Here is a 272,039-nt window from a genome sequence, read left to right as displayed (position 1 = left end):
GGACATTAACTCTGAAAAGAGTTTGTCTTAGCAATGTAATGTAAAGTAGTAGCTGATGCTCCAACTTTATGTCCCGATTCGGATTTGGCTGTGCAGCCATCTGGTGGAATATTTGCAATGGCATTGCAATCAGCTTCAGAGCACCAGGGAAGGATCAGATGATCCCTCTCCACCTCTGCTGCTCCATCAAGGTAAGTGGGCCAATGGACATGATTGTTAAACAGACCCAGTAACACTGTCCCCGTAGGAAACTATGGGGGACATTTACTAAGCAGTGATAAGAGCGGAGAAGTGAGCCAGTGGAGAAGTTGCTCCATCAACCAATCAGCAGCTCTGTATCATTTTATAGTATGCAAATTATAGATGTTACTTCAGTGCTGATTGGTTGCCATGGGCAACTTCTCCACTGGCTTACGTCTCCACTCTTATCACTGCTTAGTAAATGTCCCCCTATGGAGAAGGCTATTGGGAGTGCTGTTATATATGTTTGGTATATAGGCAGCCTTTTCCACATGCTCTAATGGCAAAATTCATCATATATGTGTGTTTGTGTATATATATAGATATATATAGATATATATATATATATATATAAAGGCATAGGGCATACATGTTATAGTGATAATTAGTTGTTTATACTTGAATGCGACAGCTGTGCCGCCGTGGACTCCTGTTGCCATGAGAATGATGCCTAATGTACTGACATCAAAGCAAATCCCATCATAATGGAAATGCTTTGTTGATTGCATTTTATTAAAATTCATTTTACCATAATAAAAGAAGTTAAATACATAAATCACTGCATGAATATGTCAAAACAGATACAGTGCATAATTAATGTATTTATTTTGCCATATTCGAGCAGTGATTTCTAAATGATAAGTTTGTCAGAATTTATTAATCCATTAAATCAACAAAGGAAAAGCAATTGTATATCTGTGTGTATATTTTTGTGATATTACAGTAGGTAATGAAGATAATAAAACTCATCTAGAAGTATTTTGCTGCTAGCAGTGCAGTTTATTGTCTGCGGTGGCATTTCTGAATGCATGGCTGTCACTATTTCTCCTGTCTCTATATGCATCATGGAACCCTGCTACAGTATAGCTGAATGCTGTGTCCTGCTTCTGTCAGGATATACCCAGCCCCGGGAATGGATCCCAGTTCACTCTGAGCTTCAGAATAGCCGAGGCCTGCATTGGAGGGAAAGGTTGGAATCAGAACACTGTTTCAGGTGCCACGTCTGTTAGAACACTCATGATCACATGGTTACAAGAAGACGAACATAGCAAAACAATTGTGTTACCATATTATTTTCTTTGTCCTGGGCACATACAGCAGCATTTGCAGATGCGACAGCTGAGGAGACCAGAGGTAAAAGTACCTAGGCAATACCCAGTTTCCCTTCCCACTGAGGCCCACCTTACCCCCCCCCCCCCTCCTCCCATGGCTCCATCTGTGCCCCAAAGACATAGGGGCTTCATGGTACATGTGCAGGACCCACAAATGGTAAGAAAACTCCAAGCAAAGAAGGGGCCTAAAGGCTTGAATAGCATCACCACGCTCTAACCCACATTTTGCTATGAACTCTTCTAGAGCACAATATCCCCCCCATCCCAATTTAGGATAGGTCAACATGGCAGCTTTCTCTCGGCAAAGTAAACTATTTTTGTTATTGAGGTATTTGATTCCACAATAATATGTAACACATTTAACATTATGTACACTATATTAATGTGGTATTCTGCCATGACTGCCAGGGCCATAGACTGGCTGCCTTACACTCCATTTCTTGGGATTGGTAAGTGACAAGTACATTTGCTGTACTGTTTGGTAAATATGAGTGTGGCCGGTATTGCTGTCTCATCCTATTAATCAACAGACTCTTGTTTTAAAATACCCAGTTTAATTTTGAAGCTAAAAAGTCACACCTTTCATTACACCACTGTCAAATCTGGAAGAGTCAGGGTCATAAGTAGATATTTGAAGGCCCCATAGCAAAAGTTTGTTAGGGCCCCCCTGTATCCTTCAGCCTCATAGCAACTGCAGACCCTGCACCAATTAGAGTTACACCAGTGGCATCACTGGGGTCAGTGACGCCTGGTGAGTCAATAGTCCCCCCCCCCCCCCCCCCTTTGAAAAGAGAACTTCATGGGAAGGGGGTCATGGATTTGTGGCACACAACTGTTTTCATCACTCCAAAACGTGCCCAGCATTCCCAGAGATTATGGGCTGCCCCCAAAGTCTCTCCCTCCACCGCCGTATCCTCCTTAATGACAGGAACACGGTGATGTGACTGTGCAGTGCAAAGCTCCCAGTCACTGAGGAGGACCTGGAATTTTGGTGTCACCCCTCGGTGGTGACATCCGTGCGGTCGCACCACCCTACTAAAGCCTCTCAGTTACACCCTTGGTTACACTCTTAAATGTATGTTCGAAAGCTTAATATATTAAATGTATAGTTTTCTTTAATTCATTGGATATACCTATAAATACAAAATATGAAGAAAATAAAACACGTTATTGACATCTGTTGTTTATGCTGCAGAATTTTATATATTCTTCCTTCTTCAAAATTCATCTGTTATCTGATTCCAGATGATGGAAGCCTTTGAGTGCTTTAAATGGGAAGTCAATATCATACTGTATGTGCAGTTTCAAATATCAGTTTTAAATGCACTGAAACTTTGAACCTGATGCTGTAAAATGTTTTGACAAACTCCCCTCATTCTGTCACTTTGAGTATTTTGAGCAGTTCATTGGCAACACCCATGTGAGAGAGAATGTAAGTAGTAGACACAAGAACTATTAGCGATTTATGCAATGCAGTATTACTGAATATCTAATATATGGGTGGGAATATAAATATAACACCCCTATAAATGTGTTGCTTTCAGTGTGATTTACAGGTCTGTAATTTCAGCTACAATCTATAAAGCAAGCTTTTATTAATATGACTCCTGTCCATTTATTTCCAAAGAACCTGTAAAGTGCTGATCTTAAATAAACTGCAATTAAAACCTCAAAAGCAAGAACTACAACTTATTTTATGAATACTGCAAATGATGCAATTGGAGATTTGCACCAGAAGATAAACTAAATACACTTTACTGAATAAATCTGAGGGCAATGGGGGTTATTCAGGTTTGTTAGAACCCAAAAAAGCACACAAATGGACAAAATCATGTTGCAAAGCAGGTGGTGCAAATATAACATGTGCAGAGAGAGTTAGATTTGGGCGGGGTGTGTTCAAACTGAAATCTAAATTGCAGTGTACAAATAAAGCAGCCAGTATTTACCATGCACAGAAACAGTATAACCCACCCAAATCTAACTCTCCCTGCACATGTTATATCCGCCCCACCTGCAGTGCAACATGGTTTTTGGTTTGCTAACAAACCTAAATAAGGCCCAATATGAAATATCCTGCAATGTGCAGACTGTGCAGGAAGTTCCGCAAGTATAGCCATGTTTTTAAAGCCGGCAATTGTTTTCATACTTGCCTACCCTCTCGCATCCAGTGGGAGACTCCCGGTACACTGCAGAGTCCCCGCTGCCCCAAGCAGTTATATAAATCTCCCTAAGTGACGAGGTTGGGACGCGGGTGTCACATGGCCACCCATATTCCCCAACCACCATATTCCCCAATCACCAGCAGCAACCAGGGACACCACAACCTTTTTGTTTTGGTGGGCCAAGATAGAATTTCCTTTTGGCGCTCCTAAACTGATGATGGACTTACCCATCACACCACCTACCTGATGACAGAGATGTGAAACAGATCTCTTTGATATTTGTGGCAGAACCCCTGTAATACTTTCAGGGGATACATTTTAAAGGTATCCCAATAAATATGCCCCAAAAACAACTGTAACATGTGAGTGACTTTATATAGAAGACGAAGACACGGCATCCATTCATAGCTCACACCTTTTCTGAGGCTGTGCATGAAAGGTAATGGGACTGTACAGGGTACATTTTCAGCTGAACCTGGTTGATAATAGAGGGAGGTCAGAGGGTTCCACAGGGGAAGGGGGCTGGGAGGACAAAGGAGATCTTAGGGGGAAGAGGTGAGGAACATATGAAGTGAGAAGGGCACAGGGTTGGCCTCAGGGGAGGGACCAGCCCGCAGTCAGGGCTGCCATCAGAAATTGAGGGGCCCGGGACTGACACAATAGGCATCCCCCACCCCCCTGCCCAAATGTTATATATATATATTTATATATATATATATATATATATATATATAAATTCCTGTGCACATACACTCAGCAACATTATATATATGAGATACAGTACAGGAAATGATAATAACAGTGTGTAATAGAATTCCTGCAGAATCGTCGAATTACAATGAACATCCCAGTAGGGGAAATCAAAAACCTATAAGGGAAGATTCCCGTAAACATATACAGTTATAAACCATTAATCAGTCTCATCAATTTTTAATATAACAGGAAACAGTATAGAAACAGAGAGAAACCAAAGGGGAGAGAGAAGAAAAAGGGAGGATAGGAACATAGTCTAGAAGACGGGGGAAGAGAAGAAGAACAGTAAGATATAGTATAGAGAAATGGAGGGAAAACTCGACCGGTCCTGTCCTTTGGGAAATAAACTGGAGCCCTTTAAGATACTGTAGTTACAATTATATTCACACACAGTCGTACGGCTGGGCCTAAAGATCTTATTACGTCTATGTGTGGATATTAATTCAGGCGCAAATGCTTTTTTAGTACACTTTACTGGTCATCAAAACATAAAATGTAAAACTAGATGCAGCTCCCACTTGGTAGTCTGAAGTAATACCAAATATTAAGCACAAATAATACATATAAAAAGAGAGCGCATAAAGTTTTAAATGGTTTTATTATACTTTAAAAAACTAAAAGATGTCTAGTTTAACATTAATAAATGCATATATTGCTAAAGTGCTGATTGAAACAATGTAGTAAAATACTCACTATAATACTGCTACAAATAAAATATCATTCCATACCAAACCACATTGTATTTAGTAGCAGCTGCCACTTAGTATCCACTCGAGTTCCAGGGTTGATTTTGTTTCCACTTAGGTGGTTAGATTGTAACTAACTGTCCCACACACGAGAGAGCCACTGGTTTAAATGAACAGTGGTATTTATTTTAATTAAAATAGATGGAAGCTGCAGCAGTATTTGTAGTTCATTAGATAAACTGTAGGACCACTTGAGACAAGTCTTTCACATGTGCAGACTAAAGTTGATATAAATGGGATTTCCTCCCGTCCGCTGACAGTGTTATAGCGTATGCTGCAGAAATGGGAACTGCTGTTAGTCTTAATCACTGTATCTCACCTCGTTGCGGCCCGGATTACACTCTCCCCGCTGCCAGAGATCCACTCACAGCCGTGGTGTCCCACCGCTGAGTGCTCTGGTGTCAACGTCTGGCTCGCCCCTCACCAGGGTCAGAAGAACCAGACCGCACTACAGCTCCCAGCCACGGTCACGTACCTCTTGAGCCTCCTCTGCTGCAGACGTCCGACTTCTCCTAGCCGGAACCTGTGTAGCTGCAGTATGGTCGGAAGGGTTTACCTTTGTTTCTAGATTTGGCGGCGTGCCGCTGGACTTTTAACCTGCTGGGCCCGTACCGCTTCTCGCCTCCGGAGCTCGGGCAGACAGTATTGGTGAATATCAGAAATAGCCAGTTCGCAGATCCTGCAACAATGTGATCCGTCTCACAGTCCAATATAGGTTTCAAAGCACAAGAGCAAAACACTCTTAACGCGTTTCTCCGTTGTGAAATTCTAACAGTTTCCTCAGAAGATAGCCACCTGTATTTAGCACCCTTATTTAAACAGAGTCTCCTCCAATCACTTGTTCCTGTTCATTATAGGGAACAGGTGTGCTACAGGTGTATATGCATATGTATTTTCTAAAAATATATGACCAACCAAGTATACTTCAATCAACAGTTTGCAGGAAACATGTCCCACATATTCACACAGAAAGTGTTTTATATATTATACAATCAATCACATAGAAATTATATTTCTATAAATTATATTTAAATTAATAATGACAGCACGTGAGAAATGTAAATTAACACAATTGTATCAATATAAGAGATAAGTGGATAGAAAATGCGCTCCTGTCTATCCACCTAGGGCTTAGCCTAATAAGGAGAGCCTCTGACTTATACTCAGTTGTCCTGGGTTCAAATCCCACTCTATCCTTAATGTAGATTTTTATTTATATTTTCTTATATCTATAATTTATTCCACAGTATCCACCTATCTCTTTTATACAATAGATTACAAATATTACATAAAATGTTATCATATTTTACTCATATAATGCCAAATAATACCAAAGCAACGCTCTTCCTTTATTCTCGATTCCAGATAGACACTTCAACTCAATAGACCCATAGTCTATCTAGCTCCAAGGTTTTTTCAAATACTTTTATAAAAAGACAGTGAAACAATATACCGTACTTAAACTAAAAGGCTTAAAGGAAAATATAAGGAAGTAGGAAAGGGAAAATCGGGGTGCAGGCATGCTATTATTTTTAAAGACTAAGCTCATATGTTATTCATTTCTATATTGTCATTAAGTCCCAAAGGGGATAATGAACCCATGGAAAATATCCAGAACGCCTCTCTCTTACAGAGACGATTGAATCTGTCCCCACCCCTAGCTGTAATGGGTATAAGCTCAATACCCTGTAATTTCAAACCATCCATTTTACCCTGGTGTCTTTGTTGAAGATGCCTAGACAAACTGTGTGTTTTTACTCCTTTCACTATATTTCGCCTATGCTCTAAAAATCTTATATTAAGCTTCCGAGTAGTTCGTCCTACATATTGAATACCACATACTGTATGCAAGTTATCAAATAAATTACATATGTGGCATTATAATCAATGTGACCCTTGATCTCAAAATCAGCATCATAAGTAGTGGAATGAAAACAGGTACTATTGTGCTCTATATGCTTACAGGTCATACATCCTGCCCGTCCGCATCTAAAACAACCCATTTTCCGTGGATTAGAACTAAGCCAAGTTTGTCTTATCTTTTCCGCTGGAGCAGAACCCACGTAGTGACTAGGTGTCAAAAAACTTTGCAGATTCCGCGCCTTCTTGAACACTATCTGAGGCTCTACTTCTAACATCGGTGCTAATATTTTATCTGCTTTCAGAATAGACAGATTCTTTTTCAACAAATAAACTGGAGCCCTTTAAGATACTGGTAATATGTTCCAAAGTATAGATGTGCCATATCTTCCCTACAATTTCTCCCAGAGTGGGAACCTCTGTGGATTTCCAGGACGATGCTATGGCACATCTAGCTGATAGAACCATATGGGTAAATAGTTTAGTCTGACATCGAGAAGCCCCGGGCAACGACACGGCGAGAAGGAAATGCTTGGGGCACAGGGGTATTTTCAGCAACATTATATTATGCCCCCCACGGTAATGCCGACACCATATTACCCCCCTCTTTTATGCCACTGTCACCATATTATGCCCCACACAGTAATGCCCCTGACAACATATTATGTCCCCACAGTAATGACCCTGTCACCATATATCTCCACAGTTTTGCCCCTGTCACCAACATATTATGCCCACATAGTAAAAATGCCCAATGCACAGTACCTGCTCCCAGGGGAGTTCTGCTCGTTGTCAGGGGTTTGTTTATTGTCTGGGGAACCCCTTCCCGGTCGCTGCTGGTCCTCAGTCCCTGCCCTCTTCAACCTTTTGAAAATGTCCCTCCTAAAATGGCCGTTGCCTGCTCTAGCATTTAAAATAACTGTCTCCCCCAAAGCGGTGGCCATTTTGGGAGGGACATTTTCAATACTTCCAGTCGAGGCACCCTCAGCAGCGGCGGGCAGCAGGCCACTCTCCTGGGCCCATGACAGTTGTGCCCCTAGCACCCTCTGATAGCGGCCCTGAGCGCAGTAACTAGCCACACACTGTAGGCAGGGCCGGCAACATAAATCTTGGGGCCTGGTACAGTGCAGGGGCAAACGCAGGATTTAGCGAGGGGGGTCTCCATGAGTGTGTATGTATATATGAATGTGTGCTCCCTCTCTCTCTCTCTCTCTCTCTCTCTCTATATATATATATATAGAGAGAGAGAGAGAGAGAGAGAGAACACACATTCATATATATATATATATATATATATATTTATATAATATAAAAAAAATATATATATTTATTTATATATATACATATATAGCACACATTCATATATACATACACAAACACAGATATACTGTACACAAACACACATACATACATACATACATACATACTTAGTGTACATACACCAGCGCGCAAACACACATGCATTATATACATACAAATACACACATAAACTCAAAGTTCAAACTTACATGATCTAGCAGGCGGTGGGAGCAGATGCCGGGGCGGCAGTGTGAGAGGACGGAGGGAGCTGCTGTGGCTGAGTATGCGCAGTCAGCAGCTCCCCCGGACGTTCTGTAAGCAGAGAGCTCCATAGCTCTCTGTTGCTGCTGCAGCTCCGCGGTCGCGATCGCGCCTTTTGCTGAGACGGAGACAAAGCTGTCTCTGTCTCAAAATTGAAAACTCTACTCATCAGGGGGGTTTTCCAGGTACTCGGAAACCCCTCCTGCGTGCGCCACTGCAATGATATCTCTGGGCCCCCCCCTCCAGATATGTAAATGTATATTTATATAAATACATATATATATATATATATATATATATATATATAGACAGTTCCATAGCACTCTGCAAATAGTGATCAACCAGTCTCCGTGCCTGATCAAAGTTATGCACATCCTCCCAGAAAGAACAGCACTGGAGGCATTTTCATTTGCAATAAAAGCCAATACAAGCTTTTATTGCAAATGAAAATGCCTCCAGTGCCATCCTTTATGGGAGTATATATATATATATATATGATATATATGTGTGTTTGTATATCTCTCCTTCCTCCACCCACAAACCACAATCCCCTCTCTCCTTCATCCTACACATCCCACAGGCTGTCTCTCCCCAACGATTCCATGCTGCATTCCCAACTCCTTCACCCCATCCCAAATCCCCAGCTCAGTGTGCCTATATCCCCTGACCATGCCGCTCTTACCCAGGGCCGTTTCTAGCCAATTTGGCTCCCAGTGTGAGATTTGAAAATGCCCCCCCCCCCCCCATTCACATAAGAAAAAATGCCCCCCCATAGATATAAAGAGGAAAACCATGCGCGCGTCGAAGGCGCGCGCGCTCCCGGCAAGGGGCGTGGTCTCTCTAAGATGGGCGTGGCTTTAAGATGGGCGTGGCCTCATCTGATCTCATCATCACGGCCACCACAGGATAAAAAAAAGAAAAAGTCCTCATTTTACACATTACAGCAGGCACGCAACCCCATTTTACACAGCACGGCAGGCAAGTGTCCCCATTTTACACAGCACGGTAGGCAAGTGTCCCCATTTTACACATTGCGGCAGGAAAGTGTCCCCATTTTACACATTGTGCCAGGCACGTGCCCCCATTTTACACAGTACGGCAGGCAAGTGTCCCCATTTTACACATTGCGGCAGGCACGTGCCCCCATTTTACACATTGCGGCAGGAAACTGTTCCCATTTTGCACATTGCGGCAGGAAAGTGTCCCCATTTTACACATTGCGGCAGGAAAGTGTCCCCATTTTACACATTGCGGCAGGAAAGTGCCCCCATTTTACACAGTATGGCAGGCAAGTGTCCCCATTTTACACATTGTGGCAGGAAAGTGTCCCCATTTTACACATTGTGGCAGGCACGTGCCCCCATTTTACACAGTACGGCAGGCAAGTGTCCCCATTTTACACATTGCGGCAGGCACGTGCCCCCATTTTATACATTGCAGCAGGAAAGTGTCCCCATTTTACACATTGCGGCAGGAAAGTGTCCCCATTTTACACAGTACAACAGGCAAGTGTCCCCATTTTACACATTGCGGCAGGCACGTGCCCCCATTTTACACAGTACGGCAGGCAAGTGTCCTCATTTTACACATTGCGGCAGGCAAGTGCCCCCATTTTACACAGTACGGCAGGCAAGTGTCCCCATTTTACACATTGTGGCAGGCAAGTGTCCTCATTTTACACATTGTGGCAGGCACGTGCCCCCATTTTACACAGTACGGCAGGCAAGTGTCCTCATTTTACACATTGCGGCAGGCAAGTGCCCCCATTTTACACAGTACGGCAGGCAAGTGTCCCCATTTTACACATTGTGGCAGGCAAGTGTCCTCATTTTACACATTGCGGCAGGCAAGTGCCCCCATTTTACACATTGCGGCAGGCAAGTGTCCTCATTTTACACATTGTGGCAGGCACGTGCCCCCATTTTACACAGTACGGCAGGCAAGTGTCCTCATTTTACACATTGCGGCAGGCAAGTGCCCCCATTTTACACAGTACGGCAGGCAAGTGTCCCCATTTTACACATTGTGGCAGGCAAGTGTCCCCATTTTACACATTGTGGCAGGCAAGTGTCCTCATTTTACACATTGCGGCAGGCAAGTGTCCCCATTTTACACATTGTGGCAGGCAAGTGTCCCCATTTTACACATTGCGGCAGGCACGTGCCCCCATTTTACACATTGCGGCAGGCAAGAGTCCCCATTTTACACATTGCGGCATGCACGTGCCCCCATTTTACACAGTATAGCAGTCAAGTGTCCCCATTTTACACATTGCGGCAGGCAAGTGTCCCCATTTTACACATTGCGGCAGGAAAGTGTCCCCATTTTACACAGTACGGCAGGAATGTGTCCCCATTTTACACAGTACGGCAGGCAAGTGTCCCCATTTTACACATTGCGGCAGGAAAGTGTCCCCATTTTACACAGTACGGCAGGAATGTGTCCCCATTTTACACATTGCGGCATGCACGTGCCCCCATTTTACACAGTATAGCAGTCAAGTGTCCCCATTTTACACATTGCGGCAGGCACGTGCCCCCATTTTACACATTGCGGCAGAAGAGTGTCCCCATTTTACACATTGCGGCAGGAAAGTGTCCCCATTTTACACATTGCGGCAGGAAAGTGTCCCCATTTTACACATTGCGGCAGGAAAGTGTCCCCATTTTACACATTCCGGCAGGCAAGAGTCTCCATTTTACACATTCCGGCAGACAGGTGTCCCCATTTTACACAGTACGGTAGGTGGTGGGGGGGGGGAGGGAGGGAGGGAGGGAGAGGGGCTGACTTACATTTGAAGCGGTTCTTCCCACTCTTCAGCCGCCTCTCTCTCGTCTGCGTGGCGCCGGCGGCTTGGCTCCCCCTTTTCCCTCCACCCGAGTGCCCAGCTCGGGGGGCGGGGTTTCGCGGAATGATGCGATTGCGTCATGACGTCACAACGCAAACGCGTCATTCCGCGAAACCCCGCCCCCCGAGCTGGGCACTCGGGAGGAGAGGGGAGGGGGGATTTAGTGCTCAAGAAGTGCCGCGGTGGGCGCCCCGTGCGGTTGCACGGCTCGCCCGCCGCAAGACACGGCACTGCTCTTACCCTGGAAAGAGACTCAGCTGCACTGCATTCCCCAGTACCCAGACCCGAACACCGCACAGCAGGCACCATGCAGCCCTCACACTCCACCAGAACAGGCCGGTGCAGGGCACAGGAATTCTGGCCAGCGGAGCTGCCGGGATGTTCCGTGACTGCCTGCAACAGAGCGGGTCACGGAAGACCAGGGGCACAATCATGCTGCACAGTCATTGTGTGTGAGGCACCTGTCACTCTGAGGCTGTGCCCACACCACCTACAGCTCGCTGCCCTATAAGCCTGCACCACCTTCTCACTCTCATTGGACAAGACAGTTCACATCCCTGCCAAGCACAAAGTGGCATATCCTTGGGGCCTGGTACAGGTGTCCCCTTTGACCCCCCCTGTCACTGGGCCTGACTGTAGGGGTTGGAGCTGGGTGCAGGGTGAGTAGGGCCCTGGAGGCAGGCAGTAAAGGCTGTGAGGAGGGAGGCGGTAGAACAACCGAAAAGGGTATAAACTCCATTTTGACACTGCCTCTATTAAATGTAGATGGTGACTGGCACCTCTCAAATATTTTTTTGTGGTGAGGGGCACCGTCGCAACGGCAGGTATGCTTGTCAGTTTTGGTACAAAATTGTCCCTTGCATAAAACAGGTCCCAACTGGTTCAGTAAGGTAAGAGCCAATCTGCCCTGAGGAAGAGTCACAGACTTGAAACGCATTGGTGGCTATTGGTTACACTTACCTGCATCCAATAACAACACTGGAACATAGCCAGATTAAGGGGGGGGGGATGCAGGGCATACTGTACCCCGGGCCCTTCTTTGTCAGGGGCCCCCCGGCTAGAGCACACTGACATCACTAGCTTTCCCTCTTAAGCAGCAGCAGAACCAGCAGCCAGAATGCAAGCAGAACAGTATGCAGTGCAGGCAGAGACACAAGAAAATCATGTTTTATGAGCTACTGACAAAGCTTTTCGACCAGAGGAGAGATAGGAGGGTGGAGAGAGCTGTAAGTGGCACAGGGATCCCAGCTTCTCCTCCTCCCCGCCTGGGTGTCTGAGTCCTATGTAAACTGTTGTACAACTAAACCATTTGGGTCTAGAGATAGAGACACACACAGAGAATCCTCCTGAGTCCTGTCCCAGTGTGTAAGTGGTACAGAGGCTGATGCTATTCTAGCATGTGACAAGATAAATTATTTTATTTTTCTATGTGTATTTTAAGGTTACATTGTTTTTGTTCCACTACAAGAAAAGTTTACAAAATAGTTGTCTTTCAATTAGGTGGATCTATAAACAGTGCCCAGTTGTTATTAAACTATAAGTTTAATCTAATATACACCATTGGTTTAAATTTAATATACACAATCCATACCTCCCACCATGACCCATTCCAGGAGGGACAGAATGCTATCTATCTGAACTTCCCATTTAATTTATGATTGCAATCACCTGTGTTGAAACACCTTTCTTATCAGTTAAAGGTTCAACACAGGTGACGCCAATCATATATTAAGTGGGAAGTCCAGGTAGAGAGCATTTTGTCCCTCCTGGAATAGGACATGTTGGGAGGTATGCACAATTTAATATACATCCCCCACCTTTCATCGGGGCCCCACTGTCTTAAGTGCCCCGGGCACCCCCAAGGCTTAATCCGGCACTGCACTGGAACAGGACTTCCGCTTCTTGCTGCCTGATGGAAGGTTGCTGAGCAGGAGAGCTCTGTTGTACCGCCCGCCCATCAGCCCTAATTCTCGGCTTTTTAGCCTCCATTCGCGAGCTCCAACCACACGCTCACAACAGGCTCCAGGTCCGCTGCATGGAACGGTATTTTCCAGCCATGCCCAGCGATAAAGTGTGCGCTCAGAAAGAAAAGGAGCGGCACTGTACCCAGACCAAGATGCCGCTGGACACCGTCTCCCGCCACGGCCAGCCAGACTTTGCCCCTCTCCCCAAGGAGGAAGATGCTTGCAGAGCTGACCTGGATGATCTTTCTGATGAGGACTCGCTCCCTGAATCCCTGACTGCCTCAGACAAGGTACTGCTTCCTGATGACATGCAGGTTACACACACAGCAATGATCAGCGCTATTAAAGCTGCTATAAGTCCCATGTTCAAAGAGCAAATGGCTGACATTAACAACCAGCTAGTGCAGCTCACACAGAGAGTGCTGGGAGTGGAACAGAGGCTTGGGGAAACATTTGCAGATGTTGCAAACCTTAAAAACTCCACCTCACAGAATACTAAGGAAATCTTACACCTCCATAATAAAATACAAGATTTAGAAAATCGGTTCAGAAGAGGGAACCTACGGATCATAGGCTAATTTTATACTATGTTTACTGTTGGTATCTTCTATAACGAAATTGACTTTCTATACGCTTTCTCTGAGATATTGCTATGTCTATAAAAATAGGCAGTTGGAATGTGGGGGGTTTCAACTCCCCTAAAAAACGTAAATGTGTTTTAATGTACCTTCGCAAGTTACGCTTCGACGTAATATGTTTGCAAGAGACCCATCTTATACTAGAGACTGTGAAGGGCCAAGCCCTGTTTGATTTCATAAAGATATCCCTGCCTGAATTGTTGCAAGTACAGGATCGGTGCACTGATCTTATAATACAGGGCTGGCCAAACCGGTCCTCGAGATCTACCAACAGTTCATGTTTTCCAGGCCTCCTGGAGATCTGTAGAATTGGCAGTTTGGAATGAATGCAGCACATCTTAATTAGTAATGACTACACCTGTGCACTAGTTAGGTGGTCTGGAAAATGTGAAGTGTTGGTAGATCTCGAGGACCGGTTTGGCCAGCGCTGTTATAATAGAAAGAGCCCACAGATTAGGCCCAGTGCGACCACAAGAGGAAGCTAGACCTCGAGCTGTAATCTTCAAACCACTTAATTTCTTGCATAAAGAACTTCTGTGGTTAGCGTCCCGTAAGTCCAAACAATTATTCTGGGAAGGACACAAGATTTTATTGTTCCAGGACTATTCGGCAGAATTATCTAAAGCCAGAAGAGATTTTGCACCCCTTTGCTCACGTCTCATTCAAGAAAATCGGAAGTTTGCACTCCTGTAACCGGCGTGGCTGCGCTTATACAATGGCTCCTCCTTCAAAGACTTTCTGTCTCCCACTGATGCTGAGGCCTTCCTTAACGAATCATCTGAAGCTGATTATTTACTCTCTAGATTTTGTGATTGTGAATAATACTCAGTTCTCCAGCAGGAGGTCTCTCCTTACATTTGTTACCTACGCTTATCACAGACTGCAGGATTGTATTATATTACTTTGAGATAACTGGCGTTGTGATACTCCTCGGAATCTTGTAGGTTCCTTTTTGCACCACTGATGATCTACTACTAAGTGTGCTTATTTGTTCTGTTAGAGTTATATCACAAACTCATTGCTGTTGCCTTACTACCATCTACTGCTGACGTGTGATATTACACACACTTGCTGGGACAATTTTACTTTTTTCAATTTATATGTCTATAATCTACTGATACCGTTAGCTATAGTTCTGCTGTTTTAGACCTCCGCCACATTTATTCTTTATAATATTCTGAAAATATATTTTGATACTATATGGCTGATATGTGTTCAGATCAATGGGCCTAATTCAGACCTGATCTCTACGATCAGTCACACAGACATGCGGGCGGACGCCCAGCACAGGGCTAGTCCGCCACGCATGTTATGCCGCCCCCCGCTCAAGCACAAAAGCATCGCACGGCAGCGATGCTTTTGTACCTGAGGAGTAGCTACCTACCAGCGTGCTGGCAGGAAGCTACTTGTCGCTGTGAGGGTCGCAGCAGCTGCGTGTGACATCACACAGCTGCCGCGGCGCACCTTCCGCACGGTCCGGGCACTCCTGCGTTGCCCGGACCGCACCCCTAAAATGCCGCCCAAACGCTGCCGGCCCGCTTCCTCCCGCCCAGCGATCGCCTCTGCCTGTCAATCAGGCAGAAGCGATCGCAGGGCTGAGATGGCCGTTGGCTGTCTGGAATGCACCAGCGCACTGCCGGCTGCTGTGCTGATCAGGTCTGAACTAGGCCCAATATGGACTTTTTGCTGATGCTCTGGGAATATGATTGTATTGCTAGACAAGTTTTCGTCTACTCATTCTGCAGTTATATGCGACATCAGTAATGTATATTTCATGTTAGGTTGCGCTTGTTTTTCTGTAGGGCCCTATAGCGATGCAAGGTTCTCTCAGGTTTTTCAAAACTACGCTGTTTCTAATAAATGCTCACTATTCATAGTGACTGGACCTATGAAAAGATGGACGGACGGGCACTGGAGTGATATATGTATTGTTCTTTACGCTAAGCAATATGTTGTTTCTTAATTTTCAAGGAAGTAACCCCGACCTTATGACCTGCTTTGTTTTGGTTATTATCTTTTCTATCCTGATACATCTCTTGTGTCCCCTTCTTTTTCTATTTTATTATTTTTTACACAGATCTTTTCACATGCTCATCTGTGACACAAATTGGGATTCAGAACTCCCCACGTGGATCCGATTTTATACTATGTTTACTATTGGCATCTTCTATAATGACATTGTGTCACAACTGAGGGTTTAAGCTGACGGTAGGAAGCCTCAGTTGTAGGGGCTGGAATGAAGTTAAACTTAGATGGTTTAATCAGACCCCTGGACATGTAAGTGTGGAAGGAAACCCGAAGGTGTGACCATGACAAGCAGGTTAAAAGTCAAATGAAAGTTTATTAAACAGACTCCGTATAATCACAACAGCGTTCACAGTCAGTATTAGCAGTGGCAGATAATACAGTTCCTGGATCACTAAACCATAAAAGGTATAACAGGGCACTGGTAGGTTGCAGAACGGATGTTATAGTCCTTGGGTAGAATAACCTTACCAGGCCAGGCTGTAGTAGTGGAGACAACCGAGGAACACGCCAGTAGGTGTGTGAGATGATGCTGGTAACTGGAATGCACTGTAGGAGTCACTGGACGGAACCAGCCAGATGGTGGAAACACAGAGTTAAAACTGACAGATACTAGGGAGCGTGGAAACAGATGAATTGAAGAGTGGTTACCGGTGGTAGTGAATACTGCTGGAAGTAGAAATCCACTGGGAGAACACCGGCTCTTTAAGGAAGCTGAATTCTGTTGGAAGCAGGTTGCTGGAAACAGATGGGTTAATAGCTGCAAGCTTGGAAGCTGGAAGCAAACGAGGTAATAGCTGAAAGCTGGATCAGTCACAGAGGATTGCAAAGTCAGGCTGCACCGCAGGATGGAAAGCAGGTGCGGGTCTCTTTGTGGATGCTGGAGACAGGAGCTGGAACCTGGAGAAACAAGCCACAGGAGAGAGAGACTGGAACAAGGTATGACATTCAAAGCACTGACATCTATCTGGCCCAGACACAGGATACTTATACCTGCTGCTATGCAGGCATTGGCTGGGCAATTATGCAGATTCCAGAGACGGTGGATTGGAGGAATTGGAGCATGTGATCAAATCCAACATGGCTGCGCCCATGCTGGAACCTGGAGGGAAAACTGGTTTGAAATGAAATGTGCAAACATAATGATAATGGCGGCGCCGGCCGCGGAGGACAGGAGACGCCAGATGACAGCTACATGCTGAGACACCTGGAGGGCAGCAGAGGCCGCGGCAGGCATGATACATGATTCTGAGAACCTGCAGCAATAACACAGTAACGGCGGCGGAGGCCGCGGAGGACGGGAGACGCCATGTTGGATTCAAACATGGCGCCGCTGTGGTAGTGTCTCAGAATGACAGGAGGGATGTGCAGAGTGTTGACACAGATGAGATCCGGATTTGGAACGCTGGGCCAGTCTCAGAAGACACCTAAACGGCAGGTAATGGCGTCCAGATACCCGGATCGTGACAGCACCCCCCCCCTTTAGGAGTGGCCCCAGGACACTTCTTAGGCTTTAAAGGAAACTTTGAGTGGAAATTTCGGACCAAGGCAGGAGCATGGACGTCCGAGGCATTGGTCCAAGAGCGTTCTTCAGGACCATAGCCCTTCCAGTCAATGAGATACTGTAGCTGACCGTAACGAAAACGTGAGTCCAAAATCTTGGCCACCTCGTACTCGACTCCCCGTTGAGTCTGAACTTTGGGAGCTGGAGGAAGTGCGGAATGAAACCGATTTAGGATCAGCGGTTTCAACAAGGAAACATGAAATGTCCTGGGTATTTTCAAGAAGGGTGGTAACTGTAATCTGTAGGCAACAGGATTGATGACTTGTTCAATCTTAAAGGGACCGATGTAGCGAGGTGCAAATTTCATGCTGGGAACTCTCAACCTCAAATTCTTCGTGGACAACCACACACGATCACCCACCTTGAGAGCAGGAACCGCTCTACGCTTCCTATCGGCAAACTTCTTATACCTGGATGAGGCTTTAAGCAGGGCTGCGCGGACGTTCCTCCAGTTATTTGAAAACTGACGCAAGGTGACATCCACTGCTGGAACAGAAGTTGCGGGAAGCGGTTGGAATTCTGGGACTTTAGGGTGGAATCCATAATTAATGAAGAATGGTGTAGAAGATGAGGAATGGTATTGATTGTTGTGGCTGAACTCGGCCCAAGGAAGGAGTTGAACCCAGTCATCTTGAGAGGAAGACACATATATACGGAGGAAGGCCTCCAAGTCCTGATTCACCCTCTCGGTTTGACCATTGGTCTGAGGATGATAAGCCGTGGAAAACTTTAACTTGACTTGGAGGACTTGACACAAACTTCGCCAAAATTTGGCTACAAATTGTACTCCACGATCCGAGATGATCTCTTCAGGAAGACCGTGAAGTCGGAAGATCTCTTGTATAAATACTTGAGCCAACTTGGAAGCTGACGGAAGACCGGTGAGAGGGATGAAATGTGCCATCTTGGTGAACCGGTCAACTACCACCCAGATGGTATTAAACTTGTTGCAGATAGGTAGATCGGAAACAAAGTCCATCGACAAATGGGTCCATGGTCGACGGGGAACAGATAATGGAACCAGTTGCCCCGCAGGCGACTGGCGGGAGACTTTGTGTTGGGCACACTTTGGGCAGGAGGCAATAAATTCCATAACGTCCTTCTTCAGAGTTGGCCACCAGTAGGACCTAGAAATAAATTCAAGGGTTTTCTGAATGCCTGTATGTCCAGCAAAACGGGAAGCATGGGCCCAATGCATGAGCTTCTTCCTTAGAACTGGCTTAACAAAACTTTTCCCTGGTGGAGGCGTAGAGTCCATCCCTACCGTGGAGAATGCCAACGGATTAATAATAGGATGCTTGTCTGCAGACTCGGACTCATTTTCTTGCTCCCATGAGCGGGAAAGGGCATCGGCCTTACGATTCTGAGAACCCGGACAGAACTGGAGTTTAAAGTCAAACCTAGAGAAGAAAAGTGCCCATCTGGCCTGACGAGGATTCAGACATTGTGCGCCTTTGAGATATAAAAGATTTTTGTGGTCGGTAAGTATGGTGATTGAGTGGGAAGCTCCCTCCAACAGGTATCTCCACTCCTCCAGAGCGAGCTTGATGGCCAGCAACTCCTGATCGCCAATGGCATAGTTGCGCTCAGCTGGGGAGAACTTCCGGGAGAAGAAACTGCAAGGATGTCCATCTTTGGCCCTCTGGGATAACACTGCTCCTACTCCAACGGAGGAGGCATCTACCGCTAAGATAAAAGGAGAGTCGGTGTCGGGCTGTTTCAGAACTGGTGCAGAGATGAACCGTTGCTTCAGAAGGTGAAAGGCCTGCGTAGCTTCCTCGGACCACTTGGACGGATTAGCACCTTTCTTGGTTAATGCAGTGATAGGCGCCACAATGGTGGAAAAGTCTCGTATAAATTTTCTATAATAATTGGCGAACCCTAAGAACCTCTGGACCCCTTTGAGGGTTAAGGGTATAGGCCAATTCTGGATTGCTTGGAGTTTCTCAGGATCCATCTCTAGTCCGGAACCGGACACAATGTAACCTAGAAACGGAATGGTTTTAACTTCAAACACACACTTCTCCAATTTACAATAGAGGTGATTGACACGGAGACGGGAAAGAACCTCTTTTACCCAGAAACGATGATCTTTGAGATTATTAGCAAAGATGAGGATGTCATCTAGATAAACCACGACATGGCGGTACAAGATGTCCCTGAAGATCTCATTCACGAAGTGCTGGAAGACTGCTGGAGCATTGCTCAATCCGAAGGGCATGACGAGGTACTCATAATGTCCGTCACGGGTGTTAAAGGCGGTCTTCCACTCGTCACCCTCACGGATTCGGATGAGATTGTAGGCACCCCTCAAGTCCAGCTTTGTGAAAATGGTTGCACCACTAACTCTATCAAAGAGCTCGGTAATCAGGGGTAAAGGGTATCGGTTCTTGACGGTAATGTCGTTCAGACCTCTGTAGTCGATGCACGGACGCAGACCACCGTCTTTCTTCTTAACGAAGAAGAAGCCTGCGCCGGCTGGAGAAGAAGATGGTCGGATGAAACCCTTCGCCAGGTTCTCTTTGATGTACTCTTCCATGGAGTGTGTCTCAGGCAGAGACAACGGATAAGTTCGGCCTCGCGGTGGAACCTTCCCTGGAATGAGGTCGATTGGGCAGTCCCATTCTCTATGAGGAGGAAGGATATCAGCAGAGGCTTTACTGAACACGTTCGTGACGTCTTGATATGGAGGAGGTGGAACATCAGATGACCTGGGGAAGGAAGAACAAACAGGAAGAACTTTGGCTAAACAGGTCTCAGCACAGGAGGGCCCCCATGCCAGTATTTGCGTAGTCGTCCAGTCAATCGATGGGTTGTGGAGACGGAGCCATGGAAGGCCTAAAACCACTGGATGTGTGGCTCTTGGAATCACTAGAAAAGAAATATACTCAGAATGAAGAACTCCCACTCTCAGACGAACTGGAAGAGTCCTTAAGGAAATGACTGCGTCAAAAATCTTGCTGCCATCCACGGCAGTCAAAGAGATGGACGAGGACAGTCTCTCGGTGGGTAGGGACCACCGTTTAACATAGGCTTCGGTTATGAAATTCCCAGCTGCTCCGGAATCAAGGAGGGCAATGACGTTCCTGTAACGTTGAGCAATTTGGAGCGACACTGGGAGGTTACAATCATGAGGAGATGGAGAGGAGATCATTACTCCTAGCCGGCCCTCTCCTTGGCGAGCTAGGATCTGGAGTCCCGAACGTTTGGGACAGGCGTTGATAGTGTGCGACGGAGCTGCACAGTAGAGACATAGAGACTCGGAGAGGCGTCTTCGGCGCTCAGCGGGAGATAGACGGGAACGACCAATTTGCATAGGCTCATCCTTGGATGGAGATGGTTGACGAGGAGGAGGAGCAGAAGATTTAGGAACGGATGATCTTCCTCGCTCGGTTGCTCTCTCTCTGAACCGTAGATCAACCTTCGTGCATAGTGAAATTAGCTCATCCAACTTAGAAGGCAAGTCTCTGGTAGCTAACTCATCTTTAATGCGTTCTGACAAGCCATGCCAGAATGCAGCATACAGGGCCTCGTCGTTCCAGGCCAGTTCAGATGCCAGGATTTTGAACTGTATAAGATACTGTCCCACAGTACGTGTTCCCTGGCGTAGACGGAGAATCTCAGATGAAGCAGAGGAAACCCGGCCCGGCTCGTCGAAGATGCGCCTGAATGATGCTACAAAGTCAGTATAGGAGGACAGCAGGGGATCAGACTTCTCCCATAACGGTGATGCCCAATCAAGGGCTGAGCCACTGAGGAGAGAAATAATATAAGTAACTTTGGTACGGTCACTGGGGAAGTTGCCAGATTGAAGCTCAAAATGGATTTCGCATTGGTTGAGAAATCCCCTGCAGAACCTTGGAGATCCGTCAAATTTTGCTGGCGTTGGAAGATGAAGACGTGGTATGGAAATGGGCAAGGTGGGTGGGGTTACAGCTGGAGTCACTGTGGTGGACGCACCAGACGTGCCAGGTCCACGGAGGGTCGTCTGAATCCCATCCAGCCGAGTGGAGAGATCCTGGAGACAGCGGATGATGTGACCTTGTGCAGCCTCCTGATGTTCGAGTCTGGCTGCCAGTTCTTGCATAGGTCTAGCCGCTTGATCCTGGTCTCCGGCTGGATTCATATGGTCAGTGCTTACTGTCACAACTGAGGGTTTAGGCTGACGGGAGGAAGCCTCAGTTGTAGGGGCTGGAATGAAGTTAAACTTAGATGGTTTAATCAGACCCCTGGACATGTAAGTGTGGAAGGAAACCCGAAGGTGTGACCATGACAAGCAGGTTAAAAGTCAAATGAAAGTTTATTAAACAGACTCCGTATAATCACAACAGCGTTCACAGTCAGTATTAGCAGTGGCAGATAATACAGTTCCTGGATCACTAAACCATAAAAAGGTATAACAGGGCACTGGTAGGTTGCAGAACGGATTTTATAGTCCTTGGGTAGAATAACCTTACCAGGCCAGGCTGTAGTAGTGGAGACAACCGAGGAACATGCCAGTAGGTGTGTGAGATGATGCTGGTAACTGGAATGCACTGTAGGAGTCACTGGACGGAACCAGCCAGATGGTGGAAACACGGAGTTAAAACTGACAGATACTAGGGAGCGTGGAAACAGATGAATTGAAGAGTGGTTACCGGTGGTAGTGAATACTGCTGGAAGTAGAAATCCACTGGGAGAACACCGTCTCTTTAAGGAAGCTGAATTCTGTTGGAAGCAGGTTGCTGGAAACAGATGGGTTAATAGCTGCAAGCTTGGAAGCTGGAAGCAAACGAGGTAATAGCTGAAAGCTGGATCAGTCACAGAGGATTGCAGTCAGGCTGCACCGCAGGATGGAAAGCAGGTGCGGGTCTCTTTGTGGATGCTGGAGACAGGAGCTGGAACCTGGAGAAACAAGCCACAGGAGAGAGAGACTGGAACAAGGTATGACATTCAAAGCACTGACATCTATCTGGCCCAGACACAGGATACTTATACCTGCTGCTATGCAGGCATTGGCTGGGCAATTATGCAGATTCCAGAGACGGTGGATTGGAGGAATTGGAGCATGTGATCAAATCCAACATGGCTGCGCCCATGCTGGAACCTGGAGGGAAAACTGGTTTGAAATGAAATGTGCAAACATAATGATAATGGCGGCGCCGGCCGCGGAGGACAGGAGACGCCAGATGACAGCTACATGCTGAGACACCTGGAGGGCAGCAGAGGCCGCAGCAGGCATGATACATGATTCTGAGAACCTGCAGCAATAACACAGTAACGGCGGCGGAGGACGGGAGACGCCATGTTGGATTCAAACATGGCGCCGCTGTGGTAGTGTCTCAGAATGACAGGAGGGATGTGCAGAGTGTTGACACAGATGAGATCCGGATTTGGAACGCTGGGCCAGACTCAGAAGACACCTAAACGGCAGGTAATGGCGTCCAGATACCCGGATCGTGACACATTGACTTCTCTGAGATATTGATATGTCTATAAAAATAGGCAGTTGGAATATGGGGGGGTTTTCAAATCCCCTAAAAAATGTAATGTGTTTTAATGTACCTTCGCAAGTTACGCTTAGATCAGGGGCGCTTTAAGAGAGGAGGAGGCCCGGGTGCAGCCTCCCCCGTTCGGGCCCTCTCTGCCGGCAGCGCTGAGAGTCTGAGCACTTGAGCGCTCAGACTCTACTGCACATGCTCAGATCTCCAGGAAAATGGTGCGGCAGCCATTTTTCCAGTGACTTTTGTACTGCGTGTGCGCAGAACTCCGTGAAAATGACCACTGCGCCATTTTCACAGGGTTTTAACACCGCCGTGGATGTCGGCGTGGGACTCCGGAGGGGTGAGTATTTAGAAAATGGGTGCAGTGTGTGCGGTGGGGGCCCCTCTGGACTCAGGGGCCCATGTGTACCACACACACTGCACCCATTATAGAAACGTCAGTGGCTTAGACGTAGTATGTTTGCAAGAGACCCATCTTATACAGAGCGAGATCCTCAAGCTAAACATATTGGGATGGAAAGTCCTCACATCCGCTTCATATAATTCAAAGGCTCGAGGGGTGGCGATTATAGCTAGATCACAACTCCAAGTAGAGGTTTCAGAAAAACAGATAGACCCTATGGGGAGATATGTATTCTGCCATCTGTTACTTGAACGGTTGAAATTTGTCTGTGTCTCAATATACGCTCCTAATTATGTATTCTAGGGCTTTTATGTTGAAGATTATTGCTTTAATGCTCCCCCTCATATACATCTACCTATTATTTTATGTGATTTGCATTTAATATGCCTTGTCCAGCTGGATAGACAAAATGTTGCAGTACAGTGCCTAAGCTCCCGAAATTGGGTGTCCCTGAACTAGCAAAAAAACTTGATTTGTTGGACATGTGGCGCATGCTCCACCCGATTGATAGGGAATTTTCCTGCCTATCGGCAGCGAGAGGTAGTGTGTCTAGGATAGACTACATATTAATGTCTACCACGTTGTTGCCAAAAATTATTAAAGCAGAAATTGAGATCATTACGATTTCTGTTCACGCGGTAGTGTGGGTAGAATTTTTGATGGTTCATGACAAAGGAAATTTTATTAGATGGCGATGCCCTTCTTCTTTAATGAATTGAAATACTCTGAAAGGTGTTATTATTCAGGCTTGGGATGATTTTGAAAAGGATAATTTAGACACGAAATTGAGTAACCCGGTGCTTTTTTGGCAAGCATTTAAAGCAATGTGTTATCATTTCTCACACTACGGCACATAAGAAGAAAGAAATACTAGCCTACACAATGGCACAAGATTTACTTACTTCTACTTTCCAAGCATACAAATCCAATCCCACACCGCTCACTCAAGATACTTATTTCCATGCAAGGAAGCAATTTGAAGGTATTTTTATTAAAATGGAAGCCTCACACACTGTTACCAAAAACTTTAAGTTCCACAAATTTGCAAATAAGTCTAGCAAGCTGATGTCCAATTTACTCAGAGGCCAATGTGCCCCTTCTATTATATTCCCTCTGCAAAACGGTGATGGTTCCCTGACCACATCAAATTCTCAGATAGCAAAGATATTGCAGAAGTTTTATGGCACTCTATATTCTACTCCAAAACTACCTACTCCCAGCGACTCTCAATTTTGGGATAATCTACCTTTACCGTAGCTATCACGGACCATGGGTGATACTTTAACTGGTGCCATCGCTATAGATGAAGTATCATCTGCCATCTCCCAGCTGAAACTGGGCAAAGCACCAGTCCCTGATGGCTTTACGACATAATTTTATAGATTGATGGCCCCCAAGATCATACCTATTCTGGTTTTAGTCTTTAATTCTATACTAGAGTCTGGTAAACTCCCATTATATTACAATAATGCCTTTATTAAACTGGGTAGAAACTCCTCGGATCCGATATCACTATTAAATATAGAATACAAACTTCTAAGATTTTAGCAGGATGATTGAAATCAGTCCTACCTTCCCTCATGCATAAAGATCAGACGGGTTTTGTTAATTGCAGGAACCCTGTGGCTAACATCCGTTTCCTTCTCATTGCAGTGTGTAGTTCCCAGTGCGCCATGTCAAACACTCCCAAGGCCATTCTTTCCCTTGATGCTGAGAAAGCATTTGACATGGTGCACTGGGATCATCTTTATGATACCTTGTCTCGTTTCTCTTTCCCACAAGAATATATTTTTTTTCTACAAACTCTTTATACAGATCCGTCTTCCTAAATAATATGTAACAGGCTCCTTTCAGATCCTATCCCGATATTGAGGGGGGCTAAACAGGGTTGCCCTCTTTTCCCTTTATTATTTATATTGGCACTTGAACCTTTAGCAATAGCTCTATGACAGTCACCATTGTTTCAGGGAATTAGTGTAGGTAGATGGGATTTAAGGGTGTCATTATTTGCAGATGATATGCTCTTATTCCTCTCGAACCCAGAGCACTCTATCCCCATAGTTTTGGATATAATTTCTAAATTTGGTAGCATATCCTGATACCAAAATGAATATCAATAAGTCGGAATTACTTATCCTGAGCGGTAGCACACCGGATCTACCATATGCAAATAATATGAGAAATACTAAAATTATGCCTTTCCACATAAAATATCTCGGCATTAATATTCCAAACAAATTGAATAACCTGTATGATTTTAATTTTGTTCCGGCTTAACCAAAATGGAAAAATCGATGGTGAATTGGCATGGTTTACCGTTATCCCTCTTAGGTAGACTCGAAGTGTTCAGGTCGGTTCTCTTATCTAGACTGACTTACCTTATGCAACTGCTTCCTCTTAAAGTAACTGCGAAAGATATTAAACATATTATAACTGTTTGCTCTAAATTTATCTGGAAATCTAAGAAACCTCGAATTGCTTCCTGGAAGTTGAGGTGCCACAAGAAAGATGGAGGATTCAGACTTCCAGATTTAACTCAATATTCAAGAGCACTTCCTTTTCAATTCGCCCTTGACTGGGTAATGGAACGTAGCACTTACACAGACTTTGATTTGGAATGTGAAGTTTTCTCTCCTTATTCCCCGGGAGCTCTCTTACAGACCCCGAGGAAACTAATCCCTAACCATATATATACCAACCTACTGTTTAGAGATGTTTATGAAAAATGGAATGCAGTGAACGCTAAATTACACAAAAACACTCAGGAAAGATTGGTTACCGATTTGGGGAAACCCTGCTTTTATGCCTGGGATTGAAAATCCAATTTACCAAAGGCTCATTACAAAAGGCCTCAGAACTATATCTCAGGTATTCAACTCGAGAGGTACAATAAAGTCATTCCAGACCTTACAACTAGAATTTAATCTCCCCAGCAATTGTTTATTTGCTCTCATGCAGGTCGCCCATTACGCCCTATCACTACCTACTATGCCAGAAACAGATATTTCTCTAGATACCCTACAACCGATAATTTCTTGTTATATCAATAATAAATATAAACCCAGACTTCTCTATGATAAACTAATAAAATAATCTTCTCTGAAAATAAAGGAACAGGTACACGCAGCATGGAAAACAGACATACCGTTCTTATCACGCGACAAAACTTTATTTGAACAATATGATACAATTCTTCGTACTGTCTGTGCATCCGTTTTACAAGAAGTGCATGTGAAAACAGTGGATAGAGCCTATGTCTCACAGAGCCAGAGACGGCATTTTGTAGAGGGGGAATCAGGGAGATGTCCAAAATATGGTGCATCTTTTGCATCTGTTTCAAAATCTTTGGTCCTGTGGACATATTAAAAAATATTGGTATTAAGTTATTAATTATCTTAACACGGTTTTCCTTCTGAATGTATCATTAGATCCTATACCATTGCTCTTTGCCAATTTTGACACTTTGAACTTGGCTGCCTTAAAAAAACGTTAATCTCTTTCTTTATTTTTGTGACAGTTGCAAAAAAGGTGATACTGAATTCGTGGATTGTCAAACACAGTCCGACCTTCAAGAGTGGTCGATGATCTTCTAATGAGATACATGTATTTTGATAGATATGAACTGTCCTCTGACCCTCAAAGGGGCATATCTAAATTTCTTAGGAAATGGGGTGCCTTCATATCATCAAAGCCTATAGAATTACAAAATCAAATACATGCTGTGATAGACATCCCAAGACACTCTAATGGATGACTCATTTTCCAAACAAATGGAATAACCTGTATGATTTTAATTTTGTTCCGGCTATAACCAAAATGGAAAAATCGATGGTGAATTGGCATGATTTACCGTTATCCCTCTTAGGTAGACTCGAAGTGTTCAGGACGGTTCTCTTATCTAGACTGACTTACCTTATGCAACTGCTTCCTCTTAAAGTAACTGCGAAAGATATTAAATAAGAATTTACTTACCGATAATTCTATTTCTCGGAGTCCGTAGTGGATGCTGGGGTTCCTGAAAGGACCATGGGGAATAGCGGCTCCGCAGGAGACAGGGCACAAAAAGTAAAGCTTTAGGATCAGGTGGTGTGCACTGGCTCCTCCCCCTATGACCCTCCTCCAAGCCTCAGTTAGGTACTGTGCCCGGACGAGCGTACACAATAAGGAAGGATTTATGAATCCCGGGTAAGACTCATACCAGCCACACCAATCACACTGTACAACCTGTGATCTGAACCCAGTTAACAGTATGATAACAGCGGAGCCTCTGAAAAGATGGCTCACAACAATAATAACCCGATTTTTGTAACTATGTACAAGTATTGCAGATAATCCGCACTTGGGATGGGCGCCCAGCATCCACTACGGACTCCGAGAAATAGAATTATCGGTAAGTAAATTCTTATTTTCTCTATCGTCCTAGTGGATGCTGGGGTTCCTGAAAGGACCATGGGGATTATACCAAAGCTCCCAAACGGGCGGGAGAGTGCGGATGACTCTGCAGCACCGAATGAGAGAACTCCAGGTCCTCCTTAGCCAGGGTATCAAATTTGTAGGATTTTACAAACGTGTTTGCCCCTGATTAAATAGCCGCTCGGCAAAGTTGTAAAGCCGAGACCCCTCGGGCAGCCGCCCAAGATGAGCCCACCTTCCTTGTGGAATGGGCATTTACATATTTTGGCTGTGGCAGGCCTGCCACAGAATGTGCAAGCTGAATTGTATTACACATCCAACTAGCAAAAGTCTGCTTAAAAGCAAGAGCACCCAGTTTGTTGGGTGCATACAGGATAACAGCAAGTCAGTTCTCCTGACTTCAGCCGTCCTGGAACCTATATTTTCAGGGCCCTGACCACATCTAGCAACTTGGAGTCCTCCAAGTCCCTAGTAGGCGCAAGACACCACAATAAGCTGGTTCAGGTTAAACACTGACACCACCTTAGGGAGAGAACTGGGGACGAGTCCGCAGCTCTGCCCTGTCCGAATGGACAAACAGATATGGGCTTTTTTGAGAAAAAAACCACCAATTTGACACTCGCCTGGTCCAGGCCAGGTCCAAGAGCATGTTCACTTTTCATGTGAGATGCTTCAAATCCACAGATTTGACTGGTTTTAAACCAATGTGTTTTGAGGAATCCCAGAACTACGTTGAGATCCCACAGTGCCACTGGAGGCACAAAAGGGGGTTGTATATGCAATACTCCCTTGACAAACTTCTGGACTTCAGGAACTGAAGCCAATTCTTTCTGGAAGAAAAATCGACAGGGCCGAAATTTGAACCTTAATGGACCCCAATTTGAGGCCCATAGACACTCCTGTTTGCAAGAAATGCAGGAATCGACCGAGTTGAGATTTCTTCGTGGAGCCTTCCTGGCCTCACACCACGCAACATATTTTCGCCACATGTGGTGATAATGTTGTGCGGTCACCTCCTTTCTGGCTTTGACCAGGGTAGGAATGACCTCTTCCTGAATGCCTTTTCCCTTAGGATCCGGCGTTCCACCGCCATGCCGTCAAACGCAGCTGCGGTAAGTCTTGGAACAGACAAGGTACTTGCTGAAACAAGTCCCTTCTTAGCGGCAGAGGCCATAAGTCCTCTGTGAGCATCTCTTGAAGTTCCGGGTACCAAGTCCTTCTTGGCCAATCCGGAGCCATGAGTCTAGTTCTTACTCCTCTACGTCTTATAATTCTCAGTACCTTAGGTATGAAAAGCAGAGGATGGAACACATACACCGACTGGTACACCCACGGTGTTACCAGAAAAGTCCACAGCTATTGCCTGAGGGTCTCTTAACCTGGCGCAATACCTGTCCCGTTTTTTGTTCAGACGGGACGCCATCATGTCCACCTTTGGTAATTCCCAACGGTTTACAATTATGTGGAAAACTTCCCCATGAAGTTCCCACTCTGCCGGGTGGAGGACGTGCCTACTGAGGAAGTCTGCTTCCCAGTTTCCATTCCCGGAATGAAAAACTGCTGACAGTGCTATCACATGATTTTCCGCCCAGCGAAAAGTCCTTGCAGTTTTTGCCACTGCCCTCCTGCTTCTTGTGCCGCCCTGTCTATTTACGTGGGCGACTGCCGTGATGTTCTATCCCACTGGATCAATACCGGCTGACCTTGAAGCAGAGGTCTTGCTAAGCTTAGAGCATTATAAATTTACCCTTAGCTATATTTATGTGGAGAAAAATCTCCAGACTTGATCACACTCCCTGGAAATTTTTTCCTTGTGTGACTGCTCCCCAGCCTCTCGGGCTGGCCTCCGTGGTCACCAACATCCAAAACTGAATGCCGAATCTGCGGCCCTCTAGAAGATGAGCACTCTGTAACCACCACAGGAGAGACACCCTTGTCCTTGGATATAGGGTTATCCGCTGATGCATCTGAAGATGCGATCCGGACCATTTGTCCAGCAGATCCCACTGAAAAGTTCTTGCATGAAATCTGCCGACTGGAATTGCTTCGAAGGAAGTCACCATTTTTTTTACCATGGCCCTTGTGCAATGATGCACTGATTTTAGGAGGTTCCTGACTAGCTCGGATAACTCCCTGGCTTTCTCTTCCGGGAGAAACACCTTTTTCTGGACTGTGTCCAGAATCATCCCTAAGCACAGGAGACTTGTTGTCGGGATCAGCTGCGATTTTGGAATCTTTAGAATCCACCCCTGCTGTTGTAACAGTATCCGAGATAGTGCTACTCCGACCTCCAACTGTTCCCTGGACTTTGCCCTTATCAGGAGATCGTCCAAGTAAGGGATAATTAAGACGCCTTTTCTTCGAAGAAGAACCATCATTTCGGCCATTACCTTGGTAAAGACCCGGGGTGCCGTAGACAATCCAAACGGCAGCGTCTGAAACTGATAGTGACAGTTTTATACCACGAACCTGAGGTACCCTTAGTGATAAGGGCAAATTTGGGACATGGAGGTAAGCATCCCTGATGTCTCGGGACACCAGATAGTCCCCTTCTTCCCGGTTCGTTATCACTGCTCTGAGTGACTCCATCTTGATTTGAACCTTTGTAAGTGTTCAAATTTTTTTAGATTTAGAATAGGTCTCACCTAGCCTTCTGGCTTCAGTACCACAATATAGTGTGGAATAATACCCCTTTTCTTGTTGTAGGAGGGGTAATTTTAATTATCACCTGCTGGGAATACAGCTCGTGAATTTTTTCCCATACTGCCTCCTTGTCGGAGGGAGACCTTGGTAAAGCAGCCTTCAGGAGCCTGCGCAGGGGAAACGTCTCGACATTCCAAACTGTACCCCTGGAATACTACTTGTAGGATCCAGGGGTCCTATACGGTCTCAGCGTCATGCTGAGAGCTTGTCAGAAGCGGTGGAACGCTTCTGTTCCTGGGAATGGGCTGCCTGCTGCAGTCTTCTTCCCTTTCCTCTATCCCTGGGCAGATATGACTCTTATAGGGACGAAAGGACTGAAGCTGAAAAGACGGTGTCTTTTTCTGCAGAGATGTGACTTAGGGTAAAAACGGTGGATTTTCCAGCAGTTGCCGTGGCCACCAGGTCCGATGGACCGACCCCAAATAACTCCTCTTCCTTTATACGGCAATACACCTTTGTGCCGTTTGGAATCTGCATCACCTGACCACTGTCGTGTCCATAAACATCTTCTGGCAGATATGGACATCGCACTTACTCTTGATGCCAGAGTGCAAATATCCCTCTGTGCATCTCGCATATATAGAAATACATCCTTTAAATGCTCTATAGTCAATAAAATACTGTCCCTGTCAAGGGTATCAATATTTTTAGTCAGGGAATCCGACCAAGCCACCCCAGCTCTGCACATCCAGGCTGAGGCGATCGCTGGTCGCAGTATAACACCAGTATGTGTGTATATACTTTTTATGATATTTTTCCAGCCTCCTGTCAGCTGGCTCCTTGAGGACGGCCCTATCTATAGACGGTACCGCCACTTGTTCTGATAAGCGTGTGAGCGCCTTATCCACCCTAAGGGGTGTTTCCCAACGCGCCCTAACTTCTGGCGGGAAAGGGTATACCGCCCATATTTTCTATCGGGGGGAACCCACGCATCATCACACACTTCATTTAATTTTTCTGATTCAGGAAAAACTACGGTAGTTTTTTCACATCCCACATAATACCCTCTTTTGTGGTACTTGTAGTATCAGAAATATGTAACACCTCCTTCATTGCCCTTAACGTGTGGCCCTAATAAGGAATACGTTTGTTTATTCACCGTCGACACTGGATTCAGTGTCCCTGTCTGTGTCTGTGTCGACCGACTAAAGTAAACGGGCATTTTAAAACCCCTGACGGTGTTTTTGAGACGTCTGGACCGGTACTAATTGTTTGTCGGCCGTCTCATGTCGTCAACCGACCTTGGCTCGTGTTGACATTATCACGTAATTCCCTAAATAAGCCATCCATTCTGGTGTCGACTCCCTAGAGAGTGACATCACCATTACAGGCAATTGCTCCGCCTCCTCACCAACATCGTCCTCATACATGTCGACACACACGTACCGACACACAGCACACACACAGGGAATGCTCTGATAGAGGACAGGACCCACTAGCCCTTTGGAGAGACAGAGGGAGAGTTTGCCAGCACACACCAAAAACGCTATAATTATATAGGGACAACCTTATATAAGTGTTTTCCCTTATAGCATCTTTTTTATAGATTTCTAACGCCAAATTAGTGCCCCCCCTCTCTGTTTTAACCCTGTTTCTGTAGTGCAGTGCAGGGGAGAGCCTGGGAGCCTTCCCTCCAGCCTTTCTGTGAGGGAAAATGGCGCTGTGTGCTGAGGAGATAGGCCCCGCCCCTTTTTCGGCGGCCTCGTCTCCCGCTCTTAACGGATTCTGGCAGGGGTTAAATATCTCCATATAGCCCCCGGAGGCTATATGTGAGGTATTTTTAGCCAAAAAAGGTTTTCATTTGCCTCCCAGGGCGCCCCCCTCCCAGCGCCCTGCACCCTCAGTGACTGCCGTGTGAAGTGTGCTGAGAGGAAAATGGCGCACAGCTGTAGTGCTGTGCGCTACCTTAAGAAGACTGAGGAGTCTTCTGCCGCCGATTCTGGACCTCTTCTCGTTTCAGCATCTGCAAGGGGGCCGGCGGCGAGGCTCCGGTGACCATCCAGGCTGTACCTGTGATCGTCCCTCTGGAGCTAATGTCCAGTAGCCAAGAAGCCAATCCATCCTGCACGCAGGTGAGTTCACTTCTTCTCCCCTAAGTCCCTCGTTGCAGTGATCCTGTTGCCAGCAGGACTCACTGTAAAATAAAAAACCTAAGCTAAACTTTTCTAAGCAGCTCTTTAGGAGAGCCACCTAGATTGCACCCTTCTCGGCCGGGCACAAAAATCTAACTGAGGCTTGGAGGAGGGTCATAGGGGGAGGAGCCAGTGCACACCACCTGATCCTAAAGCTTTACTTTTTGTGCCCTGTCTCCTGCGGAGCCGCTATTCCCCATGGTCCTTTCAGGAACCCCAGCATCCACTAGGACGATAGAGAAAACATATTATAACTGTTTGCTCTAAATTTATCTGGAAATCTAAGAAACCTCGAATTGCTTCCTGGAAGTTGAGGTGCCACAAGAAAGATGGAGGATTAAGACTTCCAGATTTAACTCAATATTCAAGAGCACTTCCTTTTCAATTCGCCCTTGACTGGGTAATGGAACGTAGCACTTACACAGACTTTGATTTGGAATGTGAAGTTTTCTCTCCTTATTCCCCGGGAGCTCTCTTACAGACCCCGAGGAAACTAATCCCTAACCATATATATACCAACCTACTGTTTAGAGATGTTTATGAAAAATGGAATGCAGTGAACGCTAAATTACACAAAAACACTCAGGAAAGATTGGTTACCGATTTGGGGAAACCCTGCTTTTATGCCTGGGATTGAAAATCCAACTTACCAAAGGCTCATTACAAAAGGCCTCAGAACTATATCTCAGGTATTCAACTCGAGAGGTACAATAAAGTCATTCCAGACCTTACAACTAGAATTTAATCTCCCCAGCAATTGTTTATTTGCTCTCATGCAGGTCGCCCATTACGCCCTATCACTACCTACTATGCCAGAAACAGATATTTCTCTAGATCCCCTACAACCGATAATTTCTTGTTATATCAATAATAAATATAAACCCAGACTTCTCTATGATAAACTAATAAAATAATCTTCTCTGAAAATAAAGGAACAGGTATTTTGTAGAGGGGGAATCAGGGAGATGTCCAAAATGTGGTGCATCTTTTGCATCTGTTTCACAATCTTTGGTCCTGTGGACATATTAAAAAATATTGGTATTAAGTTATTAATTATCTTAACACGGTTTTCCTTCTGAATGTATCATTAGATCCTATACCATTGCTCTTTGCCAATTTTGACACTTTGAACTTGGCTGCCTTAAAAAAAACGTTAATCTCTTTCTTTATTTTTGTGACAGTTGCAAAAAAGGTGATACTGAATTCGTGGATTGTCAAACACAGTCCGACCTTCAAGAGTGGTCGATGATCTTCTAATGAGATACATGTATTTTGATAGATATGAACTGTCCTCTGACCCTCAAAGGGGCATATCTAAATTTCTTAGGAAATGGGGTGCCTTCATATCATCAAAGCCTATAGAATTACAAAATCAAATACATGCTGTGATAGACATCCCAAGACACTCTAATGGATGACTCATTTTCGTTGTGGAATATGCTATATTGCCTATCCTGGGTATCTTGGATTATCTCTGTTGTACTTACCTCTACTTATGCTTCCTCTCTACTGTTCATTTTGTCACATTTCCATATATTTCTCAGAGACCCTCCTTCAGCTATTGATTTCGTCTAATATTACATTATCTACAAGTAATTTCTGTTACTATAGCTTTAACTATCGGTTTACCTACAACAACTGTACAAATGTGCAGTTATGAGATATACTTAAACTAAACTTATGGAATGTATCTTCTCCACTGAAATGTGTCGGAAAGCTTGTGAAAGATGCAAAAAATTTCTTCTGTATATTATTTTATTTTATCTTATCTTATATGTCCTCTCCTCTCCCCCCCTCCCCCCTCTTAACCCCCTCCTCACTCAATCTCCTTTTATGTCTTCCTGGTTCTTTACTAATTTTGAGCAGTGGACATTGCATTGTTTAGTTTTTTGTATTCAGAATTTCACAAGGTATTTTGGCTACATATTATTTCTCTTACGTCCTAGAGGATGCTGGGGTCATTTTTAGTACCATGGGGTATATGCGGTTCCGCAGGAGCCTTCGGCACTTTAACAGTGTGAACTGGCTCCTCCTTCCATGCCCCTCCTCCAGACCTCAGTTTAGAAAATGTGCCCGGGAGACTGGATGCACACCAGTGGAGCTCCGCAGAGTTCTGTTGGAAAAGACTTTGTTAGGTTTTTTATTTTACAGGAAAGCTGCTGGCAACAGCTTCCCTGCTTTGTGGGACTTAGGGGGGGAAGTAGGAACCAACTTCTCAATTAGTTCAATGGCTCTGCTTCCGCTGACAGGACACCATTAGCTCCTGAAGGGTACTGAACACAGCCCTTGCCTGGCTGCTGCTCACTCCCAGAGCACTGCCGCCACCCCCTAACAGAGCCAGAAGTCAGAAGGCTGGTGATTATTTACGGGAGACCTGCAGAGAGGGGCCCTCCGGTCATCATGGCGGCATTAAGGTACCAGTGCAGGGCGCGCGGGGGGGGGGGGGGGGGGGGACCGTTCTGAGGGACATGGAAAACAAATCCTTACTCTCACTGGCGATAAAGTACACACAAGGGAGCCGCTGGTGTACATACCCCTGCCAGTATACACATGTATTACTGGGGCTGAACCGCGCCATTACAGGGGGCGGGACTTCTCCTCAGACTTGCTAGTAACACTTTGGCGCCGATTTTCTCCTCACAGAGACGCCGGAGCGCTGATCCTGGACACTGCTTCTCCTCACACATCGCTGATACAAGTACCAGGGTGTTATAGAAGGGGAGGGGAGCGCATAGTATATTGAAGTCTGCGGGCTTCATATTGGAAAAAAAAGCGCTGTGTTTGTCTATTTATTGTATGCAATACATATAGGGCGCATGGTGTGGACTGGCAATTCCCTCTGGGTCTCTCTGACAGACTTTAGGTAGATCTGTCCCCAATATCTCCCCTGTGTGTGAGTGGTGTGACTGTACACGTGTGTACCATGTCTAAAGTAAGTTCTTCCCCAGAGGAACCCATTTTGGAAACACAAGAGTGTTCTGAGCCTGTATGGGTGAGAAAGCTGCAGTAATATGTCTAAGCTAGCAAAGAAATTCTCTGAGTCTGAACAACAGACAAAAGCAATGGAGACAGTCTGTGGAGGATGCTCTGTTTGCTGATTCCTCCACGTCACCCACTCGGGACTCCTCCTTTTCCCAGAAAAGGTCTCTGGCCCAAATTATGCAGAGGGACACTGACACAGATTCCGACACTGAAGTTGACACTGGAGATTTGAGGGGGGTAGATCCCAAACTGGCTAAGAGGATTCAATGTATGATAGTCGCTATAAAAGAGGTGTTGGAATTTCCTGACACAACACCTCCACCTCAGGAAAAAGATTATTTTAAATGAAATAAAAAACAAGTGGTGACTTTTCCTCCATCTAAGGACTTAAATACATTCTTTGAGGATTCCTGGGCTAACCCGGAAAAGAAGTTTGTTATCCCTAGAAGGTTGCGGGTAGCATACCCTTTCCCTGAAGAGGATAGGCGTAAGTGGGAGTCACCCCCAATGATAGACACCTCAGTCTCGAGGTTGTCAAAGAAAATCATTTTACCTGCCCCAGGGTCAGCTTCATTAAAAGAACCTGCTGACCGCAAATTAGAGACGACTTTAAAGTCCATCTATGTTGCTACGGGTACGTTACTCAGGCCCACAATTGCTTCTGCGTGGGTAGGTAACGCAGTGGAAAAGTGGGCAGACAATTTAATTGTTAATATTGACACGGTCGATAAAGATGATATGCTGCAAATTCTAGGTCATAGCAAAGATTCTGCAGGTTACTTGGTTGAGGCTATGAAGGATGTTGGCTTACTGGGCTCAAGGGCCTCTGCTATGGCGATTTCAGCCCGCAGGGCCCTATGGATCCGCCAATGGAATGCTGACGCTGAATCTAAAAGAAATATTGAGGCGCTCCCCTATAATGATGAGGCCCTCTTTGGAGAGAAACTAGATGCCATGATATCAACTACTACGTCTGGCAAGTCAGCATTTCTGTCGTCGGCAGCTGCACCGGCTAAAAAAATATATCATTCTCATACTATGCAGTACTTTCGGCCCAACAAATACAAAAAGGCTAAGAGTACCCCTTTTTTCACAGGAAAAGGGAGAGGAAAAGGTAGAAAATCTACAACACCGTCAGGCTCCCAGGAGCAGAAGTCAGCAACTACTTCTGCAAAAGCCACAGCATGACGCTGGGGCTCTTCTGCGGGAGTGCGATCGGGTGGGGTCACGTCTTCTATTTTTCAGCCAGGTCTGGCTTCACTCAGACCTGGATCCTTGGATATTACAGATAGTGTCCCAGGGTTACAGGTTGGAATTTCAAGACCTTCCCCATGCCGATTTTTCAAATCAGCCTTGCCAGTTTCTGCTCAGGACAGCACAAATGTCCTGAACGCAATACACAAATTATGTCAAGACAAAGTCATTTCCTTGGTTCCTTCCGAACAAAGGAACCAAGGCTTTTATTCAAGCCTGTTTGTGGTGCCGAAGCCGGATGGCTCGGTCAGACCGATTTTAAACCTAAAATCTCTGAATCTTTATTTGAAAAGGTTCAAATTCAAGATGGAATTCTTGAAAGCGGTGATTTCCAGCTTGGAAGAAAAGGAATTTCTGGTGTCAGTAGACATCAAGGATGCTTACTTGCATGTCCCCATTTACCCGCCACATCAAGCATACCTGAGGTTTGCCGTTCAGGATTGCCACTACCAATTCCAAACATTACCGTTCGGGCTCTCCACAGCTCCGAGAATATTCACCAAGGTGTTGGCGGAGATGATGGTTCTCCTTCGCAAACAAGGAGTCAACATAATTCCATACTTGGACGATCTCCTCATAAAAGCGAGATCCAGGGACAAGCTACTCCAAAACATAGCGTTATCCCTGAAGGTGCTTCAACAGCACGGTTGGATCATCAACTCCAAAATGAGATTATCATTTTTGGGAATGATACTGGACACCGAGGTACAGAGAGTATTTCTACCGGTGGAAAAGGCTCAGGAGATCCAGAGCATGGTCAAACAACTTTTGAGACCAAGAACAGTATCAATTCATCAGTGCATTCGCCTGTTGGGGAAAATGGTAGCGGCTTACGAGGCACTACAATATGGCCGATTCCATGCCAGGGTCTTCCAGTGGGACCTACTGGACAAGTGGTCCGGGTCGCATCTCCACATGCATCAAAGGATAACCTTGTCAGCGAAAGCCAGAATTTCGCTCCTGTGGAGGCTACAAACTTCTCACCTCCTGGAGGGATGCAGGTTCGAGATTCAGGCCTGGATCCTGGTGACCACGGATGCAAGTCTCCGAGGGTGGGGAGCAGTCACGCAAGGCGAAAGCTTCCAAGGAAGATGGTCAAGTCAAGAAACTCGCCTTCACATAAACATTCTGGAGTTGAGAGCTGTGTACAACAGTCTTCATCAAGCGGCACACCTTCTTCAAGGTCGTGCCATACAGATCCATTCAGACAATGTAACGGCAGTAGCTTATATAAATCGTCAAGGCGGAACAAAAAACAGAGCGGCAATGGCAGAGGTGACAAAGATACTCCTCTGGGCAGAAAGACATGCAAAAGTTCTGTCGGCAATTTTCATTCCGGGAGTGGACAACTGGGAAGCAGACTTCCTCAGCAGACACGATCTGCATCCAGGAGAATGGGGCCTCCACCCAGAAGTCTTTGCAGAGGTGGCAAGTTGTTGGGGCGTTCCTCAAGTGGACATGATGGCATCACGTCTCAACAAGAAGCTTCAGAAATATTGTTCCAGGTCGAGAGACCCACAAGCAAAGTCCGTTTTTGGGGGGGACTTTTGTTACAAACCTTTTGGACTTTCTACATCTTTCTGGAAACATTTATGAACTTTTTATGGTAGAGTCCCCTTACAAGTTTATTTTGATTGTGGTAGCGCCCAAGTTGTTTTCATTGTTAATTTCTATCGGATTTAGACATACCACTTGGGTGGAGAATGACACCCCCTACCACAGGGATGGGGAACCTTCGGTCCTCCAGCTGTTGTTGAACTACACATACCAGCATGCCTTGCTACAGTTTTGCCATTTGGCCATGCTAAAACTGTTGCAGGGCATGCTGGGATGTGTAGTTCAACAACAGCTGGAGGACCGAAGGTTCCCCATCCCTGCCCTACCACCACCACCACCACCGACTCATGGCACATTACACTACCTACTATAATCTCCCAGAAACTAGGTTTGAAAAGTAGACAAGTATGATTTGTTTACAAGCAACACCAGGTCAGTTTTTCCTTGTAAAAGTATGACTGCATTTTTAAAGTAGCAATTGTTTACAAGACAAAACCAGGTCAGATTTACCTTGTACACAATTGCTGCTTTAAAAATACGGGCATACTGGCAGAACTTTCCGCACAACCTGCACATCACAGGCTATTACATATTGCCCTGAGTGTGTTAAAAGATGGCTGATCGCAGTTAAAACTATTATTATTGAGTAGCATTTGTCTGTCCAAATGAAATGTTATATTATAAACTCCCAACTAGTATAATGGCAGGGATCCCGGACATTGCACAGTTGGAAATATTCACACTCCCAGCGCCTGTGTAAAAGCTACTTATAGACCAGCTTATCAACAATATTAACTAGATGGCTGCAGCTGCTGTCCAATCAGTGCTCTAGCCACATAATAAGTCGTGATGTGTCAGGCACAAATTATTTTGCCAATCACTGCAAGAACATTAGTGGCTACTGTGGCATTTAATTTGCTGTTCTCTCTTATGCGTCAGGGGTCCTGGACATTTGTACTATTTAGTAGGCTTTGGCAGAAGTGGCACCACTTCATTAGGTATAAGCCCCAGAGGTGAAGTGGGTCCAGGATGCCCAGTGACTAGTGTTGCCAACTTTCCCGGATTTCCTGGATTCTGCAGGATTTGGTGGCAACCCTCCAGGAGGCTTTTGCTCTCTCCCGGATTCCGGGACCCGCCACGCCCCCCCCCGTGTGTCATTGTACATTGTGCGGCCGTGCATTGTGCTGCGGCCTCCGGACGATAATAACAGGAGCGGAGGTCCCGGCATCCCGCCCCCACGTGACCCCACCCATCCGTCCGGAAGAGGAGGTCTGCGTCGCTGTGCGTCAAACTTCATGGACGTCATCGCGCGGACGCAGACCTGAGGGGATGGTGGGGATAGGGACGGTGCGGCGGCCGGTGGCGGCCATGGCCACGATGGATCGAGCAGCAGCTGGACAGGAGAGGTGAGTATGACACTAACCATTGGAGTAATGTCCACCAGGCATCAACATAGTCATAACCTCAGGCCCTCCCTGTTCAGGCTCGGCATTTAGAGAATTTATGTGGAAAAATAGGGGAGCCGAGCCTGTCTTCACTGCGCGTTCCCGAAAAGGGGTGTGGTCTATTGAAGCGGCATGGCTTCATGGGAGGGACCGCGATTGCGAGCCACGCCCCAATTTTCATTACTTAGGGGGCATGCCCAGCGCTCTGTGAGCTGCTGGCATGCCCCCTCTCTCTCTGTCTCCAGTGAATAGATGCTGTGCGCATTCACCACTGCTCTGCTAAGCAGGTCAGCGATGACAGGAGCCTCCCAACTGCCCCCCCCCCCTCCACCGCGGGACACTGCGGCCCACGGGTGGAACAGCGGGACAGACCCAAAAAAGTGGCACTGTCCCGTGAAAATCGGGACAGTTGGGAGATATGCTGTTACCAAGATTATGTCAGGAATCGGGACTTAGCATCACAGATCTTACCAGTGTGCAGCCTAGTCCGGTGGTCCTGCAGGTATCACGTTGCCCCTTGTTCTGCTTCCCACTGTGCTGGCTGAGCATGTGCGTGTTTCTAATGCATCTGTGTATTTCTAATAAAATACATTTACTATTTTATAAATATGGTACATCATTTTATTTACATGAACATTGCTTGGTGTCGGTTGGTTGGAATAGGCGGGGTGGATCTCCAGGAATTGCTGACGCATGAGGTGCGTGGCAACCCTACCAGTGACTTGGTGCTTCTATAAAAGAGTTTTGAGGCCCAGGTGACTGGTGTGGCATTGTCACTCTCTTCCCCAAGTTTTGTTGATAACCTGTTCTACTCTTTGTAGGGCAAATTCCAGATTTATATAGGTGGAAATCTTCTATAAATCATGCTTGTTTCATTTCCTACATGTTTAACTGGACTTTCATTTATTTTACTGCCTATAGTGCACAATGAACCACATGCAACACAGCTCTAATTTTAAGTGTGGTAAATCCTATCCTAGTGTATTACCATGCTGCCCTCTGCTGGACTTCTTTGAAATGTAAGAGTCTCTCTAAACCAGGCATGTCCAAACTGCGGCCCTCCAGCTGTTGTGAAACTACATATCCCAGCATGCCCTGACACAGTTTTGCTGTCAGAGAATGCTAAAGCTGTGTCAGGGCATGCTGGGATGTGTAGTTTCTCAACAGCTGGAGGGCCGCAGTTTGGACATGCCTGCTCTAAACACTAATCATGGCAATAAAAAATAAAACGGTGTAGTACCGAGACCCTCATTTCCGAAACACACTGGATGCACATTGGAAAATGCCTTGGTTTTACTCTGGTGTCACTAGATCTTAATCATGAGAATGAGTGGATACCTGTCTGGTGCCTTGTACTTCTCGAGCCTGTTAAGGAGATCCTATTATGAAGTACTGTTCTGATACACTTGTGCGATTTGGCCCGATTTCATCGGATCGGGCAGAGAAATCGGGATGAAAAGTGGCAAATCGCAGGTGTTTTACCTCCGATTCCGATCCGGTGCGCGGTATCGTGCTCATCGGATCGGAGATCGCAAGGGTTACACTATACATTTGTCAGATATCGGAGCCTTGGACAGGATCACATACGATACATCATATGCAAAAGGACCGCATATGATGTATCGTATGTGATCCTGCTGTCCGGGAAGCTCCTGGGGAGCTAAAGGGAATCCTATGCAACTTCTTCCCTCGGAGAAGTTGCATAAGTGTATGGGGACCTTTAGTTGTGTTATGTGTGTGTATGTATTTGCACTGCATTTCCAGAGAGAATGGAGAGGAAACAGGTTTTGATTTTAATACACATATGTGCCACCATGCTGAACAAGATGGGCATACTATCACCACCGACCTACATAGGCTCAGTATACTCATGTCATTAAAGTGATGCAGAAAATGTTGATCTTTTATTTATGATTATGGACACCATAATATTAATTTTAAAAACTCCATATGGTGGTGTAATTGTAATAGTACCTATAGTCTACATAAGGCTGAGAGAACTCTACATCACTCTGAGAGAACTGCAAGAAGATTTGTGGGAGGTTGGGTGTTGCATAAAAACAGTAGGGAGACTGGAGTATCTTTATTTTATACATAAATAGATGGTACAGATGATTGGTTACCAAGCTTTTTCCAGTTGCTATACCCTTAAACTCATGCCCAGTGCTCCCACATTGATGAAAATGAAAACACAAAACAGTTACGCTCAATGTAATATTATTCAAAATCCAATCCGTCCCTCCTAAGTAAACCCACTCAGTAGAGACCTCTTTTGGAAACCACTGGTGCCGTGTAGTTGATAGTGTCCTTTTAAATGATTTTTCACGGGAATAGCTTATTTTAGGATCTTCACAAAGGATGGTCTTTACAAATAATCTGTAGCTCAACAGAGTATGATACTTTAATAGGCAACTGTACAATGAAACATAGTTGTTCCATTCATTATAGACATATTACATCATTCAATAGATCATGTTTATTGCAATCTACAGACATATCATGAGACATCTACTCAATGTGCATATTATAAGGTGTAGGATACCAAATCTATAAATTAAAAAGGATAAACAATTGATATTAGCGATAAAAAAGTTAGTTTACGTGCATGCACTAAAAGAGCTGTCAGTTTCTCCATCATACCGACGTGTCCTGATACTTCATAGCTCTATCTCCAATTGAATCACAGTGCTGATGAGCATTAGATAGTATACAGGAACCCTCTGTATCTGAAAGAAACTGAACAATGCTCATTTTGTGCTAGCATTGTAATGTCACTCTATATAAAAGTAAAAGTCCGGAGTTACAAAAGTTTCACAGCTCATCCTGTTTGTAAAGTTGGATTGGCTAAGACATTATACAGCAAGAGATACATAGCAAAAGGGTTTCAGATCACGCAGACTTACTATTGCTGGTGCAAAACCAAATGACAGATGCAACATTTAACAGGGGGTGCACTAGGACATCAGCTTGGAAAAAATCCCACTCACCTCACACTGCAGAGGTTTACTGGCCTATAAAGACATCTGAAAAATAGAAGTTTTGCATGTTCTCATCTGTGTGGGGCAAACATGAGAGGTTCTTATGGTGATATTGGAACAAAGCTCTTCCTCTATGCTGATAAACAGTCTACATTGCATTTAAATAGTAAAAATAGTACAAACACCAAAGAAAATAAACGTAAAAAGGTAATATGCCTGCTTTAATCGTTCTGTAACCTTAGACAACATCTGTATAAATTCTGTCTTTGGTGCTGTCGCCCCAAAATAAAGTCAAAAAGTTGCTCTTCCTGCATTGTGTAATCAGCCAGACATATGGACAACATACATTTATACAAATTGTGTCAAAATAAAGGGCCTAATTCAGACCTAATATCAGCAGCAAATTTGTTAGCTAATGGGCAAAACCATGTGCATTGCAGGGATGGGGGGGGGGGGGGATATAACATGTGCAGAGAGAGTTAGATTTGGGTGGGGTGTATTCAAAATGAAATCTAAATTGCAGTGTAAAAATAAAGCAGCCAGTATTTACCCTGCACAGAAACAAAATAACCCACCCAAATCTAACTCTCTGCAAATGTTATATCTGCCTCCCCTGCAGTGCATGTGGTATTGCCCATTGGCTAACAAATTTACTGCTGCGATCAGATCTAAATTACATTGAAGTTACATTGAAAAAAAAACTAAGAAAATCAGTTTCAGATAATACATTTGCAATATTAGTTGCATGCCAGCAAATCAAACAAATTGTCCAGTGGACATGCAAGTCTAGTTTTGCAATTGCTAAAAGGAACAAGTTAGCAAAAACATGAAAGTTTATAAGTTATGGGGGCAGAGGGACATTTAAGAGCATGTGACTCATTTTAAGATTTTACCCCATAAGGAAGAGATAGGCAACTTGTGGCTATACACTGATTGCTGAACGACAGTTTCTAGTGCACTCTGACCACCAGTAGAGTAAATTGGTGGTTGTTTAAAAGAAAAGTGCTCCGTGACACTCCATAAGGAGATAACCAGCCTATCAATTCCCCATGAATTAATGTCATTGCTGGAGGTACGAGGCATAGCATTCTTCAGTGATGTCACAAGTCCCTACTAAACCGACAGGCTGCATTTACATGAACATTGGTCCAGGCCACAAAGTGGCTTCCTCCATTCTGAATAAGCCATGATAGATACAACTGAACCCATAGTTAGCCTGTCAAATTATGTGGGGATGACTGGTTCACTTTAAGAACTTTATTATTTAACATTACTGATTTTTAGTTGCTAACCTGTGGTCATGTAGGGATTATCTTGAAATAAATGGGTTATTTGTACAATTCTATTGACAATTGATTGTGGGAGCAAAGTAGCAAACAGAGTGACAGCACCATATTAATAGGAAGTGATCGTCTGTGATTTTTCACAGAATGTCACAGTTGTACAGAGAGCACACAAAAGGAAATCTCCACTGCACACACGCAGTCCATGATAGTAAGGAACACTTTGATTGTGCATCTCCCTCCTGTTGTGTGCACTATTTGGCATGTGGAACAAGACTGGAGCTCAGATCCATAGGATCTTTTGGGGATTGGGGATTTAGGCTGTGCTAAGAATCTACTTTAGGAAAAATACAAACTTTATTGTTCCTGCTTATTTTTCGTTCAACTTTACATTTGGGCTGCTTGGTCTGGATAAGTTCCTCAGGTGTATTTCCAAGAGGAGGTAAAAGTCGTTTCTTGCTGTTACGTTTATCAGACAACCACTGTGGTGGCAATTCAAAGGGCCCAAATCCAAACTGCATGGAGTACTTGTCATTGAGCATTTCAGCTTCACCAGGCATCACAGGGGCAACTTGTGCTGCAGATTCGGCACTCTGTGAAATTAACTTTTGTACCAAAGTGTTTTCTACCTCTAGGCTTGTACTTGGCATCGTTTCCGTCAGTTTGTAACTTCGGGCAGCTGCTGACTTAATCTCATTCTCCTCCTCATCCTCAACAGACTTGAAGATCTGTTGTTGTCCAATATGGAACATCTCTAGAAGCTGGCTTCCTGAGCGGACACTGGGTTCCAGATTCACCTCTGCCACTGATCCCAGGTTGACAACGTTCCTTCGACTATAGCGCCGGTGAAGCTGCACTATGGTGCCCACCACACACTTGCGCACAGACTTGTTGACAGTCAAGAAAAGTAAGGGATTGGTGACAAGGGAAACCTTGGGCAACCAGATGGCTGTGAGCATTAGAAAGTCTGAGATATGAGACACATTGAGCACAGTGCGATAAACAACCAATGTTACATAGGGAACACTGCAGAGAATAAATATCAGAACCATGGACAGCAGCATGGCATGTAGTTCAGCCTCCTTTTGGGATACATATGGTATAGATATAGAGTTCTGTGGTGTCCTCAAAGCTGCTATGATCACCTTCTTTTTCTGGCTGGCACTCAGCGCTCTGCGGATGAGTAGCATGAATAGGAAAACCACAGCTACTGGCACTAAAACGGTGGTGACGTTGTACACCAACACATACACCAAGTGACCCAGAGAATAGCCCCAAGACTCGGAGCAGGTTGACATGGCGTAAATGTCAGTCACATTAGTCACAGCAAAAACAGGAACACTGGCAACAACTGCATGAGTCCAGATGTAGATCAGCAAGTCCCTTGCCTTGGAATCTGATATCTTCCTTTCGAGAGGGTACAAGACAGAGTAATACCTGCAGTGAATCAACACAGGTTTAGGTTAGCAAAAAAACAAAAGCAAATCTGTGCTCGATTATCCTTCATATAACTGATAACAAAAAATGGGATGCAGTCAATTTACCTCTAATCAAAATCCTGACGGTCGAAATCCCGACAGCAATTGACCGACGGTCAAAATCCCGACAAGGTCAAAATCCCGACATGGACAAAATACTGACATTTACAATACCGACAAGGTCAAAATACCGACATGTAAAATGCTGACAGATCAAAATGCCGACATGAGTTTTTCGTGATTTTTTAATTGAAACCGACTTGTTCATATTCTACCATCCCAGTGGACCTGGAGGCGGAATATAATAGTGTGCCGAGCGCAGCGAGGCACCGTGCCCAAAGTGCGTTCACCATGCGAGGGGACGCGGTACACTTATATGGTGTCCATGTCGACATACACACACAAAAAACAATGAACAATGCATGTCGGTATTTTGGCCTGTCGGCATTTTACATGTCGGTATTTTGACCTTGTTGGTATTTTAAATGTTGGTATTTTGTCCATGTCGGGATTTTGAACTTGTCGGGACTTTGACCGTCGGTCAATTGCTGTCGGGATTTTGACCGTCGGGATTTTGATTGGAGGTATTTCATACCGATTCCCAAAAAATTAATTTCAGCACAAAAGAATTGGCAGAAGAATTAGCAAAGTACCACAAAGAACTGAATCAAATTCCCCCAAAGAATATTGCAGGTGGTACTTTTGCCCATGAGATTTACTTAAATCTTTCCCAACACTTCCAAGATGCGCAGATGGGTGGGTCCCACATTTGGTGAAAATGCCCAACTCTAACATCTGTATGGAATAATGTTCATGCACACCTAATACCATTTTATATTCCATTCTTCCCTGCCCCCCAGGTTAGGAACCCATAAACATGCACAAACATGTATTGGGCATATTCTTAGTGTGGTAAAATGTATTACAGCCTCCTAATGGAAGGAGACAGAATACCATTATCTATACACATCACCTGCATTATCTATACACATCACCTGCATTATCAACGTTTGCCGCAGGTCCAGCATTTTTCCCCCTGAAATATATGCATCTGCCTTACAGCAAAAGACTACATTTCCTCATTATGTTATGCAGCTTCATCCACTATCCACACAGCCCTTTCTATCTGTATTCATCACACCCAATACTCATTCTGTAATGAAAATATTAAAATAAAGAAATTATGTATTACACTGGACACAACTGTAAGAAGACCAGATAAATCTGCTCTGAATCCACTGCATTAGACCTGTTGCTATACTAAATAAATGTTAAATTACACCTATCATCATAATCCTTATAGTTTGCAAGTCATCCGCACCATGGGGGTCATTCCGAGTTGATCGCTAGCTGAAAATGTTCGCTGCGCAGCGATGATGCAAAAAAAAAAGGAACTTCTGTGCATGCGTATGCGGCGCAATGCGCACGCGCGATGAACTTTCACAATGACCGATGTAGTTTCACACAAGGTCTAGCTAAGCTTTTCAGTCGCACTGCTGGCCGCAGAGTGATTGACAGGAAGTGGATATTTCTGGGTGTCAACTGACTGTTTTCAGGGAGTGATCAAAAAAACGCAGGCGTGACAGGAAAAACACAGGCGTGGCTGGGCGAACGCTGGGCGGGTGTGTGACGTCAAAACATGAACTGAATAGTCTGGAGTGATCGCAAGCGCTGAGTAGGTCTGAAGCTACTCTGAAACTGCACAAAAATATTTTGTAGCCGCTGTGCGATCCTTTCGTTCGCACTTCTGCTAAGCTAAAATACACTCCCAGTGGGAGGCGGCATAGTGTTTGCACGGCTGCTAAAACAGCTAGCGAGCGAACAACTCGGAATGACCCCCTATGGGCCTAATTCAGCTTCAGTTGTAACTTTGCGGAAAAAAACGACAACTCTTTTCATTAACATGCGGGGGTCCGCACAAGACAGGGCAAGACCGCCGTGCATGCCAGACCCTGCCTCTCTGCAAATATGCCAGCGCATTGCTATATGATTAAGGTAGCCCCCTACCTACGCAGCAAGCTGCGTAGGCAGTTGGAGGGCCGCCATGTTTAGGGTCGCAGTGGCTGCCTGTAATGTCACGCAGCTGCCATAGCCCACCCCTCCTTCAACGGTCTGGACACGCCTCCGATGTTGCACCCCTAAAATTGAGCGTTGATGACCACAAAACGCAGCATCGACACCCCATTTTTGCCCCTCTCCAAATCTTAAACTACGTTCTGAAGAGAATGCAGTGTAAGACCACGATACGCGTATGCGCTGATGTGCAGGAATCGCTTCACAGCAATTTTTGCAGATCAGCGTCAGAAGCTGAATTAGGCACCATGTGACTTTCTTACAGTATGCATTTTACTGTGCTTTACTAATCCTAAGTACTTCAGGGGTGTATATTGCCGGTATATTGCCAGGTCCATGGACGTATTCCCGGGTCGTCTGACCTGGTAATTCAACCTGGGTTATAAAAAGGGTTATTCCCTGGTCAGGCGCAGTGTGAACAGGTTACCCGGATGGATGCGACCAGGTACCCGTTCTCTGCATAGTGAGAGGTGCACCCTCCCCCGATGCTGGCTCCATCCCCGGATGGCAACCTGACCCTGCATATTGCCGGGTCGGGATTGTGGTGTGTAGGGTACAAAGCCGGGTCCCACCCGGGAAGGACCCATTTACAATTCCCGGTTGGGACCCAGCATTGCGATCTAAAAGCGGCATCAGTGTGCCTTGAGGACTGTGATTGGGAATGCATGGCCTATTTACTGCAACTTCTACAAGCACATGAAATTCATCACAGTTAAAACAAATGTTTATATCATTTGTCTGACATTCATACATTTTTATTTTGCTTAATATAGTTGCATTGATTCTGTCGTAAGTATCAAGCTGTGTTTTACTATTCTATATAAAGATATCGTCTTCTATAACATAGGGATACATTAAGCAGTGATAAGAGTGGAGAAGTGAGCCAGTGGAGAAATTTCCCCATCAACCAATCAGCACTGAAGTAACATCTATAATTTTCATACTATAAAATAATACAGAGCTGCTGATTGGTTGATGGGGAAATTTCTCCACTGGCTCACTTCGCCACTCTTATCACTGCTTAGTAAATGTACCCCATAGAAACATACAATGTGACGGCAGATAAGAAGCACTCGGCCCATCTAGTCTGCCCATGTACATAAACAAGCTTACACACTAGGATAAAAAATGTTTTGTTGGGAGCCAATTAACCTACTGGTATATTTTTGGACTGTTGGAGGAAACCGGAGTACCCGGAGGAAACCCACACAGGCATGGAGAGAATATACAAACTCCACACAGTTAGGTCCATGGTGGGAATGGAAAGATTACTGTATTTAGTTTTCACATTCTGTACACAATGTTGTATATACAATAAAATGCTAGCTATATGTTAGCTATACGTTTTCATCATTACCGGGAGAGTAAATATGACAGACTGCTGCTACACCTGCCATTAGAGGGGAAAGCCACAGCCATTAGTTGTCCCAAATTTCCAGAAAGTTACAGATTTTTAATGGATATCTCTGGAGGTATTCGTTAGTGTTGCTGTTCTTGTGGCTGACCAATTCAATGCATTGGGGCTGATGCATAGATGAATGTAAAGCAAGCTCAGAAAATGAGCACAAGACTATTCATCAATGCTGAGTTATGAATGTGTGTGCTCACTTAGATGCGGGTCATGCAAACCTGCTATAGGGAGGTGCAAGCGCACATTGATGATGACAATGGTGACTTGTCTGAAAATAGCCACAGACAGTATGCTACCTGAGCAAAGGTGAAGGCAACTCGTATGTTTGTTATATGAGAAAAAAAATCAATTAACAGCAACGGAAGAAAAGTGTTACCTTCTTTGGAATATGTTTAATGTTCAGATCATGTGAGGGAATCTATCTGTTCTCCTCTGCCTAGTACTCTATGCTGTGCTTCCTTTGTTGGTGGTCATTCCGAGTTGATCGCTAGCTGCATTAGTTCGCTGTACAGCGATGAGGTAAAAAAACGGCACTTCTGCGCATGCGTATGCGGCGCAATGCACACGCGCGACGTACTATTGCAACGAACGATGTAGTTTCACACAGGGTCTAGCGAAGCTTTTCAGTCACACTGGTGGCCGCAGAGTGATTGACAGGAAGAGGGCGTTTCTGGGTGTCAACTGACAGTTTTCAGGGAGTGTTCGGAAAAACGCAGGCGTGCCAGGAAAAACGCAGGCGTGGCTGGGCGAACGCAGGGCGTGTTTGTGACGTCAAAACAGGAACTGAATAGTCTGAAGTGATCGCAAGCGCTGAGTAGGTATTGAGCTACTCTAAAACTGCACAAAAAAAGTTTGCCGCCGCTCTGCGATCCTTTCGTTCGCACTTCTGCTAAGCTAAAATACACTCCCAGTGGGAGACGGCATAGCGTTTGCACGGCTGCTAAAAACAGCTAGCGAGCGATCAACTCGGAGTGACCACCGTTATGCACAAAGATACATCTGTCTAGCAGCAACTTCTACATGGAAATGAGGACAGAATGTAAATGAATGTAGGGCTGCTCAAATTCAAGAGCACTATGCTCACCACCAGGTGGTGCTGTAGTAGCCCTTTAACTCTGCTTTCTCTGTGTTTTATTCGGATGTGGATCATCAAATCGACAGACAGTGTCTAGGTCGACAATGTTTAGGTCGACCACTATAGGGTTTGAAGGTCGACAGGCTTTCTAGGTTGACATGTGCTAGGTCAAAAGGTCGACATGAGTTTTTTGTGTGGTTTTTTTTGTGTGGTTTTCTGCGTACAGTGACCGGGAAGCCGAATTAATGCACCGTGTCCCCTCGCACTTCGCTCGGCACAGATAACCGTTCCAATCGCAGTCCACGTGGATCGTTAAGTATGAAAAAGTTTAAAAAAAGAAAAAAAAAATGAAAAATTCATGTCGACCTTTTGACCTGTCGACCTAGCACATGTTGACCTAGAAACCCTGTCGACCTTCAAACCCTGTCGACCTATAGTGGTCGACCTAAACATTGTCGACCTAGACAGTGTCGATCTTCAGACCGGATCCCGTTTTATTCAAAGCCATTGCAGCCAGAGCTTCTCAAACGCAGGCATCCCAATGGTCCAGGTTTTAAGTATATCCATGCCTGGCCACAGGTAACTTAATTAGTACCTCAGTCAATTTGATTTAACGATCTGTGCTGAGCCTTGGATATACTTAAAACCCGGACAGTTGGGGTGCCTTGAGTCCCACGCTTGAGAACCTCTTGAATAAAGTCTCTGTACATTTGTTTAAACACATACTATACTTGTTTTAAACAGAGTTTAATTAAGGATGAGGTTAGTAAAGGCTACCTACCTAGCATTGGGGAATGTGTATCACAACATGGCACAATTTGCTATAGCATGAGACAGAAACAAGTTGCAGAAGACCTAGCAAATTATGGACATCTGTATTTACCTGTCCAAGGCGATGGCAGCAAAGCTAAGGATGGTCACAGAGCAGAAGACTTTGTGCAAGAATTTGATGGTCTTACAGAAGAGGAGAGTGTAAATCCACCAACAACACTGTGGGCTAGCACTGAGCACAATGTCAAAAGGCACACACACCAAGTTGGCACAGATGCCAGAGCAAGCGAGGTTCTTCATGAATCTGTTGGTCACAGATTTGAGGACAGTTGTTCTGCAAGTTGACCAAAGGACAATGATGTTTCCTGCAAACAGAAAATAAGTGACATATATAAAATAGTACTACATGGAAAATAGAATAGGATATTCTTTATTGTCATTGTAAAAGAACAACAATATAGGGAGCCTTACAGAAAATGTATTCACAAATTGAAGAATGAACAGGTTTAAGGCTTCCTTGGAACAGCTGCTGTTTTATCTCTATCACTTAGGGGTATATTTACCAAAGTGTAGGTTTATAGAAGTGGACTATGTTGCCCACAGCAACCAATGAGATTCCAACTATTATCCTTTAGAAGGTGGTAGATAAATAAGGTGAATCTGATCGGCTTCTCTACTTCTAATAAAACTTGCACTTTAGTACATATATCGTCTCTTTTTTTTTTTTTAGTGTGGGGGGGGGGGGGGGGGATTATTTTGAAGGGAGAAAAGCCCACCCCTGGAGAAGAGGGTGTTTTCACCAGAGATAGGGTTTCTTCTCACCTATCAAGGTCCTTGAGGGTGACAGCTGCTTTACTGAAAGCTTGGGGAAGCCTATTTAACAAGAAAGCCGATAGTCCCACAAAATCAATTAATTAACTTTATTATTTAAATAAAGCTTCTTTTTATTACAGAATTATTTTCAAATATGTTATTTTTCATATTTTTCTTTTTTTGTATAGCTTTTATTTTATTTTTTAAATGCAGTTTGGGGATACAATACAAGACAAAGAGCCTGATTCTGTGTCGGATGCAGTCACGGCTGTGACTTTATGCCAATGTTGCTACAAAGCCCTTCCCTGGTGTACTTCCGTGCATCCCAATGTGCAGGGACTGAGTATGGCACATTATATGAGCTGATGAGCATCTCTATATGTAGCAGCTCTCAGCGACACTCCCGCGGCACGGGATCCGGTCTGAAGTTTGACAGTGTCTAGGTCGACAATGTTTAGGTCGACCACTATAGGTCGACAGTCACTAGGTCGACATGGATGGAAGGTCGACAGGGTTTCTAGGTCGACATGTGCTAGGTCGACAGGTCTAAAGGTCGACATGAGTTTTTCACATTATTTTCTTTTTTTGAATTTTTTCATACTTAACGATCCACGTGGACTACGATTGGAACGGTAAAGTGTGCCGAGCGAAGCGGTAGCGGAGCGAAGGCACCATGCCCGAAGCATGGCGAGCGAACGCAGTGCAATAATTTGGGATCCCGGTCACTCTACGAAGAAAACGACACACACAAAAAAAAAAAATCCTCATGTCGACCTTTAGACCTGTCGACCTAGAAACCCTGTCGACCTTCCATCCATGTCGACCTAGTGACTGTCGACCTATATTGGTCGACCTAAACATTGTCGACCTAGACACTGTCGATTTGATGAACCACACCCCCGCGGCACTCCTATTACAACATCTCCATGCATCTGCATAGTCCCCCCCCCTCCGTCTCAGTCCCTGCCCAGGAATGCCCAACACAGTATATTTCAGACACTGTGTATCCAAATCTGTAATGCATCTCTGTACTCCATCGGGATGCATGTACATTACACTGTGACATGTGTGTATCCAAAACAAATTGTTCCACATTATATAAAGACAAGTTAACCAAGTATACATATAATACAAACTCAGGGCCTAATTCAGACCTGATCGTAGCAACAAATTTGTTAGCAGATAGGCAAAACCATGGCCCTCATTCCGAGTTAATCGCTCGCTAGCTACTTTTTGCAGCCGTGCAAACGCATAGTCGCCGCCAACGGAGGAGTGTATTTTCACTTTGCAAGTGTGTGAACGCCTTTGCAGTCGAGCTCTGCAAAAACATTTTGTGCAGTTTCTGAGTAGCTCTGGACTTACTCAGCCCTTGCGATCACTGCAGTCTTTTTGGTCCAGGAATGGACGTCAGACACCCGCCCTGCAAACGCTTGGATATGCCTGCATTTTTCCAAACACTCCCAGAAAACGGTCAGTTGACACCCACAAATGCCCTCTTCCTGTCAATCTCCTTGCGATCGGCTGTGTGAATGGATTCTTCGTTAAATCCATCGCTCAGCAACGATCCGCTTTGTACATGTACGACGCGCATGCGCATTGCGGTGATACACATGCGCAGTAGAGACCTGATCGCTGCGCTGCAAAAAACGGCAGCGAGCGATCAACTCGGAATGACCCCCCCCATGTGCACTGCAGGGGGGGCAGATATATTATGTGCAGAGAGAGTTAGATTTGTGTGGGTTATATTGTTTCTGTGCAGGGTAAATACTGGCTGCTTTATTTTTACACTACACTGCAATGTAGATTTCAGTTTTAACACACCCCACCCAGATCTAACTCTCTCTGCACATGTTATATCTGCATCCCCTGCAGTGCACATGGGGGGTCATTCCGAGTTGTTCGCTCGCAAGCTGCTTTTAGCAGCTTTGCACACGCTAAGCCGCCGCCTACTGGGAGTGAATCTTAGCTTCTTAAAATTGCGAACGAAAGATTCGCAATTTTGCGATAAGACATCTCTGTGCAGTTTCTGAGTAACTCGAGACTTACTCGGCATCTGCGATCAGTTCAGTGCTTGTCGTTCCTGGTTTGACGTCACAAACACACCCAGCGTTCGCCCAGACACTCCTCCGTTTCTCCAGCCACTCCCGCTTTTTTCCCAGAAACGGTAGCGTTTTTTCACACACTCCCATAAAACGGCCAGTTTCCGCCCAGAAACACCCACTTCCTGTCAATCACATTACGATCACCAGAACGAAGAAAAAACCGTGAGTAAAATTCCTAACTGCATAGCAAATTTACTTGGCGCAGTCGCAGTGCGGACATTGCGCATGCGCACTAAGCGGAAAATCGCTGCGATGCAAAGAAATTTACAGAGCGAACAACTCAGAATGACCCCCATGGTTTTGCCCATCTGCTAACAAATTTGCTACTACGATCAGGTCTGAATTAGGCTCTCAGTATTAATTGTTGCCAATCACAGAACTTAGGGGGTCATTCCGAGTTGATCGCTAGCTGCCGTTGTTCGTAGCGCAGCGATCAGGCTAAAAATTGGCATTTCTGCGCATGCGTATGCACCGCATTGCGCACGCGCGACATACGGATACAAAGCCCTTTGTGGTTTTGCACAGGTTCTAGCGACGTTTTTATCCGCACTGGCAGCCGCAAGAAGATTGACAGGAAAGGGGCGTTTCTGGGTGGTAACTGACCGTTTTCAGGGAGTGCTTAGAAAAACGCAGGCGTGGCTGGGCGAACGCTTGGTGGGTGTGTAACGTCAAAAGCCGACCCTCCAACGTTAGAATCAACGCACACGAAGAGTAACTACAGGGCTGGTCTTGTTTTGCACAAAATGTTTTTGCAGGTGCTCTGCTGCACAGGCGTTCACACTCCTGAAAAGCGAAAATACACTCCTCAGTGGGCGGCGACAATGCGTTTGCACGGCTGCTAAAAACTGCTAGCGAGCGATCAACTCGTAATGACCACCGTAACCTCCTATTCCATAATCATATAGAATAAACATTAAAGAGACATGTTCTGATTTGTAATTTGGTGGAATAGGTCAAAGTGTTAATAAAAGTTTCCCTTTCAAACACAGATTGCACCCTGTATCCTTATTAAGAAAGGGTTCCAACCAATCGGTTTTACATATATAAAAGAGCTTTTCTGTGAGTACGGTTTCAGATGTGGGGGATCATGTTATGAATCCATTGCTGAAGTATACATTTTATACAGCTGCTGCTGATATTATCATTTGTAGTGTTTATGGCTAACTGCAGTGACAGAGGTCTATAGGGCCTGATTGACAGACGGACGCTGAAGGCACAGCAGATGCATCACTGGATTCATTGAAAATATGCTAATGCCACAAGAGGCATCTAAAGACAAAAGACGTCCCCCTGCTGGCATTTCAGATCCAAGTGCTGTGTCCAAAGATGCAGCATTGGATCACCATGGAGACCATCAGAATAGCCGTCTCATCTCCGCTGTTAAGGCCAGTAAATCTGTGTTGGAAGATGTAGTCAGTGACTTTGGCATACCTCGAAAACAGGGCCGACGCAGTCGGTGGCCACTTGTCCCCAAATAACCACATCTTGTCAATCAGGCTGCAGTGTATGGGGCACTGCGATCAGATGTTCATCTCCACAGTGACATGTGGTGGGGTGATAGCAGAGCCTTTCCTGTCATACTCCAATATACGGCAGAGTTTTGAATTTAAAAAGTATATGAAAAATACAAAGAATATATTATAAATATCTTGGTATTATTCTGTTCATTTATATAGTCAAAACTCTGGAGTAAAATCACTATGGCGCCTATCTTTTCCGCACATCTCTGATCAACACTTAACAAATTTCCAGCAGTATATAATGCTGTACCTGTGTATAATGCCCAGATGTATATACTGCTGCACCTGTGTATAATGTCCACATGTATATACTGCTGCACTTGTGTATAATGCCCACATGTATATACTGCTGCACCTGTGTATAATGCTGTGACCGGACGGTCCCGTACGTCAGCCCTCACCGCTTTCACGTCTCGTCCCCAGAACACAGAATGGATGTTTAGGTCACACGAGACCTGGACACATAGGGGATTCCCGCTTACCGTCAGTAACCGCCTGTTACTGACTCCACCCACTGCGCCGTGGGCGGGTTTACGCTGCCACCACCAAACTCCTAACCTGCCGTGGCATTTGGAACCACGGTTCTGCTTTGTATGCGTCGACACGCTACCTTACCACACCTGTGTGGTGTTGATGAATCCCCACTAGTCGCTTGACTAGGCCTCTACCGGTAGCTGGCGGAAGGTGGAACTTGGAGACGCTGGTTACACCCTGGACAGCCGAAGAACGGAGCTATATTTGGCATAGCCCTGTAGGTCACAAGATGAAGCGGTCTTTTTGAGGCAGATGATGTTTTAATGCCAACAAATAGTTCTGAAAAGAACTCAGCAATACAGCAGATGTTACAGCAGAATGAAACTGGTATAATACACTTTTCATGGGGCAACTGCCCTCCTTTTATCCTACTCCAATACACAATACCACAGGGGGTAAGTCCGCCCTGTGGTTTACAACCAATCAATGTTTTCCCATGGGCTGTGCATGCCTTGGTCACATGCACAGCTACCATTGTCCTCTATGGACAGTGGGGAGTGGTCACTCTCCTTTGACCGTCCAATCCTGGAGGATCAGGATATGCCCTGGTGCTGTTCAGTCTAGGTTGGGGGAAGTTTTTCCGCCTAAACTGACATCCAGAAACCTGCCCGGGACCTAGCTCACCATCTGCAGCCTGGATTCGGGCTCCCGAGCTGGGCAGCCTAGATCCCCGGTCAGGGTTTCCTGGCCATTACAGGTGATCCCTGTGGAGTTCCAGAAAACCACTCAGCTTGTTTCAAAGCTGAGCTTCTCCTCTCTCTCTTCCAATGCCACTTTCAAGTTTGAGGCTGGAAGAGAAAGCATTCCGTTTTTGGGGAAAAGGTCTGGGAGAATCCATCAGCCTGCACAGCCATGGATTCCCCCCTCCTGGGACACACAACCAAGTAAGTAAATTTTTACCTTAAAATACATTAAAAATACACTGTACACTTCTGTTAAATATATACTAAGCCTGTGCCCTGCACAGGCTCCACATACCCAGGCACTGCAGTGCCTCATAACACAATATATTTTTATATACATACATTTAAAAAACAATGTTTCGTTTTTATTCTGCCCAGCGCTCAGCACTGGGCTACCTTAACCCTGCAGCATGGCTGCTCGGGCTCTCCCAGTGCTGGTGGTATGGGGCTGGCTTCCCCCCATCCTCCAGCCTGCCTGGAATGCCTGCCACTGGTGTCCAGGGAGCTGGCTCTCCCTGTCCCCCCAGTGTGGCACTCACTCATTGGCCTCACTGCAGCCCGCTGGAGGTGATCTGGGCTGCGGCGCACCCCCCTTATGCAGCCTGGCAGCCCAGGACACTCGTCCCGGCCGCTGGGCTCTGTCTTTATGGAGTGCTGAGGCGCCAGTGTCCTACACCCCCCCCCCCACCGCTAGGGAGCTGGCTAGCCCGGTCCCCACTGTGTGCGGCGCTGAACTCTGTGGCCTTGCTGCAGCGTCCGGCGGTGATCTGGGCTGCGGCCCCCCCGCCGCCTAGCAGCCCAGGATGTTCATCCTGGCTGCCGCGGCTGGCCACCTCCGATGGGCTTAGGCGCCGGACAGCAGCAGCACCTCTGATCGCTGCACCGGGAGCTGATCTCCTGGCTGCAGTGGCTCTCCCTTCTCCCTAGCGCTGAGGTGCCGGGAGCGGAGCTCCCGGATCTCAGCACACACACAGCGCCTCTCCCTTCTCCCCCCGGCGTGCACACACAGGTCAGCGTGCTGGGGGGCTCCCTCACTGCCGCGGTCGCCGGAGAGGTCCGGGACCGCGGCACACATTTAAAAATACATTATTAAAACACACGGCGCCTAGCGCCCAATACATTTAAAGATGGCGCCTAGCGCCAGCATACATTTAAAATTGGCGCCTAGCGCCCAGTGTCCTTGAATATGGCGCCGGGCACTGAGGGTTAACCCCTTCAGTGCCGGGGCCGCCATTGTCCACGTGGGCTGGGGGGGCTCTCCGACCACAAATGCCCACATGTATAAACTGCTGCACCTGTGTATAATGCCCACATGAACCCTTGGGCTCATATATTGTGTGTAAATCTGGCTCTGGTACTAGCAGTGAACAAACCAGAATACTTAACCAAGTAACAGTGCAGGAAGAACGAAGCACTGGGTGGACGGGCGCCCAGTATCCTCTACGGACTACGAGAAAATGATTTACCGGCAGGTAATTAAAATCCTATTTTCTCTTACATCCTAGCGAATACTGGGGATCCATTTAGAACCATGGGGAAGCACCAAAGCTCCCAAACTGGGTGGGAGAGTGCTGAGGTTCCTGCAGAACTGATTGACCAAACTGAAAGTCCTCAGAGGCCAAAGTATCGAACTTGTAGAACTTTGCAAACGTGTTCGAACCTGACTAAGTAGCTGCTCGGCAGAGCTGTAAGGCCGAGACACCCCAAGCAGCCGCACAAGAAGAACCCACCGACCTAGTCAAGTGGGCTTGTGCAGATTTGGGAACCAGCAATCCTGCCGTGGAATAAGCATGCTGGATAGTAAGCCTGATCCAGTGCGCGATTGACTGTTTTGAAGCAGGACACCTAATCTTATTGGGATCGTAAAGAACAAACAGCGAGTCAGATTTCCTGAGACGAGCTGTTCTCTTCACATACACCTCCAAAGCACTCACAACATCCAAAGACTTAGAAGTAATAGAGGTGTCGGTAACAACCGGAACCACAATAGGTTGGTTGATGTGAAATGCAGACACCACCTGTCACAACTGAGGGCTGGTGCTGACCAGGGGGAAGCCTCAGTTGTAGGGGCTGAGGTATATGTGTACCTGGGAGGCAGTACAGGGTTCTTGGACATGCAGGGAACCTTTAGAACAAATGCCCGAAGGCGTGACCACGACAACAAGGGAAAGTTCAAAGGTTTTATTAAACACAGTTCAGAGGAATACTGATGACTTGGTACTGGTAATAGGAAACACAGTTCAGAGAAATACTTGGGATCGATGACGGAACACCGATGGTTACTTTGGGATCGTTGGTAAGCTTTGAGTGAAGCTGGGGTTCGCAGATAGAAATGCACTATTGTACTTAGAAGCACAGGTGAAGCATGAAGTGATGCTGGGGATCGCTGGAGAGCTGTAGAAGAATCTGGAGAATGGCTGCTGGAAAGCCGGAGTTCAGACACAGGTGAATCAGGGTAGACTGTAGAGGGTTAATCACTGGAGTGTCGGGTTACACTGCAGAGTGTAATCACCAGGGAGTCAGGCTGTGCTGCAGAGAAAGTCCATGGGAGAACTGCACACAGGAATCACTGAAGACAATTGAAGCACTGACATCTTTCCACCCCAGGAACAGGATATTTATACCTGCTGGGAAGCAGGGATTGGCTGGCTGATTTACCAGAGACCAGAGTGCAGCTGCTGTGTAATCAGGCTGAGAGCAGAGTGCAGCTGATAGGCTGAAAGGTAACATGTGATTAGGAAAACATGGCTGCGCCCATGGTAGCTTTTGGAGGGAAAGGTTGTTTGTAACTTGAATGTGAGCTTTAACCATGAAGCTGCCAGAATCACAGTAAAGAGATTTGAGACAATGAGATGCAGCGTGCTGCACACAGACAGTGCAGATGGAATCCAGGCTTGGAACACTGGGACAGTCTCAGGAGGCATCTGGAAGGTAAATACTGATAAGGAATTACCTAGATCGTGACACCACCTTGCTGCTGACGATTCCTGAGTTCATCTTTGTCCTCATGGAAAATTAAATAGGGGCTCTTGTGAGACAACGCCCCCAGCTCCGACACACGTCTTGCTGAAGCCAAGGCCAACAGTGTGACGGTCTTCCACATAAGATACTTTACGTCTACCTCCCGTAACGGTTCAAACCAGTCCGATTGGAGGAACTTCAGCACCAAATTGAGATCCCAAGGTGCCATCGGAGGAACAAAGGGAGGCTGGATCTGCAGAACCCCTTTCAACAACGTCTGGACCTCAGGGAGAGAAGCCAATTGTTTCTGAAAGAAAATGGACAAGGCCAAAATCTGATCTTTTATGGAGCCCAGACGTAGGCCAACATCCACACCCGACTGCAGAAAAAGCAGGAAACGTCCTAGATGAAATTCCACCGCAAAATATTTTCTGCTCTCACAGTAAGAGACGTATTTCTCCCAAATACGGTGGTAATATTTAGACTTTACCCCCTTCCTGGCTTGGATCATATTCGGGATGACCTTGTCAAGGATCCCTCTCCTGGCTAGAATCAGCCATTCAACTTTCATGCCCGCAAACATAGCCGTGTTAAGTCTTGAGAGACGAACGGGCCCTGTTGCAGAAGATCCTCGTGAACAAGTAGAGGCCACTGATCTTCCAGGAGCATCTCCAGAAGGTCCGCGTACCAGGCCCTTCTTGGCCAGTCCGAAGCAATGAGAATTGCTTGAACCTTTTCCCTTCTTATTCTTTTCAGAATTCTTGGGATCAGCGGAAGTGGAGGGAACACGTACACCATCTGATAGACCAATGGAGTCGTCAGAGCGTCCACTGCCACTGCCTGTGGGTCTCTCGACCTAGAACAATACCGCTTGAGCTTCTTGTTGAGACAAGAGGCCATCATGTCGATTTGTGGATATCCCCATCGATGTGTCAAGCACCTGAACACCTCCGGGTGAAGGCCCTACTCCCCTGGAGCAGGTCGTGTCTGCTGAGGAAGTCTGCTTCCCAGTTGTCTACTCCCGGAATGAAGACCGCCGACAATGCCACAGTGTATTTTTCTGCCCAGAGGAGAATTCTTGACACCTCTGACATTGCTGCTCTGCTTTTCGTTCCACCCTGACGATTTATGTACGTCACTGCCGTCACATTGTGCGACTGAACCTGAATGGCCCGATCTTTAAGAAGATATGAGGCCTGCAGAAGGGCGTTGTATATGGCCCTGAGTTCCAGAACGTTGACTGGAAGGATGACTTCCTGACTTGACCATCTTCCTTGAAACTGCACCCCCTGAGTGACTGCTCCCCAACCACTGAGGCTTGCGTCTGTGGTTAGTAGAATCCAATTCTGAATCCCGAACCGTCGGCACTCGATTAGGTGAGAAGTCTGTAGCCACCACAGAAGGCAGTGCCTGGCCTTTGACGACAGACGGATCCTCTGGTGCATGTGAAGATGTGATCCGGACCATTTGTCCAACAGATCGAGCTGGAAGGGTCTTGCATGAAACCTTCCATACTGAAGAGCCTCGTGAGAGGCCACCATTTTCCCCAGAGGGCGAATGCATAGATGCACCGATATCCGGGTTGGCTTCAGGACATCCCAAACCATCGACTGGATTACCAATGCCTTTTCCAACGGAAGAAAAACTTTCATTAACAGTATCATTCCCAGAGATGGGAGCCTCCGGGTTGGCTCTAAGTGAGATTTTGGAAGATTTAGAATCCACCCATGATCCAGGACTAGTTTGGTTGTGAGACCAATGCTGTCCAACAACCTTTCCCTGGACGGTGCCTTTATCAGAAGATCGTCCAGGTCCGGAATTATGTTCACTCCCTGCTTGCGAAGGAGAAACATCATCTCTGCCATCACCTTGGTGAACACCCTCTGTGCCATGGAGAGACCAAATGGCAGGGCCTGGAACTGGTAGTGACAGTCCTGCAGTGCAAACCGTAGATAATTATTTAAACAGGTAGAGAAGAAGCAAGAATCTTTGTGGTTGCACTCTTAAATGAATATTCAATGAACAAGGCATATAGTGAAGAAATTTAAAACATACACTTTTAATAGATATCATTAAAATAAAGGTATCCAAAATTGAAGACAAACAACATTCAATATAAAAAGCTTTGGTCTGTAATTGCCAACGTATTTGTGTATTTAGCTCAACCACATAATAATCTGATTTGTGGGTACCAAAGTAGCTACACCTGTAAACTGAATCTTTTGTATAAAGACCTAGTGGTCAGTACAACGTAGGCTCATGTAAATGTCACATGTGTTAACAATGCTGAACCAGGTATATATGCTGAAGAGATGAGAGTAAACCAAGATAAAGATTTAGAAGGAAGTCAAGAGCAGTGATTCTGCTGTCAATGTTATTCATGGAGTCTTAGAATGATCGAATGATTCTACTAAACTTGGTATTCCCAGGTGGTCTCCCATCCAGGTACTAGCCAAGCCCAACACTGTTTAGCTTCCAAGATTGGACGGTTTAGGGCGTTATCAGTGTGGTATGACAGTTGAAGATTTATGGACGCAACCACTCCATGGATCACTGATGAGAGATCACTTAGGGAAAACCCACACCAAGGATAGTAGAAAGAAACAAAATAGTGGATCTGCTGCCAATGTTAGGCGGAGGTGATATAACAGCCGGGTGTAAAATACACTTGTGCTGTGTCTCCGGATCACTGGTGAGAGTCCACGAGCAAGAAAAGAAGAATGTGAAGCAGGTATTAAATGACCAATTATGATATCGATCATTTTCAGGCAATCTTAAATAATAATATCAATAAATTTTAAGCAATCTTAAGTAAGCCTGAAAATAAACAGAAACATCTTTTTTTCTATACAGAACACGTGTATTAATATACACTATAAGAAGGACATAGAAATGTTATATACCAGTGCAGTTATCATCATTGGTGGTTGTTACCATACATGTACCCATGATAGAAAGTTGAGTCAATTCAATAATCCGCCTGAGGGATCCCATAATAACAATAACTAGAAAGCAATGGGTACCTGCAAAAGTCTCACAATGAGGCTGAAAATCTGCATATTGAACATAATGAACATTTTGTACCACTACACGGAAGTGATCAAGCCCTTGTGTGGGCGAAACCGGTCTTCCGCTGTCCGCACTGGCCGCACCTGGTCCCAGACTCATGGCACATCTAGGTCCTGAGTAGGCCTTCCTGGCTGGGGGAGCTGCAGAAGGAAGATACGTGGACTTACCCACAGTAACTTTGGAGATCCATTTGTCTAGTTCATCTCCAAATAAGGCCTCTCCTGTGAAGAGTAGGCCTTCCACGCCTTTCCTGGAGTCCGCGTCCACCGTCCACTGGCGTAGTCATAAGCCCCTGTGTGCTGACACTGCCATAGCAGTGATGCGTGCATTACGCAAACCTACTTTTTATGGCTTCCACCATAAAGTTCGCAGAGTCCAGTATATGTTGCAGGAGCAAAACAATATCCCCCCTAGATAAGGATTCTAACCCCTCAATTAGATTACCTGACCATTTAGCAATGGCTTTAGTAATCCACGCACATGCTATAGTGGGTCTCTGGGCCACCCCAGCAGCCGTATACAAGGATTGAGTGTGGTCTCAATTTTACTATCAACCGTGTCTTTCAGGGAGGCTGCACCAGGGACAGGCAACACTATTTTTAGTGACAGCCTGGATACTGATGCATCCACTATCAGTGGATTTTCCCATTTTTTCCTATCCTCAGGAGGAAAAGGAAAGGATGAGAGTAACCTTTTAGGGATCTGAAATTTACTATCAGGATTAACCCACGGTTCTTCAAACAGGGTATTCAGTTACTTTGATACAGGAAACGTGACTGAGGACTTCTTGTTTACATTAAAATAAGATTCCTCACACTCCTCTGTCACCTTATTAGTAATCTGCAGAGCATCTCTGATAGCTTCTATAGGAGCCTCTATTCCCTGTGACAAAGCAGCCTCCCCCCACTCTGAGTCCACCTCCTCCATGTCTGACCCTTGAGTCAGACAGCAGGATATGGGACAGAGTACGTTTTTGCGGACAAATGGTAGGGGTCTGAGACGCTGGTTTGGGGACTGAGTCTCTGTTCATAAACTCATCCACAGACTGTCTTAAGTATTGCGTCTCTTTCTCACTGCGGGACAATTTATTAGAAATATGGGAAATCATTCTTTTAATAGAATCCAGCCATGCTGGTTCAGCCCCGCTAGCCTGGGAAGGTGCACTACACTGAGTACACAGTAGTGAGCCCCCTGGGGAAGAGGAACACTCTGCCGTACATGAAACACACTCTTTGCCTGACATATTCGGCTGTCAGCCATGCGGCGGCGCCAGCGCATGTGCAGTTCTGACCTGATCACTGCACTGCGAAGAATTGCAGCGAGTGTTCAGGTCAGAATGACTCCCTGTGTACTGAGTCTGGAGACGGAGTCCGCCCGATGCATTTCCGTACCCTTATGCCGCCATAATGGCCGGCGACCCGCTAACCGGGACGCCGGCTTAGTACTCAGCACTCTTCATTCTTCTGGCTCTGTTAGGGGTGGCGGCGTGCTGCGGGAATATGTACGCTCGCCGTGGTGGGGCTTGCGAATAGTTCCCTCAGGAGCTAGTGTCCTGACAGCGGGGAACGGGACCATTAACCCTTGACGAGGTTGGGCCGTTCCCCCCCCCACACACACACCGCTCTCCCTAAGTCCCACGAAGCAGGCAGGCTGGTGCCATCCAGTCCTGCCTGAAAATAACAAACAGAAAAATAAATGCAGAAAACTCTTCAGGAGCTTCCATAAGCGTGACCGGCTCCTCTGGGAACATTTTCTAAACTGAGTCTGGTAGGAGGGGCATAGAGGGAGTAGCCAGCCCACACTATCAAATTCTAAAAGTGCTCATGGCTCCTAGTGGAACTGTCTATACCCCATGGTACTAAATGGATCACCAGTATCCTCTAGGATGTAAGAGAAATACAACTGCAACTATTTTATTTTCGGGCAAGTATGGGAGTTGTAATTCTCACTGAGAGATATCACGTTTAATACGACTTACACAATAAGTTGATCACAGCAGCCCATTTAGGGGGTAATTCAGACCTGATCACTAGGGTGCGTTTTTTTGCATCCCTGTGACCAGGTAGTCACCGCCTATAGGGAGAGGGTATTAGCTGTGTGTAGGTGTGCGAATGCTTGTGCAGGAGAGCTACACAAACAGCAGTTTGTGCAGTCTCTGCAAGTAGTAGATAAAGTCAACCTTTCTGTCAAACTTGACAGTTGTTAACGCCCCCTTGCCCTAGGACCCGCCCCCTTTTAATATTAAATGATAGTGTTTTATATCGCTTAATATAAAATTAATATAAATTTATAGTGTTCGATATTAAAACGTATTAAAAATTGTCGCGTAACACCAGTCGCAGAGTGTCGCGCAACACCCCGTCGCAGTATGTCACGCAACGCGGCGCGTCAAATCAGGCGGATGAAAGATGCATATTACACAGTGTTAAAACCAGGTAGTTTTAGCGGTATTGATAAATATTATGAGTCGGTTAAAAATAAATTTAAAAGATCCGACGTAAGAAAGTGGTTACAAGAACAAGACGCCTACACGCTGCACAAGCCAGCAAGAAAAAACTATAAAAGGAACATGATTTGTGTATCGGGTATAAACCAACAGTGGCAATGCGATTTGGTCTCGCTGATAGATTTGTCAAAATACAACGATGGCGTTAAATACATATTAACAATCATCGATATATTCAGTAAGAGGGTGTGGGGTGAAAGTCTGACCGCTAAGAATGCAGCAACAGTCGCTAATGCTTTTGAAAAAATATTCCAGCGCGGTGATGTGCCGATGAAGCTACAAACCGATAATGGTAAAGAGTTTCTAAACAGAAGCCTAAAAAAGGTGTTAGAAAAATACGGTATAAAACATTTCACGACCAATAACGATGTGAAAGCGGCTGTTATAGAGCGCTTCAATAGGACTTTAAAAACACGCATGTGGCGCTATTTCACGGCAAAGAATACCTACAGATATATAGACGTTTTACAAGACTTCATACGCAGCTATAATAACACATACCATAGAACGATTAAGTGCGCTCCAAACGATGTGAATGACTCTAACGCGTTGAGTGTCTTCAAAACGACCTACGGTGATTACTTTAGAAGTAAGAAAGCCCCAGTTTGTTTAGGAATCGGTGACCACGTACGTATTTCTAAATATAAGGACATATTTCAGAAAGGTTACGAACAGAGCTTTTCTGAGGAGATTTTTGTTGTACATAGTGTGAACACTAAAGGGATTAAACCGCTTTATAAGTTGGCAGATCTGTACGGTGAAGTTATAACAGGTAGTTTTTACCCCGAAGAGCTTCAAAGCATACCAAAAAACTATAACAGAGTTTACAAAGTGGAAAAGATTTTAAAAAATAAGACGGTCAGAGGCCGTAAATACGCGTTAGTCAAGTGGCGCGGTTACCCCGCAAAATTTAACAGTTGGGTCGCAGCATCGGTGATAAAAGACATATAAAGATCATCAGTATCTAACAAGACGAGCGATGGATGACAAATCGTTCTACATAACCTTACCCAGCAACGCATCGGCTGTTACCTTCCCGCAAAATAAGATTTCTAACTATACGACAAAGTTGGCTAAACCGATAGACTTAAATGGCGAATGGGAAGTGGCACTTACTGAGATACAATACCCGCATACGTGGAATACATTGGATTTACAAGATTGTAGACTGCAATTATCATGGGATGGAACGGCGGACCAGCCGGTGGCGAGAGTCGCGAGTTTGTGCATTAAACCCGGTTTTTATGAAACAATTGATGCGTTACTGAACGTAATCAACGCTGAAATTGTACAACTGAAACTGGACGTTGGATTAAGACTAACGTATGATCCATTTGCACGCGTTGTAACATGTGACAGCAAGCTGTTGTATCAAATCCACGCCGGTTCTAAGCTGACATGGATACTGGGTTTACAGCCTAAAACTAATATTTCTAAACCATGCGCCGACATCAAAGGCGGCCAATATACAATGTACGTGTACACAGACATTATCGAACACCAACGGGTCGGGGATAGTTATGTACCGCTACTTCGCACTGTTGAAATGAAGGGTTATAACAATGAGGTTGTCACAATACGATACGAGAAACCCGATTACGTACCATTGTGCAAAACACATTTTGACACGATAGCCATAGAGATAAAGAACGACCAAAACGAGAACATGGCATTTAAGTTTGGGAAAGCGATCGTGAAGCTACACTTCAGACGCCGCAAAACTGAATTTTATTAACTAAGCAGAATGGTCGCTGTTAAAAATTATGGCGATCCGGGGCTCTATGCGCAATATTATAAATCTCAAGCCGGTAATGGATTACCAGGTTTTCACGGCAGCGCATACATGTACGGCTGCGGTTTAGGCGGTATTTTTCGAAGTCTTTTCAGAAAAGCTGTTCCTCTTTTCCGGAGAGGTTTAGAGTTGGCTAAACCGCATATGAAGACAGCGGTTCGTAATATAGCGAAAGATGTTATCGGGCAAGCCACAACGGCCGTTGTGAATAAGATACACGAGGCGAACCAAGCAAAGCAAGACGGTTCAGGACTAATATATACAAGAAAAGGCGTGTCTAAAAGAAAACGGAAGCGTATGATAGCGCTTCCGCCTTGGGACATACCCTTTTTAAATAAAAAACAGAGACGACGCAACTCAAAGAAGAAGAGAAAGCCGAAGAGTGCCGTTGGTGATATTTTTTAAACATGTCTTTCATACACCACGAATCCGTTGAATGTGCAAAAACAGAGCTGGATCTTTTTGACGTGCCCCCGACACAAACTAGCATAGAGAAAAGTCTATACGTCGAAGTTCAAAATCAAATCCACGCCGGTTCTAAGCTGACATGGATACTGGGTTTACAGCCTAAAACTAATATTTCTAAACCATGCGCCGACATCAAAGGCGGCCAATATACGATGTACGTGTACACAGACATTATCGAACACCAACGGGTCGGGGATAGTTATGTACCGCTACTTCGCACTGTTGAAATGAAGGGTTATAACAATGAGGTTGTCACAATACGATACGAGAAACCCGATTACGTACCATTGTGCAAAACACATTTTGACACGATAGCCATAGAGATAAAGAACGACCAAAACGAGAACATGGCATTTAAGTTTGGGAAAGCGATCGTGAAGCTACACTTCAGACGCCGCAAAACTGAATTTTATTAACTAAGCAGAATGGTCGCTGTTAAAAATTATGGCGATCCGGGGCTCTATGCGCAATATTATAAATCTCAAGCCGGTAATGGATTACCAGGTTTTCACGGCAGCGCATACATGTACGGCTGCGGTTTAGGCGGTATTTTTCGAAGTCTTTTCAGAAAAGCTGTTCCTCTTTTCCGGAGAGGTTTAGAGTTGGCTAAACCGCATATGAAGACAGCGGTTCGTAATATAGCGAAAGATGTTATCGGGCAAGCCACAACGGCCGTTGTGAATAAGATACACGAGGCGAACCAAGCAAAGCAAGACGGTTCAGGACTAATATATACAAGAAAAGGCGTGTCTAAAAGAAAACGGAAGCGTATGATAGCGCTTCCGCCTTGGGACATACCCTTTTTAAATAAAAAACAGAGACGACGCAACTCAAAGAAGAAGAGAAAGCCGAAGAGTGCCGTTGGTGATATTTTTTAAACATGTCTTTCATACACCACGAATCCGTTGAATGTGCAAAAACAGAGCTGGATCTTTTTGACGTGCCCCCGACACAAACTAGCATAGAGAAAAGTCTATACGTCGAAGTTCAACCTTTAGCGGCGTTATCCGACACAGCTCCGCTTGAATTTTATATAGCAGCCAGCGGTGAACACTACTACGATCTGAACAATACGCTGTTGTACGTGACATGCAAGATCGTACGAACCGATAACACGCCGATACCGCAAGGTGCGCGGGTCGCGCTTATTAATTACCCAATAGCGACCTTATTCAACCAAGTGGATGTAACTCTGGGCGACAGGCTCATATCACAATCCAACAATCTTTACGCATACCGCGCGTACATTGAGACTATATTAAATTACAGCTCGGACGCATTGTCAACAAAACACACAACAGGACTATTTTACAAAGATGTGGATGGTGAATTTAACAACACGGCGCTGGACGGCCCGAATACGGGATTCAAAAAACGAGCAGGCGCAACAGCGCAGAGTCGCACTGTTGAACTGCTAGGCCCGCTTCACTGCGACCTCTTCCATCAACATAAACTAATTTTAAACGCCGTTGATCTGAAGATTAAACTAACCAGAAACAAAGATGCATTCTGCTTAATGTCGTCTGAGGCGGATGCCTTTAAAATACAGATCACAGCTGCATCCCTGTTCGTGAAAAGAGTTCAGGTCTCACCGGCCGTGCGGATTGGGCACGCGCAGGCTCTGTTAAACGGTAACGCGAAATACGCGATTGACCGCGTTGGGATGAAAATCTACAGCGTACCAACAGGCAGTAGAGTATTTAATCTAGAAAATTTATTTTTAGGACAAGTACCGAAAACAGTTATAGCAGGTTTCGTGGATAACGAATCATTTTCAGGAATCCATAACCGGAACCCCCTGTGCTTTGAACATAAAAATGTAAGTTTTGCGTCCCTTTATCTGGATGGAACGCCGCACCCCGCCAAGCCATTTCAACCCGACTTTGAAAGCGGTAATGCTGTAAGAGAGTATATGTCACTCATACAAATCACAAATAAGCAGAAATCTGACAATGGTATACTGATTGACCGCGAAGAGTACCTCAGGGGCTACACGCTATTCGCTTTTGACCTTTCACCAGAACAGGAGTGTGGAGAACACCTTTCCCTGATAAGAACAGGCAATCTACGTGCCGAATTCCGCTTTGCAGAAGCGTTGGACCGGACAGTCAATGTGATAATATACGCACTATTTGATAACATCATCGAGATTAATCAAAGGCGCGATGTGCTGTACGATTATCTATAAATGAAATAAACTAACACTACGCTGCTGAAAAAATGAACACATTACAGATAAACTGTATTCTGTACGCCGTGCAAAGCACAAGGCATGTTTTTAAAGGAACGTATCCGTGCGATATGTTACCGGTCAGTAAACTGTTGCAATATCCCTGCGCGTTTGTAATCAATACGCATAGCAGCGGGCAGCCGGGTGAGCACTGGTTGGCCGCTTATTTTAACGAACAACGTGAATGTTACTTTTTTGATTCTTACGGGTTAGCCCCTGACAGCCCCCTATTCCCAAAGGCAATAATACATTTTTTAAACTTGAATTCAAAAAGTGTTTATCACCAAAATATGCAGTTGCAAAATTTTAACAGTACCGTTTGCGGTCAATATTGCATATACTTTATATTTTACATGTGTAAAAAATACAAATATGTGGATGTACTGGCCCGTTTTAGTGATGACACAAAACGTAATGATTGTTTTGTTTCAAATTTTGTAAGACGACTACCAAGAAGCCATTGTCTGAATCATTATGCATATAGATATATACAGAATTGCGTAACTTGTAACCAGCGCTGTGTGTGAAGCGTGTTACGCACAACGTTGTATTGTTTGTGTAACTTGTAATCAACATTCTGTTTGATACGTTTTATGTACAACGCATCATACCTATGATGTTTTTCTAATAAACAACGTTGTTTATTAAACTTTATATCGTGTGCTTGAAATTTCTTCCGTTTACAGCAATAGAAACAAAGAACAAAACGTTGTTTTATAAAGCATAAGCATATTTTATTGATATATGTATATATATATATATATATATATAACACGGTAAAGATGAGTTTAAAACATTACATAAAATATTATTGACATAAGTTAAACATTGTGGCGCAAAATACCAACACAAAATACAGTGTATAAAAATAATATAAATTAGTTATATGTTATAGTTTCAGCCACTGTGAATCCTGAAATAGATTTACGGATCTTTTCCTAGGCAGTAAGTAACCATGCGGTGTTGTTAAACCTGGGGGACTTAAAACATTTATTCGCCCTTTGTTAAGGGTTTGTAACGACATGGGCGATGTCACAGCGCCATCAGAGTCATCCTGCATCTCAGCTTTTAATCGTTCTAAACACATTCTATTCCCCGCATTGGCTATGACGGTTGAGGGAATATTCAATTCAGACATAGCCCGCATGAATTCAGGCCAACCATTCGGTATATTACGGATCGACACACCGTTACTTTGCGTGATGCTTCTTATTAAATCTAACATGTTGGAACCAGGCACAGTGACGCCTTTGTACAGAAACTCCCCTTTACTGTTCCAGTCTGTGATGTGTTTAGAGCGTGTCATTTTACTCAATAGTATTTCACAGTTTTTCTTATACCGGTCATTAACACCGCTCAAAAGCTCATGATAAACAGCATCGGGGGCAATAGGCTGTGTCGTATTATTTGATTCATCAACAGATTTTGCAACGGGTGATAAAAGAGCTAAAGTTGACATTTCACTATCAGCCTGCTTACTCAACACCAGGTATCTCTGCAACAACATTGTATATCGCTTTGCTTTTTCATATTCTGATAAATCATTATTCTGTAGTATTTTCACGATCTCTACATCTAGACCGTGCGTTGCTGTTTTACGTATGTCGTCGCTGTTCGTTTTATTATGTAAACGTTCTATCTGATTCTGAGGCACCAGATACATTTTCTCAGCGTACTCCATCAGCGATTAGACAATAGTCCTGTAATTAGCGGTATAGCAAAACCAAGCAGCGAGCCGATAAAACCACCCGACTGTTTAACCAGAATCTTCTTTTTTCCAATGGCACATTTCTTATTACAAAGTGATTTTATAAGCGCACGCTTCTTTTTAAGGTAGTTCAGCTGCCGTTGAGACAGCGGTATTTTGCCTTTAAGCGTGTTGAGCGCTATCTCACAAATGGCCGTGACTAAATCGTTTGAAGCGTTGGATAAAATAGCATTTCTTTGGATTGGTGTGGCTTTAATTAACGTTTTTAAAAGCACCCAATTACGTCTTATCCGCCCCGACATGTTCACCGTTGTTAGAATGGCAACAAATGACTAAAGGTTGTACTGTTATAGCTTTATAGAACCACGCTTCTTAATGACAAAAGCGACAGGCTTGTCTGGTGGGAATAAGCCGCTTCGTAAACGATAATCGTCAAGAGCGTTGTTTCTTAAATCAACCAGCAAATACCCATAAGGGGCAGCCGTCGCGGATTCATAGGATTCGAGAAAAAAACGATGTTTCGATGGGTACATTTGTCTAGCCAGAATGCCCACCTGCATTTTATCCCTGGGGTTTTTGAACAGGACCATATATTTTGTGTTTAAATGTATAGTTCTGCTCTTTTTACCTTGACAAAATATGTTTTGGACAAGGTACAGGATACTGAGATTACGATGATGTACATACTTTGTGAAAGCCTTCTCAACCTCAGAATTATTACTTGCCGCGTCCATCAAATCATCAATCACTGTTAAATTAACCTTATCAGGGGGAAAAAGTTGATCATCGCTAAAAGACTCTGGTAACCCCTCTATAAAGCGCGTACAGGGGTAATCACGCAGAAGTTGGTCGTATATAGGTTGCCAACAGGTGTAAAACCAAACAACATTATCAGGTACATGAGTCATATGTGTTGCAGCGTGTTGCAACAGCGTTTTGACAAAATAACTTTTACCCGAATTGGACGGCCCCGCTAAAATACATGAGAAAGGGTGTTGAAATCTGGTGTCCATCTTAATAGCCGAACGGCAGTGTTGTGAAGTTGTCCGTAAGAGACCGTTTAGTATAAACACACCTTTGCGTCTTCTGCAAAGTACGCGTCTCTATCTGCCAGCACTTTTTCACACGTACTATACCGGGTTGACGGATCACAACCTTTTTCTGGTCATCGCCTTCGGGGTTTAAAGGATAATCTAAGACCAGTTCTTTCAGGCTGTCAAAGTTAACGTGCTGCGCATTATCAACATTGAGCGTTATACCTTTAACTTTTAAACAGGTCTTTCCGTTGTTTAGTCGATAGCCGTATGACTTGGGACCGGCTGAGACAAATTCTGTTATATGGGTGCCTGTGGGCAGTTCGCTGGTCAACTCACCTAAATAATCACCCAATGGCGGGCTCCAGTCACCGGGTCTACTGACAAAAATTACAGAATCGGTGTCGTGATAAAGACATCTATCTTGTAATCTATACAGTAGTTTGTACAGTTCAACACGGGCATAAGCCGTTGTAAAGATGGCTATAGTTACATTTGAAATTGCACCCCTGGTGTAATGGTCTTTGGCATACTTCCAATTTACCATAACTGTATCATCGTCAATAAAATCCAAAGCGGACACGTCATAGTACGGTAAGAACGCGTATTCAAAAAGTTTGTCGGGGTCGGTCACTAGACACGTATTGGGCATGTTGCTACGTTGACCAAATTTACCCCATAAGGAATTTAAAAACAATTTTGAAATTTGTCTTTTAGCGGGGTTGATTTCTATGTGTTCGGGTCGTAAAGACAAGCCTTCATTCTTTTGATAGGCGTCTATATACTCTTGGCGTTTCTCGGCGTCTGTACACCATTCGGGATAACCAGAGGCCTCTTGTTTATCCCTGAGGTGCGTTTTAATGTAGCCTGAAAACAATTTGTCAGATCTCTCATCAAAATGCCACACCTCATAGATTTTACATACCTTGTACCCCATTTCTACAGCCAAGTTTAGTTCCACGGTACACCATGTACCGATGAGCGCACGTTTTTCTGAATCATGAACGCACGGCTCAGTCTGTCCAGACTCAGCGCATGTGCGACATAATGGAAACATTAACTTGCCGCCCATTTTAACTGGCAGAACCGGAAAGAATAGGCCACGAGGTGGATAAACTTTAACCCTGGCAAAACCGAAATACTTTGTGACATCACCAAAGTCCTTATAAATAATGCGTGGGTGCTGTATAGGATACGTTTTGGTTTTATTAACATACGGATAGAGACTGGTGAAATCAAAATAGTGTATTTTTTCATCACAGCCTGTTTTGTGATACAGCTTTATGGCGTTTGTGCGCCCACCATAAAGAGCATCACGTGGCTCCAAGGGTTCGGGTAAATCTTTACCCTTCAGAAAAGCCTGTAGATCCGCATCAGAATCTAGCATAGACTTCCATTCACAACCCCAGATTTCACGTATCTGAAATCCACAACGTTTAAGGTAGTGCAACTTTACCTGCGTCTTGTGGTGTAATTGACCGTAGGTCGTTTTAGTCAGTTTGTTTTTATCATCGGCGTTGTAACAAGCACCACAGCCGTGGTAAAAACAACCTTGGAATTCAAATGCAGTTGGTGTGCCGTTAATCACGGCATAACCATCCAGGCTGTATTTACCAACTTTCTTCTCACCCCCTTGTAAAGCGTGTCTTATACTCACCCCTTCTTTGTGTTCTATGTACATTAACCACTGTATGGCGGGCGTTGAGTAACGCTTCTGCGTCTTGTGATAGTTATCACCCGGTACAAGCGCCAGTGTCTTTTCCTGTAAAAATTTACACCGGTACATGGCCATGCATACGCTCGCCAACGTGACTAATTGAAAAGCCTCGATGTGACGTTTAACCACAACCTTTTTTTTTTTCTTTGTTATTAGAAACTCCTGTTCTGTCATGGCTATAACAGCAGATCTGAAAGCATCACAAGCTTTTTGTAATATTTTCACATCGTCTTTACAATATCGCACGAGCTCTTTTTGAAAGTTAAACGGTTTGTGTACACACTGTTTATACCAAGCTGTAAACTCAGATAATTCATCAGGCATCATGTATTGTGGACCAAAATACTCTATTGACGGCATAGTTCCTATGTAATTTTGGTTATCAGCTGTGTTAAAAAAATGTGGGAAATAACCTTTGGTACCGTCAAACCCCATCGCCTTTGGTAACTTGCTAAGCCGCATGGGTAAAAAATTTAAAGAGTCGATAAATCTTATCTTCAAATCTTTTACCGTGATGCACATTATGTTGCCGCCTCTAGATAATAATTCAATCTTTAATTTCTCCTTAATCAGCTGGCGCAGCACAAAATATGCATCATAGCGACCTGCATTATGGGCTATGAATGTGTAATGCTCAAATTTTGGTTTCATGAACGTCTTTACAAAGTCTTCGATACACGCAACACCCTTAAACTCCCAGTCTTTCTCACCCGTTAATGTTAAAGCGTAACAGTAGTTTGGTATGTGCACACCCGTCTCCTGCATACACTCAAAATCATAAAAGATGTATTTCTTTGTGGGCTCTTCCGGCTTGATGGTTTGTATATAGCACAAATGGTTCGAAAACCCATCAACGAACACCTTACAAATGGGGCACTTTAGGCCTCTGCAGTTATGATCTGTTCGCCTGTAGAGACAACACTTGTCACAATATACATGTTCAAGACAGGATATTTTGTGATCAAGAGCTAAAGCTTTGTGTAGCTCTAAACACTCGTTTGATCGACAAAATATCCTGTCTTGAACATGTATATTGTGACAAGTGCGCCTTTTCTTGTATATATTAGTCCTGAACCGTCTTGCTTTGCTTGGTTCGCCTCGTGTATCTTATTCACAACGGCCGTTGTGGCTTGCCCGATAACATCTTTCGCTATATTACGAACCGCTGTCTTCATATGCGGTTTAGCCAACTCTAAACCTCTCCGGAAAAGAGGAACAGCTTTTCTGAAAAGACTTCGAAAAATACCGCCTAAACCGCAGCCGTACATGTATGCGCTGCCGTCAAAACCTGGTAATCCATTACCGGCTTGAGATTTATAATATTGCGCATAGAGCCCCGGATCGCCATAATTTTTAACAGCGACCATTCTGCTTAGTTAATAAAATTCAGTTTTGCGGCGTCTGAAGTGTAGCTTCACGATCGCTTTCCCAAACTTAAATGCCATGTTCTCGTTTTGGTCGTTCTTTATCTCTATGGCTATCGTGTCAAAATGTGTTTTGCACAATGGTACGTAATCGGGTTTCTCGTATCGTATTGTGACAACCTCATTGTTATAACCCTTCATTTCAACAGTGCGAAGTAGCGGTACATAACTATCCCCGACCCGTTGGTGTTCGATAATGTCTGTGTACACGTACATCGTATATTGGCCGCCTTTGATGTCGGCGCATGGTTTAGAAATATTAGTTTTAGGCTGTAAACCCAGTATCCATGTCAGCTTAGAACCGGCGTGGATTTGATACAACAGCTTGCTGTCACATGTTACAACGCGTGCAAATGGATCATACGTTAGTCTTAATCCAACGTCCAGTTTCAGTTGTACAATTTCAGCGTTGATTACGTTCAGTAACGCATCAATTGTTTCATAAAAACCGGGTTTAATGCACAAACTCGCGACTCTCGCCACCGGCTGGTCCGCCGTTCCATCCCATGATAATTGCAGTCTACAATCTTGTAAATCCAATGTATTCCACGTATGCGGGTATTGTATCTCAGTAAGTGCCACTTCCCATTCGCCATTTAAGTCTATCGGTTTAGCCAACTTTGTCGTATAGTTAGAAATCTTATTTTGCGGGAAGGTAACAGCCGATGCGTTGCTGGGTAAGGTTATGTAGAACGATTTGTCATCCATCGCTCGTCTTGTTAGATACTGATGATCTTTATATGTCTTTTATCACCGATGCTGCGACCCAACTGTTAAATTTTGCGGGGTAACCGCGCCACTTGACTAACGCGTATTTACGGCCTCTGACCGTCTTATTTTTTAAAATCTTTTCCACTTTGTAAACTCTGTTATAGTTTTTTGGTATGCTTTGAAGCTCTTCGGGGTAAAAACTACCTGTTATAACTTCACCGTACAGATCTGCCAACTTATAAAGCGGTTTAATCCCTTTAGTGTTCACACTATGTACAACAAAAATCTCCTCAGAAAAGCTCTGTTCGTAACCTTTCTGAAATATGTCCTTATATTTAGAAATACGGACGTGGTCACCGATTCCTAAACAAACTGGGGCTTTCTTACTTCTAAAGTAATCACCGTAGGTCGTTTTGAAGACACTCAACGCGTTAGAGTCATTCACATCGTTTGGAGCGCACTTAATCGTTCTATGGTATGTGTTATTATAGCTGCGTATGAAGTCTTGTAAAACGTCTATATATCTGTAGGTATTCTTTGCCGTGAAATAGCGCCACATGCGTGTTTTTAAAGTCCTATTGAAGCGCTCTATAACAGCCGCTTTCACATCGTTATTGGTCGTGAAATGTTTTATACCGTATTTTTCTAACACCTTTTTTAGGCTTCTGTTTAGAAACTCTTTACCATTATCGGTTTGTAGCTTCATCGGCACATCACCGCGCTGGAATATTTTTTCAAAAGCATTAGCGACTGTTGCTGCATTCTTAGCGGTCAGACTTTCACCCCACACCCTCTTACTGAATATATCGATGATTGTTAATATGTATTTAACGCCATCGTTGTATTTTGACAAATCTATCAGCGAGACCAAATCGCATTGCCACTGTTGGTTTATACCCGATACACAAATCATGTTCCTTTTATAGTTTTTTCTTGCTGGCTTGTGCAGCGTGTAGGCGTCTTGTTCTTGTAACCACTTTCTTACGTCGGATCTTTTAAATTTATTTTTAACCGACTCATAATATTTATCAATACCGCTAAAACTACCTGGTTTTAACACTGTGTAATATGCATCTTTCATCCGCCTGATTTGACGCGCCGCGTTGCGTGACATACTGCGACGGGGTGTTGCGCGACACTCTGCGACTGGTGTTACGCGACAATTTTTAATACGTTTTAATATCGAACACTATAAATTTATATTAATTTTATATTAAGCGATATAAAACACTATCATTTAATATTAAAAGGGGGCGGGTCCTAGGGCAAGGGGGCGTTAACAACTGTCAAGTTTGACAGAAAGGTTGACTTTATCTACTTCTGCACAGCCCAGGACTTACTCACCCACTGCGATGATCGGGACCAGAGTCGACGTCAGGAATCCTCCCACAGAACGCGGGTCCCTCCTGCGTTTTTCTGGACACTCCCTAGAAACGGCAGTTGCCACCCACAAACGCCCTCTTCCTGTCAATCTCCGTGCGTTCGCCGGTGCGAACGGATTTTTCTCACCATCCCATCGCTGACCGGCGCTCCCCGGCGTAGCGGACCGTCACGCCAGCGCATTGCGGTGCATACGCATGCGCAGTTCAGACCTGATCGCCCACTGTGCGAAAATGCACAGCAGCGATCAGGTCTGAATTAGCCCCTTAGTTAGGATATTGCCTTTTGTGAAACCTGTGTGTTTTGCAGTACAAACTCCGGCAGATTGTTCATGTCAGAGCTTGAGAAATATGTCAGCGCCGTGTGTGTAACGCTCTACTTGATATGATGCCAAACTGTCGCCACCAAGAATAGAAATTTAAAACTGGCACCCAAAAAGTTATTGGTTTCTTAGTTAGTATTTACAAATGCTCTTATAGCTATTTAAATTCTATTTGTTTAAAAATGGTATGCCATGTGGTCCAAGTAGTCATTAAAATATGATTATCGTGGGTTTCAGCAGGTATCTCATGTATGCGCCAGTGATATGCGGTGAGGTGAATGGCTGGGGTGGCACACATGAGGATGGGTCTGAATGCTGGGAGCCTTTCTCACCCCTTACTTACTGTAACTCTACCCTCACTACATTAAGCTACATTGGCCCTCATTCCGAGTTGTTCGCTCGCAAGCTGCTTTTAGCAGCATTGCACACGCTAAGCCGCCGCCTACTGGAAGTGAATCTTAGCTTAGCAAAATTGCGAACGAAAGATTCTTAAAATTGCGAATAGAAATTTCTAAGCAGTTTCTGAGTAGCTCGACACTTACTCTGCCGCTGCGATCAGTTCAGTCAGTTTCGTTCCTGGTTTGACGTCACAAACACACCCAGCGTTCGCCCAGACACTCCCCCGTTTCTCCAGCCACTCCCGCGTTTTTTCCCAAAAACGGCAGCGTTTTTTCACACACTCCCATAAAACGGCCAGTTTCCACCCAGAAACACCCACTTCCTGTCAATCACACAACGATCACCAGAACGAAGAAAAAACCTTGTAATGCCGTGAGTAAAATACCAAACTTCTTAGCAAATTTACTTGGCGCAGTGCGAACATTGCGCATGCGCAGTTTGCGGAAAATCGTTGCGATGCGATGAAAAAGAACGAGCGAACAACTCGGAATGAGGGCCATTGTCCATTGAGTCTCCCTGTGTATTCTCTCGCTGCTGCTGACTGAGTTCCGACAATATGGCACTTCCTGGTCACATGACACATCCAAGTGTCCATCAGTGCACTATGCCCGCCCCCACACTCACAGGCATGCCTCTATTAGCACCCTTTCTGTGCAGCTTTACCGCCCCTGATGTGGCCCTGCCCCTAGCTCTGCAAAGCAGTGTCTGACTGTAGAACCGGGGCAGAGCTATTGCTGCCTCATCTCTTGTCTCCACGCAGCTCCACAGATCTCCACAAAGCTGGTGAGTGGTATCTCTAAAAATGATTACAATACACAAAGAAGATGTTTATGTTGTAAATATGTTCTTTAAATTATTCTCATTGTTTTTATATAAAATCTCAGGCATTTGAGACTGGCTGCATGTCCCTGGTATGCTCATAGGTAAGAAACTTATCAGATCAATGGGGCTAATTCAGACCTGATCACTACCAAGCGATTTTTGCACTGCTGTGATCAGATAGTCGCCGCCTACAGGGGGAGTGTGTTTTAGCTGTGTGTGCGAATGCATGTGTAGCAGAGCTGTACAAACAGATATTGGCCCTCATTCCGAGTTGTTCGCTAACTGCTAATTTTAGCAGAATTGCTAATAGGCTAAAATCCGGCAGTTCTGCGCATGCGTATGCACAGCAGGGCGCACGCGCTAAGCAAATTTACTCAAAACTAATCTAGTTTACTCACAGGCGAACAAAGCTTTTCAATCGCTCTGCTGATTGACAGGACGTGGGTGTTTCTGGGCGGAAACTGGCCGTTTTCAGGGAGTGTGCTAAAAAACGCAGGCGTGCCAGGTAAAAACGCAGGAGTGGCTGGAGAAACGGGGGGAGTGGTTGGTCGGACGCTGGGCGTGTTTGTGACGTCAAACCAGGAACTAAACGGACTGAGCTGATCGCAATCTAGGAGTAGGTCTGGAGCTACTCAGAAACTGCAAGGAAATTGCTTTCGTTAGCAATTCTGCTAATATTAGCAGAATTGCTAATCTTTCGTTAGCAATTGCTAATCTTTCGTTAGCAATTCTGCCATGCTAAGATACACTCCCAGAGGGCGGCGGCTTTGTGTTTGCATTTCTGCTAAAAGTAGCTAGCGAGCGAACAACTCGGAATGAGGGCCATTGTGCAGTCTCTGCACAACCCAGGACTTACTCAGCCGCTGCGATCACTTCAGCCTGTCCGGGACCGGAATTGATGTCAGGAACCCTCCCTGCAAACGCTTGGACACGACTGCGTTTTTCCAACCACTCCCTGAAAACGGTCAGTTGACACCCACAAACGCCCTCTTGCTGTCAATCTCCTTGCGTTTGACCGTGCGAATGGATTCTTCGCACAAACCCATCGCTGAGCTGCGATCCGCTTTGTACCCATGTGACGTGCCTGCGCATTGCGGTGCATATGCATGCGCAGTTTAGACCTGATCGCCCGCTGTGCGAAAACGCAGCCTAGCGATCAGGTGTGAATTACCCCCAATGTTAGGTGTAAATTACTGTGCAGAGGGGTATTTGGATTTAAAAATCTGCCAGATTGAGTATAAAGTGTTATAAATGAAAAGTTGATGTTGCCCTTCACTCTGGTCCTTTGTACAATGATTAGGCTAATTTGTTTTTATTTTCCAAATAAATGTCCTAAAAGACGTTTTCCAACCTCAGAACCACTGATTTGTGTATCCAGCTATGCAACATGTAACCCTCTTTCTCTTGTCTGTACTCCCGATGCATCGGGTCAAGAAATCGTATGAAAAGTGGCAAATCGCATGTGAATCCAATCGGATGAGTGGTCCCATGCTCACTGGATCGGAGCCTCTAGATCACAAGGGCTGCACTATAGATTTATCGGAGTCACAGGAAAAATAGTGCACAATTGTTTCTATGTACCTGCGATATATCGCATGCGATTTGTCACGTGTCTCTAGTCACTCAGCCTCCTCCGTTCCTGATCCCTGTCACGTCTCCCCTTCAGAAAGCCATAGGCTAGCAGAAGTTGATAGAGATAGGAATCCATCACAGAATAGTGTATAGCACTTTGTTGTGAGAAGCTAAACAAAGCAGTACATGGCAGCAATGTGGAACGCTCAGCAGGTATAAACCAGCCTTACTAATCACAGAGCAGAAGTGTGCACAGAGTAAGTGGCGTCTGCTTTATATATCCATATTTAGGTCAGTCCCCTAGCACCCTATAGACTAGCCCATCAGATAATTTGAAGGTATAATGTATACGCAGTACGATATATCGCATGCGATTTGTTGCCGCTTGATAAATTTGTTTCTGCTACCAAATTGTAGGCCAGGGCTCAGGGGCGTTTTAAGAGAGGAGGAGGCCCGTGTTCAGCCTCCTCCGTCAGGCCGCCTCCTCTCTGCCCGGAGCGCCGTAGAGTCTGAGCACTAGAGGGCTCAGACTCTACTGCGCATGCGCAGATCTCCGGGAAAATGGTGCGGCGGCCATTTTCCCTGAGATCTCTCTACTGCGCATGCGCAGAACGCAGTGAAAATGGCTGCTGGGCCATTTTCACTGTGTTCTAGCGGCGCTGAGGATGCCGGCACTGGACTTCGGAGGGGTAAGTATTTTACAAATGGGTGCAGTGTGTGCGGTGGGGGCCCCCTCTGGACTCTGGACTCACTGCACCCATTATAGAAACGTCAGTGCCAGGGCTCCCGGGAAGCTACCGGAGAAGATCAAGGGAATCCTATGCGACTTGAAGCCTCGGATAAGTTGCAGTAGCGTATGGGGACCTTAAGATTTTCACAGCTGCACAGACATGCAGGGGATGGGTACTGGGCACTGTAACAAGTCATGTGTGCACCAAACTCATGTAACAAGGCAGGGATAGGCAACGTTTTTCTCTTTGGATGCCAGGTGTTCAACATTACAAGACAAAAAAGTTTCCAGAGTGCCACCACCATTACAACATATACCAACATTTACAACATGAATACAATGTTAGTGGTTTCCCTGCACTTACTTCTTTTACTATCATTTGTAGCTTGGAGACGAAGACTTGCTTCAGAATGTCCTGTTATGTGACTGTGAGCAGGACTAACTGTGACAGGGTTCACTCACCAGAGACCCATCCTTAGTGGGTATGTGGGCCACTTTGGGTTTGCAGAGCATACAGCATGCCAAAATGTTCTCCTCAGTCAGGAAAGAATGTGGAAGAGCAGGGGAGGGGCACAACTAGGAGGAGAAGGACTTACCCTCTGGGCACCACTCAAAAACTCCTCTAGTGTCACCTTGTGGCCCTAGTGCCAAAGGTTGCCTACCACTGTGACAAAGTATGGGGTTCCACATTCAGACCCTTTTGGTGTGTTGTACAAATGTGTCAGCAGTAATACAACGCACAAATTAGATTGCGTTTATGAGGATTTAAACTGACAGTCATTTTTCTACACTAACTAGCATACAATTTGCATTGTAATACATTTAACCATGTACACTATATACAGATACTTATGACTGGTTAATTTCATACATGTTTTTGTTGCTTTCCAAGATGCAGTCTTCATACCTAGAAGTACATCACCTATGTGGTTACCCACTTGGTCTAATTAAATGTTCACAGTAATAATGCAAGCCGCATAAATAGCTTAACGCTTGAAAACAGTAAGTGCCCTCCTGTAATCAAGATTCACCTTCTACAATATATATACATACATACATTCACCTTCTATAATATGTATACATACATACATACATACATACATACATACAGTGACAGAATGTATGATCAGATTGTTTGATCAGATGTTTGATCAGATTCAAGTCTGGGCTCTGGCTGGGCCACTCAAGGACATTCACAGACTTGTCCTGAAGCCACTCCTTTGATATCTTGGCTGTGTGCTAAGGGTCGTTCTCCTGTTGAAAAACGACTCGTCACCCCAATCTGAGGTCAAGAGCGCTCTGGAACAGGTTTTCATCCAGGATGTCTCTTTACATTGCTGCCGTCATCTTTCCCTCTATCCTGTCTGGTCTCCCAGTTCCTGCCACTGAAAAACATCCCCCCAGCATGATGCTTCCACCACCAAGCTTCACTGTAGGGATAGTATTAGCCTGGTGATGAGTGGTGCCTGGTTTCCTCCAAACATAACGCCTGGCATTCACGCCAAAGAGTTCAATCTTTGTCTCATCAGAGCAGAGAATTTTTTTTCTTATGGTCTGAGAGTGCTTCAGGTGCATTTTGGCAAACTCCAGGCGGGCTGCCATACTAAGGAGTGGCTTCTGTCTGGTCACTTAATCATACAGGCCTGATTGGTGGATTGCTGCAGAGATGGTTGTCCTTCTGGAAGGTTCTCCTCTCTCCACAGAGGAATGCTGAAGCTCTGACAGAGTGACCATCAGGTTCTTGGTCACCTCCCTGACTAGGACCCTTCTCCCCCGATCACTCAGTTTAGACGGCCGGCCAGCTCTAGGAACAGTCCTGGTGGTTCTGAACTTCCTCCATTTATGGATGATGGAGGCCACTGTGCTCATTGGGCTCTTCAAAGCAGCAGATATTTTTGTGTACCCTTCCCCAGATTTGTGCCTTCGAGACAATCCTGTCTTGGAGGTCTACAGACAATTCCTTTGACTTCATGCTTGTTTTTTTCTCAGACATGCACTGTCAAGTGTGGGACCTTATATAGACAGGTGTGTGTCTTTCCAAATCATGTCCAATCAACTGAATTTACCACAGGTGAACTCCAATTAAGCTGCAGGAACATCTCAAGGATGATCAGTGGAAACAGGATGCACCTGAGCTCAATTTTGAGCTTCATGGCAAAGGCTGTGAATACTTATGTACATGTGATTTCTTAGTTGTTCTTTTTTTTAGAAATGTGCAAAAATCTAAAAAAAATTTTTTTTCACATTGTCACTATTGGGTAGTGTGTGTAGAATTTTGAGGGAAAAATTAAATTTATGCCATTTTGGAATAGGGCTGTAACATAACAAAGGAGGTCATTCCCAGTTGTTCGCTCGCAAGCTGCTTTTAGCAGCTTTGCACACGCTAAGCCGCCGCCTACTGGGAGTGAATCTTAGCTTATCAAAATTGCGAACGAAAGATTAGCAAAATTGCGAATAGACACTTCTTAGCAGTTTCTGAGTAGCTCCACACTTACTCGGCATCTGCGATCAGTTCAGTGCTTGTCGTTCCTGGTTTGACGTCACAAACACACCCAGCGTTCGCCCAGACACTCCTCCGTTTCTCCAGCCACTCCCGCGTTTTTCCCAGAAACGGTAGCGTTTTATCGAGAACGGCCAGTTTCCGCCCAGAAACACCCACTTCCTGTCAATCACAGTACGATCACCAGAACGAAGAAAAAACCTCGTAATGCCGTGAGTAAAATACCTAACTGCATAGCAAATTTACTTGGCGCAGTCGCACTGCGGCCATTGCGCATGCGCATTAGCGACTAATCGCTCCGTTGCGAGAAAAAAATACAGAGCGAACAACTCGGAATGACCCCCAAAATGTGCACACAGTGAAGCGCTGTGAATACTTTCCGGATGCACTTTATAATAAGATTTTACTCACCGGTAAATCTAGTTCTCGTAGTCCGTAGTGGATGCTGGGACTCCGTAAGGACCATGGGGATTAGCGGCTCCGCAGGAGACTGGGCACAACTAAAGAAAGCTTTAGGACTACCTGGTGTGCACTGGCCCCTCCCACTAAGACCCTCCTCCAGACCTCAGTTAGGATACTGTGCCCGGAAGAGCTGACACAAATAGGAAGGATTTTGAATCCCGGGTAAGACTCATACCAGCCACACCAATCACACCGTATAACTCGTGATACTATACCCAGTTAACAGTATGAAATATAACTGAGCCTCTCAACAGATGGCTCACAATAACCCTTTAGTTAGGCAATAACTATAAACAAGTATTGCAGACAATCCGCACTTGGGATGGGCGCCCAGCATCCACTACGGACTACGAGAAATAGATTTACCGGTGAGTAAAATCTTATTTTCTCTGACGTCCTAAGTGGATGCTGGGACTCCGTAAGGACCATGGGGATTATACCAAAGCTCCCAAACGGGCGGGAGAGTGCGGATGACTCTGCAGCACCGAATGAGCAAACTCTAGGTCCTCCTCAGCCAGGGTATCAAACTTGTAGACTGTTGCAAAAATGTTTGAACCCGACCAAGTAACAGCTCGGCAAAGTTGTAAAGCCGAGACCCCTCTGGCAGCCGACCAAGAAGAGCCCACTTTCCTCGTGGAATGGGCTTTTACAGAGTTAGGGTGCGGCAGTCCAGCCGCAGCATGTGCAAGTTGAATCGTGCTACAGAGCCAGCGAGCAATAGTCTGCTTAGAAGCAGGAGCACCCAGCCTGTTGGGTGCATACAGGATAAATAGCGAGTCAATTTTCCTGACTCCAGCCGTCCTGGAAACATATACTTTTCAGGGCCCTGACTACGTCCAGTAACTTGGAATCCTCCAAGTCCCAAGTAGCCGCAGGCACCACAATAGGTTGGTTCACATGAAAAACTGATACCACCTTAGGAAGGAATTGGGAACGAGTCCTCAATACCACGTTATCCATATAAAATACAGATAAGGGCTTTTGTATGACAAAGCAGCCAATTCTGATACACGCCTGGCCGACGCCACGGCCCACAGCATGACCACTTTCCACGTGAGGTATTGTAGCTCCACGGATTTAAGTGGCTCAACCCAATGCGACTTCAGGAAATCCAACACCACGTTGAGATCCCACGGTGCCACTTGAGGCACAAACGGGGGCTGACTATGCAGCACTCCCTTAACAAAAGTCCGAACGTCAGGCAGTGAAGCCAGTTCTATTTTGGAAGAAAATCGATAGAGCCGAAATCTGGACCTTCATGGAACCCAATTTTAGCCCCATAGTCACCTCTGACTGTAGGAAGTGCAGAAATCGACCTAGCTGAAATTTCTCCTTTGGGGCCTTCCTGGCCTCACAGCACGCAACATATTTCCACCATATGCGGTGATAATGGTTTGCGTTCACTTCTTTCTTAGCTTTAAATAGCGTAGGGATAACTTCCTCCGGAATGCCCTTTTCCTTCAGGATCCGGCGTTCAACCGCCATGCCGTCAAACGCAGCCGTGGTACGTCTTGGAACAGACAGGCCCCCTGCTGCAGCAGGTCCTGTCTGAGCGGCAGAGGCCATGGGTCCTCTGAGATCATTTCTTGGAGTTCTGGTTACCAAGCTCTTCTTGGCCAACCCGGAACAATGAGTATAGTTCTTACTCCTCTCCTTCTTATTATTCTCATTACCCTGGGTAAGAGAGGCAGAGAAGGGAACACATACACCGACTGGTACACCCACGGTGTTACCAGAGCGTCCACAGCTATCGTCTGAGGGTCCCTTGACCTGGCGCAATATCTTTGTAGCTTTTTGTTGAGGCGGGACGCCATCATGTCCACCTGTGGCCTTTCCCAACGGTGTACAATCATTTGGAAAACTTCTGGATGAAGTCCCCACTCTCCCGGGTGGAGGTCGTGTCTTCTGAGAAAGTCTGCTTCTCAGTTGTCCACTCCGGGAATGAACACTGCTGACAGTGCTAACACATGATTTTCCGCCCATCGGAGAATCCTTGTGGCTTCTGCCATCGCCATCCTGCTTCTTGTGCCGCCCTGTCGGTTTACATGAGCGACCGCCATGATGTTGTCTGACTGGATCAGCACCGGCCGGTGTTGAAGCAGGGGTCTAGCCTGACTTAGGGCATTGTAAATGGCCCTTAGTTCCAGAATATTTATGTGTAGGGAAGTCTCCTGACTTTTCCATAGCCTTGGAAGTTTCTTCCCTGTGTGACTTCCCCCCAGCCTCGAAGGCTGGCATCCGTGGTCACCAGGACCCAGTCCTGTATGCCGAATCTGCGGCCTCCTAGAAGATGAGCACTCTGCAGCCACCACAACAGCGACACCCTGGCCCTTGGAGACAGGGTTATCCGCCGATGCATCTGAAGATGGGACCCGGACCACTTGTCCAACAGATCCCACTGGAAAATCCTTGCATGGGACCTGGCGAATGGAATTTCTTCGTAAGAAGCTACCATCCTTCCCAGGGCTCGCGTGCATTGATGCACCGACACCTGTATACGTATTAGGAGGTCTCTGTCTAGAGACGACAACTCCTTGGACTTCTCCTCCGGGAGAAACCCTTTTTATCCTGTTCTGTGTCCAGAACCATACCCAGAAACAGTAGACGCATCGTAGGAACCAGCTGCGACTTTGGAATATTCAGAATCCAGCCGTGCTGTTGTAGCACTTCCCAACTGCTCCCTGGACCTCGCCTTTATAAGGAGATCGTCCAAGTACGGGATAATTATTTCGGCCATTACCTTGGTAAATACCTCGGTGCCGGGGACAGACCAACGGCAACGTCTGGAATTGGTAATGACAATCCTGTACCACAATTTTGAGGTACTCCTGGTGAAGAGGGTAAATAGGGATATGCAGGTAAGCATCCTTGATGTCCAGTGATACCATGAAATTCTCCAGGCTTGCAATAATCGCCCTGAGCGATTCCATTTTGAACTTGAACCTTCGTATATAAGTGTTCAAGGCTTTCAATTTTAGAATGGGTCTCACCGAACCGTCTGGTTTCGGTACCACAACATTTTGGAATAGTAACCCCGGCCTTGTTGAAGGAGGGGTACCTTGATTTCACCTGCTGGAAGTACAGCTTGTGAATTGCCGCCAGTACTACCTTTCTCCGAGGGCAGCAGGCAAGGCTGATGTGAGGTAACGGCGAGGGTGAGTCGCCTCGAACTCCAGCCTGTATCCCTGTGATACTATTTGCAGAACCTAGGGATCCACCTGTGGGCAAGCCCACTGGTCCCTGAAGTTCCCGAGACGCGCCCCTACCGCACCTGTCTCCACCTGTGGAGCCCCAACGTCATGCGGTGGACTCAGAGGAAGCGGGGGAAGATTTTTGATCCTGGGAACTGGCTGCTGTTGCAGCTTTTTCCTTCTTCGCTTGTCTCTGTGCAGAAAGGAAGCGCCTTTGACCCGCTTGCTTTTCTGAAGCCGAAAGGACTGTACCTGAAAATACAGTGCTTTCTTAGGCTGTGAGGAAACCTGAGGTAAAAAAAATTTCTTCCCAGCTGTTGCTGTGGATATGAGGTCCCAGAAACCACCCCCAAACAATTCCTCACCCTTATAAGGCAGAATCTCCATGTGCCTTTTATAGGCAGCATCACCTGTCCACTGCCGGGTTTCTAATACCCTCCTGGCAGAATGGACATTGCATTAATTCTGGATGCCAGCCGGCAAATATCCCTCTGTGCATCCTTTATATCTAAGACGACGTCTTTAATATGCTCTATGTTAGCAAACTATTATCCCTGTCTTAGAGTATTAATATTATCTGACTGGGTATCAGACCACGCTGCAGCAGCACTATTTATGCTGAGGCAATTGCAGGTGTCAGTATATAACCTGAGTGTGTATATACAGACTTCAGGATAGCCTCCTGCTTTTTATCAGCAGGCTCCTTCAAGGTGGCCGTATCCTAAGACGGCAGTGCCACCTTTTTTGACAAACGTGTGAGCGCCTTATCCACCCTAAGGGATATCTCCCAACGTGACCTATCCTCTGGCGGGAAAGGGTACGCCATCAGTAACTTTTTAGAAATTGCCAGTTTCTTATCGGGGGAACCCACGCTACTTTACACACTTCATTCATTCATCTGATGGGGGAACAAAACACTGGCTGCTTTTTCTCCCCAAAAATAAAACCCCTTTTATGTGGTACTTGGGTTCATGTCAGAAATGCGTAACACATTTTTCATTGCCGAGATCATGTAACGGATGTTCCTAGTGGATTGTGTATATGTCTCAACCTCGTCGACACTGGAGTCAGACTCCGTGTCGACATCTGTGTCTGCCATCTGAGGTAACGGGCGCTTTTTTGAGCCCCTGATGGCCTTTGAGACGCATGGGCAGGCGCGCGCTGAGAAGCCGGCTGTCCCACAGCTGTTTTACGTCATCCAGCCTTCTATGTAAGGAGTTGACATTGTCGGTTAATACCTTCCACCTATCCATCCACTCTGGTGTTGGCCCCACAGGGGGCGACATCCCATTTATCGGCCTCTGCTCCACCTCCACGTAACCTTCCTCATCCCACATGTCGACACAGCCGTACCGACACACAGCACACACACAGGGAATGCTCTGACTGAGGACAGGACCCCACAAAGTCCTTTGGGGAGACAGAGAGAGAGTATGCCAGCACACACCAGAGCGCTATATAATGCAGGGATTAACACTATAACTGAGTGATTTTTCCCCCAATAGCTGCTTGTATAAACAATATTGCGCCTAAATTTAGTGCCCCCCCTCTCTTTTTAACCCTTTGAGCCTGAAAACTACAGGGGAGAGCCTGGGGAGCTGTCTTCCAGCTGCACTGTGAAGAGAAAATGGCGCCAGTGTGCTGAGGGAGATAGCTCCGCCCCTTTTTCGCTGACTTTTCTCCCGCTTTTTTATGGATTCTGGCAGGGGTATTTATCACATATATAGCCTCTGGGGCTATATATTGTGATGATTTTGCCAGGCAAGGTGTTTATATTGCTGCTCAGGGCGCCCCCCCCCCAGCGCCCTGCACCCATCAGTGACCGGAGTGTGAGGTGTGCATGAGGAGCAATGGCGCACAGCTGCAGTGCTGTGCGCTACCTTGGTGAAGACTGAAGTCTTCTGCCGCCGGTTTTCCGGAACACTTCTTGCTTCTGGCTCTGTAAGGGGGCCGGCGGCGCGGCTCCGGGACCGAACATCAATGGCCGGTTCCATGCGGTCGATCCCTCTGGAGCTAATGGTGTCCAGTAGCCTAAGAAGCCCAAGCTACCACCAGTTAGGTAGGTTCGCTTCTTCTCCCCTTAGTCCCTCGCTGCAGTGAGTCTGTTGCCAGCAGATCTCACTGTAAAATAAAAAAACTAAAATATACTTTCTTTCTAGGAGCTCAGGAGAGCCCCTAGTGTGCATCCAGCTCAGCCGGGCACAAGAATCTAACTGAGGTCTGGAGGAGGGTCTTAGTGGGAGGGGCCAGTGCACACCAGGTAGTCCTAAAGCTTTCTTTAGTTGTGCCCAGTCTCCTGCGGAGCCGCTAATCCCCATGGTCCTTACGGAGTCCCAGCATCCACTTAGGACGTCAGAGAAATATTTATACACACACAAACTTACATTCAGAGAAAAGAAGCAATGCAGCTGTTCTTGTTGGGGGTCGGGCCAGGTAAACCGCATAATTATGCGCCACTCCCTCGCGGCATAATGCCACGATTCACTGTGTGTATGGGAGTGGGAGGAACCAAAATGATACTCGTGAATCATGTAATTACATTGCGAGGGATCAAGGGGCCGACGCCGATTGTGGTGCAGTTAGTCAGGATGGATCCCTAGGTACTCATACCCCCCCCCCCCCCCCCCCCCCGCATGCATGCACCACTGTAGAGGTACCTTAATAAAACAACTAACACATTGCTTATTTTATTCTGCTTTGTATACTGTCCACCAGAATAGGCTCTACATTTGAATACTTTAAATGTTCGCTATAAGTATTTCTGCATTTTAGTTATAGTAGCTATGTGAAGAACTGATTTACAAAGGTACTAAACAATAACAAACCTGGCCTTAATTTAAAAGCAGTTGTAGAGCTCTCCACTGTAAAAAAAATAAGAATTTACTTACCGATAATTCTATTTCTCGGAGTCCGTAGTGTATGCTGGGGTTCCTGAAAGGACCATGGGGAATAGCGGCTCCGCAGGAGACAGGGCACAAAAGTAAAGCTTTCCGATCAGGTGGTGTGCACTGGCTCCTCCCCCTATGACCCTCCTCCAAGCCAGTTAGGTACTGTGCCCGGACGAGCGTACACAATAAGGGAGGAATTTTGAATCCCGGGTAAGACTCATACCAGCCACACCAATCACACCGTACAACTTGTGATCAAAACCAGTTAACAGTATGATAACAGAGGAGCCTCTGAAAGATGGCTTCTTAACAATAACCCGAATTAGTTAACAATAACTATGTACAATTATTGCAGATAATCCGCACTTGGGATGGGCGCCCAGCATCCACTACGGACTCCGAGAAATAGAATTATCGGTAAGTAAATTCTTATTTTCTCTATCGTCCTAGTGGATGCTGGGGTTCCTGAAAGGACCATGGGGATTATACCAAAGCTCCCAAACGGGCGGGAGAGTGCGGATGACTCTGCAGCACCGAATGAGAGAACTCCAGGTCCTCCTTAGCCAGAGTATCAAATTTGTAAAATTTTACAAACGTGTTCTCCCCTGACCACGTAGCTGCTCGGCAAAGTTGTAATGCCGAGACCCCTCGGGCAGCCGCCCAAGATGAGCCCACCTTCCTTGTGGAGTGGGCCTTTACAGATTTAGGCTGTGGCAGGCCTGCCACAGAATGTGCAAGTTGGATTGTGCTACAGATCCAACGAGCAATCGTCTGCTTAGACGCAGGAGCACCCATCTTGTTGGGTGCATACAATATAAACAACGAGTCAGATTTTCTGACTCCAGCTGTCCTTGCAATATATATTTTTAATGCTCTGACAACGTCCAGTAACTTGGAGTCCTCCAAGTCACTTGTAGCCGCAGGCACTACAATAGGCTGGTTCAGATGAAATGCTGACACCACCTTAGGGAGAAAATGCGGACGAGTCCGCAGTTCTGCCCTGTCCGAATGGAAAATCAGATATGGGCTTTTGTAAGATAAAGCTGCCAGTTCTGACACTCTCCTGGCCGAAGCCAGGGCTAGTAACATGGTCACTTTCCATGTGAGATATTTTAAATCCACCTTTTTTAGTGGTTCAAACCAATGAGATTTTAGAAATTCCAAAACCACATTGAGATCCCACGGTGCCACTGGAGGCACCACAGGAGGCTGTATATGCAGCACTCCCTTAACAAAAGTCTGGACATCAGGAACTGAAGCCAATTCTTTTTGAAAGAAAATCGACAGGGCCGAAATTTGAACCTTAATAGATCCCAATTTGAGACCCATAGACAATCCTGATTGCAGGAAATGTAGGAATCGACCCAGTTGAAATTCCTCCGTCGGAGCACTCCGATCCTCGCACCACGCAACATATCTTCGCCAAATGCGGTGATAGTGTTGCACGGTTACTTCCTTCCTTGCTTTAATCAAAGTAGGAATGACTTCTTCCGGCATGCCTTTTTCCTTTAGGATCCGGCGTTCAACCGCCATGCCGTCAAACGCAGCCGCGGTAAGTCTTGAAACAGACAGGGACCCTGCTGAAGCAAGTCCCTCCTTAGAGGTAGAGGCCACGGATCTTCCGTGATCATCTCTTGAAGTTCCGGGTACCAAGTCCTTCTTGGCCAATCCGGAACCACTAGTATCGTTCTTACGCCTCTTTGCCGTATAATTCTCAATACTTTTGGTATGAGAGGCAGAGGAGGAAACACATACACCGACTGGTACACCCAAGGCGTTACCAGCGCGTCCACAGCTATTGCCTGCGGATCTCTTGACCTGGCGCAATACCTGTCCAGTTTTTTGTTGAGGCGAGACGCCATCATGTCCACCATTGGTCTTTCCCAACGGGTTACCAGCATGTGGAAGACTTCCGGATGAAGTCCCCACTCTCCCGGGTGAAGGTCGTGTCTGCTGAGGAAGTCTGCTTCCCAGTTGTCCACTCCCGGGATGAACACTGCTGACAGTGCTATCACATGATTCTCTGCCCAGCGAAGAATCCTTGCAGCTTCTGCCATTGCACTCCTGCTTCTTGTGCCGCCCTGTCTGTTCACATGGGCGACTGCCGTGATGTTGTCCGACTGGATCAACACCGGTTTTCCTTGAAGCAGAGGTTCTGCCTGGCTTAGAGCATTGTAGATTGCTCTTAGTTCCAGAATGTTTATGTGAAGAGACGTTTCCAGGCTCGTCCACACTCCCTGGAAGTTTCTTCCTTGTGTGACTGCTCCCCAGCCTCTCAGGCTGGCGTCCGTGGTCACCAGGATCCAATCCTGTATGCCGAATCTGCGGCCCTCCAATAGATGAGCACTCTGCAACCACCACAGAAGAGATACCCTTGTCCTTGGAGACAGGGTTATCCGCTGGTGCATCTGAAGATGCGACCCTGACCATTTGTCTAACAGATCCCTCTGGAAAATTCGTGCATGGAATCTGCCGAATGGAATTGCTTCGTAAGAAGCCACCATTTTTCCCAGGACTCTTGTGCATTGATGTACAGACACCTTTCCTGGTTTTAGGAGGTTCCTGACAAGCTCGGACAACTCCTTGGCTTTTTCCTCCGGGAGAAAAACCTTTTTCTGAACCGTGTCCAGAATCATCCCTAGGAACAGCAGACGAGTTGTCGGCATTAACTGGGATTTTGGAATATTCAGAATCCAGCCGTGTTGTTTTAGCACTTCTTGAGACAGTGCTAATCCCCTCTCTAGCTGTTCTCTGGACCTTGCCCTTATTAGGAGATCGTCCAAGTATGGGATAATTAATACGCCTTTTCTTCGAAGAAGAATCATCATCTCGGCCATTACCTTTGTAAAGACCCGAGGTGCCGTGGACAATCCGAACGGCAGCGTCTGAAACTGATAGTGACAGTTTTGTACAACGAACCTGAGGTACCCCTGGTGTGAGGGGTAAATTGGAACGTGGAGGTACGCATCCTTGATGTCCAAGGACACCATAAAGTCCCCTTCTTCCAGGTTCGCTATCACTGCTCTGAGTGACTCCATTTTGAACTTGAACTTCTTTATGTACAGGTTCAAGGACTTCAGATTTAGAATAGGTCTTACCGAGCCGTCCGGCTTCGGTACCACAAATAGAGTGGAATAATACCCCTTTCCCTGTTGTAGAAGAGGTACCTTGACTATCACCTGCTGAGAGTACAGCTTGTGAATGGCTTCCAAAACCGTCTCCCTTTCGGAGGGGGACGTTGGTAAAGCAGACTTCAGGAAACGGCGAGGCGGATCTGTCTCTAGTTCCAACCTGTACCCCTGAGATATTATCTGCAGGATCCAGGGATCTACCTGCGAGTGAGCCCACTGCGCGCTGAAATGCTTGAGACGACCGCCCACCGCCCCCGAGTCCGCTTGAGAAGCCCCAGCGTCATGCTGAGGCTTTTGTAGAAGCGGGGGAGGGCTTCTGTTCCTGGGAAGGAGCTGCCTGTTGGTGTCTCTTCCCCCTTCCTCTGCCTCGTGGCAGATATGAATATCCCTTTGCTCTCTTGTTTTTAAAGGAACGAAAGGACTGCGGTTGAAAAGTCGGTGTCTTTTTCTGTTGGGGAGTAGCTTGAGGTAAAAAGGTGGATTTCCCGGCTGTAGCCGTGGCCACCAAATCTGATAGACCGACTCCAAATAACTCCTCCCCTTTATACGGCAAAACTTCCATATGCCGTTTTGAGTCCGCATCGCCTGACCACTGTCGCGTCCATAAACTTCTTCTGGCCGAAATGGACATAGCACTTACCCGTGATGCCAGTGTGCAGACATCCCTCTGTGCATCACGCATATAAAGAAATGCATCCTTTATTTGCTCTAAAGACAGTAAAACATTGTCCCTATCCAGGGTATCAATATTTTCAATCAGGGACTCTGACCAAACTACTCCAGCACTGCACATCCAGGCTGACGCTATAGCTGGTCGTAGTATAACACCTGTATGTGTGTATATACTTTTTTGGATATTTTCCATCCTCCTATCTGTTGGATCTTTAAGTGCGGCCGTCTCAGGAGAGGGTAACGCCACTTGTTTAGATAAGCGTGTGAGCGCCTTATCCACCCTAGGAGGTGTTTCCCAGCGCGCCCTAACCTCTGACGGGAAAGGGTATAAAGCTAATAACTTCTTTGAAATTAGCATCTTTTTATCGGGGGCAACCCACGCTTCATCACATACATCATTTAGTTCTTCTGATTCAGGAAAAACTATAGGTAGTTTTTTCACACCCCACATAATACCCTGTTTAGTGGTACCAGTAGTATCAGCTAAATGTAACGCCTCCTTCAATTGCCAAAATCATATAACGTGTGGCCCTACTGGAAAATACGGTTGATTCGTCACCGTCGCCACTGGAATCAGTGCCTGTGTCTGGGTCTGTGTCGACCGACTGAGGCAAAGGGCGTTTTACAGCCCCTGACGGTGTTTGAGGCGCCTGGACAGGCACTAACTGATTGTCCGGCCGTCTCATGTCGACAAACGACTGCTTTAGCGTGTTGACACTATCCCGTAATTCCATAAATAAAGGCATCCATTCTGGTGTCGACCCCCTAGGAGGTGACATCCCCATATTTGGCAATTGCTCCGCCTCCACACCAATATCGTCCTCATACATGTCGACACACACGTACCGACACACAGCAGACACACAGGGAATGCTCTTAACGAAGACAGGACCCCACTAGCCCTTTGGGGAGACAGAGGGAGAGTTTGCCAGCACACACCAAAAGCGCTATATATGACAGGGATAGCCTTATAATAAGTGCTCCCTGTATAGCTGCTTTTATAATATAATTTTTGCCACTATTTTGCCCCCCCTCTCTTGTTTTACCCTGTTTCTGTAGTGCAGTGCAGGGGAGAGACCTGGGAGCCGTCCTGACCAGCGGAGCTGTGTAAGGAAAATGGCGCTGTGTGCTGAGGAGATAGGCCCCGCCCCTTTTACGGCGGGCTCGTCTCCCGCTCTTTAGTGTATTCTGGCAGGGGTTAAATATCTCCATATAGCCCCGGAGGCTATATGTGAGGTATTTTTTTTAGCCAAATAGGTTTTCATTTGCCTCCTAGGGCGCTCCCCTCCCAGCGCCCTGCACCCTCAGTGACTGCCGTGTGAAGTGTGCTGAGAGGAAAATGGCGCACAGCTGCAGTGCTGTGCGCTACCTTTAGAAGACTGAGGAGTCTTCTGCCGCCGATTCTGGACCTCTTCATGTTTCAGCATCTGCAAGGGGGCCGGCGGCGAGGCTCCGGTGACCATCCAGGCTGTACCTGTGATCGTCCCTCTGGAGCTGATGTCCAGTAGCCAAGAAGCCAATCCATCCTGCACGCAGGTGAGTTCACTTCTTCTCCCCTAAGTCCCTCGTTGCAGTGATCCTGTTGCCAGCAGGACTCACTGTAAAATAAAAAACCTAAGCTAAACTTTCTCTAAGCAGCTCTTTAGGAGAGCCACCTAGATTGCACCCTTCTCGGCCGGGCACAAAAATCTAACTGGCTTGGAGGAGGGTCATAGGGGGAGGAGCCAGTGCACACCACCTGATCGGAAAGCTTTACTTTTGTGCCCTGTCTCCTGCGGAGCCGCTATTCCCCATGGTCCTTTCAGGAACCCCAGCATCCACTAGGACGATAGAGAAATAAGATTTTTTATTCCGATCTGCAGGTCAGATGAATGTCCATGATCACCAGGAGAAGCTCCAGGTGCGGGCAAGCCGTGCCTGTGCCGGGGCGCTGTGGCCTGTGGGCGCGGCCGCAGTCAACTCGCAGTTGCCAGCTGCCTAGCCGCACCCCGGCCCTCTGCAGTTCGCTGACCCGGCTGTAGAGACGGGAGGAGCTGACACTGAGAAGAGCCCCGCCTCGAGCCCCCGATCTTCATTATCCCTGTTACAGGCAGGACCCGGGTGTGGAGGGGCTGTCTCTGCGGCTGGCGGAAAGCTGGAGGATCTGGAGGGCGGGGAAGCGCAGCGCCGATAGGCCCTGGAGAGACCCGCCACCAGAAAGCAAGGACCTGCACCTGCTGTGGAAGGGTTGATTCTATATCGGAGTGGGAGAAGGGACCTTCTGACGTACCTAGGGGAGGAGACCCGTCACCAGGGGGAGGAGCTACGGCCGAACAAGGTACCCGAATAGTACCCTCGCGGGCTCGTTTCGCTCGCCACGCTTCGGGCACAGTTACTTTAGGTAATAGTTGGTAGCGTGGATACTAGAGCAACTGTCCCGCTGGCGTAGCTCTTCCCCCTTGTGTCGTGGCTCCTCCACCTGACGGAAAAGGTCCCTTAAGCCACTTGGATCTAGCCTCAACCGCTGTGGAAGGCTGGAGATCAGAGGACGCTAGGAGCAGCAGGACCAGAGAAGACCCCGGCTGGTGATAAGGACCCCGGTGCAGGCAGTGAAAGAGGACAGAGCTGCATCGCGGAAGAATCCCCGCACTGAGGACCGGGCAGAGCCAGAGAGTGGGATCTAGTTACCACCGATCCGGGATCCTGTCACCACTGCGGCTCCCTGGCTCAGTGACACAGACGCTGGCCTCCAGACCTCTCCCACCGACCTGTGGCTACATTGCCCCGTCAGTGCCCCACAGGTGTGTTCTCGGCGGTGTGTATCTCCACTTTCCCCTCCGCTTCTCACTCTGGGTGCCCCCACTGCTCAGGACACTGGTGTATGTATCACTGGTCCCGGTCCCCAGGTAACAGCCAGCCCCCGGGCTTCCCTGCTCCACAGTCAGAGCCACCAATCTGCCGGGGAGGGGGGTCTGTAGCCGGATAGGCAGGGGGCACATCTACTGGGGGCAAATCTACAGGGGGCACATATACTGGGGGCAAATCTACAAGGGGAAAAAAATTAACAGGGGGCACAGCTACATGGGGCAAATCTGCAGGGGGCATATCTACAGTGGGCACAACTACTGGGGGCACAGCTGCTGGGGGCATATCTACTGGGGGCACATCTGCAGGGTGCATATCTACTGGTGGCATAACTACTGGGGGCACACCTGGTGGTGTAATGTGACTAACGGACACTGCTGTGCTGTGCAATGTGAATCGGTACTATTCTGTGGCCACTTCCTTCCCTATGAAGCCACGCCCCTATTTGTGCACACAACTTCAGCACGCACTAACCCGATTTTACACGACAAATGGGGGGGCGCCAAAGGAAACTTTCGCCCTGGGCGCCACAAGGTCTAGAACCGTCCCTGATGATCACCATGGTAAACGGGAGCAGCACACATCAGAGGTAGGTGCATCTAGCACATGTGGCACTTACAGGGGTGTTTTTAACTGAAAAGAGTATGAGTTGGGAGCAGCCTAGGAATTCATAAGCGCTAGATATTTTCCAGTGCTTGGTACCATCTACATTGATGTGGACTTGAACCCAATGTGGGGAGGTGTGTCCAAACTTGGGCACTTAAAATGTCAGAAGGCATGCATATAGGCCCTCATTCCGAGTTGTTCGCTCGGTAATTTTCTTTGCATCGCAGCGATTTTCCGCTAATTGCGCATGCGCAATGTTCGCACTGCGACAAGTAAATTTGCTATGAAGATTGGTATTTTACTCACGGCATTACGAGTTTTTTTCTCCGTTCTAGAGATCGGAGTGTGATTGACAGGAAGTGGGTGTTTCTGGGCGGAAACTGGCCGTTTTATGGGAGTGTTTGAAAAAACGCTACCGTTTCTGGGAAAAACGCGGGAGTGGCTGGGGAAACGGAGGTGTGTCTGGGTGAACGCTGGGTGTGTTTGTGACGTCAAACCAGGAACGACAAGCACTGAACTGATCGCACTGGAAGAGTAAGTCTCAAGCTACTCAGAAACTACTCAGAGAAGTCTTTTCGCAATATTGCGAATCTTTCGTTCGCAATTTTGATAAGCTAAGATTCACTCCCAGTAGGCGGCGGCTTAGCGTGTGCAAAGCTGCTAAAAGCAGCTTGCGAGCGAACAACTCGGAATGACCACCATAGTATATAGTATACTGCTTGCTCGTGTAAGGCAAATGCATTTACTACCGCCATGTTAATATTGATCACTTGGCATGATCAAAATTCTCATCAAATTAGATATTGATTGGATAAGGAAATTGGTTTGTATCCCACCTTGCAATAACCAAGTCTCTACTACTACTACAAGGTGTGTATCAGGGGGAGAGTGGTGATACAAAAGAGACCCCTAAACTGAACAAAGTGATATAAACTAACGGTTCGCCTGTAGATTTGTATGTAGGAGACAGAAGAAGCCATCCAATAAAATAAATCTTGTCCTTTATTATGACAAAGCAAATAGCTCTGTAACCAAGAGTAATAAATCGGGTATTGCTAAAGTGCTCTTAACATGTATTTCATTGGTTGCTATTGGTTACAGGTCTGGAGCTATTTATTCTAAGTATTTGGTCTAGGCTTGCACTTGAACGTTTGTACTGTATAAGCACATAATCAGTGTAAATCCTTGTTAACTGCTTCATATTCTGTTCTGTAAAGAACCTCGGCTTATACCACTCTTATACACACAGGGGGACATTTACTAAGCAGTGATAAGAGCGGAGAAGTGAGTCAGTGGAGAAGTTGCTCATGGCAATCAATCAGCACTAAAGTAACATCTATAATTTGCATACTATAAAATGATACAGAGCTGCTGATTGGTTGATGGGGCAATTTCTCCACTGGCTCACTTCTCCGCTCTTATCACTGCTTAGTAAATTATCCCCACAATGTCTTAACCTATAACTAGCCCACTATTTACATGCCCTTTCTGTACCCTTGATTAGCAGCACACTCTATGAACTTATGATTGCCATTGCTGAAGTGGATATTACAGAGAATGGGAACAATCCCATCATTGTAACCCAGTCTGTACCTGAACTAATTACCACATGACATGATGTTCTGTTTCTGATCACAGTCTTAATTCAATGATACTTTAACCGCCAATTGCAGGAATAAATGCAGAACATACAGCGGTGCTCTCCCTCTCCAGACATGTGTCACAATCTACCTGACAATGTATTCAGTCTATTCCTTCATGTATAATCTGGATGATTTCCTTGCCCTGCCATATAATCAATACTAAACACACACACTAGAAGTGTAAAATATATACAGTATTACATAAGTACATTTTTGCATATGCAAATAACTTTAAGGCTGATATACATTGGAGGTCTTTAGTCACTCAACTGTGATTTGTTCACTTTATCTTGATCGCCCCTTTTATACCAGATTATACCTTATGAGGGGCGGGATGTATTAACATACATCGCCGCACCTCGCCGGTTACCGCAGCGATGTTGATCGCGTATGTACTAACATATGCGATCAACATCGCGATGCGGTGACGGAGGCCCCCCGCGATACCTGTTAGGTGGTCTGCAGAGGGTCTCCGTCACCTCCATGGGGTCCCCACACTGCCTTGATGCCGGGTAGCAGCAGCAGGCTGCCCCCGGCGCCTCCTCCTCCCCCCTGCAGCCGGAAGGACGTCCGGCTGCGTTGCTAGGGGGAGGAGGAGATTACCTTCCGGGTCCGGGGCATCATTGAGGAAGGTAAGCTGGGGGGGAGGGGGGTCGGCATCTGCGGCGGTGTCGACGGGTTGCGGCGGTCGGCGAAAAGAAGCCCATAGGCTTCTATAGGGTATCGCCATCCAGAGATGGCGATACCCTGGACGCCGAAAACGCGGCGGTAGGGTGTTAGTAAATATGAAAATGCGGTAAAAACCCCGTTTTCGGGGGTTTTACCGCATTTTTGCTTTAGTACATCCCGCCCGAGGTGAGCTAAATAGATGATTTTTAATGACTAAGCAGCTCAACAATTCTGTTTGATAGTGGAGTTCTGCAACTAATCTCATCAATAACAGAAAATTAGTTGCGCCAAAACATTGGCGGAGGCTATTTTGTTCTCCAAGTCACTTACATTTCAGGATATTTTGCACAAAGGGGGGTATTCAGCATTGGTCGCAGTTTTTGCTAAAATAGTGATCAATAGTGATCACATAGCAAAAACCTTAAATAGAGATTGACACCTGCCTGTACGCAGGCGCACCGCCACCATGTTTCTGATCACAGGAAACGCAGATGGTGTCATCGGTTGGCCACGAAAACAGCTATGACGCAACTGTGTATCCTGCTACACATCCCCCCCCAATGGCCGCCGCCTGTCAATCATAATGCAGTCGCATCCTTTCCGGGGTATGATTGCATAATGAAAGCCCACGCATGCGCACTGTATCTACTGCGTGTGCGCAGAGTTCCAAACATTGGGACACTGCGATCAACTCTGAATAGCCCCCAATGTCATGGGAGAGGGTAGAGTGCTTTTAGTTAAATGTTCACTGAATGGCCAATTATACTCTTTCATTAATATTTATGCTCCAAACCAGAATCAACCATCTTTACTTAGCTAGGGCCCTTCGTGCACAAAGAGCCTCTTTCTGTATTCAGACTATTAGAGATTCCACTGGGGATACTTGTACACTTTCTCGCGATATTGTGTCAGCTTTCCATTCTTATTATACTGAATTGTATAATCTACGTGACCCTAAATCCCTGGAAGAGATCGCCTCCTTCCAGGATCAGGCAGCTAAATATCTGCAAAGTTGGTTTCACTACTCTCTCCAATCACAATAAGTCCTGGTTAGACTTCCCTTTCTTCCTCACCAAGTTGGAGGAGGCCCTTGAATTAACCGCGCCTGGGGTTTCTCTATCACGTATTACAAGTCCTTTCGAGCTGTTTTACTCCCCAAAATGCTTCTGGTCTTTAATGCATTTACAGACGGGCTCAGGTTCTATTCCCAGTCTATGGGTGTCGTGGACACCCACAAGTAGGAATAGTCCCTGTTGGTCAGCATGCCAACCGTCAGGCTGTTCACCGTTCGGCATCCTGGCGTCAGTATAGTGACCGGCGGTCGCCTGACCGCCGGTCACATAACTGCTGATCACATAACCGCATCCCCCTTATGTCCTTTAATTTTTGTTTTCTGTACGGGGGCCCTGGCATGTGCAATTCACTCCAATTCTAATGTGACGGGTCTCCTGGTCAAGGGAGTGGACTATAAATTAGCTTTATTTGCTGATGATCTTTTGGCAGTACTCTCCAACCCAGTCATCTCTGTCCCTAATCTACTGTCCGAATTCCAGAAATTTGGTACTCTATCTAACATTAAAGTTAACTATTCAAAATCTGTTGCAGTGAACTTTACAGCCCACTCTCATTCTGTGGCTTAACTAAAAAAATTGTTTGCATTTGCTTGGCATGCCTCTAGCCTCAAATACCTTGGAGTGGTTCTGGATAAAAACCTCTCCAACTTGTTTGCAGATAATTTTAGGCCCTTACTTTAGACCCTGAGATCTGAACTGGCGGTTTCTACAGCTCAAACATAGTTACATAGTTAGTGAGGTTGAAAAGAGGCAAAATGCCCATCGGGTTCAACCTGTATTCTGTTCAAAGTAAGGACATTTGATTGGCCTGCAGTTGACCGCTGACCATTTTCGAAGGCATGTGTCTTGCACCTGAAGGCCCCCAGCATTTCCTATCTACATGCTATAGTTTGCCGATCGAAAAAATAATGGAGATGAATAAAATTGTGAGAGATAAAGTACCAAGCAATCAGCTCCTGACATTTTTCAAACACAACCTGTAAAATGTAAGACAGAAACTGATTGGGATAAAGTCTCGCCAGCTTCACAGCACTGTTGCTGTGGCTTTATTACTTTGCTGTCACCGTAATCTGCCTGATACCTCCTGCTAATGTTCTTAATGAAGTCTGCTGGTAAACTCTGGTGGTGTGCTAGCCACCATCTTTCCACTGGTCTCCTTCTCAGCTGGTACTTATACCACAATGATGGCCAGCTCTGTACAGCAAATCCTTCAGGCAATTAATGCCTCCACTCAGGAGCTCCTCATTAACCTTGTAGATTTGGTAGCTGTATATTCAAGTTCTGCAACTGCATGTCTTCTATGCAAGCACAACTTTTGGATTTATCCTGCCCAAGGGACGTGTTGACATGACTCCTGACATGGATGTGATTTCAGTCCTTGGTTGTCTCGACTCCATTGAGGGCTTTCTGAAGATCCGTTCTACATTTCTGTTGGCGTTGTTGAAGTTTCAAGATCCTTTATTCAAAAGCTTCATGTACTTTTCTGCACGTCGCTGGATGAATGGGAGGTTTCTGGATTTATAATTCAAGTACTTTATGTCCCTCTCTGTGTGTCCTTGGGTGGAGACGGGTCTGTTTTTTTTTGTAATCTTGTAAGAAGCCTGGCCGAATTAATATGTAATATTTTTGCAGCTATTATTTTGCTTTAATGTTTGCTCATTTTAAATATCTGGCTATTTGAAAATGTTTGAATATTCACCTATCTGTGCTGTATATACAGTACATTGGTATAATACTAACTATTATGCATGGGAGGAATGCTGTATTCTTATAATGTGGCAGAGCTGGGCTTAGCCTAGCTAAAGGTCATTAGTCTATTGCCCTTGTCTGTTATGTGTTTTGTTATCCTTCAATTGGGTGTGTGTGTGTGTGTGGGGGGGGAAGGGGGTTAGTTAATGAGGGTAGTTTACTGGGGGATGGAAATTTAGGGATCCAAGTATACCTAAGTATGGCGCCTTTGGGATCTTGCTATTTTATTGTTAATTGAAGCAGAGCACTATGTTTATCCTGTTTTTTGGTATTATACTATTGTATCTTGTATTTCTGAACGCTGCCCTGTACAATTATTCATTGTATATCGCATATGTTTACTCGTGCATGTCACATATCTTCTGTTTTAATGTGTTTTTTTGGGGGGGATAAAAAAATAAAAATGTAATGAACACTCAATTAAAAATAAAAAGACGGAATCTGATTGGTTGGTACTTTATCTCTCTCCTAGCTTTGATAAATACCCATCATAATTTCAAGATATTGGTGTATATAAAGGGCCACAATGGAACTTAAAAATTGTTGAATAAATTTCACTATTTTGAAGAACCACATCACAGACTGTTAAATAAACTTGAAGGCATGGGACTGGATACTAAGATGTTTGAATGGATAAGATGGTTGCAGGACAGAAAACAGAGAGTTGTAGTAAATGGAGTGCATTCACAGGAGAAGAATATTAACAGTGGAGTACCCCAGGGATCTGTACTTGGACCAGTGCTATTTAATATCTTTATTGGTGACATTGCAAATGGTATTGAAGGGAAAAGTATGCCTTACTGCAGATTACACAAAGGCGTGCAACAGGGTAGATGCACCAGGAGGGGTAAAACAAATGACTGATGATCTAGGTAGACTAGAGGAATGGTCAAGAAAGTAGAAAATACAGTTTAATGCCAAAAAATGCTAAATCATGCAGTTGGGTCTCAAAAATCCAAAGGCTAAATATAGTCTAAATGACACTATACTGGAAACTACTGAGGAGGAAAGGGATCTAGGAGTCACTATTACGGGTGACCTAAAGGCAGGTAAGCAATGTAACAAAGCAATGAGGAAGGCTAGTCAGATGCTTGGTTGCATAGGGAGAGGAATCAGCAGCAGAATGTGATCAATTCTATATCTACAGAAGGATAATAATACATTAGAGACTGTATAAAGAAGGGCAACTAAAATGATGCAAGGCTTATATCACTAAACTTACCTGGAAAGACCAAAAAGATCTAATATAGTTTGGAAAAGGGAAAGGGGGAACATTTCAAATGTGTCAAGGATTTTAACAAAGTACAGAAGGAAAACATTCTTCAAATGTAGAGAAGTAATAGAATACGAGGACATGCACTGAGACTGGAGGGACACAGGTTCAGACGAAACTAGAGGAAAAATTGCTTCACAGAAAGGGTAGAGGACAAGTGGAATAGCTTCCCATCAGAGGTGATAGAGGCTAAGACAGTAGAGCAATTTAAACATGCTTGGGATAGACAAAGATATCCTTACAAAGAAATAAGGATCATTGTTCGACAATAATCCTGCTCACTCTGTCTTCTGTCGCTTCCCAGTTTGTTTGATCTCCTTGCTTCCTATGGCACGATATCTGGTTATAAGATCAATTATCAAAATACAGATATGCCTCATTCGCAATTTGATCTTTTCAAATCTAAATATGACTTTGCATGGAGGATAGATAAAATTAAATATATAGGAATCTATCTCACTCGCACTTATAGTTCTCTTTACCCTAACTACTCTAACTACCCTAAGATCCTCTCCTCTATTAAGGCGGACCTGTTCATATGGTAGACTTATTTTATCTCCTGGTTAGGTAGAATAATTGCTATCCAAATGAATCTCCTATTGCGTTTTCTCTATTTATTTCAGACACTGCCAGTTAGTGTACCGCACAACGCTCTCTCCCAGCTTCACAAATGGTTTGTGCAGTTGTTTGGAAAAATAAGATCCCCAGAACTAGTTTTTTAAATCTGCGAACAGACTTCCAATTGAGGGCGGGCGTTCCCAGACGTTAAATCATATTATTTGGCTGCACACCTTAGCCAGGCCGTAGCTAATGGCTTGCTTGTCCTGCCTCTCTGGGATGGGTGGAATTAGAAACCTCTGCTTGCAAGCTTGTTTCCTTCCCTCTGTACTAGGGATCTCTTTAAGACTCCATCCATTGTCAGTCTCCTCTCATCACATAGACAATTTCACCTGTACTATTTGGGATCAGTGTACACGCAGGTTTAAACTCCTTTCTACTCCTTCCTCTCTTACTCCTCTTTGAGGCAAACTATTATTTACTCCTGGGCTCTTGGACTGCTAGAGGTATCAGATTTGTGGCACCTGTATTAGTCTAGGTGACTTACAGAATAAGTTCTCTTTTCCAGATGTAAATGTTTTTACTGATCTACAGCTACAAAATCTACAGTATTTTGTTACATCCTTACGCTGTTCAGTACATCCTCCCTAAAAGACCTCCTTGGAACGACTTTGTTTGAAAAACTCCCTCACGAAAGGTATGATCTTGTCTATATATGTCCTATTATTGTATTCTACAGAATCCCCCAAGCCAAAATTTGAGCTACAATGTGAATTTGATCTTGGGGCTCCCCTGGAGGAGGACTCTTGGTCCATAATTCGGGAAAGAGTTTCTAAATCATCAATCTCCACACAAATCAAGGAAAATGCCTATAAGGTTTATTTTCGTTGGTATATGGTACCTGCCAGACTGAATAAAATATTTAGCTCTACACCCCCTCTCTGCTGGAGAAGGTGCGGAGAGATGGGCAGTTTCATACATACCTGGTGGACATGCCCAAAGATTGTAGTTTTCTGGGATGAGGTGGAGGCTCTAGTGAGTAAGGTGTATGATTCTACGATCACGAGAGATCCATGGTCCTTGCTTCTGGGACTCCCTATAACATCCTTGTATAAACTTTCGGATAAGCTTGTCTCCCAGATCCTTAATGCAGCCAGTTGCCATATAGCTTCTCGTTGAAAGTGTCTTGTCCTGCCCTCCAAGCAGTTATTAACAAGATTTGCCACTTAGCCACTATAAAAAAGATAACAGCCTGTTTTTGTAATACGTTAACCAGATTTATTCAAATATGGAGCCCTTGGTTTGCCTTTGAGAAGCCTCACTCCACCAGTACTGCTCCTAGGCCTAAGGTGGATCTTTTGTTCTAAATGTATTCTCTCTCTTATAGACCATACTTGCTGTGCACCTCTGTGAATGGTTAGAGCTCTGTTAATCTTCCTCCTCCTATGCAATTACTTTTTTTTTATTTCGACCCCGAGCATGTTTCCCTCCCCTCCCCCACCTCTCCGTTTCCTTTTAATTTTCCTATTACTCTTGTCTATGTGAATATGCTATTCTTGTGCTATTTTTAGTATTTTACATGTTTGCCATTGGTCTTGCCAGCAGAGCGATATATTCTATGTGTTTTCATCTGTTCTTTCATTTATTTATTTTTGTTGTTTTTATTCCTTTGTATTGTTCAATTTAAAATGAATAAAAATATATTGTAAAAATAAGATTTTACTCACCGGTAAATCTATTTCTCGTAGTCCGTAGTGGATGCTGGGGACTCTGTAAGGACCATGGGGAATAGCGGCTCCGCAGGAGACTGGGCACAGCTAAGAAAGATTTAGGACTACCTGGTGTGCACTGGCTCCTCCCACTATGACCCTCCTCCAGACTTCAGTAAGGATACTGTGCCCGGAAGAGCTGACACAATAAGGAAGGATTTTGAATCCCGGGTAAGACTCATACCAGCCACACCAATCACACCGTATAACTCGTGATAATATACCCAGTTAACAGTATGAACACAACAGAGCCTCTCAAAGGATGGCTCAACAATAACCCTTGTTGTTAACAATAACTATATACAAGTATTGCAGACAGTCCGCACTTGGGACGGGCGCCCAGCATCCACTACGGACTACGAGAAATAGATTTACCGGTGAGTAAAATCTTATTTTCTCTGACGTCCTAGTGGATGCTGGGGACTCCGTAAGGACCATGGGGATTATACCAAAGCTCCCAAACGGGCGGGAGAGTGCAGATGACTCTGCAGCACCGAATGAGAGAACTCAAGGTCCTCCTCAGCCAGGGTATCAAATTTGTAGAATTTTGCAAACGTGTTTGCCCCTGACCAAGTAGCAGCTCGGCAAAGTTGTAAAGCCGAGACCCCTCGGGCAGCCGCCCAAGAAGAGCCCACTTTCCTCGTGGAATAGGCTTTTACAGATTTAGGCTGCGGCAGGCCAGCCACCGAATGCGCAAGCTGAATTGTGCTACAAATCCAGCGAGCAATAGTCTGCTTTGAAGCAGGAGCACCCATCTTGTTTGGTGCATACAGGATAAATAGCGAGTCAGTCTTCCTGACTCCAGCCGTCCTGGAAACATAAATTTTCAAGGCCCTGACTACGTCCAGTAACTTGGAGTCCTCCAAGTCCCTAGTAGCCGCAGGCACCACGATAGGTTGGTTCAAGTGAAAAGCTGATACCACCTTAGGAAGAAACTGGGGACGAGTCCTCAATTCTGCCCTATCCATATGGAAAATCAAATAGGGGCTTTTACACGACAAAGCCGCCAATTCTGACACACGCCTTGCCGAAGCCAAGGCCAAAAGCATGACCACTTTCCACGTGAGATATTTTAAATCCATGGTTTTGAGTGGCTCAAACCAATGTGACTTTAGGAAACCCAACACCACGATGAGGTCCCACGGTGCCACTGGAGGCACAAAAGGAGGCTGAATATGCAGCACTCCCTTGACAAATGTCTGAACTTCAGGCAGTGAAGCCAGTTCTTTTTGGAAGAAAATCGACAGAGCCGAAATCTGGACCTTAATGGAACCCAGTTTTAGGCTCATAGTCACCCCTGACTGTAGGAAGTGCAGAAATCGACCTAGCTGGAATTCCTCCGTTGGGGCCTTCCTGGCCTCACACCACGCAACATATTTTCGCCATATGCGGTGATAATGTTGTACGGTTACATCTTTTCTAGCTTTAATAAGCGTAGGAATGTTTTTGTTTAAGCGGGACGCCATCATGTCCACCTGTGGCTTTTCCCAACGGTTTACAATCAGTTGGAAGACTTCTGGATGAAGTCCCCACTCTCCCGGGTGGAGGTCGTGCCTGCTGAGGAAGTCTGCTTCCCAGTTGTCCACTCCCGGAATGAACACTGCTGACAGTGCTAACACGTGATTTTCCGCCCATCGGAGAATCCTTGTGGCTTCTGCCATCGCCGTCCTGCTTCTTGTGCCGCCCTGTCGATTTACATGGGCAACTGCCGTGATGTTGTCTGACTGGATCAGAACCGGCTGGTTTTGAAGCAGGGGCTTTGCTTGACTTAGGGCATTGTAAATGGCCCTCAGTTCCAGAACATTTATGTGTAGGGAAGTCTCCTGACTTGACCAAAGTCCTTGGAAGTTTCTTCCCCGTATGACTGCACCCCAGCCCCGAAGGCTGGCATCCGTGGTCACCAGGACCCAGTCCTGTATGCCGAATCTGCGGCCCTCTCTGAGATGAGCACTCTGCAGCCACCACAGCAGAGACACCCTGGTCCTTGGAGACAGGGTTATCAACCGATGCATTTGAAGATGCGATCCGGACCATTGGTCCAACAGGTCCCACTGAAAGGTTCTGGCATGGAACCTGCCGAATGGAATCGCTTCGTAGGAAGCTACCATCTTTCCCAGGACTCGCGTGCAATGATGCACCGACACCTGTTTTGGTTTCAGGAGGCCTCTCACTAGAGATGACAGCTCCTTGGCTTTCTCCTCTGGGAGAAACACTTTTTTCTGGACTGTGTCCAGAATCATCCCCAGGAACAGTAGACGTGTCGCCGGAACCAGCTGAGACTTTGGAATATTCAGAATCCAACCGTGCTGGTGTAGCACCTCCTGAGATAATGCTACGCCGACCAACAACTGCTCTCTGGACCTCGCCCTTATCAGGAGATCGTCCAAGTATGGGATAATTAAAACTCCCTTTTTCCGAAGGAGTATCATCATTTCGGCCATTACCTTGGTAAATACCCTCGGTGCCTTGGACAGGCCGAACGGCAACGTCTGGAATTGGTAATGACAATCCTGTACCACAAATCTGAGGTACTCCTGGTGAGGATGGTAAATGGGGACATGCAGGTAAGCATCCTTGATGTCCAGAGATACCATGTAATCTCCCTCTTCCAGGCTTGCAATAACCGCCCTGAGCGATTCCATCTTGAACTTGAATTTTCTTAAATATGTGTTCAAGGATTTCAAATTTAAAATGGGTCTCACCGAACCGTCCGGTTTCGGTACCACAAACATTGTGGAATAGTAACCCCGTCCTTGTTGAAGTAGGGGCACCTTGACTATCACCTGCTGGGAATACAGCTTGTGAATTGCCTCTAACACAGCCTCCCTTTCTGAAGGAGTCGTTGGTAAGGCAGATTTGAGGAAACGGCGGGGGGGGGGGGATGTCTCGAATTCCAGCCTGTACCCCTGAGATACCACTTGAAGGATCCAGGGATCTACCTGTGAGCGAGCCCACTGATTGCTGAAGTTTTTGAGACGGCCCCCCACCGTACCTGGCTCCGCCTGCTGAACCCCAGCGTCATGCGGCGGACTTAGCAGAAGAAGCGGGGGAGGACTTTTGTTCCTGGGAAGTGGCTGTATGCTGCAGCTTTTTTCCCCTACCTCTGCCTCTGGGCAGAAAGGACGCGCCTCTACCCCGTCTGCTCTTTTGGGGGCGAAAGGACTGCACCTGATAATACGGTGCTCTCTTTGGTTGTGAGGGGACATGTGGCAAAAATGCTGACTTCCCAGCTGTTGCTGTGGACACTAAGTCTGAAAGACCATCCCCGAACAACTCCTCACCCTTATAAGGCAAAACTTCCATGTGCCCTTTAGAATCTGCATCACCTGTCCACTGCCGGGTCCATAACCCTCTCCTGGCACAAATGGACCGTGCACTTATTTTTGATGCCAGCCGGCAAATATCCCTCTGTGCATCTCTTATGTAAAAGACAGAGTCTTTAATATGCTCTACGTTTAGCAATATAGTGTCCCTGTCTAGGGTGTCAATGTTTTCTGACAGGGAGTCTGTCCATGCAGCTGCAGCACTGCACATCCATGCTGAGGCAATAGCTGGTCTCAGTATAATACCAGTGTGTGTATATATAGCTTTCTGGAGAGCCTCCTGCTTTCTGTCAGCAGGTTCCTTTAGGGCGGCCGTATCCTGGGACGGCAGTGCCACCTTTTTTGATAAGCGCGTAAGTGCTTTATCCACCCTAGGGGGTGTTTCCCAACGTGACCTATCCTCTGGCAGGAAAGGGTACGCCATTAGTAATTTTTTTGAAATTACCAATTTTTTATCGGCTTCATTCAATTCTTCAGAAGGGGGAAAAACTACTGGTAGTTTTTTCTCCCCAAACATAATACCCTTTTTTGTGGTACCTGGGGTCACCTCAGAAATGTGTAAAACATTTTTCATTGCCTCAATCATATAACGAGTGGCCCTATTGGACATTACATTAGTCTCTTCGTCGTCGACACTGGTATCAGTATCCGTGTCGACATCTGTGTCTGCCATCTGAGGTAGTGGGCGTTTTAGAGCCCCTGATGACTTTTGAGACGTCTGGGCAGGCACGGGGCTGAGAAGCTGGCTGCCCCGCATTTGGCATGTCGTCAAATTTTTTATGTAAGGAGTCGACACTTTCGCGTAATTCCTTCCACAAGTCCATCCACTCCGGTGTCTGCCCCGCAGGGGGTGACAACACATTTATAGGCACCTGCTCCTCCTCCACATAAGTCTCCTCATCAAACATGTCGACACAGCCGTACCGACACACCGCACACACACAGGGAATGCTCTGACAGAAGACAGGACCCCACAAAGCCCTTTGGGGAGACAGAGAGAGAGAGTATGCCAGCACACACCAGAGCGCTATATAAATCAGAGATTAACTAAATTATATCCCCTTATAGCTGCTATATGTATATTGCGCCTAAATTTAGTGCCCCCCCTCTCTTTTTTTACCCTTTTCTGTAGTATAGACTGCAGGGGAGAGCCAGGGAGCTTCCTTCCAGCGGAGCTGTGAGGGAGAAATGGCGCCAGTGTGCTGAGGGAGATAGCTCCGCCCCTTTTTTGGCGGACTTTTCTCCCGTTTTTTATGGATTCTGGCAGGGGTATTTATCACATATATAGCCTCTGGGGCTATATATTGTGATATATTTGCCAGCCAAGGTGTATTTATTGCTTCTCAGGGCGCCCCCCCCCCAGCGCCCTGCACCCTCAGTTACCGGAGTGTGAAGTGTGTATGAGGAGCAATGGCGCACAGCTGCAGTGCTGTGCGCTACCTTGGTGAAGACTGATGTCTTCTGCCGCCGATTTTCCGGATTCTTCTTGCTTCTGGCTCTGTAAGGGGGCCGGCGGCGCGGCTCCGGGACCGAACACCAATGGCCGGTTCCATGCGGTCGATCCCTCTGGAGCTAATGGTGTCCAGTAGCCTAAGAAGCCCAAGCTACCACCAGTTAGGTAGGTTCGCTTCTTCTCCCCTTAGTCCCTCGCTGCAGTGAGTCTGTTGCCAGCAGATCTCACTGTAAAATAAAAAACCTAAAATATACTTTCTCTCTAGGAGCTCAGGAGAGCCCCTTGTGTGCATCCAGCTCAGCCGGGCACAGGATTCTAACTGAAGTCTGGAGGAGGGTCATAGTGGGAGGAGCCAGTGCACACCAGGTAGTCCTAAATCTTTCTTAGCTGTGCCCAGTCTCCTGCGGAGCCGCTATTCCCCATGGTCCTTACGGAGTCCCCAGCATCCACTAGGACGTCAGAGAAACAAGAAATAAGGATCAAATAGGGTTTGAGGTAACAATTTGGTTAGAAAAGGAGGCAGACTAGATTGGCCAAGAGGTTCTTAGCTGCCATCAAATTCTAATCTACAGCTTTATAAGCTATGTTTTTAAACTATGTGTAATCTACAGCCTTATAAACTACAGTTAATGTACAGTATAGAAGAGTGGAGTCTGTTTACTGAGTACATGTGGCCATGCAGGTGGGTCCTCAGGAGCAGAAGTGTTTAATGTATGAACCTCTGACTGCAGGGAGTGTGCTGTGGTGTATGGGATAGGAGTGGTAGGGATTGGGTATGTGTGACCGGCGGTGGGATCCTGTCGGTCACCATACTGATGCCGGAAGCCCGGGAATTAGAATGCCATGGTGGTGGTGGTAGTGGTGGGGGATGGCGAGTGCAACGAACCTCGCCACAGGTTCTACTCCCACTCTATGGGTGTCGTGGACACCCATGAGTGGGGATAATCCCTGCTAGTTGGCATGGTGACTGTCGGGATTTTGAGGCAGCAGGATGTAGGTGTCATTATTGTGACCGCCGTTCTCCTGGCCGCCAGTCACATAACTACAGCCCGAGTGGTAGTGGTTCTCTATTATGTAGCAGTTTGTAAGGTCGATATGGAATGTAACACAATTGTATCCTAAAACACAGGAGTCCAATAGTGTAAATTCCCTAATACCCTTTTCAGATAGAAAGTCAAATTATTGGGTGAAGCAGTTCTACCCGGTATTTTGCCGATTAACACGGGTCCTATTTCTGTGTGAAAGGGTCAAATCCAGAATTTACCAGAGTCAGAGTCCCGGGAATTTCGACCCGGGTTGACCCTATCACACAGACGAAATACCCGTGTTGATCTGCAAATTACCACGTAGATATGTTTGACCCAATAATTTGCTTCCCCGCGTGAAAGAGAGGTCAGGCAGGGACTGGCAAATCTACCCGGCACATAAATGTCGGGATTTTCAGACATTTCTGTTGGAAAAGGGTATAACCAAGATACAATTTAGAACAAATGCAGTTTAAATTATAATAAGAAGCGCGCAGGACTGAAGCATATGCACTTGGTGTACACCAAGTATACTTCACACCCATGTTTTTAAACATTTGTTTCCTCTTGTGAAATATGTATTCACTTTTTACTTTCAGGTGGCTAGAGAGGGAGTAGGCTCATTTTAAACTGAGTGTACAATCTTGTGGTTTGCCACATATCTCTTTCCGTGATCAGTATCCACGGTTAGAAGGTCGACAACAGTAACCATCTACACATTCATAAACGACACAACAACGTCGATTATTATGTTTCAAATTAGGGTGTGCAGTGCAGCCCAAACCCCCCCACCCCAAGGTTTAGTGTGACTGAAATAGTGATACCTTTGCTTTCTGATGGTTCTGTGTATACAGTTTACTGCATAATATTATTAAAACTACTGTATAAAATTATACAGGCTATGTATATTAAACATAAATGTATTCTGTGTTTAGACTTATCCCCAGGATATCTCATTATGGTGTGCATATATTCCAAAATATGTAGAAATCTAATATCCAAAATACTGTACTTCTGGTCCCAAGCATTTTGGATATGGGAGACTCAACCTGTACTAGTACGGACACTATTCTAGGTAATAAATTAATATGTTTTAGTATTAGGCATGTTAGTGACCCATCTGATGCGGTTCACCTTGATGTGGTAGATGGGCAAGCATTTTTGGCCAAATATGTACTAAGAACCTAATTTGTACTCAATTAAAATTGACCATAATTGTTTTAAATATCAATATTCTTAGTGCTTAGAATGTGCACTTGAATTTTCTTTTTTTCTGTCAAACCACCATGTTGACATCCTCAGAAGGTCAACATGTTCACTATGTCAGCATTTTACATGCTGACATTCTGAAGATGCCAACGATTAGGGTTGGACGCCGGCAGGAGGGATAGGGTTAGGCACTAAGGGGATAGTTAGGGATAGCGGGGAAATACTGTTATGAACCCCCTTGGGAGCGGTTGCACAGGAAGTAACAGAAAAGTAATATTCATACAATGGTATTTATTCCGGGAGAAGAAATACAGTCTCAACTGATGCAGAATACTGTATTTATAATTGCAGACAATCAGAATATTTGGCAATGCTGAAGATACAATATATTGTAGACCCAAGGCAAATACTGTGAGTCCTAGTATGCTGACATCAGTTAAACACTAGGGGCGATATTCAAATTATGGGTGTAGTATGTTATGCCGGCGGTCAGGATCCCGGCGCCCAGCATACCGGCGTCGGGATCCTGACTGCCGGCAGCTGGGCGAGCGCAAATGAGCCCCTTGTGGGCTCGCTGCGCACGCCACGATGCGGGCACAGTGTTTATTCTTCCTCCATTGGGGTCGTGGACCCCCATGAGGGAGAATAGTTGTCGGTATGCCGGGTGTCGAGATTCCTGCGCCGGTATACTGAGCGCCGGGATCCCAACAGCCGGCATACTGAATACCACCCCAAATGACAGTATATATCATGCCCAATCTCCTTTCTAAAATGATCCCCGTTATCGCGCCCGTAGTAATAAAGTTTAGCTGCGTAAAGGGTTTGGCGCCTTGCTACCCCGGGGGTAGGGAGCTGAAATGATGATACCATGCCCCTCTTCAGAAACAGAATGGGTGTGGAAGGGGGTGGAAAGAATTGATTACCACCCTAGGAGTCCAGAATATGCACAATGGAGATAGCTGCGGCACATAACTCTGTTCTGTCTGCTGCTCTCTCACTCTGTCCAGACAAATTCTTCTCATGACTGCATACTTACACATTCCCTGTGGGTCCTCATCCACTCCGGATAGGCTAGGGTCTGTCCCGTTTCTCTAGTAGTGAGAGCCATTGGAGGGGTGCACGCATCTTGGAGATGGGACAGACCTATTAGATTATTATATAGATGGAAAAGTTAACATGGGTCATCAATGGCATGGTTCCGGTATGAATGGTCGACCATGTTATGGTCGACAGTCGTTAGGTCGACCACTATTGGTCGACATTGACATGGTCGACATGGACACATGGTCGACACATGAAAATGGTCGACACATGAAAGGTTGACACATGGTCGACATGAGTTTTTTTTACTTTTTGTGTCGTTTTTTGGGAAAAGTGACTGAGAACCCCAATTAGTGCACCGCGTCCCCTCGCATGGCTCGCTTCGCTCGCCATGCTTCGGGCATGGTGCCTTCGCTTCGCTCCGTTCCAATCGTAGTCCACGTGGATCATAAAGTATGGAAAAGTTCCCCAAAAGAAAAAAAATAAGAATTTACTTACCGATAATTCTATTTCTCATAGTCCGTAGTGGATGCTGGGGACTCCGAAAGGACCATGGGGAATAGCGGCTCCGCAGGAGACTGGGCACAAAGTAAAAGCTTTAGGACTAGCTGGTGTGCACTGGCTCCTCCCCCTATGACCCTCCTCCAAGCCTCAGTTAGGATACTGTGCCCGGACGAGCGTACACAATAAGGAAGGATTTTGAATCCCGGGTAAGACTCATACCAGCCACACCAATCACACCGTACAACTTGTGATCTGAACCCAGTTAACAGCATGATAACAGAAGGAGCCTCTGAAAAGATGGCTCACAACAACAATAACCCGATTTTTGTAACAATAACTATGTACAAGTAATGCAGACAATCCGCACTTGGGATCGGCGCCCAGCATCCACTACGGACTATGAGAAATAGAATTATCGGTAAGTAAATTCTTATTTTCTCTAACGTCCTAGTGGATGCTGGGGACTCCGAAAGGACCATGGGGATTATACCAAAGCTCCCAAACGGGCGGGAGAGTGCGGATGACTCTGCAGCACCGAATGAGAGAACTCCAGGTCCTCCTCAGCCAGGGTATCAAATTTGTAGAATTTAGCAAACGTGTTTGCCCCTGACCAAGTAGCTGCTCGGCAAAGTTGTAAAGCCGAGACCCCTCGGGCAGCCGCCCAAGATGAGCCCACTTTCCGTGTGGAATGGGCTTTTACAGATTTTGGCTGTGGCAGGCCTGCCACAGAATGTGCAAGCTGAATTGTACTACAAATCCAACGAGCAATCGTCTGCTTAGAAGCAGGAGCACCCAGCTTGTTGGGTGCATACAGGATAAACAGCGAATCAGATTTTCTGACTCCAGCCGTCCTGGAAACATATATTTTTTTAGGGCCCTGACTACGTCCAGCAACTTGGAATCCTTCAAGTCCCTAGTAGCCGCAGGCACCACAATAGGCTGGTTTAAGTGAAATGCTGAAACCACCTTAGGAAGAATTTGAGGACGAGTCCTCAATTCTGCCCTGTCCGTATGAAAAATTAGGTAAGGGCTTTTATAGGATAAAGCCGCCAATTCTGAGACACGCCTGGCTGAAGCCAGGGCTAACAGCATTACCACTTTCCATGTGAGATATTTTAAGTCCACAGTGGTGAGTGGTTCAAACCAATGTGATTTTAGGAATCCCAAAACTACATTGAGATCCCAAGGTGCCACTGGAGGCACAAAAGGAGGCTGTATATGCAGTACTCCCTTGACAAACGTCTGAACTTCAGGAACAGAAGCCAGTTCTTTTTGGAAGAATATTGACAGGGCCGAAATTTGAACCTTAATGGACCCTAATTTGAGGCCCATAGACAGTCCTGTTTGCAGGAAATGCAGGAAACGACCCAGTTGAAATTCCTCTGTAGGGGCCTTCCTGGCCTCGCACCACGCAACATATTTTCGCCAAATACGGTGATAATGTTGTATGGTTACATCCTTCCTGGCTTTGATCAGGGTAGGGATGACTTCATCCGGAATGCCTTTTTCCTTCAGGATCCGGCGTTCAACCGCCATGCCGTCAAACGCAGCCGCGGTAAGTCTTGGAACAGACATGGTCCCTGCTGGAGCAGGTCCTTTCTTAGAGGTAGAGGCCACGGGTCTTCCGTGAGCATCTCTTGAATTTCCGGGTACCAAGTCCTTCTTGGCCAATCCGGAGCCACTAGTATAGTCTTTACTCCTCTCCTTCTTATGATTCTCAGTACTTTTGGTATGAGAGGAAGAGGAGGGAACACATACACTGACTGGTACACCCACGGTGTTACCAGAGCGTCCACAGCTATTGCCTGAGGGTCCCTTGACCTGGCGCAATATCTGTCCAGTTTTTTGTTGAGGCGGGACGCCATCATGTCCACCTTTGGTTTTTCCCAACGGTTCACAATCATGTGGAAGACTTCTGGGTGAAGTCCCCACTCCCCCGGGTGAAGATCGTGTCTGCTGAGGAAGTCTGCTTCCCAGTTGTCCACTCCCGGAATGAACACTGCTGACAGTGCTATCACATGATTCTCCGCCCAGCGAAGAATCCTTGCCACTTCCATCATTGCCCTCCTGCTTCTTGTGCCGCCCTGTCTGTTTACGTGGGCGACTGCCGTGATGTTGTCCGACTGGATCAACACCGGCTGACCCTGAAGCAGAGGTCTTGCCTGACTTAGGGCATTGTAAATGGCCCTTAGTTCCAGGATATTTATGTGAAGTGACGTTTCCATGCTTGACCACAAGCCCTGGAAATTTCTTCCCTGTGTGACTGCTCCCCAGCCTCTCAGGCTGGCATCCGTGGTCACCAGGACCCAATCCTGAATGCCGAATCTGCGGCCCTCTAGGAGATGAGCACTCTGTAACCACCACAGGAGAGACACCCTTGTCCTTGGAGACAGGGTTATCCGCTGATGCATTTGAAGATGCGATCCGGACCATTTGTCCAGCAGATCCCACTGAAAAGTTCTTGCGTGGAATCTGCCGAATGGAATCGCTTCGTAAGAAGCCACCATCTTTCCCAGGACCCTTGTGCATTGATGTACTGACACTTGGCCTGGTCTTAGGAGGTTCCTGACTAGGTCGGATAACTCCTTGGCTTTCTCCTCCGGGAGAAACACCTTTTTCTGTACTGTGTCCAGAATCATCCCTAGGAACAGCAGACGTGTCGTCGGAATCAGCTGCGATTTTGGAATATTTAGAATCCATCCGTGCTGTCGTAGTACTACTTGAGATAGTGCTACTCCGACCTCCAACTGTTCTCTGGACCTTGCCCTTATCAGGAGATCGTCCAAGTAAGGGATAATTAAGACGCCTTTTCTTCGAAGAAGAATCATCATTTCGGCCATTACCTTGGTAAAGACCCGGGGTGCCGTGGACAATCCAAACGGCAGCGTCTGAAACTGATAGTGACAGTTCTGTACCACAAACCTGAGGTACCCTTGGTGAGAAGGGCAAATTGGGACATGGAGGTAAGCATCCTTGATGTCCAGAGACACCATAAAGTCCCCTTCTTCCAGGTTCGCTATCACTGCTCTGAGTGACTCCATCTTGAACTTGAACTTTTTATGTAAGTGTTCAAGGATTTCAGATTTAAAATGGGTCTTACCGAGCCGTCCGGCTTCGGTACCACAAACAGCGTGGAATAATACCCCTTTCCCTGTTGTAGGAGGGGTACCTTGATTATCACCGGCTGGGAATACAGCTTCCAATACCGCCTCCCTGTCGGGGGGAGACGTTGGTAAAGCAGACTTCAGGAACCGGCGAGGGGGAGACGTCTCGAATTCCAATTTGTACCCCTGAGATACTACCTGCAGGATCCAGGGGTCCACTTGCGAGTGAGCCCACTGCGCGTTGAAATTTTTGAGACGGGCCCCCACCGTGCCTGAGTCCGCTTGTAAAGCCCCAGCGTCATGCTGAAGACTTGGCAGAAGCGGGGGAGGGCTTCTGCTCCTGGGAAGAGGCTGCCTGGTGCAGTCTTTTTCCCCTTCCTCTGCCCCGGGGCAGAAATGAGTGGCCTTTTGCCCGCTTGCCCTTATGGGGACGAAAGAACTGAGTTTGAAAAGACGGTGTCTTTTTTTGCTGAGAGGTGACCTGGGGTAAAAAGGTGGATTTTCCAGCTGTTGCCGTGGCCACCAGGTCCGATAGACCGACCCCAAATAACTCCTCCCCTTTATACGGCAATACTTCCATATGTCGTTTGGAATCCGCATCCCCTGACCACTGTCGCGTCCATAACCCTCTTCTGGCAGAAATGGACATCGCACTTACTCTTGATGCCAGGGTGCAAATATCCCTCTGTGCATCTCGCATATATAGTAATGCATCCTTTAAATGCTCTATAGTCAATAATATACTGTCCCTATCCAGGGTATCAATATTTTCAGTCAGGGAATCCGACCAAGCCACTCCAGCGCTGCACATCCAGGCTGAGGCGATTGCTGGTCGCAGTATAACACCAGTATGTGTGTATATACCTTTTAGGATATTTTCCAGCCTTCTATCAGCTGGTTCCTTGAGGGCGGCCGTATCAGGGGACGGTAACGCCACTTGTTTTGATAAGCGTGTGAGCGCCTTATCTACCCTAGGGGGTGTTTCCCAACGCGCCCTAACCTCTGGCGGGAAAGGGTATAGTGCCAATAATTTATTAGAAATCAGCAGTTTTTTATCGGGGGAAACCCACGCTTTATCACACACCTCATTCAATTCATCTGATTCAGGAAAAACTACGGGTAGTTTTTTCACACCCCACATAATACCCTTTTTTGTGGTACTTGTAGTGTCAGAAATGTTCAACGCCTCCTTCATTGCCGTGATCATGTAACGTGTGGCCCTACTGGACATTACGTTTGTCTCCTCACCGTCGACACTGGAGTCAGTATCCGTGTCTGGGTCTGTGTCGACCATCTGAGGTAACGGGCGCTTTAGAGCCCCTGACGGTGTTTGAGACGCCTGGACAGGCACTAACTGATTTGCCGGCTGTCTCATGTCGTCAACAGTTTTTTGCAAAGTGCTGACATTGTCACGTAATTCCTTAAATACGACCATCCAGTCAGGTGTCGACTCCCTAGGGGGTGACATCACTAAAACAGGCAATTGCTCTGCTTCCACATCATTTTCCTCCTCATACATGTCGACACAATCGTACCGACACCCAGCACACACACAGGGAATGCTCTGATAGAGGACAGGACCCCACGAGCCCTTTGGGGAGACAGAGGGAGAGTTTGCCAGCACACACCAGAGCGCTATATCTGTATAGGGATAACCTTATATAAGTGTTACTCCCTTTTATAGCTGCTGTATGTATATTAACTGCCAAATAGTGCCCCCCTCTCTTGTTTTACCCTGTTTCTGTAGCAGGACTGCAGGGGAGAGTCAGGGAGCCGTCCTTCCAGCGGAGCTGTGAGGGAAAATGGCGCTTGTGTGCTGAGGAGATAGGCTCCGCCCCCTTCACGGCGGCCTTTTCTCCCGCTTTTTTTAGGAAAACTGGCAGGGGTTAAATGCATCCATATAGCCCAGGAGCTATATGTGATGCATTTCTTTAGCCATATAAGGTTTAAAACGTGTTTTATTGTGTCTCAGGGCGCTCCCCCCCAGCGCCCTGCACCCTCAGTGACCGGAGTGTGAAGTGTGCTGAGAGCAATGGCGCACAGCTGCGGTGCTGTGCGCTACCTTATTTGAAGACAGGAACGTCTTCTGCCGCCGATTTTTCCGGACCTCTTCGCTCTTCTGGCTCTGTAAGGGGGCCGGCGGCGCGGCTCCGGGACCCATCCAGGCTGAACCTGTGATCGTCCCTCTGGAGCTAATGTCCAGTAGCCTAAGAAGCCCAATCCACTCTGCACGCAGGTGAGTTCGCTTCTTCTCCCCTTAGTCCCTCGATGCAGTGAGCCTGTTGCCAGCAGGTCTCACTGAAAATAAAAAAACTATTTAAACTTTTACTCTAAGCAGCTCAGGAGAGCCACCTAGATTGCACCCTTCTCGTTCGGGCACAAAATCTTAACTGAGGCTTGGAGGAGGGTCATAGGGGGAGGAGCCAGTGCACACCAGCTAGTCCTAAAGCTTTTACTTTGTGCCCAGTCTCCTGCGGAGCCGCTATTCCCCATGGTCCTTTCGGAGTCCCCAGCATCCACTAGGACGTTAGAGAAAAGTAAAAAAACTCATGTCGACCTTTTCATGTGTCCACCATTTTCATGTGGCGACCATGTGTCCATGTCGACCATGTCAATGTCGACCAATAGTGGTCGACCTAATGACTGTCGACCATAACATGGTCGACCATCTGAACGGATACCCAATGGCATATATTCAGAAGAGTTAATGCACCTGGGAAGTAGGTGAAAAGGCCACAAGCACAAGGTACAAAGGGCCTGAATCAGAGATGGATGCTATTTTCATTGCTCTTGCATCTTTGGATGCAGCAGCGATGAGAAAATATTCCAATACTAGAGGAGGTGTCTGAGGACAAATGACGACGCCCCAACAGCATCTGCGATATGAGTGATGCATCCGAAAAATGCAGCATCAGATCGCCATCGTGACCATTGGTTGCGATGGTCACAGCCTTTGGCCATCTGAGTAAGCCGATGCTTAGTCAAAATGACCAGTGGAACTGCTCAGCCAGGGCCAGGAAGTCTGTAAAATGGGGGTGGCCCTCCACTGTTTTGTAGAATTGTCCCCTTGCTGCCCCTGCTCTGGCCCACAAACGCTGTAGCATGTCAAGAATTTTACCGCAAATCAGTGCTTTTCTCTGGTCTATGAATAAACCCCTCTATACACTGGCATTAGAGCTTTTAAATCTTGAATGAATATGCCTCTTAAGCTGGCCATACACTAGAGGGATCTTGTACACGAATATACGATTTTGACGCATCATATGTGTTCTGCATACGATTACGAATGTCGCATCCTCAGATCATATGTGCAGCTCATATTATCCGTCGTAATAATATGCACATTGTATGCATTTACGGTGCATCGTACGATGGTGCATGTAATCAGCGTCCTTTTAAATTACTTTTTTTTTCCAGAGATCATGTGTTTAGGTGAGGCATACTGTACAATCATACGATAGATCGTATGGCTCATCATATGTAAAATAAAAACCAAATCTTGTGTCAGGGGCTCCCAGGGAGATTGAAGGGAAATCAGCTGTGGAATCAGATCTTATGCTGGTCGTACTAATGTATGGCCAGTATTAGTCCTGGTCTCAGGCCCGGCGCTACCCACTCAGCGAAGGGATGCAGTGCAGGGAGGCGCTGGGATGGAGAGGCGCTCCCCCTGCTCTGCATCCCTTCCCTGCTGCTGCGCCGTCCTGTCCCGCCTGCTGACAGGCAGCGGCGCCGGCAGCATGAAAAGCCCCCCCCCAATCACCTGTGACAGCGGCTGTGTGCAGTGCGGGTCCAGAAAAGGAGGCGTAGCTACAACGGGGTGAGGGGCGGAGCTACACGGTATAGAGGGGCGGAGCTACACTGGACCAGGCAGCTGAACAGTGGGAGAGTAAGCACTGCAGTGACAGCCAGCCAGACTTGGTAAGTGGAGGGTGAGAGAGAAATGTATGTATGTGTGTGTGTGTGTGTGTGTGTGTGCGTATGTGTGTGTGTGTGGTGGGGGGGGGGAGTGTGCATGGTGTGTTTGTTTGTGTGTGTATATATGGTGGGTATATATGTGTGAATTGTGTGGGTGTGTGAGGTATGTCTGTGTGTGCACGCTTTATGGACGCTACTACTGGGGGAGGCATTACATGTAAGTACACTACTACTACAGGGGGGGCATTACGTATAACGACGCTACTACTAAGGGGCCGTTACAGGTAAGGACGCTACTGCTACAGGGGCGGCATTACGTATAAGGACGCTACTATTACTGGGGGGCATTACGTATAAGGACGCTACTACTGGGGCATTACGTATAAGGACGCTTCTATTACTGGGGGAGGCATTACATATAACGATGCTACTACTATTGGGGGGGCATTACATATAAGGACGCTACTACTACCGGGGGGGCATTATGTATAAGGACGGTACTACTATTGGGGGCACATTACGTATAATGAAGCTACTACTACTTGGGGGCATTATGTACAAGGACGCTACTATTACTGGGGGGCATTACGTATAACAATGCTACTACTACTGGGGGCGGCATTACGTATAATGATGCTACTACTGGGAGGCATTATGTATAAGCAAGCTACTACTACTGGGGGGTGCACTACGTATAAGGACGGTACTACTACTGGGAGCGCATTACATATAAGGACGCTACTACTACTAGGGGAGAATTACGTATAAGGACACTTCTACTGGGGGGTGCACTATGTATAAGGACGCTACTACTACTGGGGGGGTATTACGTATAAGGACGCGTCTACTACTGGGGGTGCACTACGTATAAGGACGCTACTACTACTGAGGGTGCATTGGCCCTCATTCCGTGTTGTTCGCTCGCTAGCTGCTTTTAGCAGCATTGCAAACGCTAGGCTGCCGCCCTCTGGGAGTGTATCTTAGCTTAGCAGAATAGCGAACGAACGATTAGCAGAACTGCTACTAAATAGTTCCCTGCAGTTTCTGAGTAGCTCCTAGACTGCGATCACCTCAGTCCGTTTAGTTCCTGGTTTGACGTCAGAAACACGCCGTGCGTTCGGCCAGCCACTCCCCCGTTTCTCCAGCCACTCCTGCGTTTTTACCTGGCACACCTGCGTTTTTTAGCACACTCCCTGAAAACGGCCAGTTTCCGCCCAGAAACACCCACTTCCTGTCAATCACACTACGATCACTCGAGCGATGAAAAAACGTCGCTCGAGCTTGTGTAAATCTACAAAGTTTTGTGTGAAAGTACTTAGCGCATGCGCGCTGCGTACCATGCACATGCGCATTTTTGCCATTTTTCCACTTGATCGCTGCATTGCAAAAATCGGCAGTGAGCGAACAACTCGGAATGACCACCATTATGTTTAAGGATGCTACTACTACTGGGAGGGCATTATGTATAAGGATGCTACTACTACTGGGGGGGCATTATGTATAAGGATGCTACTACTACTCCAGGGCCGAAACTAGGATTTTTGTCACCCGGGGCAAGGTAGTCATTTGACCCCCCCCCCCCCCCCCCCCACAAGAAAAAAAAAAATTCTTTTACAATAAAGAAAAAAAAAATTAAAATAAATAAATAAATGAATAAAAATATTATTTATTTTTATATATATATATATATATATATATATATATATATATATATATCTCTTTCAGAACTTTTTTACCTGAAAAATTGCCTTTTCTAACATAAATTTCATATCCAGGAAAAAGTGTCCCCATTTTACACAGTACGACAGGCAAGTGTCCCCATTCCCCATTTTACACATTGCGGCAGACAGGTGTCCCCATTTTACACATTGCGGCAGGAAAAAGTGTCCCCATTTTACACATTGCGGCAGGAAAAAGTGTCCCCATTTTACACATTGCGGCAGGCACGTGTCCCCATTTTACACAGTACGCTGGCAAGTGTCCCCATTTTACACATTGCGGCAGGAAAAAGTGTCCCCATTTTACACATTGCGGCAGGAAAAAGTGTCCCCATTTTACACATTGCGGCAGGCACAGGTCGCCATTTTACACAGTACGCTGGCAAGTGTCCCCATTTTACACATTGCGGCAGGAAACAGTGTCCCCATTTTACACATTGCGGCAGGAAAAAGTGTCCCCATTTTACACATTGCGGCAGGCACAGGTCCCCATTTTACACAGTACGCTGGCAAGTGTCCCCATTTTACACACTGCGGCAGGAAAAAGTGTCCCCATTTTACACATTGCGGCAGGAAAAAGTGTCCCCATTTTACAGATTGCGGCAGGTGTTTGTGTAATACATCTGAAACAGCAGGCACAGGTCCCCATTTTACACATTGCGGCAGGTGGTGGAGGGAGAGAGAGAGAGAGAGAGAGAGAGGAAGGGAGAGGGGCTGACTTACATTTGAAGCGGTTCTCGCCGCTCTTCAGCCGCCTCTCCCTCCTCGTCTGCGCGGCTCCCCCTTCTCCCTCCTCCGGCGGGGTTTCGCGGAATGACGCGTTTGCGCCGTGACGTCACGACGCAATCGCGTCATTCCGCGAAACCCCGCCCCCCGAGCTGGGCACTTGGGAGAAGGGGGTTTCAAAGTCTAAAAGTGCCGCGGCGGGTGTTAGGGGGTCTCGGCGCCCCCTCCAATCCGGCGCCCAGGTCGCCTGCCCCCCTAGCCCCCCCCCTAGTTTCGGCCCTGACTACTCGGGGGGTATTATGTATAAGGATGCTACTACTACTGGGGGGCATTACACATAAGGACGCTACTACTACGGGTGGGGCATTACGTATAAAGTGAATAGGATTGTGCTACATTGTGGCGTAATTTTAAATGGGGGTACTATTGTGTGGCCATGCCTCTTACTTGTAAGACCACACCCCATTTCCCGGCGCGCGCCAAAGGAATATGGGAAGGCGCAAATTTATAGTTTGCAGAGGGGCGCCGAACACCCTAGCACCGTCCCTGCCTGGTCTCCTCCTCCATTGTTTCCTCAACACTACTGAGTAACATAAAATAAAGACATTATTTTTCCACGGATAGCTCAGGGGCAGCGGCAAATAAACATCCTCGAGCCCTGTAGCAAAATGTTATGGAGGATGCTCCAGCTATGTGTGCCCTGGGGGTGACCTGGCATTGCCTGAAGGCAGCGTGAAACAGTATTGTAAATAATGACTCTATTTCCTCCACTGTGTGTTTCCTGTGATCATACATTTATGCTGCACACATTCTAAATATAATTTGCCAATTTTGTTTACTGAGGATTCAGGCAGCTAAATATAAATGTTTGCTTGCTTGCCCGCCTCACACTCTCCCCTGAGTCTGTCACTATCCCTGGCTCGGTTGCCCTGGTAACCATGTCTTTTCACACATCCCCCTGCCTTTATGTATCATTTGGAAGTGTTTTTCCTTTAGTGTATCTTGTTACAATGACTCTCATGAACTCCCATTCAGCAGCATATTCCGGCTATGAGCTCTCAGAACCATACCATATACAACAGTACACCATGTACTGCTGCTTGTACATGTGAAACTTGGCCTCCTAAACAATGCTGTCTTTTCACACAGCTTGTGTCATATAACGCCTCGTGGAAATACTTGTGCTGGCCTCACTAGCACTGTGTTGCAATCACAGCCAGATGTACTAACTCTTGGAGAGTGATAAAATGGAGAGGAATAAAGTCCCAGAAAATCATCTCCTAACCGCCATGTTACAGGCTGTGTTTGAAAAATGACAATTAGGAGCTGATTGGTTGGCAGTTTATCTGCTCTTGTTACAGGCCATAGAGCTCTATGCAAGTTAATGATTTTGGGCCCCATCTTCTCTCTCACTCTTGCTTTCTCATGCCATTCCCTGGCACCTTTCCATCATATCACTCTATTTACACAACTTATCAAGTTTTGGAGAGAGAATGTGGAGAGAGATAAAGGGGTTTATTCAATTAGGGTCGGATCCATTCCGACATGCATTTGTTGGAATGGATCCGACAACCCCTATTCAATCTCATCTCAATTCGACTTTTAAAAAGTCGAATTGAGATGAGGGACCCAGAGGAAGAGGAGGGGGGGGGAGCCGCAGGGAGACCAGCGGGGACAGCCGCGGGCAGACGGAGGAGAGCAGCGATACAGTAGCGCTGCAGGAGGTTGTCTCACAGCCGCCAGACCTCACGGCAGTGTCCACCCGGCTCCAGCAAGCGTGACCTCACTTGATGGAGCCGGGTGGACACTGCCGTGAGCGGCGCGGCTGTGAGACATCCTGCTGCAGCGCTTCTTTCCCCTGTATGCCCTGCGGCTGTTCCCCCCCTCCCCGTGCCCCCCCCCCCCTCCTCCTTTGGGTCCCACATCTCAGTCCGACATGGTCGGAAACGGGGCCAAATCCTGTCGAATTTAGCCCCGTTTCACTCAAAAGTACGTGAATCGGCAGCTATACTGCCGATTCACGTACTATTCGACAAGTCGAATTCCACGACTTGTCGAATAAAAACTGATGGGACTGAATAGGTCGAATCACTATTCGACCTTAAAAGTCGAAAACTGCCGTCTTTTCGACAGACGGCAGTTTTTGACCCTAATTGGATATACCCCAAAGTACCCCCAAAGTACCAACCAATCAACTTCTATCATTTTACAAGCACAGTCTGTAAAATGACAGGCACTGATTGATTGGTACTTCATCTCTCTCCACTATATTTCTTTCTCTCTTTTTTTTTTAAACACATTTTTATTGCATTTTTCAAAATTAGAACATACAGGCATATAGATAATGTGCTGACATGAACAATAAAGCACAATGGTTTCAATACCATTTGGAGCAATACAAAAATATACAGAATATTACAAAAGAATAAAGTAGTAGGTATCCAGAGTTATAGACGTTCCAGAGAAATACAAAAGATAATATTCAAAGCTGAAAAAATATTTTGATGAATAAAGAGTTCTTTGCAATATATCTACATAAGATTTCCGTTGTCTCTGTCATTGTCTTCTGTGGTGAATATTATATATTGGTTCAGCTAGTAAACATAATTCAATAGGACAGAAAAAAACATCATACAATATGCAAATAAATCCTATAATATCTCAAATACTATAAAAAAACACAAAGAAAAGGAAGGAGGAAAAGGGGTGAGAGGGAAGGAGGGGGAAAAGGGGGTGGGGATGTGGATGACGAGACCCCTACAAACCAGTGTCATTACATAGTTAATGGTAAATTTTTACAGCCATCATTAATATTATACCAAGGAGAGTTAGTGGTTTCTTCAAATGTATTTGCCAAGTCTAGCAATCACCAGAGGAAGAGAGAAAGCTGTCAGGTCCGGGTGTTTTTGTGAATCCGTTAACCTGGAACCAACCACAGGGGTAGGTGCTGGGGTATGAAGAAAACAGGGAGGACGAAGGAAGTTCCGTTTCATATATTTATTAAAGTAACAATTCAGTAAGGAGTTAAATGACTAGTTGTTAATCATCATTATACTGAAGTATTGCAGGAATGACAGAAATAATATGCAAGAGAAAACTCAGAAATAAATAAAAGAAATGTTCATGGAAACATATGCAAAAACAAGCTGAAGAATAAATGTTGAATTGTCCAAATATAAACAGGCTTTGATGCTGAACTGCAGACTGTGTTTAACTGGTTAATGCAGACATGGAGAATTAACTGTAAGAATTTGCAATGGAGTTTTAAGAGTCAACTGAGAGACTGTGAAGAATTATCCTTGTAATGACAACATAGAAAAAGTACTGAATTGGGTTACTTGCGGGTTCCGGAGATCACTGTGAAACTGTAGTAGATGGCGAGGTGATGAATGGGTTAAATGCAGAGTTGAACAAACGAACAGCTGAGGGAATTGGAATCCTCCAGACTTTGCATGATAGGCAGACAGACAAGGTAACCTCATGCAGGACACTGGGAATCCAAGTGTTTCCAATAGGTGTGCAATTGACTGATAGCACAATGGAGAGCCGGTAGATCTTTGGCAGTGAAGGCTGCAAAACGGACCTCTGGGAACGGAGGCGATATCTGGACCACGGGAATCACACAGGAATGCACGGAGAGAGTTCACAGCTAGAGCACAGCTTTGATACAACAAAGCACTGGCCCAGAGTGACATAATCCCAGCCTACTTAAAGGCAGCACAAGCACGGGATTGGCTTACACCTGCCCACAGGTGTTTTCACAAGTGCTCAGTATTAGCTATTTGGTCTCCAACATGGCCACCTCCTATACAGCAGACACACCGCAGTGCCTTAGGCCATTTGGTCCCCGCACTCACAGTTCCCAGACTCTGCATTACCTGTGCCATTGATCACGCCGTGTCCCCACACGGGCGCACAGCACCGCGAGCAACCGCACTGGCAACGGATGAACCCCAGAACCCGCAAAGGTGAGAGACCGGTTCGTGACAGTACCCCCTCTTCTACGGGTGGTCTCCGAACACCTTTGAACCTTGTCAGGATTTTTGAAGAAGTATTTCTGTACCAGTCTTGGAGCATGAACATCTTCAGAGAAAACCCAGGATCTCTCCTCCGGGCCGTAACCCTTCCAGTCGACCAGAAACTGTAAACGTCCATATCGGGAACGTGAGTCCACAATCTCTTTAACTTCAAATTCCTCATTCTGCAAAGAGTGAACTTTAGGAGATTTGGACTGGGTAGTACGGAACTTATTGAGAATCAAAGGCTTCAGTAAAGATGTATGAAAGGCGTTAGGAATTCTCAAAGACGGTGGCAGCTTGACTTTGTATGACACAGGGTTGAGTACCTTTACAATGGGAAATGGACCAATAAACCTGGGAGCAAATTTCTTAGAAGGAACTTTGAACTTGAGATTGCGCGTAGAAATCCAAACTTGGTCTCCCACTTTGTAATTCGGTACAGCTTTACGTTTTTTATCTGCAAAAGATTTATAACGAGCGGAAGTTTTGACCAAGGACTTACGTACACAACTCCAGATGCTAGATAGACGTTGAAGCTCTTGATCTGCCGCTGGGACCTCTAGGGCTGGCAATGGATGAAACTCTGGCACACGAGGATGAAAGCCGAAGTTAATATAAAAGGGCGTAGATTCTGAAGATGAATGGAAGAGATTATTATGAGCAAATTCTGCCAATGGAAGGTAGTCAACCCAGTCATCCTGTGAGGACGATATATATAGCCGGAGAAATGTTTCAAGGTCTTGGTTGACTCTCTCAGTTTGTCCATCTGTCTGAGGATGATATGCAGAAGAAAAGTTCAACTTGACATTTAAAGATGAACAAAGCGACCTCCAAAACTTGGCCACAAACTGTGTTCCCCGATCAGAAACAATTTCTCGAGGAAGGCCATGCAACTTGAAGATTTCAGAGATGAACAATCTGGCTAGTAAAGGGGCTGATGGTAACCCAGTTAATGGAATGAAATGTGCCATTTTCGAAAATCGATCCACTATCACCCAAATGGTATTTCGCCCTTTTGATGGAGGTAGATCGGTCACGAAATCCATTGAGATATGAGTCCATGGTTGTTTGGGTATGGATAGTGGATGTAACAAACCTGGTGGAGAACTTCTTGGACTCTTATGTTGGGCACATTTAGGACATGCTGCTATAAACTCTTGGACATCGGCTTTGAGACGTGGCCACCAATAAGACTGTTGAATAAACTTGAGAGTCTTTAGAACCCCAGGATGACCCATGAAGGAAGAGGAGTGAGCCCAGGTAAGCAGCCGTTTTCGAAGACTTGTGGCGACAAAGGTCTTGCCAGGCGGAGGAACTGGAGAGGTTCGAGTCATTAAAAAGGACCTAGGATTCACAATGGCTTGATTCGTGGTAGCATCATTTAATTCAGAAGAAGCAAAGGACCGGGAAAGAGCATCTGCCTTTTTGTTCTGAGACCCTGGACGATAGGTGAGTTTGAAATCAAATCGTGAGAAGAAAAGCGCCCATCGGGCTTGTCGTGGATTCAAACACTGAGCTGACTGCAGATACAGAAGATTTTTATGATCAGTATAAACTGTAATGCGATGTTGAGCTCCTTCTAGAAGGTATCTCCACTCCTCAAATGCCAACTTGATGGCAAGTAACTCTTGCTCACCGATTGCATAATTACGTTCTGCCGGGAGGAACTTACGGGAGAAATATCCGCAGGGATGGACCTTTTTATCTTCAAAGACTTGTGACAACACAGCTCCTACTGCTTCTGTAGATGCATCCACCTCTAGTAGAAAGGGATGATTCAGATCAGGCTGTCGAAGAATGGGGGCTGACACAAAGGCTTGCTTTAAATCAGAGAAGGCTTTGATTGCTTCTGAAGACCAGTTCGTAGGATTTGCTCCCTTACGAGTTAGGGCTGTGATGGGAGCAGCTAACGTAGAATAATTCTTAATGAATCTCCTATAGAAATTAGCAAAGCCGAGAAATCGCTGAATCCCCTTGAGAGTTGTAGGAGTGGACCAATCTCGGATAGCTTGTACCTTACCGGGATCCATACATAGCTCTGATCCAGAAATGATGTAACCAAGGAACGGTATGGAAGATACTTCAAAAGTGCACTTCTCTAACTTACAATAAAGTTGATTTTTCCTCAGACGTGTCAGTACCTCTTTAACTTGGTGACGATGAGACTTTATATCCCTAGAGAATATTAGGATATCATCCAGGTACACTACTAGACACTTGTAGAGAAGATCACGAAAAAGTTCATTCACATAGCTTTGAAAAACTGCAGGTGCATTACAAAGACCGAAAGGCATTACAAGGTATTCGTAATGCCCATCCCGGGTATTAAAAGCAGTCTTCCACTCGTCCCCTTCTCGGATGCGGATTAAATTGTAGGCCCCTCGGAGATCCAGTTTTGTAAACACAGTAGCTCCTTTTACCCGGTCAAATAATTCTGGAATTAAGGGTAATGGATACTTGTTTTTCACAGTGATCTCATTGAGTCCACGGTAATCTATGCATGGTCGTAACCCACCGTCCTTCTTCTTAACGAAAAAGAATCCGGCTCCTGCAGGTGAAGAAGATGGTCTGATAAATCCTTTGGTTAGATTTTCTTGTATATAATCAGACATAGCTTGCGTCTCTGGGATGGATAGCGGATAAATTCGTCCCCTAGGAGGTGTTTTACCCGGAACCAGGACAATTGGGCAGTCCCATTCGCGATGAGGAGGTAGAGAGTCTGCTGCTTGTTTACTGAAAACATCCGCAAAGGATTGATACACCGGAGGTAGGTCGGGAAGGCTGATTGACCGGAGAGGTACAATTGAGGCTAAACAGTTCTTGGTACAAGATTTACCCCATGAAAGGACTTCCATGGTTTGCCAATTAAGTTGAGGGTTATGTTTCTGCAGCCAAGGTAAACCAAGTATCACATCTTGAGAGGCTTTGGGAATCACGTAGAAGGAGAGGTATTCGGAATGGAGCACACCAACTTTCATCTTGAGACATACGGTTCGATGAGTAATTATACCATCTGGAATTCGACTTCCATCCACTGCTGTAACGGCAACTGCTGCTTCCAGAGGCATGGTTTGAACTTTAGACCGCATGACAAAGGCTGAGGAGATGAAGTTCTCGGCTGCCCCAGAATCTAGGAGAGCTGAAACTTTCACTGTAGAACTTGGCACTTCTAATTGAATAGACAAGGTCGGCTCTTTCCCAGAACGTGATTCTAGAGTAACTCCTAGCTTAACCTCTCTTGAATAAGCTAGGAGCGAGAGTTTCCCGGTCGGAGTTTGCAGAATTTAACTAAGTGTTCAGAGGACCCACAGTACATGCAGAGGTTACCCTGTCGACGACGAAGTCGTTCCTCTTCTGTGAGGCGAGAGCGCCCAATCTGCATAGGTTCGTCTGTCGTTACCGGAGACTGTGATGAAGAATCTTGTCGAGGCCTAGGATGATAACGTGGACTGGATCGCTCTGCCCTGGATTTCTCTAAACATCGCTCCCTGTAGCGTAGGTCAAGTTTGTTACAGAGAGAAATCAATTCATCCAGTTTAGTTGGCACATCCCGGATAGTTAAATCGTCCTTGATTCTCTCAGAAAATCCATTCCAAAACGCGGCGATCAGGGCCTCCTCATTCCAGTTTAACTCTGAAGACAACGTGCGAAACTGAACAATATATTGATTGACAGGACGTAAACCTTGACGTAGACGGAGAATCTCCAAAGATGCTGAGGTGGTCCTGCCGGGTTCGTCAAAGATTCTCCGGAAAGAAGATACAAACTCTTTGTAATTAGAGAGGATAGGATCACCTCTCTCCCATAATGGTGATGCCCACTCCAGAGCCTGACCGGAGAGGAGGGCAATAATATATGCGACCTTAGAACGAGCTGATGGGAAACTGGCGGACATCAGTTCGAACTGGATCTCGCATTGATTCAGGAATCCCCTGCAAAGTTTTGGAGTTCCGTCAAACTTACTCGGAGAGGGTAACTGCAAGCGGGACGTAGGCAGCATCACAGGAGAAGCTGTAGTGGTAACTGGGACAACCGGAGTTGGAATCTGGACTTGAGACGTTTTAATTGCTGTATGAAGAGTCTCTAAACGGTCTGCCATAGTTTGCATAAACTGCACTATTTGTGTCTGTATAGACTCCTGGTTTTCCAGACGGGAAAGGATATTTGACGTAGCACCGCCTCCTGCGAATTGGTCACTTGACGGATCCATGTGGCCAGTGCTTACTGTCAGGTCCGGGTGTTTTTGTGAATCCGTTAACCTGGAACCAACCACAGGGGTAGGTGCTGGGGTATGAAGAAAACAGGGAGGACGAAGGAAGTTCCGTTTCATATATTTATTAAAGTAACAATTCAGTAAGGAGTTAAATGACTAGTTGTTAATCATCATTATACTGAAGTATTGCAGGAATGACAGAAATAATATGCAAGAGAAAACTCAGAAATAAATAAAAGAAATGTTCATGGAAACATATGCAAAAACAAGCTGAAGAATAAATGTTGAATTGTCCAAATATAAACAGGCTTTGATGCTGAACTGCAGACTGTGTTTAACTGGTTAATGCAGACATGGAGAATTAACTGTAAGAATTTGCAATGGAGTTTTAAGAGTCAACTGAGAGACTGTGAAGAATTATCCTTGTAATGACAACATAGAAAAAGTACTGAATTGGGTTACTTGCGGGTTCCGGAGATCACTGTGAAACTGTAGTAGATGGCGAGGTGATGAATGGGTTAAATGCAGAGTTGAACAAACGAACAGCTGAGGGAATTGGAATCCTCCAGACTTTGTATGATAGGCAGACAGACAAGGTAACCTCATGCAGGACACTGGGAATCCAAGTGTTTCCAATAGGTGTGCAATTGACTGATAGCACAATGGAGAGCCGGTAGATCTTTGGCAGTGAAGGCTGCAAAACGGACCTCTGGGAACGGAGGCGATATCTGGACCACGGGAATCACACAGGAATGCACGGAGAGAGTTCAGAGCTAGAGCACAGCTTTGATACAACAAAGCACTGGCCCAGAGTGACATAATCCCAGCCTACTTAAAGGCAGCACAAGCACGGGATTGGCTTACACCTGCCCACAGGTGTTTTCACAAGTGCTCAGTATTAGCTATTTGGTCTCCAACATGGCCACCTCCTATACAGCAGACACACCGCAGTGCCTTAGGCCATTTGGTCCCCGCACTCACAGTTCCCAGACTCTGCATTACCTGTGCCATTGATCACGCCGTGTCCCCACACGGGCGCACAGCACCGCGAGCAACCGCACTGGCAACGGATGAACCCCAGAACCCGCAAAGGTGAGAGACCGGTTCGTGACAAAAGCTACATGACACCTCGTTCAAAAATCTTTGTAATTTGGGAATATTCCTCAAGAGATCTTGTGATAATATAAGGTCTCCATTTTTCAAAGAATTTTTTAGTTCCCAACTGAACGTTCGATAACAGTGGATATCTTTTAAAATACAATAACTTCTGTAACGAGTTGTGAACTTCTGTAATGGAAAGAGCAGTTTTGGAAATTCAAGTATTTAAGATGATTTTTTTAGCCACAGTGACCAGCACCGTTAAAAAGGGTAAAAGATAGTTATCACAGTCAGAGACCATGCATCAAAATTGGCAAATAACATTGAAATTGGGTCCAGGGGAATATTCAAAGAGAAAGATGAGTTAACAAAGTTTCCTATTTTATGGCAAAAATGTTTACTCTGGCCACAAGACCAAAAATTGTGGAAGAATGTGGCTTAGGAGTGATGACATTTAGGACACGATCCATCCTCTCCTTGGACAAAAAGCTCCTTTGTTTCTGTGATATGTACGCTCTATATAGCGTTTTGATATGGATTTCTTCAAGGGAGGATGTATGTAGCATTTTCAATGTTTTATGATAATATTTAAATAGCATGTCTCCAGATATGAGGGGCAAAATATCTTTCCTCCACAATTCAGCCGTGGAATCCCACACAGTATGTTTACCAGGAGAAATGAGTTTCTGGTAGATATGTTTCATTTTGTAAGTAGCATTTAAAAAATTATTTGCTATTTGGACTATAGGATATGGAGAACTCGGCTGTAGCATTATGGGGGAGAGAGATTTGATATAGTGTGCAAGTTGGGTATAAGGGAACCTGTAATGGTCTGAGACCCCATACGTCTCCTTCAGTTGTGAGAAGAATATGAATTGGCCCCCCGGGTCAAAAACTTGGGAAGTACTGCGTAGTCCCTTCAATTTGAGTCTATGGAAATAGGTATCTTGTAAACCAGGAATAAACATGGGGTTGCCCCAGAGAGGGATCCATTTTGAATTTTGTGGGTTTTTACCTAACTTCTTATTAAGAAAGAAAACACCAAAGAACAGCGCTGGCACTTTTACATAAAAAAACTTATTAATTTAATCTCACATATAAAATATATAATTTACATCCCATACCATACAAAACAATCAATTAAGATATATGACAGTTAAAATATATAGCCTGCAGAATAGCTCTGCTTTATATGCCCAACCAGAGCCCCTCAATAATTGATTCTATATGCGCAGCTGTGTGTTTGAACTGAATGGTACCATTCGATACAAATGTCCCACTTGTAACTCTGTTTCTCTAATAGTTACACTTGTAACTTGTCCAGTCACTCAGCAAGCCTTGATTAATCTCACAGGTTACAGTTCTTTAGTATACCGCCAATCAACTATATATTCCAAATAAAGTGCTTCACACCATTATATTATCGGCTGATATGTTCTCCACTTGCAAATGCACTATAATTATGGCTCTTTAAGATTGGCAATGGTAATTATCTGTGCAAATAATTCAGCTTTACACGCATCACATGGATACCTCTCCCGGCTGTCGCTTCCATATACAGCCTTATCCGGAGTCCACTGCCTGGTGGATATCAGGTTTATTATCAGATATTGTCCGTGTATATAGCTGTCTCTGGCCGGCCAGTAGTTGGGTAGGGGATGTCCCGTAAATATCTCCTCCGCAGTGCGTCTGACAAACGCGTTTTCCCGCTTGGATATACCACTCAGCGGCTTCCTCAGTGTCTATACATGCACTGCAATTGCACGGAGTTTAAATCTTGCGCCACTCCATTTGCGCATGCGTGTACGTTGCGGTCCATGACTCCATTTAATTTTCTCTCTGCACTTGCATATTAGGGCTCTATGCGTTCCATAAGAATACTGTTTTTTGTTTTTATTTTTATTATTATTACTATTTTCCATCTAACTATATATTAACTTTATAATGAGCTTGCTAGACAATATAATTTCATATACTTTATATTATGTAAACATAAATCTATATATACGTAAAATACATATCCCCAAAGAAACTAAAAACTTTCTTAAACAAATACACATTCAGTGCTGCACACATATCTACCAGAAATACTTCTTCATATCTCACTAAATAAAATAAATAAAATAAAATAACAGACATATATAGATGTATAGATATATATACACAGACCTAGTGGATTAAACTTTAGCCGATCAACATTTACATATTTTACATATTTCTATAATATTCCTTCTTTGATCCACAATATAATGACAATTTCATCCTTTCTTTCTTTATATCCATATCTTATTTCCATTTTGTTTGTATTGATTTTTATTATTAATATTATTTTTATTTGTGTTATTATTTCTTATTATCCTAAGTATCATAAGTATGATGAGTATAATCTCATATCTTCCACATTATAACACTATTTTCCAATCTTGAGACAACACATATTCCTTGCATTTTCATACATAGTAATACAATACCAATGTCCACATGGAAAGAAAAAGGTGAGGGAAAATAAAGAAAACAAACCAGAGAAAAAGAAGAAGAAGGACCAAAGAAGCAAGTATATAATACCCTATAAAATAGGGGTTATACATTATTACACCCATTATTATATACTTTATACTCCATTCAATTCCACAGTATCATTTAGTCCCCCTGGCACCAGAGAATCCATCCTAAAAATACAGTATGCCTCGCGTCTGCAAAGCATACTGTATCTATCCCCTCCTCGTTTGGTCGCCCTAATCTGTTCCACCGCTAACATTTTTATGTCATCAAAATCTGCATCCTGACAATTTACTATATGACTTGACAATGGATGTTTTGCTTTCTTTATAACATTTCTTCTATGCTCCATATATCTTACATGGAGAGCATTGACAGGTGATCACATAGATCACATACGTCGACATACAATTTAAAAAATCTTTAATTTTAAATACCTCTTTTGTTCTTGTTGATTGAAATTCCATACTTTTCCTTGGCATAGATTTACAGGATAAACAATTCACTTTCCCACATTTGTGGAACCCTACAGGTCTTTCTGGGAGCCATGATTTCACTAAAGTCGCCTCAGGCTTCTTAAGAAGCCTGAAGTAAGAAGGAATATGTGTTGTCTCAAGATTGGAAAATAGTGTTATAATGTGGAAGATATGAGATTATACTCATCATACTTATGATACTTAGGATAATAAGAAATAATAACACAAATAAAAATAATATTAATAATAAAAATCACTCCAAACAAAATGGAAATAAGATATGGATATAAATAAAGAAAGGATGAAATTGTCATTATATTGTGGATCAAAGAAGGAATATTATAGAAATATGTAAAATATGTAAATGGTGATAGACTAAAGTTTGATCCACTAGGTCTGTGTATATATATCTATACATCTATATATGTCTGTGATTTTATTTTATTTTATTTATTTAGTGAGATATGAAGAAGTATTTCTGGTTGATATGTGTGCAGCACTGAATGTGTATTCGTTTAAGAAAGTTTTTAGTTTCTTTGGGGATATGTATTTTACGTATATATAGATTTATGTTTACATAATATAAAGTATATGAAATTATATTGTTTAGCAAGCTCATTATAAAGTTAATATATAGTTAGATGGAAAATAGTAATAATAATAAAAATCAAAAACAGCATTCTTATGGAACGCATAGAGCCCTAATATGCAAGTGCAGAGAGAAAATTAAATGGAGTCATGGACCGCAACGTACACGCATGCGCAAATGGAGTGGCGCAAGATTTAAACTCCGTGCAATTGCAGTGCGTGTATAGACACTGAGGAAGCCGCTGAGTGGTATATCCAAGCGGGGAAACGCGTTTGTCAGACGCACTGCGGAGGAGATATGTACGGGACATCCCCTACCCAACTACTGGCCGGGCAGAGACAGCTATATACACGGACAATATCTGATAATAAACCTGATATCCACCAGGCAGTGGACTCCGGATAAGGCTGTATTTGGAAGCGACAGCCGGGAGAGGTATCCATGTGATGCGTGTAAAGCTGAATTATTTGCACAGATAATTACCATTGCCAATCTTAAAGAGCCATAATTATAGTGCATTTGCAAGTGGAGAACATATCAGCCGATAATATAATGGTGTGAAGCACTTTATTTGGAATATATAGTTGATTGGCGGTATACTAAAGAACTGTAACCTGTGAGATTAATCAAGGCTTGCTGAGTGACTGGACAAGTTACAAGTGTAACTATTAGAGAAACAGAGTTACAAGTGGGACATTTGTATCGAATGGTACCATTCAGTTCAAACACACAGCTGCGCATATAGAATCAATTATTGAGGGGCTCTGGTTGGGCATATAAAGCAGAGCTATTCTGCAGGCTATATATTTTAACTGTCATATATCTTAATTGATTGTTTTGTATGGTATGGGATGTAAATGATATATTTTATATGTGAGATTAAATTAATACGTTTTTTTATGCAAAAGTGCCAGCGCTGTTCTTTGGTGTTTTCTTTCTGTATATTTTTGAGGCTATGAACCAAGCCTTTGGAACATAGCAGCAGGCACCTTTACAGTAACAATAGCGCCAGACTATCCATATAACTTCTTATTAGTTGCCCACCAGGTATTATATGTGTCTTTAAAAAATGGATTAGTGTAGACCTCTGAAGGTAAATTTGCTCTGGGCATATGCAGGAGTGCTCCAGGAGTGTAGGGTATAAACAAAGCACAGTCTAATTTGTAAGTAGTGTATATACGTGTTTCTAGTAACCAGTCCAAAATATACCTGAACAGTAAAGCACGGGAGTAGTGAATTAAATCCAGAAAGCCCATCCTCCCATCTACTTTTGGTAATTGAAGTTTCTGCCTGGAAATCCTTGATTTTTTAGATTTCCATATAAATCTCTGGAAAATTGACTATAGCTCCCCGATATCTGCCAGTGTAAGTCGAATTGCCAACATTAGCAGACAATACGTGAGTTTTGGCAGAAGTATAGTTTTTACAACTTCCATCCTGCCCAGTAAGAATAAAGGAAGATTATTCCAATTCTCCAGAGACTTAGTAAAATGAGTAATAATTGGGGTATAATTTAGTTTGTATAGAATGGACAAGTTGTTTCATAATAACCCAAATATTTAAGATGGGATTGCATAATTGTGGTGGATTTTAAGGTATCCTTGCTAGGAAAAGTGTGTGTGTGTGTGTGTGTGTGTGTGTGTGTGTGTGTGTGTGTGTGTGTGTGTGTGTGTGTGTGTGTGTGTGTGTGTGTGTGGGGGGGGTCCTCTGAGCATTAGGAGTTCCGATTTATCAACATTTTATACCCCAAAAAAGAACTAAAATGCTAAATAATATCAAAAACTAAAGGGATAGAGTGTTCGGGGTCAGGTAGGAAGAGCAGCATATCGTCAACAAAGAGGGATAAACGAAGATCCACATTACCTATCAGGATACCTGAAAACAGAGGGGATTGTTTTAAAGCTATTGCTAACGGTTCCAAAGCTAGCACGAATAAGAGGGGGGAGAGGGGGCATCCGATAAGGTGCTGTTACAAATTATTTGGGATGATGAATTAATATATAAGGTCCATAAAAGAGTTACAAACTGATGCGGGAACCCAAAGTGATGTAATGTATCATATAGGTGGTCCCAATGCACCATGTCAAATGCTTTCTCTGCATCAAGGGATAAAATAGCTTTTGACACATCAGACATGGCGCATCGAGATCCACATACCACCGCCAAATCTCACCTGATATTCACCACCGGGTTTCTTCTTTTCACAAAGGCAAAGCCCGTCTGATCAGGATGTTTGATATCAGGGAGTATTATTTTGAGTCTGTCGGCTAGCATTTTTGTCAATAACTTGTAGTCAATATTAAGGAGAGATATCGGCCTATATGAACTCGGATCAGAAGGAGTACGACTGGGCTTCAGGGGTAGCCTCAGAACAGCTGAGTTAAAGTAAGGGGGCATGGATCCTGATGTAATAATTGTATTAAAGACAGAGGTTAAGATGGGTATTATATTAGGACCAAGCAGCTTGTAATAGTCTGGAGTTTAGCCGTCCGGGCCTGGGGATTTTCCAGATTTTAATCTTAAAACAGCTTTCGCTACTTCCAGTTCAGAAATGGGCGCTATTAAGGAAGCACTTTGATCTGCAGTATTTGTGGAATCGGAAGAGCTTCAGAGAATGAGGTGCTATCTGCCAAAGGTGGGGGGGAAGGGGGGGAGGGAGAATTTAAAGTGGTATAAAAGTTTTTTAATCGCGAGGCTGTTATTGGAAGATAGGGATCCATCCGCCATTTTTAAAGGATGGAAAATGGATGTGGTCTTACTCGATGAGGTCTTACTGGACTTATTGCCAAATTTATAAAATCTATATTCCTTTCTGAATGAGTAACTGGCCTCAAGCTTGGTAAGTAGAGCATCAAACAATATTTTCGCAGATGTGTATTCCAATTTAGTACTCTGGGAGGGAGAATGTTTATAATTATTAAATGTACATGTGAGGGTGTTTTGTGCTTCAAAATAATCTTTCAATAAAGCTTTCTTAGTTGTTGAGGAATGGGTAATAATATTACCTCTAATTGTAGCTTTAGAAGCCTGCCAGAATAGAAGGGGAGTTGTGAAAAACAAAGTCATCCCAGCGATCTTGGACCTTCTGACACAAATTAGGAGATGTGGCAACAGTAGGAGGGCATCGCCATGAGATAAAAATTATCTGTGGAGGTGTCAGTTGAAGCTCCATCCATATTACAGCATGGTCTGATAGAGAAAAGGATTCAATCTCAGAGCGGATGGTTTTGGCCAACATAAATTCCGATAAAAGTATATAGTCTATACGTGACAACGTTCCCCTCGCTGTAGACAAGCACGTAAAGTCACATTCAGTCAGGTGCATAACTCTCCAAATTTCTATTAGCTGTAACCTTCTGGCCAAAGAAGGTATTCCAAATTTAGGTGGGTTACCCCCATGCTCTTTCTGGAATTGTTTATCTAATATAATATTCCAATCTCCACATAAAACAAGTGGAGTGCCCGCTAGGGGCATAAGCCTAGTGAGAATGGATTGTAGAAAGCGTTTGCTGTAGACATTTGGAGCGTATATGCTACATAGCGTATACACTTGGTTGTTATATATAATTTGGCATATAACCCATCTGCCTTCAGCATCAGCAGAAACAAATTTAACATCAATAGGCATTTGCTGTTTGGCTAAGATTACCACACCTCTGGCTTTGTTAGAGAAAAAATCAGATGCTAGTACCCTCCAACCTAGAGCGTTGAGCCTCTCAACATCTGGATGCAAGAGATGAGATTCTTGCAAGAAGACCAAATCTAAACGAAGTTTCTGCAAATATATGAGCACTTTCTTTCGTTTCTGCGGTAAGTTCATGCCTCTCATATTCCAACTGCCTACTTTAAGAGTAGACATCTAGCCAAAAGAGAGGAAACATAAATACCAGTATGCATAGGAAATTCTTGTCTGCCAGGGGGGAGGGTTTAGTAAAAGTCAGACATCTCGCCATCCACAGGGAAAGGGAGGAGGAAGGGAAACACAACAAATATAAAGAAACATACATAAATAACTGTGAAAACAGTAGAAAAAGCGTACGTCGCAAAGCGTACGTCGCAAAGCGACGTTCCGGCAGAGTAACCAGATTCTAGACATGAATCTAGTAACACTGCTTCTAGACATGAATTTACACATAAAAATCCCGATATCCACCCCAGCGAACAACGGATAACCGACCACACTTCTGGTGTAATTACTCCAGCAAGAACAGAACACAGACCGCAACCGGATTATCCCATTTAACAAAAAAATTAAATATGAACTGGAAAGGGGAACACAGAAAGATAGCACGACATCCAGCTACCATATCATGTTGGGTATAAACAAGCGACAATTTATACCAGATAGCCCGGAAGTGGTAACCTTACATCACTGAAATACGGTAAAATACGTTTATATGACACAGATATTTTCAAAACGTTATCATATGAAATAAAAAAAAGAGAATCGTAGAAATAAAGGAACATTGTATATACCATAATAAGGCGGCATCTAGAATAACGTTAGCCGGTAACATTATCAGACAGAGAACCCTTTAGCGGGGTAAGCTAAGTGTATTAGCAGCACAGTAACATACAGTCTTCTATATAAAATTGTTTATTATAGTGTTAAATACATCAACAGCAAATAAAATTAACCATCTGTAAAAAGATGAATATCTATACTCTAAAACACCGTTATATGAACACACAGTATCAATCAAAGCTTGTGTATAGTATTCCCCTGATTCAGGGTATGAGGTTGATACTCTTTGAAATTGTGACAATAATGTAACTAAATAGTTACAATTTTACTCTCTACAGTTTATTGTAACTGAAATATATAAAAGCAACAGAACTTTTTCTCTAGTAATAGGAGAAGAAAGGAGGGCCCAGCGGTCAAATATACAATGAGCAGTATGCAATATTACCTCTCCTCGTTTTCTCCCTGAAAAGCTCCATAATCTGTGCTCAGTGTGCTGCAAATATCTGTGTTCAGTGTGCTGCAAATATCTGTGCTCAGTGTGCTGAAAATATCTACGTTCTCTCCCTGAAAAGCTCCATATCTGTGCTCAGTGTGCTGCAAATATCTGTGCTCAGTGTGCTTCATTTTGGTGACCAACAGTATATAGTTGTACAGTACATGATTAGGCCATTGCTGTAGTATCTTGCAGCTCAGTGTCACTGCAAGTATCCATTCCATATCTGTGCTGCATTTTTGTGAGCAGTATATATAGTATTACAGTGCAGCATTTTGGTGACCAACAGTATATAGTTGTACAGTACATTAGGCCATTGCTGTAGTATCTTGCAGCTCTGTGTCACTGCAAGTATCCATTCCATATCTGTGCTGCATTTTTGTGAGCAGTATATATAGTATTACAGTGCAGCATTTTGGTGACCAACAGTATATAGTTGTACAGTACATTAGGCCATTGCTGTAGTATCTTGCAGCTCTGTGTCACTGCAAGTATCAATTCCATATCTGTGCTGCATTTTTGTGAGCAGTATATATAGTATTACAGTGCAGCATTTTGGTGACCAACAGTATATAGTTGTACAGTACATTAGGCCATTGCTGTAGTATCTTGCAGCTCTGTGTCACTGCAAGTATCCATTCCATATCTGTGCTGCATTTTTGTGAGCAGTATATATAGTATTACAGTGCAGCATTTTGGTGACCAACAGTATATAGTTGTACAGTACAGTAGGCCATTGCTGTATCTTGCAGCTCTATGTCACTGCAAGTATCCATTCCATATCTGTGCTGCATTATTGTGAGCAGTTTATAGTAGGACAGTGCAGCATTTTGGTGACCAGCAGTATACATATATAGTACAGTACAGTAGGCCATTGCTGTATCTTGCAGCTCTGTGTCACTTCTAGTATCCTGATCAGTGCTCAATATCTGCTGAATTGTTGTGACCAGTATGTATACTGTACTGTGCGACGTGTGTTATACACCTGGTGATTATACATCCTGTAATCTGTACTGAGCGATGTGTGAGATACACCTGGGGATTTTACACCCTATATACTGTACTGTGTGATGTGTGAGATACACCTGGGGATTATACACCCTATATTATTATTATCCTTTATTTATATGGCGCCACAAGGGTTCTGCAGCGCCCAATTACAGAGTACATAAATAATCAAACAGCAAAACAGCAACTTACAGTTGATGACAGTATAGGACAAGTACAGGGTAAATACACATAGTTACATCAGCAGATGACACTGGAATAAGTATCAGGTGGCAGAAGACTGCTGGATGTGGTACAGTTGAAGATTATTAAAGTAAGACAAAGGATAAGCACATGAGGGAAGAGGGCCCTGCTCGTGAGAGCTTACAATCTAAAGGGGAGGGGTAGACAGACATGGGTGACACAGATGGGGTACATAGAGAACGTGGAACAGAGGGTTAGGATGAGATTTGGCTGGGTTTGGTGAAGAAGTGGACCCTCAGAAGGCACAAGTCAATACTTAACATTGCAACATTTTACTGGGCTATGCAGGAGAAAATTAAAAATAGGAAAAAAAAAAAAAAAGGATTCATAACTTCTACCGCTTTCAAAAAGGTCAATGGAAGCTGAAATAATGGACAACTACCTAATGGAAGCCAGATACAGTATACCATACAGTACTTAGCAGAGTTAGGAATGAGTGCTTATGAAATACAGTAACATTTTATCATAATATTTTAGAAACTGTATGGCTGGTCTCTTGCACTCTTTTGCTCCAATGCACCATCAGCTTTAGGATTTATATTCAAAAACATTATGTCTCCATAATCCCCAAAACATCAGTCTTCTTGGAAAGTGGTTTGTTCCTTTGTAAGGGAAAGAGAACACACGTTCTCAAACAACGGTTTCTCAATTTCTTTTTCCTCTGGGAAGGGATTGTGGATTCGCAGGAATATCTGAGCATTTCTGTAATCAGAAAGCAGCGACTTTCTACAAATGTCTACGAATAATTCCAGTGATTTTGTCATTTTCTTCCAGTGATTTGGACCAATAATACCATTGATTAGAACAAATAATTCATGTGATTTTGTCATTTTCTTCCAGTGATTTGGACCAATAATACCATTGATTAGAACGAATAATTCCTGTGATATTGAGGTGTTTGTGTCGCTTAGCTTAGCCGTCCAGCGACCACAGTGCACCTCTTTTTCTCTTTTCTTTGCATCATGTGCTGTTTGGGGCCAATATTTTTAAGTGCCATCCTGTCTGACACTGCAGTGCCACTGCTAGATGGGCCAGGTGTTTGTGACGCCCTCTTGGGTCGCTTGCTTAGTCATCCAGCGACCTCGGTGCAAATTTTAGGACTAAAAATAGTAATGTGAGGTGTGAGGTGTTCAGAATAGACTGGAAATGAGTGGAAATTGTATTTATTGAGGTTAATAATACTATAGGATCAAAATTACCCCCAAATTCTATGATTTAAGCTGTTTTTGAGGGGGTTTTGAAAAAAAACACCCGAATCCGACAAACATTTTTAAGGGAGGTTTTGCCAAAACGCGTCCGAATCCAAAACACGGCCGCGGAGGTCCGAATCCAAAACACGGCCGCGGAACCGAATCCAAAACCAAAGCACAAAACCCGAAAAATTTCCGGTGCACATCTCTAGTCCTGAGTCATATTTCCTAGTGATCACAGAGGATCACCAGAAAATTGTCACAATCCTGACTGTAGTTTTCATATTTGGTGACTTACCCCTGCCATCTGTCCCGGATCCTGTGCCTTTTTGCTCACTGAGTTAAACAGCTTGTCAGCACCATGAGTTTCCTGAGTTCTCTGCCTGAAAGGTAATAGTTAACTAGCTCCACCTGTGGTGATCTCCTGTGTGAGTCTGAATTCAGTAATCTGAAGTTTAGGCCTAAAAGCCAGCATCCCATGTTTTGCAGAAGTTCAGGCTTAAGTGTTCTCTCGGCCTGCTAGGCCTCACTCTACATCACAGCCTAGTCTAGAGTACTCACATGACAGGGACTGTTCACCTGACCCAGAGTTGTCCAATCCTCTGCCAGCTTGAGACTCTCTGCATCACCTAATCCTGCTCTCTAATCACCAAGGACCAGGAAGTATAAGTCGGGAGTCTGAGTTGGAAACTGGGCCAGTTCCTCATGTCACACACAGCTCTGTGTGAGCGTTGAAGCTGAGCTCCCTAAAGGTAACCTTTGTACTTTAGTTCCAGTGTAAACTCTGTTCCTTTGTTACCCAGTTTGGTTTACTTTTGTGTTGCCACTGATATTCACTATTTCCACGAGTCTCAACGTAAAGGCACAGCTGCAGTGGTTGATCTTAAAGGCACAGTACAGTATTCCATAGTCTTAACTGAAAACCATAGCTGCCGTGTTTCATCTTTACTGCTGTTGTAGTTGTGATCTCCAGAGCTCCCGTATCCCTGTGGCTTCAGTGCTTCCAGGAACCTCCGTGCCTCCGAGCACCTCAGTGTCTCCAAGCACCTCAGTGTCTCCAAGCACCTCAGTGCCTCCAAGCACCTCAGTGTCTCCAAGCACTTCTGCACCTACAAGCACTTCAGTGCCTCCAAGCACCTCAGTGTCTCCAAGCACTTCTGCACCTACAAGCACTTCAGTGCCTCCAAGCCTTCAGTGCCTCCAAGCACTTCTGCACCTCCAAACACCCAGTGCTCACAAGCATAATTGGTGTCTCCAGCATCCGGTACTCCTCCATTCATCCCTCAGCACCTTTTCAAGTTCTGTCTTTCAGGAGACCTCCAGCATCCATATGTGCCTCCTGTCTGCCGACCAAATCCTGCATGAGGAAAACCTAGATTCGGCCATCTCAGCTGCAGTTCCTCTTCCCGGTCACCGGAAGAAACCCAGAGTCCACAACACTCCCAAACCAGGTCAGTAATAGTATTCACATTGTCCTCCAGTCGCCCGCACAGACTTCACTAACACCGGGTCCACAAAACCACAGTCATGACAAAAATTACATAAATCAACAAAATTGTGGAAAAAAGGTAACAAAGTGTCAAATTCCATTCACTCCGCAGTTTGCTTGTTTTTGTTCAGTTGATCCTACTTTCCTAAACTCTAAAACTGCGATATCTTCAAAGAATAAAACATAAATGATTAGTTTACACCCTTTGCTGTCAGCTCTTACTAAACAAGGGCGATACTCGCATCCAGCCAAACGGTGCCATCTTGAGCATCTATACCAACATGGAGGCGCAGTGCTCAGCCAGCGAGAGGAACAGAATAAGTGCATTCAGCAGGAAGAAGAAGATAAAAATATCTACAATGGACATTATAATATTGTAATAACTATGTACTTATATACGTATATAAATGGACAGTTTATAATGTGAGTGATTGAACTAAAAATAAAAAAAGATCAGCCGCAGCTCGTATTGCCTGTGAGTCACAGTCATTGCTAGGTGACGAGGACATCAGGGTGCTTCCGGCCAGCAACTTCCCCGCTGGTCCCTGGGCAACGGGAACGCCTGTCGGCTGCAGGAGGTTGTGATCTGTGCAGGAGAGATGTGCAGCTGGAAAGAGGTTATTCATTAGAAAGAGCTCATCCAGGCTGGGCTCCAGATTGGCTCTCCTCTCCTTTATGTAGCAGTCAGCCCTGTCAGTCCCCACCGGTTATAGTTCATGCTTGCAGTGTGAACCCCTAGTCTTCTGTTCCTGGCTCCTGAAGCTTGATCCTTGTTGGTACTCCTGTTGTTCCTGTGAATGTCCTGTACCCTTGGCCTGCAACTATCTGCCTCACAGATGTATCCTGTATCCCTTGCCTGCTATTATCTGCTAGAAACCTGTACGGCTGAAGTCGAAACCTCTTAGCCATATCCTTTATTCCTGGCTTGCTCGCCATATGACAGGACTCTGCACGTCTGGAGCCTAAACCTCTTAGCCATATCCTGTATTCCTGACTTGCTAACCACCTGCTAGGTCCCTGTGTGGCTGGAGCCGCAACCTCTTAGCCATATCCTATATTCCTGGCTTGCTCACCATCTGTCAAGAACCTGCACGGTTGGAGCCGCAACCTCTTAGCCATATCCTGTATTCCTGGCTTGCTCACCATCTGCCAGTTTCCTATATGGCTGGAGCCACAACCTTTTAGCCATATCCTGCATTCCTGACTTGCTCACCATCTACCAGAACACTGCACGGCTGGAGCCACTACCTCTCAGCCATATCCTGTATTTGTGGCCTGCTCAAATATCCACCAGAACCCTGTGCGGCTGGAACTGCAGCCTCCAAGTTATATCCTGCATTCCTGGACTGCTCTCAAGTCTGCCAGGATCCTGCAAGACTGAAGCTGGAAATCATCAGCTGAATCCCACATTGCTAGAATTACTCCCACTGCAGCTCATCTGCTGTTTAATTTGCAACTTTCTCACTCTAGTCTCAAATCCAGTATCCTGTGGTCTCCAGACTGATCATATAAGCTCTTACTGCTCCAAGCGTAAATCCAGGTGGTCACCTAAGTACTGGTGAGCACAGTAGCTCTAAGACAACAGCAGGTGACTATTAGTGGTTGAAGACTTCGCTAGTAGTGGCTCTAAGCGTCTTATGTGAATTAGCTCTGGTGTACCGTAACACCCACATAATAACAACAAACTACATAAATATATGACCACGGCCATAATACAGTAAAGGTAACGCAAGGATAAACTGGGGGTAATCACATGGGCGTTGAAATGGGGGAGCTAGAGGGCCGCTTGCTCCCCAGTTATTTGAGAGGAGTGCCAGACAATGGGCTAGATGTAATGATGCCCAAGTTCAGCGGCCGTACGGGATGCCGCAAGGAGCAATCACTTTCAAGGCAAGGTTTTGCCTTGAAAGTGATTGCCCATTTTAAAAAACATCTCGGGCGTCATTGCATCCGGCCCAATGTACCGAGTGGGCACCCAGAGTTGGAACACTTCTTTACCAGGTAGTGGCAGGTATTAACAGACTGCTAATCCAGAGGAATGCAGGAGCCAAGAAGTGGCAGGCAGATAGGCAGAAGAGGGGGCAGACCAGATGAAGTGCATTACACCTTTCGTAGTAGGGACTGTGTAGCCTATTGCTACAATGCATGACCCCTGCCTCTTCCCTGTTGGTCACTCCTTCTCATGGGCAGGCTGGAACTCATGCCATATGCCTAATGGCCATGGATGGATCCTCCCATGGAAGGGGTGGAGAGAGATTAGCATACTCATCTGCCCCTTGTGTTATGCTGGCTTCGGTCCATGTAGGCATTCAAAGTCTTCTTAAAACCAAAAAACTAGAATCGTGGACCCAGCGGACATAGTAGTGACCAGTACAGTCACTACTTCCAGAATCACCGGTAACCATGAATATCTCCAATTGAAAACAATGTGCGGAGCATTGATTGGTCCCCAACTCTCTTAGTCAATAAACGCTTTGCCCATTCACTTCAATGGTCGGAGCCGCTAGATGACCACTAACAACCTAGTATTTCTCACCATTGAAGTGAATGGGTGAAGTGTTTATTGGCTGAGAGAGACGTGGTGCTCGCCTCTCTCATTTTATTGTTTTAATAAGACCTTGGATGCCTACATGGACCGGAGAGGAAATGACACAAGGGATGGGTATGTTTTTTTTCTATTACAGCGATCAGGAATTCTACTAGATGCGAGTGGCACCAGGGACAAGATGAGTATGTGTGAGTGCTTTTACAGGAGGACTGCAGGTGCCAGTGGGCTCTTTAATGCTGTGCATGCTAAAACTTTTGGTCCTCCAAGTGTCATCATGCAGGGGGGCGCGTGCGGGGAACTTGCTGGGACCTGTAGTCCCCCTGTAAAAGACAATATTATTCTCAATTCACATAAATGGACTTTAAAAATACAGGGGACCCCTACTTTTCTTGTTCTTTGTGTTTTTAGAGCTAGGGCCAGCTCCAAGAGCCCAGTGCTGGTTCATAAAATACAGGGGTAGCCTACACAATTTTTTCCTGTATTTTTTGAACCAGGACCAAATCAAAGAACATGGGGCTGGTTATGCTTTTTTTTTTCTTACTCTTTCTTCACTTTTACACACAGAAGCAGGGCCGTATCTAGGTGTGTGCAGAGGGGCACTGCACATAGGTTGTAATTCCAAGTTGATCGCAGCAGGAATTTTGTTAGCAGTTGGGCAAAACCATGTGCACTGCAGGGGAAGCAGATATAACATGTACAGAGAGAGTTAGATTTGGGTGGGGTGAGTTCAATCTGCAATCTAATTTGCAGTGTAAAAATAAAGCAGCCAGTATTTACCCTGCACAGAAACAAAATAACCCACCCAAATCTAACTCTTTCTGCACATGTTATATCTGCCTTCCCTGCAGTGCACATGGTTTTGCCCAACTGCCAACAAAATTCCTGCTGCGATCAACTTGGAATTCACCCCATAGTGCTGCAGGTTAGGGGGTGCAGCTGACGGCACTTGCCAATAATCTGTTTTAATTACTTTAACTTGCAGCTTCCCCCATTTTTGAAGACCAGCATCTCCTGACCGTCCCTGTCTCTTACCCTGACCCCTTCTGTCGCTAATACACAGGCCTGGCGCTACCCGCTCAGCAAAGGGAAGCAGAGCAGGTAGGCGCCAGACATGCTCTGCATCCCCGCTGCTGCGCCTGGGCTCCCTGCTGCTTGCGACCGCTGTTTCTGTCACTGCATGGCAGGCAGCGATGCCGGCAGCTGAAAGCCTCCTCTCCCCTCCCCTCCTGTGACAGATCAGATGGAGGCGGCGAAGCTACACGGACAGAGGGGGCGGGGCTACATGGGACCATCAGACTGCAGTGCCACAGAGGACATGCTGCTCCAGATCCTGCCAGCCAGGGAGAGTAAGTGAGAAAGTCTGTGTGTGTATATGTGTATGTGTGTATATGTATGTATGTATGTATGTATGTATGTATGTATGTGTATTTATGTATGTGTATGTGTGCGGGGGAGGGTGTGTGTGAATAAACTGCACTTCTATGGGCGTCACATGTAAACTGTGCTACTACTGGGGCGTTACTACTGGGGTGTTACATGTAAGCTGCGCTACTACTGGGGCGTTACATGCAAGCTGCGCTACTACTGGGGCGTTGCTACTGGGGTGTTGCATGTAAGTTGCATTACTACTAGGGCGTTACTACTGGGGCGTTATGTGTAAGCTGCGCTACTACTGGGGCGTTACTACTGGGGCATTACATGTAAGCTGCATTACTACTGGGGCATTACTACTGGGGCGTTACGTGCAAGCTGTGCTACTACTGGGGCTTTACTACTGGCGCATTACATGTAAGCTGCATTACTACTGGGGCATTACTACTGGGGCGTTACAAGTAAGCTGCATTACTACTGGGGCGTTACGTGTAAGCTGCGCTACTACTGGGGCATTATGTGTAAGCTACGCTACTACTGGGGCATTATGTGTAAGCTGCATTACTACTGGGGCGTTATGTGTAAGCTGCGCTGCTACTACTGGGGCGTTACGTGTAAGCTATGCTACTACTGGGGCGTTACGTGTAAGCTGCGCTACTACTGGGGTGTTATGTGTAAGCTGCACTACTACTGGGTTTATTATGTGTAAGTGGCACTACTACTGGGGTCATTATGTGTAAGCGGTGCTACTACTGGGGCATTATGTGTAAGCGGTGCTACTACTGGGGTCATTATGTGTAAGCGGCGCTATTACTGGGGTCATTATGTGTAAGCGGTGCTACTACTGGGGTCGTTATGTTTAAGCGGCGCTACTACTGGGGTCATTATGTGTAAGCGGCGCTACTACTGGGGTCATGTGTAAGCAGTGCTACTACTGGGGTCGTTATGTGTAAACGGCGCTACTACAGTGGCATTATGTGTAAGCTGCACTACTACTGGGTTTATTATGTGTAAGCGGTGCTACTACTGGGGTCATTATGTGTAAGCGGTGCTACTACTGGGGCATTATGTGTAAGCGGTGCTACTACTGGGGTCATTATGTGTAAGCGGCGCTATTACTGGGGTCATTATGTGTAAGCGGTGCTACTACTGGGGCATTATGTGTAAGCGGCGCTACTACTGGGGTCATTATGTATAAGCGGCGCTACTACTGGGGTCATGTGTAAGCAGTGCTACTACTGGGGTCGTTATGTGTAAACGGCGCTACTACAGTGGCATTATGTGTAAGCTGCACTACTACTGGGTTTATTATGTGTAAGCGGTGCTACTACTGGGGTCATTATGTGTAAGCGGTGCTACTACTGGGGCATTATGTGTAAGCGGTGCTACTACTGGGGTCATTATGTGTAAGCGGCGCTATTACTGGGGTCATTATGTGTAAGCGGTGCTACTACTGGGGCATTATGTGTAAGCGGCGCTACTACTGGGGTCATTATGTGTAAGCGGCGCTACTACTGGGGTCATGTGTAAGCAGTGCTACTACTGGGGTCGTTATGTGTAAACGGCGCTACTACAGTAGCATTATGTGTAAGCGGCGCTACTACTGTGGCCTTACGTGTAAGCTGTGCTACTACTGTGGCGTTATGTGTAATCTGTGCTACAACTGTGGTGTTATGTGTAAGCAACGCCACTACTGGGGGCCTTTTAAATGGAGGTACAATTGTATGGCCATGCCCCTTCCTTGTGAGACCACATACCTTTTTTGACGTGCGCTGTCCCTTTGTAAAGCATGGGAGGGCGCAAATTTATAGTTTGCAGGAGGGCGCCGAACACCCTAGCACCGGCCCTGCTAATACCTATACAACAGTCATGAACTCAACTTGAGATTTCTTTGTTATTCAGTCACACTGTTCTCTATGACATTTCAAGATGCTGACATACCTAGGATTCAAACCCATTGCCTGTGGCATTGCAGTCAGACACTCTATTCATTGAGCTATATGCCCTTGCATAGAAAGGTAGATCATTTTAAGCTAGAGAATTCTAACTATTTGTACTTTGTGAAAAAATGATCAGCATTGCGGCAGAGATGGTCTATATAGTGTATGGCTGGAAGAGATTGGATGTGTGGCTGCACACTACATAGATCTGCTCAATTGCAATGCTGATTATTTTTTTTTACAAAGTACCAGTAGTTTCATATAGTGTTCAAAGTTTTTATGCAGGATCAAATAGCTCAATGAGTAGGGTGTTTAATTAGAATTCAACAGGTTTATAGGTTTGAATCCTGGGCATGGTGGTATTTTTAAATGTGTTATTTAATAAAGGGTATTGTAACTGAGTAACAACAAGCTCTTAAGGTAAGTGTATGAATGTGGTATAAAGAGGATTTGTGTCCAAATCCATTGTGTGTATATATATATATATATATATATATATATATATATATATATATATATAAACCAACAGTTGGATTCCAAAGATAACCTGCTGCCCTCTGTGAGTAGGATAAACTGGCATAGGCAAATCTGGCGACACTCATACAAACTTTTCACGCTGGTTTACTGAAGCAACATTTTATCCGTCCTACAGCGTTTCGGGGTATAACCCCGTAGTCGGGGACAAAGCGTTCACTATATAAATATCTACAGGGTTATTCAAAAGTTGCAGTACACCCTTTTGTTTCAAAAACTGTGCAGAAAATGGGAAAACTGACTTAGATTCAAGATGGCCGATTTCAAGATGCCCATGTTCACTACATACCCTAAAAGATAGCCCACACCTCACCCATACCTTACTGGAGTATTCAGTTTCCCCATATCCTGCACAGTTTTTGAAACAAAAGGGTGTACTGCGAGTTTTGAATCAACCTGTATATCTATCTGTATATATATATATATATATATATATAAAAACATGCTGCGCTATATAAGAAACTGCTAATAATAATTATATATATTATTGCTCCCCAATCTAAAGTGAGCAGCATAGTGTGATGTAGTAATAGATATAATATACATTGGTGCTTGGTTTTGTGTTGTTTGTTATGCCAGAAAGCTGGGCCATAATATGCAGAACATTTACTCTGTGGGCGCAGAACCATCTGGCACCACCCGCAGGGCAACTCATCACTGCAACCGCTAGATGCAGCACTGCCCGCTGTCATGTATGTAGTGATGTGCATAGGCAAACACAGGGGGGGTTTCTGGTTGCTCAGAAACCCCCCTCCTCAGGACAATTTGCTCAATCAAGACAATAGCAATGGTATATAATATGATTACTAGAGCTGCAGCCACATCATGCAGTTTAAGGGACAGAGCAGAGCTGCTGCACATGCCCAGTGGTAGCAGCTTCTTCTACAAAGTTTGCGGTGTGTGGATCTGAGTCCTCAATCAGTGCTCTGGACCAGAGAGTAGCTGCCAGGAAGAAGAGACAGGAGTCTTATCATGAGGTGGGAGAATGTGTGCTTAGAAAGTGCAGTACTGGTTCTATTATGTTTGTGTATTTATTTACTATGGTATGTTTAACCTTTTAATGACTACTTTGATACAGCCTATACTAAAGACCATCTATAGTGGTAAATATTAATACTGTATTCCATACAGTTGCCAGTGTAAAAAAAAATAAGATTTTACTTACCGGTAAATCTATTTCTCGTAGTCCGTAGTGGATGCTGGGGACTCCGTAAGGACCATGGGGAATAGACGGGCTCCGCAGGAGACATGGGCACTTTAAGAAAGAATTTAGAATCTGGTGTGCTCTGGCTCCTCCCTCTATGTCCCTCCTCCAGACCTCAGTTAGAGAAACTGTGCCCGGAAGAGCTGACAGTACAAGGAAAGGATTTTGGAAATCCAGGGCAAGACTCATACCAGCCACACCAATCACACCGTATAACTTGTGATAAACTTACCCAGTCAACAGTATGAACAACAACAGAGCATCAGTTCAACCCTGATGCAACAATAACATAGCCCTTATTGCAGCAATAACTATATACAAGTATTGCAGAAAAAGTCCGCACTTGGGACGGGCGCCCAGCATCCACTACGGACTACGAGAAATAGATTTACCGGTAAGTAAAATCTTATTTTCTCTAACGTCCTAGTGGATGCTGGGGACTCCGTAAGGACCATGGGGATTATACCAAAGCTCCCAAACGGGCGGGAGAGTGCGGATGACTCTGCAGCACCGATTGAGCAAACAATAGGTCCTCCTCAGCCAGGGTATCAAACTTGTAGAACTTTGCAAAAGTGTTTGAACCTGACCAAGTAGCAGCTCGGCATAGTTGTAATGCCGAGACCCCTTGGGCAGCCGCCCAAGAAGAGCCCACCTTCCTAGTGGAATGGGCTTTAACTGATTTTGGCAGCGGCAATCCAGCCGCAGAATGAGCCTGCTGAATCGTGTTACAGATCAAGCGAGCAATAGTTTGCTTTGAAGCAGGAGCACCCAGCTTGTTGGATGCATACAGGATAAACAGTGACTCCGTTTTCCTGACTCTAGCCGTTCTGGCTACATAAACCTTCAAAGCCCTGACCACATCCAGTAACTCGGAATCCTCCAAGTCACGAGTAGCCACAGGCACCACAATAGGTTGGTTCATATGAAAAGATGACACCACTTTTGACAGAAATTGTGGACGGATCCGCAATTCTGCTCTATCCATATGGAAAACCAGATAGGGGCTTTTATGTGACAAAGTCGCTAATTCTGACACACGCCTTATCACTGACCTGGTTTGGGAGGGTTGTGGACTCGGGGTTTCTTCCGGTGACCGGGAAGTGGAACCGCAACTGGACCGCAGCAGAGATGGCCGGATGTAAGTTTTCCTCATGCAGGATCAGGTCGGCGGACAGGAGGCACGTGTGGACGCTGAAGGTCTCCTGAAAGAGAGAACTTGAAAGGTGCTGGTGAATCACAGAAGAATACTTGGTGCTGGAGACACAACTGCACTAACGTGCACAGGACTTGGAGACACAGAAGTGTTTGTAGGCGCTGAAGCGCGTGGAGACACTGAGGTGCCTGGAGGCACGGAGGTGCTGAAGGCACGGAGGTGCTTGGAGGCACGGAGGTGCTTGGAGGCACGGAGGTGCTGGAGGCACGGAGGTGCTTGGAGGCACGGAGGTGCTGGAGGCACGGAGGTGCTTGGAGGCACGGAGGGCCTGGAGGCACGGAGGGCCTGGAGGCACGGAGGTGCTTGGAGGCACGGAGGTGCTGGAGGCACGGAGGTGCTTGGAGGCACGGGAATGCTGGAGGCACGGAGCACTGGAGATCACAGGTACAGTAGCAACGATGATACTCAGGCGCCGGAGCACTTCCCGGCGTCTGAATTTGAACGTCCCGCCAGGACCTGATTGGAGGACGGGCCGATGACGTCACCCGCACCTCCCGAGGACGTCGGACGCACACGCCGGCTGGACGGAGCGCCGGACGCCGGGACCCGCCAGCGAGGACGGCCGCACGGAGACCCAGCGCGCCCGGAGAGGTAAGTATGGAGACCGCGGCGCCGTGACAGTACCCCCTCCTCTAGGAGTGGCCCCTGGACACTTTCCCGGCTTCGTAGGATGTCTAGCATGGAAAATCCGGACTAGCGAGGAGCCGAGACCTCAGAAGCCTTTATCCAACTTCTCTCCTCAGGACCATATCCTTTCCATTCCACCAGATATTGCAGATTCTTGTGAAGATAACGAGAGTCTAGAATATTTTTGATCTCGAAGTCTGTCCCTGTTTCAGTCTCCACTGAGGTGGGGCTAGAGGTCTTTGAATGAAAACGATTAAGGACGAGAGGACGAAGAAGAGAAACATGGAAGGCATTGGGGATACGTAGGTGCGAAGGTAAACCCAGCTTGCAGACCACAGGATTCAGGACTTGTAGCACAGGGTAAGGACCGATGAATCTTGGAGCAAACTTCATGGTGGGCACCTTCAACCGGAGATTACGTGTGGACAGCCACACCCTGTCACCAACCTTGTATTGTGGAGCGGCTCGCCGTTTCTTATCTGCAAAGAACTTGTACCGGACTGAAACCTTCTTAAGATTAGCATGAATCTTACTCCAAATTTGTCCGAAGTGTTGTAGAATGGACGTTACAGCTGGAACCTCTTCTATCGGAAGGCTTGGTAATTCTGGAACACGTGGATGGAACCCATAGTTGATGAAAAATGGAGATTCACCAGTGAAAGAATGAAACGAATGATTATGGGCAAACTCCGCCCACGGTAACAACTCCACCCAGTTGTCCTGTGAAGGGGAGAGATAAAGACAGAGGAAAGTCTCTAGATCTTGATTGACTCGTTCCGTTTGTCCATTCGTTTGGGGATGATAAGCGGATGAAAACTTAAGTTTAATCTGCAGAGTCGAACAGAGGGCTTTCCAAAACCTTGCGGTGAACTGTACCCCACGATCAGAGACTATTTCCTGTGGCAACCCATGCAACCGAAAATGTTCTTGGATAAACAGTAGAGCTAATTTCGGAGCTGTCGGAAGACCAGTCAAAGGAACGAAGTGTGCCATCTTCGAAAAACGGTCGACGATTACCCAAACGGTGTTGCAACCCTTGGAACGGGGCAAGTCAGTGATGAAGTCCATGGAAATATGAGTCCAGGGTTTCATAGGAATGGACAGAGGACGAAGTAACCCAGCAGGTGGTAAACGGGGAGATTTATGCTGTGTACACTGGGGACAGGAATTAACGTAATCCTGTACATCCTTCCTCATGAAGTCCCACCAGTAAGATCTTTACAGAAACTTGTACATCTTCTGGGCGCCGGGATGACCGGAGAATTTGGAGATATGGGCCCACTGTAGTATCCTCGACCGGAATTTAACTGGTACAGACATTCTTCCGGGAAGAGGACCTGGAGTAGTCGAGGCAGCAGAGACAGAAATTGGATTCAGAATTAAACTCCGTTCAAAGGAATCCTCATCATCTGTGGGAGTTTGTGAACGGGACAGTGCATCCGCTTTGGTATTGAAAGTCCCGGCTCGGTATTTGATAACAAAAGAAAATCGAGTGAAGAACAGTGCCCATCTAGCTTGGCGAGGATTCAAGCACTGTGCAGTTTTGATATACAACAAATTTTTGTGATCAGTGTAAATGGTAGTCACATGTTTGTCCCCTTCTAAGAGATATCTCCACTCTTCCAAGGCAGATTTAATCGCCAAGAGTTCCTGGTCTCCAATAGTGTAATTCCGTTCAGCCGGAGAGAATTTACGAGAGTGAAAGCCGCACGGATGTAATTTCTTATCTGAGGCGTACTGAGAGAGAACTGCCCCAACTCCGACCGAGGATGCGTCGACTTCTAGGAAGAAAGGTTCCTCGAAATTTGGTTGTTGGAGTACTGGGGCGGACATAAAAGCTGATTTCAAATGGGAAAAGGCCTCTATGGCTTCGGGAGGCCACTACCCCGGGTTGGAACCCTTTCTCGTTAGGGCGGTAATGGGTGCAACAATGGTGGAGAAACCTCTAATGAACTTTTTTCAAAAAGCCCCATTTGCGGGGAGAAACGCGTTGGGTGAGTGCTTACAGGCGGTTCCTGCATGATTTGGTTTCTTGAGGTTGGATTTGTGGTCATACTATCTTGCTGGTTAGTGCTGTTTTCGGCCGGCGGCCATATCAGCTCTTTCACTGTCCGCCCTTGAACCATTTTTGTGTTAAGGTCCACTGTTTGTATATGTGTTTTAATTTTATTAAAGTGTTTTTAATTATTACACTTCTTTGAATATCCTTGGAGCCATATATAAAGAAACCGCTACGTGAGGATTCGCGGCTTGTTCTGAGTGAGTAATGGTACGCATTGTACTATATGCCTGACCTATAGTTATTTGGTGGAATGAAAGATACCTTTATGTGTGAAGATCAGTCCTATTAATTGTGAGTGGGGTACGCCATCCATCTTCTTTGAAAATTGGTTTCCATGCTGCATTGTGCATTTTTAGCATTTAAAGACGTACTACACCATGATGCATATTTTTGCTTTTGTTCACATATCTTGTTGATACGTTGTATGGAGTGGAAGATTTGATCGTCCTTAGATAACAACAGGAGGAATCACCCTGGGATTGGACTCTATTTAAACACATTCATATGGACTATAAGTATTTTTCCAGTTATTTTATATGAAACTACACTGAGCGCTATTATTTGAGTTTTGTTTGTTTATTGTAATTCTATACGAGGGTAAGGTGGCCCTCATTTGCTCAATCAGCTGCATAAGTAAATTTGCGCCTTGGGTGTTGATTAATTTTGCTTTCTTGAAGCCTCCTAGCTTGACCATATTCCCTGAAATTTTTTTCCTTGTGTGACTGCTCCCCATCCTCAGAGGCTCGCGTCCGTGGTCACAAGAACCCAATCTTGAATGCTGAACCTGCGACCCTCTAGAAGGTGAGCACTTTGGAGCCACCACAGGAGAGAGAGACCCTGGCCCTGGGGGACAGGCTTATCCTCCGATGCATCTGTAGATGGGACCCTGACCACTTGTCCAGAAGGTCCCACTGAAAAGTTCTCTCATGGAACCTGCCGAACGGAATGGCCTCGTAGGCCGCCACCATCTTTCCCAATACTCGAGTGCATTGATGAACTGACACTCTTTTTGGTTTCAGCAGGTCCTTGGCCATGTTCTGCAGTTCCTGAGCTTTTTCCATTGGGAGAAAAACCCTCTTTTTTTCCGTGTCCAGAATCATGCCCAAAAATGACTGCCGAGTTGTCGGGACCAACTGCGACTTTGGTAGATTTAGAATCCAGCCGTGTTGTTGTAGTACTCTCAGGGAGAGAGACACGCTTTTTAGTAACTGATCTCTTGATCTTGCCTTTATCAGGAGATTGTCCAAGTATGGGATAATTGTGACCCCCTGCTTGCGCAGTAGCACCATCATTTCCGCCATTACCTTGGTGAAAATTCTCGGGGCCGTGGAAAGCCCAAACGGCAACGTCTGTGTACAGCGAATCTCAGGTACACCTGATGAGGAGGATATATGGGGACATAAAGGTATGCATCCTTTATGTCTAGTGACACCATAAAATCCCCCCCTTCCAGGCTGGAGATCACTGACCGGAGAGATTCCATCTTGAATTTGAACCTCTTCAAATATAGGTTTAGGGATTTTAGATTCAGAATTGGTCTGACCGAGCCATCTGGCTTCGGGACCACAAATAGGGTTGAATAAAACCCTTTCCCCTGTTGCACTAGGGGAACCCTGATAATCACTTGCTGTTGACACAGCTTTTGTATGGCAGCTGAAACTATTTTCCTCTCTGGGGGAGAAGCTGGCAAGGCCGATTTGAAAAAATAAGATTTTACTTACCGATAAATCTATTTCTCGTAGTCCGTAGTGGATGCTGGGGACTCCGTCAGGACCATGGGGATATAGCGGCTCCGCAGGAGACAGGGCACAATAATAAAAGCTTTAGGATCAGGTGGTGTGCACTGGCTCCTCCCCCTATGACCCTCCTCCAAGCCTCAGTTAGGATACTGTGCCCGGACGAGCGTGCATAATAAGGAAGGATATTGAATCCCGGGTAAGACTCATACCAGCCACACCAATCACACCGTACAACCTGTGATCTGAACCCAGTTAACAGTATGATAACAACGAAGGAGCCTCTGAAAAGATGGCTCACAACAAGAATAACCCGATTTTTGTAACAATAACTATGTACAAGTATTGCAGACAATCCGCACTTGGGATGGGCGCCCAGCATCCACTACGGACTACGAGAAATAGATTTATCGGTAAGTAAAATCTTATTTTCTCTGACGTCCTAGTGGATGCTGGGGACTCCGTCAGGACCATGGGGATTATACCAAAGCTCCCAAACGGGCGGGAGAGTGCGGATGACCCTGCAGCACCGAATGAGAGAACTCCATGTCCTCCTCAGCCAGGGTATCAAATTTGTAGAATTTAGCAAACGTGTTTTCCCCTGACCAAGTAACTGCTCGGCAAAGTTGTAAAGCCGAGACCCCTCGGGCAGTCGCCCAAGATGAGCCCCCTTCCTTTTGGAATGGGCTTTTACCGATTTTGGCTGTGGCAGGCCTGCCACAGAATGTGTAAACTGAATTGTATTACAAATCCAGCGAGCAATCGTCTGCTTAGAAGCAGGAGCACCCATCTTGTTGGGTGCATACAGGCTAAACAGCGAGTCAGATTTTCTGACTCCAGCCTTCCTGGAAACATATTTTTCAGGGCCCTGACAACGTCAAGTAACTTGGAGTCCTCCAAGTCCCTAGTACCCGCAGGTACCACAATAGGTTGGTTCATGTGAAAAACAGAAAACACCTTAAGGAGAAATTGAGGACGAGTCCTCAATTCTGCCCTGTCAGAATGAAAAATTAAGTAAGGGCTTTATATATGATAAAGCCACCAATTCTGACACACGCCTGGCTGAAGCCAGGGCTAATAGCATCGTCACCTTCCATGTGAGATATTTTAAGTCCACAGTGGTGAGTGGTTCAAACCAATGTGACTTTAGGAAACTCAAAACAACATTGAGATCCCAAGGTGCCACTGGGGCACAAAAGGAGGCTGTATATGCAGTACCCCTTTTACAAACATCTGAACGTCAGGCACTAAAGCCAGTTCTTTCTGGAAGAAATTCGACAGGGCCGAAATTTGAACCTTAATGGACCCTAATTTTAGGCCCATAGACAGTCCTGTTTTCAGGAAATGTAGGAAACGACCCAGTTGGAATTCCTCTGTAGGGGCCTTCTTGGCCTCACACCACGCAACATATCTTCGCCAAATGCGGTGAAAATGTTTTGCGGTTACATCCTTCCTGTCTTCGACCAGGGTAGGGATGACTTCATCTGGAATGCCCTTTCAGGATCCGGCGTTCAACCGCCATGCCGTCAAACGCGGCCGCGGTAAGTCTTGGAACAGACAAGGCCCCTGCTGGAGCAGGTCCTTTCTTAAAGGTAGAGGCCACGGGTCTTCCGTGAACATCTCTTGAAGTTTCGGGTACCAAGTCCTTCTTGGCCAATCCGGAACCACGAGTATCATTCTTACTCATCTCCCTCTTATGATTCTCAGTACTTTTTGTATGAGAGGCATAGGAGGGAACACATACTCTGACTGGTACATCCACAGTGTTACCAGAGCGTCCACCGCTATTGCCTGAGGGTCCCTTGACCTGGCGCAATATCTAGTTTTTTGTTCAGGCGGGATGCCATCATGTCCACCTTTGGTTTTTCACAACGGTTTACAATCATGTGGAAGACTTCCCGATGAAGTCCCCACTCTCCCGGGTGGAGGTCATGCCTGCTGAGGAAGTCTGCTTCCCAGTTTTCCACTCCCGGAATGAACACTGCTGAGAGTGTTATCACATGATTTTTCGCCCAGCGAAGAATCCTTGCAGTTTCTGCCATTTCCCTCCTGCTTCTTGTGCCGCCCTGTCTGTTTACGTGGGCGACTGCCGTGATGTTGTCCCACTGGATCAATACCGGCTGACCTTGAAGCAGAGGTCTTGCTAAGCTTAGAGCATTGTAAATTGCCCTTAGCTCCAGTATATTTATGTGGAGAGAAGTCTCCAGACTCGATCACACTCTCTGGAAATTTTTTCCTTGTGTGACTGCTCTCCAGCCACTCAGGCTGGCATCCGTGGTCACCAGGACCCAGTCCTGAATGCCGAATCTGCGGCCCTTTCATAGATGAGCACTCTGCAGCCACCGCAGAAGAAACACCCTTGTCCTTGGAGACAGGGTTATCCGCTGATGCATCTGAAGATGCGATCCGGACCATTTTTCCAGCAGATCCCACGTAAAGGTTCTTGCGTGAAATCTACCGAATGGGATCGCTTTGTAAGAAACCACCATTTTTCACAGGATCCTTGTGCAATGATGCACTGATACTTTTCCTGGTTTTAGGAGGTTCCTGACTAGCTCGGATAACTCCCTGGCTTTCTTCTCCGGGAGAAAACATCCTTTTCTGGACTGTGTCCAGAATCATCCCTAGGAACAGTAGACGTGTCGTCGGTAAAAACTGCGATTTTGGAATATTTAGAATCCACTCGTGCTGTCGTAGAACTACTTAAGATAGTGCTACTCCGACCTCCAACTGTTCTCTGGACCTTGCCCTTATCAGGAAAGCGTCCATATTTCTTTTAAGAAGAATCATCATTTCGGCCATTACCTTGGTAAAGACCCGGGGTGCCGTGGACAATCCAAACGGCAGCGTCTGAACTGATAGTGACAGTTCTGTACCACGAACCTGAGGTACCCTTGGTGAGAAGGGCAAATTTGGACATGTAGGTAAGCGTCCCTGATATCCAGTGACACCATATCGTCCCCTTCTTCCTGGTTCGCTATCACTGCTCTGAGTGACTCCATCTTGATTTGAACGCTTGTATGTAAGTGTTCAAATATTTCAGATCTCACCTAGCCGTCTGGCTTCAGTACCACAATATAGTGTGGAATAATACCCCTTCCCTTGTTGTAGAAGGGGTACTTTGATTATCACCTGCTGGGAATACAGCCTGTGAATTGTTCCCAATACTGCCTCCCTGTCGGAGGGAGACGTTGGTAAAGCAGACTTCAGGAACTTGTGAGGGGGAGACGTCTCGAATTTCCAATGTACACCTGGGATACTACGTGTAGGATCCAGGAGTCCACTTGTGAGTGAGCCCACTGCGTGCTGAAACTCTTGAGATGACCCCCTACCGCACCTGAGTCCGCTTGTACGGCCCCAGCGTCATGCTGCGGACTTGGCAGAAGCTGTGGAGGGCTTCTGTTCCTGGGAATGGGCTGCCTGCTGCAGTCTTCTTCCCTTTCCTCTACCCCTGGGCAGATATGACTGGCCCTTTTGCCCGCCTGCCCTTATGGGGACGAAAGGACTGAGACTGAAAAGACTGTGTCCTTTTCTGCTGAGATGTGACTTGGGGTAACAAAAGGTGGATTTTTCAGCTGTTGCCATGGCCACCAGGTCCGATGGACCGCCCCTTTATACGGCAATACTTCCATGTGCCGTCTGGAATCTGCATCACCTGACCACTGTCGTCTAGCAGATATGGACATCACATTTACTCTTGATGCCAGAATGCAAATATCCCTCTGCGCATCTCGCATATATAGAAATGCATCCTTAAAATGCTCTATAGTCAATAAAATCTTGTCCCTGTCAAGGGTATCAATATTTTCAGTCAGGAAATCCGACCAAGCCCCCTCAGCGCTGCACATCCAGGCTGAGGCGATTGCTGGTCGTAGTATAACACCAGTATATGTGTATATACTTTTAGGATATTTTTCAGCTTCCTATCAGCTGGCTCCTTGAGGGCTGCCGTATCTGGAGACGGTAACGCCACTTGTTTTTATAAGCGTGTGAGCGCCTTATTCACCCTAAGGTGTGTTTCCCAACTCGCCCTAACTTCTGGCGGGAAAGGGTATACCGCCAATAATTTTCTATCGGAGGAAACCCACGTATCATCACACACTTCATTTAATTTATCTGATTCAGGAAAAACTACAAGTAGTTTATTCACACCCTACATAATACCCTTATTTGTGGTACTTGTAGTATCAGAAATATGTAACACCTCCTTCATTGCCCTTAACATGAAACGTGTGGCCCTAAAGGAAAATACGTTTGTTTCTTCACCGTCGACACTGGAGTCAGTGTCCGTGTCTGTGTCGACCGACTGAGGTAAATGGGCGTTTTTACAAGCCCCTGACGGTGTCTGAGACGCCTGGACAGGTACTAATTTGTTTGCCGGCCATCTCATGTCGTCAACCGACCTTGCAGCGTGTTGACATTATCACGTAATTCCTAAATAAGCCATCCATTCCAGTGTCGACTCCCTAGAGAGTGACATCACCAATACAGGCAATTTGCTCCGCCTCCTCACCAACATCGTCCTCCTACATGTCGACACACACGTACCGACACACAGCACACACACAGGGAATGCTCTGACAGAGGACAGGACCCCACTAGCCCTTTGGGGAGACAGAGGGAGAGTTTGCCAGCACACACCAAAAACGCTATAATTATACAGGGACAACCCCTTATACAAGTGTTTTCCCTTATAGCATTTTTATATATGTAATCATATCGCCAAATAAGTGCCCCCCCTCTCTGTTTTAACCCTGTTTCTGTAGTGCAGGGGAGAGCCTGGGAGCCTTCCTCACAGCAGAGCTGAGCAGGAAAATGGCGCCGTGTGCTGAGGAGAATAGGCCCCGCCCCCTTTTCGGCGGGCTCTTCTCCCGGAGTTTGTGAGATCTGGCAGGGGTTAAATACATCCATATAGCCTCAAGGGCTATATGTGATGTATTTTAGCCATAAAAAGGTATTATACATTGCTGCCCAGGGCGCCCCCCCCAGCGCCCTGCACCCTCAGTGACAGTTGGTGAAGTGTGCTGACAACAATGGCGCACAGCTGCAGTGCTGTGCGCTACCTTATGAAGACTGAAAGTCTTCTGCCGCCTGTTTCTGGACCTCTGGACCTCTTCAACTTCGGCATCTGCAAGGGGGGTCGGCGGCACGGCTCCGGGACGAACCCCAGGGTGAGACCTGTGTTCCGACTCCCTCTGGAGCTAATGGTGTCCAGTAGCCTAAGAAGCAAATCCATCCTGCACGCAGGTGAGTTTTCTTCTCTCCCCTAAGTCCCTCGTAGCAGTGAGCCTGTTGCCAGCAGGACTCACTGAAAATAAGAAACCTAAAAAACTTTTTCTAAGCAGCTCAGGAGAGCCACCTAGATTGCACCCTTCTCGTCGGGCACAAAAATCTAACTGAGGCTTGGAGGAGGGTCATAGGGGGAGGAGCCAGTGCACACCACCTGATCCTAAAGCTTTTATTATTGTGCCCGGTCTCCTGCGGAGCCGCTATATCCCCATGGTCCTGACGGAGTCCCCAGCATCCACTAGGACGTCAGAGAAATCGGTGTGGACGCACATCTTCGAACTCCAGCATGTAGCCTTGGGATACAATTTCAACCACCCAAGGATCCAAATCCGACTGAACCCAGACTTGGCTGAAGAGTTGAAGACGTGCCCCCACCGGTGCGGACTCCCGCAGCGGAGCCCCAGCGTCATGCGTTGGATTTTGTAGAGGCCGGGAGGATTTTTGTTCCTGGGAACTAGCCGTAGCTGGTGTTCTTTTCCCTCTACCTCTACCTCTGGCGAGGAAGGTACAGCCACGCCCCTTTCTGAACTTATGAGACCGAAAGGACTGCATCTGGTATTGAGGTGTTTTCTTCTGCTGTGGGGGAACGTAAGGCAAAAAAGAAGACTTACCCGCAGTAGCTGTGGAAACCAGGTCCGCGAGGCCCTCCCCAAATAAAACTTCACCTTTGTAAGGCAAAGCCCCTATTCTTTGAGTCAGCATCACCTGTCCATTGACGGGTCCACAGGGACCTTCTAGCAGAAACTGCCATGGCATTGGCTCTTGAACCCAAAAGCCCAATATCTCTCGCAGCCTCTCTCATATATAACGCTGTGTCCTTGATGTGACCTAAGGTCAACAAAATACTATACTTATCTAGGGTGTCAATGTCAGATGACAAGTTATCTGCCCAAGCTGCAATTGCGCTACCCACCCATGCAGACGCTACTGCAGGTCTGAGCAGGGCTCCCGTAGTCGCATAAATTGATTTTAAGGTAGTTTCCTGCCTGCGATCCGCAGGATCCTTTAGGGCCCCCGTGTCCGGGGACGGTAGTGCCACCTTTTTGGACAAGCGCGTCAAGGCCTTGTCCACCGTGGGCGAGAATTCCCACCGTACCCTGTCCTTTGAGGGGAAAGGATACGCCATAATAATTCTCTTGGGAACCTGCAGTCTCTTGTCTGGAGTTTCCCAAGCCTTTTCAAATAAAGCGTTCAGCTCATGAGATGGGGGAAACGTTACCTCAGGTTTCTTTTCCTTAAACATGCAGACCCTCGTGTCCGGGACAGAGGGGTCCTCTGTGATATGCAAAACATCTTTTATTACAATAATCATATATTGAATACTCTTGGCCACTCTTGGGTGCAACCTTGCATCATCATAGTCGACACTGGAGTCGGAATCCGTGTCGGTATCAGTGTCTGCTATCTGGGAAAAGGGACGTTTATGGGACCCTGAAGGGTCTTGTGACACAGTAACAGCCATGGATTGACTCCCTACTTTGTCCTTGGACTCTGCTTTGTCCAATCTCTTATGTAATAAAGCCACATTAGCATTTAAAACATTCCACATGTCCAACCAATCAGGTGTCGGCTGTGCCGACGGAGACACCACCACCATCTGCTCTGCTTCCTCCCTAGACGAGCCTTCCGCTTCAGACATGTCGACACACACTTACTGACACCCCCACACACACTGGGATATATGAATATGGGGACAGACCCACAATAAGGCCCTTTGGAGAGACAGAGAGAGAGTATGCCAGCACACACCCAGCGCCACTAGATACTGAAACAAAGTCCCAGCCTGTACAGCGCTTTATATATAGAATTAGCACCAAATAAATGTGTTCCCCCCCCCCCTCGTTTTTGCCCCGTTACTTGGTCAGCAGGGGAGAGTCCGGGAGCAGCTTCTCTGCAGCATGCTGTGGAGAAAGTGGCGCTGGTTAGTGCTGGAAGATCAAGCTCCGCCCCCTCGACGACGGGCTTCGGTCCCGCTATTTTTATTATACTGGCAGGGGATTTATTATATACTGCCTCCGCGGTATCTATATACGTGTGCCAGTCTTATGTGAGGTAAAAATTTGCTGCCCAGAGCGCCCCTCCCATGCACCCTGCACCCTTGCTGTGCTTGTGTGTGTTGTGGGAGCAATGTCGCGCAGCGCGACCGCTGCGCGGTACCTCATGAAGATCTGAAGTCTTTTGCCGCCTTTGCAGTCTTCTTGCTTCCTATACTTACCCGGCTTCAATCTTCCAGCTCTGTGAGGAGGACGGCGGCGCGGCTCTGGGACGAACAGCAAGGACGACACCTGTGTTCCGACCCTCTGGAGCTAATGGTGTCCAGTAGCCTAAGAAGCAGAACCCATCAGTCCAGGAAAGTGGGTCTGCTTCTCTCCCCTCAGTCCCACGATGCAGGGAGCCTGTTGCCAGCAGTGCTCCCTGAAAATAAAAAACCTAACAAAAGTCTTTTCAGAGAAACTCAGTAGAGCTCCCCTGTAGTGCATCCAGTCTAACTTCGTCTTCCGTCACCCCACTGTCATTCACCTCTACCATACTTTGGGCCCAATCCTCCACCACTCAGCCCTGTTCCCTCCCTCCTCTCCCTACCTCCCATCATCTCCCTCTGTACCACACTTTACTCCCTCCATGCTTAACTGCTGCAGTGTTACTTCCTACCTCAGGAGCCAGCACCCTCACTACACCCTCTGTATCACTGCCTTCTAAATCCATCTCACCTCATTGCTACAGCAACCCTGATGATCTCATACACATCACTCCCTCAGACTCTCCTCCTCTCTCTTGTGCCCCCTGGAATGCCAGATCTGTCTATAATAAACTGGTCACCACCCATGACCTTTTCATCTCCAATTCCCTGCATCTCCTAGCCGGCACTGAAACCTGGATTACACTCTCTGACACAGTTTCTCTTGCTGCTCTCTCTGCTGGGGGTCTTATGTTCTCACCCCCCCCCCCTCCCCGACCTGGGAGTCGCCACGATGGTGGTGTTGGGCTCCTACTACCCTCTGGCTACTCACACCAACTCATACCCCCAGAACCATCCCTTACATTCTCTACATTTGAGGTCCATGCTATACGCCTCTTCAACCTGTTCATCTTCGAGTAGCTGTCATTTACAGAAACCCCTGGCATGCCCTCCAAATTCCTTGACAACTTTGCTTCCTGGCTTCCTCTCTTGTGACATTCCATTCATTATCCTAGGTGATTTCAACATCCATATCGATAGTCCCACAAAATCGCCTGCCTCTAAACTCCTTTACCTCACCTCTTCACTTGGTCTCTCCCAGTGGACCTCCTACCCCTCCCATGTGACTAGATCTGGTCTTCACTCACCACTGTGATCTTTCTGATTTCTCCATCTCCCTGTTTCCCCTTTCTGGTCATCACCTGCTCACTTTTAACCTCTCTCTCTCTGCTTCTCCATCTCTAACTCCTAAGACTACCATCACTAAGCCTAACATTGAGGCTACTTGATACCACTGTCCTATCCTCCCTGTTTGACTCACTCTTCTCTCCTATTCTCTCTCTCTTGCCCTGAGCAAGCTACTTCCCTATACAATGTATCTCTTACCTCTGCTCTTGACTCTGTCGCCCCATCAACCACTATCCCCCTTGCAGATCGACACCTCAACCCTGGCACACCAAACGCACCAGATATCTGCAAAAATGCTCACGTACCGCTGAGTGACAGCAGAGGAAATCACGCTCTAAGGCTGACTTCCTCCACTTTATGCTCTCATCCTACTTTGCTGCCCTTTATCCTCTCTAAACAATCATACTTCAAAAACCTCAAATCCTCAAACCCCCAGTGCCTCTTTGCTACTGTCAACTCGCTCCTCTGCCCACTCCGCCTCAACTCTCCTCTTCACTCTCTGCTCTAAACTTTGCTAGCTACTTCACATCCAAAATGTACTCCATTCGTCGGGACATAACATCCCACCAGGACCTGAACAACCCTCCTCCTTCATTCCCCGACCCCTCTCCTTCCCTCCTACCAACTCTGACATCTTTCTTCCCTGTACCTGGAGAGGAAGTCATGGTCCTCATCCAGTCATCCCCTCTCTCCAGCTCCCTACTTGACCCTAGTCCCTCCCGCCTTCTCTGCTTCCTCTCTTCTTCTGCCTGTTCCCATCTTGCCCATCTACTCAAGCTCTCACTCTCGTCGGGCACTATCTCCTCTGCCTTCAAGCATGCACTTGTCTCCCCTATTCTTAAAAAAATCTACCCTTGATCCTACTACTCTCTCCAACTTCCGACCCATCTCTCTCCTCCCTTTTACCTCCAAACTCCTTGAGCGTATTGTCTACAACCGCCTCACTGTCTTTCTTTCCTCTCAATCACTGCTTGACCCTTTCCAGTCTGGTTTCCATCCTCTGCACGCCACTGAAACTGCCCTCATGAAAGTCTGCAATTAGCTCCTTGCTGCAAAATCCAAGGGCCACTACTCTATGTTTCTTCTCCTTGACCTCTCAGCTGCTTTTGATACTGTGGACCACCCTCTCCTCCTGCAAATCCTTTACTCCCTTGGTCTGTGTGATACTTCCCTCTCCTGGCTGTACTCCTACCATTCTGACTGTTTCTTCTCTTTCTCCTCTCATGACTCCACCTCCCTGCCCCACTTCTTCTACCAGTAGGTGTCCCCCAAGGTTCTGTTCTTGGGCCTCTCCTTTTTTCTCTCTATACATCCTCATTAGGTGAGCTCCTTAGCTCTTTTGACTTACAATATCATCTCTACGCTGATGATACTCAAATCTACCTGTCCTTCCCTGACCTATTCCCTGCTCTCCTCACTCGTATTTCCAACTGTCCCTGCTATGGCTTCCTGGATGTCCCAGCACTTTCTTAAACTTAACATGTCTAAGACTGAGCTGATCATCTTACCTCCCTCCCGCATAACCTCACCTCCCACAATTTCATTATCCACTACTATCTCTTCTAGCCCCCAAGTGCGCTGTCTTGGAGTAATCCTTGACTCCTCCCTCTCCTTCAAACCACACATTCAGTACCTCTCACGTTTTGTGCCATTTTATGGCAAGATTGATTATTAAGAGAGATATTTCACTCACAAATTACCCTTAACCCATGGTCTGCATTATTGGGGTATACAATAGAAGGTCTGAGCCCTTCCTCAAATAAATTGTCTCTTCATATTCTACACACTGCTAGGGGTGCCCTGGCTTCTAGTTGGGAGCAGGCCTCCCATCCTCCTATGCATATGGTGTTATCTAAAATATGATTTATAATCACTATGGAAAAAATCACCCATGCTTTACATGTTTCTAGCAACAATTTCGAGAATATTTGATCCCTGTGGCTTGCCCACCTTGCCACCCCATCTACTGGGACCTAAGGAGATTGATATAGAAAGACTTTAGCTCAGCCCTGCAATAACCATCTTTTTCATAGTCCCAAACCTGATTCTAGTGCGTTTTGGCTCAGTGGTCCCTTTCTTTTTCTTCCCTTTGTTCGTCCTTTTCTCTATCTTCCTTGTCTATCCTCCTCCCTTCCTTTCCTTTCCTTTTACCTCTGTTCTCATTTCCTTTCTCAGTTATTCTTCTATATGGTTCCTTATTTTTTTTATTTTTGTACTATATATAAAAAAAATAAGAATTTACTCACCGGTAATTCTATTTCTCGTAGTCCGTAGTGGATGCTGGGTACTCCGTAAGGACCATGGGGAATAGACGGGCTCCGCAGGAGACTGGGCACTCTAAAAGAAAGATTAGGTACTATCTGGGTGCACTGGCTCCTCCCTCTATGCCCCTCCTCCAGACCTCAGTTAGGGAAACTGTGCCCGGAAGAGCTGACACTACAAGGAAAGGATTTGGAATCCAGGGTAAGACTCATACCAGCCACACCAATCACACCGTACAACTCGTGATAACTATACCCAGTTAACAGTATGAATAACAACTGAGCCTCACTGAACGGATGGCTCATAACAATAACTCTTTAGCTAAGCAATAACTATATACAAGTATTGCAGAAAATCCGCACTTGGGACGGGCTCCCATCATCCACTACGGACTACGAGAAATAGAATTACCGGTGAGTAAATTCTTATTTTCTCTGACGTCCTAGTGGATGCTGGGTACTCCGTAAGGACCATGGGGATTATACCAAAGCTCCCAAACGGGCGGGAGAGTGCGGATGACTCTGCAGCACCGAATGAGCAAACTCAAGGTCCTCCTCAGCCAGGGTATCAAACTTGTAGAATTTTGCAAACGTGTTTGATCCCGACCAGGTAGCAGCTCGGCAAAGTTGTAAAGCCGAGACCCCTCGGGCAGCCGCCCAAGAAGAGCCCACCTTCCTCGTGGAATGGGCTTTTACTGATTTAGGATGCGGCAGTCCAGCCGCAGAATGAGCCTGCTGAATCGTGCTACAGATACAGCGAGCAATAGTCTGCTTAGAAGCAGGAGCAACCAGCTTGTTGGGTGCATGCAGGATAAACAGCGAGTCAGTTTTCCTGACCCTAGCCGTCCTGGAACATATATTTTCAGGGCCCGGACTACGTCCAGCAACTTGGAATCCTCCAAGTCCCGAGTAGCCGCAGGCACCACAATAGGTTGGTTCAAATGAAACGCTGATACCACCTTAGGGTGAAATTGGGGACGAGTCCTCAATTCTGCCCTGTCCATATGGAAGATCAGATAGGGGCTTTTACATGACAAAGCCGCCAATTCTGACACACGCCTAGCCGAAGCTAAGGCCAATAGCATGACCACTTTCCACGTGAGATATTTTAGCTCCACGGTCTGAAGTGGCTCAAACCAATGTGATTTTAGGAAATCCAACACAACGTTGAGATCCCAAGGTGCCACTGGAGGCACAAAAGGGGGCTGAATATGCAGCACTCCCTTGACAAACGTCTGAACTTCAGGCAGTGAAGCCAGTTTTTTTTTGTTGAAAGAAAATAGACAGGGCCGAAATCTGGACTTTTATGGATCCCAATTTTAGGCCCATAGTCACTCCTGACTGTAGGAAGTGCAGAAATCGACCCAGCTGAAATTCTTCTGTTGGGGCCTTCATAGCCTCACACCAAGCAACATATTTTCGCCATATGCGGTGATAATGTTTTGCTGTCACCTCCTTCCTAGCTTTTATCAGCGTAGGAATGACTTCAACCGGAATGCCCTTTTCCATCAGGATCCGGCGTTCAACCGCCATGCCGTCAAACGCAGCCGCGGTAAGTCTTGGAACAGACAGGGCCCCTGCTGTAACAGGTCCTGTCTGAGAGGCCGAGGCCAGGGGTCCTCTGAGATCATTTCTTGTAGTTCCGGGTACCAAGTCCTTCTTGGCCAATCCGGAACAATGAGTATAGTTCTTACTCCTCTCTTTCTTATTATCCTCAGTACCTTTGGTATGAGAGGAAGAGGAGGGAACCCATAAACCGACTGGTACACCCACGGTGTCACTAGAGCGTCCACAGCTATCGCCTGAGGGTCCCTTGACCTGGCGCAATATCGTTTTAGCTTTTTGTTGAGGCGGGACGCCATCATGTCCACCTGTGGCCTTTCCCAACGATTTACAATCAGCTGGAAGACTTCTGGATGAAGTCCCCACTCTCCCGGGTGGAGGTCGTGCCTGCTGAGGAAGTCTGCTTCCCAGTTGTCCACTCCCGGAATGAACACTGCTGACAGTGCTATCACGTGATTTTCCGCCCATCGGAGAATCCTTGTGGCTTCTGCCATCGCCATCCTGCTTCTTGTGCCGCCCTGTCGGTTTACATGGGCGACCGCCGTGATGTTGTCTGACTGAATCAGCACCGGCTGGTTTTGAAGCAGGGGTTTTGCCTGACTTAGGGCATTGTAAATGGCCCTTAGTTCCAGAATATTTATGTGTAGGGAAGCCTCCTGACTCGACCATAGTCCCTGGAAGTTTCTTCCCTGAGTGACTGCCCCCCAACCTCGGAGGCTTGCATCCGTGGTCACCAGGACCCAGTCCTGTATGCCGAATCTGCGGCCTTCGAGAAGATGAGCACTCTGCAGCCACCACAGCAGAGAAACCCTGGCCCTCGGGGACAGAGTGATCAGCCGATGCATCTGAAGATGCGATCCGGACCACTTGTCTAACAGATCCCACTGAAAGATCCTTGCATGGAACCTGCCGAATGGAATTGCCTCGTAAGAAGCTACCATCTTTCCCAGGACTCGCGTGCAGTGATGCACCGATACCTGTTGTAGTTTTAGGAGGTCTCTGACCAGAGATGACAACTCCTTGGCCTTCTCCTCCGGGAGAAACACCTTCTTCTGTTCTGTGTCCAGAATCATACCGAGGAACAGCAGACGCGTCGTAGGAACCAGCTGCGACTTTGGGATATTCAGAATCCAGCCGTGCTGCTGTAGCACTTCCTGAGATAGTGCTACTCCGACCAACAACTGCTCCCTGGACCTCGCCTTTATAAGGAGATCGTCCAAGTACGGTATAATTATAACTCCCTTCTTCCGAAGGAGTATCATCATTTCGGCCATTACTTTGGTAAATACCCTCGGTGCCGTGGACAGACCAAACGGCAACGTCTGGAATTGGTAATGGCAGTCCTGTACCACAAAACGGAGGTACACCTGGTGAGGTGGGTAAATGGGGACATGTAGGTAAGCATCCTTGATGTCCAGTGATACCATGTAATTCCCCTCTTCCAGGCTTGCAATAACCGCCCTGAGCGATTCCATTTTGAACTTGAACTTCCTTATATAATTGTTCAAGGATTTCAAATTTAGAATGGGTCTCACCGAACCGTCTGGTTTCGGTACCACAAACATTGTGGAATAGTAACCCCGTCCCTGTTGAAGGAGGGGAACTTTGATTATCACCTGCTGGAGGTACAGCTTGTGAATTGCCGCCAGTACTACCTCCCTGTCCTGGGGAGTAGCTGGCAAGGCTGATTTGAGGTAACGGCGAGGGGGAGACGTCTCGAACTCCAGCTTGTATCCCTGAGATACCACTTGTAGAACCCAGAGATCCACCTGTGAGCGAACCCACTGGTCGCTGAAGTTCCGGAGACGGGCCCCCACTGCACCTGGCTCCACATGTGGAGCCCCAGCGTCATGCGGTGGACTTAGTGGAAGCAGGGGAGGATTTTTGTTCTTGGGAACTGGCTGTATGGTGCAGCTTTTTCCCTCTACCCCTGCCTCTGGGCAGAAAGGACGCGCCTCTAACCCGCTTGCCTTTCTGAGGCCGAAAGGACTGTACTTGATAATACGGTGCTTTCTTAGGCTGTGAGGAAACCTGAGGTAAAAAAGTCGACTTCCCAGCTGTTGCTGTGGATACGAGATCCGAAAGACCGTCCCCAAACAATTCCTCACCCTTATAAGGCAAAATTTCCATGTGCCTTTTAGAATCAGCATCACCTGTCCACTGCCGAGTCCATAATACTCTCCTGGCAGAAATGGACATTGCATTAATTCTAGATGCCAGCAGGCAAATGTCCCTCTGTGCATCTCTCATATATAAGACTACGTCTTTAATATGCTCTATGGTTAGCAATATAGTGTCCCTGTCAAGGGAATCAATGTTATCAGACAGGGAATCAGACCATGCTGCTGCAGCACTGCACATCCATGCTGAAGCAATAGCAGGTCTCAGTATAGTACCTGAGTGTGTATACACAGACTTCAGGATAGCCTCCTGCTTTCTATCTGCAGGCTCCTTTAAGGCGGCCGTATCCTGAGACGGCAGTGCCACCTTTTTTGATAAGCGTGTGAGCGCCTTGTCCACCTTAGAGGATGTCTCCCAGTGTAACCTATCCGTTGGCGGGAAAGGGTACGCCAGTAGTAACCGTTTAGAAATTACTAGTTTCTTATCTGGTGAACCCCACGCTTCTTCACACAATTCGTTTAACTCATCAGATGGGGGAAAAGTCACTGGCTGTTTTTTCCCCCCAAACATAATACCCTTTTTTGTGGTAACCGGGTTAATGTCAGAAATGTGCAACACATTTTTCATTGCCGTAATCATGCATCGGATGGCCCTAGTGGATTGTATATTTGTCACATCCTCGTCGACCCTGGAGTCAGACTCCGTGTCGACATCTGTGTCTGCCATCTGAGGTAGCGGGCGTTTTTGAGCCCCTGACGGCCTCTGAGATGCCTGGGCAGGCGCGGGCTGAGATGCCGGCTGTCCCAAAGCTGCGTCATCGAACCTTTTATGTAAGGAGTTGACACTGTCGGTTAATACCTTCCACATACCCATCCACTCAGGTGTTGGCCCCGCAGGGGGCGACATCACACTTATCGGCACCTGCTCCGCCTCCACGTAAGCGTCCTCATCAAACATGTCGACACAGCCGTACCGACACACCGCACACACACACAGGGAATGCTCTGACTGAGGACAGGAACCCCACAAAGTCCTTTGGGGACACAGAGAGAGAGTATGCCAGCACACACCACAGCGCTATATAAACAGGGATTTACACTAACAAAAGTGAATTTTCCCTATAGCTGCTTAATATACTCAGTTTTCGCCTAAATTTTGTGCCCCCCCCTCTCTTTTTACCCTTTGAGCCTGGAAACTGCAGGGGAGAGCCTGGGGAGCTGTCTTCCAGCGGAGCTGTGAAGAGAAAATGGCGCCAGTGTGCTGAGGGAGATAGCCCCGCCCCCTTCTCGGCGGACTTCTCCTGCTTTTTTATATACTTTTATGGCGGGGGATTATGCACATATACAGTTTATTAGACTGTATTATGTGCTTTTTGCCATGTAAGGTACTCTAATTGCTGCCCAGGGCGCCCCCCCCCCCAGCACCCTGCACCCATCAGTGACCGGAGTGTGTGGTGTGCATAGGGAGAAATGGCGCACAGCTGCAGTGCTGTGCGCTACCTTAATGAAGACCGAAGTCTTCAGCCGCCGATTTCCTCCGGTTTCTTCCGTCTTCTGGCTCTGCAAGGGGGACGGCGGCGCGGCTCCGGGAACGGAAGATCGAGGTCGGGCCCTGTGTTCGATCCCTCTGGAGCTAATGGTGTCCAGTAGCCTAGAAGCACAAGCTAGCTGCAAGCAGGTAGGTTTGCTTCTCTCCCCTAAGTCCCACGTAGCAGTGAGTCTGTTGCCAGCAGATCTCACTGAAAATAAAAAACCTAACAAATACTTTCTTTTCTAGAAGCTCAGGAGAGCCCCTAGTGTGCAACCAGCTCGGGCCGGGCACAGACTCTAACTGAGGTCTGGAGGAGGGGCATAGAGGGAGGAGCCAGTGCACACCAGATAGTACCTAATCTTTCTTTTAGAGTGTCCAGTCTCCTGCGGAGCCCGTCTATTCCCCATGGTCCTTACGGAGTACCCAGCATCCACTAGGACGTCAGAGAAAAACGCATTGCTTCCGTTGATGTTCAGGTCGCATGTTTTACAATGCTATTGGATTTCTATGTACCATATTCCATATTTTGTATGGTTTTGTATGAAGCTTTACAATAAAAATTACTTACAAAAGAAAATCTGATGCAGAACCTATACTTTTTGGTACTTGGTACAGTACATAGGGGTCAGAATGCAGTCCCCAATGAGAATAATGTTGACTGCGGTCTAAAGTATTAATTAGCAAAAATTGTGCATTTGGCTATTGCTACATAGACCAAATACTGTGCTTAAGACCATGTGCAAACTACAATGTCTGCATGATTTACGTAAAAAAGGGCTTGCTATATATGCCCCCTAAACCTTTTTGGACAGTAGTCGAACAGATATCCCATAAAGCTACAGTAAATGCATAGTTCTTGAGTATGATGACCCTTTTTCTTGAATAGTTTAGTAACCTAATAATGAAAGGATCCCTCCAAATGGCAAACAGAAGTTCTTCCAAACTGATGAGACAAAGGCTGATAGAGAAACTGCACCAAAGATCACAGAGTACATGATATGGTATATGGGCAGATGGTGAATCCTTGAGGCTTCTGCAGGGATTTTGGCTTCAGGAAGGTGTAATATATTCAATTAAAATAGGATACAGTACATGTTTTCAGAGATCCAAATATGTTCAACTAGCATACTGTATATGGAAAGACGTGTAACAAAGAACATATGCAATCTGTTTCTTAGGATTAGACGAAAGGTTATAGCAGAACAGTAGGTTTGCAAAACAGGTGGGAGTGTGAGATAAGGTTTGGGGAAGTGCAGTATGAGGGGAAGGGGTTCCGTTTGCTACTGTGATATATTGTGATGTACTGTATCTATTGATGCTGCATTATATAATGGAGATAGTATTAATTAGCCTCATATGTCATTAATCATTGATTTTATGTTATTTTCATATCATTAAATGGATGGTAATTACAGTATAATTAAATGCAGATTAATTTAAAAGGTGAAGTAATTAGAAAGTCAATAGGACTACGCACTACAGGTGAGTATTTATATAAATTTAGCTTAATGTTGCTAATGCCATTCCACTCTTAATGTTCATAGCTGTAGTCCCCATAGCTTATCGGAACAGCTGCATCGTCATAGTCCTAGAGGTCATGTAACTGTGCCTTACAAGTCAGACCTCCGATCCTCTGGTGTTCAGGTATTTCTGCTGTATCCCTAACCACACTACCCGCACACTGCAGCCTAAACGTAACCCTCCCACCCGCAGCGTAACCCTAATGTGGACATTCTAACAGTGTGGACATTTCACTTGCCAACATCCTGGTAATGTTGACACATTGCATGTCAACATTTAGGGGTAAATTCAATTAGTGTCAGATCCTCTCTGACCAGAGTCGGCCCTAGGCACAGGCAAACTAGGCAAATGCCTAGGACATTTGGAATGCATAGGGGTACAAGAAGTTTCTGTTGATTAAAATGATATGCAGCATGCCTATATTCTGTGTGTGACTACGGCTGTAGCTGCACACAAAATGCTACGTTAGAGTGTGTTCCTGGAAATCACTGTAACATAGTATTTCATATGCAGATACAGCAACAGTCACACACAGAATATAGGCATGCCACATATAATTTTAATCAGCAGAAGTTGCTTGTGCATCCTAGTCACATAGCAATGCAAATAATATGCATTTTCTGCAAAAAAAGGTGCCCGACGTTAGCAGAGCTGGCATAGAGCTGCCAGCTGACTCATGCCAGGCATCTCCTACTGCGTGGTGTATTGAGGCAAGATGTATGAGGACAAATCTGTATCCAAACAGAGGCAGAGGCCACAGTGTTAGCGGCCGTGTGAGTGCTGTGTACAGGTGGGGTGGTTGTGCAATAGTGTTTGGCATATCTGTAAGGGGCATTATGTATGTCATGTGTATAAATGCATTAATAATGTGCAGACTATGTGTATGGGGCACTGTGTGTGTCATTATGTATATAAGGGCATTAATAATGTGTGGCATATGTGTAAGGAGCACCATGTGTGTCATTATGTGTATAAGTGCATTAATAATGTGCAGCATATGTGAAAGGGACATTATGTGTATAAGGGCATTAATGAAGGTTTGTATAATGTATAAGGAGCATTATGTTTATAAGGACATTAATAATGTGTGTCAGGTGTAAGGGAAATTACTGTGTGGTATTATGTGTATAAGGTGCTCTACTGTGTGGCAACGTATAGAAAGAGCACAACTGTGTGGTCTAATGTGAATAAAGAGCAATATGGTGTGGTGTAATGTAAATAAGAAGCAATCCAGTGTGATGTAATGTGAATAAGGGGCACTACTGTGAGGAGTAACGTATATAAGATAAAGTGGTACTACTGTATGATGTAACGTGAATAAGGCACATTAACACATGATATAATGTGAATAAAGTTGCACAACTGTGTGGTGTAATTTGAATAGGGGGTACTAATGTGTGGCCATGCCCCTTCCCAGCAAGAACATGCCCCTTTTTGGGCTGTGCGCCGAATGTGCGCACTGTTCCTATTTAAAATATAGGGGGTAGGAGCACCAAAATGAGGACTACTATGGGTGAGGGGTGATGGTGCTAGGAAAGGGGTGCAGGGTCAGAGGCGGAACTAGCGGCGATGCTAGGGGGCACCAGACAAAATCTTGCCTAAGGCATCATATTGGTTAGGGCCGGTTCTGTCTCAGACGGAGAGGATCCGACACTTCACTGTTCGATTTGGTATTACTGACAGGTTTTTGCCCGTTTTCGACAATGGCGATCCGACTTTTTTGAAAGTCAAAAAAGCATTGTCGAAAACGGGCCAAAAACCTGTCGGAAATTACCGCAAATTCGACAAAACAGGTGAATTCGCCGATCCATCTGTTTTTTTCGACATGTCGGAAAAAACGGGCCATTCAATGAATAGGGCGAATCGAAATTCTCCCTAAAAACGGCAAAAACTGATGTTTTTCGACCTTCGAGAGGATTTAAATACATGCCTTTGGCGTCATTGTGACTGTTGACATTGTCGACCTTTTGACTACATCCCATGCTTACACCTAGATACAGCAGGTTTATGTCAGAAATGCTTACACCTAGATACAGTATACTGGGTTTATGTCTGGCATGCTTACACCTACATACACTGGGTGTATGTCAGGCATGGTTACACCTACATACAGCAGAGTTATGTCAGGCATGCTTACACCTATATACAGCAGGGTTATGTCAAGGTACTTACATCAGGTCATAAGCAAAACAAAAGTATAAAACACTTGATATGTGTGCATTAAATAAAAATAAATAAATAAAAACTCCATAATAGAGCAGGTATACTTACTCACTTTTATTTGAGTATGTATAACATTAGCAAAAAAAAAAATACAATTGTAAAATACACATAAAAAAACATATAATACATATATGAGCAATGAAGAAAGCAGCTTCAGAGGTTACTCCATAACCAGCTGATCAGGAGCAGCTGCCTGGAGCAGACGAACATGCGTCTTCGTCTGGGTTTGTGTAAGTCCATTACAGTATTCAAACTTTATTTGCATACACATTTACTCCCCACCGCCTGTGTAAGCATAAGGTGACTTGTTTACTATATGTATATTGTCAAAGTCAAAAATATTACATAGAGAGACCATATAAACTGCACACATATAAGTCGCTATACTTGCAAATATGCGCAGCGAGCACAGCAATATATGGAAACACACGCATTTGCTCGGACATGGCACAGAGATGGATTCGGCACTTGTTTCATACAGTACATGGTTATAATAATGAACAGCACCAGACATCATGGAGATTTAGAATTGGCTAATGAATTAATGTCATGGATGTGTATCATTCGAACCGAACCAGATAAACACATCATGTTTGGTATTGAAGCAAGCAGAATCAGGTGTGGGTTAGTTTGAGGCCTGTTGTGTTGTTGTGGGACATTGCAGCGGATAGATATGATTATATGTATAAAAGCTAAGATCATATTGTTAGAACAATATGATGCTCAAGACAACCTTTTACTAAGTTTTCAGGGCTGAACCTGATTAGCATATACAAAGAGAATGGTGACTCAATACAAAGGAGAAAGAAAGACCCCTCCCCCAGGTACTGGTCAAACAGGAAGGTAGTGGTCAGGTGTGGCCTCAGAGAACAGATGTAATGTAGCTACACTCACAGACACACACACAGCTACCTGGCACCAAGCAGCATGGCGGCTGAATCCCCAGGACATCTTCCAAACTAAAGGCTAAGTATTGAACTTCACATGGCTAGATAAGGAAACAGACAGATTGCTTTCTGGTTTAAATAGGATATTGTAACTTGGTTGTGTGATTGTTGGGTGTTTGTGGATACTCTGTGAAGTCTGTGATAAATTGGAACAGTATACAATCTGTAGCATAATATTTGTGGTATTTGTTTGCCAATGGAGATTTAAAATAGATTGTGCTGGTTAGTTATAATATATATCCTGTTAATCATAAATACCACCATGCAGTTACGTTTGTGTTAATTACATTGTGATCTGGTCTTGTGATGAATATGCTCTGGTTATTGAGATACTGAAGTTGTTTGGGATGTGAAATTATGAGATGGTTCTAGGAAGTTGGATTACATTGTGAAAGGTGTTTTAGATGGTTTGGAATTGTAAAATCAGAACATATGCATTGTTTTGAGGCTTGGACATTTTGGAAGAAAATGGAGTCTTGTGTTTTCTGCTATGTGATTGTGGTTTAGTATAGAGTGCCATGTGTTTGGACCTGCAAATCTAAAATGGCTGCTGCTGGATGTCTTCCCCTCCCCCTTTCAGGCATGTGGTGCAGTCTTTAGAATTATGGGAGGTTTCTCAAAATGGAGTCTAGCTTCCATCCCATGCTGTATTCAGCATTGACTAACTGCGCAGCGATTGTCTCTCACATGTGTAGTTTTATCTGCAACCATGTTGTCTCTTATTTAATGTTATCATTGTCTTACTGTGAGCCAATTTCTCTCATCTCTCTCTCTCTCTCTCTCTCTCTCTCTCCTCTTTTCTCTTATATCTCTCATAGTATTATAGTATTGTATTGTATTGCATTTAGGTCAGTGTAGTATTGTCTTTTTGTATTTATTGTTTAGTTCTGTGGTTAGGAAGTCTTTGTTATATTGTAGTGTATCATTTGTACTGTTATCCCCTTTTACAAGTATATTAGATATAATACAGTTAATAGGCCTTGGAACCTAAACCAGCATCTGTGTATTTTCTATAGTGATAAGTGTTCATTTGAGCGTCGGTGACGCTCAAGCAGCTTTGTAGATAGTCAGGTTACACAAGGTTGCACTTACACCCTGTACTCACATTAAGGTATTCAGTGTATTTCATTGGTATAAGGTTTTAACATAAAGGTATAGTGTTGTAAGCGTCTGCATCGCTGGTGACCTCCTCGTGGTCTCGAGCGTATGCTACGCTACAGCGAATCATTCCCCTAGACATAACCAATAACGTGTCCTGTGATCACTGGGCCGTGAGCGAACGTGACGCTTGAGCGTCTCGCCTACGGCTGAGCGATCGCTACGCAGATAGCGTACCATTACGGTACTTCTTAAGTAAACAGCGTACAGTGTTCTTAGCTTCATAAAGGGTTGTTTATACGACAAAGGAATTTAGCATTGTCAATTGCGGGCTCGTCCTATACTTCTCATATCTGCACTAGGTAGATCAGCAGACATTATCCCTCCAGCAAAGGGTGGGAGGTTGTCTCACAGTGCTGACGGGATAAGCGTCTGCTTCGCTTAGATAAAGAGTGCTGAAGGAACCCGGTAACCGGAGGTAAGAACAGTACGCTATTGTCTTTGAAAATCTGGTTTTTATTTCAATTTGGTGCCAACTACACACTCAGGCCTAGAATAACTTTAGGAGTTTTGAATGATGACTTTCTTTGTGACAAGAGGCCGCATGGTCTGTCCACCATTTTGTGTGACCCTCATGGAGGTGGAAGGGGGAGGAGCAGCGGCCATTTTGGGAAGGTCAAAAAAAAAATTTTTTTTTTTCTGAGCGGCTGGTTTTCAGTTGACTCAGGAAACAATCAGCCATCCACTGTCAAAAAGAAATCATCATTTAATGAGGTTTTTTTTTAATGCATTTATTTAATCTATATCATAGTCAATCATAAGTAATAGTGATTGGTACTTATATGTAATTTCATATGCGTGTGCTTACATCAATGTATGTTATTAGATTAAATTTAGAATTGCATTTTCATCTGTGTAAGTTTCACATCTCACATTCCTGTTTGCCAATTTTATAGTTGATAGAAAGTGCTAAAAAGAGATTTGCTGTTATTTCATAGTAGAGGTGATAGTTAAAGTATAGAACAAACACACGGTTTGTCTGAGATACAAGGCAGTCAGTGTGGATTGCGGTAGATGATCAGGGATCACCTACATTGATAAATAAATATATTGTGTTACGGTGGATCCTTTGCATTGCGTACACGTGTCGCTAACAAAGACTAGCGTACGCAATCCAAAAGGCAGACGCACGCAGCGTTCATTACGCAACGTAGCGTCCGGTTACGCCCACGTAGCTCAAGTTGTGATAAAGTGAAGTAACGCAAAGGCGATAAGTAACGCACAGCGGTAGATAACGCGAAGCGGTAAATAACGCAAATCTATTTTTAGAAAATCTGAAATTTAGTTTAACAGATCCTGCTCCTAATTGGTAACACTGTTGGGCTAAAGACAAATTTCTGCGCAGAAATAGATATAGAAACAAAAGTGTACATGTGTTGAGTGAGTGTGTTTTGTATACAAAAGTTTATATAACTTTAAGGTGGAACCAAAAGGAAAGCCGGGTACTCGTCAAGGGACATACGTGTAAGTGACATATACGGTGGCCAGGGAGGCATCCCTGGTTAAATAATATTTGAGCATTAGAGTATAGCGGACCATAAGGTAACAAGACCAGGAGGTCATAAGGTAACAAGACCAGGAGGTCATAAGGTAACAAGACCAGGAGGTCATAAGGTAACAAGACCAGGAGGTCGTAAGGTAAAAGGTCCGCTATAAAAGTCCAGTGGCACAACGCCTGGGGTGTTGGTGCAGAACCCATATAGGCCATACAAGCTCTGGCTGAAGGAATCGCAGCCGGAAACATAGATTCCATTGATCTTTCAGTACATGACAAGTAGTGCTCGTATACTGAACGATTGGACCGCACGTTATTGTGTGCAGTAGTTAGTAATCTGACCTAATACCATTAGAGTAAAGTGGTCACAAACGCTATCTGTACATTCTGACGTGATTTGTGTAATTTTTTATTTTTGGAAGGGAAGTTCGCTGGTCACTCAGGAACTATCTAACAACCCCAACTTTACTGGAAAGAGTAAGTGTCCTGCGGGTAACCCTCATATGTTCCAGTAAACTAAAGGTTCACAGGGGCCCTAGGTTGGGTCCAGCAGCTCTGGCTACAGTGATTGCAGCACAGGCCAACGTGGGCGAGAAGTAAGTGGGGTACTTGATAAACCACCACCGCCGGCCTGCCCAAGGACATCTTGGTTTGTTTGTAAGGGTTCGCTGAAAGCCTTGATATTCAAGGAGGAATAGGCAACGCCTGCAGATTATGGGGGCCATTTGTTCAGGTAGGGGGCGATCAACCTCGGTTCGGGTTGATTCAGAGAACCGATCCATCGGGTCGGCACGATATGTGATGTGTAAGAAATATGGAAATCACGCTGAAGTTTTATGTGATGAATGGGAGAGAATGACTGTACAAGACAGGGACAAATTCCCAAGAATAGGTAGCTTCAGTCCAGTAGTGTTACAAAATTTAAGGAGGAGGATAAGTCTCGTTGAACCAACGAAGAGACAAAATAAACATTATGAATATTTACAGTTATGGCAACAGGAAAGTGAATTACAAAAAGAGTCTATTGACTTTTCTGACTCTTATCTTGAGAGGAGAGATATGGCAGCAGGAGAGGAGTTGATTGCGGAGAGAAAAGCACAAAGGTGGAACAATAAAAACGCTCTTAGCAACTGTAATATAGATTATAAGAATAAGTGTAATAAATGTAACAATGATTATTGTAATACTGTTGAATGTACAACTATTAACCTGTGCAAGCTGCACCCCATGTCAAACCTCCCTCAGGAATACAAACAAGAAAGTGAGCCCAGAACGATGTCGGCACCTCTTCCAGAAGCCATCCTACAAGACATCCAGGTGGACACGACCAAATTGGTAAAGGCAATAATCAAACCCCCTAACGGAGGGTCAGGTGAGGTCGTGTCCACAGGTACGTACAATGTTTTATATCACGCACAAACAAATGTACCCCATATTATAAGACCAAAACAAGGTGATGTAATTGAGTTTAGTCCTGTCAGGGTGATCACAGTCCCCAATGGGAAGACTGACGATCAGGGAACCATTCCCGTCAAGGACAGTGCAATGCGCCATCCCTGGTCCCGGACAGAATTGAGATCAATCATGTCTGATTACCCAGATCCTAGGAAAGATCTAACTGTATGATCAAAGATTCACAGAAGGTATATCAACTCCCTAGACAACGACATAATCATGGTATCCAAGGAATCAGGTAGGTACAGGGAAAGCGGTTGATGATGATGAACATCCGAGCGTTTGAGGAGGCATCAAATCAACCAAAACCCCAGGCCATTGGCACATGGAGGAACTTAAGGATTTGTGATCTGTGCAAAAGAGAAGGGCATTATGCCAGTAACTGCAACAGCCCACATAAAATCAGACCCCCTAGACATGAAAATGAGCAAAAGTTATGACACACCAAATTACAAGCAGGGATCATATAGGAAGAATTTTGGGCCACACCCATAATATATAGTTAGGAAAGGTGATTATTAGGAATGGAGGCAAGCCTGAAGTAACGGTTAATGAAGTGGGAGGTCATTCACTGAAGACACAGGAATGACCAGGTTAAACGTTGTAAATGTATTTGTGAAAAATGTTTTTTCTTTCTCTCTCTATCCCCATCTCTGACGATTATTGGTAAGAATTCAAACATTGCATATTCGCTTGGTCCTTGCAGAAGTCTACCAAACCCCAGCATGACCTATCCACCACAATGTATTCTGGCCAGATACAGACAGTGGAATAATGCAAGTGCTGGTGGGGAGGGACTGCTCAAGGAAACCATTAGACACGTAGATACGACAGCCTAATAGTCTGACAATGTTTTCTTAATGTTGACAACGTTTAAAAATGCTTTGTTTCTCTTCTCTTATTGGTGGTTATTGTCGGGTTATGTAATGTATATATGCACATGAATTGTTCTCTATCTCTTTTGTTTTTTATTTTCTCTCTCTCCTCACTCATGTTTCCATGATTTAAAGATGGTATGTCACCCCTAAGTGTTAACCAATGGTAATGCCAGATTTTGCTCCACACAGAAAGATCGCTAGTTAGGAAGAAAGATTACATCACCAGAAGGTTCATTCGGAAGACTGAAGAGACAGCACCTTTTGAGAGGACAGCAGAACAAAAAGAACAACAAAACGAGAGAACTTATTATCGTAACGAGTTCTCTCCCCCTCAAACTGATTTTCTTATACCCCCTTTACAAATTTCTTCTTTTCTCCTCCTGTAAGATGGACTTGCCCCAAGAGACTGTGACATGGATTTTCCCGCTAACCATGATGTTGACCAGAGCAGTCTGTTTCGGTGAGAGTACCAGTGAGGTCGAGAAAGGATCCAGAAAGGTCCTGATGACTGAGACGGAGGTGTAAATTTCCAATAGCAACCCAATCACCAAGCAAAGGCGAGTACCGGGCACGATCTAACAACCATGTTATTTGTAAACAACTGTGAAGGAATGTTAGTTCAAAAAGAAAGTTGTATCTGTAGGCTCTGTAACAAAGTAATGCCAATCCAGTTTTAATATCCATATGGACCGGCATCCATTGAGTGACTATCACTCCTTAGTGGGTAATGTGTTAAATAAGACCGATTGTTGGGTATGCTCTCAAGTACCTCAGGGTCATAGTAAATCAGGGCTAGTACCATTTCCTTTAACGGTAGGGGAGGTACTTGAGCTAAAGGGTGGGAGACCGGTGGACCGGAGGTTTAACATCTCCAGCCCTCCTAGTTTGAAGCTCCACCAATACCATGTGGATAGGTCCCTCTTATGTTTTAACATCTCCAATCCTAGAAAACCGGGAAATTGGGAAGTGTCATGGAGCAACCTTACCATGACCTTTTCACACAGAGCAGATAGAATGCCTACAGATACAGAGCTCGTACGCCACATAGCCAGTAGAGGAAAATCTTTCCGGTATCGATATACCTTAGGGAATAGGATTACTAGAGTTGGAGAGGTATCACCAGGATACTGTGCTCATATCGTACAAACCGATACGTGCATTAAGCAGTTGGAAGAATTAGGGTCAGGAGATTTCACCTGGAAGGTTTGTAACATGGTCATGTCCTTCTCCGTCCCTTATGTTCTCCCCGATGATGCATATTTCATATGCGGGAGAAAGGCGTACAAATGGCTTGCCCCAAACTCTGAAGGATTGTGTTATATTGGAAAAGTATTGCCTGAAGTGATGACTGTTACACATGACAAAATGAAGGACATACACCGTGGTGCCCAAGCTCCTTATACTCACACTCATTACGAGCACCGAGTTAAAAGACAACTGTCAGAAAGGTTAGAGCATCCGGCCTCTGATCTTATCCATGAATCCACCGGGATTCAGGTTCTGGTAGCGTTAGATTTCACTCGTACCGCTCGGGGAGTGATGAATTATAGATACATTTCCGCACTCGCCAATTTGTTAGATAATATCACTGAAATGTATGATGACACGTTTAGATACACTGGAAGAGAACTTCAAGCTTATAAAACAGAACTAGTTCAGCATAGGATGGTTCTTAATTATCTTACAGCAGTAACAGGCGGATATTGTGTTACATTGGCAACACAGTACGGCATAAAGTGTTGCACGTATATCACAAATAGCACCGAGGATCCGGTAGAGGTCATAGACCAAAAGATGGACGATATTCTCCAATTGAAGTGGGAATTTCGTCGAAAACACAATCTCACCCTTGCTGCTGTAGGTAATGAGCTGACTGGTTGGGTGTCATGGTTGAACCCGCGAAATTGGTTCTCCGGTTTGGGAGACTGGGCTCAAGGAGTCATAATGGATGTTGGAAAGTTTCTACTATGTATCTTAGGTGTCGTTATATCGATTGGATTGATATTTAGATGCGGGCAGGCTTTAATGAGGTGCAAACAAAGTACAAAAGTGATGAGCTTGAGGAGTGAGGAAACTGTAATTAACCTGGATTTGATTTATGACCCAATGATAGAAACCAGAATGTGATGAAAATGCGATTATACGGTCCGTTTCTTTCACCTGTTTTTCTGCTTTTCTCCAAGATACAAAGACCCCCTTGGACGAGGAAGCTGACGAGACGAGATGTATACAGACAACGGATTGACCAAAGAAGAAGATTTGACAACTTTAAATATGGACACTTGATGAACTTTGCCATAGATCCCCAGTTTCCCTAGTATCTTTAAACTCACGCTAGCCCAACATTTTTGTAAATCTGATGGCTCAGACAAAGCTATTTGCTCATGCCTAAGGAGCAATACAGCACAAAGAAGACGACTCTCAACAGATACCGAAAACAACTTCGACGACAGATGTACATTTCCCTGACATAGAATATCATTGCATTTTCCATAAGTGTTCTTTATCTTCATCTCTACAACCCTCAGGTAATGACACACATAGACGATAGGGAATACAGGCACAGATATCAACAACCACATACCTCCCCCATTCATGTATCATCAACTAAAATGTGCTCCCCCATTTTGTTACAACCACAGCCGAAATGAGCTCGGTAAAGTTTGACAGCCCATCCACAGACCCTTAGTACGGGATAAGAAGGAATTCAAATGTATACTTCGCAATACCTCGAAGCTTGATGTACAACACGTACGGCACGATGATACATGACCCCCCAAACATGGATTCATACACACATGCTTCTGCTATCTCACTAGGTCATACCCTCTTCACACCTTCTCCTCTCTCCTCCCTTACCCAACCATTGAAATGTATTAACCCCTGACATATATTTTTCTCTTTTTGAAATGTTTTAGGAAGTGGCAGTTATTGGTGACTGCCAAAGGGTGGACTGTCAAAGTCAAAAATATTACATAGAGAGACCATATAAACTGCACACATATAAGTCGCTATACTTGCAAATATGCGCAGCGAGCACAGCAATATATGGAAACACACGCATTTGCTCGGACATGGCACAGAGATGGATTCGGCACTTGTTTCATACAGTACATGGTTATAATAATGAACAGCACCAGACATCATGGAGATTTAGAATTGGCTAATGAATTAATGTCATGGATGTGTATCATTCGAACCGAACCAGATAAACACATCATGTTTGGTATTGAAGCAAGCAGAATCAGGTGTGGGTTAGTTTGAGGCCTGTTGTGTTGTTGTGGGACATTGCAGCGGATAGATATGATTATATGTATAAAAGCTAAGATCATATTGTTAGAACAATATGATGCTCAAGACAACCTTTTACTAAGTTTTCAGGGCTGAACCTGATTAGCATATACAAAGAGAATGGTGACTCAATACAAAGGAGAAAGAAAGACCCCTCCCCCAGGTACTGGTCAAACAGGAAGGTAGTGGTCAGGTGTGGCCTCAGAGAACAGATGTAATGTAGCTACACTCACAGACACACACACAGCTACCTGGCACCAAGCAGCATGGCGGCTGAATCCCCAGGACATCTTCCAAACTAAAGGCTAAGTATTGAACTTCACATGGCTAGATAAGGAAACAGACAGATTGCTTTCTGGTTTAAATAGGATATTGTAACTTGGTTGTGTGATTGTTGGGTGTTTGTGGATACTCTGTGAAGTCTGTGATAAATTGGAACAGTATACAATCTGTAGCATAATATTTGTGGTATTTGTTTGCCAATGGAGATTTAAAATAGATTGTGCTGGTTAGTTATAATATATATCCTGTTAATCATAAATACCACCATGCAGTTACGTTTGTGTTAATTACATTGTGATCTGGTCTTGTGATGAATATGCTCTGGTTATTGAGATACTGAAGTTGTTTGGGATGTGAAATTATGAGATGGTTCTAGGAAGTTGGATTACATTGTGAAAGGTGTTTTAGATGGTTTGGAATTGTAAAATCAGAACATATGCATTGTTTTGAGGCTTGGACATTTTGGAAGAAAATGGAGTCTTGTGTTTTCTGCTATGTGATTGTGGTTTAGTATAGAGTGCCATGTGTTTGGACCTGCAAATCTAAAATGGCTGCTGCTGGATGTCTTCCCCTCCCCCTTTCAGGCATGTGGTGCAGTCTTTAGAATTATGGGAGGTTTCTCAAAATGGAGTCTAGCTTCCATCCCATGCTGTATTCAGCATTGACTAACTGCGCAGCGATTGTCTCTCACATGTGTAGTTTTATCTGCAACCATGTTGTCTCTTATTTAATGTTATCATTGTCTTACTGTGAGCCAATTTCTCTCATCTCTATCTCTCTCTCTCTCTCTCTCCTCTTTTCTCTTATATCTCTCATAGTATTATAGTATTGTATTGTATTGCATTTAGGTCAGTGTAGTATTGTCTTTTTGTATTTATTGTTTAGTTCTGTGGTTAGGAAGTCTTTGTTATATTGTAGTGTATCATTTGTACTGTTATCCCCTTTTACAAGTATATTAGATATAATACAGTTAATAGGCCTTGGAACCTAAACCAGCATCTGTGTATTTTCTATAGTGATAAGTGTTCATTTGAGCGTCGGTGACGCTCAAGCAGCTTTGTAGATAGTCAGGTTACACAAGGTTGCACTTACACCCTGTACTCACATTAAGGTATTCAGTGTATTTCATTGGTATAAGGTTTTAACATAAAGGTATAGTGTTGTAAGCGTCTGCATCGCTGGTGACCTCCTCGTGGTCTCGAGCGTATGCTACGCTACAGCGAATCATTCCCCTAGACATAACCAATAACGTGTCCTGTGATCACTGGGCCGTGAGCGAACGTGACGCTTGAGCGTCTCGCCTACGGCTGAGCGATCGCTACGCAGATAGCGTACCATTACGGTACTTCTTAAGTAAACAGCGTACAGTGTTCTTAGCTTCATAAAGGGTTGTTTATACGACAAAGGAATTTAGCATTGTCAATTGCGGGCTCGTCCTATACTTCTCATATCTGCACTAGGTAGATCAGCAGACATTATCCCTCCAGCAAAGGGTGGGAGGTTGTCTCACAGTGCTGACGGGATAAGCGTCTGCTTCGCTTAGATAAAGAGTGCTGAAGGAACCCGGTAACCGGAGGTAAGAACAGTACGCTATTGTCTTTGAAAATCTGGTTTTTATTTCAATTTGGTGCCAACTACACACTCAGGCCTAGAATAACTTTAGGAGTTTTGAATGATGACTTTCTTTGTGACAAGAGGCCGCATGGTCTGTCCACCATTTTGTGTGACCCTCATGGAGGTGGAAGGGGGAGGAGCAGCGGCCATTTTGGGAAGGTCAAAAAAAAAATTTTTTTTTTTTTCTGAGCGGCTGGTTTTCAGTTGACTCAGGAAACAATCAGCCATCCACTGTCAAAAAGAAATCATCATTTAATGAGGTTTTTTTTTAATGCATTTATTTAATCTATATCATAGTCAATCATAAGTAATAGTGATTGGTACTTATATGTAATTTCATATGCGTGTGCTTACATCAATGTATGTTATTAGATTAAATTTAGAATTGCATTTTCATCTGTGTAAGTTTCACATCTCACATTCCTGTTTGCCAATTTTATAGTTGATAGAAAGTGCTAAAAAGAGATTTGCTGTTATTTCATAGTAGAGGTGATAGTTAAAGTATAGAACAAACACACGGTTTGTCTGAGATACAAGGCAGTCAGTGTGGATTGCGGTAGATGATCAGGGATCACCTACATTGATAAATAAATATATTGTGTTACGGTGGATCCTTTGCATTGCGTACACGTGTCGCTAACAAAGACTAGCGTACGCAATCCAAAAGGCAGACGCACGCAGCGTTCATTACGCAACGTAGCGTCCGGTTACGCCCACGTAGCTCAAGTTGTGATAAAGTGAAGTAACGCAAAGGCGATAAGTAACGCACAGCGGTAGATAACGCGAAGCGGTAAATAACGCAAATCTATTTTTAGAAAATCTGAAATTTAGTTTAACAGATCCTGCTCCTAATTGGTAACACTGTTGGGCTAAAGACAAATTTCTGCGCAGAAATAGATATAGAAACAAAAGTGTACATGTGTTGAGTGAGTGTGTTTTGTATACAAAAGTTTATATAACTTTAAGGTGGAACCAAAAGGAAAGCCGGGTACTCGTCAAGGGACATACGTGTAAGTGACATATACGGTGGCCAGGGAGGCATCCCTGGTTAAATAATATTTGAGCATTAGAGTATAGCGGACCATAAGGTAACAAGACCAGGAGGTCATAAGGTAACAAGACCAGGAGGTCATAAGGTAACAAGACCAGGAGGTCATAAGGTAACAAGACCAGGAGGTCGTAAGGTAAAAGGTCCGCTATAAAAGTCCAGTGGCACAACGCCTGGGGTGTTGGTGCAGAACCCATATAGGCCATACAAGCTCTGGCTGAAGGAATCGCAGCCGGAAACATAGATTCCATTGATCTTTCAGTACATGACAAGTAGTGCTCGTATACTGAACGATTGGACCGCACGTTATTGTGTGCAGTAGTTAGTAATCTGACCTAATACCATTAGAGTAAAGTGGTCACAAACGCTATCTGTACATTCTGACGTGATTTGTGTAATTTTTTATTTTTGGAAGGGAAGTTCGCTGGTCACTCAGGAACTATCTAACAACCCCAACTTTACTGGAAAGAGTAAGTGTCCTGCGGGTAACCCTCATATGTTCCAGTAAACTAAAGGTTCACAGGGGCCCTAGGTTGGGTCCAGCAGCTCTGGCTACAGTGATTGCAGCACAGGCCAACGTGGGCGAGAAGTAAGTGGGGTACTTGATAAACCACCACCGCCGGCCTGCCCAAGGACATCTTGGTTTGTTTGTAAGGGTTCGCTGAAAGCCTTGATATTCAAGGAGGAATAGGCAACGCCTGCAGATTATGGGGGCCATTTGTTCAGGTAGGGGGCGATCAACCTCGGTTCGGGTTGATTCAGAGAACCGATCCATCGGGTCGGCACGATATGTGATGTGTAAGAAATATGGAAATCACGCTGAAGTTTTATGTGATGAATGGGAGAGAATGACTGTACAAGACAGGGACAAATTCCCAAGAATAGGTAGCTTCAGTCCAGTAGTGTTACAAAATTTAAGGAGGAGGATAAGTCTCGTTGAACCAACGAAGAGACAAAATAAACATTATGAATATTTACAGTTATGGCAACAGGAAAGTGAATTACAAAAAGAGTCTATTGACTTTTCTGACTCTTATCTTGAGAGGAGAGATATGGCAGCAGGAGAGGAGTTGATTGCGGAGAGAAAAGCACAAAGGTGGAACAATAAAAACGCTCTTAGCAACTGTAATATAGATTATAAGAATAAGTGTAATAAATGTAACAATGATTATTGTAATACTGTTGAATGTACAACTATTAACCTGTGCAAGCTGCACCCCATGTCAAACCTCCCTCAGGAATACAAACAAGAAAGTGAGCCCAGAACGATGTCGGCACCTCTTCCAGAAGCCATCCTACAAGACATCCAGGTGGACACGACCAAATTGGTAAAGGCAATAATCAAACCCCCTAACGGAGGGTCAGGTGAGGTCGTGTCCACAGGTACGTACAATGTTTTATATCACGCACAAACAAATGTACCCCATATTATAAGACCAAAACAAGGTGATGTAATTGAGTTTAGTCCTGTCAGGGTGATCACAGTCCCCAATGGGAAGACTGACGATCAGGGAACCATTCCCGTCAAGGACAGTGCAATGCGCCATCCCTGGTCCCGGACAGAATTGAGATCAATCATGTCTGATTACCCAGATCCTAGGAAAGATCTAACTGTATGATCAAAGATTCACAGAAGGTATATCAACTCCCTAGACAACGACATAATCATGGTATCCAAGGAATCAGGTAGGTACAGGGAAAGCGGTTGATGATGATGAACATCCGAGCGTTTGAGGAGGCATCAAATCAACCAAAACCCCAGGCCATTGGCACATGGAGGAACTTAAGGATTTGTGATCTGTGCAAAAGAGAAGGGCATTATGCCAGTAACTGCAACAGCCCACATAAAATCAGACCCCCTAGACATGAAAATGAGCAAAAGTTATGACACACCAAATTACAAGCAGGGATCATATAGGAAGAATTTTGGGCCACACCCATAATATATAGTTAGGAAAGGTGATTATTAGGAATGGAGGCAAGCCTGAAGTAACGGTTAATGAAGTGGGAGGTCATTCACTGAAGACACAGGAATGACCAGGTTAAACGTTGTAAATGTATTTGTGAAAAATGTTTTTTCTTTCTCTCTCTATCCCCATCTCTGACGATTATTGGTAAGAATTCAAACATTGCATATTCGCTTGGTCCTTGCAGAAGTCTACCAAACCCCAGCATGACCTATCCACCACAATGTATTCTGGCCAGATACAGACAGTGGAATAATGCAAGTGCTGGTGGGGAGGGACTGCTCAAGGAAACCATTAGACACGTAGATACGACAGCCTAATAGTCTGACAATGTTTTCTTAATGTTGACAACGTTTAAAAATGCTTTGTTTCTCTTCTCTTATTGGTGGTTATTGTCGGGTTATGTAATGTATATATGCACATGAATTGTTCTCTATCTCTTTTGTTTTTTATTTTCTCTCTCTCCTCACTCATGTTTCCATGATTTAAAGATGGTATGTCACCCCTAAGTGTTAACCAATGGTAATGCCAGATTTTGCTCCACACAGAAAGATCGCTAGTTAGGAAGAAAGATTACATCACCAGAAGGTTCATTCGGAAGACTGAAGAGACAGCACCTTTTGAGAGGACAGCAGAACAAAAAGAACAACAAAACGAGAGAACTTATTATCGTAACGAGTTCTCTCCCCCTCAAACTGATTTTCTTATACCCCCTTTACAAATTTCTTCTTTTCTCCTCCTGTAAGATGGACTTGCCCCAAGAGACTGTGACATGGATTTTCCCGCTAACCATGATGTTGACCAGAGCAGTCTGTTTCGGTGAGAGTACCAGTGAGGTCGAGAAAGGATCCAGAAAGGTCCTGATGACTGAGACGGAGGTGTAAATTTCCAATAGCAACCCAATCACCAAGCAAAGGCGAGTACCGGGCACGATCTAACAACCATGTTATTTGTAAACAACTGTGAAGGAATGTTAGTTCAAAAAGAAAGTTGTATCTGTAGGCTCTGTAACAAAGTAATGCCAATCCAGTTTTAATATCCATATGGACCGGCATCCATTGAGTGACTATCACTCCTTAGTGGGTAATGTGTTAAATAAGACCGATTGTTGGGTATGCTCTCAAGTACCTCAGGGTCATAGTAAATCAGGGCTAGTACCATTTCCTTTAACGGTAGGGGAGGTACTTGAGCTAAAGGGTGGGAGACCGGTGGACCGGAGGTTTAACATCTCCAGCCCTCCTAGTTTGAAGCTCCACCAATACCATGTGGATAGGTCCCTCTTATGTTTTAACATCTCCAATCCTAGAAAACCGGGAAATTGGGAAGTGTCATGGAGCAACCTTACCATGACCTTTTCACACAGAGCAGATAGAATGCCTACAGATACAGAGCTCGTACGCCACATAGCCAGTAGAGGAAAATCTTTCCGGTATCGATATACCTTAGGGAATAGGATTACTAGAGTTGGAGAGGTATCACCAGGATACTGTGCTCATATCGTACAAACCGATACGTGCATTAAGCAGTTGGAAGAATTAGGGTCAGGAGATTTCACCTGGAAGGTTTGTAACATGGTCATGTCCTTCTCCGTCCCTTATGTTCTCCCCGATGATGCATATTTCATATGCGGGAGAAAGGCGTACAAATGGCTTGCCCCAAACTCTGAAGGATTGTGTTATATTGGAAAAGTATTGCCTGAAGTGATGACTGTTACACATGACAAAATGAAGGACATACACCGTGGTGCCCAAGCTCCTTATACTCACACTCATTACGAGCACCGAGTTAAAAGACAACTGTCAGAAAGGTTAGAGCATCCGGCCTCTGATCTTATCCATGAATCCACCGGGATTCAGGTTCTGGTAGCGTTAGATTTCACTCGTACCGCTCGGGGAGTGATGAATTATAGATACATTTCCGCACTCGCCAATTTGTTAGATAATATCACTGAAATGTATGATGACACGTTTAGATACACTGGAAGAGAACTTCAAGCTTATAAAACAGAACTAGTTCAGCATAGGATGGTTCTTAATTATCTTACAGCAGTAACAGGCGGATATTGTGTTACATTGGCAACACAGTACGGCATAAAGTGTTGCACGTATATCACAAATAGCACCGAGGATCCGGTAGAGGTCATAGACCAAAAGATGGACGATATTCTCCAATTGAAGTGGGAATTTCGTCGAAAACACAATCTCACCCTTGCTGCTGTAGGTAATGAGCTGACTGGTTGGGTGTCATGGTTGAACCCGCGAAATTGGTTCTCCGGTTTGGGAGACTGGGCTCAAGGAGTCATAATGGATGTTGGAAAGTTTCTACTATGTATCTTAGGTGTCGTTATATCGATTGGATTGATATTTAGATGCGGGCAGGCTTTAATGAGGTGCAAACAAAGTACAAAAGTGATGAGCTTGAGGAGTGAGGAAACTGTAATTAACCTGGATTTGATTTATGACCCAATGATAGAAACCAGAATGTGATGAAAATGCGATTATACGGTCCGTTTCTTTCACCTGTTTTTCTGCTTTTCTCCAAGATACAAAGACCCCCTTGGACGAGGAAGCTGACGAGACGAGATGTATACAGACAACGGATTGACCAAAGAATAAGATTTGACAACTTTAAATATGGACACTTGATGAACTTTGCCATAGATCCCCAGTTTCCCTAGTATCTTTAAACTCACGCTAGCCCAACATTTTTGTAAATCTGATGGCTCAGACAAAGCTATTTGCTCATGCCTAAGGAGCAATACAGCGCAAAGAAGACGACTCTCAACAGATACCGAAAACAACTTCGACGACAGATGTACATTTCCCTGACATAGAATATCATTGCATTTTCCATAAGTGTTCTTTATCTTCATCTCTACAACCCTCAGGTAATGACACACATAGACGATAGGGAATACAGGCACAGATATCAACAACCACATACCTCCCCCATTCATGTATCATCAACTAAAATGTGCTCCCCCATTTTGTTACAACCACAGCCGAAATGAGCTCGGTAAAGTTTGACAGCCCATCCACAGACCCTTAGTACGGGATAAGAAGGAATTCAAATGTATACTTCGCAATACCTCGAAGCTTGATGTACAACACGTACGGCACGATGATACATGACCCCCCAAACATGGATTCATACACACATGCTTCTGCTATCTCACTAGGTCATACCCTCTTCACACCTTCTCCTCTCTCCTCCCTTACCCAACCATTGAAATGTATTAACCCCTGACATATATTTTTCTCTTTTTGAAATGTTTTAGGAAGTGGCAGTTATTGGTGACTGCCAAAGGGTGGACTGTCAAAGTCAAAAATATTACATAGAGAGACCATATAAACTGCACACATATAAGTCGCTATACTTGCAAATATGCGCAGCGAGCACAGCAATATATGGAAACACACGCATTTGCTCGGACATGGCACAGAGATGGATTCGGCACTTGTTTCATACAGTACATGGTTATAATAATGAACAGCACCAGACATCATGGAGATTTAGAATTGGCTAATGAATTAATGTCATGGATGTGTATCATTCGAACCGAACCAGATAAACACATCATGTTTGGTATTGAAGCAAGCAGAATCAGGTGTGGGTTAGTTTGAGGCCTGTTGTGTTGTTGTGGGACATTGCAGCGGATAGATATGATTATATGTATAAAAGCTAAGATCATATTGTTAGAACAATATGATGCTCAAGACAACCTTTTACTAAGTTTTCAGGGCTGAACCTGATTAGCATATACAAAGAGAATGGTGACTCAATACAAAGGAGAAAGAAAGACCCCTCCCCCAGGTACTGGTCAAACAGGAAGGTAGTGGTCAGGTGTGGCCTCAGAGAACAGATGTAATGTAGCTACACTCACAGACACACACACAGCTACCTGGCACCAAGCAGCATGGCGGCTGAATCCCCAGGACATCTTCCAAACTAAAGGCTAAGTATTGAACTTCACATGGCTAGATAAGGAAACAGACAGATTGCTTTCTGGTTTAAATAGGATATTGTAACTTGGTTGTGTGATTGTTGGGTGTTTGTGGATACTCTGTGAAGTCTGTGATAAATTGGAACAGTATACAATCTGTAGCATAATATTTGTGGTATTTGTTTGCCAATGGAGATTTAAAATAGATTGTGCTGGTTAGTTATAATATATATCCTGTTAATCATAAATACCACCATGCAGTTACGTTTGTGTTAATTACATTGTGATCTGGTCTTGTGATGAATATGCTCTGGTTATTGAGATACTGAAGTTGTTTGGGATGTGAAATTATGAGATGGTTCTAGGAAGTTGGATTACATTGTGAAAGGTGTTTTAGATGGTTTGGAATTGTAAAATCAGAACATATGCATTGTTTTGAGGCTTGGACATTTTGGAAGAAAATGGAGTCTTGTGTTTTCTGCTATGTGATTGTGGTTTAGTATAGAGTGCCATGTGTTTGGACCTGCAAATCTAAAATGGCTGCTGCTGGATGTCTTCCCCTCCCCCTTTCAGGCATGTGGTGCAGTCTTTAGAATTATGGGAGGTTTCTCAAAATGGAGTCTAGCTTCCATCCCATGCTGTATTCAGCATTGACTAACTGCGCAGCGATTGTCTCTCACATGTGTAGTTTTATCTGCAACCATGTTGTCTCTTATTTAATGTTATCATTGTCTTACTGTGAGCCAATTTCTCTCATCTCTCTCTCTCTCTCTCTCTCTCTCTCCTCTTTTCTCTTATATCTCTCATAGTATTATAGTATTGTATTGTATTGCATTTAGGTCAGTGTAGTATTGTCTTTTTGTATTTATTGTTTAGTTCTGTGGTTAGGAAGTCTTTGTTATATTGTAGTGTATCATTTGTACTGTTATCCCCTTTTACAAGTATATTAGATATAATACAGTTAATAGGCCTTGGAACCTAAACCAGCATCTGTGTATTTTCTATAGTGATAAGTGTTCATTTGAGCGTCGGTGACGCTCAAGCAGCTTTGTAGATAGTCAGGTTACACAAGGTTGCACTTACACCCTGTACTCACATTAAGGTATTCAGTGTATTTCATTGGTATAAGGTTTTAACATAAAGGTATAGTGTTGTAAGCGTCTGCATCGCTGGTGACCTCCTCGTGGTCTCGAGCGTATGCTACGCTACAGCGAATCATTCCCCTAGACATAACCAATAACGTGTCCTGTGATCACTGGGCCGTGAGCGAACGTGACGCTTGAGCGTCTCGCCTACGGCTGAGCGATCGCTACGCAGATAGCGTACCATTACGGTACTTCTTAAGTAAACAGCGTACAGTGTTCTTAGCTTCATAAAGGGTTGTTTATACGACAAAGGAATTTAGCATTGTCAATTGCGGGCTCGTCCTATACTTCTCATATCTGCACTAGGTAGATCAGCAGACATTATCCCTCCAGCAAAGGGTGGGAGGTTGTCTCACAGTGCTGACGGGATAAGCGTCTGCTTCGCTTAGATAAAGAGTGCTGAAGGAACCCGGTAACCGGAGGTAAGAACAGTACGCTATTGTCTTTGAAAATCTGGTTTTTATTTCAATTTGGTGCCAACTACACACTCAGGCCTAGAATAACTTTAGGAGTTTTGAATGACTTTCTTTGTGACAAGAGGCCGCATGGTCTGTCCACCATTTTGTGTGACCCTCATGGAGGTGGAAGGGGGAGGAGCAGCGGCCATTTTGGGAAGGTCAAAAAAAAAATTTTTTTTTTTTCTGAGCGGCTGGTTTTCAGTTGACTCAGGAAACAATCAGCCATCCACTGTCAAAAAGAAATCATCATTTAATGAGGTTTTTTTTTTATGCATTTATTTAATCTATATCATAGTCAATCATAAGTAATAGTGATTGGTACTTATATGTAATTTCATATGCGTGTGCTTACATCAATGTATGTTATTAGATTAAATTTAGAATTGCATTTTCATCTGTGTAAGTTTCACATCTCACATTCCTGTTTGCCAATTTTATAGTTGATAGAAAGTGCTAAAAAGAGATTTGCTGTTATTTCATAGTAGAGGTGATAGTTAAAGTATAGAACAAACACACGGTTTGTCTGAGATACAAGGCAGTCAGTGTGGATTGCGGTAGATGATCAGGGATCACCTACATTGATAAATAAATATATTGTGTTACGGTGGATCCTTTGCATTGCGTACACGTGTCGCTAACAAAGACTAGCGTACGCAATCCAAAAGGCAGACGCACGCAGCGTTCATTACGCAACGTAGCGTCCGGTTACGCCCACGTAGCTCAAGTTGTGATAAAGTGAAGTAACGCAAAGGCGATAAGTAACGCACAGCGGTAGATAACGCGAAGCGGTAAATAACGCAAATCTATTTTTAGAAAATCTGAAATTTAGTTTAACAGATCCTGCTCCTAATTGGTAACACTGTTGGGCTAAAGACAAATTTCTGCGCAGAAATAGATATAGAAACAAAAGTGTACATGTGTTGAGTGAGTGTGTTTTGTATACAAAAGTTTATATAACTTTAAGGTGGAACCAAAAGGAAAGCCGGGTACTCGTCAAGGGACATACGTGTAAGTGACATATACGGTGGCCAGGGAGGCATCCCTGGTTAAATAATATTTGAGCATTAGAGTATAGCGGACCATAAGGTAACAAGACCAGGAGGTCATAAGGTAACAAGACCAGGAGGTCATAAGGTAACAAGACCAGGAGGTCATAAGGTAACAAGACCAGGAGGTCGTAAGGTAAAAGGTCCGCTATAAAAGTCCAGTGGCACAACGCCTGGGGTGTTGGTGCAGAACCCATATAGGCCATACAAGCTCTGGCTGAAGGAATCGCAGCCGGAAACATAGATTCCATTGATCTTTCAGTACATGACAAGTAGTGCTCGTATACTGAACGATTGGACCGCACGTTATTGTGTGCAGTAGTTAGTAATCTGACCTAATACCATTAGAGTAAAGTGGTCACAAACGCTATCTGTACATTCTGACGTGATTTGTGTAATTTTTTATTTTTGGAAGGGAAGTTCGCTGGTCACTCAGGAACTATCTAACAACCCCAACTTTACTGGAAAGAGTAAGTGTCCTGCGGGTAACCCTCATATGTTCCAGTAAACTAAAGGTTCACAGGGGCCCTAGGTTGGGTCCAGCAGCTCTGGCTACAGTGATTGCAGCACAGGCCAACGTGGGCGAGAAGTAAGTGGGGTACTTGATAAACCACCACCGCCGGCCTGCCCAAGGACATCTTGGTTTGTTTGTAAGGGTTCGCTGAAAGCCTTGATATTCAAGGAGGAATAGGCAACGCCTGCAGATTATGGGGGCCATTTGTTCAGGTAGGGGGCGATCAACCTCGGTTCGGGTTGATTCAGAGAACCGATCCATCGGGTCGGCACGATATGTGATGTGTAAGAAATATGGAAATCACGCTGAAGTTTTATGTGATGAATGGGAGAGAATGACTGTACAAGACAGGGACAAATTCCCAAGAATAGGTAGCTTCAGTCCAGTAGTGTTACAAAATTTAAGGAGGAGGATAAGTCTCGTTGAACCAACGAAGAGACAAAATAAACATTATGAATATTTACAGTTATGGCAACAGGAAAGTGAATTACAAAAAGAGTCTATTGACTTTTCTGACTCTTATCTTGAGAGGAGAGATATGGCAGCAGGAGAGGAGTTGATTGCGGAGAGAAAAGCACAAAGGTGGAACAATAAAAACGCTCTTAGCAACTGTAATATAGATTATAAGAATAAGTGTAATAAATGTAACAATGATTATTGTAATACTGTTGAATGTACAACTATTAACCTGTGCAAGCTGCACCCCATGTCAAACCTCCCTCAGGAATACAAACAAGAAAGTGAGCCCAGAACGATGTCGGCACCTCTTCCAGAAGCCATCCTACAAGACATCCAGGTGGACACGACCAAATTGGTAAAGGCAATAATCAAACCCCCTAACGGAGGGTCAGGTGAGGTCGTGTCCACAGGTACGTACAATGTTTTATATCACGCACAAACAAATGTACCCCATATTATAAGACCAAAACAAGGTGATGTAATTGAGTTTAGTCCTGTCAGGGTGATCACAGTCCCCAATGGGAAGACTGACGATCAGGGAACCATTCCCGTCAAGGACAGTGCAATGCGCCATCCCTGGTCCCGGACAGAATTGAGATCAATCATGTCTGATTACCCAGATCCTAGGAAAGATCTAACTGTATGATCAAAGATTCACAGAAGGTATATCAACTCCCTAGACAACGACATAATCATGGTATCCAAGGAATCAGGTAGGTACAGGGAAAGCGGTTGATGATGATGAACATCCGAGCGTTTGAGGAGGCATCAAATCAACCAAAACCCCAGGCCATTGGCACATGGAGGAACTTAAGGATTTGTGATCTGTGCAAAAGAGAAGGGCATTATGCCAGTAACTGCAACAGCCCACATAAAATCAGACCCCCTAGACATGAAAATGAGCAAAAGTTATGACACACCAAATTACAAGCAGGGATCATATAGGAAGAATTTTGGGCCACACCCATAATATATAGTTAGGAAAGGTGATTATTAGGAATGGAGGCAAGCCTGAAGTAACGGTTAATGAAGTGGGAGGTCATTCACTGAAGACACAGGAATGACCAGGTTAAACGTTGTAAATGTATTTGTGAAAAATGTTTTTTCTTTCTCTCTCTATCCCCATCTCTGACGATTATTGGTAAGAATTCAAACATTGCATATTCGCTTGGTCCTTGCAGAAGTCTACCAAACCCCAGCATGACCTATCCACCACAATGTATTCTGGCCAGATACAGACAGTGGAATAATGCAAGTGCTGGTGGGGAGGGACTGCTCAAGGAAACCATTAGACACGTAGATACGACAGCCTAATAGTCTGACAATGTTTTCTTAATGTTGACAACGTTTAAAAATGCTTTGTTTCTCTTCTCTTATTGGTGGTTATTGTCGGGTTATGTAATGTATATATGCACATGAATTGTTCTCTATCTCTTTTGTTTTTTATTTTCTCTCTCTCCTCACTCATGTTTCCATGATTTAAAGATGGTATGTCACCCCTAAGTGTTAACCAATGGTAATGCCAGATTTTGCTCCACACAGAAAGATCGCTAGTTAGGAAGAAAGATTACATCACCAGAAGGTTCATTCGGAAGACTGAAGAGACAGCACCTTTTGAGAGGACAGCAGAACAAAAAGAACAACAAAACGAGAGAACTTATTATCGTAACGAGTTCTCTCCCCCTCAAACTGATTTTCTTATACCCCCTTTACAAATTTCTTCTTTTCTCCTCCTGTAAGATGGACTTGCCCCAAGAGACTGTGACATGGATTTTCCCGCTAACCATGATGTTGACCAGAGCAGTCTGTTTCGGTGAGAGTACCAGTGAGGTCGAGAAAGGATCCAGAAAGGTCCTGATGACTGAGACGGAGGTGTAAATTTCCAATAGCAACCCAATCACCAAGCAAAGGCGAGTACCGGGCACGATCTAACAACCATGTTATTTGTAAACAACTGTGAAGGAATGTTAGTTCAAAAAGAAAGTTGTATCTGTAGGCTCTGTAACAAAGTAATGCCAATCCAGTTTTAATATCCATATGGACCGGCATCCATTGAGTGACTATCACTCCTTAGTGGGTAATGTGTTAAATAAGACCGATTGTTGGGTATGCTCTCAAGTACCTCAGGGTCATAGTAAATCAGGGCTAGTACCATTTCCTTTAACGGTAGGGGAGGTACTTGAGCTAAAGGGTGGGAGACCGGTGGACCGTGTTATGATTCCCGTACTCCAGACCAGAGGAGATCGTATGGCTGAGGTCAGAGTACTGGGAAGATATGCTGGTTGTGGGAGCAGGAAAGCCTAGTAACCCCTGACGCCCTAACTCCGTTGTCTCGCCCGTGTTATCAGAAATCCCCTGCGAGACTATGGTTGCTTGAGCCCATGGCAGCCGCGTTCGAAGGGCGGATTATGTCTGCCCAACCCCGATGCCCCCTCAGGTCTTAATGGGAGACAAAGGGAAATCCGAGACAGGGTGATAACAAGGGGCCCTCTGACTAAGCAACCAGGCCAGGGGTTACAAGTTAACTAACTAAATCAAAAGGTATGTGCGGACTAGCCGCCAGGGAAAAGGACAACCAAAGATCCACTGATCCGTTACTCCTATCCAGCACCGCTGGATACCAGAGTGGATCAGGGAGAGCGGAATCCTCCGCAAAAGCTCCAGGACACAAATATACTAAATAATAAACAGTAAGCGGACAAGCCGCAACACACGGCTGCGCCGTGACTCACGAACACCACAGGATGTTAAAGGTGCTCAGTCAGACTCCAGGAAAAGATGACAAATCTCTGAGTACAGGACCACTGAGGACAGGAACAACCGGCTTGAACAGGACTGGATACTTTCTGCAACTGACATAGGCAAACAGGAAGCTGCCGACACCGACTTTCAGAACTGGAGGACAGGCAGAATCCACTGGAACTCAGGGTAGGACACGGGATCAGACACAGGGACTGACACAGGAATCAACACAGGGACTGACACAGGAATCCACACAGGGACTGACACAGGAATCCACACAGGGACTGACAGGAACCAGCTCAAACTTAAAGCAGACTGCAACCCAAGGAATATCATCAGCATCTGCTAACTGCCGTGAGCCAGCATATATCAGAGAGGCCTAATTAATTATCTCTAGCAGCTGGCCTGCTGCACGACTAAGCTGACAAGATGCAATCAGCAGCCAGATGAGGCTGAACACATGGGAACAAGCTGCAATTGCACAGACTCACCAGCGGCAGCAGACAAGAGTAATCCAAAACAGAGCAATGGGAAATCCTGGCATGCAAGACAACTAAATAAACATAAAATAGGAATGAACCACTACCTGTGGTTCATAACAGTATCCCCTCCTTAAGGGTGAGCTCCGAGCACCCCATGACACCCACGGGGAACATAAACAAAAGTATAACATGAAATACAGAACAAAACTGCAAAACAGGAATGAGCCACAGCCGTGGCTCATAACAGTACCCCCCCCTTGAGGAGGGGTCAAAAGACCCCAAAATTCAGACTATCCAGAACAAGGGATACAAAAAAAAAAAAAAAAAAAAAAAAAACCTGACACATAGGTCTAACAGACACGAAAACAGAAACAAGCTGCAACCACAGCTTGTAACAGTGCCCTCCCCTTGATGGTGGCCACTGGACACAAGACAAGGGAAAAAAAATCTTTTTTTTTTTTTATCAAGGCAAGAGTCAAAAAATTATTTCTTTTTCTTCTTCTTCTTTTTACAAAGCTCTTTAGGTCTGACCAAGGTAATTCCCCAAACATTGTCTGAACTGATGGTACCACCCAGCAAGGCTGCGTTCAAATCAGAGACAGGTCTCTTACCCTTGGGAGCTGAACTTTCTGGTAAAGTACTATTATTAGAAGAAGTAGTCAGAAAAGCACATCCTGCAGTCACAACAACGGGCTGAGACTCCTGTGCCGAGTTTACAGTATTTTGTGGACTCTCAGCAGACAAGACGGGTGATTTAGAGGAACTTGAACCAATTTCTTTGGAACCATATCTTTTAATAATTGCATCACTGAATGCTGGGGGATCCTGAAGAATGGGATCTTCAGCTTTCATTAGGCTGGTCGCCCACTCAAAAGGCTCTCCTTTAAAAGAATAAATAAGATAGAGCACAATGTTCTCTGGAGTGATGCCCAGAAATGGTCTAGACAACATAATAAAGTAATAGTGTTTGTAAAGCGCCAGAAATTGGGCTAAGTCCCCATCAAAGATTATGGATGTTGAGATATCAGAGTCAGGATCTGTTTCCTTCCCATCTGACTGACTGAAGTGCTTTGCTAGGACCTGGTCACTATTGCCCTTACTTGAGGCTGAGACTCTCTGAACCCCACCCGGGGCAGTGACTTTCTGAACCCCACCCGGGGCAGTGACTTTCTGAACCCCACACGGGGCAGTGACTTTCTGAACCCCACACGGGGCAGTGACTTTCTGAACCCCACACGGGGCAGTGACTTTCTGAACCCCACCTGGGGTAGTGACTTTCTGAACCCCACCCGGGGCAGTGACTTTCTGAACCCCACCCGGGGCAGTGGCCTCCGGGAACCCCGCTGGGGCAGTGGCCTCCGGGAACCCCGCTGGGGCAGTGGCCTCCGGGAACCCCGCTGGGGCAGTGGCCTCCGGGAACCCCGCTGGGGCCAGCACCTCGGATTCTTTTACTGGGACCGGGTCGTTGGCCTCCCTGACTGGGATCGGGCCATCGGCCTCCCTCTCTGAGTCGATAATAATCGAAAGTTCTCCCGGGACTATGACTTCCGGGACTTTTGCTGAAGCAATAACGTTCAGATCCTCCACTAATGCTATGCTTCTTAAGTTCTTTCCTGGGGAAGCGACTTCTAGACCCTTCTTTGGGGCTGCGTCTCTCGAGACCCCACTTGGGGATATTACTTCAAAGATCCCTTCTGGGGTTTTGCTTCTCGAGTTCCCTTCAAGAACTATGGTTTTAGATACCCTTTCTGAGGTTGCGCTCCTCAAGTCCCTACCTGGGGTAACAGCTTCTGAAACCCCATCTGGTATGGAAACCTGAGCTACAATATTTGATGTCCCTCTATAAGCTTGGGCATCGGGTACCGCTCCAGCACTCTGGGCATCGGGTACCGCTCCAGCACTCTGGGCATCGGGTACCGCTCCAGCACTCTGGGCATCGGGTACCGCTCCAGCACTCTGGGCATCGGGTACCGCTCCAGCACTCTGGGCATCGGGTACCGCTCCAGCACTCTGGGCATCGGGTACCGCTCCAGCACTCTGGGCATCGGGCACCGCTCCAGGACCCTGGGCTACGGGCACCACTCCAGGACCCTGGGCTACGGGCACCACTCCAGGACCCTGGGCTACGGGCACCACTCCAGGACCCTGGGCTACGGGCACCACTCCAGGACCCTGGGCTACGGGCACCACTCCAGGACCCTGGGCTACGGGCACCACTCCAGGACCCTGGGCTACGGGCACCACTCCAGGACCCTGGGCTACGGGCACCACTCCAGGACCCTGGGCTACGGGCACCACTCCAGGGACTTGCAACTCCGCTTCCACAGGAACCTCAAGAGAGGAGAGAAACATTCTCTTTTGATTCCTGAATCTATAATGGGGCTCCCTTGCCCAAGGACCCCAATTATAGGACAGAGAGTTTTTTTGTGTGGGTTGTGTGACAAGTACCTCTGCCACAGTAGAGACAGGAGTAGGTCTTGTATCATGACTCAACTTGGCCAGAGGGCAAGACTCGTCACCACACTTTGGTTTGCGCAACTCACAGGTCTGCAGATAATGGCCTAAACCCCCACAATATAGGCATAAGTTTAAGTTTCTGCGACGCAGACGCTCCTCTTCTGAGAGCCTGGGCCGCAGAAAACTTTTAAACTTTTTCTCTTCAATTAAACCAGAGGATTCTCTTGTCACCATACTGTGAACAAGAGTCTCTTTAGAGATAGATGTACTCTCAACGACTTCCGGCAAAATAAGCAAGATTTTAGTCAGAAGATTTTGCAGTTGCTTTAGGGATTGCTGCAAAATTTCTAGTCGCTCTGGTCTCAAAGCACTGAATACAGAGTTCAGGGCTGCGAGAGATGCCTGCAGGGCTTGCATAGTAGACATAGGAGGATTTAAAACTAGACAAGACAAGGCAAGACAAGGCAAGGCAAGGCAAGGCAAGGCAAGGCAAGGCAAGGCAAGACAAGGCAAGACAAGGCAAGACAAGGCAAGACTAAATTTAGCTAAACAAAACAAGACTTTTTTTTTTTTTTTTTTTTTTTTTTTTTTTTTAAAACACCGGACTGGATTCTAAACACCGGACTGGATTCTAAACACCGGACTGGATTCTAAACACCGGACTGGATTCTAAACACCGGACTGGATTCTAAACACTGGATTGGATTCTAAACACCGGACTGGATTGGATTCTAAACACCGGACTGGATTGGATTCTAAACACCGGACTGGATTCTAAACACCAAATTCTAGACAAGACTGGATTCTAGACTAGACACTGGACTGGGCCAAAAAAGAAAAAAAAGTTTTATTTCTTTTTTGTGGTATGGCTGATGATAATGTTATGATTCCCGTACTCCAGACCAGAGGAGATCGTATGGCTGAGGTCAGAGTACTGGGAAGATATGCTGGTTGTGGGAGCAGGAAAGCCTAGTAACCCCTGACGCCCTAACTCCGTTGTCTCGCCCGTGTTATCAGAAATCCCCTGCGAGACTATGGTTGCTTGAGCCCATGGCAGCCGCGTTCGAAGGGCGGATTATGTCTGCCCAACCCCGATGCCCCCTCAGGTCTTAATGGGAGACAAAGGGAAATCCGAGACAGGGTGATAACAAGGGGCCCTCTGACTAAGCAACCAGGCCAGGGGTTACAAGTTAACTAACTAAATCAAAAGGTATGTGCGGACTAGCCGCCAGGGAAAAGGACAACCAAAGATCCACTGATCCGTTACTCCTATCCAGCACCGCTGGATACCAGAGTGGATCAGGGAGAGCGGAATCCTCCGCAAAAGCTCCAGGACACAAATATACTAAATAATAAACAGTAAGCGGACAAGCCGCAACACACGGCTGCGCCGTGACTCACGAACACCACAGGATGTTAAAGGTGCTCAGTCAGACTCCAGGAAAAGATGACAAATCTCTGAGTACAGGACCACTGAGGACAGGAACAACCGGCTTGAACAGGACTGGATACTTTCTGCAACTGACATAGGCAAACAGGAAGCTGCCGACACCGACTTTCAGAACTGGAGGACAGGCAGAATCCACTGGAACTCAGGGTAGGACACGGGATCAGACACAGGGACTGACACAGGAATCAACACAGGGACTGACACAGGAATCCACACAGGGACTGACACAGGAATCCACACAGGGACTGACAGGAACCAGCTCAAACTTAAAGCAGACTGCAACCCAAGGAATATCATCAGCATCTGCTAACTGCCGTGAGCCAGCATATATCAGAGAGGCCTAATTAATTATCTCTAGCAGCTGGCCTGCTGCACGACTAAGCTGACAAGATGCAATCAGCAGCCAGATGAGGCTGAACACATGGGAACAAGCTGCAATTGCACAGACTCACCAGCGGCAGCAGACAAGAGTAATCCAAAACAGAGCAATGGGAAATCCTGGCATGCAAGACAACTAAATAAACATAAAATAGGAATGAACCACTACCTGTGGTTCATAACAGTATCCCCTCCTTAAGGGTGAGCTCCGAGCACCCCATGACACCCACGGGGAACATAAACAAAAGTATAACATGAAATACAGAACAAAACTGCAAAACAGGAATGAGCCACAGCCGTGGCTCATAACAGACCGGAGGTTTAACATCTCCAGCCCTCCTAGTTTGAAGCTCCACCAATACCATGTGGATAGGTCCCTCTTATGTTTTAACATCTCCAATCCTAGAAAACCGGGAAATTGGGAAGTGTCATGGAGCAACCTTACCATGACCTTTTCACACAGAGCAGATAGAATGCCTACAGATACAGAGCTCGTACGCCACATAGCCAGTAGAGGAAAATCTTTCCGGTATCGATATACCTTAGGGAATAGGATTACTAGAGTTGGAGAGGTATCACCAGGATACTGTGCTCATATCGTACAAACCGATACGTGCATTAAGCAGTTGGAAGAATTAGGGTCAGGAGATTTCACCTGGAAGGTTTGTAACATGGTCATGTCCTTCTCCGTCCCTTATGTTCTCCCCGATGATGCATATTTCATATGCGGGAGAAAGGCGTACAAATGGCTTGCCCCAAACTCTGAAGGATTGTGTTATATTGGAAAAGTATTGCCTGAAGTGATGACTGTTACACATGACAAAATGAAGGACATACACCGTGGTGCCCAAGCTCCTTATACTCACACTCATTACGAGCACCGAGTTAAAAGACAACTGTCAGAAAGGTTAGAGCATCCGGCCTCTGATCTTATCCATGAATCCACCGGGATTCAGGTTCTGGTAGCGTTAGATTTCACTCGTACCGCTCGGGGAGTGATGAATTATAGATACATTTCCGCACTCGCCAATTTGTTAGATAATATCACTGAAATGTATGATGACACGTTTAGATACACTGGAAGAGAACTTCAAGCTTATAAAACAGAACTAGTTCAGCATAGGATGGTTCTTAATTATCTTACAGCAGTAACAGGCGGATATTGTGTTACATTGGCAACACAGTACGGCATAAAGTGTTGCACGTATATCACAAATAGCACCGAGGATCCGGTAGAGGTCATAGACCAAAAGATGGACGATATTCTCCAATTGAAGTGGGAATTTCGTCGAAAACACAATCTCACCCTTGCTGCTGTAGGTAATGAGCTGACTGGTTGGGTGTCATGGTTGAACCCGCGAAATTGGTTCTCCGGTTTGGGAGACTGGGCTCAAGGAGTCATAATGGATGTTGGAAAGTTTCTACTATGTATCTTAGGTGTCGTTATATCGATTGGATTGATATTTAGATGCGGGCAGGCTTTAATGAGGTGCAAACAAAGTACAAAAGTGATGAGCTTGAGGAGTGAGGAAACTGTAATTAACCTGGATTTGATTTATGACCCAATGATAGAAACCAGAATGTGATGAAAATGCGATTATACGGTCCGTTTCTTTCACCTGTTTTTCTGCTTTTCTCCAAGATACAAAGACCCCCTTGGACGAGGAAGCTGACGAGACGAGATGTATACAGACAACGGATTGACCAAAGAAGAAGATTTGACAACTTTAAATATGGACACTTGATGAACTTTGCCATAGATCCCCAGTTTCCCTAGTATCTTTAAACTCACGCTAGCCCAACATTTTTGTAAATCTGATGGCTCAGACAAAGCTATTTGCTCATGCCTAAGGAGCAATACAGCGCAAAGAAGACGACTCTCAACAGATACCGAAAACAACTTCGACGACAGATGTACATTTCCCTGACATAGAATATCATTGCATTTTCCATAAGTGTTCTTTATCTTCATCTCTACAACCCTCAGGTAATGACACACATAGACGATAGGGAATACAGGCACAGATATCAACAACCACATACCTCCCCCATTCATGTATCATCAACTAAAATGTGCTCCCCCATTTTGTTACAACCACAGCCGAAATGAGCTCGGTAAAGTTTGACAGCCCATCCACAGACCCTTAGTACGGGATAAGAAGGAATTCAAATGTATACTTCGCAATACCTCGAAGCTTGATGTACAACACGTACGGCACGATGATACATGACCCCCCAAACATGGATTCATACACACATGCTTCTGCTATCTCACTAGGTCATACCCTCTTCACACCTTCTCCTCTCTCCTCCCTTACCCAACCATTGAAATGTATTAACCCCTGACATATATTTTTCTCTTTTTGAAATGTTTTAGGAAGTGGCAGTTATTGGTGACTGCCAAAGGGTGGACTGTCAAAGTCAAAAATATTACATAGAGAGACCATATAAACTGCACACATATAAGTCGCTATACTTGCAAATATGCGCAGCGAGCACAGCAATATATGGAAACACACGCATTTGCTCGGACATGGCACAGAGATGGATTCGGCACTTGTTTCATACAGTACATGGTTATAATAATGAACAGCACCAGACATCATGGAGATTTAGAATTGTCTAATGAATTAATGTCATGGATGTGTATCATTCGAACCGAACCAGATAAACACATCATGTTTGGTATTGAAGCAAGCAGAATCAGGTGTGGGTTAGTTTGAGGCCTGTTGTGTTGTTGTGGGACATTGCAGCGGATAGATATGATTATATGTATAAAAGCTAAGATCATATTGTTAGAACAATATGATGCTCAAGACAACCTTTTACTAAGTTTTCAGGGCTGAACCTGATTAGCATATACAAAGAGAATGGTGACTCAATACAAAGGAGAAAGAAAGACCCCTCCCCCAGGTACTGGTCAAACAGGAAGGTAGTGGTCAGGTGTGGCCTCAGAGAACAGATGTAATGTAGCTACACTCACAGACACACACACAGCTACCTGGCACCAAGCAGCATGGCGGCTGAATCCCCAGGACATCTTCCAAACTAAAGGCTAAGTATTGAACTTCACATGGCTAGATAAGGAAACAGACAGATTGCTTTCTGGTTTAAATAGGATATTGTAACTTGGTTGTGTGATTGTTGGGTGTTTGTGGATACTCTGTGAAGTCTGTGATAAATTGGAACAGTATACAATCTGTAGCATAATATTTGTGGTATTTGTTTGCCAATGGAGATTTAAAATAGATTGTGCTGGTTAGTTATAATATATATCCTGTTAATCATAAATACCACCATGCAGTTACGTTTGTGTTAATTACATTGTGATCTGGTCTTGTGATGAATATGCTCTGGTTATTGAGATACTGAAGTTGTTTGGGATGTGAAATTATGAGATGGTTCTAGGAAGTTGGATTACATTGTGAAAGGTGTTTTAGATGGTTTGGAATTGTAAAATCAGAACATATGCATTGTTTTGAGGCTTGGACATTTTGGAAGAAAATGGAGTCTTGTGTTTTCTGCTATGTGATTGTGGTTTAGTATAGAGTGCCATGTGTTTGGACCTGCAAATCTAAAATGGCTGCTGCTGGATGTCTTCCCCTCCCCCTTTCAGGCATGTGGTGCAGTCTTTAGAATTATGGGAGGTTTCTCAAAATGGAGTCTAGCTTCCATCCCATGCTGTATTCAGCATTGACTAACTGCGCAGCGATTGTCTCTCACATGTGTAGTTTTATCTGCAACCATGTTGTCTCTTATTTAATGTTATCATTGTCTTACTGTGAGCCAATTTCTCTCATCTCTCTCTCTCTCTCTCTCTCTCTCCTCTTTTCTCTTATATCTCTCATAGTATTATAGTATTGTATTGTATTGCATTTAGGTCAGTGTAGTATTGTCTTTTTGTATTTATTGTTTAGTTCTGTGGTTAGGAAGTCTTTGTTATATTGTAGTGTATCATTTGTACTGTTATCCCCTTTTACAAGTATATTAGATATAATACAGTTAATAGGCCTTGGAACCTAAACCAGCATCTGTGTATTTTCTATAGTGATAAGTGTTCATTTGAGCGTCGGTGACGCTCAAGCAGCTTTGTAGATAGTCAGGTTACACAAGGTTGCACTTACACCCTGTACTCACATTAAGGTATTCAGTGTATTTCATTGGTATAAGGTTTTAACATAAAGGTATAGTGTTGTAAGCGTCTGCATCGCTGGTGACCTCCTCGTGGTCTCGAGCGTATGCTACGCTACAGCGAATCATTCCCCTAGACATAACCAATAACGTGTCCTGTGATCACTGGGCCGTGAGCGAACGTGACGCTTGAGCGTCTCGCCTACGGCTGAGCGATCGCTACGCAGATAGCGTACCATTACGGTACTTCTTAAGTAAACAGCGTACAGTGTTCTTAGCTTCATAAAGGGTTGTTTATACGACAAAGGAATTTAGCATTGTCAATATGTATGTAGGTGGTTGTGTTTTTGTGGAAATGTGCAGAATATATTTACATATTTTGCTCTAAGCAGACAAGCACAGGACCAAACCATCATTTCCCCCCCCCCACTATGTCTGAGTCACGACCTCCTAGTAATAGACCTGCATACTCACGAATATTGGTTCAGTCCACGAGATAGCCTGCACATAGGTGAACTTTAGCAAGAAAATCCTGAGTGCAATTTTAAGCTTATGGCATGTATTCCAATTCCAAATTCAATTTTTTTTCAGCTAATAGCAATTTAAAAGGAAATCCCAGAAAATGTAAAAACATTGTCCCCCAAAGAGAACAGAGAAGTGTGAAGTGCAGGAAAATGTCAGCCTTATCTGTAAGCGGCAATAACACACCACTTTATTAATGTGCTATAAAATGAATAATACTTTTTATACCATCATTTTATATTTCTATCACCTGTAGGAGTAAAATCCAAATCTAATACTAAATATGCAAAATGGATAAATATATAACATAAAAAAACATATTTAGAAATATGAAGATTCATTAAATCATCTTTATAATAGAGACATGACAGCACACTGGTGATAGAGACGTCAAGATCAAGACAAAAGGCAGTGAAACCGAGTCTAAGCCGACAAAATGAATTTTGTGAGTGATTCCATGTTTGTTTTCGTAGTATAGCATGAGGTAACTTACACAGAACTTGTCCTGACTTTCTCACAGCTCTTTATAAAGGCTTGAATGCGATTTTGCATCTAAAAAACACTGGCATGTCACTTTATAGGAATTTCTGATGGTTGTAAAAATAAATATGGCTGCAGATGACTTGCATCAAAGTGACACTATTATGTACATGCTGCCAGAGATTATGACATGGTGAAATACAATATACACTAGGAAAGGAGGAAGAGACACAATGACAGAGGTATGTGTAGCTGTAGCAATCCAGCAATATCTATCATCAGAGATGACCAGAGCTACTGTATATAGTACCCAGCACTAAATAAGCCGTTCATGACCTTATAGATGCAATGAATGGATCAGGAATGTTAAACTTACCCAACAGAGACCCAATGAAGATGATAACTTGGACGCTGGTGGTAAAATGTCTGTAGCTGAGCCCATCGCTGCCGCTGCTGCTGCGATTGCTCCACAGCACCTGGGAATGAGACACATTCCTGATCTCTAAGGCTCCTGCTTGCAAGAAGCCAATCTCACTCCTATTCCTGAAGATCAAGCTGCCATTATAACCCATTGCGAAGCTGAATTCCTCCTACTGCATCTGCTACTGCACTCACTCTCTAGCTGCTACTGCTGCTCCAGGAATCAACTCAAGGCTCTGAAGCCTGCAGCTCTCCAAGTCCCCTGGCTTTGTGCGGCCATCTCACAATAATGACCTGCTACAGTATGTCCGGGCTGCACACATCTTTCCCTCAGCCTGTCTGGCTCGTTGCACGACAGGGAGAACACAAGCATCTTTCTCTGCTGCTCACCCCCAGCAAGCAGCGTCTCCAGCACAGGATCATGGCAGAAGGAGGGGGGGAGAAAGAGCTGACCCTGAATCTCATTGCTCTGAGTCTTTGCCCCTGTGAGACTCTAACAGCTCACGCCACCTCTAGCAGGAAATCCTTGGCATGTAAGAAGATCTTCTCCACCTAGACAAGCTTAGATAGCAGTAATAGCATGAGCAGGCATACACAGCACGACAGCTGAGATATGCTCTGTATGCAGCACACTACATCTAATCCCTATACACTAGGATGCAGTTATCCAATCCAGATTTTTTATTTCCCTTCTAGAATAACAAGAGGAATACTGAAATGCCCAGAGAAACACCAGAAATTAAACGTGTCAAGCCACTGCCAGGAAAAGAGAAATCCGGTGATGATACATAACAGTCAGTATTTTCACTACAGAAGGGGTGATACTGGGGGGTAGATTTATTAAAATGTCCTTAAGGTTCTTTATTAGCAGTGTACCGCTTCACTGCATTATCGTGGTGAAGCGGGACCTCCTTTCGGGTGAATTTACTAACCTTAGCCTGTGCGTTATGGGCGCGTGTTATCACACCCCTTCGGTGATACGCGTCCTCCCATAACATGATTCCACTTTGGCCGCAGTCGCTGCTTCCGCGCATGCGCCGTCCAGCAACTCCCAGCATGCAGTTCGGGAGCTAAGCTGGCGCATGCGCGGATTGATTTTGTGGATGCCAGAGCTTGTGTAAGCAAACAATAAAGTTTATTGACAAAGGAAAAAACAACAACAGAGGAACTGCTTTGACAGCTGCACCGCCGGATCTGGGCGGCTAAGAGAGAAAAGGTAGCAGAGACTAACGTTCGGGCACACCGAATGTTCTTTAGTAAGGGAGGTGATCGGTGCTCTATCTAACAGAGGCGCCGAAAAGGCAGCGGCAGCATACTGCCCCTGCTTACGATAGCGCTTCGACGGGATAATACATCAGGGGATGCGCTATCTGCGGCACATAACGTGTGCAGATAGCGCATTACCCCTTAAAGAAGAATAATAAATCTACCCCTGAGTGGGAAGCAGGGAAGCCATTGGACGCAAGTGTTCAACGGTTTCCCTCCGCACATGCATCCGTGCTGTACTGTGCTTGCGCCACTGTGTTTACCGCACATAAGGGCAGATGTATTAAGCCTGGAGAAGTTATAAAGCAGTGATATGTGGAAGGTGATAATGCACCAGCCAATCAGTTCTTGTCATTTTTCAAACCTATAATGATTGGCTGGTGAGTTATCACCTTACACTTGTTCACTGCTTTATCACTTCTTCAGGCTTAATACATCTGCCCATTGTCCCAAATGTATTAAGCCTTAACAAGAGGAAATTGCAGACAGATAAAGAGTGATAAATGACCAGCCAATCAGCTCCTAACTGTCATGTTACTGCCTGTGTTTGAAAAATGACAGGTAGTAGCTGGTTGACTGGTCATTTATCACTCTTTATCCTTCTGCAATTTATCTCTTGTTAAAGCTTAATACATTCTATTCATGATGCAGTGAAGAGTGTGGAGAAGTGAGCTAGCAGAGAATCAGCTGCTACATATCATTTTACAAAATGCATTTTATGAATGTTACCTCAACACTGGTTGCCATGGGCAAGTTCTCCACTGGCTCACTTCTCCACTCTTTTCACTGCTTCATGAATAGACCCCAGAGGCGCAGATCAAAACTGCACGGTGATAGTTGCAATTCGGATGGGCATTTCTGGGTTGTAACTGGGGGAGCCGCGGGCGTGTCATAGGCATATCATTGTCAGCAGCTGCGTCTAAAGATACAGTAGCACTGGCAGCGATGGCTATGGTCAGTTGGACTTTCTGCGCTTGGCGATAGTGCATTTTGGAAGGAAACTCTGAGCGGCCGGTGAGCATCTCAATAGGACACCCATGGGCCATACCATAAAGATGCAGTAGCAGCTGCGGAAAAAGTCCCCCAATGGGTCTAGGGACATAGCCCTGGTAGGCTTCTGAGAGACAAGGGGGATCATTCCGAGTTGATCGCTCGCTAGCTTCTTTTTGCAGCCGTGCAAACGCATAGTCGCCGCCCACTGGGGAGTGTATATTTGCTGTGCAAGGGTGCGATCGCATGTGCAGCCGAGCGGTACAAAAATAGTTTGTGCAGTTTCTGAGTAGCTCAGAACTTACACAGCCCTTGCGATCACTTCAGCCTGTCCGGTCCCGGAATTGACGTCAGACACCCGCCCTGCAAACGCTTGAACACACCTGCGTTTTTCCAAACACTCCCAGAAAACGGTCAGTTGACACCCATAAACGCCTTCTTCCCGTCAATCTCCTTGCGATCGGCTGTGTGAATGAATTCTTCGTTAAATCCATCGCCCAGCAACGATCCGCTTTGTACCCGTATAACGCGCCTGCGCATTGCGGTGCATACGCATGCGCAGTAGTAACCTGATTGCTGCGCTGCGAAAAATGGCAGCGTGCGATCAGGTCAGAATGACCCCCAAGGTTCCCCAGAAGCTAAAGCTTTCTACAGAATAGCAAACACAGATTTCGCAAACACAGATTTCAGCTCTCCTGAATTTTTACACTGTTCCATTATGCAATGCTAGCAGAGGCAGAACTCTGGGAGGCAATGGAGTCATCTGCCGCCGGGCTCCTGCTCTGAGGGGGCACCTCTCCTCCCATTCTGTGACACCATTGAATGAAGTTAATTGATAGCTGCCACTATCTCTTCAGTGGCCAACTTCCTCACTGGTCCCTGCACCTTACAAATCACACCCTCTTTATTATACTGAATATACACATTTTACAAGTGTCATAGCCAGGATTAGAAACCACAACCTATTACACTGGAAGCAGACACCTTACTGATGAAGCTGTTTGCTCCTGTATAGGAAATAAGAGAATTTTAACTATATGAAGTTACTTCTCCGACAATTACACATAACTTCATATAGTTAGAATTCTCATGCTTCCTATGCAGGAGCAAATAGATCCATCAGTAAAGTGTCTGCTGTCAGTGTAACAGGTCATGGCTTCTAATCCTGGGCATGGCTGCCAAGAAATGTGTGATTTAAAATAAGACAATTAAATGTATAAATACAGTATACAATTTTTTTTCAACACACACACACACACACACACACACACACACACACACACACACACACACACACACACACACACACACACACACACACACACACACACACACACACACACACACACACACTTATCTTAATATGGGAAATAGGGGGGCACCAATATTTATCTTGCCTCCGGGCAACTGGGACGAACTTACGCCACTGAATGCTAGCTATAGCCAACAAAACACTTTTGCCTTAATGTGTGCCAAATTGTGGAACAAATTATATAATTTTTGATAAAGCTTGAATTTAACTACAAAATCAAGACATGCAAATGTATTGCTGTCCCCTGTCTTCAGAAAACATGTCTAACAGTGGGCCGAATCAGTCAGTTTACTGAAAAATACCCTAAAACATTCTTGTTTAGTTACTGATGGATGTGCAAAATCTCTGAGATTGTTTATGTAATAAAGGTAAGGTTCCGTCAGTAGCTACAAATCAAAGGGCATTCACTGGCAGGATCATGGTACAAGTACTTACAATTTTACAGCTGCCAGGGCTGCAACTAAGGGTGGATAAGTGGTCCTGCCACCCAAGGCGCAGGGCCTAGGGGGTGGTACCATTACTGACCCATGGCACCTGCATCTGGCTTGCAGGGCACCAGAAACAACACACTGCATCCTATAGAGCTGCCTAGATCCTTAGGAATTTCTAGACACTCAACTTCCCTCTCTTAGTCCCGTCTCCTTGTTGGGCCCGCCATGATTATCACCCTGCTACAGGCCTGACAACTACTATCACAAGGTGCATGTGGGTGTGTACTATGCGCAGGGGTTAAGTTGGAATAATACCTATTGGTGCTGTGCTAGAACCTTGTAAATGAGTGATGTAACACTGCAATAGTATTGATACTTAATGGTTTATTTACTAAGCAAGACACCGCTTCCCGGTGTGTTTAAGCCCATCATTGAAAAGGGCAATGCTTTTATTAGCAGATCATGTGGTGGCTTTTACAGGCCACTGCTTAGTGTGTTGTCTCCATCTGAACCTCTGAGCAGAGGGCTCGGGGATGGAATCCCAACGGTCGGGATCCTGGAGGTCAGTATACTGACACCGGGATTCCGGCCGTCATAATGCCGGCAGTGGGGTGAGTGCTAGAAAGCCCCTTGCGGGCTCACTGCGCTCGCCATGCTACGGGCTCAGTAGCTTGCTGTGCTCGCCACAGGTTCTATTCCCACTCTATGAGTGTCGTGGACACCCACAAGTGGGAATAGCCCTGGCGCAGCTGTCGGCATTCTCGGCAGTCGGGATCCCGGCATCGGTATTCTGACTGCCCGGATCCCGACCACCGGGATATTAACTACAACCCGAGCAGAGTACACACCCACCTGGACAGTGCTTGTGATAGCAGCTGGAAAATGAAGACTTCTATTAAGAATTAAGCACAGGAAAAAAAATAGCACTGGAAACTGGTTTACAAAAATAGAAAAATTTCACTGCCAAAAAAAAAAACAACTTACTATCAACATTGCAGATTTTTGGCTAAGTTGTCAACTAGTTTAGGCCCTGTCTGCAGCGGGTGCATTAGACCCTAACAGGCATCTTGCTGGGCTGTATGAGACCATTATTACATTTTGCTTGTTCTGTTTGTGCGGTCATAAGGTTTGATATCTGCAACATGCGTATGTGCATGGGTGTGCTTTCTGAGCATGACCCTCATTCCGAGTTGTTCACAGCGGATCATTGCATCGCAAGGCACGGAATTTTAGCAAATGCGCATGTGCAAAGTCAGCTGTGCGATGAATGTGCAGAAATACAAACACTTTTTTTGTTCGCAGTAGTCCAACAACAAAGGGGCGTGATGAGGGCGGTGCGGAGGAATGGCTTCGCTAGCTAGCGAAAAGCGCGTGAAGGTGGGCGTCTAGTGTGGGAGTGTACAAAGGGTAGTAGGTGTGTTTTTCGCACCAATGCGTAGCTGATGTTAGCAGATACATAACAAGCGCTCACAAGACGAACACAGCAGAGGAGTAGGTCCTGAGCTACGTACAGCAAGCGAACTCGGGCAACAAGTGGCTGGCAGGGCGTAGCTAGCAGGGACGTGCGGTGAGCTAAATGGCTCAGGAGGCACACCGCACGTCACTGGTAGCTAGCTGATAATTGACAATAAAATGCAGCTGCCGAGCAGCTAATGGCTCAACACTGCAATTGCAACTGACACTCTGACAGGCAGTAAGTGCTTTTAAACTCATAACAAATTACCATTTACTGTACTATTTACAAATCGGACACACTGACAAGTATCACACATGTGTTTTTGATCAAAATGCATGTGTTTTTTGGATGAACCATATGTCTGCTTTTTGTACAACATATTGCCATTGACTAAAGGTGGCCATCCACTACTCAGACTTGTCTGAACTGCAGATAGCATCAGATTTCTCTTGAACTCTCCCGGGAGCGTTCCGGGAATTGGATCAGACCCTGGCTTTAATTTTAATTACATTCACTTCAGATATATCTGATGCGATATATCATGTGCCAGATCGCATCGGATATATCTGATGCACACATGCTACATGCGATTGATCTGATGCTGCTGTTCCCCCTCTTGGTGGGTGGGAGTTGCTAGGGAGATGCCAGTCAAGTGACGCTTCAGATGAATCTGATCAGATACATCTGAAGTAAAAAAAACAATCCGATGTGCACCTGTTTTCTTCAGATTCAGATAAATAGTTGGGGCAGCCTGAGAGATCTGTAGTTCAGATATATCTGACACGGGAGTGAGCATTGGATCGGAAGAGCCATCCGATGTGACACTTTTCTTCAGATATGACGGTCAGATGTGTCGAAATCTGAAGAAAACTGCCCAAATCAGACTAGTGGATGGGGGCCTTAAGTGTTCCTAAGCCAAGTTTCATAGTACAACTGCTTCACACAAACATGCCATGTTTTCCAGATTCCATCCTTCCTTTGGGCACTCATATACCAACATGACCCACACATACCTCCCAACTTTACAGTTCCCTAAGGAGGGACACACGCGCGACGAAGCCGTGTGCGCTCCCGAAAAAGGGTGTGGCCTAAGAAAAGGGGCGTGGCTTTGCGGGATGACCCGCGATCGCGAGCCACGTCCCCATTTTCATCACTGAGGGGGCATGCCCAGCGCTCTGTGAGCCGCTGGCATGCCCCCTCTCCCTCTGAATCCAGTGAATAGACGCTGTGCGCATGCGCACAGCGTCTATTCACTGCTGCTCTGCTAAGCAGGGCAGCGAGACACAGAGACTCCCAACTGCCCCCCCCCCACCGCGGGACACTGCGGCCCGCGGGTGGGACAGCGGACAGTCCCCAAAAAACGGGACTGTCCCGCGAAAATCGGGACAGTTGGGAGGTATGCCCACATAATGCAGCCTACACTTACTGATGTGCATAACACATTGTTAAGTGAGATTTGGTTAACTTGTCCATTTCTACAACTATTGCATGTTGCCCCTAGTAACCCAAGTGCTTTGTGGTAATATATTGTGTTTGGAGGCACAGTAAACTGTTAATGCCAACCAATTATAATTGTTAGATATGCAATGTTTGTGGCCTTTGTCCCCAAACGTAATTGTTTGGAAACATTTTTTAAGCTAGACATTTTAAACTAATGCATAAATTAATAATAAACACACAATATACACACGAATACTATATAAATCAAACATTTTTACTTTTGTCTTGATAACAAATGAAAACACCACAATCAGAAAACATGCCAGACCAACAAACATATGAATAAAGTAAATTTACATACGTCTGTAATTTTACAATAAAAAAAAAAAATACTATCAGCAAACATCCCATAGCAACAAACACCTGCCAGTGCAGAAATTAGGATCACGGAAGCCAGTACTCAGGGACCCCCATCTACTGGGCACCAAACACTATAAGAGACTGGTGTGAATACTCAGCCAGAGTTGGTCAAACTGAGGAAGATTCGGGGCACAATACCCAAACCCAAAGAGCCACAGCACGCTAGGAAGAGGAAGGTGGATAAAGTTTACAGGAAAAAACCTCACAGGCTACTAACAAAAAGAGATGTCACCAAACCCTTTTCAGCATGAGGGAGTTGCCCATTCTGGCCACACAAGCCAGACAAAATACATTATGGAAACATTGAAAACATGGGCAATGTGGCCGCATCTGGAGAGACTTTACTTTTTCTTCTTTCGCCCCGCCTGACCTGGTTGGTCACTGGTAGGTCTGCGAAGTGACCTTCGAGGGCCCTGCCCAGTGGGATCTTCTTCCTGGGCAGGGATAGGGGAGGGAGCAGTTGTTGCTGGCTCCCTGCCACTGTGGGAAAGAAGGCCAGCGATGTCCTGTAGACCTTGTCCAACTGTTCTATCTAATTGTTGGACAGAGGAGGTGGCCTCGGATAGGCCTTGCCTGAGTTCAGCCAAACCTTGGCTGAGTTCAGCCACACCTTGCCCAACACAGGTGGTCTGCTCAGTGAACCGAAGAGATATCTGGTGTACCTCCCGGGTCATCACGTCCTGAAATTGGCTCAGCCTATCTCCATGACTAGCAATCTCAGTCAGAATCGCCGGGAGAGAGGGTTGGGTGGGGGGGCCAGTGTGTGTCTGGCCTGGTGGAATAGCCGGACCCACACTGGAGGGCTCACTACATCCCCCCGCCTCAGCCTCCGCCAGATGCCCCTCCTGTGGCTCACCAAGCTCACCCTCCTGTGCTGTGTTATGTAAAAAGCAGATATAATAATGTGAGAGATTAATAAAAAAAACATTAGTCACAACTTGTCAAAATTCAGTTTAAACAGTTAACTCTATATGCCAGGCAACTTACCGGGCAAGTCATGTAGGCATACAATCTCAGGCATGTTGGTGTCCATTTCCGACACCCCACCCACCTCCTCGTATGTCACACAGGGCATCGCCAGCTCCTCCAGCTCGGTAAACTCCACAGTGGCAGTGGGTGGGCCTCCCCCTGTTGCCCTCGAGGCATTCCACTCCGCAGACCTTTTGGCCTTCAGGCGGGACTTGAAGTCAGCCCAACTACATATGTGTTTTGTTTTTGGGGAAAGGAAGAATAAAAAAATAAATACATGTCTCGCTTACTTGTTGTACACACATCACAATTGTGTGGCAATATGTACTTACCGTCTTCGAACTTCCTGTGGGGTCCGGACAATTGGGCCGACTTCATTGACGCGATCCATAATGTCTCACCAGATGCGGCCTTTGGCCACTGCACCCCTGTTTTTATTTCCACCATGTATTTTTTTCATGGCTTGTGGGACCAGAATTCGCAACTCCCTCTTCGTAAATGGGGGCTGGCGCTTTCTCTGTTTGCTCGTTGCCTGTGAGCCCTCTTCCAGTAAATGATCCCCATCTTCCTCTTCCCTTTGTGGCTGGCTTGTTTGGGTTTGAGTCTGTACCCCCGAATCTCCCTCAGTTTGACTAGCATCTGCCTCTGGCCGGGAACTCACAGCAGCTCTGTGTGTGGTTCAGAAGATGGGGGTGGTGCAGTACTGGATCCTGCTCCTTCATCTTCTGCACTGGCAGGTGTTTGCAGCTGGTGTTGCTCCCGCATTCTCCTTATCCTCTCCACCATTGCCCTCATCTGTTGCTGCAGCTCAGCAATCTCTCCATCAAGCTGGCTAATACTCGCCATATTGGTGATGGCATGTGCGCTGGCATGTCTGTCGGGGTTTTATACCTGCGTATGTATGTTTGTGTGGGAAATTGCACAAGTGCTGCATACACTAATTTTGACAGTAATTGGATTACTGGCAGAGCCGGCCCTAGGCATAGGTAAACTAGGCAATTGCCTAGGGCATCTGGTATGCCTAGGGCCACAAGCAGCTTCTGCTGTTTAAAATGATATGTGGCATGCCTATATTGTGTGTAGCATTTCGTATGCAGATACAGCCACAGTCGCAAACAGTATATAGGCATGCCGCATATCATTTTAATCAGCAGAAGCTGCTTGTGCATCCTAGCCACATAGCAATGCAAATAAGATGCATTTTCATAAAAAATAGGCACCCGACATTAGCAGAGCTGCCAGTTGACTCACGCCAGGAATTATATGTGTTATTATGTGTATAAGGGCATGAATAATGTGTAACATATGTGTAAGGGGCACTATGTGTGTCATTATGTGTATAAGGGCACAAATAATGTGCGGCATAGGTGTAAGGGACATTATGTGTGTCATTATGTGTATAAGGACATTAACAATGTGCGGCATATGTGTAAGGGAAATTATGTGTATAAGGTCATTAATAAGGGTTGGCATAACGTGTAAGGCGCATTATGTTTATAAGGACATTAATAATGTGTGTAATATGTGTAAGGGGCATTACTGTGTGGTATTATGTGTATAAATGCATTACCAATGTGTGGCATTATGTGTATAAGGTGCTCTCCTGTGTGGCGTAATGTATAGAAAGGGCACTACTGTGTGGTCTAATGTGAATAAAGAGCAATATGGTGTGGTGTAATGTGAATAAGGAACAATATGGTGTGGTGTATTGAGAATAAAGAGCAATATTGTGTGTTGTAATGTGAATAAGGAGCAATATGGTGTAGTGTAATGTGAATAAGGAGCAATTCGGTATGATGATATGTGAATGAGGGGCACTACTGTGAGGATAAATGCATATAAGGTAAAGTGGTACTACTGTGTGATGTAATGTGAATAAGGGACACTATCGCATGATAAATTGTGAATAAAGTTGCACTACTGTGAGGCATAATTTGAATTGGGGGTAATATTGTGTGGGCATGCCCCTTGCCAGCAAAAACACATACCTTTTTGGGCTGTGCGCTGAATGTGCACACTGTTCTTATTTAAATTACAGGGGGTAGGAAAACAAAAAAAGGACTGCTATGGGTGGGGGTGATGGTGCTGGGAAAGGGTTGCAGGGTCAGAAGCGGAACTAGCGGTGGTGCTAGGGGGCACCAGCCAAAATCTTGCCTAGGGCATCATATTGGTTAGGGCCGGCTCTGATTACTGGATATTTAAACGGCCTGCATACGGCCTGTGTTTGTGGGTGTATGCTGTAGTCTCTATTTGTGGACTGTAGTGGATGCTGTTGGAGAGGAGTTGCTGTTGGCAATCCGTGTAAGTTTTTATTATGTACACTGCTCAAAAAAAATAAAGGGAACACTAAAATAACACATCCTAGATCTGAATGAATGAAATATTCTTATTAAATACTTTGTTCTTTACATAGTTGAATGTGCTGACAACAAAATCACACAAAAATTATCAATGGAAATCAAATTTATTAACCCATGGAGGTCTGGATTTGGAGTCACACTCAAAATTAAAGTGGAAAAACACACTCCAGGCTGATCCAACTTTGATGGAATGTCCTTAAAACAAGTCAAAACAATGCTCAGTAGTGTGTGTGGTCTCCACGTGCCTGTATGACCTCCCTACAATGCCTGGGCATGCTCCTGATGAGGTGGCGGATGGTCTCCTGAGGTATCTCCTACCAGACCTGGACTAAAGCATCCGCCAACTCCTGGACAGTCTGTGGTGCAACGTGGTGTTGGTGGATGCAGCGAGACATGATGTCCCAGATGTGCTCAATTGGATTCATGTCTGGGGAACAGACGGGCCAGTCCATAGCATCAATGCCGTCATCTTGCAGGAACTGCTGACACACTCCAGCCACATGAGGTCTAGCATTGTCTTGCATTAGGAGGATCCCAGGGCCAACCGCACCAGCATATGGTCTCACAAGGGGTCTGAGGATTTTATCTCGGTACCTAATGGCAGTCAGGCTACCTCTGGCGAGCACATGGAGGGCTGTGCGACCCCCCAAAGAAATGCCACCCCACACCATTACTGACCCACTGCCAAACCGGTCATGCCGGAGGATGTTGCAGGCAGCAGAACATTCTCCTTGGCGTCTCCAGACTCTGTCACATCTGTCACATGTGCTCAGTGAGAACCTGCTTTCATCTGTGAAGAGCACAGGGCGCCAGTGGCGAATTTGCCAATCTTGGTGTTCTCTGGCAAATGCCAAACGTCCTGCACGGTGTTGGGCTGTAAGCACAACCCCCACCTGTGGACGTCGGGCCCTCATACCACCCTCATGGAGTCTGTTTCTGATTGTTTGAGTAGACACATGCACATTTGTGGCTTGCTGGAGGTCATTTTGCAGGGCTCTGGCAGTGCTCCTCCTGTTCCTCCTTGCACAAAGGTGGAGGTAGCGGTCCTGCTGCTGGGTTGTTGCCCTCCTACGGCCTCCTCCACGTCTCCTGATGTACTGGCCTGTCTCCTGGTAGTGCCTCAATGCTCTGGACTCTACGCTGACAGACACAGCAAACCTTCTTGCCACAGCTCGCATTGATGTGCCATCCTGGATGAGCCACTTGTGTGGGTTGTAGACTCCTTCTCATGTTACCACTAGAGTGAAAGCACCGCCAGCTTTCAAAAGTGACCAAAACATCAGCCAGAAAGCATAGGAGCTGAGAAGTGGTCTGTGGTCACCACCTGCAGAACAACTCCTTTATTGGGGGTGTCTTGCTAATTGCCTATAATTCCCACCTGTTGTCTATTCCAATTGCACAACAGCATATGAAATTGATTGTCAATCAGTGTTTCTTCCTAAGTGGAGAGTTTGATTTCACAGAAGGGGATGCGGTCAACATCCCGCTGGACGAGATCCTGGCGGTCGAAATACCGACGCCGGAATGCCGACCACCACAATCCCGACCTATTCTCCCTCCGTGGGTGTCCACGACACCCATAGAGGGAGAATATAATAGTGTGCCGAGCGTAGCGAGGCACCGTGCCCGCCGCGAGGCGAGCGAAGCGTTCCGCTCGCCACCCCTGTCGGGATTGTGTGGTCGGGATTCCGGCGTCGGTATTTCGACCGCCGGGATCCCGTCCAGCGGGATTACGTACTGATCCCCACAGAAGTGTGATTGACTTGGAGTTACATTGTGTTGTTTAAGTGTTCCCTTTATTTTTTTGAGCAATGTATCTTGCTAACTATTATGCGCTTCGGATGCTGCTAATTTTTCTATTGCGAACAGCATGCGTTTTTTTCAGGATATTACTTAATAATTTGTTTTCCAATGGATTATCTAGTGTTTATTTAGTACATTAATTTGTAGGAAAATAATGCTCCCAGAATCTATTGTGGGTTTTTTTTTTAAAGATGCAAATGCTTAGCATGTATTTTGCTGTGCTTGTGGTGGTGGTGTGTAGTTGGGCCAGTGTGTTTGTCCAGTTTCTATATATTCTTTCTTGTCTTTTGTAGGGCGCTATCTTTCATTTATAAAAAACAATTTTGCCAAGTCAGGCTATATTTTTTTGGGACTCCTTTTTTTCTTGGTCTAGCTAGTAAGTAGCATGTCTTCTGCTGTGCTTGTGGTGGAGGTGTTATTAGCATTTTTATTAGTCTGTCCTATTGTGATTAACCATTTAAGTATATTTGTGACTAACTAGTATTTTTGTGGTTTGTTTGGCTGTGTGTCAAGTGTGTTATTAGTGTGTGTGTGTGTTTTATGTATTTAGTATTTTGTGTACTTAGTGAATTTATTCATCACACTAATTAAATTTATCTGTTTGCTCCTGGTTTCCCAGATGTAGATATGGAATATGTTCCTGAAGTAAGTTTTTGTACTGCCATAAACAGAGATTGCTATGTTGCAATGTGTGTTGTGAAATAAAAGTGTTTGAAACATTTTTCCCTTAACTTCAAAATGCATGTAGCCAGATATCTTGCCACCGAAGCCATCCAACCCCAACCTGCCCCTCATCCTCCAAGGCAACGGAGGCGTGCAAAGCCTTCTATTTTCCGTACCCGTGTCACCCTTTTTGGGATACCAGATGATGAGGTTGTGCGGCGTTACAGGCTGCCCCCTCATATCATCCTAGAAAATCTCTCCATAATAGAGTGATCTAGAACAATCAATTAGGTATCCTGCATCAATACCAGCATTGACACAATTTCTTGCTGTGTTACATTTCTGTGCCACTGGTTCCTACCAGCACGTAGTGGGCGTGCTGGTAGGAATGTCGCAGGGCAAATTCTCCAAGGTCCTGCGACGTGTACTCCAGTCTTTTATTAGTCGAGTTAAGCAGTTAATATCAATGCCATTGGATGCTGGTGCCCTGGCTGTAGTGAAGCGCCAATTCCAGGAAGGGGGTAGTCGATTCCCACACATTATTGGGGTTGTGGATGGGATACATGTTCCGATTGTAGCACCAAAACATAATGAGGAAATTTTTAGGAACAGGAAACTGTTTAATTCTCTGAATGTGATGGTTGTTTGTGGCCCATCCCTCCAGATCCTGTCCCTGAATGCTAAGTACCCCAGAAGTGCACATGATGCCCATGTCATTTGGCAATCAGGGATCTGGCAAAGATTAAGAATGATGGAAGGACAAGACATGTGGCTATTGGGTGAGTTATGTAATTTTTAATTAACTGGTATTTTTTTTTTATCTTCAAACATGACACTTATGTTTGTCTTGTATTCTTACAGGAGATCGAGGATAGCCTTGCACCCCCTGGCTCATGACTCCTTACAGCACACCCAGGCCAGGGCCACAGTCGGAGTTTAATTCCGCGCTTACTGCCACTAGGCAGCTGGTGGAGCGCACTATTGTGGTCCTGAAGGGCCGATTCCGTGTGCTCCACCGCACTGGTGGTGACCTCATGTATTCGCCGGAAATGGTGAGTAAAATTGTGGTCCTGTGTGCCATTCTGCACAATATCGCTGTGAGGAGTCGACGGAGCTTTCTCAATCGGAGGAATTGACCAGTGAGGATGAGGAGCCAGGGGTTGGGCGGACATTTGTTGGTGGCACGGAGGCACAGCGTGGCCATGCTTTAAGGGCAAGAATTGTGCGACAGTATTTCAGGTATGGTTAAGGTATGATACCAATATAGATTACATAATGACCATATTGTGTTAAATGTGGTAACGTGTAGCTTAGAGGTGAGCCAATTTCAATTTAAATATGACAATCATTTGACTAACATGACTTGTCTTCAAGTGTGTTGTGTATGTGTTTGGATTAGTTTCCTATGTGACTGTGAAGATGAGTTGTCTGTAATTGTTGCTGGAACATTATGTTTAGATTTTTGTGATAAATATAATATAAATGTGAGTTTCATTATGCTTGCTTATCTGAATTCTGAGAACTTCAATATATTAGTATAGCTTTGTGAGTGTTTCTCATTCACTTTTCTCCTTGTGTTTTGTCCCCACCATTGTTGTTGCTATGTTTTCCAAAACACCCAACCCATCTGACCTCAATAACTCAACACTCTGCCTTTGTGTAGCTGATTGCTCACTCCAAGTGTGGTGAGTTTACTGTCTCTGACTCACTCTGTCTCTCTATCTCTTTCTCGATCTCTGTGTGTGTGTGTGTGTGTGTGTGTGTGTGTGTGTGTGTGTGTGTGTGTGTGTGTGTGTATATATATCTATGTCTCTGTAGATATCTGGATATATATCTCTCCATGTTTATATATATATATGTATGTATGTATGTATGTATGTATATATATATATATATATATTTATTTATTTTAATCTCGGAAGTTGTATTTTATAGTTTCCAAAAGTTGAAATAGTACAAAACATCCTTGAATGTGTCTGTATAGACCTTTTTTTTTCTTTTTGATGTGAAAGCTGTGAATATTCGCTTGTGCGAACCTAAGGTATCAAATGAAAGAATGTCACTGCACTCAGATTAATAAAGTTGATCAATACAGATGACACCTTCACATTTGGACCAATCAACTGTTAGCACACACTATAAATATATGCCCATGTAAGGAAAACGCCATTGGCACCATGCGAGCAGCCGCTTTTTGCACACGGGAGCTGCAGGTGCTCACAGCAGTGATGGACCGCCGCGTAGGCTGTGCGGGGGCCCTACGTACCTAACTCGCGTAAGCGTGCAGCCTACGCGGAGGTCCGTAGAATACTGTGGGCGAGGGTCCGTCGCCGTCAGCCTGTACTGCTGGTGCGGCTGCGCCAGCAAATCCGTAATCGTAAGTAAAACGCATTTAAAGCTGTGTTTGCATGTTTGAGATTAGTTGCATGTTATTTTTAAACAAATCGGCAAACATTACATATCTGACTTTTACAGTATGTTTATAGACTGTGTGTGATAAGGGTTTGCAGGACACACTGGGGACCATATTGGTTAGGGGGTAATGTGTGGGAATTGGTCAGTCAGCGCACAGGCTGAAATGCTTGAGACATACAGCACTTTGGTTTTCCATAAACATATAGTGTGCATGCACTGTGTTCCTCCATTAATACATAATACATTACTACACAGGAAGCTGGATCATGCCTATGGGTAAAAATACTGTGTAAGGAGGCCTGTGTAGGGAGGAATAACATATGTGTGATGGAGAGTGAATGTGTCCAAGCAGGAGCCAGAAACCTATAGGGACAGCTAGTTGGGCAAGGCACAATGTATTCACACACAACTCCTGTGTACTCCTGGGCCACAGAATATAACAGTGTGGTTGTGGTTTCTCTTTTTTGATCAATAATAATAATTTTTCTGCTGCGGGGTACACTGGGCTCCACAAGTCTGGACAATGGGGTGTAGAGTAGGATCTTGATCCGAGGCACCAACAGGCTCAAAGCTTTGACTGTTCCCAGAATGCACAGCGCCGCCTCCTCTATAACCCCGCCTCCCAGCACAGGAGCTCAGTTTGTCAGTAGGTGCTGCAGTAAGCAGGCACTTAACAGAGGGGCTGCTCCAGGCAGCCCTAAGAAAAGCTTTTTATGAGGTAAAAAGTGAAGACTTCAAGGGCAGCAGCGGTGGTAAATGTCTTCTGACATTCTCTGCTGCAGCTCCAGCTCTCCCCAGCGGCGCTGTACACTCCCGAGCGCCTGGTTGCCGGGTACCTACAGCGGAGGCTCCGGTTTACTTCACGTTAGGCACACACGGCTGGGGCTCTCCAGGATCGCGTGGCCGCGCTTCGGAAGGTGGTAAGTGGTTCCCGCTCGCGGGACCCAGTCTTTATCGCGATCCGGCGCGGTCAATAGGAGGCGGGCCGCGCGCGCTGGCGGTGGACACTGTGGATACAGGCGATCCCACTAGATCACCAGGGCATGGGCGCAGGTCAGGTTTTCTCTTAAAACCGATTTTAATATCCCCACAGTACCCGGTGGTTTTGCCAGCAAGGGGGATAAGGCTTAGACCTGAAGCCCCTCCCCCAGCCCCAGGGCGCCATTTCCAGCAAGTGTTCCCGCCCTGGAGCTGCATCTCTGTCTTTCCCCACTCCCTGTCAGTGTATGCGGCGCCATTACTCCTCAGCTTACTGTTCCTGGGACTGCTTGGGCAAATCCTCCTATGTAAAGCCGCCTGGTTGTCAGTGCTGTGACTTTACATGACACGTAAGTATTCTACCTGCCTTTTTAGTCAGTGTTAGTAAGAAAGAGTGCATTAAGTCAGGGGTTTATAGTAGAATTACCCTGTGATATACATCCAGTTTCTTACTGTGTAGTGTTATATCTATTGACTATATAGCTGTGTAAGCTAGTCCAGTGCAGTATTATTGTCTGTAATAACCTCTGCATTGTACAAACTGTGACTATTTGTGTGTGCATTGATAGCTGAGTGGTGTCCATCTCGTGTCTTTCACTCAATTTGCTATCCCTATATTCCGTAACCTGAGGGGGCTTGGTGCGTCAGGTGTTATTTAATATAGGATTTTCACAAAGATATACTGTATTACGTATTTTTCTCTGGTATTTAGTCACCATATCTCTCCTTTATCTCTGCTGGTGCTGACTACACTGCGCAGGGGTTTGGGTTTAAGGATATAGTGCTGCTAATAATTGTACTGTGTTACCTCATACTGCAAGTTATATCATGTCTGCTTCTGAGGGTAACGGTTCTGGGGCGGAACACACTGCTGGTGTTGCTGAAGCCACAGGCACATATGGGGAGAATATAGCAGCTGTGGGCTCTGGTTCTGGGGGCTACTTGACCCCCAGTGGGGCTGTGGCAACGGAGGCACATACTGACCCTCCGTGGGCCACTTTTTCCACGCTTCTGCATACGCTAGTTCATAAACTAACACCCCCTATGGGACCCCCTATGCCGGTACAACCATATGTGGTCCCTGCAGCTAACCCGCCGTGGGCGGACGATTTATCTGCTCAATTAAAGAAGTTGACTACTAAAAAGTCGACCAACGCTCGCCTAAGTCCAAGAGGTCCTCTAAGCGAGTGCTCGTCTCCTCACAATCCACTGCTGTCACTGACACCTCGTCTGATGAAGACAGCACATACACTGACCCCACAGGTTCTGACTCAGATACGGCTGATGGGGAGGGTAGTTCACATGTGGATGTTCCTGATCTTTTGGAGGCTATTAAGTTAATTCTGCAGATTACGGATGATCCAGAGGCATCCGTTCCTCCTAAGAAACCAGATAGGTTCAAGCGTCAGAAGGTGATTAAACAAGTTTTACCTCACTCTGACCACCTAGTGGATATACGTCAGGAACCCTGGCAAAGCCCGGGTACGAAGTTTGTGCCTCAAAAGAAGATGCTGGCTCGCTATCCCCTCGCGCCAGAGCTGTCTAAGAATTGGGAAACGCCTCCTCCAGTAGACTCACATGTGGCTAGGATGGTGGTTTCCTCAGCTCTACCTGTCACTATCGTCACATCTCTAAAAGAGTGTTATGCACACCAGTGCCTGCAGGAAAGTACTGGTGTCAGAACTGTTATGCACTCCAGTGTCTGCAGGAATGTACTGGTGTTTGAACTGTTATGCAAAACAAATGGACTCACAGACAAACTGGGGAATATGACATAACGTACACAGAAGGTGATAGGGTAACAAAACACACACAAAGTGAACAGAGAAGCCCAGAGGCTAAGGAACTGGGTATCTCCCTTGTATTAGAACTGCTCAGATGGAAAAAAGCAAGATGTTGTGTTTTAATACGTAGAGAACCCGAAATGCTGTTGCTAAGGGCAACAGCAAAACCCTAAAGGGTTACCAACGGGTGTGGCAGTAAACTCCTTGGTCAGAGATGGAAAGATAGACACAAGGAGAATCTCCACAATCCTAATTCTCACTTGCAGTGTACAGGTTTTAGCTTACTGCCACTAAACTGACCCCTGACACCTAGCACAGTGAGACAGGATTAGACAGGCAAGTCTTAGAATACAGCCGCAAACTTGCTAAGTTCACAGAGTAGTAACAGAACCCCAGCAAGCTAAACGACTGACTCCAGTCTTACTGCTAGGTCTGGATTGGCAGAGTGTAATACCAAATCCCCAGGCCTATTTGCAGTAAGCAACAAACAAATACAAAGCTACACAGTACTGGCTAACTTTCATGAACTGACTAACCAACAAAGATTCAGCAGCATCTGCTCACCCTGAAAAGAGGCCCTATAAAGCAGGTGCTGTCCACGCCCCACTCAGACCTCACAGACTGTGAGCACAAAAACCAGCACCGGATCCCCTGCCGTGCACAGAGCCTATAACCACTGCACAGCAAAAGACCCGAACCGGAGTATCAGCTGCGCTCAGGTTACTCCACTAGCACTTGTCTCCCGGTTGCCATGACGACGTGGCAGCACAGGGCAGGAGACCCTAACAGTACCCCCCCTCTGACGAGGGGTCAAAGAACCCCTACCACCGGGTTTATCGGGGAACTGCGAGAAGAAAGAGCGTATCAGTCTGGGGGCATGAAGATCACAACTGCGCACCCACGACCGCTCCTCCGGGCCATACCCCTTCCAGTGCACCAAAAATGACAGCCGACCCCGAACCACCTTGGAGTCAAGAATCCTTTCAACAACAAACTCCCTCTGGCCACGTATCAGAAGAGGGGAAGGTCTTCCACTGGAAGAAGGATTACTAATCGCCCGTTTTAAAAGGGAACAATGAAATGTTTTATTGATACCCAAAGAACGGGGCAGATCTAACTGAAATGCCACCGGATTGATAACCCTGGTGATCTTATAAGGGCCGATGAACCGGGGCCCTAACTTATGAGATGGCTGTCTCAACTTCAAATTCTTGGTAGACAACCAGACGAAGTCTCCTAATTTGAAGCTGCAGGGTCTTTTCCGCTTATCAAAAACCCTTTTGGTCACTAATGACACAGACACAAGGGCTTTCTTCACTTTCCGCCAAATACCTCTAAGGACCGAAACCACAGAGGAACCACCAGGCGTGGAGTCCAGGGGGTCAAAAGAATTGGCCTTAGGATGATGCCCATACACACAAAGGAAGGGAGAGATCCCTGTAGCAGAGTGAGCCGCGTTGTTATAGGCAAACTCCGCCATGGACAGATGAGCAACCCAGTCAGTCTGACACTTGGAGACATAACACCTGAGGAACTGCTCCAAGGACTGGTTCACCCTTTCAGTCTGCCCATTAGACTGCGGATGGTAGCCTGACGACAAGCTGACAGAAATCTGGAGATCGGAACAAAATGCCCTCCAGAATTTGGCCACAAACTGGGATCCGCGGTCAGAGACCACATCAAGTGGCAACCCGTGGAGACGCACAACATGCAGCATAAATAATTCAGACAGGCGTCTGGCTGATGGCAGCCCAACCAGTGGAACGAAGTGCGCCATCTTCGAAAACCTGTCAACGACAACCCAGATGGCTGTCATCCCCGAGGATTTGGGCAAGTCTACCACAAAATCCATTGAAATGTGGGTCCATGGCTTAGATGGGATAGAGAGTGGATGTAATGGGCCAACAGGAACCCCTCTAGGAGTCTTATTTCGGGCACAGATGTCACATGCCCGAACCCACTGATCCACATCCTTAGCCACCGAGGGCCACCACACCGCCCTAGATAGCAACTCCCGAGTTCTGGCAATACCCGGGTGACCTGCCGACTTCTTGGCATGGAATTCCAGGAACACTCGCTGTCTTAACCTAGGAGGCACAAACAAAAGACCTACCGGAAGGTCTGGAGGAGCCTGCTCCTGTGCTCTAAGGACTAATGATAAGAGGTCCTGGGTAATGCCCACTTTAATACATGATGGGGAAACAATGGGCAACGGCTCCTCGGTGGTCTCCTGGATTGGAGCAAAACTCCGCGAGAGCGCATCAGCCTTGATGTTTTTTGACCCAGGGCGATATGTTATCAAAAAATTAAAGCGAGCAAAAAACAAAGCCCATCGTGCCTGCCTGGCATTGAGACGCTTCGCTGACTCTAAATATGCCAGATTCTTATGGTCAGTGAGAATTGAGACCACAAACTTAGCCCCCTCAAGCCAGTGTCTCCACTCCTCGAGTGCATCCTTAATAGCCAACAATTCCCGGTTACCCACGTCATAATTCATCTCGGCAGGCGAAAATTTACGGGAAAAGTAAGCACAGGGATGAAGGCGATTATCAGACACTCCCATCTGAGAAAGCACTGCCCCAATACCCATCTCAGAGGCATCCACCTCCACCACAAAAGGACGCTCTGGATCTGGGTGTCGCAGCACCTTGGCCGAAACAAATGCCCTTTTGAGACGGGCAAAAGCCGCTTTAGCCTCACAAGACCAGTGAGCAACATCCGCCCCTTTCTTAGTGAGTGCCACCAAGGGCGCCACTATAGACGAAAATCCAGCGATAAATCGTCTATAAAAATTCGCAAAGCCCAGGAAACGCTGAAGCGCCTTCAAACTAGTGGGCTGCACCCAATCCAGGACTGCCTGTACCTTGGAACCCTCCATTTGGAAACCTTCTGGGGAGATAATATATCCTAGAAATGCGATTTGCTGAACTTCAAATTCGCACTTCTCCAGCTTCGCCCCAAGCCGGTGGTCTCTGAGTTTCTGGAGGACTAAGCGTACATGCTTCCGATGTTCCTCCAGGAAATGGGAGAAGATTAGGATGTCATCTAAGTATACAACTAAGAATCTATCCAAATATTCCCTGAGCACATCATTCATGAAATCCTGGAAGACTGCCGGGGCATTACAGAGCCCAAAAGGCATCACCAAATATTCATAATGCCCTGAGTGGGTATTAAAGGCAGTCTTCCATTCATCCCCCTCTCTTATTCGGATTAGATTGTACGCACCGCGTAGGTCAATCTTAGAAAAAATGGTGGCAGTACGAAGCTGGTCAAACAAGACCGAAATGAGAGGCAGTGGGTATGAGTTTTTAATCGTGATACGGTTCAATTCCCTGAAGTCGATGCAGGGTCGCAACGAACCGTCCTTTTTACCCACGAAGAAGAACCCCGACCCAACTGGAGACTGTGAAGGTCTGATAAATCCCTTAGCCAAGTTCTCCTGAAAGTACTCTGCCATAGCCTGAGTCTCAGGACGTGACAGGGAGTACAACCTGCTCTTGGGAAGCTTAGCATTTGGCAACAAATCAATGGCACAGTCATAGGGGCGATGGGGAGGTAGTACCTCTGCAACTTTTTTGGAGAACACGTCCGCAAAATCTGCATAACACCCTGGCAATCCTGGCAAACTTAGCTGCGAGAGCCTGACTGGAAGGCTCAAGCAACTCCTGAAACAATCAGTACCCCAACTAAGAATCTCCCCAGAAACCCAGTCAAATTGAGGATTGTGGGCCCTTAACCAGGGTAACCCCAACACCAATGGGGCAAAAGTACAGACAGTCACATAAAAGGACAATTTTTCAGAGTGTGTGGCTCCAATAAACAAAGAAATCTGGCTAGTGCAAGAGGTAATTTTACCTTGGGATAATGGTTCCCCGTTTAACCCACAAATCTCAATTTCCGATGCCAAGGGTACTAAGGGAACAGAGTGTTTCAGGGCGAATTGGCGGTCCATAAAAACCCCGTCGGCCCCACTGTCCACAAAGGCCTCAGTCTTGACAGTTTGACCGAGGATCTTCAAGGTCACCGGAATGATAAAAGTCTTCTTGGGAAATTCTGACTTCTGGCCTGACAGGATATTTCCCATCACCCTCAGGCCCTGAAGTTTTCCGGCTTTTCTGGGCATGATACTACCACATGACCTTTATTCCCACAGTACAAACACAACCCCTGCTGTCTCCTCCGCATCTTCTCACGCGAGGAGAGGCGGGTAGCCCCAATCTGCATAGGCTCCTCAGAAAATTCCTCAGAGTCTGAGGTTCCCTTGGGAAGGAAGGAAATCTCAGTCTCCCTTTCAAGCCTACGCTCTCTCAGCCGTCTATCCACCCGGATGGATAACTGCATGAGCTGATCCAAGCTATCAGGCAAGGGATATTGTACCAGTTGGTCCTTTATCTGGTTTGAAAGACCTCTTCGGTACTGGTGTCTCAGGGCTGGGTCATTCCACTGGGTATCATGGGCCAACCTCCGAAACTCCGTACAGTAAACCTCAACTGGCCTTCGCCCTTGCTTAAGGATCGAAATCTGAGCCTCGGCTGAGGCCGTCTTGTCAGGGTCATCATACAACATGCCCAGTGCCGTAAAAAAAGCATCAACACTTTTAAGCGACGGACAGTCAGGCTGCAACCCATATGCCCAGACCTGTGGGTCTCCTTGTAGCAAGGAAATCACTATGCCCACCCGCTGAATCTCCGACCCAGAAGACTGAGGCCTAAGCCGGAAGTATAGCTTGCAGCTCTCCTTGAAACAAAAGAACTGCGAGCGATCTCCAGAAAAACGATCCGGGAGATTTACTTTCGGCTCCTTAACCCCTGCAGGTGCTGCTGCTGCGGGAGCTCCGCCAGCAGCCTGGGAGGTGTGCATTTTAATGGACAAATCATTAAATTGTCGAGTCAGGACCTGCACCTGATCGACCACCTGTTGCAACGTATTTTGAGGGGTATGCTCCATATTCCCACAAAATTTCAACAGGAGTATTAGGCTGCTGAATATGTTATGCACACCAGTGCCTGCAGGAAAGTACTGGTGTCAGAACTGTTATGCACTCCAGTGTCTGCAGGAATGTACTGGTGTTTGAACTGTTATGCAAAACAAATGGACTCACAGACAAACTGGGGAATATGACATAACGTACACAGAAGGTGATAGGGTAACAAAACACACACAAAGTGAACAGAGAAGCCCAGAGGCTAAGGAACTGGGTATCTCCCTTGTATTAGAACTGCTCAGATGGAAAAAAGCAAGATGTTGTGTTTTAATACGTAGAGAACCCGAAATGCTGTTGCTAAGGGCAACAGCAAAACCCTAAAGGGTTACCAACGGGTGTGGCAGTAAACTCCTTGGTCAGAGATGGAAAGATAGACACAAGGAGAATCTCCACAATCCTAATTCTCACTTGCAGTGTACAGGTTTTAGCTTACTGCCACTAAACTGACCCCTGACACCTAGCACAGTGAGACAGGATTAGACAGGCAAGTCTTAGAATACAGCCGCAAACTTGCTAAGTTCACAGAGTAGTAACAGAACCCCAGCAAGCTAAACGACTGACTCCAGTCTTACTGCTAGGTCTGGATTGGCAGAGTGTAATACCAAATCCCCAGGCCTATTTGCAGTAAGCAACAAACAAATACAAAGCTACACAGTACTGGCTAACTTTCATGAACTGACTAACCAACAAAGATTCAGCAGCATCTGCTCACCCTGAAAAGAGGCCCTATAAAGCAGGTGCTGTCCACGCCCCACTCAGACCTCACAGACTGTGAGCACAAAAACCAGCACCGGATCCCCTGCCGTGCACAGAGCCTATAACCACTGCACAGCAAAAGACCCGAACCGGAGTATCAGCTGCGCTCAGGTTACTCCACTAGCACTTGTCTCCCGGTTGCCATGACGACGTGGCAGCACAGGGCAGGAGACCCTAACAAAGAGCCTACGGATAAACGTGTCGAGGGTTGTCTAAAAGCGATTTACACCCTCACGGGTGCTGCACAAAGGCCCACTATTGCAGCTACATGGGCGGCAGAGGCTATTGAAGCATGGGCCTTGGAGTTAGAGGCTGAAATCTCCTCTGACCATGCTAGACAATGCTTGTCATATATTGTCACAGTTTCTCGCTATATTAAAGAGGCGGCTTCTGATGCCAGTATCCTAGCAGCCAAGGCCTCTACTACATCAGTTCTGGCTCGCAGGATATTGTGGCTGAGATCCTGGTCTGTGGATCTGCACTCTAGAAAAACCCTGGAGGTACTCCCTTTCAAGGGGGATATTTTGTTTGGGGAGGACTTAAATAAGATAGTGGCTGACTGGGCTACTGACAAAACTGCCTGTCTACCTAATACAGCTCCTTCTGTGTCGAGGGCCAAAGGCACGTCCTTTCGCCCCTTTCGTCCTTCAGGTAAAGCAAAAGGTCAGGCGTACCATAAGCAGGCCCGCACTTCCAAGCCTGGTAAGCCGTAGCCTAAAAGAGCCTGGTCTGCCCGTCAGCCAGCAGCCAAGACCGATAAGCCTGCCGCATGACGGGGCGGGCCTCCCCCTGGGGGATCCCAGGGAGGGGGGCCGGCTTCTAGGGTATACCCAGGAATGGTTGAAGACCACTTCAGATGCCTGAGTTCAGGAAGTCGTCACTCGAGGTTACGCCATAGCCTTCAAAAACCGACCCCCTCATCGATTTTGCTAGACAGACGTCCCGTCGGACCAGACAAAGGCAAACACTCTGCATTCGGTGGTACAGACCCTCCTGGATACAGGAGTCGTAGTACAGGTGCCTCTTGCTCAGAGGGGCCGGGGGTACTATTCTCAGCTGTTTCTAGTCCCGAAACCGAATGGGTCCTCCCGGCCCATTCTCAACCTCAAGGCACTGAACAAATTTGTGATGGAAACCCTTCGCTCTATAGTTCTGGCCTTGGGACCTGGGGACTACATGGTCTCCCTGGACATACAGGATGCTTACCTGCATATTCCTATAGCAGTGTCACATCAACAATACCTGAGGTTCGCTATTGGCAACCTCCATTACCAGTTTCGGGCGTTACCTTTTGGTTTAGCAACGGCTCCGCGAGTCTTCACCAAAGTTATGGCGGTGATGACGGTGGTACTCCGCCGTCAAGGGGTCAGGATACTGCCGTATCTGGACGACTTGCTAATCCTGGCAAATTCCCCAGATCTTCTCCTGCATCATCTGGATATGACGGTGCGGTTTCTACAAGCCCGCGGGCGGCTCATCAACTGGTAGAATTCCTCCCTGGTCCCTGCTCAGAGCATGGTGCATCTGGGAGCGCTGTTGGACACTCACAACCAGAGGTTGTTCTTGTCTCAGGAGAAAGTCCTGAAGATTCAGGACAGTATTCGTTGCTTCCTTTCTCGTCCGCAAGTGTCGATACATTCGGCAATGCAGGTGCTGGGCCTCATGGTGTCAGCATTCGATATGGTGGAGTATGCTCAATTCCATTCTCGCCCCCTCGAGAAGCTGATTCTAGCCAAGTGGGATGGCCTGCCTTACTGGATCAGGTCTCACATGATCTCTTTGACTCCGGAGGTCCGTCTGTCGCTGCTCTGGTGGCTCCTGGACCAACAATTGTGCAGAGGCCGTCCCTTCTGGATATCCAACTGGGTCCTGTTGATGACAGATGCCAGTCTAAGAGGTTGGGGCGCGGTGCTGGAGCAGCACTCCTTGCAGGGTCGGTGGACCAAGGAGGAATCTCTCCTCTCGATCAACATTCTGGAATTGTGGGAGGTCTTCAATGCGTTGAACCTAGCCCAGCATTTAATTCAGAACCGTCCTGTTCAAGTACAGTCGGACAACGCCACCACAGTGGCTTACATAAATCATCAAGGCGGCACTCAAAGCCGTTTGGCAATGAAGGAAGCCTCACGGATTCTACGTTGGGCAGAACGCCATCTACCGGCAATATCGGCAATATTCATTCCGGGAGTCCTGAATTAGGAAGCAGACTTTCTCAGTCGTCAGGACGTGCATGCCGGCGAGTGGGGCCTCCATCTAGAAGTGTTTCAACTCCTCGTGGAAAGGTGGGGTCTTCCAGATGTGGATCTGATGGCGTCTCAACACAATCACAAGGTTCCGGTCTTCGGAGCAAGGACAAGGGATCCTCAAGCAGCATTCGTGGATGTGCTGGCAGTGCTGTGGAGGTTTCGGCTGCCGTACGTGTTCCCTCCGGTGTCACTCCTGCCCAGGGTAATTCGGAAGTTCAAGCAAGAAAAAGGAAATCTGCTTCTCATAGCTCCGGCGTGGCCCAGACGGCACTGGTTCTCAGACCTGCAGGGCCTATCGTCAGAGCGTCCACTTTTACTTCCACAACGCCCAGACCTCCTCGTTCAGGGCCCCTGTGTCTACCAGGACCAAGCCCAGCTGTCTTTGACGGCGTGGCTCTTGAAGCTTCTGTCTTAAGAGCTAAGGGTTTTTCTGAAGAGGTCATTAAAACTATGTTGCGGGCCCGGAAACCGGCCTCTGCTCGGATTTACCATCGGGTCTGGCATTCCTACTTTGTTTGGTGCGCATCTAACCATTATGACGCTTCCAAGTTTAGTACAGCCAAACTTCTGGCTTTTCTACAGCAGGGCCTAGATTTAGAAAAGAAATGGGTACTGGCGCCGGCTGTGATTCAAAGATAATCAGACAACTGGATCAATAGATAAAATGTAAATAATTACTTTTAATATACATTCATAAAAGGAGATTATCCTACTCCTCAAGAATAAACAGTTGCTATAGCACAATGAAGATTTAAAATGCCACAAGTACCCTTCCAAACATAATGTCCACGATCCCTGGCTAGGACACTAATCCACATTTGCCCACAAGTTCAATAGGATGTAAATATATTTTACCAGACTTGTTTCCGGATAAGGTCCCCTAGGTATCCTGTGCAAATATAAACCAAATGGCAAATGGGGATGAGTCCGAGTCTGTGAAAGACTTGTGTAGGAATTTGATCCAGTGGAGGCTAATAGGTCCAAATATCGCCAGGAGGTGGATGAGGATTCTGGTACTTGTGGTTCTGCAGAAAATGACCAACACATTTCGCTGGTCTGATGGGTGCCAGTGGTCGTTATTGTTTATTAACATTTTCTTCAACATCTTTTCAATGTTTGAATGATGGAAACCTATTATCTCCCATTCTGTTTCCCTCCAACCAAGATTCTTTCAATGTATGGTCAATTAATGTAACAATCTGTGATCTAAATGAGTTACGGAGTAGTATGTGGGAGAGATCTATATATCTTTGTATTCACGCAACTATTTTTATTGAATATATCATAGCCAAAGATGAATCTCTATATATATGTTAATATGCAGAAGTTTGTCAGTATATATACACATGCACCTTTAAAACGAAACGATATTAAAGAAAAGGAGATTTAATGCCTTTTGATTAGGTCATCGATCTTTTATATAGATATTTGCTCTTAGTGACTTTGTATAATGTTAACCTCCTAATGCTGTATTACTGTCCGTCCGAATCCGTCAGTCGTGCTGCGTTCCAAAGTCCTTGGAGCGCAGCGCTTACTTCCTGCCTCTATGCTTGCGCTCCATGTAGCGCACAATATTTCCGGGGCTGTGATCCGCATGACACTCTGGGATCCCGTCTGCGGGGTCACGTGATCGGGGCCGGTCGCGTGATCCCGAGAGGGATCTGAGAGGATGTGACATAACTGTTCCCATTGGTGCACATGGGTCATGTGGTCAGGGGACGATCACGTGACATAAGGTTTTGATTGTTTCTATACACTTTTTTCCTTATTTAAGACTCGTTTTTACAAATAAAGATGAATTTGGTATGTATTTCTATATGGATTGCCTTTTACTGTTGTTTGCTATTTGATTTGTGAAATATTTATTAATGAGTGATAGTAGGATCAACAGATACTCCCTATTGTCACTTAATTATAAGGGTATATATAGCCTACTAGCTGGACATTGAACATACGCTCCTGAGGAAGCTGGCACCCATCAGACAAGCGAAACGCATTGGTCATTTTCTACAGAACCACAAGTACCAGAATCCTCATCCACCTCCTGGTGATATTTGGCCCTATTAGCCTCCACTGGATCAAATTCCTACACAAGTCTTTCACTGACTCGGACTCATCCCCATTTGCCATTTGGTTTCTATTTGCACAGGATACCTAGGGGACCTTATCCGGAAACAAGTCTGGTAAAATATATTTACATCCTATTGAACTTGTGGGCAAATGTGGATTAGTGTCCTAGCCAGGGATCGAGGACATTATGTTTGGAAGGGTACTTGTGGCATTTTAAATCTTCATTGTGCTATAGCAACTGATTATTCTAGAGGAGTAGGATAATCTCCTTTTATGAATGTATATTAAAAGTAATTATTTACATTTTATCTATTGATCCAGTTGTCTGATTATCTTTGAATCACAGCTGGCGCCAGTACCCATTTATTTTCTTTTTACATAACTAAGGGAATTGACCTTCCCTGTACAGGCTGCCGTTGACAGCGCACTCTATTTGTATCTTTTTTCTTGGTCTACCTATCGGGACTAGATTTAGGCCTGCGTCTGGCCTCCCTCAAGGTTCATATTTCTGCCTTGTCGGTGTGATTTCAGAGAAAAATTGCGACTTTACCTGATGTTCATACTTTCACTCAGGGTGTGTTGCGTATTCATCCTTCCTATGTCCCGCCTGTGGCTCTTTGGGACTTGTCGGTGGTTTTGGAGGCGTTGCAGGAGCCTCCATTTGAACCTCTTGGTTCAAGCTGACCTTAAGTGGCTTTCCCTTAAGGTGGTGTTCTTGCTGGCTATTGCCTCTGCTAGAAGAGTGTCGGATTTGGGTGCCTTGTCTTGTAGATCCCCATATCTGATTTTTCACAGTGACCGGGCGGTTCTTAGGACTCGTCCCGGATATTTGCCTAAAGTGGTTTCTTCGTTCCACCTTAATCAGGAGATTGTGGTTCCAGCTTTTGTCTCTCCTGATTTGTCTCCCAAAGAGCGGTCTTTGGATGTGGTACGGGCTCTCCGTATCTATGTGAAGAGAACTGCTTCTATTCGAAAGTCTGATTCTCTCTTTGTTTTGATTGGATTTCACAAACGTGGCTGGCCTGCTCACAAGCAGACCCTGGCCAGGTGGATTAGAATGGTGATTTCTACTTGGTCTGTTGGACCTTCTTGGGCGGCCCAACGTGATTCGACCCTTGACCAATTGTGCAAGGCGGCTACGTGGTCCTCCGGGAACACGTTCATAAGGTTCTATGCCTTCGATACTGCTGCTTCCCAGGATGCTTCCTTTGGACGCCGGTTTATTGTGCCCGCTACAGTGCATCCCCTCCCATAAGGAACTGCAGAAAACGAGTTTTATGGTAAGAACTTACCCTTGTTAAAACTCTTTCTGCAAGGTACACTGGGCTCCACAAGGCGCCCACCCCGACGCACTTAGCTTCTTTGGGTTGATATGGCATTAGCCGCTGACACTTCTCTTGTCGTGAGAGTGTGGTGTATGTGGCTACTAACCGTTGTCGTTTCTTTTCCTGCTACTGCATTGGGCTGGTTAACTAAACTGAGCTTCTGTGCTGGGAGGCGGGGTTATAGAGGAGGCGGCGCTGTGCATTCTGGGAACAGTCAATGCTTTGAGCCTGTTGATGCCTCGGATCAAGATCCTACTCTACACCCCATTGTCCAGACTTGTGGAGCCCAGTGTACCTCGCAGAAAGACTTAACAAGGGTAAGTTCTTACCATAAAACTAATTTTTTGTGGCAAAATTAGCACGATAATTTCTTAACCAAAAAACATTTTTTAACAAATGTATGGTGAAAAAGTGTATATTAATTTTTAAATAACATAACAAATTAAATTCTACCTGTGAAATAACAATCTTTTTGTTGTTGTTTTTTTATGTGTTTATAGGACAAGCACAACGTCAAAGGACAGCGGCTGAAGAGCCAGCCAGGCCAACCGGGGCCCAACAGACTGCCTCTTCCTCCTCCTCACAAACTCCCTTCCCCCTCAACAACCCACCCCACAACCAACAACTTCCTCTTCCTCCTTAGCCTCCTCCCCCTCTCAACCCTCCTCTCCCTGTCTTTCTGAACACCACTCTCAACCCCACTCCCCCACTCTTTCTGAACTACCCTCCCCCTGTTTCGGAACCCCCCCTCTCAAACCCCGTCCCCCTGTCTTTCTGAACCACACTCTCAAACCCACTACCCCTCTCTTTCTGAACCTCCCTCCCCCTATGTTTCTGAATCCCCCTCTCAACCCCCTGTCTTTCTGAACCACAACCTTAACCCCACTCCCCCTCTCTTTCTGAACCCCCTCTCAACCCCCACCCCACCCCCTCTCTTTCTGAAGCCCCATCTCAACCCCCCAGGCCCACTCAATCTGACCCCCCTCTCAACATCCCTCATCCTCTCAATCTGACCCCCCTCTCAACCCCCCTCACCCATCCATCCTCCTTGCCCCATCCATCTTCCTTCCCCCACATCAGAATGGGCCGCTGAGGCACCCGAGGAGGTGGAGGGTGATGTCCAGCCGTCCAGAGATAGTAAGTTATTTTGAAGTTAAAAATGTATTTGTTACCTAGTTTACATTGGAAATCACCTACATGCAGTGTTTGACTATGTCCATTCAGTTCCCCCGTGGAAATGCATTGGCTGGAAATAATGTTTGTATATCCGGCCTTAAGCTGGACAGTCTCTAGGTCGGCAATGTTTCGGTCAATGACTATAGGTTGACAGTCACTAGGTCGACAGGGTTTGATGGTCGACAGGCTTTCTAGGTTGACATGTGCTAGGTCGAGAGGTCACAAGGTTGACATGAGTTTTTGTGAATTGTAAACAATGTACTAAATTAATATTACTTAACGATCCATGGGGACTCTGATAGGAACTGTAATCTGTGCTGAGCAAAGCGGTAGCAGAGAGAGGCCCCTTGCCCGAAGCATGGCGAGGTAAGCGAGCCATGCGAGGGGATACAGCGCACTAATTGGGGTTCCCGGTCCCTCTACGAAGAAAACTACACCAACATACAATAAAGACCTCATGTCGACCTATAAACCCTGTCGACCTAGTGACTGTGGACCTATAAAGGTCAACCTAAACATTGTCGACTGAGACACTGTCAATCTAATGATCCACACCCGTTAGGGCTGTGGCCAGTCTGCAGAGGTGGTGTGTCCTGCCAGCTCATAGGCTTGACTAACCATTAGAATGTGTAATTTTGGAACCTCTTCACAAATATATACAGTTAGTTCTGCAGATTAATGCATGATAATGTAACAGATTCAGAACAAATTGATAACAGCAATGAACTGTAATCAAAACACCATAGTCCAGTATAAGGTTACATATTGACTCCTGTCTCTCCTTCTTGTCAACAGGTAATTATTTGCAGAACATTGCTACTCTCTTAGTAAAAATCTTGCTGGTAATTATTTGCAGAACATTGCTACTCTCTTAGTAAAAATCTTGCTGGTAATTATTTGCAGAACATTGCTACTCTCTTAGTAAAAATCTTGCTGGTAATTATTTGCAGAACATTGCTACTCTCTTAGTAAAAATCTTGCTGGTAATTATTTGCAGAACATTGCTACTCTCTTAGTAAAAATCTTGCTGGTAATTATTTGCAGAACATTGCTACTCTCTTAGTAAAAATCTTGCTGGTAATTATTTGCAGAACATTGCTACTCTCTTAGTAAAAATCTTGCTGGTAATTATTTGCAGAACATTGCACATTACATTGTATGTTTATAAAATTGTTTTAAGTGGTCTAATATCTGTAGTGTGCAAAAACTTATAGTTATTGACTGTGGTTTTCAAACCTCACATTTGTTAGCTGATTAACACCTATTGGTGGGAGGGTTGTTGTGTGGGGGAGGGGGTTGTAATCAGGACATATGTTTGTAGACCTATTTAGTCAGTAAAGCATAGGACGCCAGGCCTATTAGGACGCTGCAGTGGCTATTTTATGAAGTGGCTAGTTATAAAGTGGCAGCACAAAACAGCAGTGTTATACCTGTGTTAAACCGAAGGAAAACAGAAGGCAAACAAACTAACAAGATAACAGAAGGACTGCATCACAACCACAAAACGCTGGCACTTTATGTGGCCTCTCCTCGCATCAAACATGAGAACACCAAGACCAGGCTTAGCACCTCTCTGGCTGAGAACATCAAGCCTGCCCCCGGGCCTAACCCCCAAGATGAACAGGGAACTGTGGGGCACAGGACCAGGTTCAGCAGGGACATCCCCATTGCTTCTGAGTATTGAGTATGCCCCCCACATTCTCCTACCCACCCGTACTAAGATCTGACCAAAATGTTAGCCCAATCCTACTCTGCCACTAGTTAGCTGCTATTTTTTTTTTTCCCCCTCCATTGCTCGATTCCACCCCACCATGTGTTTTTCCTGTAATGTTTACCTCCACTGATTGCACACCTTTCCATTGTGCCCTACATGCAGGGTACATCATACTACTACATAAGCATCAGTTTTCCCATATATGACCTTGGCCCTTGTATGGCTCACCTCCCACAGTGTAACCTCCAAAGTGCGCCCAACATGGCTGCCCCAAATGGTACACTTGTGGATGGGATGAAAAATACATAGGCCTGATGGTTTTGATGGAACCCTACTCTGAACTGTAGGACTCTGAAATCACCCCCATTTTGTGTCATCACTTCTAGGGGTGGACTATCCCACCCTGGGTAATCCTACGCCGAGCGCCTAAGATGGCTGCTGCACCTGGTACCTTGTGAGGGTGGAATACACAACCCTTGGAAGTTATTACCCAAAATGCCTGCACCAATCCTGCGTTATGCTTTCTGTGGGCTTAAGGTTTTCTTTTATGTCTGTTGCTTGTCAATTGTTGTATTACTCAAATCCTCTGTATCATGTGCATTGTTTTTGATGTCTGTAAAGCGCCTTGAGTCCTGTTGGAGAAAGAGCGCTATATAAATAAAATTATTATTATTATTATTATATGTATAATGCAACATTCAAGAGCGCAGTCTGGAACCTGATCCTTAGAGGAGGAGGTGTTCACCCCGGAAATTAGGGGCACTGGTGCTTTCCCCTGTACCCCTGTGTACAGTGCTTTGTAAATACATAACAACAAGACCTGTCTCACCTTATGTAGTAAGGCATGCTTTCAGTGAGTGTGGGCATGCTAGTATATGTAGTCCATCTGAAGATGTAGAGACGCAGTGTGCTGAGGCTGGGACAACAGCCAAAATGTTAAGTCCGGGACACTCCAGATGTGAAAGAACAACACATCCCAGCATGTTCTGCAACAATTTACACATGGTTTTTCTTTAAAATCATTGCAGGCCATGCTTGTATGTGTTGCTCAGCAACAGCTGCAACTGTAAAAATAACACATCCATGTTGTAGTTACTGTGCCACTAAAGTGTATTTTGTGCCTTGCTTCTATAATGTGTAATGTGAGTAAGTAATGTTTTTTTTGGTACATTCATTTCAGATGATGTAGTTGGAGATCCCCCTTCACTGATTGGCCAAATCCTGAACAGGCTTGAAAAACACCTGAAGGCCATGTTGGGCGAAATAAATTATAAAATAAAAATAAAAAATGACGTTTATTTTCTTAAAAAAAACATTTAAAGATTAGTTTAAAAAAACTAAAAAAACTTGTTTCATCACATTTCAGTGTGTGTTGTGTATTTAATTGAAAGATAGGCGTATTTGGGTAAGGAAATTTGGGACATTAACGAGTAATAAAATACTACTAAAGAATACTAAGATACAACACTTAAACACCAAAGAGTGTTGTATGACAGTTAGGAGCTGATTGTTTTGTTATGTCACTAAACACATTTTAACACGCACTACACCTCAACACAAAAACCAGGGAATTTACATTAGGACAGGCATGGCTAATACACAGTTTAAACATCTTTAAAATAAAAACCCCAAATTACTAAAAAATGCAAGTGTTAATGGTCAATTATGCAGACAAAGTGTTCTGCTCGAATTCTTTGAAGACTTAATTGTTCTTTAACATTAGAAATCATTACACTAATTGGTATCTTAATTGAGGAAGGGTTACGCTTAAGTATGTAGGGTTAGAACTCAAAGAAACCCCCCCCATTGCTGTGCGAATATTTGCAAAGTTACAAACCTTGTGTACTCCTGCGAAAGCATGGCACATATACGACGAGGTGTGTTGGTTGCGATACATACTGTAGCCATGCGAAACGTTCGCAACCATACGATGCTATTTAATGTACGCCTACTTTGTGCATTGGTACGTGTGCGTTTGCAATAGTGCGTAGTGGGCATTTAGTTGCATTTGTGCAATGTGTTTGCATTTCTGCGTATGCCATTTGCGTATGTAAAAAATAGCCAACAACTCGGAATGACACCCAATGTGCAGAACAAAATCACGGTCTACAAACCACCAGGAAAGTATTCTATAAGGAGGCCACACTTTCTTATTTTATTAAAGCCATAGAAGTCTGTAACTTTTCTATTATCATTGCTGTCCTGTGGGGATTACATGAATGCTTCTAGGGGGAGATGCATCAAACCTAAATAGTGGAAAGGTTGTCCATAGCACATAATCAGCTTCTGTCTGTCATTTTATTGACTGAACTTGATAAAAGCTAGCTACTTATCCACTTCTTCATCCATTAGATGGTTTCATACGTTTCTCCCCTGATACTGAGAGTGGATTACTAGAAGATACACTACACAAACTGGAAAACTACTTGCTGTCATCAAATCCCAAATACGCTAGCTGAGAGCAGCATGTGACAGTCTAGATCACACAAAGGGATAGACTAGCTTTTATACATTTTGCTGCATATTCAGTAACGATGACAGTAGACCTAGAGGTGGGAGTAATGGCAGTCAGCCAAACTCCCAAGGTATTGTAACATCTAGAGGGACAACCGATGTGTGCATTATTAGCTTCCCCGATTCCTCATTTCCTTGTCTGAATTGGTCCAGAGGGACTTCATTAACCCAGCATAATAACATACCAGGTTTTGGAGGTATATTCAGTTTATAAATGTGATTAAGAGTACATCTGACATCAAATCAGACCCCCATTGGGGAAATTATTATGAGGTACCTTAAATTCTACTGCCAGTTCAGTTAAAAAAAATTCTGCATGTTCAAATTGTGTACACCAGGGTGGCGAGTGTACTCTAGCTAAGGGAGAGACCAGTGTCTACTTTAATATAAATGAGTGGCATTTACGCCAGTGCCATAGCTTTACTGTCTGGTGGAAATTCTGGGCTGGGGTCCATTTGCCAGCACCCCCATCCATAAAGAGAAGCATTGAGGGGAGAGCTAAGTAAAACTTACAGATAGAAGAAAAGTACCGTACCACGTAAAAATGAGAGCGAAAAAAAAAGAATAATTAAAAAGGGGGTTAAAGGAAAACAATAGCAAGACAGCGTGACAGCAACAATAAGGATGGTCATCACAAGATAACAATTCAATAATTTAACCCATCGATGGTTATATATTTAGTGCACCTATGTAGTGTAAGTAGTAAATTAGCACAGGCGTGAAGGGGCTGTGCTGCGGACTCCACTTCTGGGTTGGACTTAATTAAACTGGCTGAGTATTGGAAAAAAAGCATGCAATACATCACAATCCTGGCACTGAATGTAGAAACTATTCCCATCCAATTGGGATTATCCATTGCTGTCAATCTTTGGTTTCCAATGTCCAACCCTAGTTTAAAGGAGAAAGAGATCAGGCAACACCAAAGTGCTCAAAGAGGAAATCATCACTGGCCAAACCAGCCTCGACAAGATGGGCAACGCAATGTGGATCAGCTCATCCGGAGCAGGGATCTTCAAACACAGCCTATGTATGTGACCAAAACCAGATTGAGTTATCAGATAAGTGATACCTTACACACATACTTCACCCCAGTAACAAACCCCACCCCCCAGTTCAGGGCAGGTGAATCACCAACAGATAACTATATTGAAAGCATTAAAGTACAGTAGAAAAAGAAAGACAGTGACAAAGTTGTAAACCCTCTAAAGGTAGTAATTACCCTGACTTGGGCACTATGCGGAACCCATCAGTAGGACAATACGACACTCTCCAGGTTTGTCAGACAGTAGAACTTCTGCCTGTTGCTTATCAGAGAATGACAAATACAGAAGGAGAGGGAGAATAATGCCAAAAGCAGAGGGAGATTTAAAAGCAATAACATTGAAAAGATTAGGAATCTACATATAGGTTTTCATATAAAGATGGTTTTGGTTTTAAGTTACAATGTGTACGAATATAATCTAGCCAACAAGGCCTATCATTTTATAAGCCAGGAAAACTACTGCAAAAAATGAGGGGACCCATTTTTTCTGCAATGTTCCCTACTGCCAATATAAAGAAAACGTATGTTATGCATATAACAGGGTAATATTGTCTAGCGATAGGTGATGACCAGACAATAACTACTAGGAGACCACATAATTTTAAAGAACGGACACCTTTCTTTCAAATGTGGGGGCATAAATGTATCGAAGTCAGGTTAGAGGAGAGCTTGCCACAGCCCTGGACACCATGATTTGCCTGGTTATTACACTGATCTCCATATAATAGCTTCTATGGGGCACCAAGTTTACAAAGAGGACTCAGTTTTTTAAATTAAGGTGCCCCATATTTGTAGGTACCAGGAAGTGGGAAATATAGAAACTCAACGGCACTCCCATATAATTTTTACAGCAGAGTACCACTGTCTCACAGCAATGGCCTGGTTAGCATTTGGTTATGTCTGGCTGAAATGGGAATATGGCATTTGACTAATGGATACAGTAAGTGGAAGGTATATCCGCAAATCTGATTGTTTTCTGTTTATATTGAAGTGAAGAGAAATACATGCAAGCATTGACTAAAATGTAATAAATAAATAAAAACTATGTTAATAAGCATTATTTGCCATTAATTTTCATGGTGTTTTGGTGCCTATATAAAAAACTAAGTTGTCACTATAAAACATGGTTGGACAAATCTCAGGGGTTAGGTTGCCATGGCCCCTAGATTTTGCTGCCCGGCCACGAGTTTAAGCAGGGAAGGTGGAAGCAGTTCCTCTTCAGCCCAAACAGAGATTTGTGGGTGTGCCTCAGGGCAAATGCAGGCTTTATTCAGGGGGGTTTTAATGGGTGTGTATATGTGTAAGTATTAGTATATATACACTGTATATATATATATATACTGCATATATATACATATATACTGTATATATATATATATATATATATATATATATATACTGTTTATATATATATATATATATATATATATATTAACATAGTTAATGAGGTTGAAAATAGGCAAAATGCCCATCGGATTCAACCTGTAATCTGTTTTAAGCAGAGTTCGTTATAATGTCCCAATTGAAATAATGTTTTATGTTTAGTTGTCAACTGTAAATCATGTTCCTCCCAGATTAACAATGTCAATATTTTAAATGCTATTACCTTGGATATCTTTTTCAGTCAGAAATTTGTCCAATCCGTTTTTAAATGCATATATAGAGTCTGCCATTACCACCTTCTCTGGCAAGGAATTCCAGATCCTTATTGCCCTAACAGAGAAGAACCCTTTCCTACGCTGCGTATGGAATTTTCTCTCCTCTAGCCTAAGTGAGTGACCTCGTGTCTAAAACAGAGTTCTTTTAATAAACAATTCCTCTGATAACTCTTGGAAATTTCCCTTTATATATTTGAAGATATTAATAATGTCTCCTCTTAGACGCCTCTTTTATAGTGTATACAAATTCAACCTAGTGAGCCTTTCCTCGTACTCCAGTCCCTCTAGTCCTTTAATCAATTTAGTAGCACGCCTTTGAACCCTTTCGAGCTCACAGATACCTTTTTTATAATGTGGTGCCCAAAATTGAACACAATATTCCAGGTGCGGACGTACCAATGATGTGTATAGCAGTAGGATTACACTCTCGTCCCTTGTCTCAATTCCCCGTTTTATGCACGCTAGCACCTTACTTGCCTTCTTTGCTGCGCTTTTACATTGTATACGGTTATTAAGCCTATTATCAATGAGTACCCCCAAATCTTTTTCCAATACTGTTACCCCTAGATTTTCCCCATTTAATATGTAGGTTGCAAGTTTGTTTTTATTCCTGAAGTGCATAACTTTGCATTTTTCTATAGTGAATCCCATTTTCCATTTAGACATCTAGATTTCAAGTTTAGATAAGTCATTCTGTAGAGACTCCACATCTATTTCCGAATTAATTACCTTACACAGTTTAGTATCATCTGCACAGATTGACATTGTGCTTTCCAGGCCTATTTCCAGGTCATTGATAAATATGTTGAACACTAGTGACCCGAGTACGGACCCTTGTGGTATTCCGCTGACTACTGGAGCCCAGCTGGAGGACATCCCATTGACCACTACTCGCTGTACCCTGGTATCCAGCCAATTACTTATCCATGTACAAATATTTTTTCCTAGGCCAAGCTCCTTTAATTTGATGATCAGTCTCCTGTGAGGCACTGTATCGAAGGCTTTTGCAAAATCTAAGTATACCACATCCACTGCTTTTCCCTGGTCAAGATTGTTGCTCACTTCCTCATAGAAGCTAACTAAGTTAGTTTGACATGATCTGTCCCTCACAAACCCATGCTGGTTCTTGCTAATAAATTTAGCGGCATGCAGATACTCTTGTATGCTATCCCTTAAAATTCCCTCCAATAATTTCCCCACTATAGATGTCAAACTAACCGGTCTGTACTTACCTGGATGATTTTTAGATCCCTTTTTAAATAATGGCACTACCTCAGCTATACGCCAGTCCATTGGTATCATACCTGATCTAATTGAACTATTGAAAATCAAGTATAGGGGTCTTGCTAGTTGACCTAAGCTCCATAAGAACCCTTGGGTGAAGTTCATCTGGACCAGGTGATTTATTAATTTTAATTTTGCTTAGTCTCTCCCAGACTATTTCTTCACTTAAACAAGTATCTAGCCACGAATCATTGCCTGTCACTATCGTCATGCACTACTCCCACTGTCAGTTCTTCTCTGGTGAACACCAATGATAAAAATTTGTTCAGTATTTCCGCTTTTGTTTCTTCATCATTTATCAATACTCCAAATTCATCTTTTATTGGACCTATGGTCTCCTTTTTTAACCTTTTACTGTTTATGTATTTAAAAAACTTTTTAGGATTGGTTTTGCTCTCTATAGCGATTTGATTTTTGTTTTAAATTTTAGCTGCACTTATTGCTTTTTTGCATCTTTTATTGCATTCCTTGTAGTACTGAAATTGCTCCTCTGTTCCATTAGTTTTTAATGCTTTTAAAGCACGCTTTTTATTATCAATTTCTTCCTTGACCTTCTTATTAAGCCACATCGGTTTGAGATTGGTACTCCTGCGTTTGCTGCCCATGAGAATGAATTTGTGAATATTGCTATCTAGCAACCCTTTTAACGCATACCACATTTTCGTAGTGTTCTTGCCATGAAACAAATCTTCCCAGTCAGTCAATGTCATTTAGTGCACTTCTCAGCATACTGAAGTTAGCCTTTCTAAAGTTATACTGTATGTTTTGGTTGATTCCTTATAGCTATGTTTCTTGAAACTGATTTCAAATGTGATCATATAGTGATCACTGTTCCCCAAAGTCTCCCCAACTTTAGTGTTTGATATAATGTCCACATTATTAGTAATTACTAGATCCAGAGTAGTTTTACCTCTAGTTGGGTCCTCGACTAGTTGAGACCTGTAGTGATCATTTAACGTATTTAAGAACCTCTTGCCCTCAGCCTTACCACATTAATCGTTACTCCAGTTTATATCAGGGTAATTAAAATCCCCAATCACCAGGATGTCCCCCCAATCCCGCAGCCTTTTCAATTTGCTGCAAGAGTTGTTCTTCCTCATGTATGCTAATATCCGGCTGCTTGTAGCACGTGCCTATGACTAGTTTCTTTTTATCAATACCCCCACTTGAGATTTCTACCCATATTGACTCCACATTATCTCCAATCCCCTCGTAGATAACTTCCTTTACGTATAGGTTAAGAGATGGCTTAACATAAAGACATATACCTCCTCTTCTTTTGTTAGCCCTGTCTCTCCTGAAAAGAGAATACCCCTCCAAGTTTGCCACCCAGTCGTGAGAGTCATCCCACCATGTTTCCGTAATACCTATAATATCATACTCCGCCTTTGATGCTATGAATTCCAATTCCTCCATTTTAACTGCTAGGCTTCTTGCATTCTCAAGCATACATTTTCATTTAGAGTTTCCCTTGTTCATTTGTTTTTTTAAGAGTATCCTAACATTGTTTACATGTGCCTCCCTAGAGTTACTCTTACTGACAGTTATTCTGCTCCCTCCCTCATCACCCCCTCATACTTACCATTCTCTTTGATCAACTCATTTAGTCCTTCTAAACTCTCTGCCCCGACATAAATATTTTCCCTTATGCTACTTACATTATTTTCTATGTGCGGTAATGAAGACCCACAATTGTTGTTAGCTAAAGTTTTGGCAATACCCTTGGTAATACCCTTTTTAGTACCCTTGTAAGTACACTTGCCGGCTGCTCTTTCCCTCCCCTCTTCTCCACCCCCATTTAGTTCACTACCACCATCCTTGCTATATATATATATATATATATATAAAATACACACATACACAGAATGAACCAAAAGTTGGTGGACAGTAGATGGAATAGGGTTTGTGAAAGGTAGACTTCAAAGCTTCAAAGTAAATTGACTTCAAAGTAAATTGTGATGGAAGCAGTTTGAGCACCTGCGTTGATAACATTTTTAGTGCTTTTCTATTGTATTAGTAAATATAATTGTATGCAGGGCCGCCATCAAGGGGGAGCTCTGGGTATACTTGTCCCGGGCCCGGCCTCTCTGACAGAGACTGGAGGGCCCGGGCTGCTCGTACTGTCCACCGCTGCTATTAACGGCGGCCGCCGCTGCTACTACTGCATCTGCGGTATTGCCCGAGGCCGCCGATGCCGGTAATCTCAAATACATGGTGACACTTCCCTTCTCCTGTCATCACCAGGCCGCAGGCTGCTCACCGCCCCCCTTGTGGAGCAGTACAAGGACCCGGGCGAGGAGGCCCCGGCAGCAGCGTCCAGGACCGCAAGGAAGTGACAGAGCAGGTGGCCTAGTACCTGCGCTCCGTGTGGTCCGTGGAGTACACCTCAGCACAGCTACAAGTTCAAGGTGAGAGACCAGGGCTGTCCCAATATTTTTGGAGGGGTGTATAGTTGTAATTCTAGTCCCTTGGATTTGCCCTGTTATTGCTCAGACACAGGAACCCTGTGGGACTACATATCCCAGCATGGACCTTGCCAACTTCTTTGTTATGCTATAGTACTGCAAAATGGGCAGGACTACATCATTACTATAATACACTCAGACTACTGTTAATGTGGGCCAAATCTAATGAGGCAGCAATGGGGACCATCACATTACAGAGTAAATAGTGCCAATAAGAACACATATTTACAACACCAAATATAAAATAAATAAAGTAATAATAATTATAATACAAAAGGACACACAACTATCTTTTCTATGCCAACCGCGGATGCAGGACATCTTAAATAACTACATAGAAATGATTTTGCAGTGCCATAGCGTTGTGGGGTTGGTATTGAAATACCGGCGGTCGGGATCCCAGCGGTCAGGAGAGCAACTCTGGAATCCCGACGCCAAGCGCAGTGAGTCTCCATGTGGGCTCACTGTGCTTGCCACACTTTCAGCCCGGTGGTAAGCTTTTGCTTTGCTCGCCACACTATTCAATTCCCTCTCGAGTGGTGGCGTGGACCACCACCCGAGTGGGAATACGGGGCTGCAGTCGGGATTCTGACCGCCGGCATTTCACCAGCTTTCCGCCAGGATATTAACTACATCCCGCATAGTGAGCTGTGGATTACTGCTGTTGTTACTGCGTATGCGCCTGTAGTGCTGTGCAGGATTAGCTGGGATGCCTTGAAAGAGTTGTGTATTAAGATAGCTGGCTATCCTAATGGAGCATGCGCTATGCGGTGGAACGCATTCTGGGAATGAGGCTTGGGGATGCCTGGTTAGCGCAGGTGCAGTGCACTGGAATGCACGCTGGGGGTCTGGCCAGACAGGTGTTGCGGATTTCTGTTTCGTGGGTCAAAGCTTATCAAGGCAGTAGATGAGGCAGGGCTGGGGTATACAGATGTAGCCACGCTCATAGTGACTTTGTCGCAGCATTACGTGCACGCCGGACACACTTAGTCGCACACGTGCATATTACAGCAATTGCCACTCAATACATTCTTAATGGGCGCAGACACCGGGCATACACGTGGTTGCGGCAATCGAGGTGCATTCACGCCTAGATGTAGTCACGATAACATTCTAATTTCTTCAACTACTCTATCTACTTATTACCCCATAGAATCTAGGAGAAGCTTTATTGATACTTTTTCTTCCTTAGTAAAAAAGGACCTAGAGGAATTGTGCAGATGTGGAATTAAATCCAGAGATAATTTGTCTCAGGGTGGAAGAGCTGCATTAAAAACTTTGGAAGAAAACCATGAATTGGTCATTAAGATGGCCGATAAAGAAAAGACTATCTGGAGGAATGTTATAGACTCCTTGATGACAATACTACTTATAAAAAAGCTTATAGGAGACCCGACGGATAGAGTAGTTGAAGAAATTAGAATGTTATTAGTAATAGGTATTAATTAATCTAGTATAACTCAGGATGCATTTACTTTTTTATTTAACCCACAACCCATGATTCCCATTTTTTATAGCTTGCCTAAGGTGCATAAGAGGTTACAAAAACCACCGGGCCGCCCCATCATATCGGGGATTGGCTCAGCTAGTGCAAAAATCTCTGAATTTGTTGATGCACATATTAAGGAATATGTCACCTCATTGAAATCATATACAAGGGATTCAACACAAATCTTGAATGAATTAGGTGAGTTTCAATGGGACAACACATTTTCGTGGGTTACTATTGATATCGAAGCACTGTATACAAGTATACCCCATGTGGGGGGTTGAAGCTGTGAAATAATTTCTAGATTCAGATGAAAATATTACTGCTAATAGGAAATCTATTATTTTGGATTGTATTTAGTATATCCTGGAGAATAATTATTTTAAATTCCAGAAAACATTTTTTAATCAGGAGTGCGGAGTGGCGATGGGGACGCAATACGCACCAAGTCTGGCTAATCTATATTTAGGTAAATGGGAGGAACAAGTAATAGAGAATAACAATCCATTCATATCATCAATATGTCTATATAAAAGATTTATAGACAATTGTCACAACTGAGGGCCTGAGCTGACGGGAGGCAGCCTCAGTTGTAGGGGCTGAGATGTACCGGAACCTGGGAGGTTGTATCAGACCCCTGGACATGTAAGTAACATGAATAATAACTGCCCGAAGGCGTGACCACGACAACTTGGATAAAAGTCAATGATGTTTATTATGACAACTCCGCAACACAGCAGCAGTAAAAGAAAACGTAAAAGTCAGCAAATAATAAATACAGTTCCTGGGTACTACAGGATGGCAGGAGCCACAGGGCACTGGTAGTGTGAGATAGTTCTTATGATCTTCTAGATGGAAAGTCCTTACCAGGCCCGACTGTAGCAATGGAGATAACCCAGGATTGTGCCAGCTGGTGTTCCAGGAAAAGCTGGGTTGCTGAAGGTAAAACAGCTGCTGTGGATACTGGCTGGAACCAGACTGTTGTTAGCACGGAGTGGATACTGGCTGGAACCAGTTAAATAATAAATGAACTTGGGAGCGATGAAATATGAACTGAAATGTAGAACTTGAGAGCGGAGAAATAATAATACCGGTGGAGAGTGGTAAAGTGTAGAAAGGACACCGGCCCTTTAAGGGAAGCTGTACTCTGCTGGAAGCTGAGCTGGAAGCAGGTAATGTTGTAGCTGGAAACAGATGAATCCACAATGGATTGGAGAGTCAGGCTACACCGCAGGTGGAATGCTGGTGCGGGTCTCTATGGTGGAAGTCTTGAGACAGGAGCTGGAACCTGGAAGACAATCACAGGAGAGAGACAAACAGGAACTAGGTTTGACAACCAAAGCACTGACGCCTTCCTTGCTCAGGCACAGTGTATTTATACCTGCAGCAAGGAAGGGATTGGCTAGGCAATTATGCAGATTAACAATACTGACAACAGATTGGAGGAAATGATCAGCTGACAGAATCCAAGATGGCTGCGCCCATGCAGACACTTGGAGGGAAGTTTGGTTTGTAATCCATGTGGTAATGAAAACAGTAATGGCGGCGACGGCCACTGGAGACAGGAGACGCCAGGCTGACAAGTGCACATCCAACCACGCGGAGACAGCGGAGGCCGCGGCTGACGTAATCGCCACTCTGACACTCTGCATGCAGAAGCTCAGGGACGGCGGCGGAGGCCGCGGGAGACGCCATGCCAGATGTAATAAGGCGTTACTGTGACAGCGTCTCAGAGAGACAGGAGAGGATGCAGGAATGTGAACATTAGGATAACAGATGGGATCCGGTCCTGGAGCGCTGAGCCAGCCTTAGGAGGCATCTGATGGGTAAGAAATGGCGTCCAGATACCCGGATCGTGACAGCACCCCCCCCTTTAGGAGTGGCCCCAGGACACTTCTTTGGCTTTTGAGGAAACTTGGAATGGAATCTCCGGACCAAGGCAGGAGCATGGACATCAGAAGCATTGGTCCATGAACGTTCCTCAGGACCATAACCCTTCCAGTCAATAAGATATTGTAGTTGACCGTAACGGTGACGTGAGTCCAGGATCTTGGCCACTTCATACTCAACGCCTCGTTGAGTTTGGACTTTCGGAGTTGGAGGAAGTGAGGAATGAAACCGATTCAAGATCAGCGGTTTCAACAGGGAAACATGGAATGTCCTGGGTATTTTTAAGAAGGGAGGCAACTGGAGTCTGTAAGCAACAGGATTGATGACTTGTTCAATCTTAAAAGGACCGATATAGCGAGGTGCAAACTTCATACTGGGAACTCTTAACCTCAAATTCTTCGTGGATAACCATACCCGATCACCCACCTTGAGAGCAGGAACTGCTCGACGCTTCTTATCCGCAAACTTCTTGTACCTGAACGATGCCTTGAGCAGAGCTGATCGTACGCTCTTCCAGATATTGGCAAACTGATGCAAGGTGATATCCACTGCGGGAACAGAAGTTGCTGGAAGCGGTTGGAACTCAGGAACTTTAGGGTGGAATCCAAAGTTAGTGAAGAATGGTGTTGAAGCAGATGAAGAATGATACTGGTTGTTATGACAGAACTCGGCCCAGGGAAGTAATTGAACCCAGTCATCTTGAGAGGAGGACACATAGATGCGGAGGAAGGCCTCCAAGTCCTGATTCACCCTCTCGGTTTGACCATTGGTCTGAGGATGGTAAGCCGTGGAAAACTTTAGCTTGACTTGGAGGACTTGACATAAACTTCGCCAGAATTTGGCTGTGAATTGAACTCCTCGATCTGAGATAATTTCTTCAGGAAGACCGTGGAGTCGGAAGATCTCTTGTATGAATACTTGAGCCAACTTGGAAGCTGACGGAAGACCGGTGAGAGGAATGAAGTGTGCCATCTTGGTGAACCGGTCAACTACCACCCAGATGGTATTGAACTTGTTGCACATGGGTAAGTCTGTAATGAAATCCATCGACAAGTGGGTCCATGGTCGACGGGGAACGGATAGTGGAACCAGTTGCCCCGCAGGCGACTGGCGGGATACTTTATGTTGGGCACACTTTGGGCAAGATGCAATAAACTCCAAGACGTCCTTTTTCAGAGTTGGCCACCAATAGGACCTAGAGATAAACTCCAGGGTTTTTTGGATACCTGTATGTCCGGCAAAACGGGAAGCATGGGCCCAATGCATGAGCTTCTTCCTTAGCATCGGCTTCACAAAACTTTTCCCTGATGGGGGCGTAGAGTCCATCCCTACCGTGGAGAATGCCAACGGATTTATAATAGGATGCTTGTCTGAAGACTCTGACTCATTTTCTTGCTCCCATGAGCGGGAAAGGGCATCGGCCTTGCGATTCTGAGAGCCCGGACAGAACTGGAGTTTAAAGTCGAACCTGGAAAAGAAAAGTGCCCATCTGGCCTGACGAGGGTTGAGACATTGTGCACCCTTCAGGTATAAAAGGTTCTTGTGGTCTGTAAGTATGGTGATTAAATGAGAAGCTCCCTCCAACAGATACCTCCACTCTTCTAGAGCGAGCTTGATGGCTAGCAACTCCTGGTCACCAATGGCATAGTTGCGCTCAGCTGGGGAGAACTTCCGGGAGAAGAAACTGCAAGGATGTAAATGGCCATCTTTAGCCCTCTGAGATAACACCGCTCCTACTCCAACGGAGGAGGCATCCGCCTCTAGGATGAAAGGAGAGTCGATGTCAGGCTGTTTCAGGACAGGCGCAGAGATGAACCTCTGTTTTAAAAGATGAAAAGCTTGCATGGCTTCTTCAGACCACTTGGACGGGTTAGCACCCTTCTTGGTGAAAGCAGTAATAGGCGCCACAATGGTGGAAAAGTCTCGTATAAACTTTCGGTAATAATTGGCGAACCCTAAGAACCTCTGGACCCCTTTGAGGGTTAAGGGTACCGGCCAATTCTGAATTGCTTGTAGTTTCTCAGGATCCATCTCTAGTCCGGAACCGGACACAATGTACCCTAGAAACGGAATGGACTTGACTTCAAAGACGCATTTTTCTAATTTGCAATAGAGATGATTGACACGGAGACGGGACAGAACCTCTTTAACCCAAAAACGATGTTCCTCTAAATCGTTGGCAAAAATGAGGATATCGTCTAGATAGACCACGACATGACGGTATAGAATGTCTCTGAAAATCTCATTGACAAAATGCTGGAAGACAGCTGGAGCATTGCTCAATCCGAAGGGCATGACGAGGTACTCATAATGTCCGTCACGGGTGTTAAAGGCGGTCTTCCACTCGTCACCCTCACGGATCCGGATGAGATTGTATGCACCTCGCAAGTCCAGCTTTGTAAAGATGGTAGCTCCGCTAACTCTGTCAAAGAGCTCAGTAATCAGGGGTAAAGGATAACGGTTCTTGATGGTAATGTCGTTCAAACCTCTGTAGTCGATGCACGGCCGCAGACCACCATCTTTCTTTTTTACAAAAAAGAAGCCTGCGCCGGCTGGGGAAGAAGAAGGTCGAATGAACCCCTTTGCTAGGTTCTCTTTAATGTATTCCTCCATAGAATGCGTCTCAGGCAGAGACAACGGATAAGTTCGGCCTCGAGGTGGAACCTTCCCTGGAACGAGATCAATCGGGCAGTCCCATTCTCTATGAGGAGGAAGGATATCAGCAGAAGCTTTACTGAACACATCCGTGAAATCTTGATATGGAGGAGGTGGAACATCAGACGACCTGGGGGAGGAAGAACAGACAGGCAATACTTTAAACAAACATGTCTCTGCACAGGAGGAACCCCATGCCAGGATTTGCGTAGTCGTCCAATCAATTGTAGGATTGTGAAGACGGAGCCATGGAAGGCCCAGGACCACAGGATGTGTGGCTCTTGGAATCACTAAAAGTGAAATAAGTTCGGAATGAAGAACTCCCACTCTCAGACGAACTGGTAGAGTCCTTAGAGCAATAACAGTATCAAAAATTTTACTGCCATCCACGGCAGTTAAGGAAAAGGAGGAAGGAAGTCTCTCGGTGGGTAGGGACCACCGTTTAACATAGGCTTCAGTAATAAAGTTCCCAGCTGCTCCGGAATCAAGGAGAGCAATGACGTTCCGATAACGTTGAGCAACTTGAAGCGAGACTGGGAGATTACAATCATGAGGAGATGGAGAGGAGATCATTACTCCTAGCCGGCCCTCTCCTGGGCGAGCTAGGGTTTGGAGTTTTCCCGGACGTTCGGGACAGGCATTGATGGTGTGAGACGGAGCTGCACAGTAAAGACAAAGAGACTCAGAGAGACGTCTTCGGCGCTCAGCAGGAGTTAAACGGGAACGGCCAATTTGCATGGGCTCATCTTTAGATGGTGACAGTTGACGAGGAGGAGGAGCAGAAGATTTTGGAGCAGATGATCTTCCACGCTCAGTTGCTCTCTCTCTGAAACGTAAATCAACTTTCGTGCAGAGTGAGATTAGCTCATCTAACTTAGAAGGTAAGTCTCTGGTAGCTAACTCATCTTTAATAAGCTCAGATAAGCCATGCCAGAATGCAGCATACAGGGCCTCGTCGTTCCATGCCAGTTCGGATGCCAGGATCTGGAACTGTATCAGATATTGTCCTACAGTACGTGACCCCTGGCCTAAACGGAGAATCTCGGATGAAGCTGAGGTTACCCGGCCTGGCTCGTCGAAGATGCGCCTGAATGTTGATACGAATGCAGTGTAAGAAGATAGCAGGGTGTCGGACCTCTCCCATAACGGTGATGCCCAGTCAAGGGCGGAGCCACTGAGAAGAGAGATGATGTAGGCAATTTTTGTACGGTCACTGGGAAAATTGCCAGGTTGTAGCTCAAACTGAATCTCACACTGGTTGAGAAATCCCCTGCAGAATCTTGGAGATCCGTCAAATTTTGCTGGCGTTGGAAGATGAAGACGTGGAGCAGAAATGGGTAAGGTGGGTGGGGTTATAGCTGGAGTCACTGTGGTTGACGCACCAGATGCGCCTGATCCACGGAGAGTTGTCTGAATCCCATCCAGCCGAGTAGAGAGATCCTGGAGACAGCGGATGATGTGGCCCTGTGCAGCCTCCTGATGTTCTAGTCGGGCTGCCAGTTCTTGCATCGGCCTGGCCGCTTGATCCTGGTCTCCGGCTGGATTCATTAGGTCAGTGCTTACTGTCACAACTGAGGGCCTGAGCTGACGGGAGGCAGCCTCAGTTATAGGGGCTGAGATGTACCGGAACCTGGGAGGTTGTATCAGACCCCTGGACATGTAAGTAACATGAATAATAACTGCCCGAAGGCGTGACCACGACAACTTGGATAAAAGTCAATGATGTTTATTATGACAACTCCGCAACACAGCAGCAGTAAAAGAAAACGTAAAAGTCAGCAAATAATAAATACAGTTCCTGGGTACTACAGGATGGCAGGAGCCACAGGGCACTGGTAGTGTGAGATAGTTCTTATGATCTTCTAGATGGAAAGTCCTTACCAGGCCCGACTGTAGCAATGGAGATAACCCAGGATTGTGCCAGCTGGTGTTCCAGGAAAAGCTGGGTTGCTGAAGGTAAAACAGCTGCTGTGGATACTGGCTGGAACCAGACTGTTGTTAGCACGGAGTGGATACTGGCTGGAACCAGTTAAATAATAAATGAACTTGGGAGCGATGAAATATGAACTGAAATGTAGAACTTGAGAGCGGAGAAATAATAATACCGGTGGAGAGTGGTAAAGTGTAGAAAGGACACCGGCCCTTTAAGGGAAGCTGTACTCTGCTGGAAGCTGAGCTGGAAGCAGGTAATGTTGTAGCTGGAAACAGATGAATCCACAATGGATTGGAGAGTCAGGCTACACCGCAGGTGGAATGCTGGTGCGGGTCTCTATGGTGGAAGTCTTGAGACAGGAGCTGGAACCTGGAAGACAATCACAGGAGAGAGACAAACAGGAACTAGGTTTGACAACCAAAGCACTGACGCCTTCCTTGCTCAGGCACAGTGTATTTATACCTGCAGCAAGGAAGGGATTGGCTAGGCAATTATGCAGATTAACAATACTGACAACAGATTGGAGGAAATGATCAGCTGACAGAATCCAAGATGGCTGCGCCCATGCAGACACTTGGAGGGAAGTTTGGTTTGTAATCCATGTGGTAATGAAAACAGTAATGGCGGCGACGGCCACTGGAGACAGGAGACGCCAGGCTGACAAGTGCACATCCAACCACGCGGACACAGCGGAGGCCGCGGCTGACATAATCGCCACTCTGACACTCTGCATGCAGAAGCTCAGGGACGGCGGCGGAGGCCGCGGGAGACGCCATGCCAGATGTAATAAGGCGTTACTGTGACAGCGTCTCAGAGAGACAGGAGAGGATGCAGGAATGTGAACATTAGGATAACAGATGGGATCCGGTCCTGGAGCGCTGAGCCAGCCTTAGGAGGCATCTGATGGGTAAGAAATGGCGTCCAGATACCCGGATCGTGACAACAATATTTTGATGGTATGGTCGGGTAGTGAAATGATGTTTGAGGAATTCATGGTCTACTTGAATAAAAATACATTCAATTTACGATTTACCTCTAATTTTCAAAAAAATAAGATAGAATTTTTGGTTTTGGTATTGGACAATACGGATTGTATGGATGGAGGAAGGGTCAATACATATACACACATCAAGAAAACAGATCGTAATAGTTATATACATTACCATAGTTGTCATTATAAGAAATGGGTAGATAATATACCCTATTCACAATTTATTAGACTTAGACGTAACTGTTCAGAATTATCTAAGTTTGAGGAGCAGGCTGATATATATAAACGTTTTATCAACAAGAAATATCCTGAACGGGTTATTGAAGATTCTTATAATAGAGCTAAAGAAAGAACTATATCTGAATTGGTGGTGTACAGACAAAAAGAACAGGACCGAAATAAATTCTCCGTTCCCTTTGTAACTAGGTATAATACCAAGGGGGGTGCTATTAAAAAGATTTTACAGAAACATTGGGATATCCTATGTTTGGACCCAGTGCTACAGAAGGTAATCCCGAAGTATCTACAAGTGGTTTTTAGAAATTCCCGTTCTTTGAAAAGTAAACTTGCTCCCAGTAATTTAAAGAGGGACATTGTATTACGATCAGACAGAGTGGAGGGATTTTATGCATGTACAAAATGTAAGGTCTGTCAGTATGTGAATAAGGATCATAAGGATCATAAACGCTTTTTTAATTCTAATAATGATAAATCATGGAAGATCAAAGGGAAATTGAGTTGTCTTAGCTCACATGTTATTTACCTCTTAGAGTGTAAGTGTGGAAAGCGCTATGTAGGTAAAACTAAGCAAACCCTCAAATTGGGAGTTTTAGAGCATACACGAAATATCATCCATGGAGTCGAGAATCATAGTGTCCCGAGACATTTTGCTGGCTGCTGTGACTCACAACTTCATGGCTTTTCCTTTAAAGCTATTGAGAAAGTAGAACTTGATGAAAGGAAAGGTGATATTCTTAAATTACTTTCAAGGCGAGAAACCTTCTGGATCTACACATTTGCTCCAGATGGTCTAAATGAGGGTTGTGACATTGTGCCATTCTTGGAAGGCTAAACCCGTGTGCATGTATTTTAGAGCACGCCAGTGGCAGTGGCTATGTCCCGGCTGGCGGATTCGGAATATGCACAGCGGGTGGCTGGGGGAATGGGCACGGTGAGGTGTGATTACATCTAAACTTCCCTTTATACATCATGATTTACTCCTTGTTTTTGATCAAACCAAAAGGTGCTTTAAGGGTCTAAATATAGAGACCAGTGGCGGATTTAGCGGGGGGCGATTAGGGCGAACGCCCCCCCTACATATACCGGCACCGGGATGGAGGCCGGGTCCCGGCGCGGTATTGGGAACGGGGTGGAGAGCGGTGCAGCGCGGCGGGGGACGAGGAGAGAGAGGAGCGTCCTAACGCGCGTACAGCGACCTCTGTTCTGACCACGCCCCCTCCTTCCTGTATGCGCGTCAAGACGCTCTCTCTCTGTCTTCGTCCCCCGCCGCGCTACACCGCTCTGCACCCCGTTCCCAATATCCTGGCGGGACCCGGCCTCCATCTATGAGGTGGGAGTGTGTGTGTGTGTGTGTGTGTGTGTGTGTGTGTGTGTGTGTGTGTGACTGTGTGTGTGTGTGTCCCATTTCTCTCCCCCCCCCCTCTTCTCCCTGCATTATTTGGCTGAATTTTTCCTCATTCTGTGTGCTATGTAATTTTTGCCTCATACAGTGTGCTATAATGTGATTTTTTTCCCTCATTCTGCGTGCTATCATGTGAATTTTGCCTCATTCTGCATGCTATAATGTCAATTTCGGCTCATTCTGCGTGCTATAACGTCATTTTTGCCTCATACAGTGTGCTATAATGTGATTTTTCCCTCATTCTGCGTGCTATCATGTAGAGATGAGCGGGTTCGGTTTCTCTGAATCCGAACCCGCCAGAACTTCATGTTTTTTTTCACGAGTCCGAGCGACTCGGATCTTCCCGCCTTGCTCGGTTAACCCGAGCGCGCCCGAACGTCATCATGACGCTGTCGGATTCTCGCGAGGCTCGGATTCTATCGCGAGACTCGGATTCTATATAAGGAGCCGCGCGTCGCCGCCATTTTCACACGTGCATTGAGATTGATAGGGAGAGGACGTGGCTGGCGTCCTCTCCGTTTAGACACTTGATTTACTAATTTTGGGGAGCATTAGGAGTACTCAGTAGTGTACAGTGCAGAGTTTTGCTGATAGTGACCAGCGACCACCACTTTTATTTATAATCCGTTCTCTGCCTGAAAAAAGCGATACACAGCACACAGTGACTCAGTCACATACATACCATATCTGTGTGCACTGCTCAGGCTCAGGCCAGTGTGCTGCATCATCTATATATATTATATATCTGTCTGACTGCTCAGCTCACACAGCTTATAATTGTGGGGGAGACTGGGGAGCACTACTGCAGTGCCAGTTATAGGTTATAGCAGGAGCCAGGAGTACATAATATTATATTAAAATTAAACAGTGCACACTTTTGCTGCAGGAGTGCCACTGCCAGTGTGACTAGTGACCAGTGACCTGACCACCAGTATATAATATTACTAGTAGTATACTATCTCTTTATCAACCAGTCTATATTAGCAGCAGACACAGTACAGTGCGGTAGTTCACGGCTGTGGCTACCTCTGTGTCGGCACTCGGCAGCCCGTCCATAATTGTATATACCAGTGACCTAACCGTGGTTTTTTTTTCTTTCTTTATACATACATACTAGTTACGAGTATACTATCTCTTTATCAACCAGTCTATATATTAGCAGCAGACACAGTACAGTGCGGTAGTTCATGGCTGTGGCTACCTCTGTGTCGGCACTCGGCAGCCCGTCCATAATTGTATATACCAGTGACCTAACCGTGGTTTTTTTTTCTTTCTTTATACATACATACTAGTTACGAGTATACTATCTCTTTATCAACCAGTCTATATATTAGCAGCAGACACAGTACAGTGCGGTAGTTCACGGCTGTGGCTACCTCTGTGTCGGCACTCGGCAGCCCGTCCATAATTGTATATACCACCTAACCGTGGTTTTTTTTTCTTTCTTTATACATACATACTAGTTACGAGTATACTATCTCTTTTTCTTTGCGTCATGTGCTGTTTGGGGAGGGTTTTTTGGAAGGGACATCCTACGTGACACTGCAGTGCCACTCCTAAATGGGCCCGGTGTTTGTGTCGGCCACTACGGTCGCTAATCTTACTCACACAGCTACCTCATTGCGCCTCTTTTTTTCTTTGCGTCATGTGCTGTTTGGGGAGGGTTTTTTGGAAGGGACATCCTACGTGACACTGCAGTGCCACTCCTAGATGGGCCCGGTGTTTGTGTCGGCCACTAGGGTCGCTAATCTTACTCACACAGCTACCTCATTGCGCCTCTTTTTTTCTTTGCGTCATGTGCTGTTTGGGGAGGGTTTTTTGGAAGGGACATCCTGCGTGACACTGCAGTGCCACTCCTAGATGGGCCCGGTGTTTGTGTCGGCCACTAGGGTCGCTTATCTTACTCACACAGCGACCTCGGTGCAAATTTTAGGACTAAAAATAATATTGTGAGGTGTGAGGTATTCAGAATAGACTGAAAATGAGTGTAAATTATGGTTTTTGAGGTTAATAATACTTTGGGATCAAAATGACCCCCAAATTCTATGATTTAAGCTGTTTTTTAGTGTTTTTGGAAAAAAACACCCGAATCCAAAACACACCCGAATCCGACAAAAATAATTCGGTGAGGTTTTGCCAAAACGCGTTCGAACCCAAAACACGGCCGCGGAACCGAACCCAAAACCAAAACACAAAACCCGAAAAATTTCAGGCGCTCATCTCTACTATCATGTGAATTTTGCCTCATTCTGCGTGCTATAATGTCAATTTCGGCTCATTCTGCGTGCTATAACGTCATTTTTGCCTCATACAGTGTGCTATAATGTGATTTTTTCCCTCATTCTGCGTGCTATCATGTGAATTTTGCCTCATTCTGCGTGCTATCATGTCATTTTTGCCTCATACAGTGTGTTATAATGTGATTTTTCCCTCATTCTGCGTGCTATCATGTGAATTTTGCCTCATTCTGCGTGCTATAACGTCATTTTTGCCTCATACAGTGTGCTATAATGTGATTTTTCCCTCATTCTGCGTGCTATCATGTGAATTTCGGCTCATTCAGTGTGCTACAATGTGAGTTTCGGCTCATTCAGTGTGCTACAATGTGAATTTCGGCTCATTCAGTGTGCTATCATGTGAATTTCGGCTCATTCACTGTGCTATGATGTGAATGTCGGCTCATTCAGTGTGCTATCATGTGAATTTCGGCTCATTCAGTGTGCTACAATGTGAGTTTCGGCTCATTCAGTGTGCTACAATGTGAATTTTGGCTCATTCAGTGTGCTATAATGTGAATTTCGGCTCATTCAGTGTGCTATGATGTGAATTTCGGCTCATTCAGTGTGCTATAATGTGAATTTCGGCTCATTCAGTGTGCTACAATGTGAATTTAGGCTCATTCAGTGTGCTATAATGTGAATTTCGGCTCATTCAGTGTGCTATGATGTGAATTTCGGCTCATTCAGTGTGCTACAATGTAAATTTCGGCTCATTCAGTGTGCTATGATGTGAATTTCGGCTCATTCAGTGTGCTATGATGTGAATTTCGGCTCATTCAGTGTGCTATAATGTGAATTTTGGATCATACTGTGTGCTATAATGTGAATTTTAGCTCATTATGTGTGCTATAATGTGAATTTCGGCTCATACAGTGTTCTACAATGTGAATTTCGGCTCATTCAGTGTGCTATAATGTGAATTTCGGCTCATTCTGTGTGCTGTAGAAACAGAATTTGTCGGCAGATAAGAACCACTTGGCCCATCTAGTCTGCCCCTTTTTTTTTTTTTACATTATTTTTATCTCTAACCTTATCTGATCCTTATTTCTTTGTAAGAATATCCTTATGTCCAGAGCCGGCCCTAACCAATATGATGCCCTAGGCAAGATTTTGGCTGGTGCCCCCTAGCACCGCCGCTAGTTCTGCAGGAGATGCCTGGCATGAGTCAGCTGCAGCTCTGTTAAGGTCGGGTGCCTTTTGTTTATGAAAGTGCATCTTATTTGCATTACTATGTTGCTAGGATGCACAAGCAGCTTCTACTGATTAAAATGATATGCAGCATGCCTTTATTCTGTGTGCGACTGCGGCTGTATCTGCATACGAAATGCTACATTACAGTGATTTACAGTAATAAACTGCAATTTAGCATTTCGTATGCAGATACAGCCGTAGTCACACACAGAATATAGGCATGCCGCATATCATTTTAATCAGCAGAAGCTGCTGGTGTCCCTAAGCATACCAAATGCCCTAGGCATTTGCCTAGTTTGCCTATGCCTAAGGCCGGCTCTGTTCCCTGTCATATATCCAGTTGGCTGAATGTACAAGGACTGCGATGCCCACGTTTAGCGTCCATGCACACTGTACTACAAATGTGTGCGTCTGTATACGCCACACCCAGTTGTAACCTATAGCAGTCTGAGCACGGCCTCCTATACCTGTGCTGTGCAGATGGTAACGCAGCCGCTTGCACTGACACACCTGCGACACCTGGGCTGCGGTTCTACCATACATGATGATAAGTAGGGCCTGGAGGCTGGCATTAGGGTTATTCACTGACGCCCATGAATGGTTTAATACCGATGGTGAACAGCCTTGCCATGGTCCGATGGTGGTCGCAGCCTGCACAGGAGTCACCTTTTAATAATAATAATTTTATTTATATAGCGCTCTTTCTCCAATAGGACTCAAGGCGCTTACGGGTTCGACTTTCAATTGCTTATAACTCCACCCACTGTCACGTACGCTCTGTCCCGTCTGTCGTCCATGCAGCGGAGAGATGATACTCAGACATTGGGGCCCATTTATCAATGAGTGCTTCCTATTTAAAACTGGTTGTGTATGACACATGGTGCTCCAGCCAATCAGCCCCCAACTGTCATAGTTCAAACACATGACAGTTGGGAGCTGAACACATGACAGTTGGGAGCTGATTGGCTGCGGCACCATTTATCATACGCAATGAGCTTTAAATAGCTAAAACTCAGTGATAAATGGGCCCCATTATAGTATATGGCAGAGCCGGCCCTAGCCAATATGATGCCCTAGGCAAGACTTTGGCTGGTGCTCCCTAGCACCACCGCTGGTTCCGCCTCTGACCTTGCACCTCTTTCCCAGCACCATCACCCCTCATCCATAGCAGTCCTTATTTTGGTGTTTGTACCCCCTATATTTTAAATAGTAACAGTTCGCACATTTGGCGCACAGCCCAAAAAGGGGTGTGTTTTTACTGGTAAGGGGCATGGCCACACAATACTAACCCCAATTCCAATTACGCTACATAGTAGTGCAACTTTATTCACATTTGATCATGCGATAGTGTCCATAATTCATATTACATCCCACAGTAGTACCACTTTACCATATAAACGTTACTCCTCACAGGAGAGCCCCTTATTCACATTACATCACACTGAATTGCTCCTTATTCACATTACACCACACCCTATTGCTCTTTATTCACATTAGACGACACAGTAGTGCCCTTTCTGTACGCAACGCCACATAGTAGAGCACCTTATACACACAATGCCACAGAGTAATGTCCCTTACACATATGAGACACATTATTAATGTCCTTATAAACATAATGCGCCTTACACATTATGACAACCTTTATTAATGCCCTTTTACACGTAATGTCCCTTACACATATGCCTCACATTATTAATGCCCTTATACACATAATGACACACATAGTGCCCCCTACACATTTGCTGCACATTATTAGTGCCCTTATACACATAATGACACACATATTGCCCCCTACACATTTGCTGCACATTATTAATGCCCTTATACACATAATGACACACATAGTGCCCTTTACACATATGCTGCACATTATTAATGCATTTTTACATGACACACATAATGCTCCTTACACATATTCCGAACACTACTGCACAACCAACCCACCCGCACACAGCACTCACACTGCCACTAAGACTGTGACCTCTGCCTCTGCTTGGATACAGATGTGTCCTCATAAATCTTGCCTCAGTGCTAACGTCGGGCACATTTTTTTTAATGAAAATGCATCTTATTTGCATTGCTATGTGGCTAGGATGCACAAGCAGCTTCTGTTGATTAAAATGATATGCAGCATGCCTATATACTGTGGCTGTATCTGCATATGAAATGCTACACACAGAATATATGCATGCCGCATATCATTTTAATCAGAAGAAGCTGCTGATGCCCCTAGGCATATCAAATGCCCTAGGCAATTGCCTAGTTTGCCTATGCCTATGGCCGGCTCTGCTTATGTCTATCCCATGCATGTTTAAATTGCCCTACTGTCTTA

At 45.3% G+C, this 272,039-nt stretch overlaps 1 protein-coding gene and 1 pseudogene across 1 annotated transcript; both read right to left on the bottom strand.

Annotated features, from left to right (window-relative positions):
- Positions 1-42,216: 42,216 nt before the first annotated feature.
- On the bottom strand, positions 42,217-214,844 carry GPR176 (G protein-coupled receptor 176). The gene is made up of 3 exons (XM_063948018.1): positions 214,067-214,844; positions 51,026-51,278; positions 42,217-45,542 (listed from the first exon to the last, which is right to left on the bottom strand). The coding sequence occupies exons 1-3, from the start codon at positions 214,260-214,262 to the stop codon at positions 44,432-44,434; spliced, it is 1,560 nt and encodes a 519-aa protein (XP_063804088.1). The 5' UTR covers positions 214,263-214,844; the 3' UTR covers positions 42,217-44,431.
- Positions 61,931-62,049, bottom strand: LOC134981378 (5S ribosomal RNA; annotated as a pseudogene).
- Positions 214,845-272,039: the final 57,195 nt, after the last annotated feature.

Source organism: Pseudophryne corroboree, chromosome 12, assembly GCF_028390025.1.
Source record: "Pseudophryne corroboree isolate aPseCor3 chromosome 12, aPseCor3.hap2, whole genome shotgun sequence".
In the NCBI taxonomy this organism is placed as follows: domain Eukaryota; kingdom Metazoa; phylum Chordata; class Amphibia; order Anura; family Myobatrachidae; genus Pseudophryne; species Pseudophryne corroboree.
This window is presented reverse-complemented; position numbering and strand designations above follow the sequence as displayed.

What these genes read in the sequence shown, in the direction of transcription:
- GPR176 (XM_063948018.1), bottom strand. Translation starts at nt 214,262, where the DNA reads ATGGGTTATAATGGCAGCTTGATCTTCAGGAATAGGAGTGAGATTGGC. An exon ending in CTTCATTGGGTCTCTGTTGG is followed by an intron (nt 51,279 to 214,066) that starts GTAAGTTTAACA and finishes TTCTGTTTGCAG; the next exon opens with GAAACATCATTGTCCTTTGG. An exon ending in GCTGCCATCGCCTTGGACAG is followed by an intron (nt 45,543 to 51,025) that starts GTAAATACAGAT and finishes GATTCACTGCAG; the next exon opens with GTATTACTCTGTCTTGTACC.